This window comes from Stegodyphus dumicola, chromosome 6 (assembly GCF_044657685.1).
Source record: "Stegodyphus dumicola isolate Sdum_Otavi_A_Nest chromosome 6, ASM4465768v1".
Lineage (NCBI taxonomy): Eukaryota > Metazoa > Arthropoda > Arachnida > Araneae > Eresidae > Stegodyphus > Stegodyphus dumicola.
Genome location: NC_140773.1, coordinates 5,626,732 through 5,912,757, shown reverse-complemented (window position 1 = coordinate 5,912,757; position 286,026 = coordinate 5,626,732). Strand labels below are relative to the sequence as shown.

Below are 286,026 nucleotides of genomic sequence, written 5' to 3'. Positions count from 1 at the left end.
CGCTTATGCTAGAACTTTTATGGAAGAAAAGTGCTTAATCATGACGAAGATTAGGTGCGAAATTGGAAGAAAGTGCAGAATCGCAAACTGCTTGCCTCGTTTTTAAGAATTGCACATACACAGTAATCATGTACACGTCGACCTATTTCCGCTTAAAAAAACATCCCAGAATTTCACAAAAATGGCATTGCGCACACTCTTGACTTTATCCGTGTACACTGCTAAAGTCCTAGCTAGTAACTTTTATCGCCTTACCAAAATGTCGCCAAACTACCTGTTACCATATTCCAAAGATTAACCAAAAGTCTTTTAAAATCCTTGGAAAATTTGTGTTTGGAATATCGACTTGGTACAAAGGGTTGGTTAGGATAGTGAGAAGGGTACCTCTTGTATTAGCGCGAAATTGTTGTTTCATTTATCGCCGAGATGTTATTTCATTTACGGTAGCCTGAGTAGTTGAATGTTATGGAAACCCTACTATGACGTAATCGGTTGCATGATTGCCGTAAATTCGTAAGGGCTTGTGGTATGTGTTGGTTAGGAAGTATATTGCTTGTTTTGTGGTTTACGCGGTAAAATGGCTGAATGTGATAAAATTAATTTGAAGTTTCTGTACGATTTAGAAAGAAAGGGGAAAAGAGCATTACTTGACTGGTGTGTAAATGAAAGTTTACTTAGTAGCCATTATTAGGTGTCTTGTTTCTAGGAAAGAAATGCGTATGGTCGAAAGTCGGAAAGGCGTACGTTCGAACGTTGCTACGGAGGATAATTTTTACTCTTATTTTGTGAATTTATGTGGCGACGCCAGTATACAGATTCTAGTTCAGATCATTTTAGGAAGTTTTTGGATGCTGTTAAGGAATTTTGTTTAACTGAAGATTCGTAAATGAGGTAAGTGAATATTTCCTTTGTGTAGTACAAAGATGAATTTCCATTTTTATGTTATTTCATTGTTTGATTTAAAATGTAGTTTATTGAGGTTATATACTTTTAGTTGGCTGCTCCTTTGACATTGTAAGTGAATATAGTTCGATGTGTACATGGACAAAGGAGTGCGCAAAGCGTAGTTTATGCAATTCTCTGATTTTTTTTTTTTTTTTTTTTTAAGTGAAAATAGGTCGATGTATACATGGATAAAGTCAAGGTAGTGCGCAATACCATTTTTGTGCAATTCTGGCATGTTTCTTTAAGTGAAGAATAGGTCGATATGCACATAGACACCGAGTTTGTGCAATTCTTTGTCTTGCTATTTTGGCTTTGTGAAGCGGCGGTTTTTAGCGCAAAAATCGCCACTACACAAGCCAAAATAAGAAATCAAAGAATTGCACAAACTCGGTATTCATGTACCGCCAAAAATCGCCAAGGGATACTCGTAAATACACTTTTATCCAAAGGTTATGTCGTCCGCATATGTATCTTTGAAAACTATTCCATTGGACTTCCGCAGTTATTTTATTCATAAAGAGTGTAAAAGATCACTATATAAGAGAAAATATGACATTAACAAAGCTGCTCGAATTAATGATCTTAAATTTGGCAGCCATTAGTCCGTAGATAATAAAAAGGATGAGAAAATTCGAAGTAAACTATCCAAGACTGATGAATTTCCGAAAACCTGTTGGTGAAATTCTATCCGTCGAAGATGAAATCTTTGGTTAGACAATCCAGTTAACCACTGTGATATGAAATGCTTGCTCGAATCTACTAAGTTAAGAACTTTACAAGCCCCGTTGCTTTTTACCAATTTCGAATTTCTTAATTGGAATTTCAAACCTTCTGACTTTTTGGTTAATTTATGTAATTTTAATTATATTAAATAGTGTCTTTCAATTTAACGAACTTTTTATTTTCAGTTTACCAGATTCTTAATTTCTGACTGATTTGTTTGAAGATTAATGAATAATAGCAAAGTTTTTTTATTTACTTAAATTACTTTTATATTATTCAAGCTTGGATTTAACCAATTCACAAACTTCGTTTGATTCTTTCATTAAATTCGCAGTTTCTGATTTACTGATGATTTACCCAAAAGTCTTTTTGGGGGGAAGAGGGGGAGAATTTTTCTTAGATTGAACTGCATTTACTTCTTCAATTAGCGAATTAGTAAATATCTGCATTAACCAAAAGCAAATTCTTCATTGTTTTCTGGCTTTTTTGTATTGGTTATTTACATTGTTTTCTGGCTTTTGTGTATTAGTTATTTTATTTTGTGTATTAGTTATTTTAAATGGTTGCTTGCCGCCCAACCGGGATAGTGATTAGTGACTCTGGAATTGGAAATGTTTGCTACAGATTGTTACAAATTGCCTCGCCAACTTCAGATCTCTTACCTTTAATAAATCAGAATGGCAGGTTCTTTTTTACTTCCTCGTACGAAGTAAAAAGGAAGTATTGTAATCGCGAAAAGTTTCAGACAGCATATTTCACCGAAAATATCCAATTTTACCGCTATCGAATGCAATTTAACGATGTTTTTGCGTGATATCTGTACGTAAGGACAGAATAAAATACTCTTTTCCTTCAAAAAAATTATAAAACTGCTTTAAAATTAATTCTGAAGAGAATTTTTCGTGGCGTCTGTACGAACGTATGTACGTACGTGCGTACGTACGTATCTCGCATACCTCAAAAACGAGTAGCCTCAGAACGTTGAAATTTTGTATATAGGACTACTATAACATGTAGATGTGCACCTCGTATTTTGGTTGCAATCGGCCGCACCAAACGTATATAAATATACTTATATATATATCCACTCTATTACCCGGCTCAGTGATCTCAGTTTCTTTACTCTTATATGTTTGTAAATTGTACATTTTTTGCTTTAAAAATGATTGAATTATGTTGTTTTTATCTTCCGGTTAAGGATTTTATGCCTTTAGTAAATCTGTGTGCAATATTTTTAGAATTATCAGCAATTTTAAAGTTGTTTAATTGCCGCTAAGCCTGTTTTTAATGGCGGCCATTGATGTTTACATTTGAAACAGGAGACTAGTGGATTTGTTGCCAATCTAGAGAAACTTAGCTTCGCGACAACAAAAATAACGCATTCATTTATTATTATATGTTCTCACTTCGCGACAAGGAAAAAATACATAAAAACTCAAAATATCTGCATTAAAAATTACGAAGTAAATCTTAAACACTCATTTCCTCGAAAAAATTCCAGAAAGGATTAAGCATGATTTAATTGGCAATAATAAATGAATGCGTTATCTTTGTTGTTGCCAAGCTAAGTTTGTCTAGATTGGCAACAAGTCCACTAGTCTGCTGTTTCAAATGTAAACAATCATGGGCCGCCGTAAAAAAAAGGCTTAGCGGGACTTAAACAACTATAAAATTGTTGATAATTCTAAAAATATTGCACACAGATTTACTAAAAACTTAAAAACCTTAACCGGAAGATAAAAACAACATAATTCAATCATTTTTAAAGCAAAAAATGTACAATTTACAAACATATACGAGTAAAACTGAGATCACTGAGCCGGGTAACAGAGTGGATATATATATAAACATATTTATATACGTTTGGTGCGGCCGATTGCAACCAAAATACGAGGTGCACATCTACATGTTATAGCAGTCCTATATACAAAATTTCAACGTTCTGAGGCTACTCGTTTTTGAGTTATGCGAGATACCTACGTACGTTCGTACAGACGCCACGAAAAATTCTCTTCAGAATTCATTTTAAAGCAGTTTTATAATTTTTTGGGGGGAAACGAGTCTTTTATTCTGTCCTTAGTACAGATATCACGCAAAAACATCGTTAAATTGCATTCGATAGTTGTGAAAATGGATATTTTCGTTGAAATATACTGCCTGAAACTTTTCGCGATTACAATACTTCCCTTTTACTTCGTACAAGGAAGTAAAAAGAAAGATGAAAAAAGAAATATGAGATGCTTTTGAATGGGCAATGAAGAAAATCAAAACTGCTGATCAGTATTTCCGAGTTAAAAATTCGACTCAAAAAGAATATCAGGCATCAACTTTGAGCTCACAGGAACAGCCATCAGAAATTTGCGAGTTACTTTCAGGTCTGATGCTGCATTTAAATGTTCGCAAATTTCTACTAATGTTACTACTAATTCTTACTACAAATTACTACTAATTTCTAAATTACAAATATGATTTTAACAATTAAAACTGTACCAGAAAATATTTCGAGTGAAATCACTAAAGAAAGCGAACTATCAGAAAATATTTCAGCTACAGTCATAAACAGTGATGAAAGGTCAGACAATATTCAAACTGCTTTTAGAGATGTAAAAAATGAAAAATATCCATCTGATTCTGGCATTATTCAGAAATTCTTGTAAAGGATAAGAAAGTATTTACTTTAAATTTTGGTCCTTGTTGACGAAAAGATACCGATTTTTCTCCAAATCAAGACAGTAGATCATTTTCTTCTGTTCATTATACAATGAATAATAACTCCGGTTTAGAGGATAAATTTTGCTTTGTTATTCACTTGAACTTAACAAAGACTATTGCGAACCATATTGACTAATTTCAAATAAGGAAAGATGTGATCGGTACTGGCAAACATTACCCATAAGAAAAAAAAAAAAAAAAAAAAAAAAAAAAGCGCGAGTGATATTTTCATCATATCGCAAGTTGTATTTTTTTTTTTAATTGAAAATTTTAAATCCTTGTGCACCACAAGGCTTACAGAGGTAAGTAAAAAAACAAACAAATACAACAACACAACACAAAATAAAATAAACTTGCAAATTCACAGATGACACGTAAGAGATAAATTTACAGAAGAAAGCCATTTTATGTTGGACAAATACGTGAAGAGGGGGAGGAAATGTAATATTGACAGAGTTTAACCTAGAAATGAGTTTCTTTCGTCCTTCCTTGAGCTTTGAACAATAGAACAACAAATGTTCGACATTTTGCACTCCCCCGAAACTGCATGAACACAAGTCTGTACTAGATAATCTAAATCTCTTCAGATATGAATTGAATTTACCATGTCCAGTTAGAAATTGAGTCACTTCAAAATTGTAGAAAAAGTGTTTATTATTCAGTCTTTGAGGAATGGAAGGAAAATAAAGTTTAGTCTAAGAGGCAGTAGTAGAATTCCTGTATGGTTCATTCCACTCGAGTATTGTATCATCCCGACTTTTGTTCTTGTAAAATGACTTGGGAAGTATCATTGGAGTAATTACTTGAAGATGTGTAGCTTGTTTTGCCAACCATTCAGCCCTTTCATTTCCTAGATTGCCAATGTAGCCACGTACATGACAAAAGATAACATCAACACCTTTATTATTAAGGTCTTTAAGAAGAGCATGGGAAGTGACAATTAATTTATTAATTGAGAAGATATTCCTAAGAGAATCAGTGCGAATAGAAATTTAGCACTTAGCGAACAGTTGTTAGATACAGAGTCGTAGCTAGGGATTTCAGCGCCCAGGGACAACTGAACAATTCGCGCCCCCTACTGCTTGCCAAGGATGGAAAACATTTAATTCTAAAATGTCGTAACATCAGTTTGGCGCAACCTTGGATTCTGCGCTCGGGGACAAATGCCCCCCTTCCCCCCTCTAGCTACGCCCCTGGTCAGATATCCACTTAATTGACTCACTAATGAACAGTAATTCGGCTTGGAAAACACTGCATTCATTGGGAATTCTAAAGAGTTTGTATTCCAGTTCAGAACCATGATGGAAAACGATATAAGCTAATCCAACTCGATTATTAATTTTACTGCCATCTGTATAACACACAACAGGGAAATTATCATCAACAGAATTGTCATAAATGATAGTTTGACTTGGCAAACGATTGGCAGGATGAGGAAGATTTTCAAGCAACACTTTGGTATCGAACATAAATTTTCTGATGGTATCTTTAAACTTTTTTTCATTTAAAACATGAAGGTCAATCGGTGGAAATCCTGAAATTGCGAAACAGGCTTCGTAGCAATTGTTCTGTAGCCACGCACAACTCTTAGTAAAATTCTTCTCTGAATTCTGCGAAGTATACGGGAATTAATCTTCTTTTCTAAAGCTATTCCCCACACTCTAGAAGCATAGCAAATAAAGGCGACAATACCCTTCTTATAAATCATATCAATAACATTAGATTTTAAACAAAAAGTATTGCAAGAGTCGTGATTAAGTCCTCTGAGTATAGTTTCATACTTATTGGATAAGTACAGAATATGATTTTCCAACAAAACTTATGATCAAGAATAACGCCTAAATATTTAATTTCATTCACCGTTTCGAGTAAGGTATTAGCCAAGTACAGTTGTTGGTTTGTATAGCTGACATGCTTTCTCTTAATTATCATAATTTTAGATTTATTAGGATTGAATTCCAATTTCTGTTCTCTGGACCAATTGGAAATAATATTAAGGGTGTTCTGAATCGTATTAAAGAGAGTAACGGGACACTTCTCTTGAAAGCAAATTAGTAGATCATCAGCAAAAGCAGTTGTTTTACAACTCGGACAATGTTGAGAGTCTATTGAGTAGATCATTCATAATTAAATTCCACAATAAAGGTTCGGAAACCGAGCCTTGAGGGCAACCTTTTTCCAAAATGCGAGAGGAAGAAACGTGGCCAAGGGAGAGCAATGCAAATCTGTCATGCAGAAAATCTTTAATAAGGCGGAAAATATTACACGGAATACCAGCTTTCCTTAAAACAACAAGTATCCCAGGCCACCAGGCGTGGTCGAAAGCACCTTTGATATCAAGAAACACTAAAACTGTGTGTAAATTTGTCTTCTTACCTTCGTCCGCTATGTCTTTTAAGTACAAAAGAGCTTCTTCACAACTCTTATGAGGGGTAAAACCAAACTGTGCTTTGTTTAGCAGTTTTTTATTATGCAAAAACCAGGTAATTCTATTAACAAACAGCTTTTCTAGACATTTTCCTAAACTGGGAAGAAGACTAATGCATCTCAAGTTATCTAAATGCGGGATACGTGGACCACTATTCTTAGGGATTAAAAGGACATTCGCTAAATAACTGTATTGATCAAATTTTGAAAAAAAAAAAGTCTGTAAAAGATGAAAACAATTTCAGTTAGTTTTAGAGAGATTAAATCCAGATAACTTTAGCAAAAATTAACAATTGTTTTCGCGGACACACAGAAAGTATCTCAGATACATAAATACCTAATTTTTTTATTTGATGTGAAATTATTGCCAGAATATGACATTGTGATGAATGACATTATAAAAATTCTCTCAAGCACTGTTAAACATTTGAAGCCTGTGACATAAAATGAGTTAATCGATTGTTTAAGTAGTAGTTATCTGAAAACTAAGCTTTTGGCTGAAATTAAAAGTTCCCCCCCCCCTTTTTTTTTTATTTCTTTGTACGAAGTAAAGAAAGTTACTACAAAGGCGAAGACCCCAGCTCTCCCGGCATCGTAATCACAAAAAACTTCGGTTATCATATTTCAATAGAAATACCCATTTTGACTGTTCCCGAATCTATCTGAGGCCCATCAGCGATCAAGCGGTAAAGTCGCTGAACACTGGTAGTTAGGTCCGGATCTCCCGAACGGCCTGGCTGCATGGGCCTTCGTAGTTTTCCCCGTGTGTAACGTGTGTACGAGCTAGTTGCCCTTAGAGAAACCTCCACGAAGGCATGTCTTTCCCTAGGAAGAAAGCTCACGAAGCTTTGCTGTAATCACATAAACCAAATCCATTTTTTTTCCTTCCAAAAAAGATTGTAAAATGGATTCAAATTCTTGATATTTGTACGTTCACATGTATGCACATATATGCATCGCTTAACTCAGAAACAGTTAGCCAAGAGCGTTGAAATTTTACACATGAGACTGCTATAGCATACGTGCACTTCTCTTTTTTATTGCAATTACATTTACATTATATTCGCTTCATATCCGGCCTTTATTTTCGAAATCCTTAGTCGTAGTAATATCTTCCTATTACGGAAGTGTTTTAAATGACGAAAAATGTTTTGGCTATGTCAAATTTTAAAAAACATAATTTTCGACAGATAACGAAATTTAACTTTTCGTTCGGTCTTCTGGTTCCTCTACTTATAATCGTGAAAGTTTTATACTCGTTATGAAAAAATAAACTAGAAGAAGTTTGACCCCCGTACGACAAAATCTGACCCGGATATTTAATCTAAATGTGCAGATTTGATGTCATTTTCAACTTGCCTTTAGGCATCAGTTAATTAAGTTAAACATCATTCGAGGAAATAACTTTAAATGAAGTGCATCAAAAAATGTGTATAACTTAATAGGCGGTACAAGGAAGGCATGAGTGCTCATGTCAGATTTTTAACTATTAATCCTGATGTGATAAAAAAATCATTATAAAAATGCCGGCTCCTGGAAACGTGGATTTTTTGGATGGCGTAGTAAATTTATTGGGGGATCAAGAAAATTATTTTCATAAGGGCCCAAGAGTTCTAGTTACGTCCCTGGATTATTGCCTATCGATTTCTTCTCTAATCCTGTCTTCGCTGGCTTTCTAGGTAATTTTCTTATTACGATTTATTAATCGATTTGGAAAATGCAGCTGATAACTAAATTTTTTTTAATTAATGATTTTTATTCAAATTTTAAAAACAAGTCTGACGCCTTGCTTTTCCAATTATAGTTTTTTAAAATGAAATACTGTTTTATTCACTTTTTAATTTTAAATTTCAAATTAAGAATCTTTTTTCATTTGAGCATTATTAAGAATTTTTTTCATTTGATCATTACTTCAATTTTTCATTTGAAGTGCGGGCTGGCTGCATGGGTGTTTTATTCCCCATGTGTAACGTGTATACGAGCCAGTTTCCCTTAGAAAGTCCTCCACGAAGGCATCTCTCCCCTTAGGCAGATAGCCCTGGTGAGCTTTGCCATAATTAAATACACATACACACACAACACAATACATTTGGAGTGTTTTCAATTATTGCAGGAAGGCATTTACAATTCTCAATTTCCTTCAATTTTAAAAGCCTTGGGAGCAGTTTTATAAATCTTTTATTATGTTCAGATGTATTCAAATACGTACGCATGACATGCGTAAGCGCACAATTACAAAAGTTTCGACATATTTTTCTGATAAGTACGTTTTCATCATTCCTTTTATCTCCATGAACATCTATTGTTAGCCCCACGAAGGGGGAATTAGGAAAGCATTACTATTTAGCTACCCGTGGAAACCAAGAGAGATATTTATCTCATATATTTATATATTCATAGGACAGGGGTCAGCTCACCTTGAGAGCGAAGTGGTCCGTAAGGCCATAAGGACGCATTACCAAAATAAAAGAAAAAAATCTGATGTGGACACCACATGACTTCCTTGTACGGAATATTAAATTATACGCATTTTTTCTTGAATTTCATTTCAATTGATTGGATTGAATTAAATCTACTTCGTCGACAGCGCATAAACCACAATAGAATAAATGCACTCTTTAAAATTCACTATATTTGTTTACTATAACGACACTCTGAATGCACAAAATTTATATCATTTGAAGAATTATCTTATCGTTGCCACATGTTCTATTCAAATACTATAATAAAGCTAGAACGATGTATGAAAGAAATTAAGCAAACAAAACATAAAAGAAACAGTTTTTCACAGACGATTTAGTATTTCTCATTCAATTAATTTTTTTCAGTTCTCACTTCGCGACAAGGCAAAGATACATAAAAACTCAAAATATCCGTATTAAAAATTACGAAGTAAATCTCAAACACTTATTTCTTCGAAAAAATTCCAGAAAGGATTAAGCATGATTTAATTCGCAATAATAAATGAAGGCGTTATTTTTGTTGTTGCGAAGCTTAGTCTCTCTAGATTGGCAACAAATCTACAATTCTGCTGTTTCAAATGTAAACAAATATGTCCGCCATGTTATTTAAAACTTAACCGCACTTAAAAAGCTTTTAAATTGTTGAAAATTTTACAAATATTGCTTCCAGAATTACGAAAGGCATAAAATCCTTAACCGGAAGATAAAAACAAAATAATTCAATCATTTTTAAAGCAAAAAATGTACAATTTACAAACATATAAGAGTAAAGAAACTGAGATCACTGTGCCGAGTAACAGAGTAGATATATATATATAAATATAGTGTTTATATACGTTTGGTTCGGCCGATGGCAACCGAAATACGAGGTGCACATTTACATGTTATAGCAGTCCTATATACAAAATTTCAACGTTCTGAGGCTACTCGTTTTCGAGTTATGAGAGATACGTACGTACGTACGCACGTACAGACGCCACGAAAAATTCTCTTCAGAATTTATTTTAAAGCAGTTTTATCAGTTTTTTGGAGGAAACGAGTATTTTATTCTGCCCTTACGTACAGATATCACGCAAAAACATCGTTAAATTGCATTCGATAGCGGTCAAAATGGATATTTTCGTTGAAATATGCTGCCTGAAACTTTTCACGATTACAATACTTCCTTTTTACTTCGTACAAGGAAGTAAAAAACAAATAAAAAAACATAAAGTAAGACAAAACACACGTCTCCTCTACGTGCTGATGCATATTAGTTCATGATTATTATTTATAAATGATATTAGATCTCTGCTATTGAAATCTTTTAAATTCTATACAAATGTTCTTTGGAGTCTCTGTAAGATATTTAAGTACTGATGCATATTAGTACTTAAATATCTTACAGATACTCCAAACGTTCGCACAGACGCCACGATAGTAGATAAGTAAGGTATTTAAGTTCTTTGGAGTCTCTGTAAGATTTATACCTAATTTAATTTATCTAATGAACATGTCCGTAAGTTATACTACGTTAATGTTCTATACTATGTTAATACCTACATTCAATTGAGATCTGAATTTCATATCGTTTAAAATAGCCACGGAAACGCATATCTCCTGTCAAAACCTGGTGAACATTAATATCACATAATATATCGTGCATTTTTTCTAAAACATAATATTTTGCCAGATAAATATGCCGCTCTGAATTTTCGCAAATACGTTTCCATTTTTCGAAGATCGCTTTTCAACAGGATATTGTAAGACTGTGTGTTCTTCACACTGCCCAAGGCTCGAGTCTTCATTTCTAGCTGGCCCGTTCCCCAGATCTCTCGCCAGTTGATTGTTCAATGGTTCCTGAAAGAATGGTAAGATAACACAGTCTTCTAGTGCAAGTACAATACATTAACTCTGTCATAGAAGGGAAGCCACGTGAGCTGCCGAAATTGCAAAAGTCTATTCTTAGTAATAGCCCAAAATGCTATATAAAGTGTCTAAAGTCTGTCGATTGCATGTTCAGCAGTTGCAAGATTACTAGATGTTCAGCAGTTGCAAGATTACTTGATGTTCAGCAGTTGCAAGATTACTAAATGTTCAGCAGTTGCAAGATTACTAGATGTTCAGCAGTTGCAAGATTATTAGATGTTCAGCAGTTGCAAGATTACTAGATGTTCAGCAGTTGCAAGATTTACTAGATGCGACTGTTAGCGTATTGATTTATGCATGTTCTTTTTCTGAAATTTTAACTATACTATTATTTCATTGCGTGGCAGTTTATTGAGTGCTGTACAGATAAGCATACATTAAACTCTCGACTAGAAAATTTTGACTCGATTCTCTATAACGCATCCAAGGCTTCTATTCCTGCAAAAAAGCCAAGATTTCATAAGGTACATTGGTGGACTACTGAAATAGAATGTATAAGAAAGCATGTTAACGCTGCTAGACGTAGGTTTCAACGAAATCGTAACCCTAATCTAAAAGATCTATATAAACAAAAATATCTTCACTTAAGACATAGTTACAGCTTAAAGCTCCAGGATGCAAAACTTAACTCTTGGAGAGAATTCCTATCGAGTATAAATAAAAGAAATGTTTGAAAAAATATATATACGAATGATATAAAGCGAAATTTTATGAAAAGAATTGAAGTCAGTGTAATTTATCTCCCATCTGGTAACTGTACAAAGTCGTTAGAAGAAACAATTAACGAGGTTCTTAACAGAAACTTTTTCACGTACCCTTTTAGCACGGATAATTCGTTTCATAAAATAATTAGGGCTGAAGTTCAATAAATTATGTTGCTAATCCAGATCTTCCATTCACTATGTCAGAAACCCTCTGAGCGGCCAGGATTTTCACTAAGAAAGCACAAATTTCCCAAAACTACTATGAGAACACATTATTTTTTTTATTTTAATGTAAAAACTCTTCTGGTATTTCGTACCTAATTTTTTTCTCTTTTGATATATCACCTTAATTTCTTTGGCATATTTTATATGCACGTATATATACGTTCTTATAGATATCACAAAAAGTATTCTAGGCCGTATATATACGGCCTTGCCGCTTAGAGGGTTAATAGTGTTATAGAAAACCTTAAATGCAATAAAGCTCCTGGTCTTAATTCTATTTCAAACGAAATTTTGAAGCAAGTTCATAGAATGTTTCCAAATTTATTCTCCAAAATCTTCAATAATTGTCTGAAGCTTGGTTCATTTCCTCCTTGCTAGAAAAGAGCGAATGCCGTTTTAATGCCTAAGAATAGTGGTCCTCGTATCCGGCATTTAGACAACTTGGGGTGCACTAGTCTTCTTCCCAGGTTAGGAAAATGCCTAGAAAAGCTGTTTGTTAGTAGAATTACTTGGTACTTGCATAATAAAAAAACTGTTAAACGATTTTACACCTCATGCGAGTTGTGAAGATGCTCTTTTGTATTTAAAAGACATAGTGGATGAAGGTAAGAAGAGAAAATTACACACAGTTTTAGTGTTCCTTGATATCAAAGGTGCTTTCGACCACGCCTGGTGGCCTAGGGTACTTGCTTTTTTTTAAGGAAAGCTGGTATTCCAGGTAATATTTTTCGCCTTATTAAATATTTTCTGCATGACAGATCTTCATTGCTCTCCCTTGGCCACGTTTCTTCCTCTCGCAGTTTGGAAAGAGGTTGTCCTCTTTCCAAACTGCGGAGATCTTTACTGCGGAATTTAATTATGAATAATCTACTCAATAGACTCTCACATTGTCCGAGTTGTAAAACAATTGCTTTTGCTGATGATCTACTAATTTGTTTTCAAGAAAAGAGTCCCAATGCTCTTTTTAATACCGCTCAGAACACACTTCATATTATTTCCAACTGATCCAGAGAACAGAAATTGGAGTTCAATCCTAATAAATCTAAAATTATGATAATTAAAAGTAAGCATGTCAGCTATACAAACCACCAATTGTACTTGGATAATACCTTACTCGAAACGGTGAATGAAATTAAATATTTTGGCATTATTCTTGATCAGAAGTTTTGTTGGGAAAATCTTATTTTGTATTTATCCGATAAGTGTGAAAATATACTTAGAGGATTTAATCGTGTCTCTTGCAATACTTTTGGTTTAAAACCTAATGTTATTGATAAGATTTATAAGCAGGGTATTGTCCCCTTTATTTGCTATGCTTCTAGAGTGTGGGGAACATCTTTAGAAAAGAAGATTAATTCCCGTATACTTCGCAGAATTCAAAGAAGAATTTTACTAAGAGTTGTGCGTGGATAAAGAGCAATTAGACTTCTAAATTAATATACTTCTTTTGTTTGAAAATAATCCATTTGGACTAAAATTTTCATATTTTAATAGATTAAAACTGCTGCTGCTCTTCATACTTTGGCTATGCTTTACTAACTCATATTTTTACCCACGAGTGCCTTTTTCAAACTTTGAGGAGATTAAGGGGGTTCAAACACCTTAAACCCCTCATGATCTTCGAATATGTGACTGTTGCAAGAATTGGGATATTTTAAAAGCAATTACTTCCAACCTTTTACAGCTGACTACATAATATAGCTGCTTTGGAAACTAGTAACCAGAAAGTTTGTGTTGCCGCAAATATTTTTGTAATTTAATCCGCTTTGTGACAAAATATTTCGCCGTGTTTCCACCTTGCGCGCATGATATTTTAAAAATGGCTAATGATAAATACTTGAAATTGGATGGAATTCTTTATATGGGCACTACTTTCTAACTGAACCAAAAATATGATGAATATTTTAATATTAAAAAATTTTATGGACGAAAACATTACAGATTTTTTTAATAAAATACATTTTATAAACTCAACTTCAAATAAAATAAAAATAAGAATTTCAGGTTCACGGTAGTTTCCAAATATTATAAAAGCTATATATTAAATATGGAATTAACTTATGCAACAGAATGTTTCAAACTGTGCGCGCAAGATGGAAACATGACGAAACATTTTGTCACAAAGCGGATTAAATTATCAAAATGTTTGTGGCAACACAAACTTTCTGATTACTATTTCAGAAAGCAGCTATATTATGTAGTCAGCTGTAAAAGGTTGGAAGTAATTGCTTTTAAAATAAATAAGTTATCTCAATTCTTGCAAAAGTCACTTATTCGAAGATCCTATGGGTTTAAGGTGTAAGAGTTTCCTTAAGCCTTTCTAATCCTAAAAAACCAATTATTGAAAAGGGAATTTTAATGAAAGATTTTTACATTCTTTCAGATTATCTCAGGAAAGTTTAGTTTGATCTTAAATTAGAGTACTTTTAGACTTAATTATCTGTCATGTCCAGTACCTTCAAAACACGAAATGCATATGTAATAAAATATTTTTATACAGCTATTACAGCATTGTGCTCTTGTTTTTTTTAAAGCATTTCTCAACAAAGAACCCTCACTGATACAAATATTTTGAATTTATTTAAAAATTAAAAGAGTTTTAGTTCTTATAGGTCTACTTTTTTAATTTTTCAGCTTACATTTTCACGAATGTCCAAACTTCACGAAGTATGAATGTCCAAACAAGTACTTGTATGCATAGTATGTTTCCTCTTTTTTTTAAAAAACATTTCTACAAAATTAATATTTTCAAAAATTTATTTTCATATCTTTAACTTAATTATCGAAATATTAAGGTTTTTTTATTCTGACGTTAGTATTTTAAATTTTTTTAAACAGCTTATTACCGTCATAACCCTCAGCATCGTAAGTTCATAGACTAAAATTCAACATACGACAGGAAAATGAAGTTTTATCATACTTACCGCCACGCTTGGTGCTGCAGTGGACAACAATGAAAGTGCCTAAAGAAGTTTTACGTTTCTACAGGGCTTAATTTTATTATGTGCATCGGTTCTTCACTTTCAAGGAATCTCTAGATTTCTTCACACTCTTTATAATATATAAATTTTACTTTTTTTTTTTTTTTTTTCAATTCTAGGTCTTAAAAGAAAATTAGAAGCAACAGCAAAATTTGGAAGTTCTTATTTTAATTGTTATAGCTGAAACTAAGCTTATATAATTATAATCTCATTCACAAGAGAGGGCCCACCAGCGGCCGAGCGGTAAAGTCGCTGAACACTGGTAGTTCGGTCCGAGGTTCGAATCCCGCGAACGGGCTGGCTGCATGGGTGTTTTCGTGGTTTTCCCATGTGTAGAGTGTATACGAGCCAGTTTCTCTTAGAAAGTTCTCCACGAAGGCATCCCTTCCCTTAGGCAGATAGCTCTAGTGTGCTTTGCCATAATTAAATACACCAACACCATTCACAAGAGATATCAAAATTTCCATCCCATGATGGAAGAATGCTAAAATACATTGGTTTCTTAATGAAAGGAAGCAGCTGAATTTTTATTTCTATTATTTTTAATAAACTTATTAATAATTCAATAAGAAATTGAAATGTCTTAATCTGGCATTAACTCCAAAATTTTAATTAAGGCTTAAGTAATCAGTAAGAATTTTCTTTTTTAAATTCGTCCCTTTTTCCAGTTTCACCCCCATCCGCCCCCAACAAAAGCACCTAATTTAAATTGGATAAGCTTATATTGTATACAGAACATAATAACCCTGCTAAAAATGCCTCGTAGAAACCCATAATTTTTTTTTTTTTTTTTTTTTTTTTACGGGGAATTGGCCTACGGGTTACAGCTCTGCGGGTACCCGTAGGCCAAATCCCCGTAAAAACCCATAAAAAACCCGTACAGCCCGTAGGCCAAATACCCATAAAAACCCATAGAAAGAAACCTGCACAGATGTACGAGTACCCGTAAAAAACCTGTAAACAGAAACCCATACGACTGTACGGATACGAGTAGGCCAAATCGCTGTAGAAACCTATAGAACTGTAGACACTATAAACGAAATCCCAGTAAAAACTCATAGCCAGAAATCGGAACTTTATGCATATCCATTGCCAAATCTCCATTAAAAAAAAATGGATATTCCGTAGGTCTATGCCTCGTAAAAACCAGTACACAAAAGCACGTACACCTATACAGGCACCCATAGGTCAAATCCTGTAAAAACATCTACACAAAAATCCACAGACCAATAAAGGAACCTCTTGGAAAAATCGCTTCACAAAACAATACACAAAAACCCATAAACAAAACCAATAGAATTATATCATAGTGGAGTAACCATACATAGAATCGTACATAGAACGGGTATCCATATGCAGAATCCCTATAAAAAGAATACACAAAAATAGAACTGTAGATCAAATTTCCATAAAAACATAAACCAGCAGAAGTACATAATTAGCACTGATGAAATGTACAGAATTAAATGGCAGAGAAAGCATGTAGAGTAATTTTAAATAAAATTTTTAAAATATCTAGAAGTCTACGAGCCCCTGTCCTTCTCCAATGCATGTCAATATCTATAAACATATTACAAAATATTTATATAAATTCTCTTTACAAAGTTTTAAACTACCTTTATGTAATTTTGAAAATAAAATGAATAGAAAGATAATACTCAAAGTCATGATTCACAACCATCGAATGACATATGTGCATATATATATATATGTAAGAAAAATAAAGAATATGCAAAAGATTAAATTAGCAGCGTAAAATTAATTTTCCTTCTCTATTCTAAAAATAGTAATCTCTCTGCACTGCATCATTTCGAGATTAATTCATGTCATATGAGATAATTTGATGTTGTAAAAGGAACTAAAACTCAAACAGTTAACAATAATTTTACAACAGTATTAATTATCAAATAAAATTGCGTCGAGAACCAAAATTAACTCTGTCTGAATTATGATTTCACCCTTAACATAACGCATTTGCTTTCATTATAAATATTTCAAATATAATTTTTGACAAGATAATTTTAAGTGAAAAAATATAAAGAGATATTCTCAAGAAATTCTCATCTCGGTACGTACTACGTGGGGAAAAAGGTAGGTGGACCTCTTTAAGAAATTTTACGTTGTCCTCCTTAATTGGCCTATGTGTTTCTAAAGTAAATGACAGAATGACTGCCTAATTTTAGAAATTATTAATTCAAGCAATAACAATCTAGATTTCTAAAAAAAACAAGTACTTGATATCACATCTCGACAACGGTTAGAAATCATTATTTCACTTTTGCTTTGGTAATGATATTTAAACAAGTGTAGTAGTTTACGTAAATATTAAAGCAATTTTACGTAAATATTAAAGCAAATCAGGATCCCATCTCTACCAAACTCATAATTTCTCTTAAATTACGAAACTGATGTTGTACCGCTTCTCATATCGCGTTACGATTCGTCAAGAAAGAACTCATTAGCGCTTTCTAGGTAAATGTAGATTAAAATTACGGATGACCATATTTACGACTACTCTGCATTGTGATAGAATCAAAGAGTCGCTTTCAATAAAGATGCCTATAATTAAGGTTACTATTAATCCTCAGTTTGTGAATAGTTTGGCACTTATTTAAGACACTAATTTTCGCATGTGAAAGCGTGCTAACTAACAAATTACCTAACTGAATTTTCCAGTATTGTTAGTGCTTGTAAATGGCTATTCACTTCGTGAAATCCAACTAACTTAGTCCGGCTTCTTAAGAGGCGTTTGCCATCTTTGAATTGTGCCCGCCATGGATAATACTAACATTATGTTATCACTATGACATTCAGATATCTAAAGGCTACTATAAAGTCTGATAGCCTTTCAGCTATTTATGCGATTAGTAATCCAGAACACCCATCCAAAATCATTAGAGATATTCAACAAGACCTTAGAAAACATCAACGCCATGACATCCACTTAGCTTGGATAAAGGCACATATGGGTGAATATGGAAACGAAGTTGCAGATACTCTCGCCAAGGAGGCCGCTTTTGGAATTGCTGCTGAACAAATTCACATACCTTGGCCGCATTCACATTTGAAATCTGCATTACGTCTCAAAGCAATCAGTAAGTGGCAAGAAGAATGGGATTATAGTACCACTGGTCGTCGTACTTATTACCATATTTCTTACGTTACACAAGATAGATGCTGTGGAAATCCCCATCTGACACGATATATTTCAGGGCATGGCCCTTTTCCTCTTTATTTTGAGAGATTTAAAATAAGCGATTCCAGCTTTTGCACCTGCGGAGAGTTAGGCTCTCCGGAGCATTACCTTGAAAAATGCCCTCTTACAAAAGGCTTACGTATCAGATTCCCTTCGCAAAATCGTCAAGCCTTTTGCAAATTTCTAATCAAGCAGAGGCACTTGATTAATAAAATTAACAAGGTTATGGAAAAGGTTAAAGGTCTTGGAATAGACCTGTGCCAGGTGTAGCATTCATAGGCATAATGCATTGATGCAAAGTACATAATCTTCGTGGTAAACTCTGGTTTAATGCTACATTTATAAATTTTAGTGATATTCTTATAACGGACTGATCTAATGAAATGATCATTGTACTGTATCTTATGCACCCCCTATGAAAAACAATATGTTTACCTTGCTTATTAGTTACCACAGTCTTAACGTACCCTTTCAAATAGTCACTCAGTGCAAATTCTATCAAATTTTGTGTCTCTGAAATGTAAAAGTAAAATATTTCATAAGAAATTACCGTACCAGTGTAGTGTATTGTAGCAAATATGAGGTTACACCATTATTGGTTTTTGTTGTTCCAGAATGCTTACATTTGTATGAATGATACTTATGGCTGAATTTGTGAAGCACATTAAGTATGTACTTTTCAATGATCCTCACGACTTGATCCTGTATTTGTATGATCCTATATTCCACATTCTGCTCCTAATGTGTATGTGTATTATTTTGTATGGCATATTCTATGTATATATGTAGAATTTGACTTAATTCACAGCATGAGAGCACGAAGTAATATTTAAATGGTTTATTTAATAGGAAGAAATAAAAGTAATTAAGAAAAGTATATAAAGATGAAGTTAACGGTATGCAGGATTAACATAATGATGTAAAGGCATAACATCGAAAGCACAATCTAAGTTCATAAACTCTTGAAGACGTCTGCCCTCCACTCTCGACCAGGTCTCAGCGCTGTCTGGGATGATTCTTACTGCGCTGGGCTGTGATGGTATACTGATGACGTCATAATCCTGGTTAATTCTAATTCAGCATTGGACGTTGATGACTCCCACATATATATATATATATATACAGCGCATTATTTATGTACTTATTTTTATTTATTTATTTATTTATTTTATTTATTTATTTTATTTATTTTTTTTGAATGTTTTTATGTATGAATAATATAATAATATTTAATCATATAATTAATTGATGCTTAGTATTTTGCATTTTAACCTTTTGCATTTTAACTGTATACGCACCAGCATTATGCTTTAATAATCCTGTTTGATTATATACTGTATCATGCATATGTAGGAAATTGTATGGTTTATTTATATTGTACGATATCGTAAGTACTGTAAAGTATGACCTGTAGTCCCACTAGTCTCTAGATAAGGGTGGACGTGGTGCTATTACCAATTAACCATAACGGTAAAGGGATGGTGCCCACGTCCTCCGTCATTAAACTAAACTAACTATATATATATGATGTACCAGCTTTTGTCAGGAATAAATAGATTGTTGAAGAATCATAAATGTAGTCGTAGCTTAAATTCTCAGACGATAAGTTTAAAAAACAGGATCCATTTATTATTGGTCAGGAGAAATAGCAGTTACAAAATCAGATATCCGGAGTAAATAAAAAGAATTACTAATAACTTTTTGTATGAAGTTTACTGCATCGTGAAATTTAAGAAAAAAGCCCCAATATTCTTTTGCGAGTCCTTTTATAGCCTCTGGAAAGGCGGAGCTTCCAAGAAATGACGTCAGCCAATCCAGTTCGCTTTAAATATTTCCAGAACATTCTATAACTGTACGTGTAGAAAAGGCGGGAAAAACAACTTGACTACGGGGCTGTGCATTTAATTCCACGTACTTTCAAATAAGAGAACGTCGCCTTTAAAAATGAAAAGAACATACATTAGAATTTTAAGTGTATTCTTGACTATGAAATTTTATTATTACACACACATATATATATATAAAAACAAATGTTTAGAAATTTCAAAATTAATGTTATTAACTAATAAAATCTCGCACTATTTTGCGGAATTAATTAAATAATCGAGAGATAATAATTAAATTAAAAAGTGCTGGCTAACAAGCTAACAGGAAGAACAAAAATCAAAATCGTAACAAAGTGAAAAACAAAACAATTCAATAAAGTAATATAAAAAATATAATGGCACAATAATAATGTTTTTGTGTGCGTACTGGGTTAGTAACAAATTGAATGCACACAGGTCCAATAATAGGTTAATAAAATTTATTTTATTAAAACAACACTTAAGAGTTCCGAAACATTACTCAGAAATACTCGTACAGGTGTTCACAGTAATACAGAGTACAATCAGTAGGGACACTTCAAACTACTAAGAACGTTAAACACAAGGTAAAGCAAAGGGCAGCTAAACAGGAGATAATACTCGAAACTCATACTGAGCTAATAGCTAACAGCAATAACTGAGAGCAGATAATCTCTCCGATCTTACATAGTTTTCACGCGGCCACCGAGATATTTCGCCAAGTTTGGCAACTTTGACCGATTTTCTGCCAAATTTGGTGACAAAAATTAGTTGCTAAAATAGTTGCTAGCTCGGCGATATCCCGCCAAATTACCGAGAAATCCTCAATGTTAAATAGGCTTGCCCATATATTCTTACTTTTACGGCATAGTTTGTGTCTTTAGATTTTTCATGTTACATTACGCAGCAAAATACAACAATTTTACATATAATTGCACAAAAGTAATGTATCTATGTACAGAATTCGTAACAATATCACTGAAAGAGACTAAAGAATTTTCAATTATCCGTTTTATCGTATTGTTATTTTTGTATTATTTTATTATTCTGTTTTTGTTACACTTAGCTGTGCCTTTTAGTGTCAATCGACTGGTAACTTGTCCTTAGAGTCAACGGCTAGGGGACAAGCTATCAAGATCACTTGCTTTCGGAAAATGTGAACGTGGATCTTCAGACTGCATACAGATCTTTCCTGCCGTTTCCATTGGCAACAACTACCCGTTATAATTTCTTTCTATCATGTTACACTCTCAGGAAGTTCCCATTACTCTCAGGAAGTTCCCATTACTCTCAGGAAGTTCCCATTACTCTCAGGAAGTTCCCATTGCTTTCAGCTCTATCAGTTATTCTTATAATCGTTATTTTATTCTATTTGAATTAAGAAAATCTTTGCTACAGGCACATAAATCTAGCCAAATCCAGATGATAATTAAGACACGCTGAATCATCTGTCCTGTGAGTATTTAATTGCTGTTCTAACTCTTTGCAATCAAGTATAGAAGAAATATGTTTCAGTCTCGCAATAATGGAGTCTCGCCTTGTCAGGAGATATATGTCTTTTCACTTGCTTCGGGAACATACTGTATCCTGAATAAGAACAGGGAACTTACTAAAACTCTATTCCAGATTGTATGGAATAGACGACACAAGCAGGAAGGGTATACTGAACCATTTATTCTCTATTACTTTACAGGTACTCCCATACTTCGGGATACAGAGACCAACCACTTGTGGTCTGAATGTAAAAATATAAAACTACTAACTAAAACTCTAACTAAAATCTAACTTTGAATTAGTATACAAATGCCTAACACTAAGACTTGGCCTTTTTTAAAAGGGGTACGTATGTAATACGCCGAGCTGCTGAAACTACAATACGTTTTCAAATATCAAGAGAGCTAAACCTCTGGCCTTAAAGGCAACCAGCAACCGATTGAAAACTCGTAAGGATAGCTCGCTTCCTCACTCTCTCTCTCTCTCTTGGCAAAAAGCCACAACTTAAATACTTGGATGTTAGCAAGTCAATTTGCATAAGCAAGTTAAAGCATTTAATTCTGGCCGGAAGTAGAAAATAAGAAGTGATAGTACAGTTTTAAAATAAGATAAACGTTAGTAAAACTTAGGATCCTTACAGCCTTACTAGAGTAGTTTCCGTAGAGGTAGAAGAGCAACTGGAAATATCCATCCATAATCCCATTCAAATGAAATCATTTCGTTGTGGTCTTTTTCGACATAGAAAACGCGAAGCAAAAGAAGGATGTGCCTCCAAGGCTGTATTTAGTTTGTTTAGTTTTAAAAAAGTATCTCTTAAGAGAACTTCCTTCTGCTGTTTCATGCTAACTTTATATTGATGATCTTCAGATAAATGGTCAAGGTGCAGATAAAAGATATGTGGAGAAACAACTGCGGAGAGTTGCTCTTTGCTTTGTATCTATAGAGAGCTAGTCCGTTCTGGACTGAATTATGGTTCATAAGTGTTCAGAACAGTGTCTTACTCACCCTAGATCCTGTTCAATACCAGGCATGGGAGATTTGTTTTGAAGATTTCAGAATGCTTCCTGGTTAGAGTTTAGATGCCCATCGTTTTGAAGCTTCGCTTCATTTGAGACGTGAGCAGTTCTCTCTTCATCTGTACTTCACTACAATGTCACAACCCAATCACCCTTGTTGACTTCCTGCGGTAGGTGTAGTTCGACCGCCTCATCCGCGACCATGAGCGCAAACACGCATGCGCCATTCGGACCGAATTATTCTCAAACTGAGGTGGAAGGATGGGGACTTTCTTTTCCTCCAGCATAGTTCTTTCCGGAGAAGAGAAGACTTTTCACTTCGCAGTAATTAATACCGCCCTTTTTGGACGAGTCTATGTGTTTTGGCAGAATGCCAACCAGGGTTGCGCTTGAGACAGTCGAGCTATAATAACTGTAACATTTTATTTGCGACGTTTAAAATACAGATGTTATATTTTCGTTTATGCAGACGAACCGAAAGCAGCTAGCAATTTGTGGTTAGCAACCATATCGAAGTTAGTCAAGTGCATGACGCTTGCTTAATGCTAACTACTGAATTGGCTGCTGTGTATCATTTAAAGCCAAGAATTTTATTGCTGGTTCCCTTACACGTAGGAATAAGAGGTACGTTCCTCTTAGAGATATTAAAAAGGAAATAAAGGGGAAAATCATAAATACATGGCAGCTACTCTCGGACATGGAGGTAAATAATAAAATGGAGATGGGTAAAGCCCAAAGTGAAGCATTGAAAAGCTCTGTAAAATCTAAAGAAGGAAGTTATTTTAACAACTTCATATTTTAAATGAGTGTCCATATTTTAAATTTTGACTAAAGTATTTCAATATATCTGACTTGCATCTTGAGCGTTTCATTAGAAATGAGGTCAACTTTAGTTTGCTCCCCCTCCCTTAGAAAGTCCTCCACGAAGGCATCCCTCCCCTTAGGCAGATAGCCCTCGAGGCTCTGCCGTAATTAAATAACCTAACCTAACCTAACCTAGTTTGCTCCCCCACCTGACAGAAACAGGTTTTCGTTATTTAATATGATCTTGTTTTAAAGTTTTTTCTTGTAGGCAATTTATCTGCAATTTATCTTGTAGGCATTTATTTTAATCGGTTTCGTGTTTTATTATTTTATTTATTCCATGTTAATTCACATGTACGAGATTTATCCATCTGTACTATACTAATGCCTTCCCATCCATACATTCCAGTTTTATTTGTTTACTATAATTTCATTTTTACTTGTCAACTGTAAGTTTTATAAAGGTGGAAAACCTTTGAAACGTACCTGGCGCATTATTTTTTTTTAGGCTATGAGCCGTTAATTTGACTTATCTAAACTGTTTTTTTTTATAAATATATTCTTAGGATTATATAGGATATTCTTAGGATTATTAAGGCATATTGTTTTGAGCTGGCCCTTGTATAAGTGTAGTTTGGAGTACTTACTTTGTAGTGCAAAACATGTAAAATGTGCATTTGCATTGTAGGCTTTCCCTTCATAATTAACTTAATTTCTTTCCATTTCTTGAACTGTACTAAGACTAGTAGGACCACTAGTCTACCTAGCCAGGTGATTTATCATTTCGGCTGTGTACCACAAATTCGGAAGAAATTTTAAATAACCTTTTTTTTAAAAAAAAAAAAAAACTTAAAAACTTACAATTTAAATCTCTGCAGATTAAGGGATTTGAAATAACACTTTTAAGAGAAAGTAAATTAAAATTCAGAGTAAAGTTAATGTTGAGATTCACAGTGTAGAAGCCTAGCAAGCGTTTTATCAATTTTAGCTAAATACGTGAGTGATTCGGCTAGCAAAACGGCTAACATTAAGTCTCACATTTGGGCGAGGGAACAGCACTGCGATAAGCGTAGTTGCCAAAGCTCTATATCTAACTTTCAAAAGCTTTGTTATTATATACACGCATCGCATTTGCATCTTGGTCAAAACTATCGAAGCGTTGAATTAATAAATAATAAAATTGTTCAAATAAAAAAGTTGATTAATCATACACTCTAGTGTTGCCCTCGCCAGAATTGAAACTATTCAAAAAAGGTCTCAATGACATTGGTGGAGAAATATTAATTATAAAACTAAAGCAGAGCGACTGCTTTCATAAAAACTAGCTAAACAAAATTACAATAAATGAAGTTATCGCTACCAATATTTTCTACTGAAAGTTTGTCTTGGCTTTTCCATTCTTTCCAAACTACTTAAAAAAAAAAAAAAAAAAAAATGTTTAAATATAGTTACTTTTGATCATATGAAATATAGAAACACATTTTTAAAAAGTTTTAAGAACATATTTTTAAAAGCTTTTTTACTTTATAAATTTTCGTTCTTCATTTGCTATCATCTCCCCTTAATTTTTTTTTTTTTTTTCCCCGCTCTCCGGCTTTGAGTCGATTGATAACTAAGTGTCTTTCATCAGATCAAAACAACTTCTACCACTTACTATAAAACTTAAGAGGTTGAAATTTTATTCTTGTTGAAGGTAGAATTCGATGCACTACGCAATATAATTCGATTTAGATTCTTTGATGGAACTATTCAGTTCTTGCTTTTTGAGCATTAATATTCAATTCAGGCATTTTAGCCTACATTGTATATATGTAAATATTAAGTTTAATTAAAATTTATGTAAAACCCTCCAGGCCATGCATTTCATTTTGGATTATGAGTGATTCGAATTTGATCTAGCATAATTTTCGTTTCAAATGTGGGGAGTGTGTTAAGGAATTTTCTTTGATATCGCCAAGAGATGGCGTTAGAAGTCCATCTATTGGCTTACTTAACCCTTCCCCTTCTGAACACGTGACTTAAAAAATATTCTTGTTGAAGGTAGAATTCGATGCACTACGCAATAGAATTCGATTTAGATTCTTTGATGGAACTATTCAGTTTTTGCTTTTTGAGCCTTAATATTCGATTCAGGCATTTTGGCCTACATTGTATACATGTAAATATTAAGTTTAATTAAAATTTATGGAAAAACCCTTCTGGTTATGCATCTCATTTTGGATTATAAGTGATTCGAATTTGATCTACAACGTTTCATTTCAAGGTGTTGGAACCCCCAAAATCTTCAAAAAATTGTGATTTCGGATTTTTGCATTTTCAAATTCTCTACACTTTTATCTTTCTAAAAATACCATTCTTTAAACTGTATGAAAATTAGAACTGTAAAAAATCTAGTTTTAATTTGTCATCGACTGTTTTGATCAATTTGTGTGACAAAAGTGCTAAATTTTACTATGCGTAACAAAATATTCTGTAAATTATTCGAAAATGCAAAATGTTTCAAAAGCTCATTTCAGTATAATCAGATAGGTATACTTTAATTACAAAAAACATTTCAAGCTTGTATCTACAGCAGATTTTGAGAAAAGATACATCGAAAATGGCCAATTTAACATTGTCGATATAGGGTTACTGATACCCCTTAAGATTTAGTTTGGAAAGGTGTCTTTTATGCTACTTACGTATCCAGCCGGGCTACAATCAATATCGATAATCATTAACTTGTTAGCATTACAGGACTTGGCGTATCCCATCGAAAATCTTTGTAACTGAGAGAAATAAATTTATTCCCTGACTCTCTGTGCTGTTTTCCTTATTCCCAGTTGGCCTGGCAATAACGCAACTTGAAATTCCTATAAAACACTTAAATTCGCTGACATACCCAACCGTAATTCCACGCTTTTATTTTTCTCGCTTTGAATAACACAGAAGATTATCTATAGCTTCATAGTTTGTAGCCCTGTTTCTAATGCCAGTGATTTCAAGATGTCCCAAATATCAAGATCATTTAAGTATGCGTAAATGTTTTTTTGAACTCCTCGTCCGTACTATTTTTTGGGAGTTCAAAACTTATCCAAGTTACTTCTTAATAGGGCATCAGCCACATTTTTTTTTCCTTAGGGTGTGTTTAACTTTCATTCTTGTAATTTGAGGGCCCATTTTATTAATCTCGGAATCAAATTCTTTCCAGAATGCAGCCGAGTTATTGCTGCATTCTTTGCATGGATCTTTGCCAATACAGACTGTAACTTTCTGAAAAGCTAGTAGAATCCTTAGCGTTTTTCGGTCGGCATCAGAGTATTTGATTACGAGTTTTGCTAAAGTAACGCTACCGTTTGCCCATATTACATAAGCTCAGTGTTTAACGCTAAATCAGGTGGCTCTGTCGCTGTTCCAAATTTGCCCTCTGGGTCAGGAATTTTCAGGATCAGCGTTTGAATTAATGCCTCTTGGAATTTTCTAAAAGTTGCATTTGTCCCCGCCAAACAAGTAAATCTCTCTCTCTCTCTCTCTTTTTTTCCTTTCCTCGATTTAACACGAACTCTGCTACATGAGCGAAATCCTTGAAGAATACTTTAAAATATGAGCACAGCGAGTAATTTTTAATTGCCAAAATTTTTTTCGTATTCCAGATATCGAAGTTCTTTGGCAGAAAGTGCAGAATCGCCCACTGCTTGGCGCATTTTTAGGAATTGCACATACTCGGTATCCATGTACACGTCGACCTATTTTCACTCAAAAAAACATCCTAGAATTGCACAACAATGGCTTTGTGCACTCCCTTGAATTCATACATGTACACATCGACCTATTTTCACTTAAAAAGTCAAAGAATATTGACAAAAATCCAATTCTTCTTACTCTTGTAAAAAGCGCCAAACAAATAAGTGGGCGATTCTGCACTTTAGCCGTTCTTTGTCCACGAATTTTCACTTTGCCGCATTAATTTAAATCCACTTCTTTAGAAGTTTTAAAACTTCACTCATATCCTCAACGTGCTTATCTATTGTGCTACTTATGACTATTACGTTGTCTATGTGTATAAACACTGATATGCCTCGTACGGGCCTCAAAATTAAGTCCACGATTTTCTGGAATATAGCGCGAGCACCGTATAAACTTAATAGCAATCTCAAAAATGCATTGCTACCCTATTTAGCAATAAAATGCCTACAGAACAACACTACGCTGGCCGCGTCACTGCCAAAGCTCTCTGTCACCCTGAAAGGTATGGTTGTTAGCGGTACTGACTGAAGTATCTATGGGCCATGGTCGGAATCCCAGAGCAGGCATGGACGTTTGTAAGTATGTAGTTTCTCTGTGGCATTAGACGCTTAAAATACTGGCAAGCTGTAACTCCTCTCGAGCAGTTTGGTGGTAGAGGAAGAGGGTTTGGAGACCTTCGGTCAGTTCTCTATCACACTCGGTGCGGAGCAATGCAGCTAATGTAGTGGCACTATACCTGTACCAAAGAATATGTAAAGAAGGAAAGGCTGCCTAGACGTAATGTAAACCAGCGTGTCTTCTACGCGGCTAGAAGAAAAAAAGGGGGAAAATTCGCCAAGCGATTTGGCGACGGAACCTGTAGGCGAGATTTTTTTCCCTCTCTGATGTACCGGACGCATATTTCACAAGTGCACATCTGTGTAGCTGTAGTGGAACATAATTTAATGTTTCTATATAATTATTAAGATTTCCTAAGTGGCAACATGATGTAATATTTTGAATAGTTATTAAGATTCGCCGTGTGGCAACAACGAGTCGAGCTATAAACGTAGTTACTTCTAGCGTTCGTTGATAAGCGTTGTGTAAGCTTTATTTCTTAAAAGTTTGTTATATTTTTATGTAAAAATAAGTAACATGTTGCAAACAAGAATGGAAACTAAAAAAAATAAATATGCTGTTTCTTTTAAGAGCAAAATAAGCATTTATTTCAATTATGAAATGCTCTGGCTGATCAGTTTCGATTTCGCTTATTCATCAAATCCACATAGCCACCGAGGGAGTGGCTTCTAGGATGGACCAGTGAGCGTCCAGTAATATTTCTGTCATGTCACATGACCTTTCGCACGCTTTAAGATTTAAGCGAGATGGTTGAAAATATTTTGCCACGCAATTTTCTGTACAAATTTCTGTACATCTATTTTTCTGAAAGTTTTCAGCTCAACTGCTATCTTTACATAACACTATGCATATGAGAACAATATTTACACCAGTTATATATGTAAATAGAAGTCAGCACCTTTTATTGCAGTCTATATGAAAAAGATGTTCTATAATAATAGCCAATGTAGAAGTGAACTTTACTAATTTGCATTCGTAATTCACTAATTTGCATTTAGTGTGTTAAATTTCACATTTAATAACTGCTCTTAAATATACTGTCTACACAAGAAATACTCATAAAACAGAATGAATTTATCTATTAATAATTTGAATATATTCACATATAACTTTCAATGTTAACAATGAATATAATCAGATCATACACAATATGTATTCTGAATCTTACATTTTCAAAATCAAAAGAATGCAAGCACTGAAATAAGAAAACACTAGATTCATTGTAACACATCCAGTCCTTCTCAGCTCAATAAAAAATAACTATACACATGCATTCTCTTAATCCACATTTGTTAGTAAATGCATAATATCCGAGGCTAATTGTAGTTTGAGTCATTTTCTCGGTGTAAAGAGCGATAATATGCCGTGAATATCAATCGAAATATCAATGCGTGATAAAAATTGCGAAAGTGAAATATCAGCGATTAATTAAAATCATAAAACGAAGTACTACTATGGGATTTTCTACTTTTATGCCGTACATTTATAACTGCGAAACAAATGCAAATTAAAACGTAAAAAGCATACGCTCACATACACGGTTTAGCGTTACAAGAGCAAAAAAATATCATTGGTCCATTTTCGAAACCCCTCAGTGGCTACATTCATGTGCACTTGTGAAATATGCGTACCGGACCTAACCGAGATTTTTCTACTACACGATGTGTACAGGAAATTGAGGAACGCGGGTTAAGATGAATAAGAAAATTAGGTGAAGTTTCACTTTCAATGGCTGTTGAACTTGCATTATCCATATCGCAGTTTGATGTCTGATTTCATACCCGTCAATATGGAGGGAACAAAAATGGAGTCACACAGCTTTAAACTCTTGATAAACAAAGTGCCCACCAGCGGCCGAGCGGTAAAGTCGCTGAACACTGGTAGTTCGGTCTGAGGTTCGAATCCCGCGAACGGGCTGGCTGTATAGGCGTTTTCGTGGTTTTCCCCATGTGTAAAGTGTATACGAGCCAGTTTCCCTTAGAAAGTCCTCCACGAAGGCATCCCTCCCCTTAGGCAAATAGCCCTCGTGTGCTTTGTCATAATTAAGTACACCAACACCAACACCAACTTGATAAACAAAACCGTCGAATCTGTTCGAACTTCGACATCAGCTTCGAGCTTTGGCTCTTTTTGGCGACAGATATTTCACGCATGCGCAGCTGTTTCCTTTTTCGTTCGAAGGGAGCCACTCCTGCTGCTGCGAAGTTTTCCTTCTTAACAATGCATATTCTTTGCCTGTACCACCAACGTACAGGTATAATCCCAAGATATCTGTACAACCCATTGGGGAAATTCTAGTCTCCCGCTCCCACTTGTACCTGTTCCTACACCTATCAAAGCTCTCTGTCTAACTTTAAAAAATTCTATTCTTATATACACATATATCATTTAGATCCTGGTGAGAGTTAACGAAAAGGGGAGATAAGAGTAAAATTAAAATTAAAATTTATTGTATCCGTTCACATAATTACTCTATATTTAAAGCATCATATTTGATTCAGCTTCTTGTGCGTAATCGTATTCCTGAGTACATTGATATTTGCGGGAGCTTTTTAACATAAATTTATATTTAGATCGTAAGTCGCAATTTGGAAATTATGTTATATATAAACATTAAGCTGAATACTACGATAGACTACAAGAATAGACTTTGGAATTCTAATTCTTGAAATGAGAATTCTTAATTACCTTGAGTTGAGCACTTGGATTGCCTTGATAAAATCGACTAACATTGCCGCAAATTCATTATGAAACTTTTTAAAGCATGAAATTCTCAGAAATTCAAACTAAAATGAATAATCGATAATATTTTAAATATCACTGAAGTTATTCAGTTATTTCTCTTTTTTAATGGAACTATTTCATTTAAATTAATTTTTTATTTGATTTAAACTTTAAAATGAAATTTTGTCACCCTTTTATAGACCAGATTTTCTTGGAATGTTTACACTTATACATTAACGAGAAATGATAACTTAAAAACAATCTTTCACGTGACAATCTTTGACATTTCTGAAATAATTTAATGAATTTTCAAGTTTAACAATAATAACTCATAAACAATCTTTCACGTGACAATCTTTGACATTTCTGAAATAATGTAATGAGTTTTCCAGTTTTTATAGCGAAATTCATTCACTTTTAGCCCAGAAGATCTATCAGTCTTAAAGCTGGATTTTGCGTTGTCCATTATAAGCGACAGATCACTTTTCAAATTGTTGCCACCAAATATTGTCGCTCTGTGTTATCTAGAGCTATTAAATTTTGAATAACGTTTCCCAATAAGAACCAGAATATGTGCACCCGGAAACACGAATGCTCAATTATATTTTATAAAACTGCAATGAATTTTTGATTAACAAACTCAACGATTTCACAGCGAGCAATGGCAACAATGAGCGGAATAAAATATTTTTATCTCCAGCGCGTGAAAATTCTAAAGATATGCTGTTTTTAAATATTTTGTCATTTTGCTGTTGAATTGAACTTTATGTGGCGTAAGTGCCAAGAACTTTATATAATAAATAAAGTAAATACAAGGAACGTTAATAATAAAAAGATAAAAAATATTTTGTAAAGCATCTTGGTAAGAAAACTGAACATTGATGAGATGAACTGAGAAAAGATTGAAAAGAAAAAAACAGAATAATATATACGAGCACTTAACTCTGCATCAAAAATTTTAAACATATGCTGCTTTTAAAATTTTTGTGATTTTGCTGTTGAATCGTATATGACGTGAGTGCCAAGAAAATGGGGCATAATAATACAGCTAGAAAGAGTGCACCAGTAAAATGGTAGAGTACGAGCTCAACGAGGGTGTAAGAAACTTTTACAATTTTTTTTTTTTTTTTTTTTTTTTTTTGGGGGGAGTCCAAAGGGACAATTTGCCCAGAAGGACTATTAATTTCATTTTGTCATTTTGCGTCAATTCACGATAAGCGTTGTTTCACTTTTCAGATTGTTGCCACTAAATATTATCGCCCTGTATTATATTTAAAGAAATTAAATAATGAAGAATCTGCATGAATGTATGTATGTTTCTCGCATTGTGATAAAACAACGGTACCTAGAGCCATCAAAATTTGAATAATGTAATCTTCCATAGAATAAGGGCATATGGAAGCCCTAATTTGAATTTGAAATTTGTTTTATTATCGATTTTGTGTTTTGTAACACTTCAAAGAATTTTTGATTAACAAAACGATTTCAAAGCGAGTAATGGCAACACTGTACCAAAAAAAAAAAATTATCTCCAACGATCGGAAATTCTAAAGATATGTTAATTTTATTTTTTGCGGTATTGCCGTTGAACTGAATTTTATGGTTTGAGTACGTAGAACATGATATTTAGTAAATAAATGTAACACATAAAACATTAAAAAACGCCTTTTGGACGTAATTTAAAAGCTGAAACTTTTCGGGTTTTTAGTCCAAAGGGATTTCAGTCCCGAAGGACTATTGCTTTCGTTTTGGCATTTTGCGTCGGACTCATAAACGTCGGTTCACTTTTCAAACTGTTGCCACAAAATGTTAGAGTCCTGCATTATATTTGAAGAAATTAAATAATGAAAAATCTGCATAAATGATTGTCTATTTCTCGTATTGTGATAAAACAATGGTACATAGAGCCATCGAATTTTGAATGACAAAATCCTACTGCGAATATGGGCATCTGAAATCCCAAATTTGGAATTTGTTTTATTATAGATTTTATATTTTGTAAAACTTTAACGAATTTTTGATTTACAAACTCAATGCTTTAAAAGCGAGAAATGGCAACGTTATATATAAAAAAAAATACTTTTATCTCCAGCTCGCGAGACTGTGTATATCGGAAATTCTAAAGATATGCTTAATTTAACATTATTTTGCGATATTGCTCTTTAACTGAATTTTGTGGTTTAAGTGCAAAGAACATGATATTTAATAAATAAAGGTAACACTCAAAACGTTAAAAAAACGCCCCTTTGGACGTAATTTAAAATCTGAAAAATTTCAGATTTTTTTTTTTTTTTTTTTTTTTTAGTCAAAGGGGCCTTTTTTTTTTAGTCTAAAGGGGTTTTCGTTTTGCGATTTTGCGTCTGAACACTATAAACGGCGTATCACTTTTCAAATCGTTGCCACCAAACACTCTCGCCCTGTATTATATTTGAAGAAATTAAAGAGTGAAAAATTTGCATAAATATAAGTATGTTTCCCGCATTTTGATAAAACAACGGTACCTAGAGCCATTCAGTTTTGAATGACGTAATCCTACTGCGAATATGGGCATCTGAAAGCCCTAATTGGAAATTTGGAGTTTGTTTTATTATCGATTTCATATTTTGTAAATTTTTAACGAATTTTTGGTTAACAAACTCAATGACTTAAAAAGCGAGCAATTACAACACTCTACGGGGAAGGGGGTGGAATTTTTATCTGCAGCGCGCGGAACTATGTATAGGAAATTCTAAAGATAGGCTCATTTTAAAATTATTTTTCGACATTGCTATTGACCTGAATTTTATGGTTTAAGTGCAGAGAACATGATATTTAATAAATAAAGGTAACACACAAAACGTTAAAAAAACGCCCCTTTGGACATAATTTAAAATCTGAAAACTTTCAGATTTTCTTGTTTTTAAATTTTTTATTTTTTATTTACTTATTTATTTATTTGATTTAGTTATATGTTACTGACAAAGAGAAATTTTAAATAGGAGATTTAATCCTGTATTATTAGATGCATTATGTTCTTGAAAAAATCGGTTTTCCGGTCAAAAACCGAAGGTTAAATGAATGGAATATGAATTTACTGCATTAATTAGATCCAGAATTCTTGGGTTAAAACAAGTTAGACGTACCCCGCAGCTGTCTGATTGGATGGAAAAATTTTCCTATATCCGGGGTTATTTCCTTTTTTTTTTTTTTTTTTTTTTTTTTTTTATCAATTACGTCATTTTTTCTTTATTAATTATTTCGTTAACGCGTTTTATAGACTGAAAAATGTAAAATGAAATGCATTTTAGTGAATAAATAAAGAATTCCATTTTAGCTACCATAATATAATAGGACGTACCAGATTAAAATAAAATCTTTGGATGCCGTTATAAGAAGAGTATTATTATATTGATAAAAATTCAAGGAACGACAGAAGTGATGTATTATAGAAATTACGTACACAGGATGATTCATATGCACTTAGAATAAGTTTAGCATGCCAAAAAAAAATTAGCAGGAGCATGTAGCAAGCAAACGGTTAGCTGGATGTGCTATAGTTACTGGAAGAGTTAAAGATAAAGGAATGCAAGTATAATTATTAGATATACATATCTTAACAGTATAAGAGGAAATTCATTCCATCCGAGGCAGTAGATTTTTTGTAACTTCGACGAATGGATCAAAAATCATCTTTAAAAATGCTTGGCTTCACAACAATTTTTTAGAAAAGGTCACTGCTTATAGGCCTTTCGCATACGCCTTCAGAGGAAAAAAATCTAAGGGAAGGACTCATGATGATTGTGGTGGTAAAAAATAAAGCATTTTCATTCTGGGAATCAGGCCCACCAGTGGCCGAGCGGTAAAGTCGCTGAACACTGGTAGTTCGGTCCGAGGTTCGAATCCCGCGAACGGGCTGGCTGGGCGTTTTCGTGGTTTTCCCCATGTGTAACGTGTATACGAGCCAGTTTCCCTTAGAAAGTCCTCCACGAAGGCATCCCTCCTCTTAGGCAGATAGCCTTCGAGGCTTTGCCATACTCACACACAAACACACACACACACATTCTGGGAATCAGTGCCTTGAATGGCAATAACTAGCCAGTACCCAACACCCATTTCTAACAAACAAACCTCTCTAACGGCAACTTACTCCTAAGCAAAAATGGTTTAATTTTGCACACTTGGCCTACCTTCTAGGTTTGTTTACGAAATTTTTTACCATTGTGTATAAGAAGAATGTTTGCTCTCAGTTCATTAACTTTCTTTTTTTTTTTCCATTATGATTTAAAGTTCATCATTGTTGCAGCCCCACAATTTTATTAGTTACTTATAACAAAAAATCTGATGTGTACACTACATGAGTTCCTTCTACGGAATATTACATTATAGGCATTTCCCTTGCATTTCATTTAAACTTATTGAATTGAATTAAACCTACTTTTTCGATAGCGCATAAATCACAATAGAATAAATGCGCGCTTTAAAACTCACTATATTTGTTTACCATAGCGACACTCTGGCCCTAGGTTCACTTAACAGCATTATATTTCGTTCATATTATAAATCAGAATGCCCAAAATTTATATCACTTGAAGAATTATCTAATAGTTGCCACGTGCTCTATTCAAATACTGTAATAAATCTAAAACGATGTATAAAAGAAATTAAGCAAACAAAACAAAAAAGAAATTGTTTTTCACAGACGATTCAGTATTTCTCATTCAATTAATTCAGTTCTCACTTCGCGACAAGGCAAAAATACATAAAAACTCAAAATATCTATATTAAAAATTACGAAGTAAATCTTAAACAGGATTAGCATCTTAAACAGGATTAAGGATTAAGCATGATTTAATTTGCAATAATAAATGAAGGCGTCATTTTTGTTGTTGCGAACCTTAGTCTCTCTAGATTGGCCACAAATCTACTATTCTACTATTTCAAATGTAAACAAACATGTCCAGCATGTTATTTAAAAATTAGGCTTAACCGCACTTAAACAGCTTTTAAATTGTTGATAATTCTACAAATATTGCTTGTAGATTTCCTAAAGGCATAAAAACCTTAACCGGAAGATAAGAACAACATATTTCAATCATTTTTAAAGCACAAAAATGCACAATTTACAAACATATAAGAGTAAAGAAACTGAGCTCACTGAGCCGGGTAACAGAGTGGATATATATAATATATTTGTATACGTTTGGTGCGGTCGATTGCAACCAAAATATGAAGTACACTTCTACATGTTATAGCTAATGTATATATTGTTTATACATTATTGTTCTATATACATAATTTCAACGTTCTGAGGCTACTCGTTTTTGAGTTATGCGAAATACATACATACGTACGTACAGACGCCACGAAAAATTCTCTTCAGTATTCATTTTAAAGCAGTTTTATAATTTTTTTGGAGGAAAAGAGTATTTTATTTTGTCCTTACGTCGTTATGTCATTGACAAACATCGTTAAATTGCATTCGATAGCGGTCAAAATGGATATTTTCATTGAAATATGCTGCCTGAAACGTTTCGCGATTACAATACTTCCTTTTTACTTCGTGCAAGGAACTAAAAAGGCTATGATTGCTAAACAAATCATTTTTTATTTTCTATTGTATTTAAATAATGTGGTGAAAGTATAACTTTTTCACATATTTTATTAGTATTCCATTTGAATTCAACTGTGCTTATTTTTCATGTTGCCAACTACAATAGAAGAAATAATATTTTGAAAAACTAGAATTTCTTTTTATTTATATTTTATATATTAAAAAATTTAAAGATAAGTATAAAAAAACCTAATTTTACTCTTAGGTACAAGAAAAAACTGCAATAAATTAGCAGTTGGGTGTTTTACTCTTATATTGTTCAAACAACACACACACATCTTACAAATTTAAAAATTTCCACTTAAAATAAAAATTGTACTTGTGGCAACCATTTGCGTGTAAATTCAGAGCTCTAAATCTATTTATAATAGATTTTAAATAAACCATTTTCAATTCTAAGAATAGAGTTTTATTGCCTGTTTATCAAAAATATAAATATAAAACTCTGGTAAGTTTCTAAATTTATTGTCGCTGTATGTGAATTCGTAGAAACTGTTTAATTTAATGACTTGTCTAATTTTCCGTTTATTTTTATATTACAATAATTTGTTGCATAGTACAATAAAACGTCAGTTTGAACTATAATCTTACTTAATAGCTATAATCTTCTACTTAATACAAAACAATATATATTATAAGATGCGCTCTTAAATGAAATCGGATTAACAATAAATTTCGCTTTTTCACTTGTATTTTACGTTATTTCAAACATGCCTTGATCGTCAATAATTCAGAAAAATTATTGAACAAACAATATCGTTTCACTGAAATAAAAAAAGTTATTATTTCTAAGTTAAATAGATAATAAGAAATTGGATAACGGCCTATGAAAGAAAGCGTTTAATTTTCCAGATATTGTGTTTTTAATATGAACACGTTTTATTTCAATCATTAAAAAAGTCATTTATACTATAACGGAAACGTTTCATAATCACATAAGTAGGGCAAAGTTTAGTAAGTTTAAAGATATTTTTTGTCAGGATAGAATATTTTGGTAAATCTTCGGATTATGGTAACTTGGCGATTTTTTGGCGAAAATTTGTCGTCCACTGCTTAACGTGTTTTTAAGAATTTCACATACGCGGTATCCATGTACACGTCGACCTATTTTCACTTAAAAAGTCAAAGAAAATTGACAAAAATCCAATTCTTCTTACTCTTGTAAAAACCGCCAAACAAATAAGTGGACCATTCTGCACTTTAGCAGCGAAATTGTTTCTAAGTGCTTATTAGCTAAAATCACAATCGGAATTTTCCGAAAAATGTCACATGATCTCTCATTTCTCTGAGACAAAATAATCTGTGATTCGAACTGTGTACTTCTCAGATTATTGCTAAAGTCCTCCTACCTAGTAACCTTTATCGCGTTACCAAAATGTCGCCAAACTACCTGTTACAATATTCCAAAGATTAACCAATATTTTTCTAGCTATAGGATAAGTTAAGGTACAAGATTAGTAAGCTATAGAATTTGTTTCTCTTGTTTCAGTAATCTTACATTCCAAAACTTTCGCGAGAAGTTCTTTTAGGCGAAATATATTTGAAATCCAAGAAATTAATTACCCTTTAGACACCTTTGAAGTAACATTTATCTGAATATTTTTTCCAATGCTCCTCAAAATTCCTGGAAGCACTAGTAGAATGCCTCCTCTGATAATTGTGGGAGACTGGCTATCGAGTCGTTTTAAGCTTGAATTGTTTGAAATCTTTAACTCTATAAAATCATTGTGGTAAGAAAGGATTACGGGTAAAAGAAAATAAATAAATAAAATCTGAAATTTGGAAAAGGGATCTGTATTTGATCAAAGAAACTCCAATTTCTTTTTTCAGTTGTTTTTTAGTCAAAATGATAAATCGCACTCAATAAACAGTTAAAATATGCTTAATTTCATTTGCACAACGCGCAGCTGCTCTTAATATTGTCACTTCATATATTTCTTGAACGTTTCCCAACAGAGAGTAATATTTCCTAAGTATATGTGTATATGTCTGTTTCCCTAAGTATATGTGCTCTACTTTTCGATACCCAAATCAGTATATCGTCTGTAGTCGACAGAAAACCGTGTGGAACCGGCTTTCTTCGTAAACCACTGGATGATGCCCGAAGCCTAGACGATGTCATTGTCTTACATCTCCTTCAGAAATGTTCTGATATCCTCCTGTTTTTTAAAAGGAAAATGCCGAGAAAGTTGCTTAATAAGTCGATGGTTTCCATAGCGTACCCCAATGTTGCATTACATTCGTGAGATCATTAATATTGGGCTGGCAACAGTTTGTGTAAATTGTAAGTTTTGGAGCCTACTATATTATCTGGGAAATCCGAATCCGTTAATTCAATTCAATCGACTAGTCAAAATTTAACCAAAAAGTTAACACTAAAGTAATCATATAAGTGCCAACTATTTAAACATAAGTGTGATCGTAATTAAGCTGTAATCCTTCCGTTGTGTTTATAGTGTTACCGGGACCGTGCTCAGGTAAGGATCAGACAAAAGAAAAAGGCAATGCACAAATAAAAACATAATATAAACTTGAAATACCTAGTTAATACCTAGTTTAAATTAATACCTAGTTTATTACGTAATCTCAGGTCCAAAAGGAATTTCACAGAATTATTATTTATAGATTACCTATTAAATTTTTATATTAACTAAATGCATAATTTGGTAACAACTAACAAATATGACATAGTTTAGCACTATTCAACACAAGCTATTAAAGTAAACTCGTGTCCATAAATTAAGGATAATGCAAAATCAGGCAAAGGAAGAGTTAGAAGTAAAACAAATTTGACTTATTTGTAAAGCTTATTTATTAAACAAAAGGTAAAAAGCAAAAAAAGATACTATATGTTTGATATTATTAGAGAAATTAGCGATTTTTTCTTCCTGGAGCAAATTACAAAAAAAAAAACCTATTTACAAAAAACCAATATTACATAGTTGATATGATTATTAATACATTGTATGTCTCCCAGACGGTGCAATACAGTCCGTACAACGCCTAGGCATGCTGAGTATCAAATTATCGATCTGATTTTGGGGGATATTACACCACTCAAAAAGCAATGCTCTCCGAATTTCCTGTAAACGTGTAGGAGGAGGTTGACGGGCTGCAACTCGTCGGCCAAGCATGTCTCACACGTGCTCTACTGGATTCAAGTCCGGTGAGAATACTGGCCAGTCCATACGGGTGATATCCTCCGATTGAAGGCATTCGCTTACGATGTTTGCACGGTGAGGACGGGCGTTGTCATCCACAAACACAAATTGTGCGCCCATGGCGCCCCGAAACAAACGTGCATGTTGTTCCAGAATGACGTCCCGATATATATGGCTTCTCATGGTTCCAATTTCAACATGCAGGTCAGTTCTGGAACCCAGAATAATTCCACCCCAAACGAGCACTCCTGCACCACCGTAACGGTGTCGTTCAATGATGTTTTCTTGGTGGCAACGGGTACCTGGAGCTCTCCATATGAAAGTCCGGCGAGAATCAGACTGCAAGCTAAGCCTGGACTCGTCGGAAAATATCACACAAGCCCACTGTTGCGGTGTCCACAATGCATGCTCTCTACTCCAGGCAAACCGCAGGCGACAGTGAGTTGCAGTAAGTGGAACGCATCTGACAGATCTACGAGCATATAGACCACTCTGCCCTAAGCGTCTGTACACGGTCTGCCTTGAAATTGTCGTACCAGTGGCTGAAGAGAGCTGACGAGACAGGCCTAGGCTGTACTCTGCCTTTTTCTTTTGGCAGTAACTGCCAAATACGGTCCTCATTCAGCGTTGTAACTCTGGGCCGACCTGTGCTGTAACGTTTACTCACACTACCATCATCTTGGAATCGTTGCCAAAAGCCTTCAGATGACACTCTCGGCAATTCCAAGTTCGTCTGATACTTCCAGTTGGGTACGCCCACATTCCAGACGGCCGATAATTCTACCACGTAAAAAATCATCCAAATGCGTCCTTTGTGTCATAACTATTCGGTTATTGCACTGAAATGCTTATAAAGCGCCTGCGAACAATTTTACTTCTTTGCCTGTATTCCTTATATATCACTCTCTTACACTCTCGTCATTGTGACGTACCATCGGTGTCATCTGGTTACTTCCTGAAATTTGCATATGATTCTTGAAGATGTGTGTAGTGATTTTACAGGTGATATATTTATTTTAGAGTTCAATTTCCGCGTGACTCCGAATTATCCTTAATTTATGGACATGAGTGTACATAGGACATATTGTTACACATTTCCCTCTCTGGTCTTAAGTTTGAAATTAACATTTGGACGAATAAATATTTCCTAAAATCTACATTATTAATTATTTGGGCTTCAGCCTAAATTGAAGTCTCCTAGAATATTAAGGAAAACAAGCCAATTTTTATTCAAAAAAATAAAGTTAGATTTCAATTAGGTAAATTCCTTCAACATAGTTACTTTAGAGCAAGCTCCATTATCAGTACCAGTCCATTTCTTAATTGTGGGATGAATAAAGAGAAACTCAGACTTATTTGTCTATAAAAGTGATACCGAAGCTCCATCTGAGGTTGTCAAAAGCGCCTGCAAGGGAATAAGAGTTCTCCAGTTGCTACAATTAATCAGGCTCCCGGTTGCAGGAAAATGTCGAAGAAAAGGTCAGTAATTCCGAACATGGCGATTTGAAGCGTTATGCAGAAGCAGGCGAGGCTCATTCACAGCGGCAAAACTATGAAAATAACCATTAGCAAGATTCGGCTAAGAGGTCCTGTATCCAACACGTGGAACACGCTAACCGATGGTAAAACTCCTTAAGGCAGCATGTCATTCGAGATAACATTCTTGGTGACAACAACATTCTTCATAGTACATAGGAGGTAAGATTAACGCTCAACTGGCAACAAACCACGAGGCATAACGGACGTCCATACCAGCCCTCAACAAAAGAGGCAGGAATAACAAGAAGGTAAAATGCAGAATCATCCTTTTTCTTAGTCCAAACAAATTTAATAGTTGGGGGAGCGAAACCACTATCACGCTAACCATCAAGAACTCTATTTTTTTTTTTTTTTTTTTTTTTTTTTTTTTTTTTTTTTTTTTTTGAACTTAAAGAAAGAGAAACAAAGTCGGGAGTATAAGTGCAGCTTCTCCCTTTTGCCTTCGCAGCTCATTCCGAAGCAACCATGAATTAGACGACCCGAGCAAAAAGTGACCTACACTCGAAATCCTCCTTCACTTCTTTCAAAAACACAGACTACCACAAAAGTCGATTTTCGCCCCCCTCATTTTAGAGGCCAAATTTCCGTTTTTCACCCCAAAAAACCAGACAACTCAAATTGCGCACGCGCCACTTAATTAAAAGCTGGCCAAAACCGGACACTTAAATCGGCAAGCAATGACCTCCCTTGTAGGTGAAATGATAACCTTAACTACCTCTCGCCATGTACCCCCTTGTCAATCACGTTAACCCTTTCCGGCACGCTACCTTTTAAAGTCCGAGTTTCGATTAAAAAAAGGTAGGCAGTCTAATTAGGCCTAGAGGAGTATACAAGTAAAATTTTATGAAGATAGCACTTATCGTTTTAAGGTTTTAAGTCTGGGGGTGTGCCCAAAGTGGCACACTGATTGAATAGAGCTTCGAAAAGAGTGCTGAAAAGAGCATTGTTGTCAATGAACTGACCGATGAGATGCGGAGAAACAAAGAATACAGACTCTCAGTTGTCCTAGATTATCGGTGACCCCGGTCTGGGCACACCTAGAGTTCGCCGTTTGATTTTAGGCAAGATTTCAAGGTAAAAATTTAAAACTAATATAGAATAAGGAGATTAGCATACAGCAAAAAAAAAATAACATAGAAATTTCTTTTTAAACAATTCCTTTTATACCCTAAAAAAATCTGGAAGATTTCTTTGAAAAATGAGGGTCTTAAGAAACTAAACATGGCTAAAATATATGAACTGGTTTGTGCTGAGCTGCCATCTACTATAAATAAAGAAGGTTCAGAGTAACCTATAGTAACCTATAAATCCTTTTTCATTCAATTTTTCTGTGCGTACAGAAGGAAATTTTTAGGTGTGTCTATACCGGACACACTGTGCCGCAAAGGGTTAAACAAGACAAAGCAACTTGTTTCTAGAATGTTCTCCGGAATGACTAAGCGAAAATTCGCTCCTTTCCTTAATCCCTTACAAAGGGCGCAGATTTCTTGATTAATTTAAATAAAAGAAAAAAATAAAAGTATCTTTGAAGCATTTGTTTTTCTAAAAATAAGAATTTACCCAGCAAAATATTAGTACTTTAAATTAACAATTCAAAGAATTAAAAAAAAAAAAAAAATCTGAAATGTTTCAGATTTTAAATTACGTCCAAAGGGGCGTTTTTTAACATTTTGTGTGTTACCTTTCTTTATTAAATATCATGTTCCTCGCACTTAAACCATAAGATCCAGTGCAACAGCAATATCGCAAAATAGTTTTAAAACGAGCATATCTTTAGAATTTCCGATACAGAGACTCACGCGCTGGAGATAAAAATGTTTTTTCTGCACAACGTTGCCATTGCTCGCTTTGAAATCCTCGAGTTTGTTAATCAAAAATTCGTCAAAGTTTTAAAAAATAGGAAATCGATCATAAAACAAATTTCAAATTTCAAATTTGGTCTTCCACATGCTCATATTCGTTGGAGGATTACGTTATTCAAAATTCGATGACTCTAGGTACCGTTGTTTTATCACAATACGAGAAATATACATACATTTATGCAGATTTTTCATTATTTAATTTCTTCAAATATAATGCAGGACTCTAACATTTTGTGGCAACAGTTTGAAAAGTGAACCAACATTTATGAGTCCGACGCAAAATGCCAAAACGAAACTAATAGTCCTTCGGGATTCAAATCCCTTTGGACTAATAAAAATTCAGATTTTTCTTCAATAAAAAAATAATTAACTTAATTCAGATATCATAAACACAACATTTGGTCTCGTTTGTATTTTGTATCGTGTAACCGTTGCTAAGCAATGTCAGAATTGTTTTTATCTTGAGAGTTGTAGTTTTGAAATTGAAAGGAGATAAATTAAAGAAGAGAAATGGTAGCAGTGAGTTGGGGTAGCCAAGTTTATTTTGTTAAATGCTTTGAAACATTACAGTATTTTCCCCTTCCTTTCTGCATGCCTTCGGGGTGTGACAGTAGCCCAGTCGGCGCGTGTTTGAGAGGTTAAGGTGAGTCCCAGCTAGGGCAGTGCTCAATTTTCATGTGTCCTGCTTCAAAATAACTTAATTGATTCTAAAATGGTGCCCGAATTGAAAGGTGGTGGATGACGATTCTTCACCACCAGGATTTGGCGACTGGGACCTCTAATTTTAAATCGCCCTTTAAAAGGAGTAGTATATAAGGTATTTTCTCCCTCCTTTAAACATTTGTGAATAAATATTCTAGAAGAGTCAAAAGAAATTAAACAAACATTTGTAATTTTTTATGAAACTCCAATCAATAACAATTTTTGCAGGTGAGTCATTCGGATATCCGAAGCAAATCAGTCGCATACTTTCATCAATTTTACATTCCGAATGTAAATAGTGTAGCGAATATGTAAAAAAAAGTTTGCCAACATTTAACACTCTGTAAACAGGGACAGGGAAAAGTGGACGGAGCACCAGAACTTCGTCAGTGACTTTTACAGGTGTTGCTCCGCCGCACTACTATACCCCGCTGGGCATTTAGTTGGCCCGCATCGGATGCTAGCCTACCAAGACATTTACATAGTAATTTTACATTAATATTACGTATTGAATATACAATTACAAAGACATAGTATACAATTATTGCAAAGAAATTAACCTATCAACAAAAGTTGGATTGTGGCAGATTGAAATAACATAATTACTTCGAACATACATACAAACTTTCATTGTACATTGTACTTCATACAAACAATATATTTACATTAGTACATCTAGTTACATCGAATTAAAATAAACATCATTTTAAAGAGCTAATTGAAGAATTTTTTTTTTTTTTTTTTTTTTTTTTTTTTTGTGCATTTTATCATACTTAGTTGAATTACTAAGGCGAATTCTCTTATTAATACATTTCCTTTCATTTTTTTAACTTGTTACACACAAATGCATCAGCACTGAAGTCTTACATTATTATTTTTGTACATTAATGTATCATAAATACAGAAAATATACATTAGAAAATCACATAATGCTTACATTTACACTAATATATCTAATAGAGTCGTATATTATTTATATTATTTTTAATTAATGATTTAATTATTACACTAATACAGTCCAAATTCTTAATGTAGCTATTTTATAAAAACTATTTATACCATATTTAGCCTGTTTCAGACACTTGCAATATTTCTGAAATCTTGCATTATTTTTGCAAGTTGTAGAATAAGAGGTATTTATACAGATGTGATAGCATCTTGACATATGTCTTCTCTTTTATATGCAAAAAGTTTCTTCATAATCAAGGAAACCTTTTGTTGTAATTGAGGTATCGTTAGCATGCATTTAATGTACTCAGGCGTAATTTGTGACCTTCCTTTGCAGTGTAGCTCTTTTGTGAGCTGGCACTTGAAAATATAGTGTTCTGGGTCTCCCTTTTCCCCACATACGCATGATCACTTGACTGCATTCGCGACGCACACATTCCTCTTTCTGCATATAAAAAGAACTTCCAGATAATTAAGGAAATATCTATCGCGTGAAGAGCTATGTCGCATTTACATTCTGAACGTTGCCACCTCAGATCAATCAAATCAACAACTCCATATTAGAAATAAAGTAAAACTAAATTCAGCGGCATAACAGCCCTAACGGGCCAATGCCTGCAGTGCCCCGAAATCTGCTTTCTTGACCGTGGGCCCCTGTGTGCGTAAGCATATGCCCTGAACAAGTGGTCAGCTTGTCGCAGGACCCCAAGTGTTTAGTCCCCAAGCGAACTTGGTACTCATTTTATCGACCCAAAAGATGGAAATCAAGGGATGAAAGGCTAAGTCGACCTTGCCCAGCCCTGGGATCGAACCCCGGACCTGTGGTGCTGCTGCGAAATAAACACACATATAAAAAAAATTGCGGACCCAATAATAAATGAATAATACAACGGTGTAGTAAAAAGAGCTTAAATATTTATAGATATGTACAACAACATATATGATGTGTTTAGACAGAACAGAGATTTTAAGCTTTCATTTAGCCTTTATATATTTCTGTAAGTCTTCTTCTGGCATAATCGCTTGCTTGATTTGAATGGAATCCTCGTTCTGAGATTAAAGCTACAGTCTTACAGTATGCAAAGCTTTCAATACTCGTTCATTTGAAGAAGCCTTCTTTTTCCAAATCTTCAATTTTTTAACGATAATTTTCTTGTTTTTCATAGACGCTTTATATATATGGTTTTGAGCCCCCATCTATGTAATAGCCAAAGCAATAATGTATCAAAAATAGTTATTTTTGGAAGTACTGCGTTCTTTATTTCCCTTCAAGTACAAGGTGTCTATAAATTAGTAGGCAATATCGTAAGCTAATAACTTCCGAAATAGTAAATGGAATTAACTAGCTTAATACCAGTTTGTTTGTGATAAAGGTAACTTTTCTTTATCTGGGACTATTTCTCTATCTTACAACAATATGTACTTTAATTGGTTTCCTGTAAATTACATTCAGATAAAAAAAACTCTTGTTGCCCAACTAATCTGTAGACCCCCTGTACTTTTACATCTCAGTTATCTACTTAATATAAATGTAACACTTAATATCAAATGTATCCATTTATCGCTGTTTTACAGCTTTCAGAATTCTCGGGATTTGCAATTTCTGAACAAAAATGGGTAACAAGCTCAGTAAAATGTGCAATAAGCTCAAGAAAGAGAGCAGCCGAAATGAAGCTTCATCCAGTGGTGAAACTCAGAACGAATTAACTTCAGAGGATTATAACCCTACACCTGGGAATAGTGCTTCAGTTAACGAAGGCCAGACTTCGGAAACTGGAGAATCATCGAAAACTAGTCACACGGAAGAAGGAAGTTCTCGGATGGAGACACCTGAGAGATTAATGGGTACAAAAGGTTTCATATCGAGTCTGTTAAATGATGTCTTAACCAAGGAACTTCCAAAGCAAGAAGTTGAAGTACCTCCCATTCAATTCCAAAGTGTTGAAGAAAGGAAAGCTTCTATCATGGCGGTAGCTTCAGATTTGGATTCCTTCTTCAAAATGAGATCAGCAAAGGTACTCAGATCTGCCCGATCTAGGCGAAGGAAGATGTCAACAGCAGAATCGGGTGCGTCAGGTAAGAATGTAATGTTTTTCTTAAGTTTCGAATAGGTTTGCTTGGTTTTTTTTCTTTACATTCCATTTGATTTCGTATGCACAAGTGCTTATCCCGAAAAATATGCCAACCATTTAGCCAGATAAGGAAGTTTGGAATCTGGCATAAAAACAGCAGTTTAACAGCTAGTGAGATTATCTAATTTTGGAATCTTCTGCCTGAGTTTTTACTTTCTTGTACGAAGTAAAAAGGAAGTATTGTAATCGCGAAAAGTTTCAGGCAGCATATTTCAACGAAAATATCTATTTTGACTGCTATCGAATGAAATTTAACGATGTTTTTGCGTGATATCTGTACGTAAGGACAGAATAAAAGACTCGTTTCCTCCAAAAAAATTATAAAACTGCTTTAAAATTAATTCTGAAGAGAATTTTTCGTTTGCGTCTGTACGAACGTATGTACGTACGTATCTCGCATAACTTAAAAACCAGTAGCCTCAGAACGTTGACATTTTGTATATAGGACTGCTATAACATGTAAATGTGCACCTCGTATTTTGGTTGCAATCGGCCGTACTAAATATATTTATATATATATATCCACTCTGTTACCCGGCTCAGTGATCTCAGTTTCTTTACTCGCATGTAAATTGTACATTTTTTGCTTTAAAAAGTTGTTTTTATGCCTTTAGTAAATCTGTATACAATATTTTTAGAATTATCAACAATTTTAAATTTGTTTAAGTGCCCCTAAACTTTTTTTTTTTGATGGCGGCCATTGATTGTTTACATTTGAAACAGCAGACTAGTGGATTTGTTGCCAATCTATCGTTGCCAATCTTAGCTTCGATAATAGATAACGCCTCCATTTATTATTGCCAATTAAATCATGCTTAATCCTTTCTGGAATTTTTTTCGAGGAAATAAGTGTTTAAGATTTACTTCGTAATTTTTAATATAGATATTTTGAGTTTTTATGTATTTTTGCCTTCTCGCGAAGTGACAACTGAATTAATTGAATGAGTAATACTCAATCGTCTGTGAAAAACTGTTTGTTGTGTTTGCTTAATTTCTTTTATACATCATTCTAGCTTTCTTATAGTATTTGAATAGAACATGTGGCAACGATTAGATAATTCTATTCTTTAAATGATATAAAATTTGTGCATTGAGTTATAATATGAACGAAATATAATACTGTTAAGTGAATCTAAAGCCAGAGTGTCGCTATGGTAAACAAATACTAGAGTGAATTTTAAAGAATGCATTTATTGTATTGTTTTATTTATTCGCTGTCGGCGAAGTAGATTTAATTCAATCCAATTAGTTTAAATGAAATGCAAGAAAAAATGCATATAATTTAATATTCCGTACAAGGAAGTCATGTGGTGTACTCATCAGATTTTTTTCCTTTTGCTTTGACTTCCGTACCCTAGCTACGATTAGAGGGATTAATTTTGATGAACAACAGCTAGTAATAAGCGAAAGAGAAGAAAAAGAAAGAACTACATAAAAAAAAACAATTAGCAACAATTAGCTGAAATATAGAATACACTAACGTTAATGTTCCTGTTCCAATGCAATTTTTAAAAAGGTAAGTTCAAACTTAATCCTTGAGCTTAGAAATGATATATAGTATACTAGACGGGGTGAATCTGAGCAAGAGGGCAATACGAGCAATATTTCGTCATAGAATATATGGTCGGAACTCAAACGACGAGCCGTTAGGTGATATTGAAAATGGTATAAAAAAGGTCAGTCCTTGCACCCAAAAGGTCAGGGCATTTTCTACCCTGAATTGCCTAGACGATGGCTGCTTAAACGAACCACGATATTTCCAAGGCGATAGATTAGTCGAGGTGGTCCCATAGTTTGGCCACCAAAATCACGGATCTCTCGTGTTTGAACTTTCTCCTGTGGGCCATATGGAAAGCCTAATCTACGAATGTCTCCTTGAAACAAATATGGATCTAATCGTCAGGTTCGCCGTTGGTGCCGGCGATGCACGGGAAATGCCTGGTGTCTTCGCAAATGTGTGTCATTCCCTATCGCGCAGGTGTGAAGCCTGCATTATAGCTGACGGAAAGTCTTTTGAGTAATTTTTGAGCATGTACATCAATTACATTCATGTTAGTAAAATATTTTCTAAAGTGTCGCCTCTCATTCTCGTGTTAATTCATTAAATGCGACAGTAGACAACTGTATAAATTGTAAAATACAAAAATCATAATTCGATGAGAGTAACAATCCTATAACAAATATGTATTTTGAAAATTTAAGGTATTAACGTTAAAAAAACGATTTCGGCGAAAAAATGCGATTTTTTAAGTGCGCAATTTGAAAGGTCAGTTTTGTAGGATTCCAAAAATGGTTCCTTTTTACGTTTGTGATAATTAGAAGAGAAGATATAGCCAATTAACTGCACTGGAAGTGAAAGCAGAAAGACCGGAAGTGCCATTTAAAAGGCTCAACTTAAAGGTAAACAATGTTGTTATCCGAGTTTTTTTTACCTGTTTGTGTGTAAAATTGTGCTAAAACATTTCATTTTAATTCTGGGTACTTTTTTTTTTGTTTCTGGCAATAATTATTTGGCTTAATGTTTTCAACTGGGACTGGCAACATTGCGGTTTTTTGAACTGGGTCAGGCAACATTGCAATTAGGTATAAAGACTATGTTGCTGGGTGCATATATAGCAGTTTTAATTTTTAATTCAGGATATCTTGGATTACTTCCTGTGTTTGAACATTTAGGCATATCAATTCAACAAGAAATGATTAAAAATTACTTTGGAATTGATAACGAAAGAATAAAGAATTCGAAACGTCATTCGTCGCTCATTTCGAAAATAGCCAGGAAAAATTAAAATCAAATAGAAAATCAAAATTACTTAAGTGTAAAGATATGGAGGGTGTGATGTACAAATGTGGAGAATTTTAAGTGTGTAATTACAACAGAACAGTTTTTCTGTTAATGTGAAATCTTTAAATGCGTTTTCTGGAAAACTAATTTTTCTAGTGTTTTTACATACAAGAAATGTAATTACTCTAAATGTTCTAAAGGTATCTCTATTAAATTTCACTATAGTGTTTTCTATATTATTTACTAGGTTTTAAGCTACAATCTAAGTTATATTTATTAATTTGATTGTTTTATAAGTATTTCTATATAAAACGATAAGAAATATTTTACAAAAAACTGTGTTTTTTCATGTAATAACACATATTTTAGTAAATTTTAGAAATATCATATACATTTTAGTTCATAACACAGATAAGTGTTTTAGTAGTATACAGTATAAAAAAATTGAAATATATGCTGTGAGGGAAAATATACAGCATTTAACGTAAGTGTTAAATTCTCCTAAAAATTTGCATAAAATTGCATATATTTCAAAAATTTATAAAAATATTCCTAAAAATTTACCTATTTTCATGATTTGATATCATATTTTGACTAAATAAATATATATTTCATCAGAATTCTATGTTTTTTAAAAAAAAGTGCTCCGAACGTAGGCAGATACCTTAAAAGACATCTTGAATCTTTTTCCCCAATGGTGGGAATAAGTTATCCTAGACGACATCTTGAATGCAAATTTAAAGGATAATTTCAAAGTAATTGGTAATTTTATGTCTTAGAATGATATTCATTGGAATAAGTGCATTGCTATATGCAGTTACGGAGCACGAGCTTTAACGGGAAAACATTCCGGTGTTATTTCTCAAATAAAAAAAGTCGCAACTGAAACTAAATTTTCTCACTACTCCATTTATCGTGAAACTTTAGTAGTTAAAAGAATACCTGATAAACCTGAAAATCGTTTTGAATCAAGCTGTGAAAATTGTCTATACTATTAAAATCTGTGTGCCTCTGTCTGTTTGTGTGTTTGTAACATCATTTCCTCGGGAACGGCTGGGTGTAGAGCTTAGCGGAAGGTACCGTTGGATTCAGAATGCCCGTGGCTCGCCGGATTGACCATCGGCATCTTCGTGCGACTTTAATTAGCCGAGATATTAATTAAAAACTGATTTTCTCCCTACATTTCCCTACGTTTTGCACTTTCTTTCACGGATTTCCCCTATTTTAGGGATTTGGCCGAGTGCCAAATTCGTTTTTCTCGAATATCTGCGGAACGGCTCCGAGTTGCGATTCGAAACGCATATCCCCGTATTCGAAAAAAATCAACGAATCCATCGATACCGGTCCCATCTTCGTACGACAATAATTGGCGGAGTTATTAATTAAAAACTGCGAAAACGTTATTTCATTTTTCGGAGTGGCAACTGTCTCGGAATTAGCTGAGATAAAATTGCTTTTTCGAAAGCGCCGGGGGGATGACAATTGCTTCCGCTCGAGATTTGTGCTGGCGAAAGGTCACGTGTCAATTTCTTTTTTCTTAAATATCTATGGAACGGCGCTGAGTTGGAATTCAAGGCAGGTGTCTGCGGATTCCAAAAAATTCTACGAATCCAATGATACCATTCTCATCTTCGTAGGACGTTAATCAGCTGAGATATTAATTAAAAACTGTGAAAACGCTAATTTTCGGGCTCATTTTTCCGATTGCAACAGTTTCTTGAATCGCCGCAGATACAAATAAAGGTTATATTCTAAAGTTGAATAAAGCACGCGATTGCATGTTACCTAACTGTATTTTAAAAATATTTCGTTAATGTCGGCATTTTAAATAAACAGCTGCTTTTCACAATTTTTTTTTTAATTTCAGGTTAGGATGATTGTCACGTTAATTCTTTTATTGATATTGAATAAAAGTTATTATATTACATTAAATTTAAATGATGACGTTCTTGAAGTTGTACAACTTTAATCAGCTGGGATATTAATTAAAAAATCTGAAAAAGCTATTTTTTAAAAATATATTGTTATTTTTTTAATAATAAATTTGATTTTTTGGAATAATATATTTTTTATGTTATTAGATACGTGCACTTAATTTAGATATTATCTTTTAATGCAAATGATATTTTAAATAAGTTCGCACCAATAAAAATTAAATTCACACTTTTTTTTTTTTTTTTTAGATTAAAGATTTTTCTTTGCTCCTTTGAGATGGTATACGGTAACTTTCGAATCCCGGTGAGCAGGCAGGCTACACTCATGTTTTTTGTGATTTTACGCATATCTGTTGTGTATGCAGTGTCTTCTGGATGCATAAATGAATAAAGCTGAACTCTGGTAGTTCGGTCCTAATTTCGAATCCCGGCGAACGGGCTGGGTCCATGGATGTTTGCGTGATTTTACGCATGTGCCTCGTGTACGCAGCATCTTCTGGATGCATAAGTGAATAAAGCGGCCGAAATTCGCTCAAAACCTCTGATTACTGGTAGTTCGGTCCAACTTTCGAATCCAAGCGACCGTGTTGGCTCAATGTGTGTTTTCGGGATTTTTCGCATGTGTAACGTGTATGCGGTATCTTCTGCATGCATACTTGAATAAAGCGGGAGCAGCCCGCGCAAAACTACAGAACACTGGTAGTTCGGTCCAACTTTCGAATTCCGGGGTACTGTACATAAAATTTGGTCGCATACGTGAATACAGCGCGCGGATACCGGGTAAAACCGCTGAACACTGGTAGTTCGGTCAAACATTCGAATCTCTGCGAGCGGGCTGGCTGCATGGGTGTTTTCCTGATTTTCCGCATGTGTATAGTGTATAAAGTGATTTCTGGATGCATATGTGATAAAAGTGGGCGCAGCCTGCTCAAAACCTCTTAACGCTGGTAGTTCGATCCAACTTTCGGTGTCGGCGAACGAGCTGGCTCCCCGGGTGTTTTCTTGCTTTAACTCATGTGTATCGTTTATGCAGTATCCTCTCCATGCTTATGTGTATAAAGCGGGCGCAGCCCGCTCCACAAAATCGCTGAACACTGGTATTTCGGTCCTACTTTCGAATTCCGGGGTACTGTATATAAAATTTGGATGCATACGTGAATACAGCGCGCGGATACCGGGTAAAACCGCTGAACACTGGTAGTTCGGTCAAACTTTCGAATCTCGGCGAGCGGGCTGGCTGCATGGGTGTTTTCGTGATTGTTCGCATGTGTATCGTTTATAAAGTATCTCATGGATGCATACGTGAATAAAGCGGGCACAGAATACTGGTAATGCGGTTCTGGTAATGCGGTAATTTCGAATCCCGACGAACTGGCTGGCTCCATGGGTGTTTTCGTGATTTTACGCATGTGTATAGTGTATGGAGTATCTTCTGGGTGTATATGTGAATAAAGCGGACAGAGCCCGCGCAAAGCCACATAACACTGGTAATTCGGTCCAACTTTCGAATACCGGCGAACAGGCAGGCTCCATGTTTGTTTTCGTGATTTTACGCATGTGTATCGTTTATGCACCATCTTCAGCATGCATACGTGAATAAAGCGGGCACAGCACGCGCAAAATCGCTGAAAAATTGTATTTCGGTCCAACTTTCGAATCGGCAGCGGGCTGGGTGGAGGGGTGTTTTCGTGATTTTACGCATGTGTACGGTGTACGCAGTATCTTTTGCATGCACACGTGAACACTGTTTTGGGCGGGCTCCCGCCCAAAAGCGCTGAACACTGGTATTTCGGTCCAAATTTCGAATACCCGCGAAAGGGCTGGAAGCATGGGTGTTTTCGTGATTTTCCGCATATGTATAGTGTATGCGGTAACTTCTGGATGCATAGGTGAAAAAAGCGGGGGAAGCCCGCGGAATGCCGCTAAAAAATGGTAGTTCGGTTCAACTTTTCAATACCGGCCAAATTTAACATAGGATATCTTTTAAAAAAGAACAATGATAAGCGGGCTTGCCCGCTAGTCTATACTATTAAAATCTGTGTGCCTCTGTCTGTTTGTGTGTTTGTAACATCATCTTCTCAAGAACGGCTGGGTGTAGAGCTTAGCGGAAGGTACCGTTGGATTCAGAATGACCGTGGCTCGCCATATTGACCATCGGCATCTTCGTGCGACTTTAATTAGCCGAGATATTAATTAAAAACTGATTTTCTCCCTACATTTCCCTACGTTTTGCACTTTCTTTCACGGGTTTTCCCTATTTTAGGGATTTGGCCGAGTGCCAAATTCGTTTTTCTCGAATATCTGCGGAACAGCTCCGAGTTGCGATTCGAAACGCATATCCCCGTATTCGAAAAAAATCAACGAATCCATCGATACCGGTCCCATCTTCGTACGACAATAATCGGCGGAGTTATTAATTAAAAACTGCGAAAACGTTATTTCATTTTTCGGAGTGGCAACCGTCTCGGAATTAGCTGAGATAAAATTGCTTTTTCGAAAGCGCCGGGGGGATGACAATTGCTTCCGCTCGAGATTTGTGCTGGCGAAAGGTCACGTGTCAATTTCTTTTTTCTTAAATATCTGTGGAACGGCGCTGAGTTGGAATTCGAGGCAGGTGTCTGCGGATTCCAAAAAATTCTACGAATCCAATGATACCATTCTCATCTTCGTAGGACGTTAATCAGCTGAGATATTAATTAAAAACTGTGAAAACGCTAATTTCTGGCTAAGTGCCAAATTCTTTTTTCATATTGTAACAGTTTCTTGAAGCACCGCAGATAAAAATCAAGGTTATATTCTGAGGTTAAATAAAGCGCGCGATTGTATGTTACCTCACTGTATGTTGAAAATATTTCGTTAATGTCAGAATTTTAAATTAACATTTTTCGTTTCAGGTTAATGTTATTGCCACGTTAATTCTTTTATTGATATTGAGTAAAAGTTGTTATATTACATTAAATTTAAATGATGACGTTCTTGAAGTTGTACAACTTTAATCAATTTTTTTATAATATGTTATTATTTTTATAATATGTTACTTTAATTAGCCGAGATAAACGGCTATTATTTTTGTTTTGAAATAATTATAGCTATAATTATTTTTGTTTTGAAAAATAAATTAATTTTTTCGCATAATATATTTTTTTCATGGTTTTAGATGCGTCCACTTAATTTACATACCCTTTTTGAATTTAAATGATATTGTAAATTATTTCGCAGCAATAATAATAATAATTATTATTTTACAATTAAAATTTAATTGAATATTAGCTTTATACGAATAGAGAATATTTCTTAAACTCAAAAAATTTCATTCCTTGCAGCAATGGTGCAACAGAATTATTTAACATTTAATTTAACTATATTCTTGTGAAACAATTTTTTTTTGGTAATTTTGTGCGGATTCAGTTGAAGTATAAAAAAATGAATTTTCATAACGAATCTACTCTTGGAATATTAAACCCGAAAATATTCGTGATTAAATTTCGTACAAGGGCCCATTAGCGGCTGAGTCGCTGAACAGTGGTAGTTCGGTCCAACTTTCGAATCCCGGTGAATGGACTGCCTGCATGGGTGTTTTCGTGCTTTTCCACGTGTGTATCGTGTATGCAGGATATTGGGGACGCACACGTTAATAAAGCGGGCGCAACCCGCGCAAAACCACTGAACAGTGGTACTTCGGACCAACTTTTGAATCCCGGCGAACGGACTGGCAGCATGGGTGTTTTCGTGATTTTACGCAAGTGTATCGTGTATGGAGTATCTTCTGGATGAATACGTGAATATAGCTGGCGCAGTCCGCGCAAAATGCTGAAAACTGGTAGTTCGGTCCAACTTTCGAATCCTGACAAGTCGGCTGACTGCATGCTTTCGAGATTTTCTGCATTTCTAACGTTTATGAAGTATCCTGTGGATGCATACGTGAATAAGGCGGGCGCAGAACACTGGTAGTTCGATCCAAATTTCGAAAACCGTCGAATAGGCAAACTGCATGTTTGTTTTCGGGATTTTACGCATGTGTATCGAGTACGCAGTATCTTCTCCATGCATATGTGAATAAAGCGGGCGCAGCCCGCGCAAATCCGCTAAACGCAGGTAGTTCGGTCCAACTTTCGAATCCCGGCGAGCGGGCTGGCTCCATGGGTGTTTTCGTGATTCTTCGCATGTGTATCGTGTATGCAGTATCTTTTGTATTCATACGTGAATAAAGCGGGCGCAGCCCGCGCAAAACCGCTGAACACTAATAGTTTGGTCAAACTTTCTAATTCCGGCTAACGGACTGCCTCTGTTTTCTTGCTTTTACGCATGTGTATCGTTTATGCAGTATCTTCTCTATGCATATACGAAGAAAGCGGGCGCAGTCCGCGCAAAACCGCTGAACACTGGTAGTTCGGTCCAACTTTCGAATAGTGTATGCAATATTTTCTGGATGCATAAGCGAGCAAAGCGGGCGCAGCCCGCGCAAAACCGCTGAACACTGGTAGTTCGGTCCTACTTTCGAATCCCGGCGAACATGCTGCGTCCATGGGTGTTTGCGTGATTTTACGCATGTGTATCTTGTATGCAGTACCTTCTGGATGCTTAGGTGAATAAAGCGGGCGCAGCACGCTCAAAATCGTCGAACACTGGTAGTTCGTTCCAACTTCCGAATCCCGGCGAGCGGGCTGGCTGCATGGGTGATTTCGTGATTTTACGCATGTGTAACGTGTGATAGCGGGCGAAGCCCGCGCAAATCCATTGAACTCTGGTAGTTCGGTCCAATTTTCGAATCCCGGCGAACGGGCTGGCTTAATGTGTGTTTTCGTGATTTTTCGCATCTGTATCGTGTACGCAGTATCTTGTGGATGCATACGTGAATAAAGCGGGCGGAGCCCGCTCAAAATCCTTGAAAGCTGGTAGTTCGGTCCAACTTTTGAATCCCGGCTAGCGGGCTGACTCTAGGTGTGTTTTAGTGATTTTCCGAATGTATTCCGTTAATGCAGTATCTTCTGGATGCACAAGAGATTAAAGTGGGCGCAGCCCGCGCAAATCCGCTGAACACTGGTAGTTCCGTCCAACTTTTGAATCCCGGCGAGTGGGCTGGCTGCATGAGTGTTTTCGTGATTTTACGCATGTGTAACGTGTATGCAGTATCTTCTGGATGCGCAAAGGATAAAGCAGGAGGAACCCACGCATAACCGCTGAACACTGGTAGTTCTGTCCTACTATGGCATAACGGTGAAATTTAACATGGGAACTCTTATACACACGAGCAAAGATAAGCGGGCTTCAGCCCGCTCAGCTGGCGGGCTTGCCCGCTAGTCTTACTATATATTAAAATCTGTCCGCGTCTGTTTGTTTGTAACCTCATCTTCTCAAGAACGGCTTTATGGAGAGCTTAGTGGCAGGTACCGTTGGATTCAGAATTCCCGTATCTCGCCATATTGACCATTCGCATCTTCGTGCGACTTTAATTAGCCGAGATATTAATTAAAAACTCATTTTTCCCTACGTTTTTAGCATTTCTTTCGCTTTCTTTGTTGGGTTTTCCCCTATGAAAGGGATATTTCTCCGCGGCAAGGGGCGAAATTAAGGTACTGAAGCATTTTTAGGCATGCCGCTAATTAAGCGTCTAATTGGCGGATCGACTTGGGGCAAACGGCATCCGTCATTTGAAGATCCGAGAATTAAAAGTTTCGAAATTTCAAGAAAATTGGATGATTGGTTCCCAAATTACGAATTTTCCTTAATTAAACTAAATGAGTCAGAAAAATGCACAAAAAATACGTATCTCCGGATCTTACCGACCGATTTTTTTCAAATTTTGAATTTTGCATTTCTCGGATGCTCAAATGAACGTTAGCGTTGATTGTAAACTGTTTTGCTAATTAGGAGCATAATTAGCAGGTTCATTAAAAAAGCGCTACTACCTCTATCTCCCCTTCCTAACTCTTGGTTGACGGCCTTCCACTCGGAAAGCGACGGGTGTCGGGGGGGAGAGATGGTATCCGCTCGACTGTTGGAATCGTCAAGGCCATTCGCCGGGGTTGAAATTAGCGTAGTGGCGCTTTTTTATTCATTATGCTAATTAATCATCTAATTTTGCAATCCATCTAGAACAAAGAGCATCCTTCCTCTGACCATCCATCGGTTGTAAATTTCTAAATTTGGAGCCTATCGCATGATTAGTTCCCGAGATACGAAATTTTACTGAATTTTTCTTAAATATAAAAATTGAACCGGAAAAATGCACAAAAATACGTAACTTTTCAAAGAATTAACGCATTTCGTTCAAATTTTGAATTTTGCACTTCCCGGATGCTCAAATGAACGTTAGCGTTGATTGTAAACTGTTTTGCTAATTAGGAGCCTAATTAGAAGGTTCATTAAAAAAGCGCTACTACCTTTATCTCGCCTTCCTAACTCTTGGTTTAGGGCCTTCGACTCGGAAAGCGACGGGAGTCGGGGGGGAGATGGTATCCGTCCGACTGTTGGAATCGTCAAGGCCATTCGCCGAGGATGAAATTAGCGTAGTGGCGCTTTTTTATTCATTATGCTAATTAATCATCTAATTTGCCAATCCATCTAGAACAAAGAGCATCCTTCATCTGACCATCCATCGGTTGTAAATTTCTAAATTTGGAGCCGATCGCATGATTGGTTCCGGAGATACGAATATTTAGTGCATTTTTCTTAATTCGAGAAATTGAGCCGGAAAAATGCACAAAAATACGTATCTCCCGATCTTACCGACCGATTTCGTTCAAATTTTGAATTTTGCACTTCCCGGATGCTCAAATGAACGTTAGCGTTGATTGTAAACTGTTTTGCTAATTAGGAGCATAATTAGCAGGTTCATTAAAAAAGCGCTACTACCTCATCTCCCCTTCCTAACTCTTCGTTGATGGCCTTCGACTCGGAAAGCGACGGGTGTCGGAGGGGGGAAATGGTATCCGCTCGACTTTTGGAATCGTCAAGGCCATTCGCCGGGGTTGAAATTAGCGTAGTGGCGCTTTTTTATTCATTATGCTAATTAATGATCTAATTTTCCAATCAATCTAGAACAAAGAGCATCTTTCATCTGACCATCCATCGGTTGTAAATTTCTAAATTTGGAGCCGATCGCATGATTGGTTCCCGAGATACAAAATTTTACTGAATTTTTCTTAATTACAGAAATTGAGCCGGAAAAATGCAGAAAAATACGTAACTTTTCAAAGAATTAACGGATTTCGTTCAAATTTTAAATTTTGCACTTCCCGGATGCTTAAATAAAGGTTAGCGTTCATTGTAAACTGTTTTGCTAATTAGGAGCCTAATTAGAAGTTTCATTAAAAAAGCGCTACTACCTAACTCTTGGTTGAGGGCCTTCGACTCGAAAGCGACGGGTGTCGGGGAAGGGGAGATGGTTTCCGCAGGACTGTTGGAATTGTCAAGGCCATTCGCCATGGATGAAATTAACGCAGTGGAGGATTTTTATTCATTATGCTAATTAATCTTCTAATTTGCCAATCTGTTTGGAACAAAGACCAAACCGCTTTTCAAAATCTGGCAATTATAAGATTGTAAATTTCGAGCCGATCGGACTGTTAGTTGTTGAGATGCGTATATTTTGTGCATTTTTCGAACAATTCGTGATTTTTGGATCTGAATAAGAAAAGCAACTTTGAATAATACAAATTAATATTTCTAATAGCTTAAATCAGCGTGCTCATTTGTGTTACTGAGCTACATAATCATTCACTGCTTTTGTTATTATATATAAGTTCATTAATATATATACTGTCGTATTTTTGGTAACAAATGTTTCTGTTCGCATAAAGCTAATATTAAATATAATTTTAATTAAGAAATTTTAATTGCAAAAAAATAAATATAAATATAAGTAAACTATTTATTTAAATTCCGACTAATTATTTTTTCGTTCAGGATTTTAAATTAAATTTCTGTTGCTTAAACATGGTATATGGAAAGTTTTCTTAATATAAATAATTATGGTTGATTGATTACATTAATATATATTGATGCACTTTTGTGTGTGATTATGTTGAAGTTTATCAAAAGGAGTTTTAATAACGAATCTACTGTTTGAATATTTTACCCGAAAAGTTTTGCGGTTACACTTGGCAAAAAGCCTGAGCAGCAAAATTGCTGAACACTGGTAGTTCAAACGTGTATGCAGTATATTGTGAATGCATACCTAAATAAAGCGGGCACAGCCAGCGCAAACCGCAAAACACTGGTAGTTCGGTCCAGCTTTCGAATAAAGGCGATCGGGCTGGCTGCATAAGTGTTTTCGTGATTTTAGGTATGTTTATCGTGTATGCAGTATTTTCTGGACGTATACGCCAATAAACCGGGCGCAGTCCGCGTTGAACACTAGTTAAGTCCATCCTTCGAATACCGGCGAACGGGCTGGCTGCATGCGTACTTTCGTGATTTAACGCATGTGTATCGTGGACGCATATGTAAATAAAGCGGGCGCAGCCCGTTCAAAGCCGCTGAACACTGGTAGTTCGGTCCAACTTTCGAATAGTCGTTAAAGAGCTGTCTGTATGGGTATTTTCGTGATTTCACGCACGTGTATCGTGTATGCAGTATCTTCTGGATGCATACGAGAATAGAGCGGGCGAAGCCCGCGCAAATCTGCTGATCACTGGTAGTTCGATCCAACTTTCGAATCTCGGCGAACGGGCTGCCTCCATGTATGTTTCATGATTTTCCGCATGTGTAACGTGTATGCAGTATCTTTTGGATGCATACGCGAATAAATCGGGCGCAGCCCGAATAAAATCGCTGAACATTGGTTGTTCGGACGAACTTTCGAATAAAGGCCAACGGGCTGGCTCTATGTGTGTTTTCTTGAGTTTCCGCATGTGTGTCGTGTATGCAGTATATTTTGGATGTATAATTTAATAAAGCGGGCACAGCCCGCGCAAAACCGCTGAACATTGGTAGTTCGGTCCAACTTTCGGCATGCGGGGTGGGTGCAAGGTTGTTTTCGTGATTTTACGCATGTGTAACGTGTATGAAGTATCTTCTCGATACATACGTGAATTAAGCGGGCGCAGCCCGGGTAAAATCGGTGAACACTGGTATTTCGGTCAAACTATCGTATACCGGGGAAATTTAACACGGGAACTCTTTTACACACGAGCAATATATAGCGGGCTTCAGCCCGCTCAGCTGGCGGGCTTGCCCGCTAGTCTATACTATTAAAATCTGTGTGCCTCTGTCTGTTTGTTTGTGTGTTTGTAACATCATCTCCTCGGGAACGGCTGGGTGTAGAGCTTAGCGGAAGGTACCGTTGGATTCGGAATTCCCGTGGCTCGCCGGATTGACCATCGGCATCTTCGTGCGACTTTAGTTAGCCGAGATATTAATTAAAAACTCATTTTCTCCCTACATTTCCCTATGTTTTGCACTTTCTTTCACGGGTTTCCCCTGTTTTAGGGATTTGGCCGAGTGCCAAATTCGTTTTTCTCGAATAACTACGGAACGGCTCCGAGTTGCGATTCGAAACGCATATCCCCGTATTCGAAAAAAATCAACAAATCCATCGATACCGGTCCCATCTTCGTACGACAATAATTGGCGGAGTTATTAATTAAAAACTGCGAAAACGTTATTTCATTTTTCGGAGTGGCAACTGTCTCGGAATTAGCTGAGATAAAATTGCTTTTTCGAAAGCGCCGGGGGGATGACAATTGCTTCCGCTCGAGATTTGTGCTGGCGAAAGGTCACGTGTCAATTTCTTTTTTCTTAAATATCTATGGAACGGCGCTGAGTTGGAATTCGAGGCATGTATCTGCGGATTCCAAAAAATTCTACGAATCCAATGATACCATTCTCAGCTTCGTAGGACGTTAATCAGCTGAGATATTAATTAAAAACTGTGAAAACGCTAATTTTCGCGCTCATTTTTCCGAGTGGCTACAGTTTCTTGAATCGCCGCAGATACAAATCAAGGTTATATTCTGAAGTTGAATAAAGCACGCGATTGCATGTTACGTCATTGTATTTTGAAAATATTTCGTTAATGTCGGCATTTTAAATAAAACAGCTGCTTTTTGGAATTTTTTAAATTTCAGGTTAGGATGATTCCCAGGATATGTTATTACCACGTTAATTCTTTTATTGATATTGAATAAAAGTTATTATATTACATTAAATTTAAATGATGAGGTTATTGAAGTTGTACAACTTTAATCAGCCGAGATATTAAAAAATCTGAAAACGCTATTTTTTTTAAATGTGTTATTCTTTTGAATAATAAATTTGATTTTTTGGAATAATATACTTTTTCATGGTTTTAGATACGTGCACTTAATTTAAATATGCTCTTTGAATTAAAATGATATTTTTAATAAGTTCGCAGCAATAATAATTAAATTCACTTTAGGTTTTTTTTTAGATTAAAGATTTTTCTTTGCAGATTTTTAAGGGCTTTAAATTAAATTTCTGTTCCTTGGAGATGGTATACGGGAAGTTTTCTTATTATAAATAATTATGAATTATTAATTGTATTAATATATATATATATATATATATATGGATGCAATTTTGTGAGTGCTTTGCACAGCTGCTTTTTGCAATTTTTTAATTTTAGGTTAGGATAATTTCTACAATATGTTATTGCCACGTTAATTCTTTAATTGATGTTGAGTAAAAGTTGTTATATTACATTAAATTTAAATTGGTTTATCCCATTGATAAGTGAATTAAACTGCAACCAATGACAATAGCTACATTTTTTTTCAACATTTAAAATTTACTTTTGATTTCTTTTTCTTTTTTTTTTTTTTTTTTTTTTAATTTAGATTAAAGATTTTCTATGCCGATATGTAAACTATAAGTTGAAATTACTATTTAAAATATTAATTTAAATTTTGATTAAACATTTTTTTCATAATAGAAAGCTGAACACTGTTAGTTCGGTCCAACTTACAAGTCCTGGCGAGCAGGCTGGCTGCATGGGTGTTTTCGTCATTTTCCGCATGTGTATCATATATGCAGTGTCTTCTGGATGTATATGTGAATAAAGCGAGCGCAACCCGCTCAATACCGATGAACACTGGTAATTCGGTCCAACTTTCGATCCCGGGGAACGGGCTGGCTGAATGGGTGTTTACATGATTTTCCGCATGTGTAAGGTGTATGCAGTACCGTATGGATGCATACGGGAATAAACCGGTTAAAATCGATGGAAACTGGTAGTTCGGTCCAACTTTCGAATGTAGGCGAATTTTAACATGGAAATTCTTTTAAAAACGAACAATGATAAGCGGGCTTGCCCGCTAGTTACTTTTATTAAATTCCGAGCTTTAAATTCAAGAATATTTACGATTTTATGCCATGAGATGGGCAATGAACAGGAAACGCTTTTTTTACATTCCGAAGTAAGGTGGTTATCCAGAAGCTAAGTTTTAAATCGTCTTTTTGGAACTTCGGTCAGAAATTGAAATTTTCCTCTGTGATTCAAAATTGTTTATTTAGTAAAATATGGTTGGCCTGTTAAGCATATTCAACTGATATTTTTGAAACGTTAAATAATTTAAATTTGAGATTACAAGAACAAAACGTTAATTTTGTGTATCATTACCAATAAAACCAAAACAATGATAAAAAAACTCGAACTAATAATCAAAGAATTGGATAATAATACACATTAAAATTGCAACACCAGGAAGGAACGATCTGGTGAATGTCAAAATCACATGAAAGGAAGCAGAGGTTGGAATGTACAAATGATTAGTATTTCAGCCCATTTAGACGACGAATAAGGGAGAAACAACATAAAAAAAAAAAAAAAAAAAAAAGTTGTGTAGTGGATTTCTCATTCGGAAAGGGTCTTATTAAGTCGAATTTGCTCGGAATAGCTTATAATGTCTCGAATAATAATAAGAAAAGCTTACCAGCAAGTGTCGGAATGCGATTGAGGAAGGATCGTTGGCTATCGACAGCGTGGATTATCGTTCCGTTATATCGCCCATCGCACTGGTAACATCAAACCACTGTCATGTGAATATGGAATCAATGGATTGTTGAAGGTCATGTTGAGCGGCATGCAGGATCTCAACTCCCTCCTATGACTAACGACATAGAGGAAGATATATCATGAGGTCAGCCTTGCAAAACTGTATAACCTCATCACGGACCATTAGGCAGGAAATGGACATGTTTGCAGCACACCTAGTATTCGTTCGTACGGTGTGTCGACGTTTGCAGACGCGTGGACTAAGAACACGACAACCATTACTTCGCCTTCCCTTAACAATGCAGCATAGAGAGAGACGGGGACTCTGATGCGCAGTACGGCAAAGCTGGATACAGGAGTGGGCACAACGTCGTCTTTTCAGACGGGTCCCGGTTCTTCCTACAGTAGTCTGATGGCCATATACGTATCTGGAGGCTCCGAGGAGACTACGTCACCTGCTTGTATTCAGTATCGGCATAAAGGCCCTGAACCTGATGTAATGGCTTGGGCAGCCATTAGATGCTCGACCCACATCTCTAGTTCGGATCGATAGTATTTTGAACGCAAATCGGTACATTTCTGACATCTTACGTCCAGTGGCTGTGCCCTATTTTCGATGCCTGCTAAACGCCTTCTTCCAACAAGGTAATACAAGACCGCGTGTTGCACGTCGTCTACTGTCTTTCCTCAATGCGCAAGGTATTTGATTGCTGCCCTGTCTTGCACGGTCTCCAGATGTATCACCCATTGAAAACATCTGATCATGGGTTGCCGAGATACTGGCCCGCCACCCTTCTCCAGCTAATACGGTTGATGAAGTGTGGCATAGGCTTGAAGCAGCGTGGAATGACTTGCCCGTTTCTGTCATCGAAGTACAGTTCGACCTCACACCTAACCAGGTAAGGGCCGTTTTAGATACCAAGGGTGGCAGCTGTTCCTATTAATTTCGCACTTCAGTAAACCAAGCTGCTTACAAATTTATTCATTTTATCTTCACGCCATACTGTTTACGTACAGTAAATAACTTTTTTTGTATTTGCTTTTCTTCATGGTGTTGCAATTTTATTGGCCTGCAGTGTATTTTAAGCTTTTTGCCATTTTTAGAAAGTTTTCTAACAGAAACTAATTTGAAAATAAAAGAAGAATTATTATCCGACATGGCACTGTGCATCGTAAATTTGTACTAACTGGACAAACTATTGACAAAGAATAATACTTGGAGAGTTTTACGGCGTTTTTCTGAAACATTTCTTCGAAAACGACCTGAATCAGGTCAACATATCCCTTTGAGGTTTCTTCGCGAAAATGCATCTGCGCGCAATGATCCTGATGTTCGTGAAATTTCGCCCAAAACTGCGGTGAATGAAACGACACAAGCTCCACATTCATCTCACAATCGTATCCTAAGATTTTTTATTTTCTTATTTGAACAGGTTTTGAACAAATTTCATGAAAACGATTTCAAAACACATTTCAAGGACCGGAAAAAAAAATTGCATAACTTTACTGCAGATTAAAAGGATTATTTTTGTAGGGTTTTCCTTATTTTGCATGACAAATTTATTTTAAGTTTGATACCTATTCTAGACTTTTCAACTTCCCGTCACATTCTCTCGCCAGGATGTAAATTTAAAGTTAAGTGAAGTGCATATTTAAAAGGGTGAAAATCTGAGTTTTTTTTTTTTTTGCTAGCCAAGCGTACGTTTCGTTGCTATTTCGCTGTTGTCATATTTTTAATTAATTTTAATATGTATATTAATGTGTTTTATGTAACTGCTGTTTGTAATTTTTGTATATAACATATGTACTACGTTCCCACATAATGTCTTACATCAGTTATAGCCCCTGTATGGCCATGTAACAAATTTATTTAAGATCCAAATGAACTCTCGGTGCAGCCTCCAGTGGCTCCAGAGAGTTGTTGTTTCTAGATAGTGGAGGGCGCGGGACATACGCCTGTTTACCTACGTTAAACACCAGGCGTCCCCGTCCTCCGTAACCTGTACCTGTTATTTCGCTGTTACACTAGTAAGCCTTTTGGCCTTATCAGATTTAGCCTCACGCCAGTTAGGTTCTTCTGAGTCCACCTCTTAGGCGTAACTTAAGTCCGATCTTGCACTATTTATTTTAGGTTTGACTTACATTATATTCTACGTTTAGTTTCCACCTCAAGTTGACGGTGCTTTTGTAACGCACGAAGACAGTACCTTTCTGTTAACTATTTTGAGTTAATAAAGGATTATTTTTACCCTTCGTCTGAGTCAGTAGTTTTTATTCACGCCTGTGCGAGAATTTGCCATGTCATTATAAGGTCTTCTAGTTTATGTGGAACAAGAGAGAAAGTGTAACTTTCAAGGGTATTTTTTTTTTTTTTCAAGAGTATCAGGGTAATACTTTCAAGTGTATTGGCCAATAAACTGAAATTGTATATGAATGGAATAACACCCATTACTTTCAATCACAACAATAAAACCAATTTGAAACATTGAAATTTCTTTTAAATATATTGCAGTCACAGAAATCTCCTCCTGCCATTCAGAAAAGAACTCAAATTCGCATTTTACCGTTATTAACGTGCTAAACAATTAAGGCACTGTTCAAAATGTTTTAACTTTTGAAACGTTTGAAATCAAAATGTGCATAATACTTTATATTCCATATTACAAATAGTGTTTAAGCATAATTTTCGTAATAATACGACTATCACCTATTTTATTATGGAACAGCAAATCACCTTAAATTAGAAGAAAGTCATAAATGTGTTTTCTTTTAGCAGACCGACTGGAAGATGAGCTTCCCTCACGACAGAATATTTCTCCTCAGTACGTCAGCAGTCTGAAATCTGATTGGAAACCCGGAGATGACACGATTACTGATGAAGACATGAGAAACCTTATAAAACGACAGCACTCTTGGGTTGGACAAGACATTGAGGGTTATGATTATTGGTCTGCGGAAAATAAAAAGGAGAAAGAGCAGAAGAAAGTAAGTATTACTAAATTTCAGGAACCGCAGTGACATAAATTAGATGTTACAGAAGGAGCAGAATAGTGAAAGTTATTTTGCACTGGCTTTAAGCTGACAAAGTAAAATATACATATTCATTTGTGCGTTAAAAATCAAAAAAAAAATTTGGACCTAATACTAAGCCTTCTTTAATGGTGTAAAAAGTGATCGCTTAGTTAGCATTAAAAGCAATATATATATACTTGAATTTAATACAGAGTTTAATACCAAAAGCCTTATGTATATTTCAATCAGCAGATTATATCAACAAAAAGCAACAAATAAAAGACAGAAAAGTACAAAATGTAATACATTTTACACAAAAGGTGAGAAAATTTGATTCCTTTTATGCATATATGTATATTTTTTGTATGCGTATATTAATTTAGTAAACGTGTAATATATATATGTGCAATCATTTTATAATTTTTAAAACGTTTTGAAATTTTCAGCTATCATTTAGGCCTTATACATTTTTCTAAAATTAAAACGAAGGGCAGTAGATAGATGCGTAGCTTAATGAAATCCATTTTTTAACAGCTCCAACGCGCCGAATAGAGCTTCGAAGTCTAATCTCTGGTTTTCGGTAAGAGTCTGCAGGATATCCGCTGCGTCTGCTCTCAGAGAAGCGGCGAGATGACAGGCCTTAGCTCGCGAATCCCATCCATTCACATCCGCCACTAAAGAAAATTGTGTCTTATACACTTGCCGGGAGGTCTTCCCATCATTTGTGGTTAGCTTCAGAGAGGGACAGGCAGGCATGGATAAAAATTTAAAGCCATCTGTATTGCTCCCTGCCGTCGTTACGAATTTCTTCAAGGTATCAACTTCTTTGCCGACCGCAGAAACCCTGTCATCAATTTGTTGTTGGACAACAGAAACTCTTTCTTTGATTCGTTGTTCCACAAAGGAAACTCTCTCTCCTATTTGTTCTATAACAGAAGAAACTCTGTAATCGATTTGTTGTTCGACGGTCAAAACTCTCTCTCTTCTATTTGTTCTTTGATAGAAGAAACTTTTCCTTCAATTTCCCAACTTTATTTTCAACTTTGTCTATTCTGCCTTCCACAGCCTGAAATATATTTTCCTATTATGCAGGTAATTTCTCTTTTCATCTCTTCTTGTCCTGCTTCAATCATATCTTGACGAGCTTTCATCTCTGCTTGGCTCGCTTTCACCTTCCCTTTAACAGCTTTCATCTCTGCTTTAACGGAATCTTTCATCTTTTCTTTAAATGCAGCAAAAGCTGCTATATGAACTACAATAACTTCTCTTCCATCGCTCTCGTAATTGGCATTAAATCCCACTTCTGACACCAAAAAGTGTTGCATGCGAACGGTTTCGTAATAAATTGAATGCACAAGTCTGAAAAAAGTCAAAATTTATTTTTATCACAAGAAATAAAAAAAATGCTGAATTCCCCCCCTCATATATATTCCTATATAATATCACACAGCAGTTATATTTTAGACTACTAAAACGTTAAATGTAAGTCAATCCAAAAGGCAGAGAAAGCTAATCCAATCTCGAATCACCGCGAATTTGCTACAACCAACAACAAAAACTTAGTAAACAACTGAACTGAGATGTTTTCCTCCGGCTTTTTAAAGTTTTTTAATCGAGCAAGAGAACATTCTGGTATTTTCGCGTGGTTTCTGGAAAGCGAAAGCAATTACGAAATATATATTTATTAAAGGCGCGTGCTCCTTTGTTTTTACTTTTTCGGAGTAGCTTTCTGTTAAAACTCGTCACGCGCTACATTGCCCGGAGAAATGAAACAATTTTAATTACAGTTCTACTAAAAATAGCAAACTAAATACAAAAACCGTAGCGATACTTTCAAATAATTTTAGCAAAGTGAGTAAACCACATTTGGTATTATTATCGCTTATAACATATATGCCGCCATTTCAAAATGCGCCAATATGTAAATTTACGTATATCTTGGGAAATTTTGAATAAAAAATTTTAACTTTTTGCAGATATGCTTAGAAATACATCTACATTAAGATGGTGGTAAAAGTTTTATAGGTTATAATTCAAAATGCTTTTCGAAAAATTTATTAAAAATGCAAATTAAAAAGAAAATCACAAAAAATCATTAAATTTTGTTTGGAATGAATCTAAATTTCGAAATGGGAAAGGAAGAATGAAATAACTTTAATTAAAAAAGAGATATTTATAAATATATACCAAATTCAGTTAACCCATTAACCTCCAAAACTACAAGGAATGTTTCTTTTCTCATGAAAATAATAGCAAATATTAAATTAAGCATTTATAACATAAATTTACATTGAAAATAAGAAAAATGCTCTTACCTGTAGAAAACGCGACTGTTGCGTTCTCGCAACGTCAGTGGAATAAGACTACGGATGTTTAGTGAGTAGGATTGTATTCGTGTGATGTTTCTTTTGAGTGGAGCGCAGGATTACTTTTTAGCTGTATAACGTTTTATAAATCTACGAATCACTTTACTTGTAATTAATTTAATATTAAAATATACATTGTCTTACTTTTACAAATACAAATTATTTCAATTGAAAGATTCAAGCATGAAAAGCTTGATTACAATCATGATGTAAAGCTACGAGTACATTACATACTTTGCATCTATAAACAGTCTGGCTATGGTACTCTTTACAACAAAGTCTTTTGTTATCAACGGACTTTACGATAAAATGTCTACCATCTCCATGTAATGGTTTTTGAATGCTGAATTTACTAGGACTTCCTGTTGCTGATCTATTTCTGGCTGATTCTACACTCTCAATAGGAGTTTTCAAAAGGAATAATGCATTCTCGCGTCTATAATCTAAAAGAGACTTAATATTTCCAGTAGTAAAAAGTGGTGATATTTAGAAAGTTTAGATACGGTCTCACCTGATATAATTTATCAGTATTGTCAATTTGACTATTGTCAAATGCAAATTCTGCTTCATATTCCTGTACTGCAAACGTGATATCGATTCTCGTACAACAGGAACAGAAATGTCCTTATCAAAAGACCAATACATTTTTTCTTGAGGTAAAGAATGATATCCTGTAAGCAATAATATTCCAATAAATCTTCTCATATAGGCTTCAGATGCAATAAATTCTGAGCGCTTTTTTTTTCGCTGAGCGTATATATTTATCTGTTCAACAATAAGAGAGTAAATGTCTAAACCAAAACGAAAATCGAAAATCTGTGCACTAGTTTTACCTTGCAGTTTGTCGTTTATAATTTCTCTTCTATCTCTTTCTTCATGTTCTTCCTGAGACATAACTAACAGTTCCTTTTTTATCCACTTCAAGATTTCAGTCTTCTGCTTTTTAAACTTTTTAGTATGACTCTAACTGCTTTTAGAAGGCTGAAACTTACTTCTTAAGTGAATTTCAACTTTCCCAGCAGTATCATTTGGTAAAATAGCATTATCATTACTTAAAACATTGCCATTCCTTTCTTCTTCGTCACTAGTTTCTGCAATTTCTGGGGGAACAACAATATCCGTTTCATTCTGGTCATTATTAACATTATTATCATCCGTTTCTTCATCAAAAAAATCTTTGAAGGGCTTCTTCTAATGTAAGATACCTCGTTCTAGGCATTTTTAAACAACCGGAACATGAACCAGAACATCGAAAGGAATAAGTGAAAAAGGAGATTGACTACCCGTTTCCTGGTGACGTTGCGTCAGCGCAACACCTGTTTTCCCTTCCTTCCCAAAACAAATATAAACATCTGACTGATGTAAAGTTCTGATAAACGGTGACCATGACTAAAAATAGATCACTCATAAAGACGGCGATTCTTTCGTTAAATATTTTCAGCAAAAATACCCAGGCGAAAATTTTGATTAAATTTTGCTTAAAGTATGAGATTAATTATTATAAACAAAATTATTGTTGAAGGCAAATATTTTTTTACAGAAATAATCTTCATAATATTCCCTACACAAAATCATCTGCTGGTATAAAATATCTTAGGTAGTTATATTTATATACGCATTTATTTTGAACGTTGCGTCAACGCAACACCAGCGGCTAATGGGTTAACATGGAGGAGCTAAAATTTTGAACTAATTTATTAAAAATTACTCGTTGGATTTTTACAAAACTTAGCAGTCTGGCATAATTTGTGTCGTAGAATCTAAATATGCAAAAAATTGGCATGTCATTTCAGAAAAAGTTCGATTTTTGTGTCAAAATACCTATATTAAAACAATACTATGTATAAATCTAATACATAGCCTAAGTCACGCTTTGGAAACATGAAAAACGCAAATTGAATTTAATCAATCGGACCAATAGAAGGGGAGATATAGTACTGTCCCATTCCTTCCCCCCCCCCGCAGTGTACATATTTATATATGATTGGTGCAGCCGATTTCAACGAAAAGGGGAAATGCACAACTAAATGTTATAGCAGTCCCATATACAAAATTTAACGCTCTACGTTTATTAGTTTTTCAGTTATACGAGATAAATGCATATGCACGTACGTACAGACTTCAAGGGAAAAAAATCTCTTCTGTCTCCCTTTTTAATCTATTTTACAATCCTTTATGGCAAAAAAACTCTTTTATTCGGTCCGTATATACAGATATCACGAAAAATACCTTTCAAGTAGTTTCGAGAGTGGTTGAAATGGATATTTTCATTGGAATTATGATACCCGAAATTTTTCTCGATTACAGCACTTTCTATACTTCGTACAAGTATTAGTACAAGTGAGAAACATTAGGTATTTTTGAAGCAGGAGATGGGAAAAATGAGCAATACCCTCGCCGGGACTCGAACCACTGAAGTCTCGAATTCGTGTCCAGCGTGGTGACCACTACACCACGAGGGCATGCTAAGAAGGCGGGAGAAATACCTTATACGCTCCCCTTTTTTATAAGGCGACTGGGGTTTTTAATGGGCCCAATCGCCAAATCCTGGTGGTGAAGAGTCATCATTAACCACCTTTTAGTTCGGGCGCCACTGTAGAAAAATTAGGTTATTTTGAAGCCGGAGAGATGCAAAAATGAGCAACGCCTTCGCCGGGACTCGAATCACGGACGTCTCGAAATTCGCGTCGAACGTGCTCACCACTACACCACGAAGACATGCTAAGAAGGCAGGAGACCATGAAGGCATGCTAAGAGACTACCTTATAAAGGAAGTAAAAAGATTTATCAAAAATCGCATTTAAAATTCTCAGATTAACACTATATGGCATATATATGTTACGGTGAAACACCGAAATCTGGAGAATGTCGACTTTCACAGGTGAATGTCAACATTCACATAGTCGCTTGGTGTATGTCCGAATATTTTCCAAATACTCTTATTTCTGACTTACACCGGTGAATGTCGACATTCACCATGTACTAATGGTGAATGTTGAACATATAAGAATATTATATTTCCTTCTCCGTCATTCATTCGCGAAAAAACGCACTTGAGACTCAGAATAAGAACTTAAGAACATAAGAACTTAAAACACACAGTACATTCAAAATGAGAAAGGAAAATAATAGAAGTTATAAACTTACCAAATTATGTGATTCAAATCTTATTTATTGCAATAACTTAAACTATTATGACACTTTGAGTTTCAAAAGAGGTCTTGCTTTTTCACAACTGAATTTATTTGTGGAACACTTCGTTTGTAATGACAGCGTATACATATACTCCTCTCTTTCCGACCTACACCAGAGCATATCTGTGATTGTCGACATACATCGGTGAGGGTCCGAATGTGCAAGAATGTAATGCAATATTCGATCTTTCACCGACGTATTTGGTGAATGTTGACATTCTCCGGTGAAAGTCGACATTCTCCAATTTCGGTCTTTCACGGTAACATATACACAACTACTCACGTTACCAAACGAAAATTTGAAATTCTCGATAAAAATACTTTGCCAGATTCTCCAGGCTAATTGAAACGCTTAAAATTAGTTAACAAATAACATAAAAAAGAGCAAAAACTTTTTAATTTGCTCTTTAAACTTTCACTTCCGCTGCGGCAAACATTAACTTCCGATTTATCGTCTCTCAGAAAAACTTATATATCTCCGTTTCTAATAAACATACCAAGAAGAGAAACGTTTTTGATAGCTAAGAATGTGGCCTTTAAAAATGTGAAATTTTAAAAAAAATTTGAGATTTTTAGACAAACTCGGCCTTAAACCTTAAAAATATCTATATATTCAAGAGAAACACTTCCGCATACTCGAGAAACAACACTTACGTCGTTTTTCTAATCACTTAAATTTACTGTCTCGTTTACATAATCGCAATTGATGATGAGAACTAATATGATAAATTGAGAAGTTAAAGAACAGTTTGAACTGTAAGATTCAACTTTAATGCTAATCTTTAGAATATGGTAACAGATAGTTTGGCGACATTTTGGTAAGGCGATAAAGGTTACTAGCTAGGACTTTAGTAATAATCTGAGAAGTACACAGTTCGAATCACAGATTATTTTGTATCAGAGAAATGAGAGATCATGAGACATGTCATGTGACATTTTCCGGAAAATTCCAATGGGGATTTTAGCTAATAAGCACTTAGAAACAATTTCGCTGTTAAAGTGCAGAATCGACCACTTATTTGTTTGGCGCTTTTTATAAGAGTAAGAAGAATTGGATTTTTGTCAATTTTCTTTGACTTTTTAAGTGAAAATAGGTCGATGTATACATAGGTAAAGTCAAGAGTGTGCGCAATGCCATTTTTGTGCAATTCTGGGATGTATTTTTTAAGTGAAAGTAGGTCGACGTGTACATGGATGCCGCGTATGTGCAGTTCTTAAAAACGTGCTAAGTAGTGGGCGATTCTGCACTTTCTCCCAATTTCGCACTTAATCTTCGTCATGATTAAGCACTTTTGTTCCATAAAAGTTCTCGTATAAGCGTAATTCGGCTAGCAGATTGTTGGAAAAAATGTTGTGTAAAAAAAAAAAAAAAGGCCTTTACTTCGTGAAAACAAAATGGCGTCCAAAAAAAAAAAAAACTAGTAGGTTACTGTAGGAGGGTTGGTCGCCAAAGTTTCGCCAAAACATCGCCAAGTTACCATAATATAAAGATTCACCCAAGGTAAAATAACCTCACAATTGTAGATATAATTAATTTTTGGTATGTTTAGTAATTTTCTGCTTAAACTTGTAGGTTACTTATACTTTGGATAATAGTCCGAAGATGTGGTATGATGTATCAGTAGCCAGCAAACTTCCATCATCAAGAAGTTCTGTGGACGTTTCACTGGACAAATTGCGAACGGCAATAGCCGAGAAACGAAGTCAAATGCAAGAAATGAAATTTCCCACTCCTGATGATCTCGCGCAAAAGGTAAGAAAGCATATTATAATATTTATTATGAAAAGTGCTTGAAATTAAAAGCAACTGCGTGCTCATATCTATATTTATTTATTCTCAATTAATATCAATATGAATTTAAAATTATGTAAAAATTAATCTATACTATGAATAAAATCTGAAAGGTTTCAGATTTTAACGGTCGCTCGAAACGGTTTGTAAGGTTTTTTACTCTCTTGTTGAGCTAGTAGGGTTACAAGTCTTCTGTTACACTCACACCTACTAACCCTTTTTTTATTTCCTTGTACGAAGTAAAAAGGAAGTATTGTATTCGCGAAAAGTTTCAGGCAGCATATTTCAACTAAAATATCCATTTGACCGATATCGAATGAAATTTAACAATGTTTTTGCGTGATATCTGTACGTAAGGACAGAATAAGACTCTTTTCCTCCAAAAAAATTATAAAACTGCTTTAAAATGAAATCTGAAGAGAAGTTTTCGTGGCGTCCGTACGAGGTGCTACTTTGGTAGACGGTTGCACGGACTTTTGGCGATTTACGTTGGCGCAATTGTTGGCGCGATTTCTACAAACGTCAGCCATCTTGAAAAACGCTGTTTTTACGCATAGTAAAGTATTCGAAACTTAAAAAAAAAAAAAAAAAAAATATCGTTAGAAATAATGGATTAATTTTTTTGTTGAAAATGTCGTTTTTTAAGATGGCAGGCAAGTGTAAATAAATACATTTACTATGAGTATAAAATACTAAAGTAAGGTTATTATTACTTTCATATAGCAAAGAAGAGAATAAAAACACCGCTATAAAAATATTGTGCCAACGTTTAATTAGATTAAAATATTACTGAAATTGAATATCGAAATAAAAAACATCATCCAACATTTAAAAGAATTAGAATATTATTAAATTTAAATACTTTAAAATACGTTATATATAATATAATATATATATATATTATATAGAATAAATAAATACATTTACTATGAGTATAAAATACTAAAGAAAGGTTAAATTATTACTTTCATATAGCATAGAAATAGAATAAAAATACCACTATAAAAACATTGCGCCAACGTTTAATTGGATTAAAATATTACATAAATTGAATATCGAATTAAAAACCATCATACCAACGTTTAAAAGAATTAAAATATTACTTAAATTAAATACCTTAAAATAAGTAAATAAGAACGCTTCGTACACTAGAGCTAAAATGACAGCAATTAGTTTATTGTCGGTAAAAAAGGAGGAATGTCTAATAATTTTCTTACCGTTACAGCGGTTATTTCTTCCAACATCACCAATTAAAATTATGTAAAAATTAATCTATACTATGAATAAAATCTGAAAGGTTTCAGATTTTAACGGTCGCTCGAAACGGTTATATACGGCCGTCTCAGAATCGGCTCTTCTAACGGCTTCATCTGTGATCTACATTTTCGCACTTCATTGAAGAAACAATTAGCTACGTTTCCTCCAAAAATTTAAAATAAATTTCCTCTGGCCCTTGTAAGAATTTATAAATAAATCTTTGATTAGGAAAGCCAGGCTGGCGAAAATAAGGTCTCAAAGGACAATTTTTTGATTCCGAAACCAAAAATTCTTGGTACTTATCAAAAACAACATTCATCTTTGAAGGAGACATTTTTGAAGGAATTCGAAGATATGAATTAAATTTTAAAATGGCGCGGTAATGCACAAATTTTCAGCAACCTATCAGGGAGCTGATTACAGCTCATTAATGCACAAATATTCTATAACCAATCAGAGAGCTGATTACATCACGCCTAGAATTAAAATTATTTAAATAATCATACATAATAAAATCATTTTAAAAAAGAAATGCAAAATTAAATTGTATTTTAATATTTAACAGCCATAAATAATGTTTAAAACATTAGATTAAATTTATAGATATTAAAACCAATTACTTTTAAAGTAAGGTGACGTCACTGATTACATCATCCACAGCATAAAATTTCATAAAATATGATAAAGAATAAAATTTTTATTTCAAATAAAAATGCAAAATTAAGTTTATTTTTAATATTTAGAAGCCATAAATAATATTTAAAACACGGAATTTATGCATAATAACACGCATTATTTTTTAAATAAAATGTCAACAAAGTATCGGTTACCATAAATAACTTATCCAGCAATGGGTTTACCATAAGTCGTATTACTCGCCAAAAGAAAAATTGCCAAAAACTCACCAAAATCCGTGCATGTTATAGCAGTCCTATACCAAAGTAGCACCCTGTACGAACGTATGTACGTACGTATCTCGCATAACTCAAAAACGAGTAGCCTCAAAACGTTGAAGTTTTGTATATAGGACTGCTATAACATGTAGATGTGCACCTCTTATTTTGTTTGCAATCGGCCGCACCAAACGTATATAAATATATTTATATATATATATATATCCATTCTGTTACTCGGCTCAGTGACCTCAGTTTCTTTACTCTTATATGTTTGTAAATTGTGCAGTTTTTGCTTTAAAAATTATTGAATTATGTTGTTCTTATATTTTGGTTAAGGTTTTTATGCTTTTCGTAAAACTGGAAGCAATATTTGTACAATTATCAACAATTTAACAGTTGCTTAAGTGCGGTTAAGTTTTAAATAAATAACATGGCGGACATATTTGTTTACATTTGAAACAGCAGAGTAGTAAATTTGTTGCCAATCTAGAGAGACTAAGCTTCACAACAACAAAGATAACGCCTTCATTGATTATTGCGAATTAAATCATACTTAATTCTTTCTGGAATTTTTTCGAGGAAATAAGTGTTCAAGATTTACTTCGTAATTTTTTATATAGATATTTTGAGCTTTTATGCATTTTTCCCTGTCGCGAAGTGAGAACTGAATTAATTGAATGAGAAATACTGGATCGTCTGCGAAAAACTGTTTCTTTTTTGCGTTGTTTGCTTAATTTTTTTTAGACATCGTTCCAGCTTTAGTATTTGAATAGAACATGTGGCAACGATAGATAATTCTTCAAATGATATAAATTTTGTGCATTCTAAGTTATAATATGAACGATATATTAAGTAAACTTAGCGACAGAGTGTCGCTATGCTAAGCAAATAGAGTGAATTTTAAAGAGTGCATTTATTCTTTTGTGATTTATGCGCTGTCGATGAAGTAGATTTAATTCAATCCAATAAGTTTAAATGAAATGCAAGAAAGAATGCGTATAATTTAATATTCCGTACAAGGAAGTCATGTGGTGTACACATCAGATTTTTTTAACTTTATTATTAAGCAATACTTTCTTCGCACTTACGCCATACATAGTTCAAAAAACTAAATTTAAAAAAAAAAAACTAACTAAAGGCAGCACAGCAATATACGTATAATATCCCCGCTGCAACTTTTGTAAGTGTTAGCATTTTTTTTTTTTTTTTTTCCAATCTTTCCTCAGTTCTTCATATCAATGTTCAGTTTTCTTACTAGGATGGCTTTACAAAACTTTTTTTGTCTTTTTGTTATTAACGTTTTGTGTTTTTACTTTGTTTTAAATGTCATGATCTTAAGCCACATAAATGCGATTCAACGGCAAAATCACAAAGTATTTAAAAACAGCATACCTTTAGAATTTCCGATTGACGGACTTACGCGCTGGAGATTTTTTTTTTTTTTTTTTTTTTTTCATGCAGTTTTGCATTGCTTGCTTTGAAATCATTGAGTTTGGTAATCAAAAATTCCTTAAAATTGTACAAAATATGAAGTAGATAATAAAATTAATTCGAAATTGAAAACTCGAATTTTCAGCTGCCCAAGTTCGGGTGGAGGACTAAGTAATTCACAATTTGATGGCTCTAGATACTGCTGTTTTCACATTGCAAGATACATTCACGCAGATTCTTCATTGTTTAATTTCTTTAAAAAATAACACGGGACGAAACTATTTGGTTTCAACAGTTTGAGAAGTGATGCGTCGTTTTAGCGATTCAACGCAAAATACTGTTTCTAGACTAATATCCCGCTCGGAACAAATGTCACTTTTAGGCTAAAAACAACCTTAATTTGGTGTAGATTTTGAATAAACAAAGGATACTTTTTGACCTATTTTTAAATTTTACACTTTCATGTTTCTTTTCCATTTTATGAAGTATGAAGACTGTGGAATGGTGTGATTACATTGGCTTTAAAAGGCGATACACCACCCAATACTTCCGGGGAATGCATGACCCAGAGCTATGTAGAGCTCCTGTACTCCACAGTTTGGACACTGGACGATTAATAACTGGAAATGAGTAGCCTGGTCTAATCACTCGATTTTCTAAATGTTTCAAGCTGGTGGAAGTATATGTAAAGAAAGCTTCTTGAATCTATGGGTCTCACACATTATAGACTGTGTTAACTATAACAGACATTATAGCCTGTGTTGGCTCCGGCAGAATTATTTTACCTAATGGGAGCCTTAGCACTTAATAGGAGCCTTAGCAAGTCTAAAATTCTCTCTGACGGGTAAGCACTTGACAACACAAGAAACAATTGTCCTTTCACGAGTTAAACTTCACGAGCAAAAAGTTCACGAGTCATTTCGTTCCTGTGATAATTTAATTCTCTCATATCAAATCCGTAATCCATATCTAACCTTTTTTTCTGCTAGTGTATTTGAGAAAATTATTTCTCTAAATATTTTGACCAAAATAAATTTTTCAAGGGTGTTTTAAGTTTAAAAGGAGCACTATAAATAGTTTTAGTTTTATTTAGTTACGTCAAAGCACACGAAAGCCATCTTCTTGGGAAAAGGGGTGCCTTCGTGGAGGACTTTATGTGACTTCGTGACACATTATGTATGGGAAAAACCGTGAAACCTTCTGATAACCTTGTAGAGTTCCTCACTTTGTAATTGTACAATACTGACATAAAATAAAATTTACACATTTATTCATATACACATGGTTGAAGAGCTTGTAGTGTTCCTCACTTTGGAATTCTAAGTTAATGTTGGAAGTGTGGAATCTAAGAACTGATAAGCGAATAATCGCTTAAGTTCGTTGACAAGAAACAACAAAATAGAAGGGTAACTAACCCTTTATTATTCCGATAAGATTTAACAAAACTCCGCCTGGGAATGTAGAAACAAAGCCCGCACTTGGGCTTGAACTTGAAAAACTAAGAATTAAACTAAAACTAAGATTAACTAAAGAAATATAGCCGAAGCTATCAAGGTTCAAATCGAGTTGGCTCCTTAACTTATTTGACTACGAAGCTTAGCAAGGGAATCATGATTAAACTGTTTGGAGTAAATATTTAATTTAAAATGTCTTTCTTTTTTATACGATTAATGTAATCTTATGAATTATTAAGTAAAAAACCCTCTCTCATTTTCTTTCAATAACTGGCAGCGGAAAGCTCGATTGTCAGTAGCAGCAGCAGCTCGGAAACCTCCGTCGGATGATGAAGAAGAATGGCCAGAGGATTTCCCAGAGTTGTTTGCAGATTTCGCTAAAGCGGACGATTTTACCGCAAATGGCAGTCGAATTTCTATGGCAAACGCGGACAACTGGTTAGAAAAAGCAGGTATTTTGGATCATAAAGCACTGACATCGGTTCATACAGGGTTCTGTTTCCTTTCAACTGGAGGCAGTAGGTAAGCAACCTGTCCTGTCGTATAAAAATAAATTAAAACAAGTTTTTTTAATATACTGAAAGAAATGATAACGTATACTTCTCCAAAATATAAATAAACAGTTATTATACTTTTTGACAAAATTATTTCTCTAAATATTTTGACCAAAATAAATTTTTCAAGGGTGTTTTAAGTTTAAAAGGAGAACTATAAATAGTTTTAGTTTTATTTAGTTACGGCAAAGCACACGAAAGCCATCTGCCTGGGAAAAGGGATGCCTTCGTGGAGGACTTTCTAAGTGAAACTGGCTCATATACGCATTATGTATGGGAAAAACCGTGAAAATGCTAATTCAGCCAGTCCATTCGCGAAACCCGGACCGAAGTACTAGTGTTCAGGGACTTTCTCCATGCTGGGTTAAAGGAAATCCCGGACTAATTTGTGCATAGATATCATCAGACACTAAATTTTATCAAAGTCGAAAACTTATTTTTCAGTTGAAAATCCACATGTAAACAAGTATTCATAATATACTATAATGCCATCGACCTAAAGATAATACTAAACAATCGAAGAAAGCTGCTTCGAAAGGTTAACCATATCCACCCCGAAGTAAATGGACATTTTTACTAAAAAAAATCACGCTTTTGTTGATCGAATTATTTGCAAATAATTGTCGGAATACCGCTAAGCGTATTCACTAAAATTCTTCAGTAGTGTTATATTAAAGGCTCTAAATAAACATTCAGAACATTAAAGAACTGTGAAACCGCACGTTTTTTAATGAAGCCCAAAATTTGAAAATTACGAGTTACGAAAATACTTTAAACATTAAAAATTCTTCGCAGTGAAAGTTTTTTTTTTTTTTTTTTTTTTTTTTCTTTTTCTTATCCGTGTGTTTTATCAATACAATAGATTACAGTATACAATTTACAGAAAATTTTAAAGTTCTTTTATAAAACTACAAACAAAAATGTGAAAAAAAATCATTTACTATTGGAAAGCTTAGGAGAATTGCAATGAAAATAGCATAATTTTTAATATAAAAATCACAAACTGTAAAATCACAGTGTTTAAAATATCCGAAATCCCTCCTAAATTGTAAAGGTATTTTTCCCTCCTGCTTTCTTCAGATCCCAATGAGAGCACTGCAAATTTCGGTTTGAAAATAGAGTTTGAAAGCTTCTAAAAGACCACAGTGAAGTCCAGTGAAAGACTACAGTGAAAAGACTACAGTAAAATGCGGAAGAAAATAACTCGTCATTGTCAGGATTTGGCAAGTGGGTCGAAAGCCTTCCCAGTCGCTCTTTAAACGGGAGACATTGTAAGGTATTTTCTCCTTCCTTACCACATGTCTTCCTCGTGCAATTGGAAGCACGTCCGGCTGGCAATCGAGATTCTGGAGTTCAAAATCCGGCTAAGCTATTGCTTATTTTCTCCCGTTTCTTGCTCCGAATAAACCTAATGACTGTTAACCAGAGAACAGGGGCTCCATTACCTAGCTGACATGATGTCTGCCTTACACGGATTAAAGCCCCTGCCTCCAGAAGCTATTTATTATCACTAAGCAAAATAAGTTTACAGTGGCATACAAGGCCTTCAAGAACACAAGGACATAAGTAACATAGTCATTAATAAACCCTAAAGAAAGCATGTTACAAGTAGTACCTATAGCATTCAAACAATAAGCCGAGTATACTTTCATAATTTGTACCGCAAATATGAAATACTTTCAAAACTGAGTCCAACTAATTTAAATAAAAGCTATGGTACAAACAAAATATAATATATCCATTACTGTATTATACACAATTAATTTCAATTAGATTCACAATATCAAGAAGAACCTTTAAATTTAGAAAAAATGCATAAAGGTAAACTAAGACAATAATAAACTGCCAAATAAAATTTCTTCATGTGAATTCAAAATTAAGAACCAATAACTTTGATAACTGAACAATATTATCATAAAATACACTGAACCTGAGATATTACTACAATACAAAACATAAATATTTGATTTAAAAACAAAACCACTCCAAGTAATATAAAAATTCTACATCAGGTTTTCTGGCAACGCGATAGAAATACAGTACAAGAATAATGCCAACATAAAGATATGAAAAATTTCAAATTCTTCACAGTGGGACCTGAACTAAAATGTGGTGACCGGTAATTCATCACCACCAGGGTTCAACGACTGGGTCCCTGCCTTCCCAGTCGCCCTTGAAGGAGGAGTGGATGCAAAGCATTTTCTCCCTCCTTACCTCGTGCTTTTGTGGTGTAATAGGAAACACATCCTGCTAACAATCAGGAGGTCCGGAATTCGAGTCCGGGAGGACATAGACTCAAACACTATAAGTAAAGACTTAGACTCAAACAATATGCTATCATAACTTTGAAAATTAATCATTTTTTTTTTCAAAACTTGGTTTAAATTCATCGTTATTTCTCCAATTTAAAGGTTTCGAGGTCTGACCTATGAAGAATTCATACATTTTTTAAAAATGATCTCACTTACTAAAAAGATGCCTTTCGCTGATCTTATAAGTGACTTATATCAATGCAAGCCGGATTCGGAAGCCCCTGAAATAGAATTTTTAATATTTCCTGCTTCGAAAAATCTAAAGACTGCTTAAATTATTCATTAAGTTTAGTGAGTTAATTTCGAGTGAGCTAATTTCCTGATAAATGATCGGGACAGCTTAAGATGGTTTTGGTTAGGTTTCTTGTTAGATGTTTCAAGATTTCGTGATTTTTCCATTGCCCAATATTAATACGGACCAGTTTTCCTTATAAATTGTTTACAAAATGATCCATTTTCTGTGGCAGATGGTCTTAAGTTAGTTTGCCATACAAAAAAAGAAAAAAAAAAAAAGACTTAAGACTTATATGTCATTTTTTTTTAACTTAAAAGACTTAGACTCAAACAATATGCTATCATAACTTTGAAAATTAATCATTTTTTTTTTTTTTTTTTCAAAACTTGGTTTAAATTCATCGTTATTTCTCCAATTTAAAGGTTTCGAGGTCTGACCTATGAAGAATTCATACATTTTTTAAAAATGATCTCACTTACTAAAAAGATGCCTTTCGCTGATCTTATAAGTGACTTATATCAATGCAAGCCGGATTCGGAAGTCCCTGAAATAGAAATGTAATCGAGATTCAGTGCAAGTAAGCTGTTTTCTTCTATTTCAGATAAGAATATTAATTAATTTTTAAGAAGAAGAAGAAGAAGAAGATTTAGGCATTCCCCGTATCGAGAACTCAATCTCATTCCGGGTCCACTCCCCCTTTGGGCACATCATGGTGGTTCAACCTCCACTATTACCCTCCAGGAGAGCAGCGCACCACCTGGGGAAGTACCCCAGGCAGCACCGGTCGTCTAATGCTCCTACCAGTCGCTTGGGCGAGCCCGTCGCAGCGGGACATTACCCAGCGACCCCGGGGGAGACCCCCGGGTTACTAGTACCACGCCGCGCTAGGACGTGCCCTACAGCTAATATAAGTTTCCATTTCAAATACACTAAAGAATATTTTGGTACATGATAAGATGATAAACATTCCCGTGGCTAGAATGTGCTCAATTTCTAGCAGTTATTGGTAGTATCTTTATTCACTTATGACATAATACCGTATTAAGCACGTGAAAGTACTGTAAAGTTTTCAGAGGTATTCTCTAGTGATAATGAGAAGTTTACAAATAAAAGAAATAGGTCAAAGATGAAAGCGAAATTGTAAACTGAGTGATCAAGGCGACGGGTGACTATTTCTGAGAAGGAAAACTACTTCAAGGATACAGTAGTTTAAAAATCTCTACGCCCGTACTTAAGCTTTTATACATAAATATGGTAGAGCGTTATATGTCGTTAACAAAAATACCATTTTTTTAACATATGCAAACTCTCCGTGCATCATAGTTGTACAGTATGAGGATTACAAAAATAAGTACAATGCATGTATTAATAAAACAAAGAAGAACAGAAAACAGCAGTTTAAGCTTCATAAAACACCACTGCAATAATGTAAAGTATCAATTAAGTACAAACTAGAAATTCATGCGGTAATGTTATAAAGAATATCTCCCTCCTTTCTGCATGTCTTCGCAGCGTAATTGGAAGCACGCTCTACGCGTATTCGAGAGATCCTGAATTCGAATCCGAAATGGGTCAGAAAAAGATTGTAAACTTTTAAAAATTATTTTATATTATTACAATCTGTTTAAAAAATGACCTGTCGACAACACTGGAGATGATTTGAAAAGTGGGTATGAATAAAAACTTTATCTGTTGGGTACTGCAACGGAAACTACCAGCGTAATGGTAGGATCAGTAAGTGTGTTCTATAAAGATTAAGGCAGGAAATTCCTCTGTAACTTAAAGCACAACTTTTGAGATGTGCTTAAATTCTTTGCAGTGTAATGTCTTAAGCTATTTTATCGACCACCACAAGTTCTGAGAAAAGGAATGACCACCTCGAAATTTGCTACGGACAGAGTATTTCTTAGCGAATTCAAGGAAGTGACCAGCAGTCACAAAACAATCTCAGCTTTTTGTTCCTCTTATGGTTGTTCGAAAGGAGACAGTGTCTCAGACCACCCGGTTTGAGACCCCCAGTTGGAATCGAAAAGTTAGCACGGACTTCGCAGGCTGTCTTCATCATATCCAGTTTTTAATCAAAGTGCTCTCGCCAATCAAGAGGCGCTTCTAAAAATTATGGACAAATAAGGATCCTAGAAGTTTTTCCGACACGCCCAGGACAACTTGAACAAAATCATGGAACGCAGTTCCAGAGAGAGAAAAAATGAGAGTTAGTTGCAGTAACTAGAGAGAGAAACCTTCTCTCGGTTTTTTTTCCAGCTCGGCCACGAGCAAATTTTTACTTCGCTCTGAGTAGAGCGATATTAATATCTCTACCAAGAGATTTACAGCGAGGTAGCCGGGTTCACTGCTACCTTACGAAGAGTATCCTGCTCGGACACAGCTCAGTCAGGCAACCACCGGCTTAGAGATTCGATTAATTCAAGACAGCCTCATCTTGAGCCTACCCTCATCTTGAACTATTTCCAAACAAGAACTTTCATCTAAACAGGAACTTATTCACCCTACTGTGAGAACAATATTTTATGAATTTCTTTATTTATATTTTTTTGCATATAGCCTAGAAAGAACCCAAATAAATTCAGTTACGCTACCTCTTGTCTTCCGAATTCGTCACAGCAGTTAGGAATATTCTGCCCTTGCGCTGAACGCTTTGCCAACAAATTCTGAATTTTTAGTTGCTGAAGCATATATCAACTGGTTTTCCCTTTCCCCGATTAGACATAGCAACTATATATAGAATAGTTTACAAGCAACTTTTATTCTCTCTTAATGATAAGAAGCCATTAAAATTTTAAAATTTTTATGCGCCTAGTTATCTACCAAAAGATTGGCTAAAAGTGAATGTTGTTAGTTATTGATAAATCACACATCCTTGCTTGCTACCTTTAGCTGGCGCGAATTGACAATAATGATTTATCCTTTAGTGAATGGAATATAAAAAGAAACTTTTCTCGAACCTGCAGATCACTATCCACAGAATTTATAAAACTTCCAGAAACTTAGGCATTACCAAAGGAAATTCTGAGCTTGTGACTCAAAAGAATATAGTAAATGTTACTCTAAATAGCTTAGGAAATCATTTCGCTTCTGTTTTCCATAATATGAGCATTGAATTTGCCGAAAATACTGAAGCGCTGATTCTTATTTTTTTTATTTATTTATCAAATGTCTGTCGTTTGGCCACTAGGCCATTAGATTACAGGCTTTCCAATATCTCGCTACGCGACAAGAAAACGCACGTAGTGCAGGGCACGTCCAAATGTAAAGCAGTCATATCTTGTCTAATTGTTTGATTAGAATCAATAAGTACTGGGCCTGGGCAGCTGGCTGGGAGTGCACTCTTGCTGGCGGATTGGTCAGCAGCACTGCAAACGGGACGGTCTGGGCACTCTGTGCAAGACCCCCACGTGGCTCCAAATGGTCAATTCTAGATAAGGGCTACTATTACCGGTTAACCTTAACGGTGGAGGGATGGTGCCCACGTCCTCCGTTACTACTACTACTACTATCTTGTCCAGTTACACAAAGAGAAAACGTGGGAGCGTCCATTATGTTAAAACGAAAATGATGAGCACGGTGGCAAACGTGCTCAGTTAACATTCTAAAAGGTGCTACTGCAGCCGAACGAGGTGAGTCAAGAACAAGTTGGGGTCTAGAAATGATTGCATTCCAAGGTCTGCCATTCGAAGGACGCAAAATCCTTCGAATTCGGCTGTATGTAATCCGGCAAAATGCAAAAAGCTGTATCATGAAGAAAGCATCTGGATGTCCTAGATTCTAATATTTCCAATTTAGCTGAACTGAATGGAATCAAACAAAGATCCCTGCTTGACAAGATAAACAGCCCTCTCATTTCCCTCAATGGCACAGTGGAAAGAAATGCATTGGAAGGAAATTCTCAAGCAAAGTCCTATTAAGAAAATTCTCAAGCAAAGTCCTACATCATAGGACACGTGGGTTCTCAACCTTTGTATTAAAAGAAAGAGCCTGTAGTGTAGAAACAGAATCAGAAAAGATAACAGCTTCTTTAAAAGAGTTTTGTCGTATAAAAAAATTCAGTTGTTATAAGAATAGACTATCTCTCCATCAAAATGAGTCGTGAAATTTCCAGCCGGAAGGCGAAAACAAAAATGTTCACTAAAGATGCCAGCTCCTGCGCCTTGCGAAAAATCTGAAAGCGAACCAGCAGAATACACATATAACCAGTTATCCGAAGATAAAGGTTCTGGGTGGTCTCCAAAGCGATCACCCATAAGGCCTCGGGAGAAAGATCCGACTCTCTGATTTTCTGAATTAGATCCAACTTACATCGAGATATTGAAATAATTCTATCAAGGCGCTTAACTTTGCCATTTCACAAGGGGTGGTAGGCAGTAGTGTGTTGTAAAATTTACGCCACAGATTTTGGATAAAGCTCGTAATGCGTCATATTTTAATTGGGATCCACGATCACTGAGTTTGCTTGGCGCTCCAAAACGCGCAATCCAGTTCCTGTTAAAGGCTCTTGCGAAGTTCAGCTGAGATATTATCTAACGATATAAAGTATTTTTCCCCCACCTTCTTAGCATGCCTTCGTGGTGTAAGGGTCAGCACGCTCGACGCGTATTCGAGAGGTCCGTGGTTCAAGTCCCGGCGAGGGCATTGCTCATTTGGCTATTGGATTCCCTAATCACCAGTCGCCCTTTAAAACGGGGGCATATTAGGTATTTCCCCCGGCCTTCTTAGCATGCCTTCGTAGTGTAGTGGTCAGCACGCTCGGCGCGTATTCGAGAGGTCCGTGGTTCGAGTCCCGGCAAAGGTGTTGCTCATTTTTCGTCACTCTTGCTTCGAAATAACCTAATGTCTCTACAACGGAATTGCTTCTATCCAATTCGAAAAGCTGCCAGAGCAAGTAAGACATTTAATAATCCCTGTGGATGGGTAGAGTGGTCCTTTGAGATCGATATGGATTGCAGAAAATCTTCCTGGTGGTACTTCAAACTCATCTAATTTTGTTTTGGTTATGCCGGTTGATTTTAGCTGTTTAGCAAGGAATGCAGGTTCGCTTTCACAGTTGTATATCCTCCTTAATATTTGGCCAAAGGGATTTTGATGTTATTAGTTTTATAGTCGATTTTATTTTTGGATATGATAGATCGTTAATTCGTTGAAAGACTTGTTTTCTGAAAGCTTGAGGAATATACTGGCAAATATTTTTAGTTTATCATACTACAAATATTTTCCCCAGGGTAGAGAACAGTGCTTTAAATTCAAGGAAGTAGTGGTTTGCAAACTCTTCAGTTCTTCATATTGAGTCTGTTCATTAGCTATTTTGTCATAACCTGTTGATGATATTTCATTATGTCTGGATAATGTAACGGCTGCAATATTATTCTCACCCTTTAACTGGGAGACTAACTCGAAAACTGGGAGATATGATGAAGTTGGCGGGCTTCTCTAGGTGCTGCTTTGTCAAGATTTTGACAAAAGGCGAATATTAAAATCCCTTAACACGCAGTGCTATCGCCCTGAAACCACCAATTTTCGAATTTTCTCTCCTCTTCTCTCAAATGTTTGAGTGAAAACGATTGATGACTTATCTAAATAACACAAAATGAGTATAGAATCATACCTTTCTTAGGTCTTCAAATCGGATGCCATTTAAAATTCGTTTTCAGTGAGACAAAATAACTTCCTTTTATTAATATAAACAACTTTAAATTTCAAAAGTTATTCATCACACATCATCATTTCTATCATAAACAATAATTAAACTGTATATATCCACAACGGTACTTACGTATTATCGCAACCAGATTGGCGCGATTTGTAAGTTTGAGTAGAAAAGTATGAATAGAAAGAAAATGTACATTTATTAATTACAGATAATTTTTAATACAGTTTTTTATATTATTTTGTTTTAAAATATAAAATAGCAATTAAACCCTTCCGGTTTCGAATTTGAATAAGTTGCAGAATTATTTTTTCGGCGGAAATCTTTTGGCTATTGCTTTTAGCACTTATTGAAAACCGTCTTCGCCATTAACAGCTTGAGCTTGGCGCCATATAAATTCGATAAGGTATGAGTAAAGATGACGACGGGCTGTTCCTCTCTGTTTTCTGTTGCGCCATTTGGCTGAGCCCCACATGCGCTCTACATGTTGTGTGTGAACGCCCGTGTTGGGATCCACAAAGTTATATTTGTGATTAACAGTTCCATGCAGAAATCCAGCATTTTCGAACTCACTTGTATTGTATCCTTTCCAGCAATCCGAATAAATGATGCTTCCTTCCTTGATATTTTCGCAAATTTTTTCCGTGATGGTAACGGCGCTTCTGTTAGGTACAGTAACCAAAAAAATAATTCTGCAAAAAAGTAATTAAAGTATTTCAGGGCATTCAATCTAACCAGTAAGAAAAATAATTTCTTTACGAAAAGCTACGTATAACACGTAGGGTTGCCGTAAGTATGGTCGCCAAATTTGGCGATTTATGCGAATTTTGGCCTGGTTGCGTTAATACGTAAGAACCTAAACAACTTGTGTATATTTATGACATTTGCTTTATGGTTTCAGGGTGCTACTACTGAGCCACTAGAGCGCTTTGTCACAATGTTTTTTTCCCCAGAGGCTCAGTAATCGCGCCCTGAAACTACTGCTCTTCACAATGGTGTTTCCTGCTTTCAAATAGGAATGTTTATTTTTACCCGGATGTAGGTAAGAAGTTCTGAACCACAGAGTTATTTTATTTCTAAACAATACATGCACCTGCTCAGTAAAAATGTATTTCATTTCCAGAAATTTTTCTCACACTTGCTTCCTATGCTAGTATTGTGATTTTAGAAGTCATTTTGGGATATTTAAATAAAATATAAATATATTTTGCTATAATTAAAAATAGAAATCGCGTAAAACTTTTATTTAATTTTAAAATATTTTACAAATCGATTGAGACGGGATACGAATAAAATAACTACGAATGGAGAATGAAGGATTCGTATCAAAGCCGAAAAGACCGAGCGCCCCCTCCCCATTTCACTGCAGTAGAAAAATTTCATAAATGCTTATTTTTTCTTTTTTTTTTCTGACGATTTAATTAGTAAAATAATGTAAAAAAATTACATATAATACAATTCTTAATTACATTTCTTTTAATTCGCAAATATAGTCATTTATTGGAAACGCGCACGGAAAAAGGTAATTTTTTCCCCTACCATCTCAGTAAGTTTCAAAGTCTTAGACGAGCGCTGGCTTCACAGTGCAAACACCACCCATATATCAATGCGCAAGAGTAGATTTTTTTTAATTCATATATTATTTGTCTCCAGGATCATAATATTCAATTTCTAGAATGTTTTCGTTAAAACATTATAAAAAACAATATTAAAACATTATAAAATATTAACATTATTAAAACATTATAAAAATAATATCGCGCGCATCAAAGGTCTTTTATCAAAGGTCTTGTTTGTGGTCTGTATAAATTGTACATACCCTTCCTTCTAGATAATGCTTGAAGTATCTAACTGAAAGATATACACTGGTGTGCAAAAATTAAGGACGAAGTCGAAAAATTAGCATATCAGCTGAACGAAGAGGCAGAGCGGACAGAAAGACCAATCATGAGATAAGTGAAAGTAAGGTGATGTACGGTAGCACATGCGCAGATATGCAGGTAGACGTAATGGGGGAGTGTATGAGTAGTATAAAGCATGTTGTCGGTGTAAGATCAGTATTTCTGGCAAAGAGATTGCACGCCGTATAGCAGTTAAAATCACACCGAGTGGCTGCCTCAGCGAGAAATGGCGAATAATCAATCAGTTAGACGACATCTGGATGCTTTTACCCTAGGTCGAATCATTGGGAAGTTGGAGGAAGGCCGCAGTGTGACAAGTGTGGCTGCAGAGTTCGGAATTACTCACAGCATCGTTTCACGACTTTGGAGACAATTTCAAACTACAATCCGGGGGTTTAGTAGTGGTCGTCCACGAGGAACCACACCCGCAGATGACCGTATATTGCCTTACAGGCCAGAAGAAACAGGCGGCAGACAACGGGAGAAATCGCTAGACGCACGACACAAGCGACTGGACGACCTATATCGCGTTTTACCGTGGCCAGAAGACTGCAGGGTGGTGGTCTGTTTGCACGACGCCCTGTACGGTGTGTACCTCTAACGCCTGCCCATCGGAGAAGGCGTTCTCTGTGGTGCCGGGAACACCGGAATTGGAGAGACAATGAATGGGGACGAGTACTCTTTACAGATGAGAGCATATTCTGTCTGAGTAGCGATTCTCATCGCATACTCATCTGGAGAGAGCGGGGAAGCCGCAATCATCCCTCGAACATCATTGAAAGCGACAGGTAGGGAGGTGGCGGTGTTCTCGTTTGGGGAGGCATCATGCTTGGTAGTCGTACAGACCTTCATATCTTCGACGCAGGTTCAGTCAACGGGACCCGTTATTGTAACGAGATTCTTCTTCCATATGTGCGTCATTTTAGAGGCGCTAAGGGTCCGCAGTTCCTTTTCATGGACGACAATGCACCATGTCATCGCACAGTAGCTGGCGAACAGCTCTTAGAGAGTGAGGATATTGAACGTATGGATTGCCCGGGACGATCTCCGGATCTCAATCCCATCGAGCATGTATGGGATTTTCTAGGCAGACGCTTGGCAGCTCGTACCTTACCACCAGTAACGATTCCGGAGCTCCGATTGGCTTCAAGACGAATGGGCAGCAATGCCTCAACAACTCATTGACACCCTCAATCTCAGCACGGGCAGACGCTGTAAAACCTGCCTAGCAGTCAGGGGAGATCATATCCCCTATTAAAGACCGGATGTTTCTTGCTGGACACCCATCACAGGGATGTTTCGGCCTTCAGTCGCATTGCGTTCCATGCTACTTTTTCAATAAAGCTTCTTTTTATCCCTCTGATTTCTCTTTTAGTAAGTGATGCTTACATTACTCATGTCCTTACGTATTAGCGATCTTACGGTATTAAATGTGTTGATTTGGAAAGCTTTTGTGCAAAGTTATATTGAAAAAACCGTCTCGTCCTTAATTTTTGCACACCAGTGTATGTTTAACAATTCTCTATTGTAGGTGGTATATTTTTGAAGAATATCGTTTAATTTTTTAGAAAAAAAAATGGTATAGGTTTCCAAGAGGAGTTTTGAATTGTTGCAACACTGAGCCAATTGCCATATCTGAAGCATCTGTAGAAATAACGCCAGAGGTAGTTCAGAATTGGGAAAAGACAACTGTGCAGTGTTCACCAGGTCATTCTTGCACTTTTCAAACTGTTTCTCAACTTCTTCAGTCCATTAAATTTTCTGTTTGTCCATCTTTTAATTCTCTTAAGATATTTATGTAACAATGCTTTATTCTTTGCCGAATCTTTTAGGTAACCACAATAAAACTTAAGTATTCCAACAAAAGTTCGAAGTTCATGAATTGTTTCTGGTCGTTCGTAGTTAGCAATAAATTGAACTCTTTCTGGCAGGGAACGGAAACCCTGATGTGTAACTAGATGTCCTAAAATCTCAATTTGTTGAACAGTGAACACATATTTTGAAATATTTATCTTTAAACCAAAGGTATTTAATCTTTCGAAAATTAATTTAAGGTGACTTTCGTGTTCTGCATGAGTACTGGATGCAATATGTATATCGTCTAAATCGGGAAAAACTAATTCTAATCCTCTAAAAACTTCTCGAATAAATCGTTGGAATTTGCAGGAACTTTTTTAAACCAAAATTCATTACACTAAATTCGTACAAACCGAAAGAAGTGATGATAGCTGTCTTACATTTATCTTCCTCTGCAATGCAAATTTGAAAATAAGCTTTGGATAAATCAGTTTTAGAGAAAATATTTGTTCCGTTTAAAATATGATGAAAATGATCAATCGAGGAATCAAGTATCACTCCTAAATACTTATAAGTAGGAACCAAAAGAAATGGTTCTCCGAAGAATTGCAAGTTGGGGTGAGTTCCTCAGATAAATAAAGTAGCAACACATTTTGCGATATTAATTTACCTCTTCTACAGTCCCAGCCAAAGCTGTAGGATTGAAAGATAATTCTGTAGTGCAGAGATTACCGTGGTGATGTTGCAGTGTGGAGAGATGATGGCTGCGTCGTCCGCATATAAAGCTAGATCGACATTAGGTGATTTAGAAATATCATTTACAAATATGGTGAACATTTGTGGCGAAAGTAAACGTCCCTGATGGACGCCGGCATAGATTGGACGAGGAGTTGAGTATTCCTGGCTAACTTGCACTCGAAAGGATCTAACTGTCAAGTATGAGTTAAGAATTTTAATGAATTGGGCCGAAAAACGAAGCCGCATGAACTTGTAAATAAGCTCGTCGTGCCAAGTCAAGCCAAAGGCTTTGGCAGTATCAAGATAGACAATTCCAGTTTTCTCTCTTTTACGAAAGCCCTCATGAATGAATGGATGAACTCTACTACACGGAGTAACTGGTATACCGTGAACAATTTAAAAAGTAATTCGCCGTTTATAGTGAATCAATGCAAAATGCCGAAACGAAATTAACAGCCCTTCTGTGCAAATTTCCTCTTTGGGCTAATAAAAATGAATAACTACTTATTGTCTTTTGGCATAAAAGATGTATAAATATGACTATTAAGAAAACGTTAAAGTAAATTTTACGAAATAATTAAGCTCATGAAAAAATATAAAGTACTTGAAATTTAAAAAGAAAAAAAAAAAAAAAAAATATTACTCATGCAATAACTGGGTCACTACAAGTATTTTGTTACTAAAAAGGGGAATTTCAAATGTTACTAAAAAGAGGAATCTAATTTAGGAATTTCAACTGGTATTTAATAAGCATAATGAGGTCTGCATCTTTTTGCATCCAATAAACTGGACTTTAATTAACGGGCAAAACTAACGCTTGGTTCAATGTATGACATAAAGCATAAAATTGTAACCATCACTTGGCAACAGTGTACTTTGCCGTCATTGTCAATAAATTTTAAGTCGAAGTGTTAAAACGTACAAAATGTTAATTACAATTTTAATCGCTATTATGGATTCCGAATTAGTTAAAAGTATGGATTCGGCTGAGGTTATTTTGATCCTCATACCAATACTTTTACTTTGTCTCATATTAACAATATTGATTTTGTTGTGGTATTCTGGACTGTTCCTTTCCATAGACGTTACAGCGTGTAGGCCGCCGTTTCAAGAGCTGGAAGTTGCGTACAAATTTGTACGGGGATCTCATAAAGATTGCAGTTCGTTGTACACTGAAGCCCATTCTTTAGCTCCAAATTTAAGGTGTATAGGTGTATATTATGACAATCCGAAAGAGGTATTGTGATAGCTCTTTATTATACGTAAATTTGTGTATTTGTTTCAAAATAATTATATCGATTTTTTCCCACACTACGAAATGAAATTATAAGTAAACAGGTTGAATAAATAATTTTAAAGCGAAAATATTTATCGTTCACAGTTTTGTAATAAATGTACTTTTTTTATTGTAACGAATTGTTTAGTTAAAATATGGTTAATTTAAAAAATTACTAAAATTTAGCTTTTAAGAAATCACTATCTGGTTTTTAACGCATTATTTGGGACGAAAAAATTTTTTATGCCCGTATAAGTTTCAAATTAAAACTACTATAAGATTTTTAATTTTTTTTTTTTTTTTTTTTTTTTTTACAAGTTGGCATAAGGTCTGGTGGCAGTGAATCAAATGTATGAAATTGTTTATCCACATAAGTAAAATAAATATAAACCAGTTTTCCATCATCTTATTGAGTGCTTTCTATGAGTCTTTCAAGCAAATAATCACTGGATTATTATCTAACATACTAATATTTTTTTAATGTCAGATATAAGAAGCATCTTCTGGAGAAAATGCTTTGAATTACATTTCTACTTGGTAGTTGCTATAATAGAATAAAATAATTTATCTCGTGCTGCATATTGCCACCACATAAATTCTCCTAAAAATGAATTTAAGTTTTGGTGAGTCATTCTTTGTCTTTGTCTTTTTTGGGTGAGTCAATGGCAAGTTGTCTCCATTTGGTGATATGAAAGTTCATGTCGCCAAATGAAAATGGGCACTGAATGCAATGCATGTGAATTACTGGAAATTTCAAATATAAATTAAAATTACAAACTAAAAAAAAAATTGAAAGTAACAAGCTAAAAATAAATGACAAACATGAATTACTAGGAAACCAGAAAAATAATATGTACTATTTCTTAACTTGTATCAGAAATGTTCGTATTTTGCAATATTCTTAATCAAGTAAATATGCTGAAATTCAGTTGCAACGAATGCATAATAGGGTAAAAAAAAAAAAATGTGTACTTACCAGGAAAAAAATGTGGCTATCAACAAATACCATGTATACAAAGTTTTAGTGATTTAGCTAACACCTAAATTTAAATATTTTGCCTGCAGATCACTGGGCAAAAAATTCCTCTTCTTTTGTTTTTGTTTTGTTTCAGCACAGTGAGCAAGCAGCATATCAATTTATTCATAATGAGAACTAATTGTAAATGTGTCTCATGGATGTATTACTGGGCATAGTAGTTAGAAAAGGTTGCCGATGAAGTTCAGTTAAAATCAGGGCTGGCAAGTTTCTGCTAAAGTGATTAAAGCCGGCATAGAGCCACAAAGGCAGTAACTTATGCAAAATCTGTGCAAGTAAAAACTGGTTGATGTACTGTAAATAGTGAAGGGGAATGTCTTTTAAAATAAAACATATTCAGCTACAGTTCTTATAATTATCCGGTATCTTATAATCTCTGGTATCTTATAATCTCCGTAACCACCTCGAAGATTAACTTTCCTTCATACATTATTTCTCGAGATTTTTTGATGAACTGGATCATCTCGTTCATAGTCAAAACTGGCAACAACGTTATCTACGTAGAAGCTGTGCAAGAGTTTAGCTACCATATCCGTATCATATTGAGAATTTTTCATGTACTTTTGTGAATGGAATTCTATAACAGATGCCAAAAGGAAAGGACTACTCTTAATCCCAAATACTACTCTAGTACGACGAAATATTTTCGTTTTCTTCCACATCATTCTACCAGAAAAATCGAAGCCAACCTCTATCTTGAGGCTTTACACTGATCTGTAAGAAAGCCTTCTCAATGTCTGCTATAGTAGCAAACTTTCCTTCATGAAATCTCAACAAAAGAGAAGGAATTAGTTCTATCAAATTTGGTCCACACTCCAAACACTGATTTAGAGAAAGAGATGATTGTTTCCTTGCAGACGCATCAAACACCGGTCGAATTGGTGTTGAGCTATTTGTTTTTTTTTTTTTAATCAACGGTCTATGCAGCAAATAATGTCTATAGTCAACCTCTGCATTTTCTTTAACTTCTTCTAAGTTACACCAGTCATTAAAATCTGCATAGTATGAAGAAAATAAACTTTGCGATAGAAATTTCTGGGTGGTAGACTGTAAACGTTTCAAAGCCAAATCCTTGTCGTTGGAAAGTGGTACATGATTCTCCACCCACGGAAGTGCGACTTCATAACGCCCGTCTTCGTTTAGAGATACAGAATTTTGGAACTGCAATTTTGCTTGCAAATCCCTTTTCTCTCTCGTCTTTTTTGTAACTGAATCTGTTATTCCGATAACATTAAGTCTCCACAGTTCTGATAGCATGGCATCATTAACAAGCTGATCTGTCACTATCATGGCAGAATTAGCATTAGTATTTATAATATAAGGTATCTTATTAACCACTTGCGCTACAACTAAACTTCACGGTTGTGGTGCCGTGTGCGACAATATAACAAGTAAAGTGTCTCATATACTCTGCTCAGCAGCTGCGAGTGCAATCAAGAGCTGTAACTTGAGAAATAAACAATCTCGTCGTTATACGACATGTGCACCACGTTATTTTCATTTTTGCACACAGTTTGAGACAAAAGCATATTGACGTGCATGGCAAGTCTTTTTAGCGCAAGTGGTTGAAGCCCATCCCAACAGTGTTCCGATAGCTACCAGTACGAAAAACAAATGTATTATTTTGCCATTAAAGAGTTTACTCGCAACGTCAGCTCCTATTAACAGATCAGTTTCTAATGATTTATCTTTCCCATGGATTAATTCATCTGTCATAACAATACCATTATCAGAAAGTTCTTTAACAAATGGTTCAAATTTTTGAATAGGAATTTCTGAACAAATTTCCTGTTGGTCATATACTTCAAAATTGCAGTGGTAATTCTCATTTACACTGCTTAAATATACACAATATCGAAAATGCTTGTCAGAATGTTCTTTACCACCAAATAAATTATGAATAACGTTTTCCTCCGTAATTTTTTGTTACTGCATTTCTCTTATGATACTCTTATTTTCTTAAATAAGATCGAGAGCCTGTATCGATTAATGCACGAATTATTTTTCCTCCATTTGTACCCCATAATCTCGCATACAACGTTTGTAAAAGATCTTCACGCATACAGGTTCTATTACTGCATCACCAATCACATTTTGTTTTAGTTCTGGAGTATTTTCCTTTTGTTTTTTACATTTCTTCAATTTTTCTTCTTTGCACATAACCCTGCAGTGTCTGCCACGGCAGTTTTCACAAATAATTTTAGACCTGCAGTCTCATGCCCTATGCCTAATTCTGCAATGCAAAAAACAAGATTTCTGTAATAATTTCTTCTTATCATCTAGTTGCATTTTAATGCATGCTCGTAAATCATCACCTTATCCGCAAAAAAAGCAGACAGTTTGTTTACTTTTCGGAGCGCCTGTGGCGTGGAAAAGTCCAATCGCAGTAGGAATGTTGTGCATTTCATTAGCAGATGGCGGGAGGGTAGAATGTTTGATCTTACTTTCGAAACCCAAACCTTGCTTTGCCAGCGATATTTTCTCTTCACCCTCTACTTCGGATTTTTAGAAACTTCATTAATGCATTAAGTTTATTTGATGATTTACTAGTTTCACATAAACCTACGCTTCTTTCCCATACTCTAATAACATCTTCTGGCAAACAAGATTCAATGAGAGGGTATAACGTACATGCGTATTTGTCAAATGTGACCTTTAATGCCTTGAGTGCTCTCAAATGAGTTTTTCAGTTTTATCGTACAGTTTCACGAGTCGTTTTGCTTTGTTTCGGCTCAATGAATTACTCAAAAGTAATCTCAACAATTCTCTCACATATACTTCTATGAGAAGATCCTCTTCGCTGAAACGAGCCTTAAGGCATTCAGTTACTTGGTAATAATTATCAGCCGACGGGTGGGGGAAGAATCAACGATATCTCATGCACGCAAACCTTCAACAGAGGCTTGGAATAAATATTAAAATTTATCTTCAGATAGAATTTCTAGATCATCGTGAATTTTCAACCATTCCTTAACATCACCACTGAATTTTTTAAATTCAATTTTTGGCAGTTTGAACTGTAGTGCTGTTATTCCCCGAATTAGTATTACTCGTTATTCTTCGTACCTTAGTTCTAAGGCTCGCATATTTTTCACTATATATTGTACTATCATCGTATGCCTTATCAAAATCACTTTGAGAACATTTAGGATAATCAGATAGCAATTTTATAATTTCTTTTTCTATCAAATCAAGCTTCAACTATTTTTCTTCTGTGTCATTAGGATTTTGATTTCTTCTATATCATATACTTCTTTTCTTAAACAAAGTCTTCCAATTTATTAGATATTTGTGTAGAAACATTTCTTAAAGGTGTAGGTAATTTCTTTAAACCTTCCATTTTTAGAGTTTATAAATAATCATATATTTATAATCATAAAGTAATACAATAAATAAATCCTTCAAGCCGTCCCTGTTCGGACGCCAAATGTTGTTTTAGAAGGTTAAATAAAAGATGTCAAAAAGGTAAACTTACCTTTTGTTCTTCTTCTTGGTGGACGGCTGAGAGGATTTCTTATATGAACTCGTAAGACTAAAAATAGGAGGCTTCCTTTAAACAGACACAACACATTTTATTAGTATTTACAAATATTTACGAAGAATTTGATTGTTAGAAGGAGCTTCCATTCCGTTCTCACGCTACAGTCTCTCTCAGATCTCAATTAGAGCAAAAGAAAGGGGAAGAATGCCTGTTATCTAGTGGCAAGAATGGGACACCTTCTTAAGTCGCCACGTGGAAACTGTAACATTTAGTAATACTTCATTCAAGAAATTTATGTAAAGAAAAGGACCTGATTTTGTGTTAGGCTATGAAGTTTTCATTTTATATGTGTATTTCTTTTCTGTTTCATCGCTATTTGTGTACAGTAAGGTTTAGTCTTTTTCTCAAGGCATGATTATATAAGTAAGGAAAATGTATTTAGTATGATTATGTATAGCATAACCAGTAATTAGATCATTACAAATATTACTTCAGTTTAGGGGTGATTGTGGTTTGTATATTCTAAATTTTTAACTTTCTTGAATCCTGAATTTCTGCATTTGTGGTGTTTAAACACATCTTTCTCAAATTTTGTTTTAAAATATGGGTAGAAATAAAATATGATATACAATCTTTGAATCTTCAGAAAGATAAGCAAGCACAGTTGCCAGTGGTCTCCTAAGAAGATGTTTTTTGCCTTAGAACCAGAAATACATTCCAGAATACTCATTAGAAGAAGTATTGTTGGATGCGTGACTGTAGCGCATCACTTGAAGATCTTATTAGTTCCATCTGTAAGCACGATTGTAAGTTATTTATTGTTGTTAGAGAGAATATCTACTAAGAAATGGGAATAGCTAATTTCTGGATGTCATTTTATTTTTCATATATACACGGATGATGTACGATTGAAATAGGCATGTATGATGCAGTAAGAATGTCTGTTATGACATGTACGTTTAAAAATAAGGTGTAGAAAAATTAAGTTATGAGTACAATTTATCTTCTAATAACTGTTTGTCTTTAAAAAAACAAATGAGTGATTAATTTAAGTACAAAAGGAAGCTAACACATCTAATGTTAGTACATTTATGCAACATTATAGCTACATGTTCCAATTGATGATGTTTTGATTTTCTGATTTCTGGAAACAGTTATAAAGTGGAAATTTGTGCTTAACATGAAATGTTTTACATGTTCTTTAATTAAATAATGAAAATTTTATTTGAACCTAATGCTATCGATTAAATGGATCCTGGACTTGGAAATAAATTCCGATGGGAATGGTTGCAAAATCAGGATTGCCAGGATGAAAAATTTAGTATCTGATGCAAGAAAACAGATACTTTTCTTTCTATGATTGTTATTGTTTTTGAAGAGATGTGTGGGTGTATGTGTGTATTGTAATACCTTCATTCGTTAGAGCTCTGAAAGAGTAAAATCTTTGCTGAAACACTGCGCAAGACATTCATCAGAAACCACAAGAGTGTTAAAAAAAAAAAAAAAAAGATTTTACCAGTATTATATCTGGAAATTGTTGGAGATTTACAACAAAATGAAAGAGCTCTTGATGGAGCTACTCTAAAAACAAGGTCAGAAATGCTTATACTGTGTTTATGGCTGACCATTCGTTATCATCCATTTCCTTTTGAATCATCCTTTCTTTTGAATTTTCTGTTTAATCATCCTGCACAATCTTTCAGTTTACCAAGCTATTATGCAAAAGGCAATGGCCATTTTTAAAATGGTGTTGTACTAAAAATGCCATACCAGAGCCCTGAAATTAATAAAATTAGATACCAGAGCTCTGAAATCAATAAAATTAGAAAAGCAAGAAACATTGGTAATAAAACACTTAACTTTATCAAACACATACTTGGGTTGCCATATAAATATCTTTTGGTAACTTCGTGGGTTGCCATCTAATGTTTTCGATGCCATCGATAATAATAAGATAATCAGAAACTTGATCTATACTGCTGAACTTGTCAGTTGCAGGTTTGAAAATTAGCTGGAAGAAATTAAATTTTTACTAATTTCATACTATTACATCTATATTTTATTTGTAGATATTTTAATTAGACATATATTTAACCTCATTTGTGTGCATGCAGTAACGTGTTTCATAATATATATGTATGTTTTTTTTAAGGTTTTTTTAACTATGTATAAGACTTTCTTTGAGATATGTGAATATTTATAGATTTTGTAACTGAATTTCACATTTCATAACAGTAGACATCTTTAAGACATCATAACATCTTTAAGATCTTTAAGACATCATAACATCTTTAAGATCTTTAAGACATCATAACATCTTTAAGATGGAAAATTTAACTTGCTCATTCAGAAAGAACATAAAACAAAATTGAATTAACTATTAAAAATTTCAGCTGTGCCATCATCAACTCAGTAGTTTCAGGTGTCACGAATCTGTATGACTTGTAGTGCTTTTTTTTTTTTTTTTTCCCCTCTTCTTCTTTCAATATTTGAATCCTAGCCAAAGAAATCTTTAAAAGGTTTTAACTCAAAATTTTGGAAAGATTAGTTTTATTGACATCTGATGGAAGCATTCCATAAGAAAATATTAAGATTGTCGCAATTTCAGTATCTGAATCGCCAGTATCACCTCTTAATACCAAGTACAGCGCAAAGTCCGAGATCTGGACTCACAGGACTTCTGTGATCTAGAATATTATCAGTTTAAATGTAGTTAAATGGCATGTAAAATTATAAAATTAAAAATATGAAATACTGAAGCATTTATGATCTAAAAGATATCAAAATTTTCAAAAAAAAAAAAAAAAAAAAAAAGGAGCTTAATATTTACATGTTTTTATTAAACATGTTTAAGTTGCCTTTTTTTCTTTGTGTGTGTGTGTGTGTGTGCGCGCGCGTGCGTGCGTGAGTGAGTGAGTGAGTGAGTGAGTGAATCTGTAATTGGATAATAAATACTCTTTTTATTCAATTACTAATATAAAAGAATTGTTGAGGCATCACTGCATGAGTCATCATTGAACTTGTCATGTATTGATAAACATGCAGTGATGAAAGCAAAATGTAGTAAATAATGATTTGCCAGTTTGGCATCAAGGATGTAAATTATTAGTTGGTGTAAAATCAACGATGTTTCTATGTAGAATGTTTTGGTTTGAGATGTATGCCAAACAGATGTGCATGGAGTCAAATTATTGATCAGAAAAATTTTTGTTAAAATGATTATTTCTTCCATAATGAGGTATTTTAGTGCCGAAGTGAGATTAAGAATCCGGACTCTGCATGTTTTATTATGAGGAGGGAAAAAAATCAAATGTGCATGTATAAAGAAAAGCCCCCCAAAAATTATTTGGTGGTAGCTTTGAGGCTTGGATATTGGACGTCTGGATCTCGGACTTTTTACTGTATAATACAGCAAACGATGAAATCTGTCATAATCATATGATCAGTATGCTGTATTGTCTTGAAAATTCTTGAAACTAACTGTCAAGTCATATAATTCTGGATAGAGATAACTTATTATAAATATGTTCTGGATGTTTTTTTGCAATTGTTGTTAAGTTATATAAATGCTGCATTGTGCATATTATTCCCATTGGCTAACTAAACTATTCAGCCATGGTTATATTTGAACATATGCAAATATATTTGCAACTTCAAATTATGTTTAGAAAACAGGGTTCATACGGTCCTTAAGATTCCTTAGGTTTTTTAGAATAGATTTTTGGTTTTTAAAAGTCCTAATTTTGGCCAAAATCGGCAGAAGGTCCTTCATTTTAATCATCCAAAATTTCTATCTGTTTTTACAACTGCCATTTTGAGTGTGAATTAGCATTTTTGAGGAATAGTTTTGATGATTTACTGACAAATCTGAAAATAACAGTTATCTTTTTAAATGGTGAATAGGTTCATGGGTTATAATATGTTCCTATTTCTAATATAAATGGTGGGATACTCGAGTTTCTGAGCAAGAAATGAAACATAAGCATTTCAAAATTATTTCATTTTTTCTAATAAAGAGCTCTTAAACAACTTTTTACTTTTGGGGATGTGAATTCTTTTATTAAACAGTTGTAAATTTGATGACCTATCAACATTTCGGCAATTTTAAAATCAGTTTATGTAGAAGACATTTAATTCCAAGATCTGGGAATTTTTCGACAATTTTTTTAAAAAACGTAACATTGATAAATTTCATGAAAATAATTGTAATATATAAAATTATATTAAAAAATAACAGTAAAACATTTTTATTTTTTGCTGTCATATTATAAAGTTCCATTTTGGCAACTTGTACAATATTTTGAATCTGAAAAATAAACAAGGTGTAATGCTGTAAAGCACAAGTTATAAAATAGTTCTTAGCAAAGGCAAAATTAGCTATGTAATTAATTAAAAATGCCTTCTTTTTAATTTTTTCATAGTAAAAGTTTTTTCCATATAATTGTCTCAGAATATACGTCAGTTTTGTCTATAAAAATAATTTTATGCATTTTCCTTATGTGCTTATTATTTCTGACTTTTTGCTATTACAGAATTGGTAAGGATAACTTTAGGATTTGAGACATTTCAACTTGGAAAGTTTAGAAGGATTTGAAGGCAAGATTTATAGACCCATGATTCTAGAAGATTCCAGAAAAATGTGATAAAATGATAAATGTTTATGGCATTGACACGTAGTAGATGTATTTTACGGAAAGTTTGCGATCAATTTCTTGCTTTTTGGAGAACGTCAGGAAGAACAATGAAAACATAATAATTGGATGTTTTGTTCATTCTGTAACCTTGCTTGTATGTCAAATTATTCGGATCTCAAAGCAATTTTTCCTATTGAAATTAATTGAAATGCCATTAATTCGTTCCAGCTCCTAAAACACCACCTCAGTTGTTTAAGTGTTTTTGAATAAGAAAAATGTATTTACAAGTAGAAACATTCTTTTATAAACTTCTGCCAGCCTTCGTCTGGCTTTTAAATGTACCGGAAAAATGGCTGAAGGGAACACCGAACGTTAAATTTAAAAACTGCGTAGAATTTTACTCTGCAGAACAACTTCATAAAAAAAAAAAGTTATTATGTATGACAAAATTACAATGAAATAAGCAATATCCCTTAATACAAATATTAATTATCCCCATAAATAAATTAACTAACTTCCCTTTACAAATTAAGAACTAAAATGGTATAAAGGAGGTTAAGAACTTTGTTTCCTAAAAAAAAATCACCCTAAAATTTTAAAATGGCGCGGTAATGCACAAATATTTAGTAACCAATCAGGGAGCTGATTACATCATGCATAGAATTAAAATTATTTAAATAATCATTCATAATAAAATCATTTTTAAAACAAATGCAAAATTAAATTGTATTTTAATATTTAACAGCCATAAATAATGTTTAAAACATTAGATTAAATTTATAGATATTAATAAAACCAATTACTTTTTAAGTAGGGTGACATCATTGATTACATCATCCACAACATAAAATTATATAAAATATTATAAACAACAAAATTTTTATTTGAAATAAAAATGCAAAATTAAATTGCTTTTTAATATTTAGAAGCCATAAATAATATTTAAAACACGCAATTTATGCATAATAAAACGCATTATTTTTTAAATAAAATGACAGCAAAGTATCGGTTACCATAAATAACTTATCCAGCAATGGGTTTACCATAAGTCGTATTACTCGCCAAACGAAAAATCGGCAAAATCCATGCAACCGTCTACCAAAGAAAAATGAAATAATAATAAAATGATATATGCCAATTTCTTAAAAACAGTGACATAAGAAATACGATGAAAAATTGTTGCCAAACCCATATTTCTAAAAGAATTAAACTATTCAAAATAATGCGATTTCATCAAAATCTATCAACAACAATAAGGAAAATTGTTGCCTAAATCAAATTGTTAAAGATGTGAGATGTGAAAAGTGTACTCAGAAGCTTCATTTAAAATTTTTTTTTTAAATACAAAATATTATCATTTTTCCAAAATTCTTTTTGTAAAAGCAGTCGCAAGGATGAAAGTTGAACGTGTCCAAAAATCAAAGAAAAATAAACTGTACATTTTTAAACATAAACTTTTTTAGAAAAAAATCCCGTTGAAAAGGTGTTAATCTCATTTGTTAAATAAATTCGTATTTAATCGATTTATTGAAACACGAAATTTATTTTAAGTTCGAAAAATAGCTAAGTGTTGACATTTCATGACGATGATGAAATGGAGTGCGTAGAGTACAATCTCGCTTTCCTATAGCCCATTATGTCTCAAAATGACGCGATTTTGTCACAAAACATAAAATAAAAAAAATTCTAATTCAAATTTCGAAAAAAATCGCTTCGAGGTACACTGGCTTTTGTCTAGATGCACCTATGTACCAAATTTCGTAGCCGTGGGTCTATTAGCTTACGCGCAGCGCGAACGAAACACGCACACACACAGACAGACTCTTTGTTTTATTATATGTAGAGATAACAAATACATATTCTATAAAAACATAATTAAAAGACAAAATGAAGTGCTTACGGAAGCGCTTAATTTTTGTTACTAGTCTTCACTTTTTTCGTCACGCTTTGCTCATTTTCACATGCAGATTGTTTACAGAAACTGTCTAAGGAGGTTTTTTTTTCTTTCTCCCTTTTGGGATATTGCAGAAATGAGTTAGGCAAGTTTCGTTGAACAACTCCAATGCACGATCAGTTGTAACTTTTTCGGGGTGATTTTTATCCACGAACTCTACAACTTTCTCCTGCATTCCCAAGATCTCCTTTATATCTCTTGTAGGGATAACCTTCTCCATCTCTGGCTCCTCTTCAAAACTAATTTTTTGTTGAACCACTGTATGCTGCTGTGAATGTAGATCGTGTAACTCCTCGGTTGTCAGCTCCTGATACTGTTCCTCGATGAGTTCGTTCACTGTTAGGCGCTGCAAACGGCACTAACATGTGCGCAAATGTTGCGGTCGTGTGAAGCAGTATAAGTGTGCGATTCCTCGTATCTCAAATCTTGCTCTCATCTCAAAGCAAAATATCGCTCGCTCAGCGGCTCATATCTCAAAACACTTGTCTATTAGGGCACTCGTATATCGAGGTACCACTGTACTAGAATCTTTTTCTTAACATGTTTATTCTCCCTTTATTTTCTCTACTTTTCACTAGACAGAAGCATGGAAAATATTAAAAATGCTTCCAATCTTGAAGATAGGCATTATAGAAAGAAATTTTTTTTAGTATAGTACAAAGTCTTTAATCCGGACCTCAAAGCTGCAAACTTTCTGCGCATGCATAGCTTTTACGCATGTGCTTTTAATGTATAACGGACAGTATAAGCTAGGCTAAAATTATCTAATTATTTATTTCAGTTAATGTTGCAGATTGCGTTGTTCCTTAATCTTCTAATTGGATCTGGCTTATTATTTTTTCCAGGCTGTTAGAGCAATTTTATAAAAAGTAAGCTTGAACTTTCGATTATGTCAAAAAGAATTTCCGATTCTGAAGATGCCAAAGGATCTACAAAGCGAAAGCATGTTTTGATGTGCATCAAACAAAAAGTGAAATTGCTGCAAAAAGTGGATAAAGGCATGAAAAAGTGACAGAGAGGTTAGTGAAAATGAAAAAATTTTGATTGTTAAGTTAGTTAGTATTCTCGGCAAAGCAATTACAGGACTTGAACAGCGGAACTTTGTAACTGAAGAAATTATGACTGTTTATAGAATTAAAGAGAAAGTATTAGCATAAGAAATGAAGCAACTTAAACAACTTACGCCCACCAGCGGCCGAGCGGTAAAGTCGCTGAACACTGGTAGTTCGGTCCGAGGTTCGAATCCCGCGAACGGGCTGGCTGCATGGGTGTTTTCGTGGTTTTCCCCATGTGTAACGTGTATACGAGTCAGTTTCCCTTAGAAAGTCCTCCACGAAGGCATCCCTTCCCTTAGGCAGATAGCCCTAGTGTGCTTTGTTGTAATTAAATACAACAACAACAACAATAAACAACTTACATTGAAAGAAATTTTTAATAAAATAAACAAATAGTAAGCACTTTCTTTTTTTTTTTTTTTTTTTTTTTTTTTTTGTAAATTTTGATACCTTTTAGATCATAATTGCTCTTCATTTCATAAATTATGGTTTCAAAATTTAATTGTATAATTTCCGCATGCCATCTTACCAGATTTAAACTGATGATCTATAATCCGGAATCGCTGAAGTTCCGACGAGTCCGGATTAAAGACTTTTGACTGTATATATATATATACATAATAAAACAGTAAACTACATGTTAAATCAAGCAATGAAATAACATAAAAAGGGAAATTCATCGTAGCACTACACAAAGGAAATATCCACTTACCTTATTTATGAATTTAAGGGTCTTCAGTCAAACAAAATTCCTTAACAGCATCCAGAAACTTCTTAAAATTGTCTGAAGTAGAATCGTATACTGACGTCGCCACATAAATTCGCAGAAGTAAAGAGTCAAAAATATCCTCCGTAGTGCTGATATCGTCTGACTTTCAACCATACGCATTTCCTTCCTACAAACAGGGTACTTAATAATGGCTACTAAGTAAACCTTCATACCACATTCAGCCATTTTACCGTGTAAACTGCAAAATAACAATGTATCGAAAATCCAATGGACACTTTCTGTATCTTTCACCATGATTCAAATTGACTGCAATCATGCAACTAATTACGTCATAATAGGGTTTCCATAACATTCAACTACTCAGGTTACCATAAATGAAACAACTTGGATATAATCCAAGAGGCACCCATAAATCTACTCTAACCAAATTTCTTATTCTTAGAAAATATGCTTAAAGAGAAGGAAATAGATATAAATTAGGCAAAATGTCTGGCCATGTAAATCCATAATGACTAAGGTTATCAAACTACCTAATTTAATTATTTATAGCTAACTGCTTACCCTTAAAAATTATCTCTGTGTATTATTGTTTTTCATTAATCCTTACTGTAGTCAGAAGATAAAACACAAAAATGTAAAAATTATTTATCACCTCTGGTGCTTTAATGGCTTATTGGAACCTTAATGTATCTTAAATGGGTTACAACCCTTGGAACTTAACACGAAGCTATGACACTAATTGTATTAGACAGACTCCCAACTAACTTTCAAAACTTGTCCAAACGTGCCTACATCAGGCCTTTCAGGTTTGTTCTAATCAGCAGGTCTCTCTAGGCAAGCAGCAGCGGTGACAGCATCCAGTCTTTTGTTATGAATCATGCTGATTATGATTTTACTTCTCATCTTAATCTATGCTGCTTGACATAAAAATTTACTTACTATTTACTAAACTTCTAGATTGAGCAAGTATGTGACAAAATGAGATGAAAAAGTCAACATATAGTGAACTGTTAGTAAAACGTAAATAAAATGACACTTATCTTCTTTCAAATATGTCCAACTATTATAAGTGTAATTATTTAATTCTACTTGATAAATTTCATAAAGTTTATTTTATTCTCAAGCATATTAATAATTAATGCTAATTAATTCATATTTAATAATAATGCATCCTACATACGAATCAATTTTAATTTAGTTCATTCATAGATAATACAGTCAAAAGTCGTTAATCCGGACTCGTCGGGACTTCGATTCCGGATTATTGATTTTTCCGTATTATAGATCATCAGTTTTAATCTGGTAAGATGGAATGCAGAAATTACAAAATTAAAAATATGGAACCGTAATTTATGAAATAAAGAACAGTTATAATCTAAAGGGTATCAAAATTTACAAAAAGAAAAAGCTAAGTATTTATTTGTTTACTTTATTAAACATTTCTTTCAATGTAAGTTGTTTAAGTTGCTTCGTTTCATGTGATAATACTTTCTCTTTAATTCTATTAAACAGACATAATTTCTTGTTTAGTTACAAAGTTCTGCTCTTCAAGTCCTATAATTGCTGTGTCAAGAATACCGACTAATTTGTCAATCGAAATTTTTTCGTTTTCAATAACCTCTGTGTCACTTTCTTCACTATCGGAAGTGAATTATAATAACGAGGAACTTGATTTAAATCATATCAAAGACAGAGTACATCGAGATGAAATACTACATTTAGTAAGGAATTTTAAGCCAAGTAAAATAAAAACATCTGCTCTGAAGATAAGGATAGTGCTGACAGATCAACTTCCAATTCATTGAGTGCCATGGCGTTTCACCCCCCCCCCCTCCCCCACCGCCGCAGAGCAGCGTGAAATTGATAAACAGATTTCGAAACATACTTTCGCTTAGTAGATCCTTTACATATTAGTAAATATATATCCAAAATTCTATTTGACATAATCGAAAGTTCAAGCTTACTTTTATAAAATTGCTCTAACTGTCTGCAAAAAATAATAAGCCGGATCCAATTCGAAGATTAAGGAACAACGCAATCTGCAACATTAACTGAATTAGATAATTTTAGCTTAGCTTATACCGTCCATTATGCATTAAACGCGCATGTGTAAACATATTATGTGCATGTGTACACGCATATTCGCAGCCGTAAAGGTCTTACGCGCACACGTAAACGCCTATGCGCATGCGTCGTAATGCGCAGAAAGTTCGTAGCTTTGAGGTCCGGATTATAGGTGTCCGAATTAATGACTTTTTACTGTATTTTTATTTGAATTTATTCAGCTCTCATTTGCTTATAAAGTCCTTAATTTTTTTCATTAATGGTCCGTAAAAGTACTTAATTTCCGTGTGCAGAAATGTGTACGAACCCTGTAAAATGAATTTTCGAGGCTTAATTACATACATTTCTTAAAACGCAAATTTATTTTATTTAAAAATTTCTAATGTGAAGTACTTTTTTACTATTTTTTTAATGCTTATTTGAAGAATTTCAAAGATTAGAGAAGCTTTCAGAATTCAGGTTTTAGAAAATTTAGGGTTTTATTTTGACCGATACATGTTAAAATTGCGCGTGTTCGAAAGACTATTCAATTTAACATGATTTCAGATTTATCTTTAGCACATTGCAACGCCAGTGGGTGTAGATCCTTTAAAAGATAACGTATAAGCTGCAACAATGCAAAGTTAATGATGCAGTCTGAATGAAATCTGTAGCCAGAGTCAGCTTCATCATGAAAATTGTGGGTAGGAGAGTAGAAGGTACTGATGTATTAATGCAACCATCTTGGCTCAGTTTGCCAATTTTTTACAGAAGAGATAGCTGATTTGGTGAATTTTTGGATTGCAACTTGCAGTAGATATGGTTTACCTAAAGAACTTTTATGTGGATGGTTCCCAAAATTTGGTGACTTCTAATGAGGTTTTCGTCATAATACTTAAATGCTGAATAAAAATGGTTATTTAAGAGCTAAATTTAACTAAATGATTGAATAAATGGGATGATCATTCGTGTGAAGAAAGATTCACACCCATCTCCAGTCATAATTTCTTATAGATGATGTGTTTCAGACAGATGTCTGAATTATTAAACATAGACATGATTTACTATGAAAGATTTAACATAAAATATTGCTCACATCTATATAGCAGGAAGTAGTTGGGATTTCAACGTTTCACTACAATATAAAAAATCTAATCCAGGTCACATGGGAGATCGGATGCTGATGCTATGCGTATTGTTACGGATTTGGTATTTAAATAGCTAATGTTGGTAGAATTATAAATTAAATTGTTTTATTTTCCATGCAGTGCAGCGCGTGACGAATATTCAAGAAAAGCTAAGCCAGAAAGTTAAAAATACAAGAGCGTGTGCATTTAACATTTAATAAATCAATATCTCTTTTTGATTTCAAGAAAGTTCCAGAAATTTCTCTCGCAAGATTTAAAATCTTATAAAAGGAGAAAAACCTCTCAATTCGGAGTTAGTGATTAGTTAGTTTGTTGTTGTTTAGAAAACTGCTCTTGTTGACTGTAGCGAATTCGTGGATTAGTTTTCTATAGCTGTTTTGAATTAAGTTCTCTTGAACATTTGAGTAGTTAAAAGATAACTGCTGTGAGATATTGTAATACTGCATGAATATTTTAGGAAATTGAAGCATTTTTCTTGTGATAATAATAAATTTGTTCGTTTTTCATCGGACTTGTGCATTTAATTCAAACGAACCCGTACGCACGCAACAGTATTATTCTGGAATTTATAGAAAAATTATCTAACTGTGCCAGTATCAATTATGTATCCCAAGAAATTTTTAAATGCAGACTGTTTGTAAATATGCTTTATATTAATAAATAATGAGTATATCGTATGAAATACTTATTGTGCTAATTTCTCTTCATTCTAAGTATTTGCAGTACAGAGACTTGTGTTTGCATATTTTCCACATTGAAAATTTTTTTAAATATGTTTTAAAGAATTTAATCAATTTTTAGTAACATGAAAAAAGGTGTAGTATGCATTGTTTTGAAAAGTTAAGAATTTTAATAATTTAAAAAAAATAATCTTTTTATGATGCTGATTGCATTTTATTATAGGTTGGTGATACCAGTATTAGGTCTATTGTTGGATTGATATTAAATGATGAAGATAACAAAGTCACTGAAGAGGCAAAGCAAATGATTTTGGCTAAAGGTTTCCAAATTACAAAGTTTCCAAGTGTTGAATATGTAGTGTATGCTGATTTTCCTCATACAAATTTCCTCTCTGTCTTGATTGCTGTACACAGAGTTATTCCAGCCTTTAGAGAATATATCCAGGTATATATCAATGTTATTTATATAAAGGAATTCGTTTAAATTATGTATTATGTAATTCTTGCAGTGAAATTAATATTGTTCTTATAATAGATAGTGTTTCAGAATTTGAGGAAAAATAATTAGAATTATTTACACATATAAATTGTTATTAACAGCATTTTCTATCAAGATATCAGCATTTTATATTTTTATTAAATGTGCTTTTAATATTGCTTATTGTATATACTTTGAGAATCATAGCAAACATTGATGAGAATTAACTAGTATCAAAACTTGAGTATAAATATAATTTGTTGATCAAATTTATTACATTGTGTTTTTAATATACTTGAGTATAAAAAATAATTATCTAAAAAAATAGAGGATGGACCCCCCACTGCCAAAATGAAAGAAAAGAAATTACTCTTGTGTAAAAGATTACTGTTAAATAATGAAAAACAAATTGCATTCTAGAGGAGCAAGTGCACTCTTGATATATAATATTGATTTCAGATGGATACGGTTAATTATTGAAATTGATGTTGATATCTAATTTCACAAATTCATGCTCTTTAATTATTTGAATGTTGGCCATTTTAATTTTAAAATGCAAATAAACTTTTGTTTCTTATTTTCATTTAACTTTTTCTAAGTATATTCGATTCCTTGCAGTAACCACAGTGTGAAATTGTTTGTCCAACTGATGCTCAGCATTAAAACATAGACTCTCTGAGCTTATAAATATTATTGCAGTTATTACGCATTTCTTTAAGCCTTCGAGCTGGCAATGTTTCTCTCAGCCTGTGCTAGCTATTCTCGATTGGTTAAGATATACCGTCTTTTTCTGAAAATAAGCCCTATTGTGATTTTCGGAACTTTTTGTAAAATAAGACATCCCCCGAAAATAATCCCTAGTTAAAATAATGTGACAAAAAGAATTCGTTAAAAAATGCTGTTGATTTATTAAGTAATAATATGTTTAGCTTTCCTAATACTCATATTTCAGAGAAATGTTTGAAACAAAATATTCCGAGAAATTGATTGTTTACCTCTACAGTTCGTTTCAAATTAGTTCTTGGAATTTATCTTAACCAGTTCACTGTTTGCCCCGAGAGAGATACGTTCACAGGTAAGGCATCGTCATCCATTAGCGTCGGCAGACTCTCGTCGGGGTGAAATTTGGGCTGAACCGTAATCGCTGAGACACATACGACGCAGCGACCTTTTCCCAACCCCCACAGAATGAGTCGAAAATCAAAAGGGGTGATTGATGGGTTACTTATCTTCTCAGCGGTGTTGCATTAGGATCACAGCGGGGCTGTTTCAGGAAAGTAAAGGATGGGGACACTTTCTTCGAATAGCTACCCCCTAACATATCTTATAAGATCCACAACAGCTTTCTCCCTTTCTGTTAACGAACAAATGGATTTGAATGCTATCTTTTCAATTCTTAACGATTCAATCTTCTCTTTTGTTACAGGCCATCAAGAAAATAATAAAACAAAATTCAAGGACATTTCAAATACTAGCTAATGCCCTTATTTTTACTTTATATAAAGCTTTATCTTGACAATTAAAAATTACATTTACCTTGTAATAGATTGCAATAGATTTGGGGTTGGGTGCAGGAAGTGGAAGTGAGGTTGGGTGCAAAGCGAAAAATATCTGCTCTAAGGACTACACCAGTCTTTGTGTTTTATGTTGCCCCTTAGGGGGTCGTTATTCACCATTCTTCGCCCCTTAGGGGGTCGTTATTCACCGTTTTTCAGTGTGACAGGTATGCTGTTCAATCTGATTTGAACAGAACTTCTAAATAGGCTTTCACAGGTAGTGAAAGGGGGAAAGAAATACTCTGAGCCCAGTTTAGGCACAAAAAGTTTACCTTTGGATGCGAAAAATGGCATGAAATGTTTGTGATTTTCCTAACGGCGAACTGGTTAAAAATACAACATAAGGCAGCAGTCTACATTGAGCGACAGTGCAGGTATGCAACGTTCATTCATTTCAGTCTTGTGAGTCTGATTATTTCCTCATACGTAATTTTATTTTAAAAATAAAGTGAATAATTTTTAACCCCAGTTAAAATGAGTACAAAACAAAAGAGCTATTCCATCGAGTACAAAAAGGGAATCATGGAAGACTCCAGGGGTGTAAATCTTGTAGCATTCTGTAAAGAGAAGATGCTGGATCTCCATATGGTTTCTAAATGGCGTGCAGACTACGATTACCTGTGTCAACTGGTGGACCAAGGAAATGAGAAAAAACACAGAGTTGGATCAGGTCAGCAGCCGTTATTTTCTGAGTTGGAAGATTGCATCTGGGAATGGATTGCAGGCAGGAGAGCAATGGCTTTGGTTGTACATTTGAAACAGCAATTGAATTTGATATATCCACAGAAGAATTTAAAGCATCGTCACACTGGTTGGACAACTTCCTTAAACGATATGAACTGTCTCTAAGGAGATCAACAACATTGTTTAAGCTGGAAGACAATAAGACAATGAAGTTGTTAAGCATGCACTTGCATTTAAACTTTTTGTTGATGGCATCGATTTTTCGAAATACTAACTCTCCAACATGATTGCTATGGATGAGACCGGGGTATTCCTAGGCCAAGGAGCTCAAAAGACAGTTCACCACAAGGCTTCTTCGTCAATTTACTTTCCTTCTACCGGTTACGATAGTGCACATGTTACCTGTATTTTGGCGATTCGTCTAGATGGCAAGAAAGTATCATCATTTTTAATCACTAAAGGTAAAAAAGACCAGATTCAACGTGTTTCAGGAATTTATGTCATTGAAAGTGAAAATGCCTGGTGCACCCAAGCAGTTATAAGAAAGTGGGTTGATTTTATGCAGCCACCACTGTTCAGGGGTCAGAATAGAGGTTTACTAGTTTGGGATTTAGCCAGTACTCACCGCGCTAAAGACATGAAAAACTTTCTTGCTGAGAGGAAGATTGATCAAGTAATGATTCCGGCATAAATGACTGGTTACCTTCAGACATTTGACATTGCAATAAACAAGCCATTCAAGGATCATTTGCGGATGAAAATCAATGAATGTATTGAAAACAGAATGGTGAGAAATCATCGAGGTAATTTTGTAAAACCAGGCTTACAAGAAGTTGTGAATTGGGTAAAAAATTCATGGGACAAAATAACTGATAGTGATGTTTCTAATGCACTATGAACGGGCTACTTAGACAAGAAGTATTCATTTAACGATAGCTATATCACAAGACATGAGAGATTCGGACCAATGATTCAACAGGAAATGGATTTGGAAGAAAATCAGAATATAATTCAGAATTTTATTTATGACAATGTTCCAGAAGAAGATGACATGACTGTAATTGAATAAATTTAAATTTCTGTATTCTGTGTAAAATAAATATTAAATAAAAATATATAAATATACTTTTATTTTTGCCCTTCCCTGAAAATAAGCCCTAGCGCGTATTTTGGACCAAAAAAGAAAGTAAGACAGTGTCTTATTTTCGGAAAAAGACGGTAATTGCATATCTAAAATTGTGAGAGGGGCTTAACAAAACTGGTGTTTTACCTATTAAGAAGATATGTGCTAAGAAATTCATCATAAAAAAATTAATTATGTTTAACTACCAAGCTGGTTCAGGCTTCTTCCAAAATTCCATCCAGTCATCCACTACACTTAATTTCCGGTAATCTACACAGTAATTTATTTATTTTTGCCATGATTAAAAAGGTAATTTGGTGCATTCCTTAATCAAGGTCTACTAATATTAAGTTATCTACAGCAAAATATATCACATATATGTATTTCTAAAATTTTAGATCACACATGTAAGATAGGCATGGGTTTTTGGAAGGGTATTTTAAGAGAAAGGTATTAACTTACATTCAGGCTTATGGAAATGTTTTATCCAAAGAGACTGCAAAATTTTATTATGTACATAGACAAATTTTGGTACTTTTCCGTTTTGCCGGCGCAAGCGATTAAGTCGTCAATAATGGTACAACCGATGCCAAACGGAATATTCTCGCTGGTAACCTTTTAAGCCTCATTTTCAAAACAAGTCGCAGCTTTTTCTTATCAGATTGATTGTTTCTTTCAATACTGGCATATAATTACATAGAATTTTTATCAGATAGTTCAGTTTTATGCCTAAGGCCATTTTCGGTGATTAAGTCAATCAGGATGCAATCACAGCGCTTAACCTGAAGCCGAAAATATAGAAAAGGTAAAGTCAAGGGTTAAATTCATCAATTCTAACGAGAATGCATTAGCGAAGTAAAGCACTGCAGTTTTACATAATTTCTGAGTAAGCGATTCGTACGAATTGAAATATTTCTTGCATTTAAACTTGTGTTCGAAATTAAGATTTAACTTGAAATTAATGTAGATAATTACTGAGAGCATTAGATTTTTGTAGAGTAGTTTACGTGAGATGAGATCGCTTGGGGTCATGTGATATAAACCGGCGAATCAGGATGTTGAACCATGAAAGCATAGTAAATTCTTAAATTAATGTCTTTTTACAAATTTATTGTCTTTATTTATTGGCTTTTTATAAAATTTTAAGCAATATTAAAATGTCTATGCCTTCTTTTTTTTTAAAAGAATTCTTAGAACTAACATTTTTTTAAATATTTTTTATGTGTATACTCTATGTTGTCGCCATTAAAGTCTGCTTGGCGAGATTTGCGCCAGCGAAATGTAAAAGTACCCAAATTTTTAATAAAATTACCAATGAATATATATCATTGAATGATATCTGATGTACAATCGTTTGGCAATTGAAAATTTAATATTTGAGAATTCATGAAAAATTCATATAAGTAACTGCAAATTTGGAAAGTAATTCTCAACTTATTGGCATTAGTATTGCATTAAATAATAACAATAAATACCATAGAATTGTTGAACAGAAGAAAAAATATTTTTCATGTAATTCTATAATAGTGGTGTCCTCTGTTACCCATAAAATAAGCACTAAATTGTTAATACAAATTGTATAGTATTCTAATATTGAGTATTGTATACATCAGCATTTCTTAAACTGTGGGTCATGGGACGTGCAGCAGGGGGTTCCCAAAAAGTTTAGCAGTTTTGATATTTCTTTAACTTATAATAATTTCACGATTACCAAATATTTTTACACAATGTATCTGAAAATAGGTAAGGATAAGACAATACAGACAAAGAAAAAAGGAAAACATTTCGATGTGTTCTTTTTATAATAGAAACGTTCATTTTACTTGCTTTGCACATGTTGCTGTAATTTCATCTGTTACTTATTTAAAATTTTCATTGTTCTATGTCTTAAAACTAGAAATTAAAGTTAATGACCTAAAACTGCACTAGTATATTACAGTGCAAGTGAAAAAAATTGACAGTTTCACACATGCATGGGTCGGATTTGCGCAATGCTTATGGGGGTCGTTTCATAAATATTATGGGGTCCTGGGGGTCACGAAAGAATCTCGGTGACAAAAAGGGGTCAAGACTGAAAAAAGTTTTAAAAACCCTGGTATACAGGATCAGTAAGGTGTGTTTGGGGCTTTACTTTGATTTTTAAATTTGTTCAGTCATATTTTGTAACATATGCAAGGCATAATTTGGGAAGGGAGAATGTTAAGTTTATTTACTTTTGTTTCCTAAATTTGTGTAGCTAAGGAGCGAAAATTGGAGCTGCACAATTGTAATTATTTGCTTACTGTTGCTTACAGTTCTACAAAGCAGAATTCCATTAATTCATGTTTTGCAATCAATGATTTATGATCTGTTTAAAGACATTTTATCAAAGTTTGTAAAACCAGTCTGTGTTTTGTCTTGTAATTTTATATATGATGTGATTTATGGTGAAATAGAAAATCAGAAGAAAGATGAAGATTTGGTATTAGCACGAAACAACTACGAAAGTAGTGGAAGAACTTTCAGAAGAAGGCAAAAATAAGTTTTATCTTCATGTTAGAAGTTACTGTCGAGTATGTGATTACATACTACATAAATTTCCAGTCAGATGAAGTGATTTTGCATGCTAAAGTTGCTGATGTTTCTTCTCTAGCAAATGCATATTTTTCTGATATAAGGTACTTTTTGAACAGATTTCCTGTGTTACTTCGTTTAGTCATGAAAGATGATGATATTGATGTTGCCACTTATAATAATGCAGTCGCAATTTTACAGTTTACAATTAGAAAACTTGGATGAAGTTATAAAATCAGCTAGGATTGACACCCAGTGGAGTTTAATTGGAAAACTGAAAGGTGCTGATGGAATATTAAAATATAGTGAACTGTCTAGAATTATGTTAGCCATTTTGACAGTTCTCCATAGTAATGCTGAGTGTGAGAGGATTTTCAGTGTTGTTGCAAAAACGAGGACTAAATTTAGATCTGATATTAGTGATGACACATTAGAAAACTTTTATTAGCGAAAGCAGGCCTATGGAACAATTGCTATGAACAAAATTATGAAGTTTCTTAACGAAAGCAAAGTCTGCTACTGTTCATAACATTTGTACGAAAACTGATTAAAGTGTCTTTTTTTTTCTCTTAAACGATGCAAGTAACAATGTTTTTTATGTGTAAGGTATTTTTGTGTTGCTTGCATTTAAGAATTAGTAACTATTTAAAGTTAATACATTATTAAAAACTATATTTTTATCATTTAAAAGGTCTTTTTAACATTGTGAAAAATCTCCTGATTTCTTAAAAAATTCTCTTGATTTTTTAGCGTCATAGGTTAGCAAGTATGTAGTTACTAATTTAAGTGAGATAGTTAAGAAATTATATTTTCTTCCATGCTGTTCTTAAATAAATAAAAAATAATTACTGTAATGAACATTTATGTGAAGTAAGATTCATGATATGATTCTAAATCTATATATATGAAATACTGTCCCTTATTGTAGATAACATTGATTACTCAAAATTACATGAAGAACTGTTGACTTCATCAGTAACAGATTGTAGTATTGTCATATGGTTTCATCTTCTGATCAGATATTAAGATAAATCAGCTGTAAATCTTAAGTATAATACAATTTTTTTTATTATTACTTTAATATATATATATATATATAACTATTATTAACCTGTTCAGTACCGATGAAAGGAGAAAGAAGTACTTCTCCGGGCTCGAGCGCTCCAAAAGTATAGTATATGTACGAATGGGACCTGGCAGATTTCTCTGTTGAGCCTAATTTTATGTAAAATAAATATTGCAATTAAGTATACTGAAATTTATAGTTTATTGTCATTGATAGTAAATAAGTATACTGTAATGCAAATTTTGTGATATTTAAAAAACAGTTGCGAAGAAAATGCTTTCATTTTAACAAAAAATAGTTTTATATATATATATTAAAACATACATAAGGAAAACAATGGACACTTTATGCTTTGTCCAAACAATTTCATAAATATTACAAAGTGAACGGACTATTTGCATTTATAAAGTCCTATTAGTATCTATCCTTGCAAAAGAATCAAATACATGCATATTTAAGTTATTCTGATCCAAATATCTCAATAGAAAGTACATATTGAATGTTAGTGCTCTGGTAAACATTATTCAAAAATATAACATACTGCATCTACCATCTGTTGTTATTTAAAAACTGATATACATAAAATGTTCTGACTTGAAATAATACCAGTGTGATCATGAGCCTCAACTCAGAAAGGCTGGTCACATATATGATTCCATGGGCCATGAAAGGAGATTCGCGTGATCACGGTCATGAACAGGTTAATATAAGTAATTGAGTTTTTTATCTGCTTGTTTAAAATAATTTTGTATTATAGGAAAAGAAACTTCAGGCATATCCCTTAATTGAAATCTGTGATGGCCTGCTGATCACTTATGTAGCTCCACTATCCAAGCAGAGTGAATTCTTTGTATATGAAGCACTTGCAGAAAGTGAAGAAGAAGTAACATCTGAGAAAACAGTGGATGAAGCTGATGAGGCCTATGTGAAGGATTTAGAAGAGTTACCGGATACTATAAGCTCAGTTGATTCTCTCATAGAAGGTGGTTCCAAAGTGGAAGAATTACCATCTAATGAAGAAGTTCTTGACAGTTTAGAAGAGAAAAATAAGATTGCTGGAAATGGTTCAGAAGCCAGTACGGAATCATTTGAAGAACTACAGCTGGATTCATGAATTAAATTCTGATTGTGATTTATTATTGTGTGCATGAATTGCTTTCAAGGTCCATTTACTAGGCCTATGATTGATATTGCTGAAGTACTTCCTCTACTTCAATGTATTTGCACAACACATTTTCCATATGTGTGGACATAGTTTTCACTCAGTACTACTAGTATACTATATTGCAATGTATGATTTGCTATGAACTAAACCTGTGTTTCAAAAACATTAAGATATACAGTTGTGATGTTTCAGCAGTGCTTTTCTTTATTTTTAGTTTACGATTAACACTGTGTATGGTGATTCCCTTGCAGATACTTTTGAATGGACCATTTGTGTGGATGGGCTTGAAAAAAATACCTTAAATATTATGTGTAGTAATTTTTGAAGTTTTTCTTTTTTGTCAGTTATTAGGAAATGAAATGCAGTATCAAAAATTGTCCCCTCTTTGAATTTTAATATTTAATTTACTGATTTTCTGATTTAATTAAGGAGTAACATGTAGTAGTGCGTATAGAGTGGAGACATATTTTTAATGCAAAATGTATGATATTCATTAAATAATTATAGTGTATATAAATGGAAATAATTAAGTTTCTTTGCTTCAGTTGGGATATGAGCTTGGAACCTTGACCTGCTGATAAATGTTCTATAAAATTGACTAAAAGAATTTTCTTTTCCTTAAGTTTCTTTGTAATCTTAATATATATGTCGAAGTCCCTCTCCCTTTTTAATTCGGTGTAACATTTACCTTTTTCCAAATGATCAGTTAATACTGATGAGGTATCATGTTTTAAATGTATTTTAATGTGATCAAGTAAAGAAAATCATTAGCGAATTTATTTAATTTTTTTCTTTTGGAATATTTGTGAAGAAGCCTTTGAAATCATTACTGCATATATATATATATATACATAAATAAAAGCTTGGATTTCTCATGAGGTAACGTTACCTTTTTCGAGAGAGTGGAATTATAAAAATCCCCTTTCCCTTGAATGATCTTTAATTGTAGATGTGATAATTTCTTTTATTATTTTAATAATATGTGTAATTAATTGATAATACATTCAAATTTGCATCTGAGCATTTAGGAGACAGAGTAATTTATTGTAGTGCCAAATGTATCTAAAAATATTATAACTTGCTTTGTATTAATTTTTATCAAACTTTTTGTAATGAGAGTGTCTAAAAGTAAAGAACAATTAAGCTGTTATTGGAAATAATTTTCATATGTAATTTATAATGTTCACAAGTTAATTTACATTTAAAATTAATTAAAGAATGGATGTTTGCAGTATTTTTGGTATTTATTTACTGGGAATATCATGCTATATTTTATTATATTATATTTTTTGCATTAAAGACAAGTTAACTGTTCACTCTGAATAAAAATAAATAAGGAATAACCAATAAAAAATGTTTAACATGTGAATGCTATAAATAATTTATGTATAAATTATGTTCAGAATTGTAGTAAAACATTTTTCAGCAGATCAAGAGACATTTCATTTCTTGTCCTATAGAGTTTTTTTTTTTTTTTTTTTTTTTTAATTCATTCATTTGCTCATTGTTACTCCATATCAAAGGTTAAAATTTATTGAGCTTTAAAATATGGATGTGTAAAATGTTTTAGTATAATTTCCAAACTATTGCATATGTAGGTCTTCTGCCATATTTTAATATATGAATTTTCTTTTGTTTACATTCATTTTTTTTATATTTAATTTTCTAAATAGAGTGTTGTTTTATGGTTCACCATACTCACCAATAATATGTAGCTTTCATCATGTAACTTTTGTTTGGATGCTAAACAATTTTTTATGTAGTTATGTATTATACACTATCATTGTTGTATTATGTAAAATGAACTGCATGCAAGTAGTGTTTACATCTTGGAGAAAAATGTAAAAAATATTAATTTTTATATTTTTTAAAGTTTAATTTTTGTTATTTGTTTATTGCCTGTGAATAAGCATTCATTTGCAATGGATGCTTTTGCTATAAAGAACAATCATTTGTTTTAATTTTTGTTGTATGAAATGTTTTTTTTTTTTTTTTTTATATAACATTTTACTGCTTTAAACCATACAATTTTTAAAAGCGAATTTGGAAGGAACATGTATCAGCCATTATGTATTCTATACCAGACTAATAAATAAATAGAAATTTGAACATAATATTGAGTCATTCAGAATGTAATGCATGTTGAATGAATGTAATGCATGTTCAGGATTATTAAGTATTATACTATATAATTTGGGGTGCTCTTCTGTTATCAGGACCGGAATAAAAAATATATGTATCTATGCATATCTATATATGTGTATGCATGTATATATGTGTGTATACACATACATACCTAATATGTACATGCATACATGAACACATACATCCGTATATAAATGCATGCCTATACACATTTCTGAATTCGGTCCCAATAACAGAAGATTATTTAATTTTGTTGTCATTGTTTTATTTATTTTGATTTATTTAGAAGAGCAGCCACTTATGTTAAAAGGTACTAGTTTTTTAACTGCTTTTTTTTTCCTTCGTTCATTAATATCTGCATTTAAAGATTTCAAGTTATTGAATCATTTTTCTTTCAGTACTTTTATATAAAGCTAACAGTGGTGCTTTAGTAGTGCCATAGCTTATAAACGTGATATATTATTCCTTCACGTAAATTTAAATTTCTGCTGTTTGAACTATATTTTCATAAATTTCATTCCACTTAGAATAGATAAAACTTTTATGCAAGAATTTTTTTATTCATGTTTAAAGTTTTCTATTTTGTAATTATTTTAGTGTTGGAATAGTATATTTTTTAATTCTTGTTCTAAACACTGTTGTGTAGTTATTTGTGTATATTTAATAATAATGCATTAGGAGTTTTGTGATATTACCTTCTTAACTTTTTGCTGATGTATTCATTAAGAGGGCATGCCAGTCAGTATTTAAACTAATGCAAGACTCATGCTAAAATTAGAATAATATTTTATTTCTTTGATTTATCTGTAGTCTCGGTGTTTTCTGTAATTATTGTTAGATGGCTTGTGCCATAAACATTAATATTTGGAAGATTCATTTGGATGCATTTACTTTTATGAGTTTCCCTTGGCAGCTTGTTTTGAAACTTTAGGTGTTATATGAGGTTTGCTGAAATATCAATGTAATACATGACGAAAGTTCACAAATTTAATGCAGTATAAACTGCATTAAATTTTGTGTAATTATAAATCAAGCTTGTTTCAGTAAATGAAAATGTGTACTTGAAAATTCCTAAATAAGAGTATCATTTAAATCCAGGCTGCGTGAAATGCAAGTCTGATGAGATATTAAAGAATATAATATAATAATCAGCATAATATTATATTATGCTGATTATTATATTATATTCTTTCTGTATAGAATTGTATTTTATTTTTAATATAAACTGTTAAATGACTTTTTTGGAAGGGGGCGGGTTGCTGTTAAAAGTTTTTGCGTATTAATAGAAAGAAAATTTTGAAATATCTGAAAATTTCTGTAATGCTCCTTCCTGGTTTGTTAAATTTTGGGTTAATGTATAAAAGGAAATTCTTTAAGACTGAGTTTAGCATAGGAATTTTAAGATTTTGAAGAGCTGAAACAAGTTTAGCTTATATGCTATCTTGTTTTATCCATTTTCATATGTATTAGTGAAATTAATGCAATACATATAAATTTGGTTCATATTTCAAAACATTACTTGTATTAATGTCAAGGTATATTTTAACTGCTGGTTAATTAATGTAGCCTGTTTCAAATAGAAACATTTTATTTAATTAATCACTTATTCACATTTAAATATTTCCCAAATATGTATGTACTTAAACTGTGCATTTTTCTTGTTTTGTCATACATTTATTTATTATTTACTCTCTTGGCCAGTATTTGTAATAATATCTGTTTTAATCACATGGTAGTGCATTATTATTGTACATATAAAAATTTCAATTACAAAAAAAGTTGTGTGTAGACACATGTTGACAACTGAACAAATTCATTTTGTTAAATTATCTTCTAGTAAATGGTGGAAAAGGGGATTGCATGTCAAATAAGATTAGGTGAAAGAAAGTTTACAGATTAGCTGAGACTTTCTTATGTTCTTATATTGAGGATTGTATTTATGCCATTTGCTTGCTTAAATCTTAATAGAAGTGTATTACTCATTAACTATTGCTTACATTGCATAATAATTAATGAAAAAATGCTATGGATGGTAAAAATTGTTTTTAATTGTGATTTAATAAATTATCTAAATTAATTGTTGACATTTCGTGGGGGAAAATTCATGATCTGGGATTTTTTTTTTTTTTTTTTTTTTTAAATGTGCTCTATTGTTAAGGAAGAATTTGTTATTACTTATCAGAAATCTAATTCCAAAAATCGAGAGCTTACTTTTTATACTGTTCCTCTGCAGTTGAATATTCTTTTTATTCCTGTTTATATAATTGTACTTAAAAATTATAATATAAAAATTTACCTTTGTCCATACATAAGTAAAGGTCTGCTATTAGTTTTAATGTATTTAAATTTCATTTTAACTATTTGCTTTGTCATGGTTAATGAATTTCCTTTCAATTGCCGAAACGTACTGCATATTTTAAAAATGTGATCACAGTATTGATGTAATATTTCTACATAAATTTAATTTAGATGAATTTTCATTAATTACAGTGCATATGAAATTAAGTGCCCTAATTCTGTTATGTATATGTTGAGCACTTAATGTTTTTCTGCATATTAACTGTTGTACACATGCATATGAAATTAAATGCCCTAATGCTGTTACATTAATTGTTCTACACATTTTTTATTTCTAAAAATGTTTTCTCTCTCTCTCTCTCTCTCTTTTTTTTTTTTTTTTTACATTTAATTAGCACTATGAAAAATATTACTTGTGGATATTTTTGTAATATAGAGTAGACTAGTCCTGTTTTGTTTCTGTTATAAATTTATTTAAGAAATAATTGAATTACATATCTTGTAGTAGTTAAATAAACAAGAAAATGGATAAATTGTTATAGATATCTTCTCATGTTACTTTGTGTGTTCATATTTAAATAAAGTTAAAACTATGTAAACTGTTATTATTCTTTTCTCTTTCTTTTACTGTCTTGGTGTTCTTATATACAGTTGAATTTGTTTTGTCAGATGCAAAGTTGTTCTTGTTTATAATGGTACATATACACATGCGAGTGGAATATTTGAGGTATCGGCAGAATGTATGAGAGTTCTCGTTGAAATAAGAAGAGCAAGTTAATATTTTTACTTTATGTACATTATGATCATATTAAGTGCTCAGTTTTACCATGAGTGTCTGAAGAGATTGTATGAAACAAATATTGAAATATTTACAAACATTAAACATAACATTACAAACATGAATAATTTTTTACGATTTATTTATGAAGAAATTAATGTGTATTTTAAATTAAGGGCACCTAAATTCTGTTTACTATTGCTTGTAGAAAAGTATATTGTTCTTTTGCTAATGAATACTTTAGAAAATTATTCTTTTTTCTTCTAATAAAACTTTTTTTAATATTCTTTAAACTTTTTTAATTAATTAAAGAATCAAGATCTTTTTTCTTTTAATTTTCTTTTTCTAATTTATCCTAATTTTTTAATATCATCTAACAATGTATTGAAAGTTATGAAAGTAAATGGAAAATTTAATTTATTACTGATATGATACTCATAGCAAATAAGCTGTCTTTATATAAATAATTATGTAATTTTTTTAAGATTTCACTGAGCTGATTATCAGTTGACCTTTCAGTATCAGGCATATGATAAATGTTATTTTTTTTTTTTTTATTTTGTAATTATCATGAAACTTTTTGCGTTTTTCCAAACTGAGTTTTCTGAAAGACTAGGACCTCATGTCTATGATGCCAGTTTTGCATCATTTTTCTCGATGAATTGCCAAATTTTCTGGTTTGAGATTTATCTGAATTTCAGACCATCATCACTTGTTTCAGTTGCAGGTGTAGAGAAAATGTTGATCTTCAGGTATTGAAGGAAGAAGGAAATGTGGTACTTGTGTATTACTGTGACCAGTACAGTTGGCTATTTTTTACAGAAGAGAAGCGATAATGACTGATAATTGCAAAATGTTATCTACTGCATGCATACTTCTACTTTTAATTTAGTATTTATTTTAAAAACAATTAATAAACCTACTTAAAGTCCTCCCCCCCCCCCAATTGTGGTGAATACTTTAAGAAGACGTTCAAAGCATTTGTTCCTTTCAACAATTTTGTGCTAAAACATGATATTCCTGAAAAAAAAAAAAAAAAAAAAAATCTTGCAACAGTTTATTTCATTGCATGTGGATCCCACAGTTTTAAAATCAGATTTAAAACAAAAAATTTTAACACTTTTACTGAAGTGGTTGTGCTAACATGTGAGTACTGGGAATGCCATATAAAATTTTCTTGAAATATGCTAAGACAGCGACATAGTCAGTGGAATGTTTTATGAGATTGAGCATTGAGATTCATCTCTCAATGATTTTCAGCATGTTTTTATGCTTTTTCTGATTATTATTCCTTCTGAACTATTTTATCTCCTTATAAAAATGTGTAAAGCTTTTTATGAAGATTTAAGTAGCATTTAAGAGCATAAAAATTTGTATTTAATTTTACTCTAAATTTATAAAATGCTGCATTATTAAATTTATCCACTTAATATGTGCATTAATTTTATTTGTATTGTATTTAAAAGTACTTCAATAAATGAAGGCTTCTTTCCTTTGTTATAGATCTCATGAGTTGGAAGAGGGGAGTTAAAATAGCTAAAATATGAATATAACATAAAATTTAGAATAATGGATTAAATACTAATATATTTTGCATCAAATCATGTTGTAATTCATTTATGTGTTAAACCAAATCGCTCATTATAAAGGGATTAATTTGTCAATTTAGTTTTCGTTTAAAGTCACTTTTTGCAACGAGCAAAAACCTCCCCAGTCTTCATATATTAAGGCTGACAATTTTGCATATGAATAAAATTTCAGAAATAACCATAATTTAAAGATTTTCGTGTTTTTCTTTTAACCTTTCTAAAAATAAAACTACAATGAGTTCACATTTTAATAAGTGTGAATTTTAAGCATGTTGTATTTTAATTTAGACATATTTTTATCAAAAACTATATAAGGTTGGAAAGGTATATACAGCAGTTTTAAGAAAAGATGAACTAAAAGCTGTTGGGTTGGTCCTAAGTCCTGCCATTTTTGAAGTGAAAATTTTGAATGAAAAATAAAATGTTTTGGCAATGTGTTTTATATCATTCAATAAAGAGTTACGTGCTCTACAAAATAATGTGTTTAGTTTCCTTATCTGATATACTTTTTGTTCTTTTCATGTCATTAAAATGAAGTCTCACAAGTCAACCAAAAAAAGAAAAGGCATTTTCTACCCCTTCTCCTTTTCACCTTAAATTGAGGTTCCAAAGGCACAGAAGCTGCTTGAGAGATTTATGAAGTATATGGTGAAGAAGGAGTGCTTCTTAGAATACCTCAAAAATTGGTTAAGGTTTTCAAAGATGACGATTTCTACCATCATTTGCATTGGACAGCTTGGTGAAGGTTGTGAAGAAGTTGCAAAAGACCAATGGAGAATATATTACTGATTTAAAAAAAAGCTCAATCTTATGATGGCCAATGGCCAGCCCAGTATAATACAGCTGTGCTGCTATTTCAGAATTGGTAATTATACAGTATAAATTTATTAAAGGAAGTCAGATTTTCAATTGCTTAGTCTTCATTCTTTTGCAGCTAGTATTTGAATTGTACGATAAAGAAAAATATTAAATTAATTTTTACATTAGAAGGAGTTTTTGAAAGAAGATGTCTGATGTGTATGGAATTTATTATAATCAAAATACGTAAAATGTGTTTAAAAATGTTGAATTATTATAACACAACTCTTTTGCATTAATTATTTAAGAGGGGGCTATGCAGTGTTTCAAAATTGATAAAACTGTTTTAGAATACATGATTTGTTACAAAGTGCCATATATTCCAGAATATAACGTATTGATAACTTTTCATTGTAAATGTAAAATTATAATAATTTCATTTTGTTTTGTTAATTGTTCAAAGATTTTTACTGAAGATATTCAGAAGATATTAATACTGAATATTTTAAAGGTAATGTTGATTCTCCTAAACTCTGCGTATAGCATTGTCATTGATGAAACCTGGATTTGTTATGCTGTTTATTAGGCAACCAGAAATTTCTGGAACTAATACATCTAGGTGTAGAATTCCACATTTAAATGCTTTAAAATATTTATTTTATTAATAAATCATAATTTCCATACAATGCCTAATTATTTGCCATATTTCTATTTTACATAACTATTGAATGGCCTCTGATGACTGAAAGATGTTAAAATTGATGGTTGCCAAATTTTGGTCGTTTCATATATTTTAAGTAGTTTTTTCTTTGTTTTTATGTCTGTCTCTGTCATTAAATCTTAGAACCCAAAAGTAACTCAATCTAGGAAGTTGAAATTTTCAATGTAGACAGGAACGTGCTGATAATACGTTCTTTTAATATTTTTTAAACTTGTAACTATTTTGAAACCTCCATATTGGAATGATGGTATTTAATACATCCATATTGGAATATTGGACCTCCATATTTGAATGATGGATTTGATGTTAAGAAGGTATTTAGCACTTTTCTAAAATTTTAAGACTTTTGCTATGTTCCATGCATTTAACATTCACACAATTTTTACAATAAGATCTTTAATTTTTCTAATGTTGCTCTGCAGATAACTAGTTCTTAGTGTTGAAATTTGGCAAAGTATAAGATCTTTAATTTATTTTAAAATTTAGTCTACTTATAATTTCTTGATATCTTCTTATTATTACATCTTCCTGATTTAAATGCACCAATGCTTGTCCCAAACTACCACCTAATGGCCTAACGGCCAGCAGTCCTAACAACAGTCACTTTAGCCCATCCATTATGAGAAGAGCTCTGAGTAGGATTATGTACTTTGTTCAAAATTGTTTGGCTTGTTTTTTCTAGTATATCTTATAAACAAAATATTAAATGGATTTATAAATGAAACTCTATCTCTTAAAAATTTAGCTTTCATTTTGGATTCGCCATCATGAATTTTTTCCCCCCAGTATTTCAGGAACAGATTTATTTACAGTTTTCTGCATATGAAACTCTTACAGTGGCGTAGTGAGGGGGGGAAAGGGGTGTATGATGCTTCGGGCTCCTATCGCAGAAGGGCGCCAAATGGTCTCCAAACAAGATTTTCATCATATCACTGTGTTGTGTTTTTTTCGGGGGGAGAGGGGCGTCAAAAAGATATTTTATCCCGGGTGCCAGTTATGCTCGCTACTCCACTGAACTCTCATGATCTTTTCAGAAATTTAAAATACGATGTCTTATGAAATACTAATTTATTAAATGATGTATTTCAATTGACTAGACATTTCTGAGTAGATATAATATACAGTCCACTGAATACGAAGAAGGAACTTTTCACATAGATAGTAAAAGAGAATTTCAAGTGATATTTTGATTGTCATTGCTAGGACAAAAGTGAGACAGACTTTAATAAAGGCTGCTATTAAAAATTACTTGATGTAGTTATTTTAAACTTACTTAGTAGATATATATAAATTAAATTTATGTGTCCTCTGCCATTAGTAAATGCCATCTCATGTAACCTTTATAAAATTTTGTTTTGAAGATTTTCATCATTAAACTGTGGTTACCAAGAAGGCATTTGACAATTCTGTGGAATTGCTGCTAATGAGAAAGTACCTTAATTTCTTAAATATAAGGGCTTATATTGATTCTTTTGCTTCAAGTGAAAATTGTCTGGACATGATTGGTCTGAAAACAGCATTTCACTATTTTTTTTTTTTTTAACAATGAGTTGTAACATAAACGTGTGATATAATTTTATTAATTTCATTTGTTTCTGGTAAAATTAACCACCGCTGGATGTGCCGGTAATAGAAATAATGTTCATATACATCTTACCCGAAAAGCTTCTGTGGTGGAAATATTATTAGTTTGCTGTACTAGTGAGCACGAAATGCGAGACTGCTTTGAAATGATTTTTTACTTTTATGCCGTATTACCACTTCGATCCACCATAGAATCCTCCAGGCCACTTCCCAGCATGAAGCCCTCCTCCTCTTGAATTTCCTTCACGAGATCTTTCTTCCTCTTCTGTCGGAAATCGAATTCCACTTGGGCCTCCAGAACCTCTGCCACCTGTCCCTCCAGGGATTTCTTGCCTTGAGGAAGGACGGCGATTGCGTTGAGCATCTGTAATGATCATATGCAGAACCAATATCACGCATATGGTTACAAGGTAGAAGGTTTTCATGATGAAGCTGAAACAGAAAAAAATGTCAGTTTTTTTAAGTAAATATAATCATTTTAGTTAATTAATATTAATCTGATGGCCAGAAGGCATTATTAGTTGAGCATAATGACCAGAATCAGAAATTTGTAACGAGTATTCTCGTGTAAACTGCCGAGTATTCTCGTGTATTCTTGTTAAAAATATCAAAAGGATGTTTGAAATAAAAGAAATTTATAATAATGAATGAGTGCTACATAAAATCAGCATCAGTCTAAGCTTATTTTAAATTAAAAGAATGCTTAAAGATAGTTAAAGAAAAGAAGTCTTTTTATGAAATAAATCATTGCATCTAATTAAATAACATACTGAATATTTTAATATTTTTTTTACCTATTCATCAGGCTTTAATTTGTGAAAATGAAAAGGAATTTCAAGTTAATGGCAGGACTATTTTTTCATTTAAATTTATGTATTCAAACTGGACCTTCTTTTCGTTGTCTAATGTTATAGACTTCTGTTCATAAATCTTTAACGCCATTACCTCCTCTTTTTTCCCGAGGAGTAAATATCATATTTTCTTCTTTAAACGATAGGTATAGTTTGCATCCACTACCAAGAAAAATTGCTTATCTCTAACGACTTATAGTAATCTTTCATTGGACGAATTACGTTAAGTGAACTAAGTACACTGACTTCCAAAAATTATGGAACAAATAGGTTTATGTAAGATATAATTATAAAATTTCTCCCACATGTAGAGACAGCAGTAACTTAATATACTTCAGTGATTATGTGCTTAGCATTTCTGCTAAGTTAAAAAGTATTTTTCACAAATCATATGTATATAACTGCCAAAAAACTGTAATACGATATTTGTCCATATATGACATGTGAATTCAATCTTGACATCTACTTGACTAATACTATGTTCTCAATTAAGTTATTAGAAGCTTCAATTAACAGAAAAGTCCATGCAAGCCTTGATTCGAATTCAGTTCATTTTAAGTTCTTGGAGAGAGAGACCGCGCTATTATTTGCCATATTGTGTAACTGTCTACTTGTCTGTCACATGTTCAGTTGAACTGAAAAATTTGCTGATGTTTGAACATTACATTAAGTGAACTTGCTTAGCTTTTCATTGAATTACATAATCACAAGTCTCCTATGGTGACAATAAATGATCTAACAAAGGACATTGTCTGGGCAACTCATGATATTCAGAGAAATACCAGCAAATACTTAAGGTCAGTATAGGTGCCCAAAGAATCTGCTGCTCTTTGAAATGTCCCTTTTGAGAGTATTTTATTGGTTGCATGTGTTGGTTACTTTCTTCCGATTATAACAAGACATGACTCACACCATGTAGCCCCCCCCCCCCGGATCGACGTAGAGAACTCTGTGAAGCTACTGGCTAGGATCTGTACCTAGGCAGTCTTGGTAACAGGGGTATAAAATTTATGAACTTGGTGGTTCTGAAGGCCCTGGGAAAAGTCACATATTGACTGGCCCTGGATTCTGGCATGCCCTGAGCGGCACGACTCTGGTAGCCCCCCAGTTTGCTGGGGCTCGCCCAAGTGACTGGCAGGTGTCAGGGGGTGCACCCTCTCCTGGAGGAGTAATAGCAGAGGTTGAACCTCCACGACGTGCTCCAAAGGTGGACTGTTAATGCTGTTCAGTCTAGCGATGGCCGGGAATGCCCAAATCTGCCGCTTACACCATGTAGCATGCTTGGATTCATCTTGTGAGCGGTAAAATTTATTATTATTAAATTTATTATTTATTGCTGGAATATGATACGCAGTAAGCCGAAATATAATTTAGTTTTCTTTCTGGACGGAAATATAAATCTATCATTAGAAGGAATTGTAACCTGCACTTAATGTGATACTGCTCTTTTTGAAAGTTTAGATTCACAAGAAACCGATTCAACAGCGTATTTGGGGCACTTCTGTTAGCATTTATCTGGGTTGCTCTATCAGCATTATTTCATACAGCAAACTGCTTGCAACTTATCGAATTAGGTGAATGACGTTTCTCAGATATCCGGTCGGATGAAAAGCCTCGGATATCGAGTACGATTTTTTTTAAAGCAGCATTTATGCACACGAATATTTTAGCCTTAGCTACTTAAAATTCAAAACCTGTGTGTATATGAAAATATTAATAATGGTGCCTAATTTTTACCTTAATGGTTTTTTAATTTGCATTATTATTTTAAATATTAGCTATAATTCATGTTCATATCATTCATTTCGTTAATATTATTAAGAAGAAAAACTGCTTGTTCCTTATATTTTGAAGGGCAATTTAGTTAAGAGATCTTGCTTTCAAGCAGACAAAAGCTTCAATAGTTTTGAACATTTGATGCTTTGTAAACGAATGCAGCAAACAAAATTAATCTAAACTGATTAAATTTGAGTTTTCATGGTTTTGGGATAAAAATGCACTTGTAAAACTGTAAACCTCGCTACAGCCTGTACAGTTAGCTATATCATACAGTCAGAGTTTACTGCGAAAAAAATTAGGAAAATGCTGTAATTTTTTTCAGAAACGAGATAATTGTTACATATACTGTACATATTGTTAAATACTTGTTACATATTGTTAAAATTGTTATTAAATATTGTTAAAATTGTTACATATACTGTACATATTATAAAGAATCTGATATTTATGGATTGTATTGCGAGCAGGGTATAAAAGAGTAAAAATTTTTGAGAGAGAAATATCATGTTCTTGATTTTAAATCAGACTTTTAAAAATTTGAATTGCTTTTTTGTTCTAAAATAATTTTCTAAATAATGATTTATAGTTGGAGTTGGTACTGAGTTATCGGTTCTATTTATATTATGTCTTATTAAAACAAGTAATTAGAAAAGCCGATTGATACCACATCAAACAGGTGTTTAAGTTTTTCCGATGATTTACAAAAAAAAATCCGCTGAATGTTTGTCACCCATAAACATATTCATTCCATTTAACTCCAGATCTTGTTTCTCAGTGCCAGGGAAAATTTTAGAAAAAAACGCGCTGCGTTAGTTGTAAATAATATTACAATGACTCTCAGTTCTTATTACTTCAAGTTGTGGAGTTCTATCACCTTTGTACAGTAATTGCTTCTAAATCTTTTTCATCAAATAGATGGACTATTGAAGAGAAGTTATCGAGATGTAAACTTAGATACATCTGTTGATATAAACATTTGATCATTTGCAAACTTTTCTTATCATTCTTTTCCACAAACCAATGAACATGGTAAAGTGTTCTATTCCTAGACATGCAAATTCCTAGACATTTATCGCAGACAGTAATTTAAAAATATAAGTTAATTGAAATTATTGACATTCAAGCTACACAAAAGCAATCACATATTTATAACTGTGTTATAGGGTTTCAGACTTTTCTCTTATAGCTATGTGTGTGGAACTTCGAGAACTGGTAAGCGAGCTCAAGAAACAGAAACATAAACTCAAGAAGGTTTAATTACCCTTTATTGCTCAAAATAAGGATTAACAGATGGCCCCTTTCTCAGGACGTACCGAAAAGCCTCCACTTCGGCTTGAACTCAAGAGTACTAAGAAAATCAAACTTAACTAATGCTTAACTAAAAAGATATAGCCGAAGCTATCAAAATTCTAAAGGAGTTGGCCCCAAAATGTTAACTAAACGGCGAAGCTATCAAGGGCCTGAAATACGGCTGAGCGTAGTATAATAGCTTAGAAAGAGTGGAGCCAAAAGGAAAAATATGCGCTAGTCAGAATCCCTGGCTCTCTAACGAAGTCTGTGAAACATCGACTTAAGTACCAGTTTTCCTCATTTGCATTAACCGCGATTCTAAAAGCACACTCTGGCAGGAAATTTTAAGCTGAAATTGGAAGGGACAAGAAAGTAGCTTTAATTAAAGATAACTGTTTAAAAACTTAAGATAAACCTTACAGTGTATTGCAAAGTTGTTATCTCTGCCATTCGAAATTATTCGTACGAAAGAGAAAATACGCCAATGGATTTCAAACTGTAGGTTAACGAAACATTTAAATTATCGAATGTTAAGATAAATTTTTTAGTATGCGGTGTTGGAGTTTAAGGCAAAAAGCTAGCAGCTATTGCGATAAGATGCTTTCAGAATAAAAAGAAGCTTACGCTCCATTTATATAATAGCCAGAAATACTTTCTTCTCATGAAATGTGACACGAAGTTTTCGTAAAGGTCCACTACATGCTTAATTTTAAAGAATTCTTGTCATACATTCTTAATTACCTATTTTATAAATGTAATTCTCTTCAATCTTATTTTTATCCAAAATAACTTTTTCCCGTTGCCCTGCAATATCTTCCGACTGTTTTGCTTAATGGTAATGCATTTTAAATGTCTTATTGCATAGAAATAAACATGCATGAATTAAAAAAATGAGAAATTAAATAAAAGTAATTTACCTCGGGTATCGGTCCCGAATGGCCTAGCGATAAGACGTATGAACATTATATCCCGACAACAACAAACGACGACTGGCTGCATAAGCTAGTCGTTTTCTACGAGTTCGATACATATATAGCAAGTATATGCACATAAGATATGCGAAAAAAATGTCTATAAGAAAACGTAGCTTGATGTAGCAATTATTAATATAATATACTTGATCTGATTAATAGTTAATTGGAAGGAAAACAACAGTGATATGGTGTATGTTATCGAGGAAGGAAGAAACTCTGTTGTAATCCTAACTCCATGGTATATAACGACAAATTTGTGGTTGTCATGGCAACCTATTCATAGTCTACAATATTTATTTGAATCACATATGCACTAGTCAGCAATATACAGTAGAAATAAAAGAGAAAAAAAGAAGTGTCCTCGGTAGTGTGATGGTGAGTAATCCCCGCTTGTCGCGCGAGAGACTAGAGAGGCATGTACTACCTGCTTAGGAAACCGGACATGTTCATTATTTTCAGTAATTTTAGTACTAAATACGAAGCCCGAGGTTCGATCCTCGGGCTGGGCAAGGTCGACTCAGCCTTTCATCACTTGAGTGGGTCAATAAAATGAGTACCAAGTTCGCTTGGGGACTAAACACTGTTGGTCTTACGACAAACTGACCACTTGTTTAGGGCTGAAGGCCCATTTTCACTGCTGCGTATGCGTTTCTCCAATCAGCGAGCGACTTCACTTTGATTGACATCTGCAATCCGGTCGGTATGCGGTGACGGATGAATTATCAACTAGTCCAACTTCTATCCGTATGTCTGCCGATGCGTTGGGGTAACGTGGTAAAAAAGGAGCAATCAGGTGTCACCAAAAATTAATGGCGGCAGAAGGCAATTTACGAACGCTGGCTTCGGGAAAGAATGTTTTGCTAAGAAATACTTATTTCTAAATTAACGTTATAACGAGAAATATGCGTACTGAAAAGGACAGTAATCAGCTGAATTTAGTTAAAAAAAAGATAACTGCAAATACTAGTTCAGAGTAGTACAGTACTAGTTCGCAGAGAGCAGTGATTACTGTCAAGAAAATCACGCGCAAATATATAATTCCAAGTCCATGAAATAGCAAAATTTGTCCTGACAATTATTTCCTAGTTCTGCATGCACATTTACTTTTAATGAAAAAGAACATCTAACTATATCACACTGCTATAGCAAATCAGATATGGCATTAAAAGATTTGTTATTTTTTTCTTTTGAAACGAGTAAAAACTAAAAACGTTAATTATAAATTAAAATTTGATAGCCTTTTAAATATTCCATTTCATTAAATAGTATGTTAAATTTGTATTTCTATATTTATAAATATACCTTTTTTGGCTAATGTAGTGTCGCTTCTCTTCCGTCAAGTTTCTAATTTAGTTAAAATGGAATGGCAACACTTTCTAGTCTCCGCGAAAAAACGAAGTAAGCAAAAGTCGGTATTCTATCATGCGATTTGATGTGCACGTAAAATGTAACTAAATATTATAAGTATATAAAATGTATTGTAAGGAATAAAATATTGATTCTATTGGAGTCAGAGATGTGTTATTTTCCTATATTTGCATACGAGACACTTCATTGTTGTATCCTGGCGTGATCGAATTCTACAATGGCTGACGACGAGGAAACCGAAATTAATGCAACAACTGTGTCTCTCGCCAAGGTAAGCGTTAAAGTTCCTCCTTTTTGGAAGCCAGATTCTAAAATATAGTTTATTCAACTAGAAGCACAATTTAGAAATGCAAAAATAAATGTATATCTATATTTATATATATATATTGTATTTCTATATTTATAAATATACCTTTTTTGGCTAATGTAGTGTCGCTTCAGTTCCGTCAAGTTTCTAATTAAGTTTAGTTAAAGCGGAATGGCAACACTTTCTAGTCTCCGCGAAAAAACGAAGTAAACAAAAGTCGGTATTTTATCATGCGATTTGATGTGCACGAAAAATGTAAATAAATATTATAAGTACATATAATGTATTGTAAGGAATGAAATATTAATTCTCCTGGAGTCAGAGAAGTGTTATTTTCCTATATTTGCATACGAGGCACTTCATTGTTGTATCCTGGCGTGATCGAATTCTACAATGGCTGACGACGAGGAAACCGAAATTAAAGCAACAACTGTGTCTGTCACCAAGGTAAGCGTTTAAGTTCCTCCTTTTTGGAAGCCAGATTCTAAAATATAGTTTATTCAACTAGAAGCACAATTTAGAAATGCAAAAATAAATGTATATCAAACAAAATATGATTATGTTATAAGTTCCATTGAACCCAATATTTTGTCACAAGTGTCTGATATTTTGCTAATTCCGCCACAAGATAATAAATATCAGGCAATTAAAAATAGACTAATTTCATTATATGCAGATTCTGAGACTCGGAAAACCCAAAAATTAGAGTGAATTAGAACTGGGTGACAAAATGCCATCTCAATTGCTGAGTCCCCAAATTTGGGTATATTTTAAAATTATACAATTTCACGTGGCAATTAGCGGTATACAAGCATAGCAAATTTTGTGTAAATATTATGAACCTTTCTTTGCAGTTGCTATGTATAAAGTACCAACTATTTTTTAATTCGTTTAACTTTTTTATTTTATTTATTTTTTCAGTAACAGTACATTTTAGTTTTAATAATATATATATTATTTCATTAATATTCAAGGCTTCTAGAAACGCGAAGAAATTTTTAAAATTTACTTCAGCTTCTATGCAATTAGTGATGTTCATAATATGCAACTTACTTATCTAAAACTTACTTAACCTTATTTATCTAAAAATTGCTAGCGTACTTTACTTTCACAGTTCATAAGCAGAAATAAAAAGTACCAATAACATGGGATTATCAAATCAAGAAAGCACATTTCGGGCACTGCAGGCCTTAGCCCACTAGGGCTATTGCGCCGCTGAGTTTAGTTTATTTTAGTACTAAATTCATACATATTTTATGAAATTTATTTTTATTCCTAAATTTGTTTTTAAAGAGTAATTGTTTCATCACTTGTTATAATTTTAAGGAATGCAAATTCCTTAAAAGTTTAATTCCTTAAAAATATTTTCGATATTTCGCGTAAATTAGGTATGTAAGCTAATGTAAAATGCTTTCACGAATTACTTTTTTCCCGTGGATAATTTTCTAATTCTTATTAGAAAATTAAGTTACTTTTCATATAGTATAAATAATTTTAATACCACATTTCTGTCTGCGAAGATGATTAGCATGATGAATATGAATTTCATTTATACACTCGAATAGAAAAATATTTAAGCACTTATTTATTGGACTAAAATTTATTGACACCTTATTAGTCTCGACACGGCATTTTGCGTCGAATCAACTAAAAGGCGCTGAATCACTTTTCAAATTGTTGCCACCATATATTATCGTCCTATATTATATTTAAAGAAATTAAATAATAAAGAATCTGCATGAATGTATGCATGTTTCTGATACTGCGAAAAAACAACGGTTCTTAGAGCCATCAAATTTTGAAAAACATCCACCTGGAGATGAGCTCTGGGGAGACCGAACTTGAAATTTGGGTACTATTCTGTTTTGAGGGCCGTAAGAAAATTGCAGCGAAAATGTATGCGCCAAATCTAGCAAATGCGCCCATTTTACAACGCGTCAAATCTAGCGTACGCGTTTGATTTCAGATTGTGTAAGTTTATATAGTTCTATATTTCTTAAGACGCCATTGAAATACTAGTTTAATTTTTAAATCCTTTTTTTGATATCCTATGGATTTAACAATTTGGGAATTGCCCATGACGAAAAGTCGGCAATATAATTTTGCGTAAAGTGCAGAATCACCCACTGCTTGACGCGTTATTAAGAATTGCACATACTCGGTATCCATATGCACATCGACCTATTTTAACTTCAAAAAAAAAAAAAAATCCTAGAATTGCACAAAAATGGCACTGCGCACACCCTTGACTTTATCTATGTACACATCGACCTATTTTCACTTAAAAAGTAAAAGAAAATTGACAAAAATCCGATTTTTTTAACCCTTGTAAAAGGCGGCAAACAAATAAGTGAGCGATTCTGCACTTTACCGAGAATATTTTCAAAGGAAAGGCATCATTCATTATAGGAAATTACGTTTGAACAACCAACGAGATGAAATTATGCTTTAGCGATAAGTCGGTAGCGAAATAGCGATGCAGGCATCCATTCAGTTATGTTTAGCAATTTTTATGTAAATTATAATAATGATCTGAAATAGCTAATTACTCTTGCTTCCATTCAGTCATGTTTAGTCTTTTTCATATAAATTATAATAATAAAAATGTATTATATGAAATTAACCTTTCATCTAAATTAAAATATCAATCTTGAATAGTTATTTGCTATTATACTTCCTTTCTTGCCGCAATTATTAGAGTTACCGCAATTCTTTTTGGCAGCATTGGCATCAACGATAATTTGGCGATTTTTTACGGCCTTCGAAACAGAATAGTACCGAAATTTGTTTTATTCTCTGTTTCATATTTTGTAAAACTTTAACAAACTCAACGATTGCAAAGGAAGCAGTGGCAATACTGAACGGGGGAAAAAAATATGGCTAATCTTTGGAATATGGTAACAGGTAGTTTGGCGACATTTTGGTAAGGCGATAAATGTTACTAGCTAGGACTTTAGCAGTGTACATGGATAAAGTCAAGAGTGTGCGCAATGCCATTTTTGTGCAATTCTGGGATGTTTTTTTAAGTGAAAATAGGTCGACGTGTACATGGATACCATGTATGTGCAATTCTTAAAAACGCGACAAACAGTTTGCGATTCTGCACTTTCTCCCAATTTCGCACCTAATCTTCGTCATGATTAAGCACTTTTGTACCATAAAAGTTCTAGCATAAGCGTTATTCGGCTAGCAGATTGTTGGGAAAAAAATGTTGATTTAAAAAAAAAAAAAAAAAAAAAGTGCCTTTACTTTGTGAAAACAAAATGGCGTCCAAACAAAAACTAGCAGGTTGCTGTAGCAGGGTTGGTTGCCAAATTTTCGCCAAAGATCGGCAAGTTACCATAATTACCAAAGATTAACCAAAAATATCTCCAGCCTGCGAGGCTATCTATTTGAAATTCTGAAGATATGCTTTTTTTTAAATATTTTTAGCCCAAAGGGAAATTACCCCAAATGCTCTCGAAACGTGCACGTGTGTAAATGGAATGGGAAAAAAAATCCGCTCTTTTCGGGGTAATATAAGATCTGAAGGCTTTCAGATTTCTTTTATTTAATTAAGGCAGAGCACTCGTGGGCTATCTGCCTAAGAAATGGAATGCCTTCGTTCAAGGCTTTCTGAGGGAAACTGGCTCGTATACACGTTAGACACGGTGAAAATCACGAAAACATACATGCACAGCCTATCTGTCCGCCCGAATTCGAGCCCCAGATCGAACAATCAGTCATCAGAGGCTTTACCACTCGGCCGCTGATATGAGCACTAATATAATGAAATAAAAATCTTCAAAAATTATGATTCTATGAGATACATAAGATTCGTAATCTGGGGGGGGGCATTAGAAATTTAATAAGCGTTATTATAATTTTATTAATTATGATAATCCTGAAAATTTCTGTTGAATACATTGCACACTAAATGTAATTTTAAATTATAGAAGTCAGATATATTATCAAAACTAAAATAATGATTTAAATTATAAAAAAAAAAACAAGAATTTATTACAATTAAATCTTTCAGCTTCTTAACGAATTACAGATTGATTAAAATTAGGGGAAAAAAAGGTGAAAAATCTTCTGCTTTGGCGATTAGCAAGACTTAAAAGAACTAGCCATTTGCAAGATTACATGAAAAATAAAATAAACGTCAATGAACTTCGTACGTTATTCTGAACCACCTTGAAACTGAATGAAAAAGTATTCAGCGACTTAAAGCATGTTTAGAGTTTGATACTTTGTTTTCGCAAGATAAATTACAGGCCCTTTGTTAAAATTTTCATAGCTCATTATTTTAAAAACTGAGAAGTACTAGAGTCAGTTCCGGCGCAATTTAAGTTCTACTCGGAACCTCTCTTCATCTTCCCTGTGCTCGTATCTTCTGCCCCATTTTGCTGTTAGCAGTTAAGTTACGCTGTTTTTTAACTGTTTCTATTGGCTCTTTCACTATGATATTTTTGAAGAAGACTATGAACTCCTATTTGGATTATGCTCGTTTATAGTTTCGTGAGAAGAATGAGGTCAGCTTTTTATTTACCTATTAAGTGTTTAATTTTAGCTTATTATAAGAATACTTTTGTTCAAATTTTGTTATTATCAACATTTTACTATAGCTTTTCTTGTTTAATTTATAAAACACAAAAAATAAATCTAAATTTAAATAAATGTATATATTTTTTTCGACTTTTATAAAGGAGAATGGAGGAAGGAATAATGGTTCAGCAATAGTTAAATGTGTGCTTCGGACAAAAAAAGTTTAAGAACCCCTGTAATTACCTTATCATGACCTTTTTTAATACTTTACCTAAATAGCATTTGTCATTCTATAGAATGCCTAGGTACTATATGCAATATCTAGGGAACGTACGTAATAACTCTCATATTTCAAACTTTGCTAGAAACACTTAGCATTTTATAAAATGCCTAGGTACTATATACATCACCTAGGGAAAGTTCATAATAATTCTCATATTTCACAATTTGCCTAAAAACACCAAGTATTCTATATAATGCGTAGGTATCCTACAGCATGCCGGAGTTTCATACATTGCCGGTACCATATACACTTCAGACAGAATGCACAAACATATAAAGGATAGACAAACAAGACTCGTTCTAATACATAAGAAAGCTTATTTAAAGAGCTTATTCAAAGTTTGCATTACAAGCGCGGAGAGAATGACAAATGCAGAGGTTGTTTATAATTTAAAAGTAACAAGGTACTAAGACATATGACGATTACTGTCAAGAGTTTTATCTTTTTCCATATACTCTTTGTGGATAAGACCATTGCAATCCACCAGATATGAAGCATGATCTTTTTGTTAGTCAAATTGTGCTTTGCGACGACGGGCTCATTAAGCGCAGACCAGCCGCCTTTTTAGGCTGTGTTGTTGAAGTAAATCCACTTTTCATCACAAGTATTGATTGTAACGAATGTTTTCCGCCAAAAAACGTTCTTAAAAGTTAGGGGGAAAAAAACGACATGAAAGTAGTACCTTTAGTGCGAGTAGTAATCATCACCCAAATCTATGATTTTTTGCCAACGTTTTGGTAGTTTTTCAAAAGTTTCAGCTCAGAAGCTTGGTGGTGGCGAATCCAAAAACAGATGAACCTCATTTCGGAAGCCGTGTGCCGAATTCCTCATTTCGGAAGCCTCAGAAGATAGTATCAGCAAGATATAGCTACAGGTGTTAAAAAGGGTAGAAGTCCGAAGGAGCAATGTCGGGACTATAAGGTGGGTGTGGTAAGAGATTTCATTCGAGTCCGTACAGAGTCCAGCCGATGAATGCAATCACATGTGATCTTGCATTATCTTTATGGAGCATTACCATTTTGCTTGGAACTCAGTTCGACATTTTTCCTTGATAGCAGCGTCAACACGGACTAGCATCTCGCTGTACGTACACCTTACTGTCAACGGTTTTATCTTCTTCCGGATACACTTTGTGGATAATACCATTGCAATCCACCAGATATAAAGCATGGTCTTTTTGTGAGTCAAATTGTGCTTTGCGACGATGGGCTCTTCAAGCGCAGACCAACCGCCTTTTCAGCCTGTGTTGTTGAAGGAAATCCACTTGTCGTCACAAGTGACGATCCATTCCAGAATTTTGCCATTGCGTTGATATTCGAGCAGATTAGTGCAGGCTCGAACACGTCTCTCCTTATCCGCTTGAGTCAGTTCATGCGGTACTCAGCGATTGAGCTTGTACGTCAAGTTTATCTGACGCATAGTGCGACTAATGGACATGGCACCAACGTCCAATTCGTTAGCAAGCTCTCGATTGTTTGCATACTGATCTTCCATAAGTTCTCACAGGCGGGCCTCGTCAACATCAGTAGGCCGGCCAGAACACTCTTCTGCGCGGAAGAATGCAATAGTCTCGGATATTATCCTAAAGCTCTAAAATTGAAAATTTAGAGCTTGGGAGATATAATCTGATCTTATTGAGAAAAATTCAAAGTAAATGTGGAGATTCGTGTGTTGTAAAAATAGAAGTAGATGATGGAGAAAAAGATTATTTTCTTTAAATAAAAGTCATGTAAAACTTTCTGATAATGCGATTAAGAAAATCAATAAAGGAAATTATTCAACTATAAAGGTATGATAGACGGAGAATAATCGTACAATTTGAGAAAACTTTAGAATATCATTATATTTTTGTGTTACTTATATTTTTATTCTAAAAACATTCATGTTTATGTCATTTTTGAATACTTTATTCCAAAAAGTTAAGATTTTTGTGTATTTTTTAGAGAATTTTTCATATCCAAAAACTTAAAAATGTTGTTATTCATTTATGCCGCCCCTCCTAGCAGGGAGGTCATGATTGAAATCTTCAAAAATACTTTATATTTATTAATTTTTGGTATCATTTGATATTTATGTTTTATTTCAAAAACTTAAAATATTTTCGTTTTTCCTGTAATTTTTTTAGAGTCTGTCATACCTAAAAAAAATATAAATTTTGAAAAAAAGATTTGACAAAACACAGAGTCGTTCAGGTTTTTGGAAAAGTGTGCCAGATCGATCATTTTAATTCTATCTCATATCGTTCCATAAAAAATACTGAACAATTATTTACGGTTTGGGTGCTTTCTGAGTGTGAAGTTTAGTTGTGTCATTCCGGTACTGTTATACGTACAGTTCCAATTCCTGTAATTTTTGCTTTTTGGTATTTCCTAGCTTTACCATCGAATTCGTTCGAAGATGAAATTCCGAAAATGTCTTTTTGTCATAAGCATCATGAGGAAACTATTTTGATATGCATTGTTTTACTGCCAAACTATAGTCGGTTTTTTATAACTAATAACCACCATAGATCCTTAATTTTCCTTATTTGATTGCGTATGTTTTCTATCAGCTATTTTCTCTCTTTCCTTTTGTACCCAATTTTCGAACAGTAATTACACTCCAAGTTCAGAAAATTTCTTCCAGCAGGAAAAAAATTTTTTTTTGAATTTATCCTCCATTTTTCATAGTTCTTCTGTTCTTGACTCCTCCTTTTATTTTCAGTATAATACGCACTTTGTTAATATTGAGACGTTTTCCCTTTTCTTGCTTTCCATTCTTCTAGCATTTTGATTTTCAAAGATTCGGGATTAGATAATTATTCTCTTGATTTGATGGCGCATCTAAAATTTTCAAAGTTTTACGGAATACTGTAAAGCACAAGAATCGATAATAAATCATCAGCTATGTCAATTTCCATATTTTTAAGCTTATAAACTGTTTCGAAGAAACTGTTCAAATGGTTACACTTTCAGCCATTTTTCTAAATAAAAGCTGTTTTAACAGCGAAGTCTTCTTCGCAGGTCTCTGCGATTCATACATGGCTTTGAGTTTATTCACGCAGCATTTGCTGTCACACAATGCTTTACATGACACAGTTCACTAGGATTAACGGTAAAAATTACGTTTGCTCCAGCTTTGTGATCAGCTTGGAGCCATTTCTTTTTATCTTCAGCAGGTTTCAGTTTTTTACTGGTCACATAATCTCAGTGCTAATTTTTAATCAATACTCTTGTAACTCCTCAAGAGAAGGAACACAGAAAATTCTTATAGCCGTAAACTTAATATTTTATTTCGTACTAAGACACTTTTACGAAATTAGAAGTTTTAGACAAAGTTGTTCACAAAACATTTTTCTCTATTATAATACTTCTCGTTGTTATAGATACATAGAAAATAAAAACCCAATTCTAAAACCGATAACAATGAATATCGATATGCAACATCCTCCCACGTTTTGTCTTGTACATCTAGATATTATAAGACAAACTTGAAGTATTCCTTAAAAACTGTAATCTAACACAGATATTTTAGTGAATGTTCATAAAGGTAAATTACTTATAAATTCAGTCTTTTGGATTGCTTTACCTGTCGTGCACTTCGAATACGTATTATTTCAGCACTTGAAACAATTCTATAATGTTAAGTCTGAAGGATACGGTTTTTGAATCATCACGACTGGGTAACGAATCTCCTCCATTCTTTCGAAGGCATAATCTGGGCCATCAGCTTCCAGCTTTGTCCTGAAGGATTAAATCTGACGATGCAATCTGTAAAGAATATAACTGCTGAAGGGGACAGGTAATTTCTACGTTTGCCAATTTCAGCCGAGCCACTCCCTGTTTCCCATCTCATCCTGTAAATTGTTCCATTACTCTAGATAAAAGCCAGTTATTTCTCTTGGAGTTATCAGATCCCACAAGCACAACATCTCCTACTTGAATTACCTCTTGCCTTAATAGTCGGATTTAGAAGCTCAGACAGATATTCTTTTTTGGAATCTCTTTCGAAAACAGTGTCAAATACTTTGCAAGTATTGTATCCTTTATTAAAATAACTTTCATCCATCGATTGTGTCCAAATCCAGAGTATCACAAATAGCAGAATTTGGAGTTTCACATAGGAAATGTGCCGGTGTTAACGATAATGTTTCCTCTGGATTCTTCGACAAATAAGTTAATGGTCTCTTACTGATTGTAGTCTCACAATCACATAAAACCTTTGACATTTCCTCGTCATTCAGACTAACTCTGCCAAGAATTGTTTTTAGTATATCTTTTATACTGCGTAGCTTACGCTCCCACCGTTCACTGTACCACAGTGCATTTGGTGGGTTAAAATTCCTTTCTATCTTCTTGTCTTCTACTGACCATTCATTACGATCATAAGTGTAACGGGTTTCGGGAGTGGTTCACCCCAATTAAGTTTTCTTTTCCAGGCTTCTTGTAACAATAACTTTGGCAACAGCATTGCTTAATGTAACTTGCATGTAAAACCGATGGAATCGAACACGCTGTTGGTCACAGAATGTAAATTTCTTTTCATAACTCTTTCTTGTAATTTCATTAAAGTCTCCGGCAAAGCACAGCTCAGTTCATCAAAGGTAATATTCCAATTAAGTCCAAGTACCTTTAGATTTCCATCTTGAATTCCTGTGTATGACCAGCTACGTATGCTAAAACATCCTTCTTGCATTATATTTGTAGCTTGTTTTTGAAATAGGTGCAACTCCTTCTCATCATCTACACTTGTAACTAAGTTGCCAACATAAAAACCTGTTTTTAACTTCACTATCGTAAATTTCAGCTCTCCTGTTTGATATTTTTTTTAAGTTAAATGAAGCGAAATTATCGGATTTAGCAAGAAAGGGCTTATTGTAACGCCGAACACTACACGATAACGTCTTTTAATTTTCTAGGAGCCTTTCAACATAAAAATCGAAGTATATCTCGATCATACACTAAGCTGCAGGAAAACCTGTTTGATATTTGCTATTACTTCTACAGCATGCAGTCGGAATATCTTTCCCAAGCTCTTAAAACATTATCAGGAAGACAGGAGGAGACAAGAAATCTTCAAACTTTTATTTAGATCTTCCAAACGTATCTAAAGGTCTTAAATGTGATCGATATGATCGTATAAAGCAATCAAATCTGTACATTTCCTACCTCTTACTGCAATTTTCATTACCATTGAGAGAAATTCATGAACGTACTGTTACGAAATGTCAAGGCGCGGTGAGATGGCTTCCACGCAAAGCAGTTTTAGGGTTGCCATAAAATAGCAAAGGAAGGCAGGGTTGCCATATTTGGCGAGAAATCGCTCACTAGGCCACATATGGCGACGAAATTGGCGATATTCCATGGACGGATGGAGAACCTTCTGGAACGAATTCTTACGGTTTAGCCCAGAATGTTCTCGAACACCAGTCAAAAGCTATATAAATCCTGCTGGTCCGCAGTCAGTCAGAGCGCCTCGTCGAGAGAGCGAGTGAGTGTGTCTCGTCTAGAGTGCGAGTGTCTCAGCGAGTCAGTCCGTGCGGAGTCGGAGTGATTGTGTCTCGTCTAGAGTGCGAGTGCCTCATCTAGTTAGTCCGTAGGAGACGTGCGAGTTGACAGCCGGCCAGCGAGTGCCGAGGGGTCGTCGAGTGCACCGAAGGTGTCTGTTAGTGTATCGCGGTTAGTGCATTGTCGAGAGAGCGTGTTGAGCTCCGGAAACGATTGAACCGAGAGTCAGGAGCTGTGCTCTGTGTGTCGTCGAGAGCATCGCGAGTTGTAGCGTGGAGAGTCTCGAGTGTACGTAGAGTTCCGAGAACGACCAAGCAGAGTCGGGAGCTGTACTCCGGAAAGCAGAGTCGGGTGCTTTGCAGGAAGCTGTCTCCACCGTGATAGCCTGATAATCTGAAGGCTGTGTCGCTGATCGTGTCAGCGTGTTTATAGTAGTTCATCGACGACTGTAAAACGTTTTGGAGCTGTCCTGACAATACTGTCTAAATAAAGTGTGTTTCGATACTTCATCAAGTTATTCACTCCAAATCTACAAACCCCATACGAACGTGAAGGAAGAAAATAACGCAACAACTGGTGTCAGAAAAGAAAATAACGTAACAATACAAATTTTCTGTCAAATCTTTCTTTCAATAATTCAATTGCTTGGGGTAATTCTGAGGGTTAGGGAAGGTGTTATTCAACTGGCAGCTCGAGAACCAAAAGTAATCGACTGAATCAAATAGAGGCACTTATCTTCAACCGGCATCTCTTCACTCTCATGAATTCTGAGAAAAATGATTCTAAAATCCCAAAGAAGATTTAATATTCCTCTTAAATCTCTGAGTTTCAATTTTTGCAACCGATACTTTCGATTACATGGTGACTGAATTAATCTATCAGCAGAATTTTCAACTTAAACAAAAAGTACTCTCCTCTATAATTTTCATCTTCGCTTAAATCCTGAACATACTACTTTTCTTGTTTTTCGCCGCTCTTGCCAAGTAATAATTCAGAAATTGCATGTTATTGACACTTAAATTATAATTCAGAAGTCAAACAACAAAAATCAGCGTTATATTCACAAAATTTTCACAGGACTAGTTTCGATGGTTTTACCGAACCATCATCTTCAGCTGCAAAACCGCAAATGAACAAGATAGGAAATAATGATTAGATAAGATAAGAAAGCCTGGGCAAGAATAAGCAAGAGGCGCCATCTGTTGGCGAAACCAGAACTAAAACATAATTTCTCTAAAAGCCGAAGGCAAATTTGGATTGGAATTAGGATCGTTAACTAGAACAGAAAGATTTTTATGAATGTGAAATGCCTCTAGAAAATCCAGTTCTCCAATGGAAGATGTTTTTTGAATAATTTTGGCAGCAGAAAAATTGAAAGTGTGATTTTCGGACCAACAATGTTGAAAGAGCTACAATGCGCGAAATTCATTCTAACCCGGATATTATCATTTCAAAGGCCGACAAAGGTGGCCAGATAGTCGTCATGGATAAGAACACTTACATCGATGGTGTCACTAAACTCTTAAACGAAGGACCATATAATCCGATCCCTAAAGATCCTTCACCTTCGGACTTATCCAAAACAAAAACTGCGATCAAATCTTCAAATCATTTCAAGCAACTTAAAACATTCGCTTATCCCATCTGTTGCGAATTGTGCCAGATTATATGCTCTTCCCAAAATTCATAAAAGTGGTATTCCTTTCCGCCCTATTGTATCAAATTTAGGTACTGCCTCGTATCCATTAGCTAAATATTTAGTTTCTAGATTTTCCACTCTATTAGACAATAACATTTACACCATAAAAAATTCAATAGAGTTTGTAAAAAAGGTTAAAAAAATTTCTCCTCGTAATTTACTCATGGTTTCTTTTGATGTAAAATCATTATTCACCAATGTCCCAGTGGAGGGTGCATTAAGATGTCTAGAAACCAGACTTCGCGAATTTCATTTCTCTTGCATCGAAATTGATGAGCTAATTTCTCTCACTCAACTCTGTTTGAAACAAACACATTTTGTTTTCCAAAATAAATATTACAAGCAAACTGAGGGATTAGCCATGGGAAGCCCCCTCAGTCCCATCTTGGCTGATATCTACATGCATTATTATGAATCAAAATTGTTTGAAACTTTAAACTTCCCGGCATGGTTCCGCTACGTAGACGATACTTTTACCCTGTTTGAAGGTAATAAAGATGATTTAAATAAAGTTCTTTCAACAATGAATTCTATTGATCCTGCTATTCAGTTCACTTTTGAACTTGAGACTTGCAATTCTCTTCCGTTTCTCGATATTCTGGTCACACGTAACACATCCAACTTCAGTACTACAGTTTACCGTAAACCTTCATCGGTTTGCCTTCCACCACACTTTAAATCATGCCATCCGACTAAACAAAAGTTAGCTTCATTTTATTCCTATGTTTTCCGTGCTCTTCAAGTTTGCTCCTCCAAACTAGCCCTTGATGAAGAACTAAATTATTTAAAAGCAATAGCTATTGACAGGGGCTTTTCACCCAACATTATTAATCAAGCAGTTAAAAAATTGTCATCTCAACACACTAAAAGCCACACTCTTATTTTAGGAGATTATAAAAATTCTGTTGTCATTCCCTTCTTTCCATCAATTAGCTATAAAGTTGCACATATTTTACAGAAATTTAACTTTCGGGTTGTTTATTCTCCCATCAATAAAATTCCAACTTCTATACTCAAGGACCCCATTCCGGATATGAATTCCTGGGGTATTTATAGGATTCCTTGCCAGTGTGGTTTAATTTACATTGGTCAAACTAAGAGAGCCTTAAAATTTCGCGTCAAAGAACATGAGGCATATGTTAGAAAAAAGGAAACACAGAAGTCTTCTGTTGCTCAACATTGTTGGTCCGAAAATCACACTTTCAATTTTTCTGCTGCCAAAATTATTCAAAAAAACATCTTCCATTGGAGAACTGGATTTTCTAGAGGCATTTCACATTCATAAAAATCTTTCTGTTCTAGTTAACGATCCTAATTCCAATCCAAATTTGCCTTCGGCTTTTAGAGAAATTATGTTTTAGTTCTGGTTTCGCCAACAGATGGCGCCTCTTGCTTATTCTTGCCCAGGCTTTCTTATCTTATCTAATCATTATTTCCTATCTTGTTCATTTGCGGTTTTGCAGCTGAAGATGATGGTTCGGTAAAACCATCGAAACTAGTCCTGTGAAAATTTTGTGAATATAACGCTGATTTTTGTTGTTTGACTTCTGAATTAGTATTTATTCGGCGTGTTATTGTGTCTTACTTAAATTATCTTTTCATATTTAAGTAGCACAGAAACACTAACTGTCTTGAAATTAGATTTCCATACCTATTATTGCCATTTAAAAGGCTTTTAATAGTTATTTTATGTTTATTGCAACCGCTAATGCTTCTAAAGTTTAACTGTGATGAGTTTAAAAGAGCATTTTAATAATGTAATTTTTTTTTTAATTTTACTTATAAAGCGATGTTTTTATTTACCCATTTTAAACAGTGAAAAACGCATATAGCGGCATTGACTGTGCCCATAAAATCGAGCGGGAAAGCTTATCAGTGAAGGGACTTTACCCCTTCGTACGGCAAAGGTTTGCTGGTAGCCGTATCATTTACTTCTTTTCTCCATTTTCCTTGATGCTTCAGAGTAAAAATCTGATGTGTACACCACATGACTTCCTTGTACGGAATATTAAATTACACGCATTTTTTTTCTTGAATTTCATTTAAATTGATTGGATTGAATTAAATCTACTTCGTCGACAGCGCATAAACCTCAATAGAATAAATGCACTCTTTAAAATTTACTATATTTGCTTACTATAACGACACTCTGAATGCACAAAATTTATATCATTTGAAGAATTATCGTTGCCACATGTTCTATTCAAATACTATAATAAAGCTAAAACGATGTATGAAAGAAATTAAGCAAAAAAAAAAAAAAAAAAAACAGTTTTTCACAGACGATTGAGTATTTCTCATTCAATTAATTCAGTTCTCACTTCGCGACATAAAATACATAAAAACTCAAAATATCTGCATTAAAAATTACGAAGTAAATCTTAAACACTTATTTCCTCGAAAAAATTCCAGAAAGGATAAAGCATGATTTAATTCGCAATAATAAATGAAGGCGTTATTTTTGTGTTGCGAAGCTTAGTCTTTCTAGATTGGCAACAAATCTACAATTCTGCTGTTTCAAATGTAAACAAATGTGTCCGCCATGTTATTTAAAACTTAACCGCACTTAAACAGCTTTTAAATTGTTGATAAGTGTACAAATATTGCTTCCAGAATTACGAAAGGCATAAAAACCTTAACCGGAAGATAAAAACAACATAATTCAATCATTTTTAAAGCAAAAATATATACAATTTACAATCATATAAGAGTAAAGAAACTGAGATCATTGAGCCGGGTAACAGAGTGGATATATATATAAATATATTTATATACGTTTGGTGCGGCCGATTGCAACCAAAATACGAAGTGCACATCTACATGTTATAGCAGTCCTATATACAAAATTTCAAAGTTCTGAGGCTACTCGTTTTTGAGTTATGCGAGATACGTACGTACGTTCGTACAGTCGCCACGAAAAATTCTCTTCAGAATTAATTTTAAAGCAGTTTTATAATTTTTTGGGGGGAAAAGAGCCTTTTATTCTGTCCTTACGTACAGATATCACGCAAAAACATCGTTAAATTGCATTCGATAGCGGTCAAAATGGATATTTTCGTTGAAATATGTTGCCTGAAACATTTCGCGATTACAATACTTCCTTTTTACTTCGTACAAGGAAGTAAAAATAGAACGTCATGACGTTAATAAAAAATTTCGGTATATTTATAAAAGCAAACAGAAAGTAGACTTAAAGCTGGGAAAGATATTTCTGGCATCTGTATTAGCAACACTCACAGATTATTTCGAGAAATAATGAAAATTAATTACTAGATGAAATAAACAAATGATTATTCTGAACCCGGTTCTCAATATGTTGCATCAGAAACACTAATGAAGTAAATGTTCATAATTTACATATCCAGGCATTATACCAAACCGATATGTTTAAGTAAAATACAATTAAAACAAAGTTTTTTATGCAATAAACCTTTATTTAAAATGAATATGATAATTAATTTACTAAAATGATAAAAACAATTTATCATACAGTTTAATGAGAATAATAGATTAAATAGTTCTATTTTATATTGCGAGTAATAAAAGCTATGGGCACCCATGATAAATTTAAAAGCATAATTTCTTATACAATTCCACACTGCAATTAAATTCCTTGAAAATTTCATTATTTAGCTCCCCACGCTCTTCGCGATCTGAAATTGTAGATGAGTTCTGTAAACAGAATTATTTTATCTGTTATTCCCATTAAATTATATATGAATTATTTTTCTCCTTTTAGAGCATTAATTGTATGCACTTTAAATAAAAATTTGTTGCATAAAAATCTTTTTTAAATTGAACTTTTTTTGTACTTTTTAGTCTCAATTACACATTATCAATAACATTTTTAGTCATAATTAAAACACAAGCAATAAATTATAAGAAAATAACGAAGTAAAGAAAAATAACTGAACAATCATTCAGAGAACGACGAAATCGCTTTGAATATTTAGTTTCGGAAATGGATGTAATAACAGTGTTACTTAATGAGCATTTTACTTGACTCGTTGAGTAAACGAAATATTCCCAATTCGTCATTAAGTGAGCAAAGATGGAAAACATCGTCATTAAATATGCCAAGAAGGCAAACTCAAAACGCTTTATTCCACCGTCTGCTTCAGACTGCAACACATTTTTTTTTAATGTAGAAAGTTGTTTAGTTAATTTTTTTAATCATTTTTGTTTTAGTGATGGCGAAAAGTTTGTTTTATAATCTGTGAAATTTTCAAAACTTTATATACATTTTTAGATGCTGAAATTTTAAAATCATAAACAAAAAATTGCTTAAAAAATCGAGCAATTTTCAAAAATTCGCCAATCATTTAGAAATTAAGTTATAATTTTCATGCAACTTCATTGAAAAGATTTCTTTTCCCCATTGTATTCGATAGTGCATACCGTAAAATTTTGATATGCTTAGTCTGCTCGCTTAACTAAGATATGCGTCAAAGATCGTTTACACATTAAATTAAAAAATATAAATCGAATTTTGGAAAAATCGCTTGACATCATCGATAAACAGTTCGTGTACAAAATTTAAACTCGATAGCTTATCACAAAGTATGTTAAAAATCGATGAAAAAATTACACTCGCAGTGAAGCACCATGAATGAACTAAATAAAAGCTTATAAAAATGAACAAAACACTGATAAATCATCTAATGTTATAATATCTTAGTTAAACTAAGTAAAGATCATTTCTCGGAAGGAAGTGCAGCAGCTCTCGAAAATAACAACTGGGCCAAGCCGCGGGTTTGGGTAGCGTTAGCGAAAAACAAACTGATTGTGCAATCCTAGATTTAAAAGCAATATAATCTTACTCGAAAACTGGGAAACTGGACTGCAAACATTCCTAACTTTAATTCTAAAAAATTATGCATTTAATAAATTGTTTAAACTAACTAGATTCCTTGCACAGCAAAGTTTTAAGTTCTTAAGATCAACTTAAGATAAATGACCTCGTTCAAACAACCGATTTTGGCTAAACAATCTCTTTAATTTTTTTTTTTTTTTTTTTTTTTTTTTTTTTGTGCTACTTTGGTAGACGGTTGCACGGATTTTGGCGATTTTTTGGCAATTTTCCTTTGGCGAGTAATACAACTTATGGTAAACCCATTGCTGGATAAGTTATTTATGGTAACCGATACTTTGTTGTCATTTTATTTTAAAAATAATGCGTTTTATTGTGCATAAATTCCGTGTTTAAAATATTATTTATGGCTTTTAAATATTAAAAATCAATTTAATTTTGCATTTTTATTTGAAATAAAAATTTTATTGGTTATCATATTTTATGAAATTTTATGTTGTGGATGATGTAATCAATGACGTCACCTTACTTTAAAAGTAATTCGTTTTAATATGTATAAATTTAATCTAATATTTTAAACATTATTTATGGCTCTTAAATATTAAAATACAATTTAATTTTGCATTTTTTTAAAAAATGATTTTATTATGTATGAATTTTTAAATAATTTTAATTCTAGCCGTGATGTAATAAGCTCTCTGATTGGTTATAGAATATTTGTGCATTAACGAGCTGTAATCAGCTCCCTGATTGGTTACTGACAATTTGTGCATTTCCGCGCCGTTTTAAAATTTAAATTATATCTTCCAATTCCTTCAAAGATGTTATCTAAATTATGATTCTGATTTTTTATTGTGGTACTTATCAGTAAACAACAGGTTAAACACTCAAAAAATGTAAGTACATATTTTTCTTTTATTTTATAATTGTATACTTCAATTTTTGTTAAAAAAATTAATACACTATTTTCAGAAATTGCTGAGATAATTATTGTCACATATGTTTTAATGTTAATTACATTTTATATAACGTATTTTAAAGTATTTGAATTTAATAATATTCTAATTCTTTTAAATGTTGGTATGATGGTTTTTAATTCGATATTCAATTTCAGTTTTATTTTAATCTAATTAAACGTTGGCCCAATGTTTTTATAGCGGTGTTTTTATTCTCTTCTTTGCTATATGAAAGTAATAATAACCTTACTTTAGTATTTTATACTTATAGTAAATGTATTTATTTACACTTGCCTGCCATCTTAAACAACGACATTTTCAACAAAAAATTAATCCATTAGTTTTAACGATATTTATTTATTTATTTTTTAAGTTTCGAATACTTTACTATGCGTAAAAACAGCGTTTTTCAAGATGGCTGACGTTTGTAAAAATCGCGCCAACAATTCGGCCAACGTAAATCGCCAAAAATCCGTGCAACCGTCTACCAAAGTAGCACCTTTTTTTTTAATATTATTACTTTTTTTTAATATTATTTTTTAAATAAATAATTTTAAGCCCTTCAATATGTCTGGAGAATCTGGCAAAATGTTGTTGTTAAGTATTTCCTCATTTTCGTTTGGCAGCATGAATAGTTATGCATATATATCGTGCAACATTAATCTGAAAACTTTAAATGCGACTTTGGATAATTTTTTTTTTATGATTTATGTTCACAGCAGTTATGATAACTCTAAAAATTCCTCATAGAATCACTTGAAATTTTGAACACAGAGTTTGTACATGCATGATATAGAGTAAGAGTTAAAAAATTAGCCTTTCAGAATTTAAATTATATAATTTTTTACTTCAATAGTATATGCAATTTTTTAAAACATTTTTAGTGTTGACTAACATATTTGGCCATACACTGCTAGTGAATCAATATTTTCCAATTATTCTACTTTATGCTTAAGGCTAATATACATAACCTAAAGTCAAAAATATGTTTTCAGCATCATCAATTTCTTCTCAGTGATAGTTGATAATTTTGCTAATTCCGATAATTAATTTTAAGTTTTCTGCGTAAATTTTACAAAATAATGAATTTTTTATTACTTTTGTAGGGATTATATATTCAAGCGTGAGTGCAATCCAATAAAAAAGGCCTCACAAATTTAGAAATATAACAAACACTTCGAGAAAACTCTTCGAACAAGGTCGGCTAGCTTAAACGTTATCTAACTCGGGGAATTCATTTTTAATTTTACGCGGGATACGAAAGCTGGAATTGGTCTAAAAGTTCCCAGTCTTAGCGTTTATATAACAGCACAGCTGTATTGCAGTGCTCGCAACAAGTGCTAGAGTTACGAATTAAAATTCAGGAAACATAACAATTGCCACAGGCATAGATTTACTGAAAATTTTTATATGTTTACAAAGATTTAAACTAGACTGAAAATTTGCTTACTTTTATTAGAGTCCAATTTACGTGTAGACGGTAATAGATGTTTCACTGGAATTACTGAACCACAAGCGAAAATGTTTCCGTATGGATCCTTAGTATGGCCTCAAAATCACGGTAACTTTACTTCACTACGGGCTGCAATCACAGGAAGTCAAGGTTACTGGGAAAACAAAATACACGGTTTACGTCATCTTATTCCTGTTTGGGTTATTTCCCCGCGCAATAACTTGCTTGTCCGGTGCGAATATCACAGGCGAATCTCCATTCCGCAAATCGTAAATAAAACTGCTTCGGCGGGCACACATTTATTATAAGCATTGCTTGTGACCTGTCGACTTGTTTGAAATTCATATAGTCAGTCTAAAAGAAAGTAAGTACTCCATTTACACCTGGTTTGATAGGCGCCACTGGTAGAGAACTCTCTAAGAGCTTTAGATCTCCGGATTCTGAATAGGATTTTATTTATTTGCTTTAAAAATTTTTATATACTTCTGTGTAATTTTAATTATATTTTGTTTCTATACGAAACTTTTCTAAACATTTAATTATTTTAAAAGTAGGCGTAGTTAGACATCAAGCGTATTAATGATAGTTTTCTAACTAATTTGATGGCCGTTAGGTTTTCTCGTTGTGTTTAGCATACTTTTATTTCATAAAACAAGTGAATATCATTTTCCAAGAACTGATGTTATGCGTTTAATCGAATAGCGTGATATTAATTTACCTCGATAGGTCGTGCTAACATTTGAAAATATTTTACCACTTTTGGGGATTCGACGTGTGTAACCTTTCTTACATTCCAGCAGCCTTTTCTCGAACTACCATCTTTCCTAATCTTGAGTCCATATTTAAGAATAGCAGTCCTTTTTCATGTATAAATATTATTCGGTCTTCCCCCGAATATATGCACCTCGATGCCTGAATTTTGAATTCGTTTTACATTTATTTCATTTGTCGTGCGAATTTAATGAATTTTTGATTAACAAATTCAGCGATTTAAAAGCCATTGTGTTGCCAGTCGGAAAAGCGTAATATATTTTTATTTTAAATTTAATCAACAAACACAGAGATTTAAAAGAAGCTCGAAGTAAAACATTTTTAACTTCACGCTATTGTATTCCATTCGGTAAAGCATAAGATGTATTTATTCTTTTGCCTTTGAAATTTAATTTGTCTTTTATTAACGAGCTATATGATTTAAAAGCAATAAATGCAGATCTTCACTTTCATTATTATTAGTTACCACCTGGACCCGCAAACTTTCACTAGCTGGAATCATAAAACAAATGATTACATGTTTGTTTTCCTTTCTTTTATAATAACTAATTTAGGTGACTGGCTGCCAACGCCAGTTCAGCCGTTCGCCATGCTTACATGTGGATAAAAGCAGGCTGAACTTTTTATTGAAACAATACTTTTGAACTTAAAATTTTTGAAATCTTGCGTGCACTAAACCGAAATAAAAGGATTACCGATAATAAATTGCGAAACAGACTAACCATGCCACAGAAAGTATAATTTTAGAAAGGAATCTGTTAGGGGGCCGTATCTCCCAGGAGCTTCTCAAAATAAGCTAGTATTTCGTTACATTCCTTCATAAAAGATCAAGAGCAATCGTACATTCAAGTTTTATTGCGTTATGAATTTGTTGACACATTTTTCGTAAATAACATTTGCTTCTTAGGAAAACTTTTCAACTGAAGATTGCATGTTGAATGGTGTTAATGAAAAATATTCGTATTTTCCAAAACTCATCTTAAAAATGCAGCCAAAACTCAAGTTATTAAATTTTAAAATGCATATCATATACGTATTTTGTTATTACTGTTGAATTTTAGACTCTGTTATAAGAATAATAAAATAGAAAAACTCAAATTGCAAGTTAAAAGCTGCAGTTAAAAGTCTAAATTAACGAAAGTCTAAACGAAAAGTTTATGATTAATTTTTTAAAAAAGTAAATTCAATATTTAAAATATTAAAAAAATGCAAAAATCATAAGATTTAAATAAAATTGTAACTTTTTCTTGTAATTTTCAGATGTTTGTTAAAAATTGAAAAACAGTTTTAAACAAAGGAGTTACGAGAAGCCTATAAGAATGACAGAAATTAAAGGCACTGAATGTAAAATTTTATATTTCAGATGCGCTGTTCAAAGTGGCAAAGGGAAATGGAAGGGGGAAAAATACTATAGTTTACTTTTCATAGAATTTGACATCTTATGGAAATATGAGTACTTAGTTACTTTTTTAAGAAAGAAATTTTAAGAACAATCTTAAATGTTCAAGACGTAGCTGTGCATTTATTTCACTGGATAGCTTGCGCACGAGGCCTGTAACAAATACTTTCCTGAAGTGGAAACATTTTCCGTTTTACGAAAGCGTCAAATCCGTGAAATGAAAACAATAAAGACTTCTAAGGTATTTTCTTTGAGTTATAAAATTCTAAATTCTATGCATTTTACCGTAAAAACCAGAAGAGTTCTTTTTATGACAGGAAATTTAAGGGGGAAAAAATTCGTTTTGATGAACAAGACAAAGCACTGAGTCTATGATACACAGAGGATATGGTTGCGGGAATGCATGGAACTTGAATGCATTTAGTTCGTAATTTTTTTATACAACAGTAAAATATTTTAACTGCAGTAACCTGCTAACTCCCGTGGTCTTGGCTGATATTATTTCTTAGACCGTTCTAATGGAAACGATATTTGTCTGAAGAGTAGTTGTCCCTCATCCTTTAATTTTTTTTTTATGTAAATCCTGCGTTTAAGGTATGATATTTAAATCATTAAACTATTTTTATAAAGAACACCTGCAATATATATATTTTGTTGTAAGGCTGTTGCAATATATTAGGAGCAATAGTTACTTTCAAAATGTGATTTAGAAGCTACTGATTTATGGAAGCAAAGCAAAATATGAGTGCAAATCACAGTTAGTGAAGCGTATCGTGTAAGTAAAATGAATGCCATCGAAATTAACAAATTGTTTGAAATATAGAATGCAAGTATAGTTAGTATGTTCAACTGTAATTAGTAACTTCTTTGAAATACAGAATGCAAGTATCATTAATATATGTCCAATTGTATGCTCTTTTTAATGCACTATGTTTTTCCTTTAAGTTTTCCCTTAGAAAATGTATATATCGCTTAATTTTCCCCTCTCGATTTTTAGTTAGTGAAAAAAAAAGAAGCAGGAGTGTAAGCCTTTTTAAATTATGTAAATATATTTATACCGCAAAAATTAAATTCATTTAAATAATGAAAAGAGTAATAAACTAAAATATACATAAAAACAAAAATAAATAGTATTTCGCCATTTACGTAGCAAGTTATTTTTTAATGTAAAATACAAAAAACAGCACAATGTTTAAGACAGTGTTACTACAAATTGCGAATATTAAAAATACGAGTGTTAATCAAATTGAACGGAAATTATTGGTAGTTTTTCAACTGTACTAATATTCTTGCATTTTTGAATTCGTCTCAATTAGATGTATTATGCCGAAAATATCATAAAACTGCTGATACACTTTCAGGTTACAAAGTTCCTGTCAGATTGACACCGGATGTTACCGAGATAAAAGAATCCTGTTTAAATAGAATTAGAATGAATCATTATTGTTTCGGAAAATGATAACTGTCAGTTTGTTTTTTTTTCTCCTTGAATGTGAAAATAATTGTTAGTTTTTTTTTTTTCCCCCTCTTCGAAACAACTGTTCCTTTTTTCTAACAAATGAGTTAGCTTTTTGGTAAATTCACTAGAATTTCAAAAAAAAAAAAAAAAAAAAAAGATGAAATAATAAAATAAACGAAAAGTTAATTTTCTAATTTTTTTTGTAAAACATATATTTTATGCCCAGTACTTACAAAAATGGGTTTACAGAGGTTTAAATAATACTGCTAAGTTTAAAATTTCATGATCAGATCGAGCTAAAATGTAAATAAATAAATAAAGATAAGCATCTAAGGGGCTTAGAGGAAGAATTACTCAAAGATGCAGTATGACAACAGTGTTTAACACGGTCCATTTATACATTCAAGGGATTAAGCAGAAAACAATTATTGAGTAATTTTTGGGAAATGCGTGTGTGTATAAAGAAACGTAGAAAATACGATGCATATGATAAACTCAGACTTTTTTTTTGTATGTATGTGTGTGTGTGTGTGTGAATGCAAAAACTAAGTTTCTTTCAAACAAATGATATGTAACCTTTAATTATGCCCAGATTTGGAATATGTAACATGAATACGAGCCAGTTTTCCTTAAAGAGCCCTTCTCTAAAGTATCCTTCCCCCTAGGCGCTTAGCCCTAGTGCGTTTCGTAATAGTAATCCAGTCTATGTCCTGATCTGGTTTTCTTACTTTTTAAATAATTTTTATTTCCAGACTTGTACAGTCCACTTCCAAATTATGACAGTTAAAAATTACAACGATTCAAACTTACTCTCATTTAAAAATCAATCAAGAATATTGTTGCGTTCTGCGGGTTCGTGGATTTGGAGTGATTGATGAAAACACTTGATGAAAAATCAAAAAACAATTTATTCTTCAGTGTTACACAGGAGAGTTCCAAAGATATGTTTACAGGCGTCGAAAAACTACCATAAATACGCCGAAAGAACCAGCAACACGGCCTTCACTCTACAACGGTGAAAACAGCTTCACGGCAGAGCACGACTTCCTAATTGGTTCTGTCGCTCCCGAACTAACCTAACTCACGGTACTACTACTGAACTCAAGTGTTCAAGGTGCACTTTACGATAAACTGCTACTCCGTTTACAGTCCGGGTATTTGTAGCTTTTGACCTGTCTTCAAGAACGTTCTGGGGAAAACCAGCAAGAATTCGTTCTAGAATGTTCTCGCTCCGTCTACAGCAGGTCGCCAATTTTATAGCCAAATAGGCGATTTCCCGCCAAATATGGCAACCTTGCCTTTCTTTTTCATTTTCTGGCAACCCTAAAACCGCTTTGCCGGAAAGCTATCTTACAAGTTATATACACAAATTAACCACTTAACAATTTTAAGTTTTATAAATGAAGTTCGGAATGTATTTCAGTGTTAGGCTTCTCAGTAAGTTTTACCCGGGTTAAATACTTTTTTCACTGCAAGTTCGAAATGTATTTCAGTGTTAGGCTTCTCAGTAAGTTTTACCCGGGTTAAATACTTTTTTCACTGCAATTCTCAAGTGTATTCTCTTTTGCGTACCACAGTCTGAAGATTCAATCTTTTCAGATTTTTCATCCACAACAAGATCTGAAACAGTTTTAGTAGTTTATTCGCATCATGTGTACAGTTCACCTCTGTATTTTTAGCAGTTAGCATATACTTATTTACCTTTAATTCCTGAGAACCAGTTCCAAATTATGCATTAAAGCTATGAATAGAATCCAACTCTTTGCAAACCGAAGTATTCTGGTTTAAAATAAGTTTGCGTCTGTACAACTTGTATTAGGAGACATACATTTAGTTTGTGCAGTGGATGTATTTTCTTGCAATGCTGGAGCACTTTGTGCATCTGCTTCTCCCATCTCTGCATCACATGAATTTTCAGATGGTTCAATGCCTACTTACTAATTGAACTTCACTCTCAGTTTCTACCAACTTAACAGTTACATTTTCACTTTCTTCCATCTTTCATGGAACCTTATTTCCATGAATTATTTCTTCACCTTTTCTAGATGCTTTACTAGCCACTTCTTTTATTTCTTCATCTTTACGAACAGTATTATCACTTTCTTCCGTTTCCACTTCAGGTACTTGAGAATCAAAGGCTTCTTCATCATTTCGTTCTCTTTCTTTAATCTCGTTAGGTGGTCATCCTTTATTTCTTGATCTTTCCCAGACACTTCATCAGCTACTTCCTTCATTTCTCCATCTTTTTTTTTCCCCTTCAGGTGCCACTACTGTTATTTCCACATCTTCTGTTTTGCCTCCAATTTTCTCTCTAACTCCACGATGTCATTTCTAATCTTCTTTTACGTCACCTCCATCCGTTGGAGTTGCATTTGTAGCTTTACTTGTCCGGCTTTTATTTCTTCTGAACACGATTTTATTTCGCTCACTATTTCTTCTTATCCAGCCTTCATCTCTTAATATCCAGCTTTCGTCGCTGCCTTCATCTCTTCATATTCGGCTTTCATCGCAGCCTTCATCTCTTTCTGTCCGGCTTTCAACACTTCCAGTCCGACTTTTACTGCTGCTAACAAGTTCGTCAACTTGATCCTCCTCCAGGGTATTTTTTTCCTATAGGCGGGTCACTGCCATTCACTCGTAAGCTCCACCCCTGACACCAGCTGTTGTATTCTACGCGTTCGTAGATTTTGAGTGACTGATGATAATACTTGATAAAGAATCAAAATACAATTTATTCATCAGTATTACACAGAAGAATTCCAAGGACGCGTTTACGGCAGTCGAAAAACTACAATAAACATGCTGAAAGAATCAGCAACATAGCTTTTAGGCTACACCGGTGAAGACAGCTTCACGGCAAAGCACTAAGGTGCAACTGCCGACTCGGTTCATTGTCTCTCGAGCTAACCTCTGAACTCACGACACTACTACTGATCTCTAGTAGCTCAAGATGCACTTCACGATAAACTGCTACTCTGCATACAGGCAGGGTATTTATAGCTTTTGACCTGTCTTCGAGAACATTCTGGGGAAAGCCGGTAAGAATTCGTTCTAGAAACTTCTCGCTCCGTTTATAGCTTATCATCAATTTTGTTGCCGAATGGACGATTTCGGTCCAAATCTAGCATCCCTAAACCCACTTTGTAGAGAAGCTACCTTACCGCAGCTGGGCTTTTCGTAACAATATTGTTGCGTTTTTCTTCTGACACCAGTTGTTACGTTATTTTCTTCCTTCACGTTCGTACGGGGTTTGTAGATTTGGAGTGAATAACGACGACACTGGATGAAGTATCGAAACACACTTTATTGGCCGGTATTAATCAGGACAGCTTCAAAATCTCTTTTACAGTCGTCGAACTGTTGTAAACACGCTGACAGGATCAGCAACACAGCTTTCAGGTTATCAAGCTATCACGATGGAGACAGCTTCACTGCAAAGCACGAGAATACAGCTTCCGACTCTGCACGGTCGTTCTCGGAACTCCACGTACTCTCGAGACTCTCCACGCTACAACTCGCGATGCACTCGACGACACACAGAGCACGGCTCCCGACTCTTCGGTTCAGTCGTTCCCTTGACTCGCTAGACGGGACACCAACTCGGTACTAACTAACTCACACTTTATGAGGCACTCACTCACTGACTGCGGACCAGCAGGGTTTATGTAGCTTTCGGCTTGTGTTCGAGAACATTCTGGGCTAAACCGGTAAGAATTGGTTCCAGAAGGTTCTCCAACCGTCCATGGTATATCGTCAAATTTGTCGCCAAATTGGACGATTTCTCGCCAAATGTGGCAACCCTGCCTTTCCTTGCCATTTTATGGCAACCATAAAACTGCTTTGCGGAGAAGCCATCTTACCGCGCTTGGTCATTTCGTAACAATATTAAAAATAAAATTTAAATGCCTTGAACGAAAACCCGGCTATAAAACAGTGAATCGCATGTTGAGTTTAATTTATTAAGGAGCTCGAGGGCTATCTTCCAGCAGGAAGGCATGCCTTGGTGGAGAACGTTTTAAGGGAAACTGGCTAGTATACATGGGGAAAAACACGAAAACTCTCATACATCCAGCCTGTTAGTCTGAATAAAAATGAGTGATCGTAGACTGGGCAACTTTAACATTTAAATATCGGCTTATTTCACTCGTTTCAGTTTACTTTATCCCGAAATCACGGATCTGTAACTGATAAGGATGAGAAAGAAAAATCTGGGAAAAAAATTAGAAAGGAATGAAGACCAACAAGGTATCTTTAGTGCATTAAATATTAGTCGAATTGAATTGTGACGGAATTAATTGCTTACTGTACAGGAACTCAGACGAAGCATTAACTCTTTATTAGCAGTTTCTTAAAAAAAAAAATTAAAAAGTATCGGCAAAGGTTTTTGTCTTTCATACTTCAGAAAAGTTTCTATGTCCCACTTTAACTTCAAATAACTCCAATGATCCATAACACTTTTTTTCATTACCAAATGACCATCACCCCTAATATCACTAGAGAAGTTCGAGGCTTACATTACTAGATAAGCTCAAGACATATCCCATTTTGGCGCTAGTAAAATCATTCGAATTATTACTAAATATACTTACAGTAATTTGCATATGTATTAGTTAAAATCAATACAACCTTTTCCTTTCTGTAGTGTTCGAGAGTATTTTATGTGGGGAAGGAATTGCTAATATATAGTAAGAGTCTTATTAAAAGAACACTGAAATTTAAAAACAAATTCTTCTTTGTATACTTTCTTTTTAAGTGCTTTCCTGTAGGTTATTAGGTTATTTACCTTAAGTATTTTTGTTGCTTAAGTATTCTTAAGTCTTCCTTATGATCGCCGAAATTCACGTACAACGCTGCATAAAGGAACAAGATTCCTATTGATAGTGGGATAGAAATTATCGCATATGCAGACAATAAGTAAACACAATGAAATTACACAAGAAATCGGCATATTAAATGTACTTGGACATCTGCGAGTTCATGATAACAGACCACCTGATAAGGATGGATTACTTATGTAACCACCTGATAAGGGCGGTAATAAGGAAATAAGTAATAAGTAATATAATAATACTAAGTAATAAGAAATTTATTTTCGAGGAAGAGGTAAACTTACGTCAATTTTTGTTCAGCTTTCCTGTAATCCTAATATAATTTTATTATTTAAAACTTTCTCATTGTTTTAATCTGAAAAATTCATTTCTAGTATTATAGAAAAGATGTGTGAGAATGATTTATTTGAGGAAGGTATTAACATAAACCCATTAAAGAGTATTCGATGCATTAAATAAAAGCTTTAATAAGCGCTGTTTCAGAATATTAACGAACTACAGTAATTCAGTTTATCATGCGATTGGTTTAGATTTTTAAAATTTCTCCGTTAATGTTGCTTGACATTCTATCAGTTCTGTCGTGCAAAAAATCTCTTTTTGTTTCTTTAAAAACTGGTAAATTTGTTGAAATTCATAATAATCCAAATTTTTAAAATATTTCAAATTAATATCTTTGGATCTCAGATTTTTTTTCATGTCGATCTCAGTTCTCTTATGTCGCATTTGCCCCTAACGCAAAATTTGGGAGATTGCGAAACTCAGAAAATATTTCAACCAGCTGAAATACCTCTCTGAAGCTATCCACATATGATGGCAAGACTTCCTGGTAAGTGTATAAGTCACGATTTTCTATAGTGGCGGACGCGAATGGATAGGATTCTCAGGCTAAGGCCTGTTATCTCGCCGCTCCTCTGATAGCAAACGCACAAATATCCTCTAAACTTTAGATGATTTAATCTGACAAGTCAGTGCCTGGAGATGAAATAGAAGAGACAAGAAACTGATACTAAAATGCTGGAACTGCGGTTCTGAAGGCAACATACGGAGAAACTGCAGAACACCCCAGGGCACGGACGCTATTATCTCTCCTAGCAGAAAGCACGGAAACTACCGTATTTGACGGCATATAAGACGCACTGTTTTTCCTAAATTTGGTCTCAAAAAAGTTACCTGCGTCTTATACGTGAAGGACACAGTCTTGTACGTGAAGGTAATTGCATTCAATATTTGTTTATTTGGCTTTTACGAAACGTGAGAACTAAAAGAAAACTTTTTTTTTCCTTGTGTGTGGCCGTCTAAAAATAAGAATGCGTCTTATATGCCGCCAAATACGGCGTCTTTATATGACGTCAAATTATTGGCCATCTTGCGGCCAGTGGTTGAGAGATAATGATGAGCCCAATTTCAAAGCGCTTCAGAATGGCAGCAGTAATGGACTCTTCATCATGGGACATGTCAATGGAGTTCCTTGCAGTAAGACCATCGATAAAGGAGCGAATTTTACAATCATTCGAAAAGATCTTGGCTGAACAACTGGAAGATAAACTTATCTGGACGCCGCCCTGCGTTGCCCTTCAGACAGTGTCTGGGGAGAAGATCGACATCGACGGACAATTAAACCTTGGCATCACGTTTGATGTGCCGATACCATCACATGCCATACGTGGTAGATATTTCAGATCCTTGCATACTCGGATTGGTACTTTCTAAGCAAATACAATTTTTCTTTGACTTTAAAAATAACGAAATGCATTCTGCCTCTGAGGACGCACGCTGGGCGCTTATTCCAGAGCTCCGCGGTTCGATTCCTGGAGAAGGCATTGCTAATTTTTCACTTCTGCTTCTAAAATACATAATGTCTGTACAGTGGCGCGCGAACTAAAAGGGTGGTGGATGATCATTCTCCACACCCAGGAGTTGGCGATTGGGTCCCCTAAATACCCCAGTCACCCTTTAAAATGGGGTATATAAGGTATTTCCCCCGCCTTCCTAGTATGCCTTCGTGGTTTACTGGTCTGCACGCTGGGCGCGTATTTCAGAGGTTCGATTCCCTTCGAAAACGCTGCTAATTTTTCATCTTGCCTGCTTCCAAAAAATACCTAATGTCTCTACACCCTATTCGCAATTAATAATGAAGGAATTAAATCTTTCCATCAAATCAATCTCAAGACAATATCAATACCAGCAAGAACAGAATTTTTACTTCCTGCATCCATAGCCGAAAACAAAAATTTCCGTTTCGGTGCATTGGAATATCCCAAGAATTCTAACATCGCGCGTGGAGTACTAATAGTCAGGGCACTCGTCGACTTATCGAAAATAGTTACCCCGATGACAGTTGCCAGCGTCAGTGATAAGTTAAAATTATTAGAAAAGGCGAAGTGGTTATAGAATGCACTCCAATGATCAGCGTTTAACGAAACAGTAATCCTACGGATTCCAGGACTTCAGACAGAATTACATCGGAATTGTTGCCGAATGCACAATTAACTCCTTCATATTCAATCCGCCCGACACGGCCCTACATTCAAACAACCAGAACCGCCCGAAAACGGCCGAGATTGTAATCTTCTTTTCTTCCCTCCCCCTGAGGTATGCAATAGCAGGTATACTTTCCCCAAATGCATTGTATCAGTTTACTGCAGACAGCTTGTCCTAAGAAATTTTTTTATCTTTTAGATGATCGTGACATTTCGTTGTTGATTCTTTTGTGGTACAGTGTGCTTTTAATTAAGCTTTAAACAATAATAAAAGAGCAGTTTAAAAATTTAAGGATTATATTTATTTTTAAACAATTTTTTCCTTCTTATAAAAATAACGGAAATAAACAAATCTCAGTCGTGATCATAACAAAGCCGGAAAGCCTTGTTGATCTGACCTTCAGAATAGTTTTATAAAGAACGGCGTCAAAGGCTAATGGAATATTTGTTAGAAAGTACAAAGGATGTCACTGGAAATCTTCACACCTATTTTCTGCGTTAATGGACGGGAAGGGGAGGAAATTGCTGTGAAACTGGAAAAGTATTTCGGGCGGTTCGGGTGTTTTGAGGATACAGCTTAGGGAAGGGTCTGGATTTCAAAGAGTTAAGACGCGAAGAGAGGAATGCTGCCGAATGTGTCATTCAAGAATTCCACAATGTTTTCTCCCACTCGTCTTCTGACGTAGGTCGTACCTGTTTGACACAGCGTAGAATCGATAACGAGAATCATTCACCAATCAAGCAACATCCAAGACGTCTACCGATTGCTAAACAGGAAGAGGTAGGAAGGACATACAAGGAGAGCGACGTTATCGAGCCTTCAGCAAGTCCATGGGCATCTTCCAGCCTCCTGGTCAGAAAGAAAGACGGTTCAACTAGATTTTGCGTTGACTATCGGCGGTTTAACGAGGTTACGAAGAAAGACAATTACCCTCTTTTTAAAACTGACGACATTCTGGACATTGTTTCTGGAAGCTAGTGGTTTTCGACGCTTAATTTAAGTAGTAGATATTGGGAGGTAGAGATACATCTTGATAACCAAGAAAAGACGGCTTTTACTACCGGACGCATATTTCACAAGTGCACATCTGTGTAGCCACCGAGGGAGTGGCTTCTAGGATTGACCAATGGGCATCCAATAATATTTCTCTCGTGTCACATGACCTTTCGCGTGCCTTATTTAAGCAAGATGGTTGAAAATATTCTGCCACGCAAATTTCTGTACAAAATAATTAATGCATCGTCGATTTCTTCTGAAAATGTTCATTGTAAAGTTGGATTAAATATAAACAATTGTGAAGATTTCATACCTGATTGAAAGAATTTGAAATAAATACAAACATATGTCGGATACTCCGCAAAAATATCCAAGCAAAATATTACTTAATAGGGGGTAAATAAGATGAAGAAAGAAATATGTGATAAACATTTAAGCCCAAATACTATCTTTACATAAAACTATGCATATGTGAAAAATATTTACACCAATTACATATGTAAATAGAAGTCAGGACCATTTTTTGCAGTCTGTATGAAAAAGATGTTCTATAATAATAGCCAATGTAGAATTTTATTCAAAATGAACTTTACTAATTTGCGTTCGTATACATTTAGTGTGTAAAATTTTACATTAAAAACAGTTCACTATTAAACGTCTTGTCGGCATAAGAACTACTCTTCAAACAGAATTAATTTATCTTATTCGCAACGAATATATTCAATTTATTCACATATATCTTAATGTTAACGTTGGATATAATCAGATCATACACAACATGTGTTCTGAATTTTACACATTCAAAATCAAAAGAATGCAAGCACTGAAATAAGAATCACTGGATTCATTGCCACACTTCCAGTCCTCTTCAGCTCAAGTAAAAAAAAAAAAAAAAAAAAAAAAAAAAAAAACCTATATACTTGAATTCTTTTAATCCACAGGTGTTGGTAAATGCGTATTATTCGAGGCTAATTGTAGCTGGAGTCATTTTCTCGATGTAAAGAGCGATAATATGCCGTGAACATCAATCCAAATATTAATGCGCGATAAAATATCGCGAAAGTGAACTGTCAGCAATTAATTAAACTCACAAAATGAAAGCACTACTAGATTTTCTACTATTACGCCACACATTTATAATTGCGAAACAAATACTCATTAAAATATAAACGACATACGCTCACATGCACGAAGATTTAGCGTCACAAGAGCAATAGAAGCTCATTGGTCCATTTTCAAAACCCCCTCCCTCAGTGGCTACGCTGATGTGCACTTGTGAAATATGCCTACCGGACAAGGAGTTTGGCTTTCAATGTGATGCCGCTTGGATTATGTAAAGCGCCGGCAACATTCGAACGCCGCATGGAGACCGCGTGCGTTGAGAGGTCTTTCCTACGAAGCTTGTCTGATATACCTGGATGACATCTACATCAAAAAGCCATTCTAAAGGTAAGTCCCGCCAAATGTAAATTATTCAGACCGGAAATGAGTTACATCGATCATGTCATCTCTGCCGAAGGTACGTCTACCAGAACAAGTGTCAACAGGTAAAGACTGGAGACGCCCCGAAAATCTGCATCAGATGAGAAGTGTTCTGTTCCTTTGCAGATATTTGTGAAGGATATATTATTTTCATATATCAGGATAGAAATTATGTACATATTTATTGACCGAATTTAAGACGTTTAAATTGTTTGGGCCAATCATATTACTTGTTACATGGCACAGAATACTCCAAAGTTGTAGCAGCTAATGTTTGCTAAACGAATTAAAATTTATTGCAGATTGCGGGTGAGTTTTTAATACTTTCATTGTTAAATAGATTCGATTTTTCAGATCTAAGCATTTTGAGGTAACTTATGAATAACTCTAGTTTAATATTTTAAACGGAGTGGTATCTTAACGAGTGGTCAGCTTGTCGCAGGACACTCCCCCCCCCGGTGTTTAGTCCCCAAGCGAACTTGGTACTCATTTTATGGACTCACTCCAGGAATGCAAAGCTGAGTCAACCTTGCCCAGCCATGGAGGTAAGAACTTCCTACCTCCATGTGCCCAGCCCGGGGATTGAACCCCGGACCTGTGGTGCTGCTGCTCTCGCCACTGGACCTCTGCAGCTTGTGCGATAGGTCTAGCTAAATTAAATTAAACAATTATCCACACATTTGGGGATTTATTAAAAAGAGCTTTACTGCAATGAAGTTGATTTTAAATTTTGCTTGTATACGAGTGTTTAATTTTGGTTGAGATTTTGCAATAGAATCTTATACACGGATTGGCTTATAGTATTTGGAAACATTCAGTAATTACGAAATATGTACAGATAGCATATTTCTAACATCATGGCTATTTTTATCTAAATACGCTTCACTCTCTGCATCAAAAGGGAACGAGTGGGTTGGTGATGCCACTGTTCTTTCGTTTCCTTTTGATGCAGAGAGAGTCAGAAAAAACACAGTCTGCAATATACGGAGTGCGTCTATAAAAATTTCGGACAAGTTTTTTTTTTTTTTTTTTTTTTTTTTTTTTTTTTTCTCCTGTATCAATTGCAAGTTCTGTGCCGTATTTCAGGTACTGGTACATAATCAATACATTATTAACATAAGTTAAAAATGAAACATATTTCAAGACTATGAATTTTTTATATTGTGATTCTAAAGTAATAAGAATGTGAATATTATTACCGCATATTTAGCGTTTGAAAACTTATAATTACTTGCGTGGAAATGCTTTCGGCATAACAAATGTAAAAGCATATAAAATAAAGAATTCATAAAATTCCAAAATCCACGCATTAAAAGAAAAACCATAGATTTTTCTTTATAGTTTGTATGGTTTTGAAATACTTTATTGCCTCTTTTGCTTCAAACTTAAATGAGGAACCTAGAGAATAGGAAAACTATTTCGATAAGTCGAAGTTTTATTAGCATTAAAAAAAGTTTATTTATCTCCACTTAACTTTAATTTGTTAGCAATGATTCGAGAGGGCAGGAATAAAAACTTGTTCTTCCAGTTTCCCTTAGAAAGTCCTCCACAAAGGCATCCCTCCCTTTATGCAGACAGCCCAACTGTGCTTTGACATAATAAACTAAACTAAACTAAATCTTCCATTTTCCAACAGAAAGGACCGATCTTTAATATATCTTGGATATATTAATGATCATGATGGAATGTTTACCAAAAGATGTTTTTGGGGTGTTCACAAAAAAATCTTAATTAATCAGTTACCAGCCCTCTGCCATTCGGAGCTCTGGGCAGTCACCCTGCCTTGCTGCCACCCCCTTTAAAGCCTGATTACATGTGTAAATTAATTTTGTCTTCCATATCGCACTGTTTATTGTATTACCCAGCTAGATTTTTCCTTTATAAAGGCGAATTATTGTTTGATAAAAACTAATAACAATAATAGTATTGTTGCATGCATACGGGTTCGTTACGAAATGAATGCACAAGTCCGATGAAAAAAATTAACAAAAATTTATTATTATCACAACAAATATGCTTAAATTTCCTAAAATATTCGTGCAGTATTACAAAATCTCACAGTAGTTATCTTTTAACTACTCAAGCGTTCAAAAGAACTTAATTTAAAACAGCTAAAGAAAGCTAATCCGCGAATTCGCTACAATCAACAACAGCAGTTTTCTAAACAAACTCTTAAACAACAACAAACTAACTAACTACGACGAACTTAGAGGTTTTCCTCCTTTTATAAAATTTTAAAATCGCGCGCGAGAATTTTCTAGTACTTTTTCGAAATCAAAAAAAGAGATACTTATTAAATGTTACATGCACGCGCTCTTGTATTTTTAATTTTCCGGCTTAGTTTTCTTTCGATATTCGTCACTCGCTGCACTGCGCGGGAAATAAAACCATTCAATTTACAATTCAATTAACATAAGCTATTTAAATACCAAATCCGTAACAGTATTTTAATTTAATTTATTTTAAAGACTTGCTCGACTGATGATTTCATAATCCTTTCTGTGCAAAGCATATGAGGCTGCAAAATTAGGAATTTATTTCCACCATTTGACATTGTTTTCCTATTTGGCTGTAAAATCCGAAAATATTTTTCCATGAAAAAGTGTATATGCATGATATATAACTGAATAGAAATTGCTTCTATGCAGAGAGCTTTACTCCAATGAAGTCAATACGAAGTCATTTAAATACTTCAGTTTTATTAATAATACTTATTATGAGAAGAAAACGTTACTATTAAAATAAAATCAGAACAAGGGAGATAATATAAAAGTTTGTATTATGTATGCTGAACTGTATAGATATCTGTCTTTGAATGAAGTACAAAAAACCTTTAGTAGATTATTTAAATCAGAGATGGCGCCACTAAGTTATGCAATAGCTTTTTAATCGTTTGCTTAGAAATTTCGTTATCCCATGAAATTGATGCGAAAGCAAAAAGGAGATGTAATAAATTGTCCACATCAACTTCTTTTAAAAGCCAGTAGTAATTTTACTCTGTTCATATTATCCTTAGTGGAAGTTTGGAAGAGCGTAGTTCGACTTAAAATTATTTTTCCAAAACTAAATGGAAACGACAAAGCAGTATATTCGGTATATTTTACTCTAAGACTTATAATTATTAAGTTTAATATTTATGCAGCATATTGGAATCGGATGTTTATTTTAAATTAATCTAAATTTGGCGTTTTTCTTTGTTAAATTAATGTGGTTGCATAAAACGAAGATTTATGTGTCTCCTGTTTTATATTCACGAACCTTAATTCAGGCTCGGATCGAATAGGTGCGGGGCCCGATTGGATTTTTTTTTTTCCGGGGCCCCTTTCAAATATTTTATACAAACGAATTTTTTCTTGGTTCAACAACTTCTGTTGAACCTTATCTATTGTTTGCTCAGCAGAAAGTGTTTTTTGAAGCTCTGTACATTTTAACAGAGCTACCAAATGATTTTTTTATTTTTCATGTGTTCTCTTTCTCGTTTCAGTGGATTCGACATCTAATGATAAAATTATAGGTTAGGTATTCATTTTTAATCACATAATATACTTAAATGTTTAATTTTTAAAAAATAATTGTTTGTTAATAAAGATTATGTAATATAATTAGTACTTACCTTATTCAACAATTAGTAACTGTAGTTATAAAATACGACTCTAATAATTATAACAATTAGAAGAATAGCGAACTACAAATGCAAGAAACAACTGACATTTAATACTAGCTATACATCCACCACTAGATACATCTACCACTGGCTGGTACGGTTGCGCAACTAGTTGCGCGTGCATATACCTGCATAGTGTAATTTACGTACGTAAAGTAGTTCACGTACGTAGTGCAAAATCTCTCTAACATAGGATTATCCCGATTAAATTCAATACATTTGACATGAACTTTTACGGGTGTCAGTTTTCTATATTATAATGTATATATTATATAATAATAAACACATTAATAAATCTCATCCAGCAATGCGAACTTATAAATATATTCTTAATTATTTGAATAATTCACAATTTATCCATTATCGTCAAAAGCAATTTGCTTTAAATTTCGATTTTTTTTTTTTTTTTTTTTTTTTTTTTTTTTTTTTTTTTTTTTTGTTCAAATGAACATGATGGCAACGCGGGGCCCAATCGCTCCAATCGCCCTTTATCCGGCCCTGCCTTAATTCCTTAGATTGTAAGATGCAGCTGAACATCGATTTTCAGACAAAAAGCTAAGCATTTCTTCTGGTTTCCCTTCCTATTTATTTTTTTTACTTGTTTTAGGAGAAATAACCTGAAATCGAAAGAAGGAATCGTAATGGTCCTAACGAATACAAAAATAAATAAATAAATAAAAAGGCTTTTCACTTGTGTGAAGAATAAAGCACTAATTTAAAAAAAAAGAAAGTGATTTTTACTAATTTTTTTTATTCACACTCAGTCTTCTGGAAATATGTGAAATGGGACACTAAGGAGAAAAGTTGTTTGCTTGATTTTTTTAAATCTCAATACGGCAATCCATCGCACGTGCGATCGAAGAAACGCCCTTGAAAACCTTTTTGTGGGGACAGAGGAGCGGGAGGGCAAAGGTACCAATGAAAAATACTGTTAACTGGCAAAGTATGAAATCCGGCATTCTATAGAATGCCGAAAACTGGCCGGCGATGTCTGAAACGATTCACACATTGCCTAGGCATTTTATAGAATGCCAAATGACAAACCCGCAAAGTAGGACATACATTTGCGATTATTTCGGAATAACCCAAACTACTTACCAGAAGTTAATAATTGAGAAAAGATATTTTTCCGTTTTGCCGGCGCAGGCGATAAAGTCGCCAATATTGGTACAACTGATGCCAAACGGAATATCCTTGCTATGGAGGTAAGAAAGGATGGAGGAACTTCCTACCTCCATGATCCTCGCTGGTAACCTTTACGCCTCATTTTCAAAACAAGTCGCAGCCATTTCTTGACTCTTTCTTTCAATACTGCATACAATTAGATAAGTGATAAGTGACGGAGGACGCGAGCACCACCCCTCTACCATAACGGTTAACTGGTATAGCGCCGCGTCCCCCTTGTCTAGAGCACCCCAAGATGGTATGGGAAAGGGTGAGGGGCCACATGAACCCCTGACACCAGTCACCGATTTAAAATACAGTGCCATACAAGGGCCTTGGCAGATAGTACATTGCCATACAATAATATTTTGGTTCATACAGCATGTTACAGTTGAGGTACATATTACGTATGATGGCGTATTACAAATAAGGTACATAGTACATAATCTTACATATACAAAGACAAATACATTTAAAATATGCATATTACATTACATTAATTTGATTATGTGCATGGGAATATTTTAGATATAGGAAATTATATTAAGATTTACATGTGATCCAAGGGCAATATCGTGTTGCAATGGTTCATATGTCTTACATCAGAACTTATGACATGTAAATTATGCATACATTATACGTTATATACACTATACTTTTACATTATACACTATACTGATACATTATACACTATGCTGCTATATACATTATACTATATATTATATACACTATACTGATATATACATAATACTGATATATTACACATTTAGCTGAGATACATAGCACAGTTGACTTTTTATTATATATACATGATTTTATACTGACCATTTATACACCAATATACTCACAATAACTCAATGTGTACTCAATATATGTACATTGTAATAATTGTGCATGTTAGAACTAGCACGAAATATACTCTGTCTTGTTTTGCATCGACCTGCCAACGGTATGTTTGTATGCTGCTGCACACCTTTAGGCTGTTTGACAGAGATCTGTGCCAAGCGCAGAGAGTTTATCCATTACTTTTGTTAAGTTTGTATATGAAATGACGTTGCTTTATAAGAAATTTACAGAACGCTTGGCGATTGGTCTGCGGGATGGGTATATGTAGTCCAGTTGTTAGTGGACATGTTGTGACATAGTGTTCCGGAGTTCCCACTTCTCCGCAGCTGCATATATCCGTCTCACTGATGCCGCGTTTTGCAAAGTACTCCGGGAAGGGACCATGCCCCGTAATGTAGCGTATGAGCTGTGGATTACTTATAGTCCTTCCCGGATCAACATATGATAGGTGATAGTAAGTTCTGCGTCCTGTCTCTCCTTGGTCCCATTCTTCCTGCCATTTAGACGTAGCGTGGAGTCTCAAGGATTTTTTGAGGTGGGAAATGGGCCAGGGGATGTTGACTGGACCTGAAGTTCCACCTAGAGCCGCGTCCTTAGCTAGACTGTCTGCCATCTCATTTCCGTAATCTCCTACATGTGCCTTAGTCCATTCCAGCATGTAGGACTGTCCATTGTTCTCTCGCAATCTTTCTTGTATGGATGCTATGGTGGGTGATGAATGTTCCGCATTATTAATGGCGTGTAAAACGGATAGACTGTCTGTCTTAATGGTTGCTTCCCTAATTTTTTTTTTTTTTTTTTTTTAGATATTGTATGGCCTGTTCCATGGCTATAGCTTCACTTTGGAAAACACTATTAAAGTCCCTAAGGGCTCCTTGCCATTTGTGTATTATTATTGGTGGACACATTAGATAGCATTTTTACCAGATAGTTCAATTTTGCAAGACCATTCGTGGTAATTAAATCAATTAGGATGCAATCACACCGCTCACCCGAAGGCGAAAATATAGAAAAGGCAAGGTCAAGGGTTAAATGTATTAATTATAATCGGAATGCACTAGCGAAGTAAAGCACTGCGGTTTTACATAATTTCTGAGTAAGCTATTCGCACGAATTGAAATAATTCTTGTATTCCAAATCAAGATTTAACTTGAAATTAATGTAGATAATTACTGAGAGAATTAGATTTTTTGTAGCGTAGATTGCTTGAGATGAGATCACTTGGGATCACGTGATATGAACTGGCGAATCAGGATATTGAACCATGAAAGCATAGTAAATTCTTTAAATTCTTAAATTAATGTCTTTTTACAAATTTATTGTCTTTATATATTGGCTTTTTACAAAATTTTAAACGATATTAAAATGTTTATGTCTTCAAAATAAAAAAAAAATCTTAGAACTAACATTTGTTAACATTTTTTATGTGTATACTGTATGTCAATAAAGTTTTTATATGTGTCAATTTTTTATGTGTATACTCACCAATAAAGTTAACTGGCAAAGTATGAAAAGCTTGGCGCGATTTGCGCCGGCGAAACGGAAAAGTACCGAGAAAAAAGCCAAAATGACTGCTAAGAAGGAACCGCGGAAATTTTGGTTTGCTGAATCTCTATGATGTGATGTTTGTGCAAAACAAAAGTAAACTCGTTTATCGTCAAAAAGGCGTCAGTTACTTCATGTACTTCATGAAATTCATTCGGCACGGAGGCTGTGACAGAATGTTGAGGGAACTTTAAGCCAAATACCACGGAATTGTACATCCACCTTTGTGAGCCCTGCCCCCCCCCCCAAAAAAAAACCTTTCCGGTACGTTACCTTTTAAAGTCGGAGTTTTGATGAAACATAAAGGTAGGCAGTCTAATTAGGCCTAGAGACGTACACAAGTAAAATTTTGTGTAGATAGCACTTATCGTTTTAATTCTGTGGGTGTGCCCAAAGTGGCATATTGATTGAATAGAACTTCGAAAAGAGTGCTGAAACGAGCATTGTTGTCAATGAACTGACCGATGAGATGTATAGAAACAAAGAAAACAGACTCTCAGTTGTCCTAGATGATCGGTGAGCCCGGTCTGGGCACACCTAGGGTTCGCCCTTTGATTTTAGGCAAGATTTCAAGGTAAAAATTTGAAACTAACATAGAATAAGGAGATTAGCATACAGCCAAAAAAATAACATAAAAATTTCTTTTCAAACAATTCCTTTTATACCCTTTTAGGGTATAAAAGGAAAATCTGGAAGATTTCTTTGAAAAATGAGGGTCTTAAAAAACTAAACATGGCTAAAATATATGGACTGGTCTGTGTTGAGCTGCCATCTACTATAAATAAAGAAGGCTCAGAGTAACCAACAGTAACTTATAAGTCATTTTTCATTCAATTTTTCTGTACGTACAGAAGGACATTTTTAGGTGTGTCCAGACCGGACACACTGTGCGGCAAAGGGTTAAAAAAGGCAATATTGTGAAACCTATGATTTTTCTGAATTTAATTAGCATTGTCGGGTAGATCTTATTGATTTTCAGTCAGATAGAGAATACAAATTCATTATGGTGCACTAAGATCACCTCACTCATTTTTCGGTAATGTATTTAGAATAAAAGTTTTTTAATGGTAGTTTTCCATTATTTTTTTCAAAATAACATTTGTTTTCTTCCGGAATGAACATAACTCATCATGACCTTTTTTCATACTTTACCTAAAGCTCATTTGTCACTTTATAGAATGCCTAAGTATTATACACAATTCCTAGGTAAAATATATAAATAATTTTCATATTTGATACTTTGCCTAAAAACGTCGGGCGTTTTGTAAAATGCCTAGGCATTCTATACATTGCCGGTAACAATACCATTCCACTCGCACATATTCAGTGTGCGAGAGTTCGCACTGTTTGCACTTATCTCGCCCGAATTCTCCCTTGGTTTGCTATATTCGATTAGTTAGTTCGTTTTTCCAATTTCTTTTTATTATTATTTTTTTAATTGTTGTTTTTCAGCACATATTTTTTGCGAATTAATGTAAACAGTTAAGATGGTACTTAGTAAAATCAGTAACTTCGGAACTAAAGCAATTGTATCTTCCAGTATTAAACTTTATCCAGGTTATATATATATATAGATTTCAAAAGGGAATTCAAACCCGATTTTTATGAGAAATGTTCAAATTTGTGAATGCGAATCAACTAAGAGGCTGTTTTGTTTTCTATGTCTTCTCTCTGCAAAACAGAATGGTGATTCAAATTGGATGAATTTACGGTGTTGCTCATTTTATTACATCTAATTCAGAAAATAAAAAATCTGATGTGTACACCACATGACTTCCTTGTACGGAATATTAAATTATACGCATTTTTTCTTGCATTTCATTTAAACTTATTGGATTAAATTAAATCTACTTCGCCGACAGTGCATAAACCACAATAGAATAAATGCATTCTTTAAAATTCTCTCTAGTATTTGTTTACCATAGCGACACTCTGGCGCTAGATTCACTTAATAGTATTATATTTCGTTCATATTATAACTCATAATGAACAAAATTTATATCATTTAAAGAACAGAATTATCGTTGCCACATGTTCTATTCAAATACCATAATAAAGCTAGAATGATGTATAAAAGAAATTAAGCAAACAAAACAAAAAAGAAACAGTGTTTCACAGACGATTGAGTATTTCTCATTCAATTAGTTCAGTTCTCACTTGGCGAGAAGGCAACAATACATAAAAACTCAAAATATATATATTAAAAATTACGAAGTAATCTTAAACACTTATTTCCTCGAAAAAATTCCAGAAAGGATTAAGCGTGATTTAATTGGCAATAATAAATGAAGGCGTTATCTTTGTTGTTGCGAACCTAAGTTTCTCTAGATTGGCAACAAATTCACTAGTCTGCTGTTTCAAATGTAAACAATCAATGGCCGCCATAAAAAAAAAGGCTTAGCGGCACTTAAACAACTTTAAAATTGTTGATAATTCTAAAATATTGCACACAGATTTACTAAAGGCATAAAAACCTTGACCGGAAGATAAAAACAACATAATTCAATCATTTTTAAAGCAAAAAATGTACAATTTACAAACATATAAGAGTAAAGAAACTAAGATCACTGAGCCGGGTAACAGAGTGGATATATATATAAATATATTTATATACGTTTGGTGCGGCCGATGGCAACCAAAATACGAAGTGCACATCTACATGTTATAGCAGTCCTATATACAAAATTTCAACGTTCTGAGGCTACTCGTTTTCGAGTTATGAGAGATACGTTCGTACGCACGTACAGACGCCACGAAATTTCTCTTCGGAATTCATTTTAAAGCAGTTTTATCAGTTTTTTGGAGGAAACGAGTATTTTATTCTGTCCTTACGTACAGATATCACGCAAAAACATCGTTAAATTGCATTCGATAGCGGTCAAAATGGATATTTTCGTTGAAATATGCTGCCTGAAACTTTTCGCGATTACAATACTTCCTTTTTACTTCGTACAAGGAAGTAAAAACTAAAATTCAATGAATCTTGATAAAAAAAAATTCTTGTCAAAAAAGGAAATCTTAGATAATATTTCAAAAAAGATTTAATAAAACAATAAGATTAAATAAACAAAAGTTTTAGCAAAGGAATAAAGAGCTTGCTTCTTCAACAAAATATTCCAAATACATTAAGTCAACTGATTACTTCAGTTCTGCTCTGATGCTCAATCAAAGTTTTCGTAATCAACATATTCTTTGAAATTGTCGTCATATTTTTGCAGAGAAAGAAAAACTTGGATATTAAGCATACTTAATAAGAGTAAGCTGAAAGATAATCTGAAATTCCTGTTATTTTGACTGACACCCTACCAAGATTTTCATCTAGAGGGAAATTAAAATATAAAGTTATTTTTACCATATAATTATATAATTTTCACTTAAAAAATGTATTTTTATATGTTTTATATGAATTTTGTGTTTCTAGTATGTTTCTTATTCCTAATGACACAGGAGCAACAATAAAATAAAAGAGAGATCAAAACGAAACTGTTCTATGTCAAATCGTAATTCTGTTTTAAAATCCTATATTTATGCAGCGTTTTCTATATCGATAAATTAATTCAAAGCTTGATTAAGATAAATATTTATTAATGCACTTTTTACAGGTTAATTAGCGAATGAATCCATACTTAAAATACCTATAAATCAAAGGACATGGCTTAATACGCCATTACCGTCTAGCATTTATTATCTATCTATTCTCTTAACCTCATATGGGGATTATCATTATCCGTATCCCAGGAAATTCCTAACACTCTGATCGGGACAATTTCAGAAGATTCTTGTATCGAAAATTTTTTGTAATACCAAATATCTTGCAAGTTCTTTTGAATTAATATGCCACTTATATAGAGACGTCTCACATTCATAGAATATGTTCACAGTTTCTAAACAGGCCCACCAGCGGCCGAGCGGTAATGTCGCTGAACACTGGTAGTTCGGTCCGAAGTTCGAATCCCGCGAATGGGCTGGCTGCATGGGCATTTTCGTGGTTTTCCCCATGGGTAACGTGTATACGAGCCAGTTTTCCTTAGAAAGTCCTTCACGAAGACATCTCTTCCTTAAGGCAGATAGCCCTCGAGTGCTTTGCCGTAATTTAATAAAACCAAACCAAACCAAACCAAACCACAGATTCTAAACTTGTTTTCAGGACTCGTTCTAAATTTTTTGTTGTCCGTCAATAATATCGTCAACATACAAACAGTTGTTTAAGAGTTCTCCTGTTTCAGGATATATTTATGAATATTTCTTATTGTAATACTGAATGGTAGCAGCAAGCAGAAATTGCCTAAATTTTACTCCGTAGAAAACATTTGTAAATCCAAAAGTTATCAAATTTTCATTCTATCATAAGGATCATCTTTCGAAAAGAACCGTGTAATGGCCCTGTTTTCTCCAATTTAACTCTATCTGTAAAATGGCGTGTAATGTCAGCTGTAACGGCTGTCAAATTTTACCTAAATTTTATCATTAAATAAAAAATATCAGGATATAAGTTTGGACCAATATACGTATAAACAATCGTTTAAAGAAAGTCTATTTGGTTAGTGGGCTGAAACATCAAAAACTATTCTTAGTCTGCTTGTTGTTCTATTATTTCTGATGTCTGCACTGTGATGTAAATATAATAGGGATTTAACATTGCGATTGTCTTCCTGAACTGGTTCAATAATCTGTTTTAACTCGTAATCCTTTAAAAACCTCTTTATACTGAACACACAAGGGGTTGTCAATTTTAAATTTGCTACTCAATGATACTCAATCTGGGTTCAATCATACTCAATCTGGGTATAATTACGCACCTAAATGTTAGATGTGGCAAAGAACATTACATAAAAGACTATCTTGATAGAAACAATAGTGAAAAACCTTTATATTACGTGAAATGCGGTGGTTTCCTCACCTCAAGTTTTAGGGGATGTGAGAAGTTTCTGAAGAGCAAAATCGACAAAACAAATACCTACTCCAGTAGAGTGGTTGAAAATAAGTTTTACGCTCAAGCACTGTCTACTGGCATCTATTCTGATACATTAAGAGAGTTGTATTTGAAAATTTGTGTTCTTTGAAGAACCTTGAGAATTTATGCGTAGTGGTGGGTGTAAAACCGAGGTTCTCTGCTACAGAAGTATAAATTGCACCAAGTTTAAAATGAACATAAGATTTAATCAGTGACTTTCTATCTTTAAAATTTAACAACATAGATGAACGTAAGTTGTCAGACTATGACACATTAATGAAATTATACGATGGATAACGTACGAGTGTACTAGATTGGTACAATATGATTTGATCCTGCTGAACAGTCCATTCATATAGGCAGGTATTTGGCGATGTGGAAAGATAATCCAGAAGGCTTGATTCTTATCTCTACTATGCTGTTCCTTGTTAGGACTCGTACATCATGTTTCTGCACCACGCTTGAGAGAATCACAGCCGCTGGCCACGTCGTCAAATGCCATCAGATAGGCATAGCACCAGGGGCGTAGCAAGAGTTTCCAGCGCCCGAGGACAACTGAAGAATTTGCGCCCCTTTCTGTGTGCCAGAAGCAGAAAAATTTCATTAAAAAATTTTGTAGCATGAATTTGGCGCCCTTTGGATGCTGCGCCCGAGGACAGATGTCCCCCCTTACCCCACCCTAGCTACGCCACTGCATAGCACAAAGGTCAGACTTCAGCAGCATCAGAATCGGGAAGACACACTACCCTGGTCGGGAGGAACCTTCGGTGCGTCTATATAGTTCACCTTTTTTGCTCAGCGTAATCGCCAACTTGAAAAATTCAAATTTCTGTTTCCAACACTTTCCCTCGATGAGCTGAAAAGAGAATACAACAAAAACGATATTCATTAGTTAAAATCCTAATAGGTTCATGCATTTCCTATGTATCTCTTTGCCGAGAGTCTTGGTTAAAATATCGGCTGGCATTTCTGTTGTAGACACATTCTTAATTTCTTTATTGTCGTATAACTCTCTTATGTAATGAAGTCGAGTATCAGTGTGTTTTGTTCGAGAGTGATGAACTGGATTTTTCACTAAATGTTTATCATTTTGATTTTCATTGTGCAACACAGTTGCTTCTGTTACCTTTTCCGAAAAAAAAAACAGAACCTAGCTCTCTAATAGCGAACGTAAGTGCATCGCTTCTTTTGAAGCTTCAGTTAATGCTATGTATTCTTCTTCAGTGCTTGATAACGTTACAATTCTTTGCTTGCGTGATTGACAAGAAATCGGGCTTCCTGCTAATATGAAACTATAGCCACTCAATGATTTCCTGTCGAGAGTATTTTCGGCCTAATCCACGTCTACATAACATTTAAGATTTTCATTTGTTTTGCGATAAGTTATCTTCACGCTTATCGTAGATTTTAAGGTATTGTATAAAAAGTAGTGTAAAATATTTTTTTCAAGAGATAATATTAACCAGATATCTAAAACAATACATCAGCTATAAAGTTTACATAGCAAATACCAATTTTTAGTTTGCCTATAAAATAATTATATAAAAATCGCATCATCAAGGAGTGAGCAGACTATTATTATAACTCCTTGTAATGTGTGTGGTTTCACCCGAATATCGGGCGAGTTCTGACTATCGAAGAAGAGCGAACGAAGGAAGAGTCACTCCTATTTTTGTGTGAAAAGGGACCGCTTTTTACTAGAGTGAAATATTGCTCCTTCGAGGTTGGTGCCATTTTGGCATTAGAGGGAGGTGGGATATCACTCCTTTAGAGTCGGATAGGACTCTTTCGAATTTAGAGTGATATTTTGCTTGAATACAGTGAAAATATTTCAGGTTACTGTTAAATTGACTAAGCCTAGTAACAAAATTTGCAATGTCAGGTCGTGTAGATACAGCTAAGTAAATTAAAAATCCAATTAATGATTGATTCTTAATTTTGTCTACTTTCATTTTCTCTGGCGACGTTTGATGAATTGCATAGTTTAATGTTGGGATCTAACGGTGTTTACATTCTTACATACCGTATTTAGCCCAAAGTCCTTTTATGTATTGAATTTGGCTAATTGATATATTTTCATTATGCTCGATGTTAATTCCTAAAGACTGTTTTATTTTACCCAAATCTCTCATTTGAAAGGTTTTGCTGAGAGGTTTCTTAATATGTATCATAGAAGATCCGCTTTTAGCTATAATAATTAAATCATCTACATATAAATAGCTATTATGATACAGGTTCGATTGGCGTGTTCTGCAACTCCATTCTGTTGCGATCTGTACGCCACTGAAAATTGGCGTTTAATGCCTGCTTTTCTAAGAATTGATTAAATTCTTGACTTTTAAATTCTCTTGCATAATCGCTTTCGGAGTATTTTCAGTTGCTTCCCAGTTTGCTTCTCAGCCTGAAATTTGTATTTTTTAAATACTTCAAGAGCTTCGGACATTTTCCGTAAGGTGTACACAGTAATTTTCCGCGATTTGTAGTCAATGAATGTTATGAAATATTTTGTACCACCTAAAGATGTGACATTCATAGGACCACATATATCCCGGTGTGTACAAAGGTCAAGCTCGTCATGGTTTACTGTGCGCGTTTCCTTTGAGAATGGTAAATCTTGTTTGTTTGCATTTGGTACAAATTTCACAAAACAGAATTTGACTATTACGTTTTGGCATATTTAGACTATGTACCAACTTGTGGGAATGCAATATTTTTAAGTCGGCTACATTTAAGTGACCACATCTCTCATTTGAAAGCTCAATTACATCCTGTTGACTTACAACAGATAGACCATTTTGCTTTGTTGCATATTAAACTACGCATTTATTTTTGTCTTTAATCCACTCATGATTATTTAAAAAATAAACAATACATTTACGTTGCGTTTCCGCATTAACTGAAATTAAATTCATTTTTAGGTTGGAAACATATAATCCCTTTCCCTTTAATCTCTAAAAACTCATTATTTGCTAATTGAACTTCACTTTTTGTCTCAGTTATTGACGTAAATACATTTTTGTCATTGCACATGTGCGCAGGTGCTCCTAGTAATGAGCAACTTCTGTACATTCTTGTACCCGGTACGAGAGTAACGGGTACAGACAAGTACCCGGTACAAAATACCCGTTACTCAAGTAACCGTTACTTTGAAAAGTACCGAAAACCGATTTCAAGTACCGAGTAGCCAAGTAACGATTTGGAGTAACGGTTTGCTGTACCGGAGTACCTTAGTAACGGTTTATTGTACCGGAGTACCCTAGTAACGATTTGGAGTACCGAAATACGCAGCTAACGATTTTGCGCACTGAAGGAACTCTGCCACGTCACCACGTGTTTGATTTTATCTGTAGGGAGTAAGATTTTGAATATCAGAAAACATGTCAACTACGGAAGTGTCTGAGGAGCAGACAATTCATGGACACAAGGAGCGCATATCACCATTTCGCAAATACAACCAGATACTACTGTCCTCGTACCAAAACCGAAGTGAGCTGAACCCTCATCGATCCTCCAGTAACGAATACCGAAATACCGAGAAGAGACGCATATTTTCGTTACAAAGTAACGAATACCGAAAAGCACCCGTTTCGGTACAGAAGTAACGAATACCGAAAAGTACCCGTTTCGGTACAGAAGTAACGAATACCGAAAAGTATCCGTTTCAGTACAGAAGTAACGAATACCGAAAAGTGCCCGTTTCGGTACAGAAGTAACGAATACCGAAAAGTACCGATTTCGGTACTGAAGTAACGGGTACTTGGATGTACCGATTTTCAGTACCCGTTACAAAATACCCGGTTCGGTAGTACCGACTCATCACTAGGTGCTCCCGAATCAAGGCACCAATTATGTGTTCCTAATTCTCGCGTTGTATTCACAATCGTGAGAGAACTTGCTTTAGGGGATTCTTGATTAGGATTTTTGTTTTTGGGTTGTCTGCATTCTGATACTTTGTAGCCTTTTCTGTTACAATTATTACACTTGAAGGTTTCGGCCTGTTTACACTTTTCCGCGTTGCCGTGATATTTAGTAACTAACGCATCCTGAACTTGGCTGTTTTCTTGCGTTTTAAATTGGCGACTTTTAACTTCTAGTTAACTTTTAGCGTGCTTAAGTCTGACAATTTATCACGAGATTCTAAAACTTTCAAATTCTTCCGTTAAGCTACATAATAGTAAAACTGTAAGAAATTCTTCGGGAATTTCAGATCATATTTCTGCTAGTATATCTACAACTTCGAAGAAAAGAGTTAAATACTCCTGCTTGCTTTCGTTCGAATTCATCGTTTTCGAGATAAGTTGTTTCATGAGACTAATTTAGTAATAGGGTCTTTAGGCTGATGTACTTCGTGTAAATTACATCCATGCTTCGTACGAGGTTTGACATTTTTTAATGTGTACTACCTCAGCTGATTTCACGCTCAGAGCAATAATTGCTAAAGCTTTTTGATCTTTTGAAATCCACTTGTCAACTTCAGCTAAGCTACTTTCGGATGTTTCTGACTTGCCTAATTGCCCACTCGCGACATCCCAAAGTTCTGACTGGATTAAAACCATTTTCACTTGAATACGTCATATTTCAAAATTACTGTTATACAGTTTCTGAATTTGTATACTTTCTCAATCATGTTCATCAGATACATATAGTTTCAAAGGAAAAAAAAAAATTCCAACAGAGTGAAGCCAGAAAGGATGGATTCATGGATCTTACGGAACTAGCGTTCGTAATTTTAAGAGTGCATTTTTCCAAATATCAGAACAGGTCAAACAGTTAACACGAACCAATCGAGAGCAAAGCTACCCCTCAGTTACTGATAATGGGAAGAATTAGACCCATCAGAGCCCCTACCAAATTAGTGACGTGGCAAGCTTGCAGCGTTCAATACAAACTACATGAACTCACTGATTTTATAATTAAATATGAGACTGACATAGCCATGCTCACAGACGTATGCTACACCTAGTTCAAGTATAAGTATTTCTAACTCTGAAATGTTATCGATGTGATAGATTGAGTCACAGATGTGGGAGTGTCACCATCCATGATAAAAACTCACTTCAATCCTGCCTGATTAACAAGAGTAGGAACAATGGGCAAGAATTTGTCACTGTTTCTGTGCTTTTACCATATTATTGGAAATGTATATTTTTCTGCACTTTACAACTCGCCACAGAAATCCTTAAAATAGTGCACTCTTACTAGTAGTTTGGACATGAATAAGCAAGTCATACTTGCGGGTAATCTCTTCGCAAAAAGTACTGAATAGTTCTGGAAAAAGACAAATCGTAATGGTGAAAAATTATTCGAATTTATTAATAAATACCCTGTGTATTTCTATGCACCAACTGAGTACATCTAACCCCATTATTCCGGAGCGAGGTGGTATTGCTGGATGTGTTTATATTTCCACCACTGGCTATCCCTATTTAACTGGAAGTTTTACAAGAACTAAATTCTGATCACTGTCCAGTAATTGCCCCTTTAGGCACTACTAAAAATATAGGAAATGACAATCTTAAGATCTCGGACTGAATATTATTTAATCATCTGCTTTGTGAAAATCTACCAGACATTAACTATCCCAGAGCGACTCAAGATCTTGACTTTACCGTCAGCCAGATAACCAGGAAAATTCATACAACTTACAATAAAGCTATAAAAAAATTTCTGAATCATCATTTTCCTAAAAAATTTCCGCGATACATAAGGGAGCAAATAAAAAAAAAAAAAAAAAAAAAAAAAAAGCTTGTAGAGACATGATATTATTTCGAAACAGGAGAGATGAAAAATGAGCAATGCCCTCGCCGGGATTCGAACCACGGACCTCACGAATACGCGCCAAGCGTGCTGACCACTACACTACGAAGGCATGCTAAGAAGGCGGAAGCAATACCTTATATACTACCCTTTTAAAGGGCGACTGGGGACCAGGATACCCAATCGCCAAATCCTGGTGGTGGAGATTCATCATCCACCACCTTTTTCAGTTGGGGCGCCACTGTAGAGACATAAGAGTTTTTTTTTTTTTTTTTTTTTTTGAAGCAGGATATGTAAAAAATGAGCAGTGCCCTCGCCGGAATTCGAACCACAGACCTCTCGAATACGCGCCGAGAGTGCTGACTACTACACTACGAAGACATGCTAAGAAAGCGGGAAAGGTACCTTACAAGCTTAGAAAGAGGTTTAATTTAACGTGGGACCCCGCTACGAAAAAGAATCTGAACAAATTAAATAGAGCCATTAAGAGTAATGGCAGTTCATCGAAAAGGGATGAGATAATTACAAGCTTTAATGGGCCTAACAATGCATTTGGGTCCTTTATTAAGAGACTCAAAAAAAAAAAAAAAAAAAAAGCCACGGTAAACGTGTTGATAATAAGCTTGCTCTGTCAAATCATGAGAAAGCTTCAGTGCTAGCTGAGCACTTTTAAAATCAGTTGAAGCCCAACAAGAGCCCCTGCGCCTTTGATGTTAGATATTGTTTAAATGATTAGTTAAACACTCTTCTCACAGGTAACCAATATTGAGCTTACCTCTCCGTGTGAAGTGAATGAAATTATCAAGAAGCTTAAGACTAGAAAAGCGCCGGGCTTTGACGATATTACGAATATTGCAATCAAATGGTTACCCCCAGTTATAATTTCCAGGTACAACGGGATTTTAACCACAGGTACAATTCCAGGTACACCGGGAAGCCTGTTTGTATAATACCTATTTTCCCAGACAGGGGGAAAATGCGAAAATGATTGTTCTCCCAAAGCCGGGTTGGAACAATTTAGCTTTCGTAAGACTCTATCAACCACCAAACAACTAGTTATGTTGAATGAATTTATAGGCAGTAGACAGAATGCACTCATCCTGGACATGGCGAAAGCTTTCGACCGCGTCTGGCATGAGGAGCTAATTTTCAATCTTATCAGCCTCAACTTCAGTAAAAAGCTCATTCTTCTCCTGCATTGATTTTCAAAGGGAAGAAGATTTTTTGTCAACATAGGAAAAAAACTCCTGTCAGAGTTAAAAGAATACATCCTGGCGTGCCTCAGGACTCGATCTTGGGGCCAATTCTACATCTGTTTTATGTGGCAGACACCTGAGATGATCATAACGTTTTCATCGGTGCTACGCCGATGACAAGGCAGTCGCCGTTAAATCGGCTAGCCAAGATTTTGCAGTAGACAAACTTCAAAGATTCATGCCGCAGCTAGAGCATTGGTGCACAAAATAGAGGATAGCTATTAAGGCTGATAAGTCCCAACTGCTTATTATCACGAAGAAACACTCTAGAACGTCGCCGAACAGCAAACTGAAACTATTCAACACCGAGGTGCGTTAGTAACTAAAGCCTCGTACCTCGGTATAAGGCTCACGGAGAATTTCAAATGGAACGAACACATCAAATATGTAAAAGGAAAGACCTTAAGAGTTATTCAAAGTCTTACCACTCTACTCAACGCAAACTCTAAACTTTTATCTTCGCCGCAAGAGGCGCATTTAAATCGCAATTATCAGACCTATATTTGCCTATGCATCGCCTACCTGGGCTTTAGCCCGAAAAAAAGGAGTTAAGCAAGTTACAGATCACTCAAAATTTTACTAATAGTCATGACTAATGCACACTTCCTTTTTGAATTTTTTTCAGTAGCACTCTCCATAAAGACTTACAGATTGAAACACTCGAAAATTACTTGCACAGGATGAATGAAAATTTCTTCAGAAAAAGCAAGAAATTATAACTATCTCTCAAAACTTAAAAGAGTTTTTGATTGCGTTATACTAGAGGAAGACTCAGACCTAAGACCGATCATGCCCCAACTCACTCGTGACTCAAATTTCCCTTTGTCTTGAATTGTCATCGCATACAATTTTATTTATTATTCATATTTTAACTTTATTTCTATGTATTCCTATGGATATAGTATTTGTATATTTGCTATTTTGTTCTCTAACGTTCTTTAATTCTTGTATGCACGCGTTTGTACCGGACCTGATTTTAAAATATTTTAAGTATTATTTTTCATGACTTGTCTCTGCTTTCGTGCTCAACAATAAGATGCTCGCCAGTTTTACCTCTTCACGGCTGCATGGGATCGTCGTCAGCAGTTCGACTTCCACCTTTTTTTCGGCTTTGTGACGCATGGTCATTCCCCTTTCTCTCAACTTAGACCTCTAATTTACTGGTTCAGACTTCTCTACTGTCCCTTTTGAGCCTCTTTGCAAGAGCAGGAAACGCTGCTCTTTGTGCGATATATCGTCGATACTAGTTCGGATACCTCAAGGATAAAGTGACCATATTTTAACATTGGTAAAGCGGGACACCATTAACCGGGGGGGGGGAATCTTGATTAAAAAGTTGGTCTGTATGGAGCAACATAAATTTTCTTAGAACGCAAAAATATTGTAAGTTTTTTTTAAAATTTCAACATAATTTACAAATACATTAAAAAATTACGAATAGTATTATTTTCTTCTTTGGTATATTTCTCATTTGAGTGGATTCTTTTAGTAGATTGATGTCGTTTTTTGTTGAATAACTTTTGGACAACTTGTGATGTACAAGATGTAAAGGAATGATTGTGATTATTAGCAAGAAAATACATAAGTCCTTCTGCTAATGCTAATTTCTTTTCTTCGTCTCCATAAATTGTTTTCCGAAAGAGTTCCTGCATTTTGGAGGACGATGTAGTAGTATTTAAATATCGTTTATGTTTCTGTGTCTACGAGTGCTTTGAAATATCATTCTTCCAGCTGGGTGAAATAGAAAATTCGCCATTACATTTCTCACATTTTACCATGTAATAGCTTTTGGTTTTTTTAGCAAAAGGAAATTCACTTCTTAGATCATCTTTTAATTTGCATTTTCTCATTACGTTAAAAACTCATTACGTTAAAAATCATTACGTTATTTAAATCATTACGTTAAAAATCTAAAGAAGTAGTTTATTATAAATTTATCAATTATAATGTTATATATAATCAATATATATTTTTGATCTATATATATTGCTTAAAATCACAGTAAGTAGGTACATAATTACATGAAGATATTTTATTGTTAGTTTAAAAGTTAAATTAATTTGTTTGTTATAAAGTAATTATATTTTAAAAGTTATTTTAATTTGAATCCTATATTCCCTTCTAAATAAGAACAGTACTAACTTGTATTGTTTTCCTCCTGAATTTGCCGTAACGTAAGTCGTAAGCGTCACTTTCAAGGCCGACGCTAGACCTTTAGCCGCCATTATAAAATATAAATAATAAGAGTACCGTCTGCTAAATTCAAGAAAATGTATGTATTTATGAAATAAATAAATAATTTACGTACCTAAATTATCTGAATAGCTGATTTGTTGACATCATTGGTTTAACAAGCACTAGCACACAGTGCGATGTGTATCGTCTGAGAGACAGTTACAAAATGTTTTTCGTCATTGCCAATGCCAAACAATGGTGGTCGAATTCTAACAACTGATCAACAATTCGAACTTTAATAAGCAGTTCTTGATAATCAGTCGTCAATAATTATTTGTTATTATTAAAATTTAACGTTATAAAATTAACAAAAATAATATAATACTGATATCCTGGCGAAGTAGCCACATGGCCCCCGAAAACCGCATTCCCCCGTCGTTCCCTAGCTTGTCGTGCATTCTTTCCAAAAATCGGGATTTTTTTAAAACGCCGCGAGACAAATTGTTAAAAATCGGGACTGTCCCGCCAAAAGCTGTCACCTTGCTCAAGGAGCGCTTGCAACAACAACGAAATAAAATGACAACCTAATTGTTATACACTCATGTCCATAAATTAAGGATAATTCGGAGTCACGCGGAAATCGAACTCAAAAATAAATATATCACCTGTAAAATCACTACTCACATCTTCAAGAATCATATCAAATTTCAGGAAGTAACCAGATGACACCGATGGTACGTCACAACGACAAGAGTGTAAGAGAGTGATATATAAGGAATACAGGCAAAGAAGTAAAATTGTTCGCAGGCGCTTTATAAGCATTTCATTGCAATAACCGAATAGTTATGACACAAAGGACGCATTTGGATGATTTTTTACGTGGTAGAATTATCGGCCGTCTGGAATGTGGGCGTACCCAACTGGAAGTATCAGACGAACTTGGCAACTTGGCCCAGAGTGTAATCTCCAGGCTTTGGCAAAGATTCCAAGATGATAGTAATGTGAGTAGACGTTCCAGCACAGGTCGCCCCAGAGTTACAACGCCGAATGAGGACCGGTATTTGGCAGTTACTGCCAAAAGAAACAGGCAGAGCACAGCCTCAGACCTGTCTCGTCAGCTCTCTTCAGCCACTGGTACGACAATTTCAAAGCAGACCGTGTACAGACGCTTAGGACAGATTGGTCTATATGGTCGTAGACCTGTCAGATGCGTTCCACTTACTGCAACCCACTTTCGCCTGCGGTTAGCCTGGAGTAGAGAGCATGCATTGTGGACACCGCAACAGTGGGCTTGTGTGATGTTTTCCGACGAGTCTAGGTTTAGCTTGCAATCTGATTGTCGCCGGACTTTCATATGGAGAGCTCCAGGTACCCGTTACCACCAAGAAAACATCATTGAACGACACCGTTACGGTGGTGCAGGAGTGCTCGTTTGGGGTGGAATTATTCTGGGTTCCAGAACTGACCTGCATGTTCAAATTGGAACCATGACAAGCCAAATCTATCGGAACGTCATTCTGGAACAACATGTACGTTTCTTTCGGGGCGCCATGGGCGCACAATTTGTGTTTATGGATGACAGCGCCCGTCCTCAACGTGCAAACATCGTAAGCGAATGCCTTCAATCGGAGGATATCACCCGTATGGACTGGCGAGCATTATCACCGGACTTTAATCCAGTAGAGCACGTGTGGGACATGCTTGACCGACGAGTTGCAGCCCGTCAACCTCCTTCTACATGTCTGCCGGAACTTCGGAGAACATTGCGTTTTGAGTGGTGTAGTATCCCCCAAGATCAGATCGATAATTTGATACTCAGCATGCCTAGGCGTTGTACGTACTGTATTGCATCGTCTGGGAGACATACAATGTATTAATAATCATACCAACCATGTAATATTGGTTTTTTTATAAATAGTTTTTTTTTTTTTTTTTTTTTTTTTTGTAATTTGCTCCAGGGAGAAAAAAATCGCTAATTTTTTTTAATGATATCAAACATATAGCATCTTTTTTTGCTCTTTACCTTTTGTTTAATAAATAAGCTTTACAAATAAGTCAAATTTCTTTTGCTTCTAACTCTTCCTTTGCCTGATTTTGCATTATCCTTAATTTATGGACATGAGTGTACCTCGCTGATAGTTAAATCCATATGCCTTAACTCAGCTAAGATGCCTAAGTAATCTAAACATCTCTCGCGGTGGTAGCAAAACCCGATGCTGTAACCCATCCAAAAATCTAAAGAAGATGCTGCTAGTGAAGGAGATCCTGTATAGATCCTCAACATCCTTTTACTGACAGCGGAGCGGAGCTTCTTTCTCCCGGCCATTTCTCCAGACGGACCTGTAAACCTCTTTCCGGCACTCATCAGTTCCCAACCCGGTACCTTATCTACATAGATATCTACTCCAGCAGACTGAAACTTCGTAGACTCACACACCGGGACCAAGGTGCTTTCCTTTCCCGGCGACATCCATTCGTCATTTGGTCCATCAGTTGAGATCAGTTCTTCAGTTAAGTAAATAATAGCTTCCGTTGAAGAGTCATAACAAAAAGAAATAACTTTGATGTAAATTAGTTGTTGTTATTTGATTCCTGAAACCAACATTCTTGCTAACTACGTTGTCACCGTCATGCATAACTGAATTTTCTAGAACTCAACGCCAGTGGTATAATTGGTACATTTTATTAAAGTTAATAAGGTGTTTAGAGAGTTTCAAGAATCACTACAAAACAATATCCAGCTGCGTGAGTAATTCTTCAAATTCAGTGTTGAATTTCTTCTTTTCAAAGAATTAATTTGAAAAGCTGTTTCTTCTTTTCAAAGAATTAACTTGAAAAGCAATATTATTAAATTTTGAACTTTCAATATAATACGCAAAATAATTAATAGCTCAACTGCATTATTATTAAGTGTTAGAACCTCAAAATCTTCAAAAAATTGTGATTTCGGATTTTTGAATTTTCAAATTCTCTACATTTTTATCTTTCTAAAAATACCATTCTTTAATCTCTATGAAAATTAGAACTGTAAAAAAATCTAGTTTTAATTTGTCATCCACTGCTTTGATCAATGAGGATTTTTACATAAAAACGCATTTTTCTCCAAACGTGATTTTTGTGTACTCGATGTACCTTTTCTCAGGAACTACTGCTCACAGGTACCTAAACTTTTTATGGCTTATTTATTAGGTTCCCTAATATTTACTGAAATGAGCTTTTTGTAATAAACTTTGAAAAAAAATTCTTTAAATTTTTTTGTGTGAGAAAAGTGCTAAATTTTACTATGCCTAACAAAATATTCTGTAATTTACTCCAAAATTCAAAATGATTCAAAAGCTCATTTCAGTATAATCAGATAGGTATACTTTGATTACAGAAAAAATTTCAAGCTTGTATCTACAGCGCATTTTGAGAAAAGGTACATCGAAAATGGCCAATTTAACATTGTTGGTATAGGGGTTTCTGATACCACTTAAGAAAAACATAATCTCAAGCGAAATTTAAGGGATGCGTTGATTGCTGAAATTCAACAAATCTAATCTATGCCAAGGCCACTGAGCGCTACAGCACGTGATCCGTTAGAGGAAAGTTTGATACGCAAATTTATCATCCCCCTTTTTTTATTATTTTTTCATTTTCATACTGCATTTGAGATAATGACGTTCACTGGAGAGCGCCTTTAAGTTATTCTCTCATTACAGGTGCTTAGATTCTCCTGCGCTTTTGCAGCAAAATGACATTCAAACCTTTGCCCTTCGTATTAAAAACTTTGACACCAGAGATGGAGAAAAAAGCGACTTTAGAACTCGGAGAGACTCCTGAAGTAAAACAAAATTCACTAGAAGAATTGAAGAGGCTCATTAGAAGTAAATACATTTTGAATTTTTCGTTACTTTTATTGTTACATATACTTACCTGTCAATAATCACTTTATTTGTTTTTGTTATTCAATCAGATACTAAATCTCAGTTCAATTACAATCATATTTTTAAACACTTCAAGCTCGAAAAAGAATTTGAACGAACCGTATAAATGCCATACGAACTGTGTAGATGTCATTCAAATTTGTGCCGTTATTGACTCCTCTTACGCATAATCGTATAACGCATTTTCTATGTAAGACGGAAAAAAAAAACGAATCGATTTTCTTACACAGTAATGTTAACGGAAGATCAGTTTTTAAACTTGCGTTGTTAAGTTTACTATCACATTATGTAATTGTATTAATATCAAATAGTTATCTAAATTGAAATTAAAATTATTTTCTTTTACACTATCAAAGCCTAAATGAAGTTCGCTTTGGATCTTCTTGTGAATCATTTAATTTTTAAAACTCTAGTCTTCCAAAATATTTTAGTTTATAATTCTTTATTTTACTCCAGCAAAACGACGAATAAAATGAAATCAATAAATATTTTATATTATATTAAATAATTAAATATTATCACCACCTGAATTTAGCGACAGAATCTCCTCCCTCCCATTCGACTTTTGAGTGAAAGAGAATATAGGGTATTTTCTCCTTTACTTTAACTAATTTGCAGTCTTGTGAAAGTTGACGAAAGCAGAAGTTAAAGTAAAGCTCATTAAATATATATTATGCTGCATATTTTGCTGTGCAATCATTTCAAAATATCTCGTAATATGTAGGGTACTTGAAAATTGCGAAGCAAAACTTTATTGAGTGAATGTTAAAAAAAAAACGTAGTTCAATTTATGCAATAATCTCATGCCACCTTTCAGTTTGTGATGTCACATTGTAACGTTTTCCACGTCAATGCTTCTGGAGGTGGCAACAATAATCATGCCATTTTAGGCTTCATCTTTTCTTCTGCGAGAGTTCACGATCAGAGCATCGAAAATCGTACCATTTCTTTATATTGTGGAAAAAATTCTTTGTTCAAATACATACCCCTCCAGAAAAGAACGCATCATATATTAAAATTGAATTTTGTGAGTACTACACTTGCTTGGCATTAAATTTGATGGTCTTCTTGGGCCATCGAGTGTTTATAAGCATGAAAACCCTTCCTCTGTCCACCTAAGAGGCAGAAATTAAAAAGTGAATTTCGTATACTTTAAATAATTCCGAAGAACGAATTCCACACGAAACAAGGAAAATTGAAAAAGGCTGAAAAACGCGACTGGGGATATTAGTACCGGCTGGAAACAAAGTCCCGAACTCCGTTCGGCAGATAGCCATAAATGTCAATTTTTCTACATATGGCTCAACTTTCTCCTCCGTGATGAAAGTCACGTTTTCAAAGAATCCATGCTATTTAAATTTGTTCGCGTCTGCCTGTCTGTTTGTTTATGACATCATCTCCCACGGAACGGCAGGGAGTTGAGAGTCTTGAGAGAGGTACCCCGGTTTCCTGAAAATGTCTGGGAAGCCATTTCGACCATTCTCATCTTCGTACGACTTTAATCAGCCGAGATATTAATTAAAAACTCTGAAAACGCTAATTTTCGCACTCATTTTTCCGAGTGGCAACAGTCTCTGCGCGCTGGATATAAAAATGCTTTATTTCGAAGAGCGTTGCCAATGCTCGCTTTCAAATCGTAGAGGTTTGTTAATCAAAAATCTGTAAGTTTTACAAAATATGGAAAAAAAAAAAAAAAAATCTGAAATGTTTCAGATTTTAAATTACGTCCAAAGGGGCGTTTTTTAACATTTTGTGTGTTACCTTTCTTTATTAAATATCATGTTCCTCGCACTTAAACCATAAGATCCAGTGCAACAGCAATATCGCAAAATAGTTTTAAAACGAGCATATCTTTAGAATTTCCGCTACAGACACTCACGCGCTGGAGATAAAAATGTTTTTTCTGCACAACGTTGCCATTGCTCGCTTTGAAATCCTTGAGTTTGTTAATCAAAAATTCGTCAAAGTTTTAAAAAATAGGAAATCGATCATAAAACAAATTTCAAATTTCAAATTGGGTCTTCCACATGCTCATATTCGTTGGAGGATTACGTTATTCAAAATTCGATGACTCTATGTACCGTTGTTTTATCACAATACGAGAAATATACATACATTTATGCAGATTTTTCATTATTTAATTTCTTCAAATATAATGCAGGACTCTAACATTTTGTGGCAACAGTTTGAAAAGTGAACCGACATTTATGAGTCCGACGCAAAATGCCAAAACGAAACTAATAGTCCTTCGGGATTCAAATCCCTTTGGACTAATAAAATTACAATTGCCAAATATTAAACGTATTATTATTATATACGAACATATTCTGACGTTGAAGAGAGCACACGATTGCATGTGACGTCATTGTATGTCGACAATATTTCGTTAATGTGAGCAATTCAAATAAATAGCTGATGTTGGCAACTTTCAAGTTAGGATAATTGACACGATATGCTATTGCCACGTTAATTCTTTTATTGTGTAAGATTCTATCCTGTGTACTTTTAAGTTACAGTTGAAGTTGAAGAATCTTAAGAACTGATCAGCGAATAATCGCTTGAATTCGTGAGATAGAGACAACACGTAAGAAGGGTGAAATTACCCTTTATTATTCCAATAAGGTTTAAGAGAACTGTGACTTGGAGTTTTACAATAAAGCCGCCACTCGGGCTTGAACTTGGGAAAGAACTAACTAAAAAGATACAGCTGAAGCTATCAAGATTCTAACCGAGTTGGTCCCTTAAAGCTGAATAACGGCAAAGTTATCAAGAGCCTAAAGTACGGCCGAGCGTAATAATAGCTTAAGAGAGAGTAGCCTAAAAAAGGCGGACGCGTGCTAGCCAGAATCACTGGTTCTCTCTCACGAAGTCAGTAGAACTTCATGGTTAAATACTTCTCCTCATTTGCTCAAAATTTAACTGTTAAGGGGGCTCATACACCTTAAACCCCTTATGATCTTCGAATATGTGACTGTTGCAAGAATTTGGGTATTTTATTTATTTAAAAGCAATTACTTCCAACTTTTTACAGCTGACTGCATAATATAGCTGCTTTGGGAACTAGTAACCAGAAAGTTAGTGTTGCCACAAATATTTTTGTAATTTAATCCACTTTGTGACAAAATTTTTTGTCATGTTCCCACCTTGCGCGCATGATATTTTAAAAATGGCTAATGGTACATACTTGAAATTTGATGAAATTCTTTATATGGGCACTATTTTCTAACTGAACCAAAAAACTGATGAATATTTTAATATTAAAAAATTTATGCACGAAAACATTACAGACGTTTTTAATAAAATACGTTTGATAAACTCAACTCCAAACAAAATAAAAACTTAATATGAAATTCTTAGAATTTTTGGTTCACAGTAGTTTCCAAATGTTATAAATGCTGTATATTATATATGGAACTAAATTATGCGACAGAATGTTTTAAACTGTGCGCGCAAAGTGAAAACATGAGGAAAACTTTTGTCACAAAGCGGATTAAATTATAGAAATATTTGTGGCAACACAAACTTTCTGATTACTATTTCACAAAGCAGCCATATTATGTAGTCAGCTGTAAAAAGTTGGAAGTAATTGCTTTTAAAATAAATAAGTTATCCTAATACTTGCAACAGTTACATATTCGAAGATTTTATGGGTTTTAAGGTGTATGAGACCCTTAAAGAAAATAACATAATCCTTACAATTGATATTGAAAAGAGTTGTTATATTACATGAAATGTAAATTATGACGTGATACGTATTAACCTGAAATGACAAAAGTTTTTTCTCCTGGGTTGGCAAAAAAAGAAAAAAAGAAACATTTACGAATTGATTCTTGCTTGGAAACTTAACCTAACCTAAGGATTATAAACAGTACCGCCAAACTGGCCACAACTGGCAAATTAAAACAAACCAAATAATAAAAGACTGAAACTAAACTATAGGATGAGGACAACTCGTCCTTCCTCTGGCTTTCCGAGAAAGATTTACCGGCCTTGCCAGCAGGGTCATGTCGACCTTTGTTCAGAATAATACATACATACAAAAGAAATATAATTAAAATTACAATGTAAACAGTTCTATTCAATTACAGACAGCAAGCAAGATAATAACATTCAACTATTAGTAATAACACAATCATATTTACGAACATGCTTTATAGCAAATAATATATTCAGAGATTTTCTGCGTATATAAAATTCTTACTGTATTACAAGATACATATATCATTACTCATATTACTCATATTATAAACTCATTTACTTAATTCTACAGAATAATCAGTATTTGATTAACATTGAACAATTCTGGCTTCTATACCTAATCAAACAGATTTTTACTAATATAAATGTATTTACTGATCTCTTAAAATAAAATATTCATATGTACTAGTATTGAAGTAGTATTGAAGTTCATAATTATATTTACATACACTGCTAAGTACGTCGTTATCGAAAATGTGATAGAACGTACAAAATTGGGGGCTGCGTATTGTGCCCATGATCATGTGCGATGAAAAACATGTGTTTAACAATTAGTTCGTGTCCAGCTGTTCGATTCGACCACCTATGTCTACAAGTATCTCCTCCGGTATGCATCATCATATTACGCAGAGAAAACAACTGCCCAGAGATCTGTTATACCTATCGACCAGTCATCAAGTCAATTACAATTATTATTATCACTACACAGGCTATATATATTATAAATAAGAGGTATGTTAAAAAGCTAATGCTAAAAAATACATTTGACACTATAGTTCTTTATCAAAAATGTAAAATAATGTAACAACTAGAAACAATAATAAAGTAGTAAAAGCTATCTCGTAAAAACTAAATGTAAAAATTAAAAATTAAGATGACTTCAAAATCAAAAAGGGGGAGAAAAAATTAAGAAATTTTAACGCACAAACAATTTTAAAAAGAACTTTTGTAAAAATTAAATACATTTCAAAGACACAGTAATTATGTACAAAAAATTGCAATAAATGGTAAATAGCTCAACTCCAGGTTTGAGCCGGATTTATCAAGGGAAAAGCAACTCAAAACTCGAATTAAGTTAATACCTACAGCGCGTTTCGTCAAACGATAATAATTGAGACTATAAACGTAATTTCACTAAATAGAATATTCCAACTTAATAATCTAAAAAAGTTTAGTAAGTCTCAATTATATCGCTTCTTTTCCCGACGCACGGTAATTTAAATTGTAACTGTAAAACTTACTAATCAATAAGAAAATGCTTTATCCTAAGGTCTTTCTAATTCATGTCTTGCTGGCCCACCAGCGGCCGAGCGGTAAAGTCGCTGAACACTGGTAGTTCGGTCCGAGTTTCGAATCCCGCGAACGGGCTGGCTGCATGGATGTTTTCGTGGTTTTCCCCATGTGTAACGTGTATACGAGCCAGTTTCCCTTAGAAAGTCCTGTACGAAGGCATCCCTCCCCTTAGGCAGATAGCCCTAGTGTGCTTTGCCATAATTAAATACACACACATGTTGTCTTGCTACTTTCTTATATATATACACAGTATTACCATCAGTTGCTTTTCATATATATATAACAACTGATGGTAATATTGTAAATATTAAAAACATTTAAATTCAGTACATATTCAGACTACTGCTAATTAAAAAATAAAAAATAAAATTGTTTGCGTAAGCTACTGTAGGAAAATCCACTGTGGAAAAATTACCACTGTAGAAAAATCTATAAAGCTATAAACCACTGAAGTAAGGTTACGTTTAAGTAAACTCTTCAGTGTAAAGCTTAATGAAATGTAAGCTTACATGCAAGCTATAAACCTCTGAAGTAAATGGTTCAGAAGGGCAAATATTAAAGAGCGAAATTCGTTCAAAAAAGGTTAGTGCAAAGAATAAAGACATAATATATAAAGAATTTACATCTCTCGGCACATCGCCCTAAGAGGTTTTAGAACTACTTCTTTTGCCTTTAAATTTATTATTTTTATTTACAATTTATATTGGCTTCTTAACTATTTTCGAACACGATACGAACTCATCTGTTTCAGTGCTATTCCACCAAATCTTCATTAAAATTTCCTAAAAGGTTTTTGGTTTTAAAGATTTTAAAATATTGGACAACTTTTAGGTTATTTAATGTTTCCTTTCTCAATAACAAAGTTTCTTAACTTAGCAGCAACCTATTATATGCATTATTCAGAGAATTTTTACAATATTTGAGACTGCAGATGTTTCAGAGTCAGGTTGAATATGAGTTCAAAATCGTGTCAGAGTAATTCAATCCCCAAAATAATATTAAATATTAAATAATTGAAGAAATATCATTTAATTTATATATATAAAAATTGGAACTGAAAAATTATTGCCCCGCAAAGGTAAAGATAACCTTTAGATTAAAACTAGCAGAATATGCAGTCTTTTTATTTGAGCATCTTTGAATGCGTAGTGGAAGTAATAAACTGCGTTTTACTCACAAAAGCAGAAGCGCAACTGGAGACGAAAAAAAATACTGGCAACTGGAGGCGAAACTGAAAACCAAAGAAATGGGGATAATCAAGGCACAATTGGAACCAAAATGGCCATTCATCCTACAAAGGTTTTTGTCCTTATTTTTCGAATCGGAAATGAAAACACGAAGATTTAGTTTATTAGATTAGGGTTAACTAAAGTATTTGCACATGTTTCAGATTATTGCCACTTTTGACGATGTAGCACACTGGGCGATTTTGGAGTCGAATTATACATAGATTTTTAAATTTTGTTTAGATATTATTGCACCAAAGTCTTATTTCTTGGCTTACACACGGATCGGATTGTATTTGGAAATAGAATGGTAATCATTTTTTTAAAAAGTAGATAATAGATACGTCTTCTTTCGTGTTTCTTATTTATTGCAACTAATTGTAGAGAGGAAGAGAGCGAGTATAAAACCGGTAAATTACACTGGTTAAAAACAATACTGTTTCAGCGTCATTATGTTAAGTCATTTCTTTTATTAATGGTCCGGAAATTAAAATATTTTTTTCCGGATTAGAAAAGTATTCGTGCACTATTTGATCAGTAATTTAATGTTTAATCTTAGGATTTTCCCTCTCCCTTTTTTTCCTCCATGGAATAAAAAAAACATTAAGTGCTGTTTAATTAAGCAATAAAATTTTTTATTTGACTTTTTTTTTTCCCTTCTTCCTTTCTAACCCCATCCTCGTATTTTTACCCCAAAATATCAGTTTACTTTTTCCTGCAATAAGTTTTCAGTTTCAATATTGTTGATACCAAGTTTTAGTGGATATCAGCATTTAAATAACATTTATTTTTCCTCTGCCCAGCGATGCTTTGTACTTTGATACTGGTTGATATAAAATGCGATGAGTTACGAGAGATAATGGCGCTGGTTCCAAAATAAAACTAACTAAGTTAGGCCACACAAATATTTAATTATTTACATAATGTACAAGGTTACAAGTTAAGTGCTCCATTAGCACAGACAAAGTAGAACGAGCGAACGCACCATAGGTCCGCTGGTACCTTCTTCAACAACCAACTCAACTAAATTTGGCTCCTCTCACAAGAGGGCGCTGATCCTAGAGGGCGCTATATTAAACCGAACAGATACCATAATTACTCTTTATGGAAAAGAGAAAATGTTTGAAAAATTTAAGGTGTGCTAGGAAGAAAGCGGCATGGGCGTTTGACCATGTGGAAATTATTTGTACTGTGAACTGGGAAAGAACTGGTTTATGTGAAAAAACGATATCTAAATTCTGAGGGAAGGAGTGGGTTCTTTATTTCATAACAATCCCCCCGCTCGGTTGAACAGAAATTATTTCAAGTGGTTTCAGTTATTGAAACATAACAGACTCAAGTGAGAAATACTCAACGATGTCATTCATATTATCTACAAAAAAAGGTGCAAAATTATATCTATATTTGCGGAAGAGCAGCGAATAGTTTTATACGTTTGCTTCAAATATTCACGGTACTGACTATCAGTTACAATAGACTTCGTGAGAGGAATGAAAAGTGAATGACATCGGTAAAGAACCCACTGTATCATAAGCATACATAAAGAGATAGGTTAAATTTCAAACTGTACTTTTATATTTAAAAATTTTGAAATAAAAATTTTCAATTACTAGGGTTACGGTAGCTTGGCTATCGGCATTTCTCTGCTAGACAGATGCCAAATGATAAGTGCTGTCCATTCTTCTAGCCTGATATACGTTACGAACCACGGACCTCTGGAATACCAGTTCAGTGGGCAAACCACTACACCACGAAGGCACGTTAGGAAGGCGGGAGAAATATGTTATATACTCCCCCTTTTAAAGGGCGACTGGGGTTTTTACTGGACCCATTCGTCAAATCCTGGGTGAGGGGAATCATGATCCAACACCCTTTTTTAGTTCGGGCGACACCGTAGAGACATTGAGATTTTTCGAAGCAGGCAAGAGGAAAAATTAGCATACGCCTTAGCCTTTAGCCACCAATTTTTTTTGGACATTTTTGGACTAAAGAGAAATTTTCTGCTTTCTGAAATTTCATTCTCAATTTAGATTTATTGAGTTATCATTATTTTATTAGATTTTATTTTCTTTTTCTTTTAATTGCTTTCTTTCTTATTTTTGTTTTACTTTTATTACCCTAAATGGGCGTTAGCTTAAAAGGGTTCTTAATTTCGTTTAATGCTTTGGTTCATTATAAAAGTCTGAATCACTTTTCAAATTGTTGCCACCAAATATTAGAGCCCTGTATTATATTTAAAGAAATTAAATAATGAAGAATCTGCATGAATGTATGTATACGTCTCGCATTGTGAAAAAAAGAAGGTGAATAGAGACATGAAATTTTGAATAACGTCCACTCGAATATGGGCATCTGGAAGCACAAATTTGGAATTTGTCTTATTATCTTATAAGGTATTTCTCTCTCCTTCTTAGCGTGCCTTCGTGGTGTAGTGGTTCTGCACGCTGTGCCGGTATTTCAGAGGTCCGTGGTTCGATTCCCGGCGAAGGCGATTCCTCATTATTCATCTTACCTGCTTCCAAAAAATACCTAATATCTCTACAATCTATTTCGTACATTGTAAAACTTTAATGAATTTTTGATAAGCAAAGTCAATGATTTCAAAGCGTTCCATTAACATTAACATCGCACGGATACTTTATGCGCAAGATTTCGTTACATTTCTTACTGGTATTGTATTGAAAGCACAGCAGCTTTAAGACGTTACAATATGTAACGGTATTTTTCGTCGAATGACTTTGAATGTCTGTTGTCTGTATCACTTTTCAAATCCCGCTTTGAATCCCCCGTGAAAAAAAATGCCCCTTTGGACGTAATGTAAAATCTGAAAGCTATCAGATTTTATTTTTTTATTGTTTATTTTCTTTCTCTATTTATTGTTTTTTAGCAATTTTTATCCATTTTCAGTGCTACTGTGCATTTGTTTATTTTGTTTTAGTGGTATAACTTATTTGTGTATGCATATATACATGTGTTTATTTATATATATTGATCGTCTTTCAACTTCAAGAACGACAAGATAAGCAAAATGGTCTTCAAGCTTCATTTGCCATAGAAACAGCAATTAACGTCTTTAACCGCAGTTTCTTCTTCTTTAGACTGTAAGATTCTAGACTGTTTACTTTAAAGTTACAGTTAATGTGAAGAATCTTCAGAACTAATAAGCGAATAATCGCTTGAGTTCGTGAGACAGTGAATAAGACTTGAAAAGGGTTAAAGACCCTTTATTATTCCAAATTAAAGTTTAACAGAACTCCGTCTTGGAGTTGTACAATAAGTCGACACTCGGGCTTCAACTTAAGAGACTAAGAACTAAACTAAACTAATCTTAACTAAAAAGATATAGCCGAAGCTATCAAAATTCTAACGGAGTTGGCCCCTTAACCCTAATAAGCTGCGAGGTTATCAAGGGCCTAAATTACGGCCGATCGTAATAATGGCTTCAGAGAGTAGCCTAAAAAGGCGGACGCGTGCTAGTCAGAATCTCTGGCTCTCTCTAACTAAGGCAGTAGAACTTCGCGGTTAAATACCGCTCTTCCTCAATTTGCATTCAAGGGCCCACCAGCGGCCGAGCGGTAAAGTTCGCTGAACACTGGGAGTTCGGTCCGAGGTTCGAATCCCGCGAACGGGCTGGCTGCATGGGCGTTTTCGTGGTTTTTCCCCATGTGTAACGTGTATACGAGCCAGTTTCCCTTAGAAAGTCCTCCACGAAGGCATCCCTCCTCTTAGGCAGATAGCCCTAGTGTGCTTTGCCATAATTGAAGTTCAGAAGGGACAGGAAAGGGAGTTTAACTCAAAACTTAACTATTAAAGAAATAAACATAATCCTTACATGGCATCTTTTCATTCTTTTTTAGACGTCTTTTTTCGTCTTTAAGCATCTTTTGTTTCGTCTTAACTTCTTTCATTTTGTCCTAATTTTTTTTTTCTTTTTTTTTTTTTTTTTTTAAGCTTTCGTCTTCATGCAGAACATATACAACTTCTCTGCAATCTTCTTTTGTCTGTAGTAGTCTTAGCAATTACTGTTTAGCATGGTTTTAAAAATTCATGTACCATGGTTTTAAAAATTCAAAGCCCATCGTCGTACATTTGGGACCTTCGTGACTTCCTTCTTTCACTACGTCGTATGTGTTCCCTCCTTTAACTTGAGTTATTCTATGCGGTCCAAGATACTTTGGTTTTGATTTCAAATGCGGCCTAAACTGCGTTTTTTTATAGCTACAAAATCTTAGACTTTGTCAAGTCTTGGTTCGCTTCTTAAATTATATGATTTCTTCTTGAATTTTAAAGATCTGTTTCTTCGCATGCTTTCTAAGTTCATCTCTTTTAGCTTCAAAATTCGCTAGAAATTCAGCTTCGATTATTTCAATCAATTTGTCAGTAACTTTAACATTCATCTTTGTACCAAAGAGCAGTTCAAAGGGTGTAGTATTTGTTGTACATGGTATTTGTACTTCGCTGATATGTTGAAATAATAGCCTGCTGCAGTTCATTTTTATGTTTGTACCACTGAGCCGAATTTTCTAAAGACTATTTTGAAAGAACTAATATGATAGTCTGATTGATACGTTCGACTTGACCGCTTGCTCTAGACAGATCGGTAGTAATCAAATGATGCTTAATTTTCTCCTGATAGCAGTAATCAGCAAATTCGCTTGAGGTAAATGCTGTACTTCTTTTCGAGGTTATTTGAAAAGGACTGCCAAATATAGCTTTTTGCATCTCCAATTTATCTATAACTTAAGCAGATTTTGGGGACTTCGTAATCTATATAAATTTAGTAAATGCATCAATAATTACAAAGCTGTAGTTTTTATGTGTACTCTCCAAAGGTCCGAGGGGATGTAAATGATGCGTTTTTAACGGCACATCTTCTTTGTGCAATGGATGTAAGAAACCTTTCTTTCCTTTTGCATAATTCACAAGAATGCAATGAACGCACTTCCATAATATTTTGTACTTTCTGTCTGAGTTTGGGGATAAAGTACTACTTTTCGATACTTTTCTCAGTACATTTGGCTTCTGAATGTGCTTTCTCACGGGCACTTCGTATGATTTCTGTTTGCATACTTGGATAATCTTTGGAATATGGTAACAGGTAGTTTGGCGACATTTTGGTAAAGCGATAAAGGTTACTTGCTAGGGCTTTAGCAGTGTACATGGATAAAGTCAAGAGTGTGCGCAATGTCATTTTTGTGCAATTCTGGGATTTTTTTTAAGTGAAAATAGGTCGACGTGTACATGGATACCGTGTATGTGCAATTCTTAAAAACGCGGCAAGCAGTTTGCGATTCTGCACTTTCTCCCAATTTCGCACGTAATCTTCGTCATGATTAAGCACTTTTGTTCCATAAAAGTTCTAGATTAAGCGTAATTCGGCTAGCAGATTGTTGGAAAAAAAATGTTGAAGGGGGGAAAAAATGCCTTTACTTTGTGAAAACAAAATGGCGTCCAAACAAAAACTAGCAAATTGCTGTAGCAGGGTTGGTCGCCAAATTTTCGCCAAAAAATCGCCAAGTTACCATAATCCTAAGATTAACCGCATACTTTCAGGCACAACCACTAATTCTTTACTATCAACAAGTTTAAACAAAATTTCATTTCTGTCGCAATAATCGTCATAACTAGAACATCATCATTATCATTATCCTGGGCTGGTTTTAATTTTAGCAAGATATTATCAACTGAAACATAAAGTATTAATGGGAATTTAAACAAATTTAAATTTAAATTTTAACAAACACGTATAAAAGTAATAAAGCAAATTTAAAGCCAAAATAAAGAAAAAAAGCCAAAATAATTTTTAAAAAAATTAAAAAAAAAAAATTCTTTTTACTTTTGGTTTTTTTTTTTTTTTTTTTTTTTTTTTTTTTTTTTACTTTTGTTTTTGACTTTACCCTTGCTTGCATGAATGACAAAACACGAATTGAATGATTGGAGAGTTAGGTTTGGAGGCAACTTCCCCTTGATAAGTCTGTCTCCTGCCTACTCAACAGTCATTCACTTATGCATTTTTAAAAAAATTGTTTGGTTTAATTTTAATTTGCTAAATTAGTGAATTTATTTTCATGGATTGGTTTTGCACTTGATTTGCTTATGCTTCTGAATTTAAATGATACTGTAGATTAGTTCGAGAATTAAATCTTTTATATGTTTGCACATTTTTTTTTTTTTAATTTTTTTAAAAATTATTTTGGCTTTTTTTCTTTATTTTGGCTTTAAATTTGCCTTATTACTTTTATACGTGTTTGTTAAAATTTAAATTTAAATTTGTTTAAATTTAAATTTCATTCCTTGCAGCAATGGCGCAAAGAATCTTTAATTAAATTTGTATTTAATTTAAATTTATTTAATAAATTCAATTTATTCTTATGAAACAAGTATTAATGGGAGATATTTACTTAGGACGTCGACATGAGCCATCCTGGTACCAGAGCGATGCTCAATCACATAAGTAAATTCCTGTAGTAATAAACCCCGACGAGCAATACGAGTTGACAAGTCATGGTTTGACATAATCTTTTCAATCAAATGCGAAACAGTCAGTGATAATTTAAAAAGGAATTTCATGTAGGTATACACAGAATTTCTTTAATGCTTCTATGATTGGAAGAACTTCAAGTTCAGAATAGAATACTTCTTTTCAGCGTCTGTGGTCTTCTTGTTCATGAAATAGGTAGGGTGGAAACTATTATCGTTTCGAGACCTGTACATTAAAATTGCTCAGTATGCAATTCAGTCTCATAATTGAGATTATAGATTCCTAACACAGGATTTTCAGATAATAATGACTTTAATCGATTGAAAGAATTTCTTTCCTCCTCATCAGACTTAAATTCGCGATCTTTTTTTTCTAGAAATCACTCAAGGGTTTAGCAATAATGGAATATTTTGGAATAAACTTCCTGAAATATCCGGTAAATCGAAGAAAACTATGTTTCAAATTGGTGAACTCTGGATATTTAATGACCGCTTTTGTTTTTAATGTGGATAGTAAAAATTTTCCTTCTCCGATAACATGACACAAAAATTCGATTCGCTTCTTCAAAAAGTGAAACTTCTTGAAATTAATCTCGAATCTGTATTCGTTATCAAGCTTTAAGACTCCTTCAAGCCATTGAATTCAAGGAAGAAGGACAAGATTATTAAGTCGCTTATATACGGCAAAACAATACCATCATTAACTAAAGGTCGAAAAATGCTGTTAATGTACCTCAAATACAACAGGAAAACTGCACATTCCAAAAGGAACCTTGAGAAATTAATATTACCCTGCGTATGTTACAAATGAAGTATACTTCCTACTATCGCTGTTTACGTCAACAATGGAGAAACCCATTTATAAGATCAATCGCACTAAACACATGTGATCCCTGTAACCGATCTAGAAGGCTTCAACAAATGGAATTGGAAATCTGTCCTTTGCAATTGCTTTATTAGATCTCCTGTAATCTATGCATAAACGAGGGGTTTAATCATTTTTTAACGAGTACAACTGGGTTTTAACGAGTACAAATGTTCTGAAAACTGGGTTCTACTATTCCTTGTGGTAACCATTTGCCTACAATTCTTCGCAAATTCTTTTTTCTGAAATTGGCATTCTACGAAGCTGATGAAATATAGACACATTATTTTTTATCAAAATGTTCATTTTTGTATTTGCTGTTTTAGTTTTACACAATACATAACTCGAAACTAATTGTTGCACCTTGTCTCTGAAAATATCTGGAACATCAGGTTCAATATTTATTTCAGTTTCATGATAAATCTATTGTAAGAATAGAAAACGTATTTATTTCTTATATGCGCTGAGATTTATTTCTAATCGTAACTCCATTTTCATCCATTAGACTTTCACCATGCACAATAAACCCTACGATGACGTCACAAGACATAACATCGTATTTCACCAGACAAATATCAACGTTACACTTAACCCTTTGTTGCATACAAACCCTACGATGACGTCACAAGACATAACATCGTATTTCACCAGACAAATATCAACGTTACACTTAACCCTTTGTTGCATACAAATAATCTAGAGAAGTTAAACGAAAATGTTTGTATTTTTTCTACTTAAAATAACCTTAGTAATAATAAAAAAATTAATTTTCAAATTTCGTTTAAAATAATGGCTACACTTTGTTCACTACAGTGAACAGCATGCATATACGTACCATGCATACAAATCTCTTCCCAACGATTTACGGTCATTGGATTCGAAATCATTTCCTCCCTTGTTTGCAGGGATCATTACCATCTTCTAAATGGCAAATCTACAACTGACATGTACATACAGATCCCCCCAAAATACCTTCATTTCGTCGATTGTGATTGAATTCATTTTGCTACGATTTTGTAACCTGTACCTATTGGATTCAAATGTCAAATGTTCTAGCAATTCCTTGCCAAACGTAAACATTTCCAGTGGTGTTTCGGCTTGATAAGCAGTACATTTGGGTTTCAATTCACTCTTTTCGGTAGGTCTTTATCTACCCACTCCACAATTTTCTCAAATTCACATTTAAAATAAAATGTCTGAAATGACTAATTATGAATAAAAAATAGCAGTATAAGGAAATGTAAGCAATATTATATAATGTTTACTATGAGAAGTTGTACTAACTTGGAAACAGAAGTAGCAGCCATTTTCCAAATAGCAATGCTTTACTTAGTGATGCTATACAGCCATCTATGATCGACAGTTGAAAGTTCTAATAATATAGAATGAATAAACACAGGAATGGAATCTGTTAAGGCATTTACAGAAGAATAAACAAATTTAAACTTTTGTCGACTAGAGTGGACGTGATGCAACAAAGGGTTAAAATCATCAATATGAATACTTTCTTTAAAAAAGCTTATTGGTCCCACTCAGCATACTCCAAATCTCATCAGAGCAGAATTCGAAGGACGTATTTCCTTGCTATTTAATTTATTGAAAACAGATTTTCTAAGCAATGCAGCTTGACTTCCAGTGCCTATTAATGATTTTACCGTTAAATTACCAATCATTAAAATTTTGTTCAATTTTGATTCAGCATTAAAAGTGGCTACTTCTGTTTTCGAATTTGTTTTAGAACATTCCGAAGCTTTATAACCAAAAGCTTCACGTTTAAAACATTTATGTCTTATTTCTTTATGAATTCCTTATCTTTATGAACCTTTATGAATTCCTTAGTATTTAATTGATTGAAAACAGATTTTCTAAGCATCTGCTGTCGGCAGTTTTTGCTGGCAGTTAGTTCAGCGTGAGATCGCAGTACTGAGATATATCCGTTACTGATTGTACTGTGTGTTATTGTGAAAAGCTGTACGACTATTTCTGTGGAAACTTCCAGATCTCTGAAGTATTTCTTTTGATAGAAATAAATTTTACCAATCTATCATCGGACCTGTATTCATTCAGTCTATTGCAACCCGTTTGCACGCAACATTATTACATTTCATGTAAGATTTACTATCATACTTTAATTTAATTCAAACTTTAGTTTTTTGAGTTAACTCTCATTAAAAATCACGTTTCGTTTTCGTTCTATCGAAAGCACCTTTATTTTTTGCAAAATCATCGTTCATTTCTTCGTATACTTTCAGTTTTTCTTTAAATTCAAGCACGTTTTCACAGCCGTACAATATAATTTTGTTTTCACGGGTGTCATTTATTCAAAGTTACATAATTATTTCATCTTTAATAAATATTCTTGAGCCGATTTAGTATTTTTCACTTTCCTCTGACTTAACAGCTCATTTAAATTAGTAGAATTTATTTCAAACGAAAATTCGTCAGTCATGGCTTTTCTTAATTTTGAATATGCCCCTTGAGGCTTAGTTTTAATTTGGGTATTTCCCCTCTCTATTCTAAAAATAATAATTCTTTCTTGCACTGCGTCATTTCGAGACTAATCCATGTCACATGGCTCTTACATAGCGCTGGTGACATAAGTGGAACTAAACACTCAAAACAGCCAATAATTTTATAGCAGTATTAGTTATCAAATCAAATGCATTGAAAGCCGAAACTAACTCATTCTGAATTAAGACTTCATTCTGAACATAAATGACTTGTTTTTTTTTTTTTAAATCTCAGTCTACTGGACTACTGCTTGCTGCTCTCTTTTAACCGCAAAGCTGTCAAAAATGTAAACATTTTGAAATCCATGGATTAGAATTCCAAGTTGTTTTTGGGCCGAACATGTTTTTTGAAATAAAGGTGAATATTTAATCTGCCTCCTAGTTCCTATTCATTACGGATCGACATCTTCAGTATCTACGCAATCAAAATCTCTACATCATTATTGTGTGATGTCTCTTCATGAGTCATAATTTCTCAAGTTGATTTCGTTTTCAGGAAACAAGTTGGGAGAGCATTAGAATTTCAAATCAAAACTTCAAGATTTCACAGAACATAGAAATAACATTTGTTAACAATAAACTTAATGATATAGTATGTTACTTCCGCCTATAGCGGCCATGAAAATACAATCAAGCGTCAAAAAGGTATAACATGCGTCATTCTTCAAGTTCAAGCGTCAAGTGAAATATTTTTCATCGGCGCGCATCAAGAGCGCCACCTATCTACCGAAAAGACGGAACAATTATAGCTAAATTTGCTCTTCATTATGAATCAACATTCTGCACCATGAATGTTTCTACAATATTGTTACTTTTAAGTCTGCTATCATTACACATACACACATGTATACCAAGTAAACCTGAACAAGGGGCAAAACTTTACGGAGTGAAAGAACGTAGCTACATGAGCAATGTATGGTCGGAATGCAAACGGTGAGAAGGTAGTTTTTCACTAATATATTTAAAGAATCAACGCAAGAATGAGAGGAGATACTTCAGATTATATATTAACAGAAATGTAATTGATGTACATGTTCAAAGAAATTACTCAAAAGATCTTTCTCCAGCTGTAATGCAGGCTTCACACTTGCGCAATATGGACTGACGCACATTTGCGAAGAACCAGACATTTCCCGAGTATCGCCGGCAACAACGGCCAGTCTGGCGACTAGATCCATATCCGTTCCAACGGAGCATTCGCAGATTAAGGGTTTTCATATGGCCCCACAGGAAAAAGTCTATACACGAGAGATTTGGTGATCTTGGTGGCCAAGCTATGGGACCACCTCCACCAATCCACCCGCCCCGGAAATTTCGTAGTTCGTATAACCAGACATCGTCTCCGCCATCTACGGTAGAAAATGCCGTTGGGTCCAAGTCCAAATGCCGCTGATATGCCGCGAATGGCTCTTTGAAATAACTGTCCGGTGGGCCGCTTGACAGTAAAGTCCAAATGCCGCGAATGGCTCTTTGAAATAACTGTCCTGTGGGCCGCTTGACAGTAAAGTTTTCCTGGTGCTTGAAAGCATTGTGAGAAGGGGAGACCGCAAGACAGCACAGATCTGAGAAATAATAAAACAGCACGCCCTGGAATGAGAATAATAAACTGATGGTAGGCAGTGACGTCATATCCAATCCGGAAAATACACGATAAATTCAGTTCGGTGGAAAAATTCTGATTTTCGGCAAACATATGAGCTGCGAGAGGTCGGAGATATCTATCCTCATTCATGATGGAAGGTTCCAAAATAAGTAAGGAAATCGCATTATTTGGCAGAGTTGAAGAATTTCCTATTTGTTAAAAGGAGGTAGTCTTTTACATATTCAATTTTCAGATCCTGATGAAGTTGTTCGTTTCTCACAAAGTAGTGCGTATTTGTCATGCATCTTAGGATTTTAGACTGTAGAATTTGTAGCTAGTTAATGTTTGCTTCCATTGCAGCGGCCCAGGCAGGGGAGGCATAAGTCATTATTGGTCTTATGACTGAGAGATAGATATGCCTTTTCTTGCCCAAGTCCAATCTTGAGTATTTACCTAGTAGTGGGAGAAGGCAGTGGAAAACATAATTAGCTTTCTTCTTGACATGTTGAATGTGATTTCCCCAGGTGAGGTTGTCATTAATTATGATTCCAAGATATTTTGCTTGTTATGCCGTTGGGTACGAGGACCGATCCTTTTTCTACCATGTACAATACCACTTAGCAGCTCGCCGTTTGCGTTCCGTCCAGACTTTATGTGACGAAGCTAATAGTTGCAATACCATTATTATGTACAGTAACGCTAATGATGGTAGCATTACTTACTTAATGCTTCAGCCAATACTGATGTCAAAATTTGCGAACTAAATCCTTAATTAGCCATCAGGAACAAAATAAAACCACAACTGAATTATTCTTAACCAAACTTTAACAGTATGATTCTCACTTTCTTATCTTACTACTATGGTAATTTACCATCGCTTTCATGCTTCATGAAAAAATACTGTTGTGAAGATGTAAAAAAGTACAAATTGCAGTTGATCATAAATGGATGCTTAGGTTGTCCCAATTTAACAGCTATCTTCGGGGAGTTGGTTTATCGAGAGAAGTAAAGGAATTAACCTACGTTTGCAAAAAACACAAATTTACAGCAATTAAAAAATAATATTCAATTAATAAAATAAAAAAAAAAAGAAGTTGTGCACTTTTCATTCCAAACCCTACAGGGCGGAAAGTTATGAATGAAATACTATAAAATCAGTACCAAAACCATTTACTTGATTTAAGGAATGTGTTAAAACAAACCAACTTTAGCAATATAATTCATTAATTAAAAATAATAATACTATAATTTGGACCAAATCAAGATACTCGTCCTAACAAAGTGATTTGTAGGCCAGAAACCAAAGTTTTATTTTTATGTCAGAAGCCATGTTAATGATTAAAATCATTCTGAATTAAATTAATTAAATTATAAAACACAAATTATGCAACAGATCAAGAATCCTTAGAACAAAAGTACAACAGTATTTCAAAACCTGGAATAAGATTTTTAACTAATCCTAACACGTCGAAACTGATGAATGATAATGCAGAAATAAGACAGCATAAACCTTCATAAAATATATTTAATGTAGTTTAGTAAGTAATTAATAAATAAAATTTTGTTCTAAGGATTCTTGATCTGTTGCATGACTATAATTTGTTTCTATTTCTAATATAAATGATGAGATACTCGAGTTTCTAAGCAAAAAGTGAAACATAATCATTTCGAAATTCATTTTTTCTAATAAAGAGCTTTTAAACAACTTTTCGCTTTGGGGGTTGTGAATTCTTTTATTAAATGGTTCTAAATTTGACAACTTGTCAACATTTTGGCGATTTTAAGATCAGTTTCTATAGAAATTTTTTTATTCCGGAATCTGAGAATTTTTCGGCGATTTTTTGAAAACATCATAACATTGATAAATTTCATTAAAATAATGGTAATATATTTGAATTATATTTCAAAAATAACATTAAAATAAAACATTTTTATTTTTCGCTGTCATATTATAAAGTTTCATTTGGCAACTTATTATACAATATTTTAAATATGAAAAATAAACAAGGTATATAGCTATAAAGCATAATTTACGAAACAGCTCTTAGTAAAAGCAAAATTAGCTATGTAATTAATTAAAATGTCTTCTTTTTAATTTTATCATAGTAAGCGTTTTTCCCATGTAATTGTCTCGGAATATTCAAAATTCTCAGAATATGCATCAGTTTTCTCTATAAAATTAATTTTACACTTCTTCTCTCCTTCTTTTTTTTCAAAATATTTCTGACTTTTTGCTGTTACGGAATTGGTAGGGATAATTTTTCTTTAGTATTTTTGACATTGCAGCATGGAAAGTTTAGAAGGATTCGAAGGCAAAATTTATAGACCCACGATTCTAGGAGATTCGAGAAATATGTGACAAAATGAAAAATATCTCCATGGTCTCAACATATCAACACGTAATGGATGCATTTTACAGAAAGTTTGCGATGAATTTCTTTTTTTTTTTTTTTTGGAGAACGTCTGGGAGAACAATGGAAACATAATACTATTTGAATGTTTTACTCCTGATACTAGAATCTTTTTTTCTTAACATGTTTATCTTCACTTTATTTTCTCTACTTTTCACTAGACAAAAGCATGGAAAATATCAAAAATGCTTCTAATCTTATCACTTGGGCAGGCATTAATAAAGAAATTGAAAACTTACAATTTAAAAGATTCATCTAATGTGTCTAAGTACATCTTACACAGAACTGGTGCTATAAATTTTCCCACCTGATGCAATTCCATTTCTAGATTTTGTTGTTCTGTGTGTCACTAAATTCTAAAAATTCTGCCACACCTGCTCTGTAACCGGCCTTAACCATAGATATTTCATATTTCTTCTGAATGTTCATATTACTAAAGAAATAAAATTAGCCACTTTTTGTGTACATTCTAAATGCATTTAGTGTTTTTTAGAGTAACAGAAATCCTTAATTAAATCCAAAAATTCTAAAATTAAAAGGAAATACGTTGAAGAAAGAAACCGAATACATAAAGAAAATTATTCTTCAAAGATATGTACAGTTATTATTATGTAAATTACCCAATTGTTTATCATTTCAGCCTTTACTATAACTTCCCATTTCTGTTTCCTCATATGATAGAGTTACTGAGCCAGAATAAATTAAAATTAAATTGTATTATCTTTGACCACTAGTCCACATTTTTAGTTTGAATTTGACTGTTCTTGTTTAATTACGTCACCGTGAGCTGTAATTAACTTTGTTAGCATCAGAACATGAATTCATGTTTTAAGTTCTTTGTCTGATATTGTAGTTACTTTCAGATACAGCGATAATTTGCTTCACGTCTATCGGCGGGGGGGGGGACTATTTAACTTTTACCAGATCAAGTAAACCCTCATAGGTACATTGTGGAGAGGTTGACAAGTTAATAGATAAAGCACACAGAAACTAGCGAGAACATTGGTTTGCATATTGAGACACATTTCTAATTATTGTCACAATGGGCCCACTAGCGGCCGAGCGGTAACGTCGCTGAACACTGGTAGTTCGGTCCGAGATTCGAATCCCGCGAACGGGCTGGCTGCATGGGCGTTTTCGTGGTTTTCCCCATGTGTAACGTGTATACGAGCCAGTTTCCCTTAGAAATTCCTCCACGAAGGCATCCCTCCCTTAAGGCAGATAGCCCTTGAGTGCTTTGCCATAATCTAATAAAATAAATAAACTAATTATTGTCACAAAAGATCGATAATTAAAGAGAAGGAAATCGATATAAACTAGCAAAAAAGGTTTGGGAAGGCTTGTAGAGACATTAGGTATTTTTGAAAGCAGGAAAGATAAAAAATTAACAACGCCTTCGCCGGGAATCGAACCGCGGATATCTGGAATACCGCTACCAGTGGTGTGCTACACCACGAAGGGTCGCCAAGAAGGTGGGAGGAATACCTTATATACTCTCCCTTTTAAAGGGCGACTGGGGGTTTTAGAGAATCCAATCGCCAAATCCTTTGTGTGGAGAACCATCATCCAACACCCATCAAGTAACCATCAACACCATCAAGTAAAACTTATTCCTTGCATCTACTGAGACTTATATATAAAACATCTTATCACCTCTGGCGCTTTAATGGCTTATTGGAGCCTTAAAGTACATTAACTGGGTTACAACCCCTGAAACTCTACACAAAGCTGTGACATTAACTGCATTAAGCAGAGCTTGAATAACTTTCAACACTTGCCAACCGTGCCTACATCAAGCCTTTCAGGTTTGTTCCAATCAGCAGGTCTCTCTATACGCAAGCAGCAGAGGGACAACATTCAGTCTTTTGTTATGAATCATGCTGATTATGATCTCACTTCTCATTTTAACCTATGCCGTTTGACATAAAATCTCCCTACTATTTACTAAACCTCTAGACTGACCAAGTATGTGACAAAATGAGACATAAAAAAAAAAAAAAAAAAAAAAAAAAAAAAAGCATAAAACTAACTGTTAGTAAAACGTGAATGTCACTTATCTTCTTTTACATATGGCCAACTATTATAAGTATAAAATATTTAATGCTACTTGATAAACCGCATGAAGTTTATTTTATTCTCAAACGTATTAATAATTATGTTAGTTAATTCATGTTTAGTAATAATGCATACTACTTCGGGATCTATTTTATTTTTAGGATGGTATTACAAAAGTGAAATTCAGGCATAGAATAATATTTTTAATTGAATTTATTCAGTTCCCATTTGCTCATAGGTCCTTAATTTTTTTCATTAATGGTCCTTAAAAGTACTTAATTTCCGTGTGCAGAAATGTGTACGAACCCTGTAAATAGTGCCCCAAATGATTCTACTGAATGCGGTAATAGTTGAAGTTGAGGTAGAATAAGTATACATTTTTATTAATATATACTATACATAAGTATATATTATATATATATACTGTTATGGTTTTTATAATTATTTAGTTATTTTTAGTAGAATTTGTAATTAAAATTGTTTTATATTCCCATGCAATGCAGCACGAGACTTATTTGAAGAGAATGTTACGCTGGAAAAATTGAAATAAAGCAGCACGCGCATTTAACATTTTAATAAATAGATATCCCGTAATTGTACTCGTTTGCTATCCAGACAAATCGAGAAAATACTAGAATGATCTCATGCATGATTAAAAAGCTTATAAAAGCTGGAGGAAAACATCTCAATTTAGTTGTTTACTTAGTTCTGTTATTGATTGTAGCGAATTCACGGTGAGATCGAATTAGATTTCTCAGTATTTTGAATTGAATTCTGTTCAACGTTTTAGTAGTTTAAAATATAACTACTGTGAGATATTGCGATATATATATAATATATACTTATATATAGCATATATTTATAAATATGTACTATATATATATTAGTATATACAAGTATACATTATAATATTATATATATCTTTACAAATTACCAATTACAAAATAAAGATAAATAATGCAAAGTCCAAGTCTTACCGACTGATATTATTCATAGCCCCCGCTGCCACTAAGAATTTTCGGAAACACTACACTTCTGAGTCAGACGCGAAGAGAACACTTGACCCACTCCCCACTAGAAAGAACGTAAGTTAATTAATACTTTTTCTGGCCTTTATATCTTCATGTACATTCACTTTTCTTCTTATATTTTTTTATTTTTATATTATTTTTGATTTGTTTTTACAAAGTTTGCATTATTTATCTTATATTTTGTAATTTTCTAATGTTTATTTCAACTACTTTGAATTCTATTTCATAATGACAATTTCCAATGTTTAATTTTTACAAATAATATTGAACTCAAATGCATAAACACGAGGTTGTCGAGGGATGGTTACTCGAGCATTTTCGAAATTATCTGCAGAAATTGCTTTTCACTCAAAATTGTATTGACTAAAATGCTTAATTGGAATAAGTTCTTTGAATATCAGCATTGGTTCATAATCCCTTCTATTCACGGAAATATTTGGCCTGACTTGAATTGCCGGTTTCGCTTAACCTTATTGCTCGAATAAAGACGAAGCACCTTCGTATTTATTTATTAATTATTGTTCATTGAACGGGAGTTGGTTTATTCCCCCTGAAAAGTCAACTAATTTCCGATCAATGACAATGATTACATGCACTTAATCTAATTCTTGCCTTTAATTTATTCATCTTACAATTGAAATTTTGTTATTCATGATTTAATTCCAGTCCCCGTTAAAACATTTTTAACATTTTACTTTCAAGTTACTTCAAACATCTTTCAAAATATAACTTACTAGTATGGATTCACTCTTTTAAGATAATAATACTATAATTAAACTTAGGAGATAATATAATCAATTAATCAATATTATTTAGTAAATAAATTATTATTAACTTACTTTGCAGCAATTGCGCAAGTAGTAATAACTTGTTTTCGCACTAAATGAATTTAAGATCATACAACATTTGATATTATGTATATATAAAACGTTTTGGGATCTATTTAATGTTTCTAATTCGCTTTAGTAATTTAGAAATGAAATATTGTACTATCTTTTAAATTTTATTTATTTCAAAAATTATGTCTTAAATTTATATCTTTTATGAACTTTGATTTATCTTATTTACTTTTTTTTTCATAGAAAAAACTGGTTTCGAGCCTTTCATGGACAACATCTTTCTTTTATCATTCCTTCGATGGAAAAAATTTCATATTGAGAAAGCATTTCAAGCTCTCTGTAATTTCTATTATCTTAAGGAGAAATATTCTGGTGTGTATTTTGACATCAAGCCTTCAAAGCTGATACACGTACTACAAATGAATCACTTGACGAACCAACCATTGAGAGATCCTGACGGTTGCAATGTGGGGATTCTGAGACCAGGTAAAATATCTTATTATAAAAGATATTATTTGTACTTTTTTTTTTAAATCTGTGCGCGTCTGTCAGTTTTTTGACAGATAAATGTGCTTCAATACTTTAATCCTGTGGTTGAATCTTGTTTTCAAGAAGTGTTCTTAAAAACATGAAACAGAAGTCAGGGCCGACGCGTTGGGTGTGGCGAAATTGTTCACCGCACAAGGACTCCTGAGCCAGGTGGGGCTCTAAAATTTATAGTACTTATACTTTTTTTTAATTTAATGTTACTTAAGTTGTTAATTATACGCTTGCAATTTTGCCTGTTTTATATTGTCTATGCAATAAAATGAGATTTTATTTTTTACTTTAATTTTATATTTTAATTTTTTTTTTTTTTTTTTTACTTTTGTTTTCTTTTCTGCGGGTTGTTTTCGTTTGTGTAAAACAAAACTTGATTGCCGATATGAACAATAAAAGCACGTTCCGTATGGAGTCTGCGCTACCACACGGAACGTGTTAAAAATCTAAAAATTTGTAACATGTAACAACAGGAATTGGGAATGTTTTGTATCGGCGTATAAGTATTTATTCTTTATGTACTGAGAAGGTGTTGCGGCTCCAAGTCGTTGTTTAATTTTTTTTCCCGCAATGATAATATACATACATTTTTCAAATGTGGCAACCAAAACTAGCCATTCAAAATTATTATTGTATTCTCAAATATATTTTCATCACGTTAAGGGCACATGTATTTTGCTATTTTTTATTTTCTATTTTTTCTTTGTTTTGTGTGTTTAATAGTATTCGTTCTTGGTATTTTTGCATGTGGTAAAACAACTCAGCAATGCGCTCGCTCGATCCTCTCAAGTGGCTGTCTTTTCTGAGTACTACATGCAAATTTATTCAGTCTTTTTATTTTAGATTTAGTTACACTTTGTGAGGTAAACCAGATACCTATCGCAGGTTCTAGTTTACCATTTTAGTCCCAAAAAGGGCCATGTGACGGATTACTGATTCTTACATTCAAGGGCACACACGCAGAAACAATTCATTAAGAAAAATTTTTATATTTCAAATTAACAAAATAATTAAAAAAGCAAATTTAAGGCCCACCAGCGGCCGAGCGGTAACGTTGCTGAACACTGGTAGTTCGGTCCGAGGTTCGAATCCCGCGAACGGGCTGGCTGCATGGGCGTTTTCGTGGTTTTCCCCATGTGTAACGTGTATACGAGACAGTTTCCCTTAGAAAGTCCTCCACGAAGGCATCCCTCCTCTTAGGCAGATAGCCCTCGAGGCTTTGCCATAATTACATATACACACACACACACAAAAAAAAAAAAAGCAAATTTTCATTTATCTCTATAAAACCCAGATAAATCTTACCCCTAATTGGGCAGAATTTGATTTATCTATTTCTGATATACAATTACAATTTCCAAATAATCGAAAAAAATTACTAATAATTATAGCTCTTTTTCATGAATAGTTTATAATCATCACGCACCTGAGATGTTTTCAATATTTCAATTGCTTATAAAAAATGCGTTTTAGTAATTTGTATTGATATTGGTTCAATTTACTTAAATATTTTGAATCAGCAGAAAGAAGAAAAAATTTCGCACTATATTCTTAGAAATAAATTTTCTGGGGAAAAAAAAAAAAATCTAAATTTTCAGTCAAATTACTTTTTTTTATCTGAATCTTTATTTAGTAGCAAGTGACATAAATGGGCTATCGATTTCAAATAGTATATTAACGCCTTAGGGCAATTTACCAACAGAGACGGTTAAAGTAGCGGTTGGCTACTAATTGCCGCCTAGCCATTGACTCGATTTCGATTTCGAAATAGTATATTGAGAGAAAATCATATGATGCATTTTGTATATGGAATGAAAATTAAATTTGTTTATTTAGTGCAATAAACATTTTTTTTAGAAAGATGTTAAAAAAGTTGAATAAGTCTGGAGCACAAAATAGAAAAAGCAAATTGCAACGAGAGGAAGCTAATCAAAAACTGGCGGGATCTCTAAATAAATATCTCAGAAACAAAATAGGATTAGGCGGACAAGCAATTGAACTAGGACTATTTAAACTAGGACTGGTTTGGAATTTCATAATGAAAATTTATCTCAAAATGCAAATTCATCAGAATATGGTCAAGAAGAAGCCACGATTTGTACCAATAGTAGATGTTGACGTAGAAAATTAGCCGAGTAATAACGTAATATCTCAAAATGAAGATTTTGACTTTCAATTAAACGATCCAACTACCTGGCCTGATACAATTTCTATAAAAATCGGAGATTATTTAATTGAAAATGACCCTCCCCGCTTGATAACCAAACATTTTCCGAGAGATAATTCTGGCAGAAAGTTTTCAGAATCGTTCTATTACCGAATGGAGAAAAAGTATTTAGAAATTATTTAGTACATTCAAATTCCCGAAATGCAGTTTTTGGCTTCCCATGTAAACTATTCAGTAAGAAGTATTCACAGCTTATTAAGGATGGAGGTAATGATTGGGCACATTTAACCCACCTTTTAGAAGTACATGAAAGCAATCACCTAAAATATAGTTCAAAATGCAGTGAACTTGAGAAATGTCTTTGCGTAATTTATGTACTATTGATGTAGCTCAATAAAGACTTTTATGATGCAGAAAAGGTTAACTGGCAATCGGTTATTGAACGGCTTAGTTATTTAATTCAATATTTAGCACGGCAATGCCTTGCATTTAGAGGTTTTTCGAAAGAGTTGTATCATAGTGATAATGGAAATTTTTTGAAGTTCGTTGAAACCATAGTACAGTTTGATCCAATAATCGTTGAACATTTCCACAAAATTCAAACGTCTCAAAAGAACATTCCTCCTTACTTAGGGGATCAAATAAGGAATGAAATTATAAGCATTGTTTCAGAAGGAATTAAAAAGCATTTACTACATATTATTAAATCGTCAAAATATTACTCACTAATTCTGGATACTACACCTGATGTTAGTCATACCGAACAATTGACTGTTGTAATTCGATTTGTTTATACGAACGAGAAACGAATAAAGCCCAAAATTGAAGAACATGTTTTAGTATTTCAATCTGTCGACGTCACTACTGGACAAGTCTTGTTTAAATTCATAAATGGACATTTAAAATCGTTAGAACTAAATTTATCAGATTTACGAGGCCAATCTTATGATAATGGTGCTAATATGAGAGGAAAGCACAAAGGATTGCAACAAAAAATTATTGAAAATAATTTGAGGGCACTCTATATCCCTTGCCCTGCCCATTCTCTAATCTAGTTGTAAATGATGCACCTAAAATTTCCTTCGAAACGGTTTAATTTTTTCGGAGTAGTGCAGAAACTTTACAACTACTTTTTTACTTCCTTGTACGAAGTAAAAAGGAAGTATTGTAATCGCGAAAAGTTTCAGGCACCATATTTCAACGAAAATATCCATTTTGAATGTTTAACGATGTTTGACGAATGAAATTTGACGATGTTTTTGCGTGATAGCTGTACGTAAGGACAGAATAAAAGACTCTCTTCCACCAAAAAAATTATAAAACTGCTTTAAAATGAATTCTGAATTTTAAATTCTAAATTTAAAAAGAATTTTTCGTGGCGTCTGTACGAACGTATGTACGTACGTACGTATCTAGCATAACTCAAAAACGAGTAGCCTCAGAACGTTGAAATTTTGTATATAGGACTGCTAATACATGTAAATGTGCACCTCGTATTTTGGTTGCAATCGGCCGCACCAAACGTATATAAATATATTTATATATGTATCCACTCTGTTACCCTGCTCAGTGATCTCAGTTTCTTTACGCTTACATGTTTGTAAATTGTACATTTTTTGCTTTAAAAATGATTGAATTATGTTGTTCTTATCTTCCGTTTAAGGTTTTTATGTCTTTAGTAAATCTGTATGCAATATTTTTAGAATTATCAACAATTTTAAAGTTGTTTAAGCGCCACTAAGCCTAATAATGTGTTTGATGGCGGCCATTGCTTGTTTACATTTGAAACAGCAGAATAGTGGATTTGTTGTCAATCTGGAGAAACTTAGCTTCGCAATAACAAAGATAACGCCTTCATTTATTATTGCGAATTAAATCATGCTTAATCCTTTCTGGAATTTTTTCGAGGAAATAAGTGTTTGAGATTTACTTCGTAACTTTTAATACAGATATTTTGACTTTTTATGTATTTTTGCCTTGTCGCGAAGTGAGAACTGAATTAATTGAATTAGAAATACTTAATCGTCTGTGAAAAACTGTTTCTTTTTTCTTTTGTTTGCTTAATTTCTTTTATACAGCGTTCTAGCTTTATTATAGTATTTGAATAGAACATGTGACAACGATTAGATAATTCTTTAAATGATATAAATTTTGTGCATTATGAGTTATAATATGAACGAAATATAATACTGTTAAGTGAATCTAGCGCCAGAGTGTCGCTATGGTAAACAAATACTAGAGTGAATTTTAAAGAATGCATTTATTCTATTGTGGTTTATGCGCTGTCGGTGAAGTAGATTTAATTCAATCCAATAAGTTTAAATGAAATGCAAGAAAAAATGCGCATAATTTAATATTCCGTACAAGGAAGTCATGTGGTGTACACATCAGATTTTTTCATTACGTTAAACGTTGGTCTATTTTGCAACGGTATGTTGAAAATTTAAAGCCGCTCTCCTGCACCAGATCGGAAAGTAGAATTCAAGCTTTAAGACCGTTGGAAAACGATTTAAAGGGAAATTTGAGAGCGTTAATAAATAATCAAGAAGGTCAAACAAGACACATGGAATCAAGAACTCAAGAAAAAAAGTTGATTCAGATAATTTCGTCGTTTAAATTCATTTGTCGTTTAAATTCCATTAACATCTGAGACGATATTTTAAATTTAGTAAATGCGGTAAATGAAATACAAAAATCTTATATCAGAATTAAATAATCGTAGATCAGATGAAACGTATGAACATGCAATTGCCAATGCAAGTATCATTGCTGATGACTTGGGGGTGGATACTGATTTTCCACGAAGTCGAAACAGGTTGAGAAAGAAACTATGTCAAGATGAACAAACCAACCAACAAAACTTTAAGGTTGAATTTTACAATATTGTTGCGTGCGTACGGGTTCGTTATGAAATGAATGCACAAGTCCGATGAAAAATGAACAAAAATTTATTATTATCACAACAAAAATGCTTAAATTTTCTCAAATTATCATGCAGTATTACAATATCTCACAGTAGTTATCTTTTAACTACTCAAATGTCCAATAGAACGTAATTCAAAACAGCTAAAGAACGCTAATCCGCGAATTCGCTACAATCCACAACAGTAGTTTTCTAAACAACAACAAACTAAACAACTACTACAAACTGAGATCCTTCTATAAGATTCCAAAATCACGCGCTAGAACCCTCCAGCACCCTCCCGAAATCAAAAAGAGACACTTATTTATCCAACGCACGCGCTCTTGTACTTTTAACCCCTCCGGCCCAGCCTTCTTCCAACACTCGCCACGCGCTGCACTGCGCGAGAAACAAAACCATTCAATCTATAATTGAACTAACATTAGCTTTTTAAATACCAAATTCGTAACACTGCCCCCTTCCCAAGGACTGCACGTCCCGGGCAGTACAATCCCTGGACAGGAAGCTAAACTTACAACTGTGGCATAAATGCAACTGAAGCATAAACATTACATTACAATATCAAACAATATAAACAATAAATGCAATAACTAACTTAAACAAATCAAATGCTATCAAATACTAAATACAAAACAAATACTAAATACAAATCAAATACTAAATACAAATCAAATACTGAATGCAAATCAAATACTAAATACAAATCAAATCAAATACACATTTATAAACAAAAAGGACCATGGTCTGATACTATTTACAATTATTTACATTACGTACTATGGCCATAGTAATAAGCTAACCTGTCGTAAGAGTTCGAAGACTCACGGATCCGAACCACGACGTCATTCGTGTTCAGCACTGTATATGGACCATCCGAAGGTGACTGTAATTTAGGGCTCAGTCTTTTTCGTTGAATTGGGTTCCACAACCACACCTTGTCTCCTTTGTTGGATCTCTGTCTAGTAGCTCTTGTGTCGCATCTGGTCTTCACTTTCTCCGTCGCCAAGTTCACTCGCTTTCGTGCGGAACGGTGCATCACTTCAAAACGGGCCTTGACATCTTGGATGTGTTCCTCAGGCGATGAAGGCGCATCCGTACGGCGATGAAACAGGCGGTCACAAGGCAGACGAAGGTCTCGACCGAAGAGCATCTGAGATGGAGAATAGCTGGTAGTCTGGTGTTTCTTTTCGACCCTAGCATGATTTCGGCTGTTTCTCGAGCTGGTTCTTTCGGACAAAGCGTCGGCATTTCCAGGTGAGGATCCCTTCTTAGGACGGATAGTCATGTCTTCAGATCCTGAAAGCAGTTTGTTGTTTTTCAAGTCTAAGGAAAAATTGTATTTCCTTAAAAAGTCCAATCCGAGTATGCATGGATCTGTAATATCCGCCACATATGCTGTGTGATGGTAGGCGGCACTTCCAAACGTGATGTTTACGTTTAACTTCCCAGTTATGTCGATCTTGTCACCAGACGCAGTCTTCAGGGTAACACAGGATGGCGTCCAAATAAGTTTATCTTTAAACTGTTCAGCTAAATCTTTCCTAATGATGGTAACATTAGCTCCTGTGTCAATGATCATACTGCAAGGAACTCCATCGATATTCCCATTGATGGACAGTCCGTTATTGTTGCCACTCACTGTGTAAATTTTAAGAGCTTTAAAACAAGGTTTTTCACTATCTGGCAACCTCCGTTCCTCGACATGGTCACTAATTTGTTTACTGCGTTGTTGCTGGGAAATGGTCTTATTTTCCGTACCTCGGGGTGTTCTGCAGTTTCTTCGTATGTGGCCTTCGACTCCGCAGTTCCAGCACTTAAGAATTAGTTTCTTTTCACTTCTGTTCCGTCTCAAGCCACTGACTTTAAGGTGAGCTTGGTAAAATCATCTGCTTTATATTCCGTACCCTGGGGTGTTCTGCATTTCCGTCTTAGGTGACCTTCACTACCACATCTCCAACACCTTAGAGCCACTTTCTTCTCGCTCCTACTCCGTATCAAATCTTCGACTTGTCTGGCTAAATCATCTAAACGAGCCATCAGTTGATCCACTGGCTCATGGACTCGCACAGCTCTAACTGGGTAGCGATCTCTACTAGTTGCTTGCTGGGCTGCCTCGAACTTCATGGCGTACAACAGAGCGCTTTTTATGTCCTTTACATCTGCCATTCGAAGAGCTTTCTGTATTTCAGCATCTTGGATGCCGTCGATAAAGTATTGTAAGGACAGGATTTCCCTTGTTTCTGTCGGGCATTCCGAAAAGGCGAGATGGGACAGCCTTTCAACATCCGCGGCGAGCTCCTGAAGTGTTTCGGTAGGCTGCTGTTGACGAGATTTTAATTGGAGCCTGCTGTAGTCTTTTAAACATTTCTCGCCGAAGCGCAGCTCCAAAGCGCCGGATAGAGCTTCGAAATCTAGCCTTTGATTTTCGGGAAGCGTCTGCAGGATATCCGCTGCATCTGCTCTCAGAGAAGCGGCGAGATGACAGGCCTTAGCTTGGGAATCCCATCCATTCGCATCCGCAACGATAGAAAATTGTGTCCTATACACCTGCCAGGAGGTCTTCCCATCATATGTAGATAGTTTCAGAACGGAACGAGCAGGCATCGATAAAAATTTAAAACCTTCAGAATTGTTTCCTACCGTCGCTATGCACTTCTTTAGGCTGTCAACTTCTTTGGTGACGGCAGCAGAAACCCTATCATCAATTTGTTGTTCGACGGCAGAAACTCTCTCTTCTATATGTTCTTTTACAGAAGAAATTCTTTCTTCTACTTGTTCTTTTACCGAAGAAACTCTTTCTTCTATTTGTCCAACTTTAGTTTCAACCGCGTCTATTCTGCCTTCCATAGCCTCAAATTTATTTTCTATTACGCAGGTAATTTCTCTTTTCATTTCGTCCTGACCTGCTTTCATCTCGTCTTTAAGGGATTTCATCTCTTCCTTAACGCATTCCTGGCCCAATTTCATTTCTTCCTTAACGGATATTTGACCAGCATCCATTTTCTCTTGTACAGCTTTTATATCTTCCTTAACGGAGTTGACGGCTCCTTCCATCTTTTCTTGGAAAGCAGCAAATGCAGTCATCATTTGCCTGAATTGTTCTTCCATCGCTCTTGTTATTGGCATTCAAATCCCACTTCTGACACCAAAAATTGTTGCGTGCGTACGGCTTCGTTATGAAATGAATGCACAAGTCCGATGAAAAATGAACAAAAATTTATTATTATCACAACAAAAATGCTTAAATTTTCTCAAATTATCATGCAGTATTACAATATCTCACAGTAGTTATCTTTTAACTACTCAAATGTCCAATAGAACGTAATTCAAAACAACTAAAGAAAGCTAATCCGCGAATTCGCTACAATCCACAACAGTAGTTTTCTAAACAACAACAAACTAAACAACTGCTACAAACTGAGATGTTTTCCTCCTTCTATAAGATTCCAAAATCACGCGCTAGAACCCTCCAGCACCCTCCCAAAATCAAAAAGAGACACTTATTTATCCAACGCACGCGCTCTTATACTTTTAACCCCTCCGGCCCAGCCTTCTTCCAACACTCGCCACGCGCTGCACTGCGCGAGAAACAAAACCATTCAATCTATAATTGAACTAACATTAGCTTTTTAAATACCAAATTCGTAACAATATAATATTAAACACTACTATTCTTCAATTACTGAAATATTCAGTTAATTAAAAGAACATTACAATTACTTCAAGGTAAGTAGTATGTAACATTAGTAGTTCACTATATACCTAATTTAAAAAACTGGAGTGGCAATGAAATTTTAAAACCTTGTAAAGAATTCGAACAAAAATTAATGGATACTAAAAATGTTAATGAAAAGGATATTGATGGATTAAATTTGTTCGAAGAAATAAAATCTTGCAATGTTTTACCAAAGAGGATATGTCACCTATTGATGTTTTAAATTATATTTATGAAAACAATCTTACCGATACATTTCAAAATATTGCAATAGCTTTACGGATTTCTTTAACCCTGTCAGTTTCGGTGGCTACTCGAGAAAGTTTTCCAAAACTTAAAATTATGAAAAAAACTACATGCGATCTACCATGGCGCAGGAGAGATTATCGGACTTGTCAATTACATCCATAGAGAGAGAAATTTTGAATAAATTAAATATGAAGGAATTGATGCGCGCGTTTTTAGCTGATAAAGCAAGGAGAATCAATATTTGAATATATATTCTAATTTTTGTATTTTGCTTAAAAAATGGTTATCATTGTTTTGTTTTTTAAACTTATGAAATAATAAAAAAATAATAAGACAAACACGTGTTTTAATATTATAATTTTAAAGCTTTTCAATTTGAAAGTCAAATTTTGAAATACTGTAAAAGAGTATTTCACATATAATTTGCAGCACTTTATAGGAGTGCAACAGAACCCCATAAAGGGGCGCCAAATTTCAATTTGTACAAGGGGAGCCTAATACCCACACAGCGGCTGTGACAAAACATGGAGGTAGGAAGTAAGAAGGAGTCGCCCTAAACAAGTTTCTCCGTACCCTGCTCTGAAGCACCGGCGATCCCTACGTGGTGACCAAAACATTGGGTCATTTACCATTGAGTTCTATGGGATTTGACGCGTTCGGGTGTAAATATTTTGTAATTACGTCGCAAATATACATATAAATGTATATATTTTCTTTTTCTACAACACTTCAGAGTCCTAAGTATGTGAAAACAACATATTTTTAAACAACATTTCATTCTGAACTGAATTAAATGCTATACTTTTCACAAGACAGTTTTCTCAGAATGGTTTAATTTGAATGAAATATTTTCACAAGTTTTCGTTAATTACATTAGAAAAAAAAATTAAGGTAATTCGATTTTATTCGGTTAAGGTACAAAAATTAAGATCAGTATTATTAATATTAAAATTATGCATTATTTTTTTTCTATTTATAGAGCTTCTTCCTAAAATACTTTCTTAAATATGACATGATTTTTTGGCTTCTTTTAAATCGAAAAATGTAAGTCAATTTATAATTAATGCTCTATTCGGTTCATTTTAAATTAGAGAATTATTAGAAATTAGCGAAATACTTTAAATAAGTATTTCGCTAATTCCTAATAATTAAATAGGTATTAAATAGTATTTGACTTTCTCTGAACATTTCTGAAAGGGAATAAAATAAGTTTTTTTTTTAAGTATTATTTAAAACTTGTAACTGAGTTATTATAAAATGTAAAGGGAATAATTCTTTTAATTATACTTATCAGATTTTTTTTTACCCTTCATTTCAACAATACATATTCCAAAACTCTTTATTACGTTCTTAAGTGCGTATCTCATAGTATTTGCTTTACAATACCTTTTAACAGATTGCTTTCCAATGCAAACAATTCTTGCTTAAATAGTTTTATAACGTATTTGTCAGCAGGATTTCAATTTATGTTTACAATTCAATATTAAGGTTATTATATATTTAGATAATATTTATAATCATTATAAATTAGATACATTTAATCATTAGATTTCTTCACAGTACTTTCACAGTTTTTTATAAGTGAATAAATTCTTCATTTCAAATACATTTATAAATAATTTAATGAATATTTAAGTATTTTGCCAAAGGCAGATACATGCTTTTTGCAAGCACATGCATAAATACCCATACATATTTCCTATTTATTATTCCCGGCATGTGCAAATCTTTAATTTCTGTGCATTCACTATATTTTTCGTGTAAAGTAATTTACACTAATTTAGCATACACCCGAAAGTTTTACATAAAAAATATATATGAATATAATTTGAATGAAAATTATAAGTATTATTTTTAATACCCACTCAAAGGTCAGTTTTTCTTCAAAATTCCTCCACGACGGCATCTTTCTCTTTAGGCAGATAGCCCTTGCATGCATTACTCTATTTAATAAAAACTTAATCTGATCTATGTGCCTAATTACAAATATTTTAACATACATAATTTTATATTTACATTTAGCCATCAAGTTTCAAACTTTTCAAATCTTCTTGAAAATAAATTTTGGCAGATCTCTTTTAGCAATTTTCTTAAAATCTATATTTTTGTAGTGCAACAGCTTAGAATTTTATAAAACAAATTTATAATCAAAATCGCTGTTGTTAGTTATCGAAAAATAACCAAGATGTGATTTTTGCGTAAATGTCAGTAAACTATACAAATTGCTATTATCCATCCCACTATGAATGTTTCTTTCATGCGAGAGTGTCCCTTTTTCGATTTCTATGGAACTGTCGTGTGTCGAAATACTATCAGAATCTTGTCAAGCGAGCTTCTGAATGTAAACAAATAACACCCCGTCTGGTGACCCAAGCTTCAAAGCAGTGCTTCACTTCTAGCGCGGAATGGCCCCTCCTCCCTTTCCTACCTCCATGTGACAAAAGTGATTCTTCCGCAACCTCAACTGATGCTAAAGGTTGGTTGTACTAATTTGATGTTCATCCTTAAGGCTGAAACTGAAAGGGAAGAAAGAATAAATTTAGCCATGTCTGGTTTTGATGTATGTTGAAGTGAAAATCGCTAATATTTAAGAAACGAGGAAAGCATTTGACCACAGAAAGAGTACCAAGAGCTGCCAATTTACACACTACAGCTTCAAAGGATGTGAAGAAAGCATATATTTTCTGTTTAGGGAAACATGCGAGCTGAGACTGTTTTTCCGCTCAAAAGATGATTTTGGCTGAGAAGCAGAATATTTTAAGAGATAAACAGTGTTGGTTCGCTTGGCTAACAGCTGAACATCCAGTTCGTAAGTGCAAAGTGTTTCTTAAATTTGTAGTAAGTGGTAAAAAATCATGTCCACTTTTGTGTGATATTCTAGATGATCGAAACAGGAAATCGGACAAGATCTGAAATTAGTATGACTACATCACTTATGGCCCAAAGGTGTTCCTTCAAGCTATGAAAAAAAAAGCTAGTGTCAGATAATAAGGAAGTACTTATTAGAGCAATCCTAGATTCAGGGTTCCAAAAACATACATATTGAAAATTTTAGCGAAGAAATGGGATACAGCCTAGTGAGAAAAGAAATTCTTATACACTCTTTATCTTGAGGAATTAATTCTGAAAAATGTTAACAAACATGTTATAGAATCCGATTAAGAAATCCACAAAATAACATCCCTTTTGAATATCCTTTAGTACAGTCAACCCAGAATTTTCACAAAAATAATATCGCCAAGCATGGCGATAAATACCGGCAATTCATACCGGCGTACGAGCATGTGATAACCCATACCACACGCCCTTTTTTTTAATATTGGCTACGCCTCTTTCTGAAAACAAATTATGCTAAAGCTTCATATTTAAAGAAAAATTTTATTTTAACTGAGTTATAATATTACTGTGCAAGATTTTTTTTATTATTAATATAATTTTGTGTGTTATGTGGTACTGTAAACATTTAGTGCAACGAGTTATCTCTAAAAATGTATCATTAAAATTTCCCAAACGATTAAAAACATTGAATGAATGATTTAAAAATTATAACCGTAACTGCTCAAAATACAGAAAAAGAATTTCTGATTTGGTCCTTGCTGCAGTATGGATGATTATCTGAATCTGGACTTTGTTATCAGTTCGAGTGCATGTCGAGTACAATATGACATTTCCGATGTTAGGTAATTACTTTATTCTCGTAGCTCTATATTTGTTCTCGTGTCATTTTTCTGGAAACTCTTTTTTTTTAATGATATATATGTGATGTACCAGCTTTTGTCGTAGGTTAAATTATCAGACGATAAGTTTTAAAAAACAGGATCCATTTATTATATTTCAGGAGAAAATAGCAGTTACAAAATCAGATATCTGGAGTAAATAAAAAGAATTACTAATAACTTTTTGTATGAAGTTTACTCCCTCGTGACATTTAAGAAAAAATCCCCATATTCTTTTGAGAGTCTTTCTATAGCCTCTGGAAAGGCGGAGCTTCCAAGAAATGACGTCAGCCTCGTCAGCCAATCCAGTTCGCTTTAAATATCTCTAGAACATTCTAAAACTGTACGTGTAGAAAAGGCGGGAAAAACAACTTGACTACGGGGCTGTGGATTTAATTCCATGTACTTTCAAATAAGAGACCGTCACCGTTAAAAATGAAAAGAACATAGAGTTAGAATTTAAGTGTATTCTTGACTATGGAATTTTATTATTACATATATATATAACACGAATCAATGGAGTTGGTTATATGCGAGTAGTGAAAGCAAATTGCTGAGTATATGAGCAATGCAGAGTTTACTCAACTGTCTGATTTTTTTAAGGGAAAAGAGATCGCTCTGTACATGGATAAAGCCAAGGTAAAGCGTAATGCCGGGTTTATGCAATGCTCTGATGTTTTTTAAGTGAAAAATAGATCGGTGTGTGCATTGACAAAGCCAATTCCGAGTTTGTGCAATTCTCTGAGTTTTTCAAGTGAAACTAGATCGATGTGTACATGGGCAAAGCCAAATGTAGTGCACAATCCCGAGTTTGTGCAATTCTATGATGTTTTTTGAAGTGAAAATAGATCGATGTGTACATGGGGGGCAAAGCGAATACCCAATTTGTGCGAATACCAGTGCGCAATACCTAGTTTGTGCAATTCTTTTATGTTTTTAAGTGAAAATAGCCCGATGTGTACATGGATACCAAGTTTGTGCAATTCTTTGATGTTTTTCGAGCGAATACAAGTCATTGAGCACATGGGCGAAGCTAGGTTGTGTATGATGCCGAGCAGTAATGCAACGTATTTTATGTGCATTATGTAAGATATCGTTTGTGTATTTAAAATTTGTATTGTTGTTTTAATTGGAAATTATATATTAGTCATCTTTTTTTTTTTTTTTTTTTTTTATTATTTATTTAAATTGTATTTTTAATTGTTTGATTTTGATATGTTGCTAATGCTTTCCGACTTATGATAAATATCGGTAGTCCAACGATCTACTCAACAGTAGCAAAACTGTAAACTTTGACCCTATAAGTAACTTATTATATTAACACGTAGTGTTTGCTATCGTAATTGCTCTTGATAATATGTGTGGTGTATTTGCAACATGTTAAGGTACCAAGATGGTTCCACTGTGATGAAGGACTCGGGCACATTTTATTACATTTTTTTCAATGATGCGAGCAAACTTGCTTATTCGACTGTAGTCTTTGTGTGCGTTTGTAGGGGAAGTACTACTCGTGTACAACTGGTACTGAGTAAAATTGGAATTGCTTCTTGTGGTGAAAAAGAATCAATAATTGCTAGGTTGGAACTTCTTGGTGCCACTATTTCTGCTTGTCTTTCTTCGGAGGTTCTGAAGGAGTTCAAACAGACAACATTTATTTCTGGACTGATTCTACCACCGTATTAGCTTCTGTTCTGAGAGTTGCGAGAGTAAGAACCTACAAGTGTGACAGGATACGTCCATTTCCCAAAGACTATCCATTAGAAGCGTCAACAAAAATTGATGTTGATGTCTTGAAGGCTTCTAGAAAAAGTGATATATCTGTCAAAACTATTCACGATAATTCCGTTGAGAATACTGATACCATTGAGACACCCTCCCAAAAGTAGATCATGAAGAATCATAAGAATTCCTCACCAAACGGATTTATGAAAAAAAATAACAAGTTTTTATTTTTTATTTTTTTCAATTTTGTGGGGCATAAGTTTTACAATCACAAATTTGAAAATTTGCATAAAACTTACAAATTTTGGTTTGGCTGCAGCCCGCTAGTATACCTTATTACAAGATATTATATAATAGCTTTTTATTTTATTGTATCTTCGTAACTATTTTTGGAAGAATAATCTTATATCTTAGAAGTACTGATTAATAAAAAAAATCTCTGTGCATTGTTGGTTAATTTTCCCTAAATTTATCTGGTATTGCTCTTACCAATTCTTCACCCTAAAGATTGAAGAAAACTTTCAAAATCTCATTTACATTGACACAAAATCTCGTTTATTCCATATCTGCTGATGGCTTTCAGGTCTTATATTTCAAGGTTTTAAATCTGAAACTTTTGTTTTAAAAGAGAAAGTTATCGTTGGGCTCGATTCTTATTCAGAAATAAATACCTCTCAGTCTTAATTTAAAACAGCAAGTTATTGCTATTCAACTATTTTTCATGCACTTCAACTATTGAACTTACATTTTGGTGAAAATTTAGTAAGTATTTAACTGCTTTTGTGGCTTCTATTCTGATTATTTCGAATTTATCATACGTATTGGTACGTATCACCATTACAAAAATCAAAAAATTCGTTTAAAATTTAGCACTGGACGTCTGAAAACATCATCATCTTGAAGGAAATCTACAAAACCATTGTTAGTTCGTTTTTGCGTGAAAGACTCGCTATGAGTGCTTTTCTGTTCTTCTGATCAAGAGAGCTAAAGATCAAGAGTTCCCTGCTGAAGTAGGTTGCATCACAAGTTAAATTGTTTAAAGTTACCCTTGGAGCATCTGAAGAAACAGCTTGCACAGTGCAAGACTACCTGAAACATGACAAAAGGAATTTAATAAATATGCGACATTTATAATTTAAGTTTCACTAATAGTTAGTTGTATAGTGATTTCTTTTCTTTAGGCTTTGCTTTATTATGTATTCTCTCAGACCAAAAAACTGTGCAAAGTGTTTGGTAAGCGGCGTAGATTCAAACTGGGATGTAATTCTAAGATTAACTCTCGCCGTTCTACTGATGCTTTGTTGTCAGGAGCCGCCTGTTAGAATAGAAGGTGTGAACGTTAGACGTTAGCCACGTTCAGTAAGTATCGAAAGCTAGTTTTTTTTTTTTTCCCCTTTCGACAGAACGATGTTGAAAATTCAATTAGGGTTTTGCTGCAAGCATAATCTAGTCAATAACTGCAGCTAGGCAGGGCGAATTGCTGTACCTACTAGTCGACGGAAAGTTGAATATTTGTTAGCTCAAAAATGGGATATTAGTCCCGAAACGGTTTTTGCTTAAACTAACTAAAAAAGGCGTACCACTTTTCAAATTGTTGCCAACAAATATTATCGCCCTGTATTATATTTATTGAAATTAAGTAACGAAGAATCTGCATGAATGTATGCACGTTTCCAGCAGCGTGAAAAAACAACGGTACCTACCCTGGTAACAATGCGCCGTAGAAACCCATAAAATATTTTTACAGGGAATCGGCCTATGGGTTCCGTAAGAACCCACAGACGGGAACCCGTACGTAAGGGTACCCATAGGCCAAATCCCCGTAAAAACACATAGAAAGAAACCTGTACGCCAAATCCCCGTAAAAACCCATAAACGGAAACCCGTATAACTGTACGGGTACCCATAGATAAAATCCCCGTAAAAACCTATAAACAATACGTACAACTGTACGGCTATGAGTAGGCCAAATCTCCGTAAAAACCCATAGAAACCTGCAGAACTGCATGGGCACCATAAACGAAATTCCAGTAAAAACCCATAGCCAGGAATCAGAACTTTATAAGTTTCCATAGGACAAATCTCCATTAAAAAATGGATATTTCGTAGGTCTATTCCTCATAAAAACCAGCAGAGAAAATACCCTACACCTATATATGTACCCATAGACCAAATCCCTGTAAAAACCAGTACACAAAAATCTACAGACCAACAAAAGTACCTCTTGGCAAAATCGCTGTACAAAAACAGTTGACAAAACCCTATAAACAAAACCAATAGAATTATATCGTAGCAGAGTACCCATACATAGAATCACAAAAATATAACTGTAGATCAAATTTCCATAAAAACTAGTGATTAAAAACATAAACCAACAGAACTATATAATTAGCACTGATGAAATGTACGGAACTAAATGGTGGAGAAAGCATGTAGTTTTAAATAAAATTCAATGTGAATAAACTTAATAAAATGTTTAAAATATCTAGAAGCCTACAAGCCCCTGACCTTCTCAATGCATCTATAAACATATTACAAAATATTTGTACAGTCAAAAGTCGTTAATTCGGACACCCGTAATCCGGAATGATCTATAATCCGGACCTCAAAGCTAAAATCTTTCTGCGCATGCGCCGCATTGACGCATGCGCATAGGCGTTTTATTCGTGCGCGCAAGACATTTACCACTGCGCATATGCATCTGCGCAAGTGCAGAATACGTTTTCGCGTGCGCGTTTAATGTGTAACGGACGGTAAAAGGTAAAATTATCTATTTCAGTTAATGTTGATAATTGCGTTGTTCCTTAATCTTCAAATTGGATTCGGCTTATTATTTTTTGCAGACTGTAAGAGCACCTTTCTAAAAGTAAGCTTGAACTTTCGATTATGTCAAATAGAATTTCCGATGCTGGAGCTCCCAAAGGATCTAGAAAACGAAAGTATGTTTCGATGTCCATCAAACAAAAAACGAATTGCTACAAAAAATGGATAAAAGCATATCCTTTGTTTATCTAACCGTTCCGAAATCTGTTTATCAATTTCACGCTGCTCTGCGCGGGGGGGGGGGCACTTCGCGGCGCGCAATGAACTGAAAGTTGATCTGTCAACACTATCGTTATCTTCAGGGCAGATGTTTTTATTTTAGTCGGCTTTTAATTCCTTACTAAATGTAGTATTTAATTTCGATGTACTCCGTCTTTGATATGATTTAAATCAAATTCCTCGTCATTATAAATATCACGAATACAAATCACATAGTTTTCTGGTTGCAATTTTCTAATTTCGGCTATGAGTAAGGTATGCTTTACGCATCCGCGCGTTAAAAGAAATGTTTAATAAAGTAAACAAATAAATATTAGGCTTCTATTTTGGTAAATTTGGATACTCTTTAGATCATAATTGCTCATTATTTTATAAATTACGGTTTCATATTTTTAATTTTATAATTTCTGCATGCCATCTTACCAGATTTAAACTGATGATCTATAATCCGGAAAATTCGATAATCCGGAATCGCCGAAGTCCCGACGAGTCCGGATTAAAGACTTTTGACTGTATAAATTCTCTTTACAAATTTTTAACTCCCTTTATATAATTTTGAAAATAAAATTAATAGAAAGATAATAATCAAAGTCATGATTCACAAACATCAAATGATATATGTATATATATATGTGTGTGTGTGTAAGATAAATAAAGAATATGTAAAAATTAAATTAGCAGCATGAAATTAATTTTCCATCTCTAGTCTAAACAGTAATTTCTCTGCACTGCATCATTTCGAGATTAATCCATGTCATATGACTCTTACATAATCCTGATGATGTAAATGGAACCAAAACTCAAACATCCAATAGTAATTTTACAGCAGTACTAAATATCAAATCAAAATGCATTGAGAACCAAAACTAACTCAGTCTGAATTAAGATTTCACCCTCATCATAACGCACTTGCTTTCTACGCTTTGGCCTAGCTGGACTGGAATCTGTCTGCTCCTTCTTTTTTACTACAAATTTATCAAAAAACTTTTGGAATAGGCATAAATAATGTGTCAACTTGTTTGTGGCTGCAACATGTTTGCTGAAATAAAAGTTGAATTAAATCTCCTCGACTGCCAAATCTCTTATTCATTGTGGATTGGAGTTTCAATATCTCTAAGCCATCAAAATTCTTTCTGTTCATTACAGATTCAACCGCTTGCATTCGACTACAGACTCTATTTTGACTTTTACCCTTGCCTGCATGAATGACGAAACACAAATTGAATGATTGGAGAGTTAGGTTTGGAGGCAACTTCCCCTTGATAAGTCTGTCTCCTGCCTACTCTAGGGTCATTCACATATGCATTTTTTAAAAAAATTGTTTAATTTAATTTTAATTTATTAAATTAGTAGATTTATTTTCATGGATAGATTTTGCACTTGATTTGCTTATGCTTCTGAATTTAAATGATATTGTAGATTAGTTCGAGAATTAAATCTTTTACATGTTTGCACATATTTTTTTAATTATTTTAAATTTTGGCTTTTTTCCTTTTTTTTAGAATTTAAATTTGCTTTTTTACTTTTATACGTACGTATTTGTTAAGAATTTAAATTTGTTTAAATTTAAATTTGAATATTTAATTAAATATGTATTTAAATTTAATTTTTTTAATTAAATTCAATTTATTCTTATGAAACGATATATATATAATACATATACATATCAGAGGTTGCGAATCATGACTTTAATTATATATATTAGGCCATATAAAAAGTCTCCGCGGTTTTTTGGCACATTTTTGAAAAAAAAAAATTCTTTATTGAAAATAAATTTTAATCAAATACATCTTGGCCATTATTATCTATGACTTTTCGCCATTTTCGAGAAGCTTTATAATTCCATCGGTGTAGATCTTGTGTAGTTTATCGTGGAAAAACTTGGACAAGTGATTTTCAGAGGCGCCTTTGGTCGGCCAATGTTTTACCTTAACGAGAGGTTTCAAAGACAAATGGTAGTCAGACGGTGCAAGGTCCAGGGTATACGATGGATGCATCAAAACTTTCCAACCAAGTTCCGTCAATTTGTTCCGAGTCATCAAAAATGTGTGTGCCCGCGCATTGTCATGATGGAATACAATTCCCTGTCTGTTGGCCAATTCAGGTTGCTCTTTCTGGATTGCTTCATTCAAAAGGTCGAGTTGTGCACAGTAGAGGGCCAAGTTGATGGTTTTGCGACGTTGCATCAGCTCATAATGGACAGTTCCTCATGTGGCACCCAAACAGCGAGCTTCTTTTGTGGCCTGCTCTTTTCAAGTGATTCCAAAATGTCATGTGGTTGATATTCAATATCTCCGCTATTTCCTGAGAGCTTGCGTGCTGGTCTTGCCCCACCCGTTGCAAAATTTCATCGTCTTTTTCAGTGACTGGCCGACTAGAGCGAGGTGCACTTTTTACATCGAAATTTCCCGAATGGAATCGAGCAAACCACACCTGGGTCTTTCATTCACCCACAGCATTCTCACCAGACACATCACAAATTTTTCTGCATGCTTTTTGCAGCGTTTAACTTTTTTTATAGTAAAAAAAAAAAGCATCACATAGCGTATTTCTTCAGATATTTCACTCATTTTCAAATTAATATAACTTTTTACACGAGCAAGGAATTAGAAAACTATCTACACAAACAATGGAAGCTGGATGTCACCTTTTAATCATATGTTCGTTTTAGACAATGGGGTCAGTGCCAGATATATAGGCATCAACACCATCTAGTGGCAAAAAACCGCGGAGACTTTTTATATGACCCAATATAGTATATACATATCATTTGACGGTTGCGAATCATAACTGGTTATATATATATTATTGATTTGATTATAAATATATACATATAGTTCTGTATCCCATTGCATATATTTGTATTTGTTCTTTAATTGGGAAATTATACAATGACATTTAGTCACATCAGCTTGTTTAACAATTTGATACCTAATGAGAAATGTATTGCCAAGTGATGGTGCTTTCTAGCATCTGCTTAAATTTTAAGTTACCTACAATGCACTAAACCAAATTTAATCCAAACTAGACGAAACCCTACATTTCAGGAAGAGAAACACTATTACAAGTAAAAATATTAAATAAACAAGCAAGCAAAATAAATAAATAAATAAAGGACTTGCAAATTAAGAAATTTAACAAAGAGTTCAAAGTTAGCATACTTGCTATCCTCTTAAAACTCGTTTATCACTGTTAGCAACACCCTGCCAGCTTATTTTGACACGCATATACATAGATGTTTTATGTCGAAGTAAGGATGAATCCTGGAATATAATGCAGTGAAGAAATAATAATATACAAACACTGTGTCGACCAACTCTTTACAATAGTTTGATTGTTACCTGTATCTTTCAGAATATAAATGAAACATCAGTAGACAAACTGTGTGAACAATGGATACCTCGTTTGATGAACGATGTCTCAATTTACGAAAACTCATGTCGAAGACGTGTGGTATTCAGACATAATTTGAGGTAACTTACGTCACATAATTAAAACTTACGGACCTTTGGAAATATTATTTTAAAACGTTCCATTACTTACTACTCATTAGCAAAGTGCTCCAGTAAGTGACTTAACAGGTTCATAAATTCAATCTGGAGGAAATTTTGGCCAGACCTGGCTTCAGACAAAGACTAAGCATTTTGAGACTTTGAGCTTTTTAATCAGCTATGATTTCGAGTGAAACCAAAGTCCATTGAGTTTCATGTAAAGTTAACTGATACTTAGGGATGAAAAGAATAATGAAAGATAAAAGATAAAAAGATGAAAGATAAAAGATGTCTCCTAAAGATATCTACTTGAGATGTGGTGAAAGCTAATTTCTCATCCAAACAGTAAGACAATTTTTAATAATTTTTCACTTCCAGTCTCATTTATCATTCAGTCTCCTTCGTACATGGCATAGTAAAACTACATTAAATTTTCGTCTATTTTATCTGTTTAATAAATATAGTATTTTATCTATTTAATACTCTGTTTATCTTTTTTGTTTTGTATTTATGGAACTTGCTTAAATTTTGATAATTTTAAGTAATTTTTTATATTTTTGTGCACAAAGCACCGCTGTAGAGATTAAATAATCAGTAGTATGTTGTTCTGGAACGAATTTCTCCATTTTACGTTAATTCCGGGGGGGGGGATAATTAAATTCGTGAACAGATGTTTCACCGTAATAGTTTTAACTTTTTGAAAGGTAATGAAATTTTCTATTTCTTAATGATAATTATTCAATTATTTGCTACTAAATACATTTTATTATTTCTAGGCTACCACGATCTCAAAGTTGCAACACCTGAGGAGCTATATGCTACAATTATGTGTATGTGGCTAGCTACAAGTGAGATGGAAGCTTTCCAAATTTGTGGTGCCGTTTTGATAAGCGACTGGAAGGATCTATCATACGAGACATTTAAAGTGCTAGCGAATCCCCGCCGAATCTACTTTGCTATTGAAGTTTTGGTAAGTATATTTCAAAACAAATTAAGCTGACAATTTGATTTTAGACCCAATAGTAAATTGAAAGTCTTTCGCATATTTCAACTGAATTTAAAAAATTAGAAAGCACAAAGCAAACTCTAACGCTATTTTTCTTTACAAGGAATAAGCGTCCACCAGCGGCCGAGGCAAAATTTTCGCTGAACACTGGTAGTTCGGTCCGAGGTTTGAATCCCACGAATGGACAGGCTGCAGGCCGTTTTCGTGGTTTTTCCCGCGTATAACGTGTATACTAGACAGTTTCCCTTGAAAGGTTTTCCACGAAGGCATCCCTCCCTTTAGGCAGATAGCCGTTGAGCGCTTTGGCACGATGAAATAAGCCAAACCAAGACCTTACGACGTATCTACAAAACCTGATCTTAATACTTCTCATGGAAGTAGGAAGTAAGAAGGAGTCGCCCTAAACAAGTTTCTCCGTACCCTGCTCTGAAGCACCGACGATCCCTACGTGGTGACCAAAACATTGGGTCATTTACCATTGAGTTCTATGGGATTTGACGCGTTCGGGTGTAAATATTTTGTAATTACGTCGCAAATATACATATAAATGTATATATTTTCTTTTTCTACAACACTTCAGAGTCCTAAGTATGTGAAAACAACATATTTTTAAACAACATTTCATTCTGAACGGAATTAAATGCTATACTTTTCACAGGACAGTTTTCTCAGAATGGTTTAATTTGAATGAAATATTTTCACAAGTTTTCTCAATTACATTAGGAAAAAAAATTAAGGTGATTCGATTTTATTCGGTTAAGGTACAAAAATTAAGATCAAAGTTTATTGTATTATTAATATTAAAATTATGCATTATTTCTTTTCTATTTATAGAGCTTCTTCCTAAAATACTTTCTTAAATATGACATGATTTTTTGGCTTCTTTTAAATCGAAAAATGTAAGTCAATTTGTAATTAATGCTCTATTCGGTTCATTTTAAATTAGAGAATTATTAGGAATTAGCGAAATACTTTAAATACGTATTTCGCTAATTCCTAATAATTAAATAGGTATTAAATAGTATTTGACTTTCTCTGAACATTTCTGAAAGGGAATAAAATAAGTTTTTTTTTTAAGTATTATTTAAAACTTGTAACTGAGTTATTATAAAATGTAAAGGGAATAATTCTTTTAATTATACTTATCAGGTTTTTTTTTTTTACCCTTCATTTCAACAATACATATTCCAAAACTCTTTATTACGTTCTTAAGTGCGCATCTCATAGCATTTGCTTTACAATACCTTTTAAGTGATTGCTTTCCAATACGAACACTTCTTGCTTAAATAGTTTTATAACGTATTTGTCAACAGGATTTCAATTTATGTTTACAATTCAATATTAAGGTTATTATATATTTAGATAACATTTATAATCATTATAAATTAGATACATTTAATCATTAGATTTCTTCACAGTACTTTCACAGTTTTTTATAAGTGAATAAATTCTTCATTTCAAATACATTTATAAATAATTTAATGAATATTTAAGTATTTTGCCAAAGGCAGATACATACAGTAATTTACACTAATTTAGCATACACCCGAAAGTTTTACATAAAAAATATATATGAATATAATTTGAATGAAAATTATAAGTATTATTTTTAATACCCACTCAAAGGTCAGTTTTTCTTCAAAATTCCTCCACGATGGCATCTCTCTCTTTAGGCAGATAGCCCTTGCATGCGTTACTCTATTTAATAAAAACTTAATCTGACCTATGTGCCTAATTACAAATATTTTAACATACATAATTTTATATTTAAATTTAGCCATCAATGTTTCAAACTTTTCAAATCTTCTAGAAAATAAATTTTGGCAGATCTCTTTTAGCAATTTTCTTAAAATCTATATTTTTGTAGTGCAACAGCTTAGAATTTTATAAAACAAATTCATAATCAAAATCGCTGTTGTTAGTTATCGAAAAATAACCAAGATGTGATTTTTGCGTAAATGTCACTAAACTATACAAATTGCTATTATCGATCACACCATGAATGTTTCTTTCATGCGAGAGTGTCCCTTTTTCGATTTCTATGGAACTGTCGTGTGTCGAAATACTATCAGAATCTTGTCAAGCGAGCTTCTGAATGTAAACAAATAACACCCCGTCTGGTGACCCTAGCTTCAAAGCAGTGCTTCACTTCTAGCGCGGAATGGCCCCTCCTCCCTTTCCTACCTCCATGATACTTCTGGAGGAGCGGGGAGAGGGGCGAGAATACTCACTCTCTCATGCACACACACCCTCACAGACATATATATATATATACATATGTAAATATTTAAGTTCATTTCATTAGGAGGTTAAGTTATTTGAATACAGTAAATCCACGAGAGATCTGTCTGAGAAAAGGTCGTCTCCGTGGAGAACATTCTGAGAGAAACTGGCTGGTTTTCACGTTAAACATGGCAAAAAACACAAAAACGCACCATGCAGGCAGCCTTTCCGCTTGGGATCGAACACAAACCAGTTCGGAGGACAAATATTCAGCGGCTCTTAACCACTTGGCCACTGGTGGTGCTTTAAGTTCATTTATTCAACAGTTGTTGTTGCGTACTTCTGTAATATAATGTGTTATTAGTCCAAAGGGGCTTTGTCCCTGAAGGACTATTGTTTTCGTTTTGCGATTTTGAGTTGAATCATTATAAATGTCCGTTTCACTTTTCAAACTGTTGCCACCCAATGTTAGAGTCCTGCATTATATTTGAAGAAATTAAATAATGAAAATCTGCATAAATGTATGTCTATTTCTCGCATTGTTATAAAACAACGGTACATAGAGCCATCGAATTTTGAATGATGTAATCCTCCTACGAATATGGGCATGTGGAATACCAAATTTGAAATTTGGAATTTGTTTTATGATCGATTTCATATTTTTTAAAACTTTAACATGAATTTTTGACTAACAAACTCAACGATTTAAAAGCGAGCAATGGCAACAGTCTACAGCAGGGGAAAAAACCTTTTTTTATCTCCAGCGGACAAAGGCGTCTTATTGTGCTCTCTTTTAAAGAACGAATTGAACTTACCAAGCCCCACGGACTGGAGAAAACGGCGTTCGCCAAAGTCCTCATCTCCTTTCTTCTTGGCCCACCAGCGGCCGAGCGGTAAAGTCGCTGCACACTGGTAGTTCGGTCCGAGGTTCGAATCCCGCGAACGGGCTGGCTGCATGGGTGTTTTCGTGGTTTTCCCCGTGTGTAACGTGTATACGAGCCAGTTTCCCTTAGAAAGTCCTCCACGAAGGCACTTCTCCCCTTAGGCAGATAGCCCTAGTGTGCTTTGCCGTAATTAAATACACCACACCACACCACCTTTCTTCTTAAAAGCAAGATTGCTACAATACAGTTGCTACAAATCTCCACCGGGCGTGGAACTGTGTATCGGAAATTCTAAAGATACGCTCATTTTAAAATTATTTTGCGACATTGCTACTGAACTGAATTTTATGGTTTAAGTGCAAAGAACATAATATTTAATAAATAAAGATAACACACAAAACGTTAAAAAAACGCCCCTTTGGACGTAATTTAAAATCTGAAACCTTTCAGATTTTTTTTTTTACTTATTTATTTGTTTAATTCTTTGCATGTAAGATTAGTTTCAGAGTTCATTTAATGTGTAATTGAATATGCGACCAGATGTTTCATATATAAAGTTTTATTTTGCGTATAAAATTGTACATCTCTAAATTCTGAATCCATCATCAATTAAATTGTAAAGGAAGATCGAACACAAGATATAGGCAAAAACGCTCCTGACGGCCTTTGGCAAACATTTTTATCCTGAAGTTGAAGACATATCGGGATTTCTCGATTTTGTGTTTTCTTGGAAGATTCAGAGAAAAAAACATTTGAAGTCCTAGGACCGATTTTTTTCTCGAAGATTCTAGAAGTTCATGGAACGCAATATAAAAATGGTTCTGAAAATTAGAACGAATTTTTTATTATTCAGCTATGGGTATTCGGTATTCAAAGAGAGTTAACTGAATTGTGCTTTAGGGTTTACTCCGTTTAAGGAATTGACGATATTTCTCTTGTGCTAAATTACCTTCAGTTGTTTATCGTTTTTTATTTTGCTGTATTTCATTATTGTTTGTAATAAATTGCCAATTTCTTCATGCTTATCTGAAGGAATTAACCAAGTTGCAACAATATATATTCGCACCGTGATCTGTGTGATCAGCTGAATGATATTTTAACTCGGGAAAGAGAGCTAAGCTTCACTTTATGATACAGAGGCTGTTCACACATTTTTAGACGATGTATATTGTATTCACAAAACTAAATTACATAAAATTCTTGTGTTTTAAATGTTCTATTTGACATCCCTTATTCTGAACTATCTTTTCGACACCGCTATTTCCGGTATAATGCCTTTTGAAGTGACAGAAGAAGTATTCTATCCCATTCCTCCCGAACAGCTTTCCAGAGTCTTGTTAGGGTTTGGGGACAACGTTTGGATAACGCAGTTTTTAAAAGTCCGAAAGCATAAAAATCCATAGGTGACACATCGGGAGATTTAGTAGGGATGTTGTCATTGAAGGGTGCCTTGATACCAGTTTTTTGTTCCATTTCTTTTAGGAAATTTACAGTGGATTTTGATGTGTGACTGCTAGCTTTGTCCTGATGGAGTCTCACAGATTGATGGCACTGTGGGTAAAGCGATGGTATTTCATTCAGAAAAATTGGTGATAAAATATGTTCCTGATAGTATTTGGAGTCAGTCATGACTTTTTTTTTTTTTTTCATTCTCTTTATTTTTAACATGCCATTATAAGAAAAACCAGCAACAATCATGAATCCCTTAGAAAAACTTTCTTTCGATTCTTTGAACCATGTACTTAAATTTTTTCTCTACTTTTATGATAATAAATGGCTCTTTTTTTGTTACAATCATTTAAATACACCCACGCTTCATCTATTGTGACAATTGTTTTCCATTTTTCTTTGGATAAGTGTTTCGCATATAGAATTCTGCAGCGCGTTCTGCGTTGAGCGATATGCTTTGGAAGAAGACGATGCATATTGCGTTTTTTCGCTTTCTTAAGATTTAAATCAACATTTATCATTTTGTTTACAGTGGACATCGAGCATTTTAATGATTTTGCAGCTGTCCTTTGACTAGGGGGATTTTCTTTTAACATTAAACAACGTACCTTTGCAATAGTCGAAGATGTCCGTTTTTTCCTTGGATACTTGTTTGGAATTTTTGTCCCACTTGAGGCTCCAATTTGACATTTTTTTTCTTTCTTGTTGATGATATTACCTATCGACCCTTTAGATATCACAAAACCATGACTCTCACATCGTTTTTGGATAACGGAGTATGCATATTTCTCTTCGGAAAGAGCGTAAATGTAGCCTTCGAACCACTGCTTTGTTAAATTCGCCATTTTGAATAAAAATAAAACTTTCAAGCCACAGACGATAATTTTGACTTTTAAAAACATAGTACAATTGCAATTACTTCTTTTTCAGCAAACGATTTTTTATTACCGCTTACCAGAATCGTCTAAAAAATGCGCGAACAGCCTCTGTATTTCTCTTCATATTTCTGATATTGGCTCTTTTTTCATTGGAATGTACTATATTTTGCATCGTTAAGACTATACTGTTTAATAACTGGTCATTATCGCTCTATTAAATTATTTCACAAATTAAAAAAATTACGATTGGTTAATTGCTTTTGTTTTATTTTACATTGTTTAGCATTTATTATACATATATGAAATCGTTTTGATGCTGAAGGCAAATGTTGTCGCTATAGTTGTTAACGATGAGAGTCAATGCGTAAAGAAGTTGTTGCAGTCGTAGTGGTCGATTTATTATTTCGTTATTTTCCTTAACAAACATTTTTGACTCGTCACTAATAAACTGTCGCAGTAAGCGTTCCTTCCTGTAGTTGATGAACAACTTCGGTACCTGTAAAATTTTGAAAAGATAGTTAAAGACAGACACAAGCAAGCAATAGCAAGTTGGTAGCAGAAAAACGAGAGAAAGAATGTGATATATCCAAGAAGAAATCACTTTTTAGAATGATTTGTCTTCATTTTAGAGATCCCCATCGTTAATAATATTTCGGTTTCTAAATTTGAAACTGTTATTGGCTGAAGCATTATGTAAGTGTCTGCGTCATGAACGTTATGGAGGAATCCTATGACGGAGACTAATTTTGAAATGTAGTAGTTCAAAGGATTTATTGTTAGCAATTATTATTTTTACGATGAAAAGTGGAAATAACGCTAAGAGACAATTGCAAGTTAAAGACAGGGTTTTGATTTACATATTTTCAATCTTACAAGCACACACACATATACATATGCATATGTATATATATATATAGGATGAACATTTGGAAAACAAAATGCTGTACTATTCGGTTTCTAAGGCCATAAAAAATCGCCAAACTATTGTTGATGCCAATGCTGCAAAAATAATTTCGGCAACCCTAATAATTGCTGCAAGAAAGGAAGCATAACTATCTAAGATAGATGTTTTAATTTAGATGAAAGGTTAATTTCATATAATACTCTTTTATTATTATAATTTATATGAAAAAGGCTAAACATGACTGAATGGAAGCATAAGAGTCAATATCTGTTTCAGATCATTCTTATAATTTATATAAAAATTGCTAAACATAACTGAATGGATGCCTGCATCGCTATTTCGCTACCGACTTATCGCTAAAGCATAATTTCATCTCATTGGTTGTTCAAACGTAATTTTCTATAATGAATGATGCCTTTTCTTTGAAAATATTCTCAGTAAAGTGCAGAATCGCTCACTTATTTGTTTGCTGCTTTTTACAAGGGTAAAAACAATTGAATTTTTGTCAATTTTCTTTCACTTTTTAAGTGAAAATAGGTCGATGTGTACATAGATGAAGTCAAGGGTGTGCGCAGTGCCATTTTTGTGCAATTCTAGAAATTTTTTTTAAGTGAAAATAGGTCGATGTGCACATGGATACCGAGTATGTGCAATTCTTAAAACCGCATCAAGCAGTGGGTGATTCTGCACTTTACCCAAAATTCTCTTGTCGACATTTCGTCATGGGCAATCCCAAAATTGTTAAATCCATAGGATATCAAAAAAGGATTTAAAATCAAAAAAAAAGGATTTAATGTCAATGGCGTCTTAAGAAATATAGAACTATATAAACTTACGCAATTTGAAATCATCGCGTACGCTAGATTTGGCGCGCTGTTAAATGGGCGCGTTTGCTAGATGTGGCGCTTTTGCGCATACATTTTTGGTGCAATTTTTTTACGGCCCTCGAAACCGAATAGTACCCAAAATACTAACTTTAATTTGCTGTTGTCATTTAATACTCTTTTTTTTAACTCATTATATCACACTTACTGTCCTAAAAATAATAATTTTTTAAAACAAATCTCTCTAAAACTGCGTCATTTCAAAATTAATCCATGTCATATAATTCTTGCATAATATGGTCATTGCAAAAACATAAACTTTTTTAAATTGCTCTAAATGCTGATATTTATATATTGTGTGGTCATTTTCATATAATGTTAAAAATCTAATTCAAAATTCATGACTTAGATTTTCGATTTATAATATTTCTCTTCATTTTCTAATGCTTTTTCCTAAAAACGACATTTCTGTCGACAAGCCTTCTTTTGAGATGAAGAGAGGACTATACAAAATAAAAATTTTGTAGAATAACTACTAGCTTTAGTTTACATAGTTGTTTAGTTGCATTTCTATTCTAACAACAAATACTCATTATAATAAATGTCTCTAATCTGCCTCATTTCAAAATTCATCCTTGTCATATGATTCATACATAACGGTGATGACACAAATACTCTACATAATGTTTCAGGTAAAATTTGTGAGCTAAAATTAACCAATAAGAATGAAATTAAACCAAACGTAATTTTAACGATAACTGCGTGTCAGTTTTATCGAGACTTGCGAAATGTATTCAGAATATAGGTTCGCAGCCTCTCTCCTCTACTAGTTTGGTCTACGCTTCTTCGCTTTCTTTCATCATATTGTTGCGTTTTTCTTTTCTGACACCAGTTGTTACTTTATTTTCTTCCTTCACGTTCGTATAGGGTTCGTAGATTTGGAGTGAATAACGATGACACTAGATGAAGTATCGAAACACATTTTTATTGGCCTAATATTTAATCAGGACAGCTCCAAAGTCGTCGAAGTTCTACCATAAACACTCGCTGGAACAATCAGCGACACAGCCTTCAGGTTATCAGGCTATCACGGTGGAGACAGCTTCACTGCAAAGCATCAGAGTACAGCTCCCGACTCTGCTTGGTCGTTCTCGGAACTCCACGTACTCTCGAGACTCCCCGCTGCAACTCGCAATGCACTCGACACACAGAGCACAGGTCCCGACTCTTCGGTTCAGTCGTTCCCGGAGCTCAACACGCTCTCTCAACGATGTCCTAACCGCGATGCACTAAGAGACTCCTTCAGTGCACTCGACGACCCACTCGGCACTCGTTGGCCAGCTGTCAACTCGATCGTCTCCGCACGGACTAACTAGATGAGACACTCGCTCTCTAGACGAGACAGGCTCACTCGCCCTCTCGACGAGGCACTCACTCTCGATACTAACTGACTGGTTTATATAGCTTTCGGCTTGTGTTCGAGAACATTCTGGGCTAAACCGGTAAGAATTCGTTCCAGAAGGTTCTCCATCCGTCCATAGTATATCGCCAATTTTGTCGCCAAATGGATGATTTCTTGCCAAATGTGGCAACCCTGTATATCTTGCCACGTTATGGCAACCCTAAAACTGCTTTGCGGGGAAGCTATCTTACCACGCTTGTACATTTCGTAACAATATATAAAAAATGTGAAAGACACGATGCAACTAACAATTTAAGATCGGGCACACGCCTTGCGTCGTCATAGCTGTTTGCGTCTTTATAAGTAATGTTTTGCAACGATAAAAGGAGGTATTGAGCTGTCTATGAGTATTGAACCTTCCTCATGTAACTTCATGAACAACTTCTAAATGACATTAACCCCTTGGAAAAAGGACAAATATAATACTAAAAATATTTGCTCTATGTCACATGTAATCACAAAACTATGATCAAAAATTAAATTTGCTTCCAGTGTTTGTTAAACTCCAGTAATGACCTCTAAATTTAGTCTTTTTTTTTTTTTTTTTCTAAACAAAAATACATTTGTAACGTCGTTCTCAGGTTACAATCCTTTAAGTGTTGTAATACTAGATGGCATGGAAAGTTTTATTTGGCGCGCAAATTCAAAGCCTTCTATTAGTGGATTCAGATTATGCGAAATACCTGTTCTGATTGCTAAAAAGAAATGGTTCTGATTGCTAAAAATAAATAATTCTGATTGTTAAAAATAAATAATTCTGATTGCTAAAAATAAATAATTCTGATTGTTAAAAATAAATAATTCTGATTGCTAAAAATAAATAATTCTGATTGCTAAAAATAAATAATTCTGATTGCTAAAAATAAATAATTCTGATTGCTAAAAGAAAATTATAATTCTCATAAGTAACATTTAAGCTTGCTCTTTAGGTAATGTTTCATGCAATGATTTTAAAGTATGGAGTTTTGCTATTGGCTGCAGAAAATTAAATATCAAAACAAAGTATCCTGTTTACCCTTTATCAACAACTTAGGAAATTATTATGAATATCAAATCTACAAAATGCATGACAACACTAGACTTCACTTCTGGATACTTTTAGATATATTTCAAACCAGAAAATCTGCCCAAACTGCATTTATTAAACAAATTAGGAGTTCAAGCTTTTCTTAGAATGCCGTTTGGCCTGTGCGGAATACCCGCCATATTCCAACAAGCCGTGGATATGGTACTAAGACCTGTCCTCGGAAAATATACTAAGTAATTTAATTAATAAATTACTAAGTAATTTATCAATTTTACTGCATAAATTGCTTTTCACTCAAAATTGTATTAAGGAAAATGCTTAATCAGAATGAGTTCTTTGGTGCTTTGCATTTGTTCTGGATCCCTTCACATCACGGAAATATTTGGCCTAACTTAATTTGCCAGTTTGGCATCACCTTATTACTTGAGTAAAGGACGAAACACCTTCGTATTTATTTATTAATTATTGTTCATTGAGCGGGAATTGGTTTGTTCCCATTGAAAAGTCAACTAATTTCCGATCAATGGCAATGATTACTTGCTTTTAATTTAATTTCTTTTTCCAATTGAAATTTTGTTATTCATGATTTAATTCAAGTCCCCGTAAAACATTTTTAACAATTTACATTCAAGTTACTTTAAAACAATTTTCAGAATTAAACTTACTACCTATGGATTCACTCTTTCTAGATACTTCTACTAAAATTAATATTAGGAGATAATATAATCAATATTTCTTTAGTAAATAAATTAAGATATATATTAATGAATATACTTAAATTATGGATATAATATACTTAAATGACTTACTTAATATACTTGTTTAAGTATAATGAATATGCTTAAATTTAATAAAGAACAAAACCTAATTTCCAACATTCATTTATGATAATCTAATAGACATACATAACGGCAATATTAAAAAAAAAAAAAAAAAAAGAAAAAGAAAAAAAAAGAAAAAAAAACTCTAATTACACAGTTTTTGGAAGAATAGATACCAAACGACAAGTAATAAAACTGCAATTTGCAATCAATAAAAAAATATTACTGTTTTTCAATATTACACAGTTAAGTATGGCATAATTATAAATTGCAATATTTCATAGTAATGCTAATGTTTCCTTAACACTATTTTTTCGATCATATGCTCAAAGTGTGAGCACCAACCTGTATAATGAACACAATAATCAATTAATATGAATGATATACGATATAGCACTTAGGACGTTATAACCGAATCCGTGTATCCAAATATTGCACTGCTGGAGCAACTGAAGATTGGGCAAACACAATACAGTCAAAAGTCGTTAATTCGAACACCCATAATCCGGAATAATCTATAATCCGGACCTCAAAGCTACAAACTTTCTGCGCATGCGTCGCGTTGATAGCCTTTAGATCATAATTGTTCTTTATTTCATAAATTACGGTTTCATATTTTTAATTTTGTAATTTCTGCATGCCATCTTACCAGATTTAAACTGATGATCTATAATAATGATAATAACGCATGCGCATAGGCATTTACGCGTGCGCGTAAGACCTTTACGGCTGCGAATATGCGTGTGCGCATGCGCATAATATGTTTACGCATACGCTTTTAATGTATAACGGACGATATGTTAATGTATAACGGACTTCCATTTCTTCCATTTTGGGTCATGTTAAAAGTTTTGTTATTCTGATAATGGAAAAAAATATTTTTTTTTTCTTTTTAGTGCAGTTACATATATTAATAAAATTGAATTTTTTAAAAAGATTTTTTAATTTTTATTTTCATCAATTTAATAATGATAATAATCTTGTACTAGTGGCTTTAGAAAAAAATTGAAAACCGCGAACTTAAAGTTGAGTGGACCGAGAATTTGGCGTTTATTCAAAACTTGAATGGACTTCCGACATGTCTTCTTTGTAAGGAGAAATTCGCGCATAACAAGAAGTCAAATTTAGAGAGACACTTTACAAGAAAGCACACGTCATTTAGCACTAAATATCCTACCGTTGATGCAAGGAAGAAAGCAGTTGAGGAACTTCAGAAGAGTCGAGAGTCGTCGAGTTCTGTGTTTAATAACTGGATGCAATCTTCCAGCAATATTAATGCGGCAAGTTTTGTTTGTAGCCAAAAGAGGAAAACCGTACACAGACGGCGAATACATAAAAAATTGTTTTATAAATGCATCCGAAGAGCTATTTCGGGATTTTAAGAACAAAGCAGATATTCGGAAAAGAATTAAAGAGTTACCATTGTCTGCCAAAACCATTAAAGATAGAACAATTAAAATGTGTTCGAATATAACCACCCAGCATATCGAAGATCTGAAATTGGTTTCGGCTTTATCAATAGCAGTTGACGAGTCTTGTGACATAAATGATATAGAGCAAGTTTCACTTTTTGAAAGATTTATGTCTCATTCAGGCCCTAAAGAACTTTTAGGATTATTGCCACTCAAAGATCAGACGCGTGGAGAAGATATCGCCAATGTAATTGAGTGTATGGATAAACACCATATTCCCTTCGATAAAATTGTGTCGATTTCAACAAATAGGGCCAAAAGTATGACCGGCATAAGAAAAGGGGTTGTTGCTATTTTGAAAGAAAAATTAATCACGAGATACTTGTTTACCATTGTATCATTCACCAAGAAGCGCTTTGTGCGCAAACATTTCCGGAAGAAATTTGTAAACTTATGAAATTAGTGATTACCATTATCAACTCCATTTTAGCTAAAGCTCTTAATCATCGCCAATTCAAAGAATTTTTATTTGAAATGGAGAGTGAGTACGCTGATCATCTGCTTCATAACAAGGTACGTTGGTTATCAAGAGGGAACGTTTTAAAACGTTTCGCGTCTCTTTTTCCGGAAATTAAAGCATTTCACCTTGAGAAGGGCGTTCACTATCCAGAACTAATAGACGATCAATGGATCCAAAACTTTTATTTCATGGTAGACGTTACGTCTCTTAATCGTAAACTACAAGCGAAAGGAAACTTAATTTTTTCGATGTTAGAAGAAGTAATAACATTTGAAAACAAATTATCCATTTTTGCACAGGATTTTGAAAGGGAAACATTGTTTCACTTTCCGAGCCTGCTGAAGCATCGCCAAGAAAATAATTCCTCTGTTGATAAACACCATTTTAAAACAAGAATTTTAAATATGAGGGAAGCATTTCTCAGCAGGTTTCAGGAATTTAAAAACAGCAGAGCAACTTTAGCATTTGTCAAAAATCATCTTAATGCTACGATAACCGAGTTGAAATTTTCTCCTTTTGAAATTGACACTGGTAGCTTTGAAATACAATTGCTGGATTTAAAAAACAACGAGATATGGCGCTCTAAATTCGAACGTCTTTGTGTTGAATTGGAAAAACTGAAGAAGAAAAAATGTGATCCTAGTTCACAACACAAATGGTCTGCTTTTAATGATCTGGAGAAGGAAGACATGATCATTTTCAACGCTTGGAAGAGTATTCCTGACTCTTACGATCAGCTGAAAAAGCTCGCGTTTGCTGTTCTTTCCCTTTTCGGTTCTACATATATATGCGAACAATCTTTCTCAAGCACGAACATTATCAAGAATAAACTGAGAAGTCATCTTATTGATAAGAACTTGAAATCATGAATCATGCCTAAAATTAAAAACAACAACATACAAACCTTACTTACTCAAACTTTCCAAGGAGATGCAAGCACATTGTTCGCATTAATAAATATTTATTAAGTATTAAATTTAGTTTTATTTAATGTAATAAAAGTTTACTAAACAAGCAGATTTGGCTCCCAATTTTTTTTTCAAATTGTTCTAATGTTCATATTTGGCTAATAAGTTTGCCGACCACTGGCCTAGAAGAACTATTTCAGCTGAATAGAATTACGAACAATGTTCACTAGGTTATATTTGAAATTAAAAATAAATAAATAAATAAAAATAATGGAAAAAATTTTGAAAAAAACTTATCGGGCTCGCTAAAACATTTGTAATGTCAATGTCGCCAAATCCCGAGTGTACCGTAATACTAGGATTAAACCAAGCATTTTTGAATGCACGGGAAAAACGTAAAAACATAACAAACAGTTCATCAGAATTTTTATAGGTAATGAATTTCGCATTTTTGTTCACAGTTTCTGTAATTCTGATGTCAACATTTATTAGTAATTTATCATATCTATTAATTTTGTCGTTTTCCATTAAAATTGTTTTCCGTCATATATATTGGACAGACGTTAAAAATGCATGGATATGCATCGTCTTTTAACACTGGACGCTGCCTACCAGCGGCCGAGCGGTAAAAGCCGCTGAATACTGGTAGTTCGGTCCGGGATTCGAGTGCATGGGCTAGCTGCATGGGCGTTTTCGTGTTTTTCCCCATGTGTAACTTGGACACGAGCCACTTTTCCTTAAAAATCCCTCCGTTTCCGTGAAGCGCCTAAAAGCGGAGCACGTAATAAGAAGAAGGGGGGAAAAAATTGGACGTTTTCTCGGAATTCTTAAAATCGCCCCATTTTTATCCGTTTATACATCTTCGTGAAAATTGTACATTTTGCTCTGTATGCGGTAAAATGTTTCATATTATGTCAGCATATTAATTCAAATAAATTTGTCCTTACTTCAAAAATAATAAATAAAGTCATGTTTTAGCAGTGAAATAATTGCTAACATTTGAATTGAATTGATTTCAGAAATATAATTTTTTTTAATATATAAAATGCATAACTACTTATAGAACATAAAATGTATAATTACTTATAGAACATAAAATGCAACTTACTTTATAGATTAGTTTCATTTTAAAATATTTTGCTATAATATTTATAAAAAAATATTTTAAGTATTAATTATTTTTCAAACTTTTAAACAATAATTTAGCACGTAATTTTAGTACTAATTAAATTTAATAAATTTATAGTATTTATAGTAAATTTATATTTCATTACATGAATCTACCGTAGATTAATAATATTCAGATGAAATAAAATAATGAAACATTGCAAAATAAATCTTATGCGGGCTTCAGATTCTTGAAAGGGCAGATTTAGTCTCTTTTCATTCTAAAAGTAACGCTGATGAACTATGAAAAAGATGCTAACACGAGCACTTCTAAAAGCGATCATATCATGACGTTTAAGCGACGTCGACAAATTGCCAAGATGCAACGGCAAATATTTTGCGTCTTCGCAACGTTGTAAAGACGTCGTAAAAGTTACCACGACCACTTTGCAAACTCTGGGACCAGTTTGCAACGTCGTGTGCTACTTGGGATATCTACGATTGGCTGAAAACAAGATTAAATTAAATATTTATTTATTCACTATATATAGTTAATCAGCTAAAGAATCTACATATAACAAAATCTACAAATCAAAGACATGACTTAATACGCCATCCACGTCTAACATTTAACTTCTAACTCCTTTCTACCTCAGGTGGGGGGGGGGGGGCTCTTATCGTGTTATGACATCACATTTCGCTACACATCTAAAATACTGTTTTGAGCGAAAATAACGTCTATCATTAGTTTTTCTAAGTATACTTCATATAAAGAATAAGTTCAGGTTTTAAAATTTAAATTATTTTTGTGTCATTTCAGCGCTGCCTTCCCTCCCGAGTTAAAAGTATACATATGGTTAATGTACCGAGTTTTTTCAATATTTTCTACAATTTGATAAAAATCTTGCTTCCACAAAAGATCTTAAAAAGGGTAAGTAGTTTTACTCCTTGCAGTTTTTTGTAACACTGAAATTTGTAATGAGGTTAACTAATTATTTAAGGTTTACCTCTTTAAATAATTATATGTTGATGCATGCAATTAAGTTACGTAGAATCTCTAAGTACAGTAATCTGTAGTATGCTTAAAAGAAATATATACTGTTAGATGCGTAAAATACTATTACGTGCGTAAAGAAATATATACTGTTACGTGCATAATATTCGTAATGTGTTGAATGCACACAGAACCGATGATAGCCTGATAAAATTTATTTTCCCAAAAGAAACATTGTACAGTTCTGAACTTTTCACAAAAGTACTCGATCCTAGAGGCTACTGACTTCTCCCCTTTTTTCTTTCAATATTCATTCTTCCGAAGATCGGTTTCTTATTACAAAGGAAAAGAAATGATATGCAGAAAGCTGCGTTTATTTTATTATTTCTAACTGCACTTACAGTAACGAAACCTTTTATGATAATTAACAATATTTATTGTAAATGAAAATTTACATTCGTTGTCGTTTACAGAAACTTGAAAAACAGAAACTGAAAATATGCAAGTTTTAAATAAGTATTTTAATAAATATTACTGTACTTTTTTCTTCTAAATTGTAAATAATCAATTTCTAATTACATTAATAAATATTTTAGAAATCTTAAATTAAAACTTAACTCCATAAAATTTCATAGGCAGTATACTTTATGAGCAAAATTCAAGTACTTTGTTGTATATAACGAAGCCTTTCAAGATCTTAAAGGAGGTTTCACTGAGGATTAGTTACTGCAAAGGCCCTATTTTCGCGAAAATGAATATATCGGTGATTTCGTGAGTTGAATATTTCGCGAATTTTATATGAAAAGAATCGAAAGTTGAAAAATTTCAAAAGTACCTAAGTAAAGTTCGAAGTTGAAAAATTCCAAAAGTGCATCTTTTGCATAAAGCATTTTAAGAAACTTCCTTTTGTCCGAAAGGTTCGTCCCATACCCGTTCCCGTCTAAATGGCGAGTTTCAAGCGTTTGCTCAAGAATGAGTTTTGTTGAGTGGTATTCTAATGAGCTTCAATTTCTAGAGGAAAAAGAATCTGTGGACTTGGCGAATATGACGATAAAACCAATTCACGCTTCTTAACTTGTGCGCATATTTAACGGTATTGAAGCCAAACATGATCTAATTTTGAATAGCTTCAAAGAAGCTGGTATGAATAGTATTTGAAGTGAATGAGCTGCCTTCTATTAATTTTATTGTTTTATATTCGAGAAATATAGTTGTATATTATTCAAAAAATAGTTATAAGAAAGAAAGTTGTCAAGAAAAAGGTTGTAACTGTGTAATAAATCATTAAATTTTGGGTAAAGGAAAAATTTCTGATTTTTTATTATTATTTGAGACGGGGGGAAAAAAAAAAAAAAAAGTATTTCGCGAGGCTTAAATTTTCGCGATTACGACGGGCTTGCGAAAATAAGGGCCTTTACAGTATTCAAATACGGAAAAGCGATAAGGGCCATACGCCAAAGAGAAGAGGTGCCTTAATGGGGACTTTCTTAGGAGAAACAGGCTCGTATTCACGTTGCACAAGGGAAAAACCACGAAAACCAATCATGCAATTGGCCCATTTGCCTGGGATCGAACCCAGACCAGGTTGAACTACAAGTATTCATCAGTGTTAACCATTCGACCACTTGTAAGGCTCGGTTTCACTGAAGATTGTAAAGAAAAATGTAATTATATTTATATTACACATAACCGCTGTCCAGTTAACTTTGGCATTATTACATAGAAAGCTTAAAAACGTTTATCGATAAATTCAAAATTAGCGTTTAATTTCTATTTTGTAAGAAATCTGTAGAATATTAGTGAAGTTTTTTCCAAAAGTTTTTCCAAAATGAAACTTTTATCTGGGTATAACAAAGAAGTGCTCATAAGTTCATCAAAATCAGTTATCTTCGGTTCTTTTATTTTACCAACAATTAGATTACGTGTTTACAAGAGAAAACTCTAGGATTACCTGCCACAGGAAAGGTGTTTCTGGGGACAAATGTTTAACGGAAACCGAAGCGTATTCATATCACACACATGGAGGAGGGGGGGGAACAGAGTTTATCCTCTTTAGCTATTCACTTATTATTATCAGCAGGACTTCAGTCGGATTAATATTTTGTTAAATTATTTCATCAAATTAGTATTTGGAGACCCTTTCTCAGCAGAAGTACTCAGTGAAGAGTACTTATAAACTGCAAGCCCCCGTGTCCAGTAAATATTTGACTGTAATCAAAATCACATATCATTTTCATATTTTTTAAAACTTCAAAGCTCAACAAATAATCTTTCCTTTTTCCCGAAACGTTCCATTTTTCTTTCCAGTAATCATAATAGAAATCCTTGATTTTACCAGTAACAATTCTTTTTGATGCCTGAATATCGAATGCCGGGGTTGCGTTCTTCACAGCAAAGCTCTAAGTATAGCTCTTGATTCGGCCGATCGCTTTCGAGCTGATTTTTGAACTCAAGACACTAATACTGAACTCAATTTACTGTCAAGATAGAGATCGGCAAAACCACTCCTTTAAGGGAGTAGATGAGAACCGCTCACTGAAGTGAATCAATTGTTTTTAACGATTCATCAAGGTCATTAGCAATGACCTCGATGAACGAGTTCGGAACAGGCGAGTGGTGCGCAAAGATGTGGAAAAGCAGAAAGAACTGAACAAGGAATCAACACAACCAAACTGCTCCCTCCCTGGACTGATTTCTTTCAACTGTACTTTCGAGACTCCCTCAAAAAAACCTTTCTACATATAACAACAATAAAATTCTGATAAAAAATTGCTACAAGTTAAAAAATAATGAAAGGTAAATCCACTGTTGTTAAAGATTACATTATTTAATTACTATAATTGATATTTTGTTGGTACTGCAAAGCAAATTTAATCTAAAAAATAAATGATGCAGATCCCGAAGAACCGATTTTCTAATTTGTAAAAATGATACTAAATATCGCTCGAGGTCCTTTTATATGGTAGGATCCGTATTTTGTTCTGCAACGTTAAAAATACAATGGATGGAAAAATTTATGTTTATAAATATATACTAATTCTAAAGAAGATTAAAGAGAAATTTACAGCTCACGATTACAAGACGTTAGTAAAATAAGTAAATAAATAAAAACATAATTTATTATTTTACATAAATATTACAGAATATTGTATAAAAAAGGTAATTCCCAATATACATAGCTATACTGTCGTAGTATAGCTATGTATATTAGGAAAGGTATTCACAGTATTCAGAAGCGCCGTTCACACTGGGACATATCGGAGCTAACGAACACATCCGTCGCAACCAACACAGCCGATCAGCTAGAAAAAAAAAATCAGTTATTTTTGTCACTACGGGCCCAGTTGAAAAATCTGAACTTCACGCAAAACGGAGGTAGTCGACACATGGAACCGACCAATCAGGAGAGTATTTCAAATCAGCAGCAGCAGCGTGAAGCGCGCTAAATTCAATAAACAACATGGCTGACGACATGAGCAAAGATTGTAGTCTAATTGCCAAAATCCAGCGACATTCCGTTATATGGGATAATCGACTTAAAGACTATAAAAATAAAATTAAAAAAAAAGAATGCGCTTGGATGATGATTGCGGTCGTTTCCATCGGAATGGTAAGTAATTTTCTTTTCTTTACATTTTTGTGTTTAGATTTTGAATCCGGAGTATTAATTGAATTACTGATATCAATGATCTCAGATAATATATCTAATTGTATTATAAAGTTCGCAATGGAATTAAAAGTAGTGAAAGCAAAGCATAGACAAAAGCGTTAATGTAATATTTTTCTTTCTTCTGAACTTTTCTCATCATAAAAAGAAGCGTATTGTTTATTGCCTCATATAATAAAATGAATCACATTAACTTTATAAACTCGCGCATTCCCTAATCATTTGGAATGAAAATACTGATAATAATAATTAAATAATAACAATAAAACATGTTTCTATTTTTCAAAATAATTTTACATGATTTGGAACCTGTATACTTAATGACCAAATTTTGAACAAAAGGAAAGTATAACCCCTTGCCATACTTAATTGGTCAACCCAGAAAAGAATAATGGTTATTATATAATACAGATATTTAGCATTCACATTTTTTTTCAAGTAATGACAATTATCTTGCTCAATATTTTATCAATATTTTAACTTTTACTTCTTTGAACTAAGTTTGAAAATCTGTACCTAATTGCGTTCCAGTTAATGAACGGACGGAGGTGTTTCCCCCCAGACAACCATGAATATCTGACTATATAGATCCACCACAAACAACGGAACGGACTAGACAGTACAGTATGATTCCTGCCGAGCCTGAACCAGCCATCGCTAGCGATGACTCTAGTCCTGTGAAGACTGATTTTATACCCTTGCGGCCGTCGAGACTACCTAGTTACAGATTATAACTAGTAGCGTCTCATGTTTTACCTGAGTCGACCCCCCCCGGGGGCGTTCAAATAAGACAGTGCACCAGAAAGAAGGGGCATCCAGACCTGCATGCATAATGCAGCCTTTACACGGTTAAATCGCCCCAGTGCCTGGAGGCTATCTGAGGAGGCACCATCCCCCAGTCTACGCAGTTATGTTGTTAAATGTTTGACGTAAAATAGTGAGACATGTAAAATAGTTAGACATCGACCGGCCCCCAAGTTTTGACCAAAGGCAGCCCATTCCCCAAAGGTAACCTGCGATACCTGACCATATAACGCTCCCACAACCAAGGGGCAGACAAGACAGTACCAGTACGGTCCTTACCGAGCCTGAACCTGCCACCGAATAAACGAAGGTTCTAGTCACTGTGAAGACAGTTTATTTTCCTCATAATTCGAAGCTGTCTAGGTAGTGATCTAGCCAGTACGCTGGGATTGCCAGTCCCAGTCGACCCCCAGGAGTGGTCATCAGAACACAGTTAGCCCAGGCGAATCTGGTTACCAGCGTGGCCTCGAGGAGGTCAATGTCGGATTAGGTCAGCGAGAAGCTATAATTTTCCTGTTCGGGCAGGCAGCATAACGTTCTGCTTGTTTTTATGACTACCCGGCGCCATTTTGACACAACGCCCTCGTGTGCCGCACGACCCTGCACCTATTGTCGGCGCGGGCCTACAGATGGGAAAGGAAGAACTCCATCCATTCGCAAACAGAGGTGATCAGTTTCGCAGAGATGCGTCGGTTTATTTAATGTTTTATTTTTTAAACACTAGATAGAACACAAGCAAGCCAAAAGCATACATATATACATACATAACACACATGTACACATAAGAATAGGTCAGAGATGTTTCCGGTAAATAATAAAGGAAAGACTGCTAGTGTTTACATTAAAAGGAATCCAATTTTTGGCACGCTTAACAACGGCTCTCGGTGAACTGAAAGAACTGCAATTTCGTTTTCGGTGGAGCGCTGATTATTCGTTAAGGAAATCGGTTCCTTGAGTCGATTCTGCAGCGGATCGTCCACTCGAACTCCTACTCCGAGAAAAGGCAGGGTATATTTAGCTTTCGACCTGCCTTCGAGAACATTCTCGGGAAAACCGGTAAGATTTCGTTCTAGAATAAGGTGACCAGACGTCCCGATTTTTAACAGTTTGACCCGCGTCCCGCGGCAATTCAATAAAGTCCCGATTTTTAGAAAAAATGCATGACAAGCTAGGGAATATATTAAAACAAGAACTTAATTGGAATGTGCAAAATTCATTCGATCATATTACTCAAAATTTCCCATATAGTAATATTTCTGAAAATTATCTTTTTAATTAGATATCATTATTAAAAAATATATTGATAAGGAAAAGGTTAAATCTTGGACATCAGCGAAAATCACAGTAGAAAACAAATGGTTAGAAATATTTCATCATTTTGAAACAAACCATGTTCCATACAATAATGCACTCAAAACTGTGGAATACCCCAGGAACTAATGTTGTGACTGAGCTCTTTTTTTCTACGATAAATAAAGTGCAGACATAAGAAAAATCACAATTAAGTGTTGAGACTTTGAAAACCATTTTATGTGTGAAGTATAATTTAATAAATTCTTGTGAAAAATGTTACGACCTTTCAAACAACGACAGCAATCTACTAAACAAAATTCACTTAAGCGAGAAATATGCCAAAGAATAAAGTAATACTATACGTAATTGCTTTTAATGTATTTGTAAATTGTATTTATGTTGAAATTTTAAAAATATATTACAATACCATTTTTCGTTCTATGAAAATTTGTGTTACTCTGTATAGACCAAATGTTTAATCACCCCCCGGTCGCATATTTCACAAGTGCACATCTGTGTAGCCACCGAGGGAGTGGCTTCTAGGATGGACCAATGAGGATCCAGTAATATTTCTGTCATGTCACATGACCTTTCGCGTGCTTTAATGTGTTTGAAAACGTTTTGCCACGCAATTTTCTGTAAAAAATAATTAAAGCATCGTCGATTACTTCTGAAAATTTTCATTGCGAAGTTAGATCAAATATAAGCAGTTGTGAAAATTTCACTACTTGGTTAAAAGAATTTGAAATAAATGTTGGACACCCCCCAAAAATATCCATGTGAAGTATTACTTAATAAGTGGTAAGTAACACAAAGAAATAAATATGTGATAAACATCTGAGCCCAAATGCTATCTTTATATAAAACTATGCATAGGAGAAAAATATTTGCACTAATTATATATTTTGTAAATAGAAGTCAGCCCTTTTTATTGCAGTCTATATGAAAAAAGATGTTTTATAATAATAGCCAATACAGAAATTTATTCAAAGTAAACTTTACTAATTTGCATTCGTATATATTTAGTATGTTAAATTTCACATTTAATAACTGCTCACTCTTAAATGTACTGTCTAGACAAGCAATGCTCATCAAACAGAATGAATTTATCTTAGTCACAACGAATATATTCAATTTATTCAGATATAACATTTAATACTAACAATGGATATAATCGTGTTATACACAATATGTATTCTGCATCTTATATTCAATTTATTCAGATATAATATATAATACTAACAATGGATATAATCGTGTCACACACAATATGTATTCTGCATCTTACACTTTCAAAATCAAAAGAATGCAAGCACTGAAATAAGAAAACACTATATTCATTGTAACACTTCCAGTCCTTCTCAGCTCAATTAAAAAAAAAAAAAAAAAAAAAAAAAAGAACTATACACTTGAATTCTCTTAATCCACAAATAATAAATGCATAATATTCGAGGCTAATTGTAGCTTGAGTCACTTTTTTCGATGTAAAGAGCGTTAATATGCCGTGAACATCAATCCAAATATTAATGCGTGATTAAAATCACGAAAGTGAAATGTCAGCGATTAATTAAAATCATAAAACGAAGTACTACTACGGGATTTTCTACTATTACGCCATAAATTTATAATTGCGAAGCAAATACAAATTAAAACGTAAACGCTCACATGCACGAAGATTTAGCGTCACAAGAGCAATAGAAGCTCATTGGTCCATTTTCGAAACCCTTCCCTCGGTGGCTACGCTGATGTGCACTTGTGAAATATGCCCTCCCCGGTCAATGGTGTCCCGCTTTACCAATGTTAAAATCTGGTCACCTTATTCTAGAATGTTCTCGCTCCGTCTATAGCATATCGCCAATTTCGTCGCCAAATGGGAGATTTCGCGCTAAATCTGGCACCCGTGCCTTTCCTGCCACTTTCTGGCAACCCTATCTCCACTTTGCAGGGAAGCTAGCTTACCGCACCTGGGCATTTGGCAACAATATTAATACCATTCAGAAGTATGTATTCAAGTGAAAAATCTTTCTCAACGTATGTGGCAACAAAAAATAAGATAGAGAAACAAATTAAATACCCCTACCGAGAAACAGAGAAACAAATTAAATATGATATACGACTGCAGATAATATGAATAGATTTGGACTTCGACAATTTGTGTAAAACATGCAAGCACGACCCTGTCACTAGTGCCCACCAGCGGCCGAGCGGTAAAAGCCGCTGAACACTGGTTGTTCGGTCCGGGCTTCCAGTCCCGGCGAACGGGCTGGCTGCATGAACGTTTTCGTCGTTTTCCCCATGTGTAACGTCGGTACAAGCCAGTTTCCCTTAAAAAAAGACATCCACGGGGCATCTCTCCCTTTCCGTGTAGTGCCTAAGAGCGGAGCACGTAATAAGCAAAAAATCCTGTCACTAAATGTAATGTAAGAGTAGGTGACACCTGGAGCACGAGTTACTATTATTAATGACTAATCTGCGTTAATTTTATGTTTTCCGTTTTGGTACAACTCTGATATGCTCCCTAATTTCACCAAATATGGCGATATGTGTTCTGCGCTGGTTTTTGGCGCGATTGCGTGTTGTATGGCAACCCTGTTGAAAAATCTTTTGCTGGAGTTCCTTGGTTCGCATCATGCTCTGTGTTTGAGAAGTTAAGGGGGAAAGATAAAATGGTGGAAGTTGTTGAATTGAAGTTCGACAAAAGGAAATATCGTCGTGGCCATCCTGTTGAGGGGCACTGGGTATTTGGAGGTGTGCAAAGAGGGTCTGGGAGTTATTTTTAGTGGCTGTGCATGATAGAAGTAGGGATTTGTGATTATTTGTTATTTTATTTATTTGCGAACCGTAGTATGAATTTTCTGGATAGTGTGTCTGGCTGTCATATAAATACGATAGTGATTACGTTGCGGTATGAAATTGGTATTTCTGCTATTCGAAAAAGCATTAATTCATGGTAAGTGCGTTTTATTTTATTCTTGTTCTTATTTTGTAGAATGTTATGTTCATTTTTTTTTTTTTAGTATGAATTTCTGTCGTTATTTTGTTGATTAGTGCATACCGTCTAAATTGCACAATTCGTAGATGTTTTTTTAAGTTGAAACAGGACGCTGTGTAAGTGGTATTGTTTGAAATTTATTGTTGTTATGTTAATTTATTAAAGCGAGGTGTGCGTAGTTCGTAGATTCGTTCGTTGCCTAGATTATGCCATTCATAGATGTTTTTTTCAAGTTAAAACATATCGCTGTGCACATGGACTCTTGTCAAATAATTTTGGTTAGAAACTTTAAGGTTTTGCTATCTAAATTTTTTGTTTTTGTTTCGGATTTTTAGCTTAAATTGTGTGTTCAAAACGTGGTTTTTGCATTCGCGAAAACCGCGTTAAGAACGTTAAGAAATTTTTTTTAATAAAAAATACAACACTTTTCTTTAGTTGTCTCTACAAAGTACCTATAACATATTGATCTATTTTAAATATTATTTTAAGATATATTTTTCTAAGGATGATATGAAATTCCCCAAAAAAAACCGTACAGTTCTAAGCATTCTATGAATCGACAAGTTTTAAGACCACTGACGTATACGATAGAATACATACAAGCAAATATTAAAGAAACGACTAGAATAGAAAACAATTGCTTGATCGAAGTCAATACACAATACAAGGTATAATTTTTAATGCTTTTAAAATGTTACTAAATGCAACACAAAATTAAAATTAAGTTGTAATACCTTCAGTGTGTTCTAAATAGCTAGGCAATACAATAACAGTAAGGTACTAAGAGGTAAATTACCACCACTAGAATATCTGGTACTTTTTTGTTTTGCCGGGGCAGGCGATAAAGTCGCCAATAATAGTACAACTGATGCTAAACGGAATATTCTCGCCATGGAGGTAAGAAAGTTTTCATGATTCTCGCTGGTAACCTTTCGCACCTCATTTTCAAAACAAATCGCAGCCATTTCTTATCAGATTGATTGTTTCTTTCATTTCCGGCGTACAATTACATAGAATTTTTACCAGAATATTACATTATTACATTTATTACATTATAAAATATGATATAATGTTTAACTTATCAAATCCTGAGAGGAAAAAAATGGTTTCTAAATCTGTTTATCAAGTTAAATAGTTCACTTTACAAATACTTTGTAATTTTTCATAAATCAAAATTTACATGCATAGTAAATTTCTGCTTACTTTTCAGGTGTTTGTTCATACTAGTGATTTGACAGAATTTCACAAGCTTGTGCCACCCGAAATTCTTCCAGAAGAACTTGGCGGAACTTTAGGCCCTATAAATAATAATAAACACTACATACCATTTTTTCTTAATAAAGAGCATTATATTGATCAGGTAAACAAAGGTGGAATTGAGGTAAAGCACTGAAAAGACTGTGCTAAATGAATTGATAATGAATAGCAACAAGAAGAATAAAAAGCATTCCTAACATAATCATCTCTCCAAGTAGAACGGTGCTTTGGAATGATTGCCACTTGTTAAGAAATTTTAATGCATTCATGCTCCTTTTTATACATTTGTATACGTTCTGTATTAATAATTAATATTCTGTCATATTTTTATACTATGCGAAGTTTGTGTAATAAAACGAAAGAATCAACATTAAAAAAGTGCAAATTTTATCTGTAATCACGTAGCTTTTTTAAAATAACATAACATCACTTTTCTTAAATCAGGAAATACGATTTGAATTTTTGAATGAATTTGTTTTATAGCACTTAGAAAGCAGGGGCGTAAGTAGGGTGAGGCAAGGGGAGACAAACTGTTCCAGGGCGTAGCATCCAAGGGGCGCCAAATTGATGCTACAAATTTTAGAATGAAATGTTGTAAGACTTTCACTGTGTAAATCTCAGTTACTGTAGAAAGTGACGAGTCTTAAGAACTAGACATCGAATAATCGCATCAGTTCGTGTGGCAAGAAACAACAAGATAGAAGGGTAACTAATCCTTTATTATTCCAATAAGATTTAACAAAACTCCGCCTGGGAGTGTACAAACAAAGCCGACACTTGGGCTTGAACTTAAGAGACTAAGAATTAAACTAAAACTAAGATTAACTAAAGAAATATAGCCGAAGCTATCAAGATTCAAATCGAGTTGTCCCCTTAACTTATTTGACTACGAAGCTTAGCAAAGACCTGAGTACGGCCGAGCGTAATAACAGCTTTGAGAGAGAGAAATAGTGGCCAAAAAGGCAGACGCGTGTAAATCAGAAACTCTGATTATCTCTGACTCTGTAACTTCGTGGTTTAAATACCGCTCCTCCTCATTAAATATTCAGCAAGATTCCAAAACTGCGTTCTGGCCGGAAGTAGTAAAGTTGAAGTTAAGAATTTGATAGGAAAGGAACTTAAAATTTAACTGTTAATAAAATTAACATAATCCTTACAATGTTTTTCATTCTGAAAACACAGAAAGGGGCGCAAAATCTTTAGTTGTCCCTGGGCGTTGAAAACCTTAGCTACGTCTCTGTTAAAAAGCAAATGTTATTAATAGAAATACGAAGAAATAAACTGTAAAACCATTTTGTGTCTTAAGATGTAAATTTCGTGATAGACTGCGATAAAATGTGAAAAGTAATTTTTGTCTAAAAAACAGATTTATGCATCTGTATGCATCAAATTTCCTGTTCGGTTACAATATTTGTAGGTCAGTGTCAATCGTCTTCAGTAAAATTCGTTATCAGGGAAAATATGTCACTTTTATTTATGTGCTACACTTGCATTATGTGACAGTCTAATGTGGAGATTGTAAGCGTGTATGCTTCTAAGCTGATGTAGTCTGTCTCACTACATCAGAACTAGAAATTATAAAATTCGATAAATAATTCTGGGCTACTTACATCATTCATTCAAAGCGCTAATTCATGGTAATTTGACACTATCGTTAAAAAGGTGCACAGTACTGGAAGAACTTCCATTTGTATATCCCAGGAATCACCTGTATGCTAAAGTATTCGAGGATTACTTGATGATACTAAACTGCAAAAATTCCATCAACTATGAAAAGACCTATATCGTAGTTTTCGACCATTTTGCATTTCTAATTATAGCAAAATTGGCTCTAAAATTACCATCCGATGCCAATGTGTTGTACTGAATACATATGTTTATTATATTTATTAAAAAAAATTTAATACATATGTGTTACAAAAGGCGAAGTAATTCTAGCTACATCAAGGTTTTGTTGAAAGGAAACGGGTGTGACAAATCCCTCGCAAAGAAAGGAATGGTTGTCTTCCCAAAACGAGAAATTTTATGAACTTTTATTCTGCTAACAGATTGATATGAAATTTAGCAAGATTCATAATTAAAATTTTTGCATCAACGTGAAGGAAACTCTTGGTAATGTCTGTTGGACATGGGCTATAATATCCTCAATTCTCTTTCTGCAATTGCTGTGTCATCACTTTGTCTTTTGATTGGACACGACATCAACGCTCATCTTCTTCACGTTAGATTCAGGAATTCTTCATTGCGTTCTCTTTGGGATTATGGACAAACAACATTTAAGCACATACTCTGCACTTAACAATTTTAATTCTGTCGACCGAAAGTACTGGGAAACAAGACGAGTAGTGCGCAAGTGCCAAAAACCAGGCATTTGTAAGTAAAATAAAATAAATAATAAGGTTTTCATGAAATGTTCGCAAGCATTCAATGCTGCTTCCTTCGTCCTCGCGGTATAACATACAGCACGTATCGGAACTCTCCGTATATCGCGTATCATGTCCCTGCTGCTGATAATATAAGATTAATTATTAAATTTAATTTATTTGCAGATTCAGTTTCTGTATTTATTATCTAAATCAATGTTCTAAGATTTGACAAAGTTTCTTAACTATTATAATTAAATAATTTAGAATGGTTCTGATAGTTTGTGTATTTAGCGCAGTTAAGTCGTTTAAGTACACTATCTTCTACACTGGTTATCATAAATTAAGGAAAAATCACAAAAATCGCGATAACTAACTCAAAAATAAGCCAAACCGTGTATAGGTGTGTGTGCGTGTGTGTATGTAATTATGGCAAAGCCTCGAGGGCTATCTGCCTAAGAGGAGGGATGCCTTCGTGGAGGACTTTCTAAGGGAAACTGGCTCGTATACACGTTACACATGGGGAAAACCACGAAAACGCCCATGCAGCCAGCCCGTTCGCGGGATTCGAACCTCGGACCGAACTACCAGTGTTCAGCGACTGTCATGTATCTGGCAGCGGTGAGCCAATCAGCTGCCTGGCAGAGCCCAGCAAGTGAGAGAGACAACAGTTGCATGTTAGCCTCAGAGGAGGCAGGTGGTAGGTTAATTATGTTGTAGGAGCGAGGTAGTGCTCCGAGTTTGCCGTTATTCTTTAAATGTTAATTTTTTACCATTATTCTTTGAAAGTTAATTTTTAATAAATGTTGGTGTCGTTTTCCTTATGGTGCCTTATTCATCCGTAAGGTCATTACAGCACGCTCTCTTACGAGAACCAGATCTAACGAAGCCGACTGAATTTTGGAGAAAAGGTGATAAATTTTTGTTGTAACTTTAAGGAAAATTTCTTTTAAATATGTTTAAAGGAGTAGTTAAAAGTGATTTGATTTCGGTGTTGAAGGAACTAGGTGAAGAAGCCGATTCTAGTTTAAAAGTTGTAGAATTAAAAGATAAGCTTTTAAGTTCTAAAGAATATTTGAAAGATAAAGATTTTGTTATTGAATTTCTTAATACTACGGTTGAAGAAAGGAAAAAGTCAGAAGAAATTGTGAAATTGCGTTTAATGCAAATCGAAAGTAGCAACGAATCTAGTAATAACGTAGAAAATACACTTTCATTAGATAAGCTTTTGAAAGCTGTACAGGCATTATCGATTTCTCTACCTAAAAAGGGTGAAGCATGGAACTTATTTTTTGATTCCATAGAAAGGGCTTTTAAGCATAAGAACGTACCAAATGAGTTTAAGTCTGAAATTTTACTTAAACTGATAGGTGATAAATCTTCTAATATTCTAGTATATATTAAAGATGATGATTTGAAAGATTATGAAAAAATTAAATCTTTAATTCTTAAGAAATATGAACCATCGCCAATTATATGTTTAGAAAATTTTCGCCAAGCTCAAAGGTTGACGGGGGAAACTCATTTGCAGTTCGCCTCTCGTTTAAGATCATGTTGGATCCATTATTGTAAAAGTAGAAACGTCAATGATTTTGAGTCTTTAATTAACTTAATAATTTCTGACAAACTTTTTCAAACATTGGATAGTGATTTAGCGTGCCATGTTGCAGTTCGACAAGGTGAAAGTTGGCTACGTCCAGAAGAACTAGCGAAGGAATGCGACACTTATTTCATCGCAAAAGGTAAATCTTTTGATGACATAAGAGGTGAAAAACGCGCTAATTTTCGTGATTCATACAAAAAAAACTCTAAATATATTCCACCAGCGCTAAGAAAAGATTTAGTGGTAAATGAACAGAAACATTCGTTTAAACCGCGAGAATGTTACGTGTGTAGTAGCAGTTTACATTTGGCTAAGGATTGCCCGAACAGGCGAAATAAATTTGAGAAGTCCAATAAACAGAACGATAATATCCCGGTCAAACCGAAAGTTAACACTTCAACTAAACCGAAGGACAATGCGGTTGTTACAAATGTAAATTCTAAACATTTACAAAAACCCGAGTGTTCCGACGGAAAACTTAATTTTTATTCCTTGGAAAAGATTACTATTTACATTGCAGGGAAGCAAGTAGAAGCTATAAAAGATTCAGGTACGGAAATACCAATTTTGAACACTACATTAATTCCTGATTTAAAAATAGAAAGTAAGGGTAAAATCATTTTAAGTTCCGCATTTGGCGACGTCATAGAGGCAACGTTAGCAACTATTCCCATTTATTACAAAAAAACCAAACAGTTGTCTATATTCGCGCGTAGAAGCTCTTTTCGCGTTGACAGATAAGCTAAATGTCCAATGTTTAATTACACCAGATGTGTGGGATCGCATATTTGAAGACGAGAATGAATCAACAGTCTTCCCCGAGACGAAACCGGAAACTCATAAACAAAAACATCTTGAGGTTGGCGCCGTTGAACTGTCAAATGTAAATCTTTTTTATAGCTCAATTGCGAATCAGAATGATGAAAGACTAAACAGTTATTCGGAATCGAATAAATTTAAGGTCGATCAGAGAAACTGCCAAACGTTAATAAATTCTTTTAAGGACGCAGAAGTAGGAAAGAATAATTTCTTTTTACAGGACGAATTATTATTTCATAAAGAAAAAATTTGTGGGGAAAACATACAACAGTTAGCAGCCCGAGAATTATCGAAATAAAGTCCTTCAATTAGCTCATGATTCTATATTCGGAAATCATTTAGGTATGAGGAAAACTAAAGAAAGAATTAAGCTTTCATTTTATTGGCCGAACATATCCAAAGATGTAGAAAATTATTGTAGAACATGCGAAAGATGTCAATTAAAAAGTCCGGAAAGACAATCGGATAAAATTCCGATTACTCCTATTGTTCGCGCGCCATATCCCTTTCATACAGTAAATATAGATATTATTTGTGAAATTTCACCTCCTTCAGGAAGGAAACATAAATATTGTTTGTGTTTGATAGATAATCATTCAAAATGGCCAGAAGTCATACCTTTAAAAAGTCTTTCTGCTAAAGCTACTTGTGAGGCTCTTTTAGATATTTTTATGAGAACCGGTATTCCAGAAATAATTTGTAGTGATCAAGGCACTAATTTTACCTCACAATTAACTCAAGAATTCGAAAAAAGGTTAGGAACTCATCCTCGTTTTTCGACACCTGGTTACCCAGCATCAAACGGCTCAATGGAAAAATGGAATCGGGTATTTAAACAAATGTTACATCATGTAATTCGCACAGATCCTGTTAATTGGGACAAGCACATACCTTATTTACTTTTTGCGTATCGTGAAGTTCCAAATTGCACTACCGGTGTATCTCCATTTATGCTTATGTACGGTCGTGAAGCTAGAAGTCCCTTAGCTGTGTTAAAATCATCATGGTCCGGTGAAATACCATTACCTCTTAATCTGAGTAATTCAGCAGTTGATTATCTACAAGAATTAAAGATAAATTTAGAGAAAGCATCTGAGCTCGCTTCTTTATCTGCCGCGGAAAAACAAGAAGCTTATGCATATTATTTTAACCGTCGCAAAAGTTTGAAAGAATTTAAAAATGGTGATCTAGTATATTTACTTATACCAGACTCTAGCAACAAGCTATATGCTAGGTGGACAGGTCCAGGTGAAATTGTTGAAAGAGTAAATCCTCATTCTTACAAAGTTAAATTACCCGATGGGAGTGTGAGGCATGTTCATGTGAACAAAATAAGAAAATTTTATGTTCGAGCACAAACTGTGGGAGTGATATTTGAAGATGATTCTGAGTTTGGGGAAATTCATACCACTCCAAATAAAGGAGATTGCGCAGTAACTAGAAGGAACATCGAGGTGGATATTAGTCATTTAGAGGATAGCAAACAAAAGGAATTACACGAGCTCTTACTCAAGCACATCGCGTTATTTGCTGGGGAGATCCAAATAGCCAGAGTTGGTGAACATAGAATTCGGTTGTTACCTGGAGCTGAAAGAAAAAAGCCATATATCTATAAGATCCCAGAATCTTTGAAACCTGAAGTAGATAAACAGATCGAGGAATTGGAGAGCTTGGGTCTTATTGAGCCAAGTGAAGCTGAAATAGCATACCCGGTCGTATGTGTTGCCAAGAAAGACGGAAGTATGCGTTTATGTATTGATTTCAGGTTGTTGAATCAAGTAACCAAGCCTGTTGATTTTCCAGTGGAGAATGTGACTGATCTAATCAATAAAATTGGACACGCGAATGTTATTACTTGTTTAGATGTCTTGAAAGGTTACTGGGAAATACCTTTAGAAGAAGAAAGTCGTGATTTAACATCATTCAAGACACATCGTTCCCAATATCGTTGGAAAGTGATGCCTTTTGGATTAAAAAATGCAGCTTCTACTTTTCAGCGAGTGATGAATGATGCCTTAAGAAAACATAGTGATTTTTGCGAAGCATATATTGATGATATTGCTATCTTTTCACCAGATTGGAATTCGCATCTCAAACATTTAGATGCTGTGCTAACTACATTAAGTGATCTCAGGTTTACGGTGAACGTGAAGAAATGTGTTTTTGCACGTTCGGAGATAAAGTATCTAGGACATATAATAGGAGCTGGAAGACATCAACCTGATCCTGAAAAATTACAAGCCATTGAAATTATAAAAAGTCCTAAAATAAAGACTGCTCTAAAGAGTGCATTAGGCTTATTCAACTATTATCGTGATTACATAAAGAATTATGCAGAAATAGCTCGCCCATTGACGGAGCTTACAAAAAAGAAAATTCCTGAGATAATTCCATGGACTGCTGTTGAGGAATCAGCATTTCAAGAACTGAAACGTCGACTGTGTGAAGCACCAAAACTGTACACTCCAGAACCAGAAAAACCTTACACCATACAGTGTGATGCTAGTTCATATGGTGTTGGTGCTTGCTTGTCACAACGAGACAGCAAAGGCAGTTTGCATCCTATCAGCTTTGCCAGTCAAAAACTTTCGAAAACTCAGCAGAACTGGTCAACTATTGAACGCGAGGCTTATGCCGTTGTGTGGTCATTAAAAAAGTTCGAGTGTTGGGTGTTTGGATCGAATATCGAGCTGATCACAGACCATAATCCATTATTATATTTGTATAAGTCGGCACCGCATTCAGCCAAATTACAGAGGTGGGCAATGGCACTTCAGCGCTATAATATTCATATTTCTCATTGCTCTGGTGCACAATTAAAAAATGCAGATGGTCTTTCAAGACTAGTGGGGGAATGAAATAGGTGTGAACTAAGTATGAACTAATATGTTTTAAAACTTTGCATTAGTTACTTTATTTTGTTCCGGAATTGTACGAGAGCTACTTTCCATCTCTTTTGAAAATCAAATTACTGGTTTCCATTTAATATTGCATTATAATAGTGTGTTTAGAAATAGTATTGCATATATGTTTTATTACAGAACTCCGGTATTGTATCAAGCCATCTGTTCATCTGTTGTGAGATGAATGTTTATTGCATTTATTTCAAAGCATGTTATTACATCATGTATACATGTTCATATATTTTGAATTAATTTGGTATGTGGAGTATACAATTTAAGTTTGTATTTGCTGGTTCAGTTTTCAGATTCTGCTTCGCTTTGGCGTAGCACAATCTTACCGGGGGGGGTGTCATGTATCTGGCAGCGGTGAGCCAATCAGCTGCCTGGCAGAGCCCAGCAAGTGAGAGAGACAACAGTTGCATGTTAGCCTCAGAGGAGGCAGGTGGTAGGTTAATTATGTTGTAGGAGCGAGGTAGTGCTCCGAGTTTGCCGTTATTCTTTAAATGTTAATTTTTTACTATTATTCTTTGAAAGTTAATTTTTAATAAATGTTGGTGTCGTTTTCCTTATGGTGCCTTATTCATCCGTAAGGTCATTACAGCCACGTTACCGCTCGGCCGCTGGTGGGCCTCCAAACCGTGTATAATTTGAATATGTTGTCAAATAAGAGTAGCTGAGTAAAACTACGATATGCAAATTAGTGGCGCTGCTTTCGGAATACGTCATCTGCGAGGAGCATAAAAGTCCATGTTTGAGAGCAAGCCCACATATTTCACTGTGACATCAGAAATCGGAGATAGCCAATTCGTAACAATGATCTCCAGGCATCATTTGCCTGCAGAACTGCGATGGAGAGCCATAGGGAGACTAGAGGTAGGACAAAGTCAAACAGAAGTGGCCAGATGGCTAAATGTGAGTCCTTCTGTGGTTCATAGACTTTGGAGGAAGTTTCAAACCACAGATTCGGCATCTAGGAGGTTCAGCGAAGGACGGCCAACTGCTACGACGAGCGCCGATGACCGATATTTGACATTATGTGCACGCAGGAATAGAACCGCTACTCCGACTCTTCTTAGATCCTCCCTTGCTGCAGCCACCGGAAGGTTCGTGTCAACGTCAACTATGTGTAGAAGGCTTCACGAAGGTGGTCTGTATGCGAGGCTACCGGCCATTTGTGTGCCGCTCACGTCACGCCATAGGAGGGACCGTTTTCAGTGGGCACGACAACATGTCCACTGGACGCCTGATCAATGGAGGGCGGTTCTCTTTACGGATGAGTCCAGGTTTAGTCTAGAAAGCGACAGTAGGCGTTATTTGATATGGAGAGAACCTAGAACCCGTTATCATCCGTCAAACATCCGTGAAAGAGATGCATACGGAAGGGGCAGTGTCTGTGTTTGGTGTGGCATCTCTTTGGGTGGACACACAGACCTCCATGTCTTTCCAAGGGGAACCGTTTGTGCTCAGGTTTATAGAGATGACATCCTTAATGTTTATGTGCGCCATAATGCCGGGGCAATAGGTGATGCTTTCCTGTTACAGGATCACAACGCAAGACCACACAGGGCTTGCATCGTAGATGATTATCTTCAACAGGAAACAATTATGCGCATGGAATGGCCAGCTCGATCCCCGGACTTGAATCCTGTCGAGCACGTTTAGTATGCTTTAGGGAAACGTCTAGCTGCTCTCAATCCGCCCCCTCAGACCCTTGTCGCGCTTGCAATTGCTTTGCACGAGCAATGGCTCTCGCTTCCTATGGAACTGATAGACCGCGTAATTGAAAGCATCACACATCACTGTATGTGCTGTATTGCTTCTAGAGGCGATCATATTCCATATTGAAGGTACCTTTCCTTTAGCAAACTGACACCTTCGATTTGTTCATTTTATACATGTGCTAATTTCTATACTACCATATTTGTCTGGTAATTTCTTTTTATGTTATTTGATACCTTACTATGTGTTCTATATTGTGGGTAAGTTTCATTAAATTCTACGTGTAACGTTTTCAGTAATCACGATTTTTGTGATTTTTCTTTAATTTATGATAACCAGTGTATTTAGCAAAGTTTTTCTGACAATTAAGAAGTTATTAGTTACTTTACATTTTTTCACAAGCCATTAAAGCTGCAACAAAAGAAAATGCGCCTACTTTAACGGACTTAAATAATAATAAAAATAATTATTTAAGTCCGTTAAAGTAGGCGCATTTATAAATAAAAATTAGAAATAATAAGAATTAGAAAATAAATAGAATAATAAAAAGAGAATTATAAAATAAATTAGAAATAAAATACTGAAATAATAAAAAGAATAATAAAATAATAAAAATTTAGAATAATAAAAATTAGAATAATAAAAATTAGAAATATTATCAAAAATATATGTAAAACATGATATGAATTAATGGCAACCAATGTGAGGTCAATATTAAAATATGTCATATTTCATTGGTTTTGAAACTCATTTTGCTAAAGTCATCAATAATATGGTAGAAATTAAACAGCAACAAGGTATCAACGAATTAGATTCTGCTAATGTAATTGAGTGAAAAATATTAAAACTAATAAACTAGATAATGAAAGACTTATTACAGAGATAAACAAACAGACTTACGTAGAATGGAAAGAGAATTTAGACAACAACTATGTTAAAAGTACTTGCATAAGAATTAGCAGCTAAACAACCGTCAAAATATTATCTGAACCGCTGAAACCTTGCAAAGTATATTATGACATGTAGCCTTAAAATTTATTGAATAATAAATAGTGACAGTCATATAAAAAGAAAAGAGAAAAGTAGAAAAATGTGTAGACATCGATATTGCAATTTTTAGAATAAAAAAGTGCATTTGAACACATGCATTTTTAAAACATATTTTGATACTATCAAATTATCCATCCAATTACTGGGCAATAACCGTAACAAGAATCACTGTGTAAAGCGCTATGCCGCCGAAGTATGTAACCCATAATTTTATGACAATGTATTTTATCTGGCAACCCACTAATTGTTGCATACATAGTTTCAGAATAGTGAAGTTGTTTCCTTGTGATGAATCATAATGCACCTGTGGAGTTTGTCCACTAATGAAAGAGAAAAAGTGAAATTTTTTTTTCAAAAATATGGCGTTTTGCTTAGTGTAGGAATGCACATCCCATGAAGCTGTATTTTGCAAACGATCAAGTTGTACGGAAATATACTGTAAAGAATTGTTAGTAAAGTGTTCAAATAGATGAATTTACCTAGCATTATTTATCTGCAATGTTACATTATTACAGAAATTTCACGGCTCGAAAGTAGTTTATGAACTGTTGTTCTCAGGGAATGTAATATTAGTTTTCTCCGAACAAGTGCAATTCTCTGATTTTTTTTCTTTTTAAGACATATTTTTAAAACATGTAGATGTGTACATGGAGAACAGTGCCAAGTTGCTCTGCGATGCCTAGAATTCTGTAGTTCTCTAATGTTCTTGTTAAGTTAAAACAAATCGAGAAAGTAGAAAATGTTTTATTACAGTTGTTTCTTGGGTTTCTAACTTCATTTATTCGTTGCTGTTTTATGTAATATTCAGTGCACCACCATTTTATTTTTAAATAGCAACTATTTTTCCTGCGTTATGTTGACAAAATACAGAGTGTTTATAAAGTCCCGGATCCATTTTGATGTTTAATAACTCATAAAATCATAAAGATAGATTAAAATTAATAACATAAATGGTTAGATAGACTCAAAAAGTTTCATGATCCTTGTCAATGAACTTCCACGTGTGCCCCCTTCGTCGCACGGAGAATATCAAGTCGATATTCAATTTCACGCCAGGTACCGGCAAGCATGTCGGCATCCAGAGGCTATTGCGGTTGTCATTCTGGCTTTTAGGTCATCCATGTTCGACACTCTCCTCCTGTAAACGTTGTACGTTACAAATCCCCAAAGGAAAAAGTCCAGAAGCGTTATATCAGGTGATCTGGGTGTCCAAAGAATTGGACCTCCTCGCCCAATCCACCTTCCTGTAAAATGGTCATTAGAAGAACTACGAACGATGGTATCCCAATGAGGTGGTGCACCATCTTGTTGCTAAAAGACGTGTGGCTGAAGCTCTTCTAGTTGTGGAAATACGAAGTTTTTTCCAACATGTCTAAGTATGCGACTGATGAGACCGTCTTTCCTGTAAAAAGAAAGGCTCAATGACACGGTCGTGCGTTAGTCCACACCACACATTAACCTTTGGGGAATGCCTTTGTGCCTCACGGTATTCATGGGGGTTTTCAGATTCCCATGTGCGCACATTATGGCGATTAACAATGCCAGAAAGAGGCCAAAAACAAAAGAGAGAAAAATGCAATTAATAAGCAGACGATATTCAGGTACAGATATTTATTTAGACTGGAAAATTAAATTATCTGAAATTAAACACACGCGCAGACGATATTTACAAAAGTAAAGATATTCAAACCTGAAAAGAAAAATATATAAGTTATTCCATCAATAAATGTCATAAGTTTGTTTATATCTTCATTATGAGTTATTAAACATCAAAATGGGTCCGGGACTTTATAAACACCCTGTATTAGTGGCAGCGATTGGCGAGTTTGCGGGAAAATTGGGTACATGTTAGTACCGTTATTTGTAATTGATATGGTGTGCATTTAACAGAGTTGAAGCGTTTAAATACACTGTTCTCTATTTAGCACAGTTTTATTAAAAAATCATAAGTTAGAATAATTATGAAATTTTTATTTAACAAGTTCACTTAACTGAAATAGAACACAAATCAAAGTTAACAGTTTTCACAAACATTTAAATTGAAGTGTTGAAAAAAGAACTTATAAGAGACTCATATATAAGCCTTCAATATCTTCAGGCTTTTACCTATTAGGCACTAACGTCAAGAGTATGTTCCAAAAAATAAAGCTAACGTGCTGAAAAGAATGAAACACAACGTAAGATTTAGGACTTCTGAATCAAAGCATAGGTCCTTTCTCCCCATTATATATCGTTTATTTCTCGTTTGTTTTCCATGTTGCCGAGTTTCATCATGCACTAATGGCCCATCAGCGGCCGAGCGGTAAAGTCGCTGAACACTGGTAGTTCGGTCCGAGGTTCGAATCCCGCGAACGGGCTGGCTGCATGAGTGTTTTCGTAGTTTTTCCTCATGTGTAATGTGTATACGAGCCAGTTTCCCTTAGAAAGTCCTACACGAAGGCATCCCTCCCCTTAGGCAGATAGCCCTAGTGTGCTTTGCCATAATTAAATACACACACAAAATACACACACACATCATGCACTAATGAAGACATCTGAATTTATTAACTGTGTTTTATTTAATGCAAAATTTCTTACATAAAACTGTAGATCAGTTCCGTAAAGAGAATTTTTGAATGCCCCAGTTATCATAAAACTGTAGGATAACATTTTTCTATTTTAAGTCCTTTAATTATTAAAGCCATTTAAAAAAAATCTTATTCTATAAATGCATTTCCTTAATTGTATTTTGTAACCATTCTTTAACATCAAGTGTTGGACTAACTGTAACAACAAGGCTGCCCTCTGGTGAGTAGCCAGAGAAGTACTTCAGTAAAAGCCAAGGCTCCCACTCGATAGGCTATACCAAATCTTGCTCTGTAGAGTAGCCAGAGAAGTACTTCAGTAAAAGCCAAGGCTCCCACTTGATAGGCTGTACAAAATCTTGCTCTGTAGAGTAGCCAGAGAAGTACTTCAGTAAAAGCCAAGGTTCCTACTTGATAGGTTGTACCAAATCTTCCTCTGTAGAGTAGCCAGAGAAGTACTTCAGTAAAAGCCAAGGCTCCCACTCGATAGGCTGTACCAAATCTTGCTCTGTAGAGTAGCCAGAGAAGTACTTCAGTAAAAGCCAAGGCTCCCACTTGATAGGCTGTACCAAATCTTGGTCTGTAGAGTAGCCAGAGAAGTACTTCAGTAAAAGCCAAGGCTCCCACTTGATAGGTTGTACCAAATCTTCCTCTGTAGAGTAGCCAGAGAAGTACTTCAGTAAAAGCCAAGGCTCCCACTTGATAGGTTGTACCAGATCTTGCTCTGTAATTTTTCTTAAAGTTAAATGTAATGTCCGTGTGTAACTTAAACCTGTTAATAAATATTTGTTACACTATACCGGACTCTTCTATGACCTTATCTAAAACGACCCCTTCACAATTTTTCTTTTTATACTTATTTTCTTGATTGTTAAAATATAAGTTAACTTATATTAAATATTTAAATGTGAATTTTTTATAAAAAATCATAATATATTTAATATAGTTATATGTCTATTAAAAAGTCAAAAATAAATTATGGTATTTTCTGATTTAGAGCATCCCTATAGAAAAATGGGAAACTTGTTACTAGTTTTGGAGAGATGAAAGAATGGCTTGAAAATGAGAGGGTGAGGGGAGATGAGGGCACGTGCACGCGACACGCCGGCATGAAACCACTATTCATTCGCTAAGGCCCTAATTACTCACCGCAAATCAATCTGCTGCAAATATGTTATTGACATAGACGTTCTTTGGCTGCTGTGCGTGGTCGCGTGATTTTCGATGTTCTCAACCATTTCGTCCGTGCGCATTGTGTCGTTATTTTCGAGAAACTTGATATTCCGGGAGAGTAATATTTATTTTAAATTCCTTCCGGGAGCCGGGAGATTTTAATTTTCAGGGCTCAATCGGGAGAGGTGGGAACCCTAGCTACTCCCGGTGACAGAACTCTCTCCTTGCCCCATCTTAGCTACGCCATTGCCGTCGCCGGGACTCGAACTTGGACCTCTAGATTACGCACCCAGTGTGCTAATAAACTTCATACTACAAAAGGAGTGTTAATTAGCACAAGACGGAAAATGTGTTCTAAACAAGTGTTTCTCAACCGCCGGTCCGCGAAATATCCAGCTATCTGTCAAAAAATTATGCCAGTGGGTCGAATTATTAAACTTATCGGTCTGCGAGAACATACCGAAATATTTTACCGGTTCTTGGAGTAAATCCAGTCGAGAAACACTGTTCTAAACTACATATAGATATTATTTTTATTATCTTACTTCTGCAAATAAATTTTTCTTTTTATGTAAATTAGGTATAGAAATTTGATGAATTTCAACAGGCTGGTCTATTTTACATGAAATTAATGGTATAATATTCTTTAAAATTCGGCCCACCAGCGGCCGAGCGGTAAAGTCGCTGAACACTGGTAGTTCGGTCCGAGGTTCGAATCCCGCGAACGGATTGGCTGCATGGGCGTTTTCGTGTTTTTCCCCATGCGTAACGTGTATACGAGCCAGTTTCCCTTAGAAAGTCCTCCACGAAGGCATCCCTTCCCTTAGGCAGGTAGCCCTAGTGTGCTTTGCCATAATTAAATACACCACTACACCTCGCCACCTTTAAAATTCATAGCTTTATTTCTTGAAAATCGTTAATCCCTCTTTTTAATTCAGATGCTTTTTCATTAAATTCGCATCTAAGAAAAGTTATTTTTTTAAAAGAAGAACTCGGTCTGTCTCTAATGATTTATGATTTTCTATCAAAAAAAAAAATAAATAAATAAATAAACTGTAATCATATAACTGAAAACTATTACCGGAAAAAAAAAAAAAAATCTCTAGCGTACGAGACTGTCTATCGGGAATTCCTTAGATATGCTCTTTTAAACATTTTGTGATACTGCTATTGAATTGATTTTTATGGTTTAAGTATGAAGAACATGATATTTAATAAAGAGTAAAGGTAACATACAAGACGTTAAAAAACACCCTTCTGGGGCGTAATATAAAATCTGAAAAGCTTTCAGTTTTATATATATATTTGCAGTAATTGCGCAAGTAGTAGTAACTTGTTTTCGCACTAAATGAATTTAAGATCATACAACATTATATATTATTATTATTATTATTATTTTCAGCCAAAAGGGCGTTTTGCGTCGAAAACTTTAAATGTCCGCTTGACTTTTCAAGTTGTCGGCACCAAATATTATCCCCCTGTGTTACATCTCAACAAGTTGTATAATAAAGAATTTACATAAATGTTTGTATGTGTCTCGCACTGTCTTAAAACAACGGTACCTAGAGCCATCCAATTTTGAATAACGTGATCCTCCACCGATTATGGGCATTTAGAAGCCCTAATTTGGGATTTAGAATTCACTTTATTATCGATTTCATATTTTGTACTACTTTAACGAATTTTTGATTAATAACTGAACGATTTCAAGGCGAAGAATGGCAATACTATACGAAAAAAAAAACATCTTTATCTCCAGCGCGCTAGATTATTTACTGAGTTTATCTCAGGCCATCGATCTCGCCTTCGAGTATGGTGTATTTTTCAATACATCTCTTATTTTATTATGATTACTAATGGTTTTTGGTAAAATGTTTAACTACTGGTTAGAACTCTTAGAAGTTGATGCCAGAAGAAAAGATACGATCCTAGATTCTAGAATTATTTTCAGTACCACACTGACGTGTATTCAGAGAAATTTCTTATCCTGTAGTTGTTTCTTATCATCTTTAGTTAAAACTGCTCCATTTAAGACTTCTTGACCGAAAGGGAAATTCACCCCACCTCATAAATTACTCACTTCCGGGGTTGGGTCGTATTGCTATGTGGGTCCAAGCTTTGTGCTTCCCGACGTGGTTAGTTTTTACAGCAGATTCGCTGCTTCTGACGTAAAGGGAGGTGCATCACTAGTTTTCCGCTGATTCCATCCTTGACCAGAGTTTTCCTGACAAGAGTGACAGATCATGGTTTTTGAGCCTAAATCTTCAAGGTAAGTTCAAATTATAAATTCTGAGAATTTTTTCTTTTTTTGTTTTCAGATGTACAAGAATATTAATTAAAAAATACTGACAAAAGTGTAAAATATCGAACAATAACTAATATTGAACAATAACGGTACTCTTCTATTACCGGGACTGTAGTCAGAAATGTATGTATGTGTGGACGTATGTATGTATGTATGTACAGGGGTTGGACAAAAATATGGAAACACCTTTAAAAAAAACATGTTTCTTTGCTTAATATGGTGTAGGAAACCCTTTGGCATCCAAAACAGCTTGCAGTCTTCTCGAAATGGATAAATACAGTTCCTGTATGTTTGCCAAGGGAATATTATACCATTCTTCCTGCAAAACGGTGGCAAGTTCAGATAACGATGTTGGCGGTGGATAACGAGAACGCACTTTCCGTTCCGATGTAGACCGCAAAGGTCCGATAATATTCAGGTCTGGTGACTATGGTGGCCAGGGGAGATGGGACAACTCATCCTCGTGCTCAGGAAACTAGTCCTGGACAATGTGAGCTGCGTGAACAGGTGCTTTGTCGTCTTGGAAGACACCCTCACCATCGGGGAACAAGGTTTGTACCATGGGATGAACTTGATCGGCCAAAATGCTCACATAAGTCTTGGCAGTCATGTGCCCTGACACAGTTATCATGGGGCTAGCAGAGAACCACGATATGGCTGCCCAAACCATAACAGAACCCCCGCCATGTTTCACTCTTGGCAACAAGCAGTCTGTATTATAGGCTTGAGATGGCGTTCTCCAGACGTAAACTCGGCCAGAAGTGGGAAACAATGTGAAAGAAGACTCGTCAGACCATATTACTCGCTTCCACTGCTCTATAGTCCAGGCTTTATGACTTAAACAACACCTTTTCCTGTTACGGGCATTAGCATCACTGATGAGTGGCTTCTCAATTGCAGCACGGCCAGCAATTCCCTGTTTATGAAGCTCCCTTCTAATTGTTTTGGTACTCACAGGGTTCGGTAACACAACATTCATTTCAGCAGTAACTTTTGCAGCTGTGGTCTTCTTATTTTTCGTCACAATTGCCCTTAATGATCGTCTGTCACGATCACTCAGGACACACTTTCGTCCGCGCTGTGATTTAACAGATGATGTTTTCCCGCTTTTCAAATATGCGGAATAAATCTTCGATACAGTACCTCTTGAAACACTAAACACCTCGGCTACTTTGCTTACGGAAGCACCTACCATACGTGCTCCAACAATTTGCCCACGTTCGAAGTCTGTTAACTCTGACATAATGCAATGACAATCTCACATAACAGTACTCCGACAACAACTGAACTGTTTTAGCACATTTACGAAGTTGTATAGGTGGCGTCAGTAGTCAAAAACGCCAGCGCCACCTACATATTTCATTAAAATCAATCTTTCTTTTCAAACATGCATTTCACAAGGTGTTTCCATATTTTTGTCCATCCACTGTATGTGCATATATGTATGTAGTATGTTCGGACGTATGTATGTATGTGCATATATGTATGTAGTATGTTCGGACGTATGTATGTATGTGTTTATATGTGTATATGTATGTGTGGACTCATGTATGTATGTGGGGACTTATGTATGTGCCTGTATGTGTGCGTGTATACACAGACGTGCATACGTTTTTACACTGCGCAAAAAAAGGGTGGGAAAAGTTCTTTATTCCCCGTTCTACTGGGCCGATTGACGAAATTCAACTTGCATTTTTCATGTCTCGAAAACGCGACTTAGGATATATATTAAATTTATATATAGCATTGTTATGATATAGGTATTTTGACACAAAATCGGAATTTTTCTGAAATAACGTACCAATTTTTTCCCTCCATATTTCGATTCTACGACTTAAATTATGACTAGATATTAAATTTTCTAATTTTTTATGAAAAAATTTATGGAGAAATTTTAAAAAATCCACCTTGGCGCTTTTTTTTTTTTTTTCCCCCCAGTTTGGGCCAAGATTAATTCACTCGGCGAACTTCTTAATTTATAGCAATCTATTTTCCGTTCCTTTTTTTAACTATACAGCAGCTGGAAAAAGTCATCATTCTTACTTTCAACTAATTTTAACAAAGTGCATAAATCACATTTGGCGTTATTATCGCTTATAACAAATATGCCAAATTTCAAAACGCCCAAATGTGTAAATTTACGTATATCTTAGGAAATTCTGAATAAAAAAAAAAACTCTGATTTTTGTAGATATGCTTAGAAACACAACTACTTTAAGATGATGGTAAAAATTTTATAGGTCAGAATTCAAAATTTGTTTCGAAAAATTTATAAAATTTGTTTAAAAATACAAATTAAAAAAATAAATCATAAAAAATGGGGGAATTTGATTTGGAATGAACCTAAATTTCGAAATGTGAAAGGAAGAATAAAAAAAAAGTTTAATAAAAAAGAGATATTAATAAATATATATACCAAATTCAATTAACATGGAGCAGCTAAAATTTTGAGAGCCAATTTTTTTAAAAATTACTCGTGCGATTTTTACAAAACTTTGCAATCTGGCATCATTTGAGTCGAATGAAAGAAATTGGTATGTTATTTCAGGAAAAGTACAATTTTTGTGCCAAAAGACTTATGTTAAAACAAATGCTACATATAAGTCTCATACGTATCCTAAGGATAGGGTACGATCGGGATAAGGTAAATTTGATCCTAAGGATAGGGTAAATTTGATCTAAGATCCTTCCCCCCTTCTTATCTAATCCACGAACTGCGGGATTCTTTAAAAATATTGCAAAAATTTTCTCCTTGTCATACCTTTTTAGAAATCCCTCTAATAAGAAAAAATAAGGAAAGAAATTAACTCGTTTTCGGTGATTGATTCCTCAGTGCAAATTATATGTAACTTTTTCCAAAAGCATAATAATGTTTATATGGATATCAATAAATTAAGGCTTATTTCTCCATCTAATTTTCTTAACATGTTTATTCCAGAATTTTCTTTTCATACTGTAGCGCTTAACTTTATGAGTTTTCCATAATCATTCAATTTCTCTAGCCGTGGCAACTTTGCATACCTTCTGACAAGTAGTTATATTTTTGACCACTGTATTTTAATTCCTGTTGACTATCAGTACATTATTCACTTATTTCACAAGTGCAAATATTTATTTTATACGCAAATCTGCGTAAAATAGCAACAAAACGTCAGTTATGCGGAGCTCCTGATCGATTGCTTGTTTTAGCTTGAATGAAATTAAGCTTAATGTTACTGTTAATTAGCTTGTTATTAATTTTATTATCCATTTCTAATTAATTATATGTTCAGATATTTCCAAGTATATTACACAAACTTTTGCATCCCAATTTTTAATTTTTGGTTAAAAAACCAAACTTTTATGTATTGAAAGGCCTGATTGATTATATTAATTTGCAATACTGTTTATCTAATTCTTTTCTTCTAGATAAATTTTAGAAAAAAATTCTTAGCGTAATAATTTTAATTTATTTACAATTCATACGTCAGTGTTCCAAACGCATAGTAATGTTGTTATAATAGATTTCATGCTAAGCTTTTTTTAAATTTAACAATTAATTTCTGCAAACATTTACATGATTACTTTAATTAACAAAAAATGTTTTTAGCACACTTTAACACTGATATGGAATAATCTTTTGCACGCCAGTGAACTGTATTAAATTTTCCAATCTAGTTCAGACATCTTGACTAATATTGATGTAATTTATAAAAAATATGATTGGTATGCTTTATAATTATTTAATTTATGATATTATTATAATAAATGAAAGATGTTTGTAACGCTAATATGTATGTTTACCAATCCTTTTATTTTATTTTATTTTATTTTATTTTATTTTTTTTTTTTTTTGTTAGCTCTCGCATTTATTATTGTTATTCAAGTAATTAGCCTGCTTGGTATATATTTTTTTATTTTTTACTTGTTCTTGTGATATGTAATTCTATTTCTTTATTTTTATTTTCCTCTTGGCTACAATTGGCTTCGAAAAAGTTAAATTGTAAACCTGTAGGCAACAGGGGAAGAAATTTTGGTGTTGGTGTGTGTTGGTGTGTTGAGTTATGGCAAAGTACACGAGGGCTATCTGCCTAAGGAGAGGGATGCCTTCGTGGAGGACTTTCTAAGGGAAACTGGCTCGTATACACGGGAAGAAATTTTGATTAGCGCAGTTGGACTATAGCTGGACCCGGTGGGGGATTTTCATTCGCGCAGTTGGAGTACACCCATCCTAAGTCGCGCCTTCGAGACATAAAAAACGCAATTTGAATTTCGTCAATCGGCCCAGTAGAACGGGAGATACAGGAAGTGTCCGATTTTTTGTTTTTGCGCAGTGTACGTCTTCAGCACCACTCGAAAGTCGCTAATCTGTACTTTTACTATTTTCAATGCTTCGCATTATATCAGAAGGGAACACGCATATTTTGTGATAGGAATAGAACAGATTTATTTTCTAGGAACGATAGTTTGTTCTGTTTTCAATCTCTTTTTAACATTTTTAAACAT

At 34.1% G+C, this 286,026-nt stretch overlaps 2 protein-coding genes and 1 long non-coding RNA gene across 6 annotated transcripts; 2 read left to right on the top strand and 1 right to left on the bottom strand.

The window, feature by feature from the left end:
* The first annotated feature begins 92,581 nt into the window (after positions 1-92,581).
* LOC118188890 (testis-expressed protein 264-like) lies at positions 92,582-123,423 on the top strand. Its single transcript, XM_035359411.2, has 3 exons — positions 92,582-92,950; positions 109,974-110,195; positions 117,968-123,423. The coding sequence occupies exons 1-3, from the start codon at positions 92,639-92,641 to the stop codon at positions 118,322-118,324; spliced, it is 891 nt and encodes a 296-aa protein (XP_035215302.1). The 5' UTR covers positions 92,582-92,638; the 3' UTR covers positions 118,325-123,423.
* A 4,841-nt stretch (positions 123,424-128,264) lies between these two features.
* LOC118188892 (uncharacterized) lies at positions 128,265-154,222 on the bottom strand. The gene is made up of 2 exons (XR_004758187.2): positions 154,069-154,222; positions 128,265-128,720 (listed from the first exon to the last, which is right to left on the bottom strand). It is a non-coding gene; the product is annotated as an uncharacterized LOC118188892 (long non-coding RNA).
* LOC118188891 (alpha-tocopherol transfer protein-like) lies at positions 135,100-265,439 on the top strand. 4 transcript variants are annotated; one of them, XM_085818013.1, is made up of 6 exons: positions 135,100-135,304; positions 192,551-192,715; positions 217,289-217,531; positions 239,387-239,580; positions 254,856-254,966; positions 264,996-265,439. In XM_085818013.1, the coding sequence occupies exons 2-6, from the start codon at positions 192,583-192,585 to the stop codon at positions 265,176-265,178; spliced, it is 864 nt and encodes a 287-aa protein (XP_085674139.1). In that variant the 5' UTR covers positions 135,100-135,304; positions 192,551-192,582; the 3' UTR covers positions 265,179-265,439. The 4 variants fall into 4 exon arrangements, with proteins under 4 accessions (XP_085674139.1, XP_035215303.1, XP_085674141.1 ...); XM_035359412.2 differs by lacking the exon at positions 135,100-135,304 and adding an exon at positions 154,303-154,435; XM_085818014.1 differs by lacking the exon at positions 135,100-135,304 and adding an exon at positions 167,438-167,455.
* Positions 265,440-286,026: the final 20,587 nt, after the last annotated feature.

What these genes read in the sequence shown, in the direction of transcription:
- LOC118188890 (XM_035359411.2), top strand. Translation starts at nt 92,639, where the DNA reads ATGTTAATTACAATTTTAATCGCTATTATGGATTCCGAATTAGTTAAA. An exon ending in ATTATGACAATCCGAAAGAG is followed by an intron (nt 92,951 to 109,973) that starts GTATTGTGATAG and finishes ATTTTATTATAG; the next exon opens with GTTGGTGATACCAGTATTAG. An exon ending in CCTTTAGAGAATATATCCAG is followed by an intron (nt 110,196 to 117,967) that starts GTATATATCAAT and finishes TTTGTATTATAG; the next exon opens with GAAAAGAAACTTCAGGCATA.
- LOC118188891 (XM_085818013.1), top strand. Translation starts at nt 192,583, where the DNA reads ATGACATTCAAACCTTTGCCCTTCGTATTAAAAACTTTGACACCAGAG. An exon ending in TGTGGGGATTCTGAGACCAG is followed by an intron (nt 217,532 to 239,386) that starts GTAAAATATCTT and finishes TATTATTTCTAG; the next exon opens with GCTACCACGATCTCAAAGTT. An exon ending in ACTTTGCTATTGAAGTTTTG is followed by an intron (nt 239,581 to 254,855) that starts GTAAGTATATTT and finishes GTGTCATTTCAG; the next exon opens with CGCTGCCTTCCCTCCCGAGT.